The sequence below is a fragment of the Leiobunum rupestre genome, chromosome 3 (assembly GCF_980474605.1).
Source record: "Leiobunum rupestre chromosome 3, qqLeiRupe1.1.hap1, whole genome shotgun sequence".
NCBI lineage: Eukaryota > Metazoa > Arthropoda > Arachnida > Opiliones > Sclerosomatidae > Leiobunum > Leiobunum rupestre.
This window is the reverse complement of record NC_143386.1, coordinates 48974354-49225563: the sequence shown is the minus strand read 5'-3', so window position 1 is coordinate 49225563 and position 251210 is coordinate 48974354. Positions and strand designations below refer to the sequence as shown.

Genomic DNA, 251210 nt, shown 5'->3' with positions numbered 1-251210 from the left:
ACCGCGTTTCAACTACTCCTTAGATCCCTTTACGTGGCGGATGGGTTATATCTTATTTCGACAGATGTGCCATTTCACTTTCGCTATTATCAATGGCTTTTGCCCTAGGCACTAACAAGGAGAGTACCCGAGGTGTGTATCGCCGATTTTGTTCAAAGTCGGACGTAAGGTAAACCTATATGAGATATGAAATTTCCCAAAAGGAGACGTTGCACTAGCCATTCGATTGGCCATTTAGTGTAGTGTTCGTACGGGGACCCCGACCCCGAAAGTCGGGGATCCCCGACTTTTGTCCCCGACCCCGACCCCGACCCCGACTGTCGCAAATCAAGTCGGGGTTTTCCATTTTTCGGGGTTATGTTTTCGTAGTGTAATTTTAAATTTTCGCGCCGACGCACCCCGCTAAATCCTAAAAATATAAAATAGATAGGTTCCTTCTCTCCCCTTTTTTCGTGGGCGACAATAGAATGATCCGAATGACCTTCGGCTGATGCCGCTGACGTGGTTCTCGCTTGACGCTGGATTATAAGTTTTAGTTTCATAATTGCCGTTGTTCGAACTCTCAGTCTCAGCTAAGGAGTGTGGAGTTACAACGTTTGGAAATAACTTGTGTATTTATAAAACCACTTATTTAAACAATTACAATGCCTAAGCTATAGACCTCTATTTTAAAATCTACCTATCTTATCTATTTTTACTATAGTCCTAGTCGATAATTCAAAATAACGGTAAAAAATGCCGCCGATCAGTTTTGTAAAATATTTTCGGCGGCGTAATCGTCGGCCATTTTCGGTAAGAAGATACAGGCCGGAAGGCAGGCAAGGCTGCCAGATTTCGATAGATCGAAAAAGGCCAACTCTCTCCAATCTTTTCGTTTTCAAAACGAAAATTTTGCGGCGTAGCTATCGACTAAGACTATTACTAATAGTCCCTAGGCTCAGAGGCTGGCTTACACAAGATACACTATCTAATTTTAACCAGTAAAATTGGGGTATTTTGATCATTTTTCTATTCTTAATAAATACAAAGAATTTTCCATCCCCGACCCCGACCCCGACTTGTTTTTCGCGGGGTTAGACCCACCCCGACCCCGACCCCGACCCCGACTTGTTTTTCGCGGGGTTAGACCCACCCCGACCCCGACCCCGACCCCGACTTTATTTTGACCCCGTACGAACACTAATTTAGTGATATTTCATCAAGTTTAGGTAAATTGGAAATTCTTGGGGTAAAATTGTAATAATTTTGGGGTAAAATAAGGAAAATATATCATTTTGGTTTTAAGTGGTCAAAAACATTTTCGTTTGCCATGGCAAATCGAATGGGTAGTGCAACGTCTCCTTTTGAGAAATTTCTTATCTCATATAGGTCTACATTACGCCCGACTTTGAACAAAATCGGTAATAAACACCTCGGGTACTCTCCTTGTAAGTTGGTGGGGGGCCTATGTAAGGAAAGCCTAAAAAGGCAAAACTCGCGTGTCCCGAAGCTGTGGTTATGCCACGAGAAAAATGATTTTTCAAATAATAAAGCAACAAGCCTGATATGTTATTCTCTTAAACCGAATTAGTGAATAATCCATTGATTTCATCAGTGAGTGGAATTTTCACTGCAAAACCAGTGAAAGTCCAGGCCCGGGCAGGCTCCTTTGGGGGCCCTCGGCTAGAGACTGAAGAGGGGCCCCCTTACCCGGCGGTGGTGGAGTATGAAATAAAAATAAAAATGGTTATCTATAGGAAAACAAATAACGATTAAAGTGTGCTAGATTCTACGTGCACATAAGTTAGAAACGTCAAACGCGTCTAAAGGACTTTTAGGATAAAATTATAAACAGTAAAAGTCCAATAATTTTTCCATAGGCCTAGTCCTTAATTCGGCACTGTTACTAGGCTTAGGACCAGTGTTGCCAACCGTACTATAATCTTGGATTAATAATATAAGCTTATATTCTTAATCCAAGCTATAATTATAGTACAATTCGATAATATTACCTTTCGATTTTCTCCATACTATAATTTCAATCGCGTACTATATAGTACGTTTTTTGCGATAATTTTACTATATTTCTGATATTTGTGCGATAATTAAATAAATTTTAGAAAGTTCCTTTCGGTTAACTTAAGAACGCCGTTTCCAGTCTGTTATATTACTCCTAGTAAGCTCAGAATATAAATATTATACTCCTTGGAGTGTTTGGTTTCTACCGTCTTAGGCTCGCAAATAGACCTTGGAACTTGGAAATGGGTGACTAATACATTACCCACTTACAAGTTCCACGGCTAAGTATGATCAAGTGCTACAACGCTATAGCGAGTAGTCAAAGTTGGCCGTACTTGTGTACTATAAATTTCTAGAAAATTTTATAATTTTTGAGCTTCGATACTATAATTACAGTTTTGAAACTGGCAGAAGTCTGAGCTCAAGTGTCGGCTCAGTTCGTTATTTGGATTTTTACTATTTGGGCAGGGATTTTATTTTGAAGATTTGGTCGAGTTTGCAATTTAAATTCTTGTAAATTTTTCTATTTCAAAATATATCAGTTTACCAGGATATATCACCTATTTAAAATTAGGCTCAATTTTCGTTAACTGTAGATTTTCCTCTTAAAACAACATTCTAATTTTTATGGTATCTTTAAATTGATATTATTTCTCAATTATGGATTAAAAAATATACAATTTCTTTACCACAGTTAATAATTTAGAACCAAATTATTTTGAATCAGTTCTGAAATCTATAAAGTAATTTATATTACTGTATTCCTCGTTTTTCTGTTGTTAAGTTTTAAAATTTCTAGTGTTGTTAATTTTCCGGAAAAATAAAATGCGGAAAAATTTTCGGGAAAATATTCCGAACTGCCGAAAATTTTCTGCAGATCTGAAAAATAAAAAATTGAAACATAAATTACTTTTAAGGGTTTTTAATGTGTTTAACTTTTTATCGATATAAAATGTCTAATAACAATAAACATACTACAAAACATTAATAGTGTTACATTATTAATCAGTTTAAACTAGTCTAGAGGTTTAGTTTTACTTTTAGATTCGAAAAATGAGGCGAAAATGCCGCTTTATTTCGGAAAAATACGGAAAAGTTTCCGGAAAAAGTCCTCGGTCATTTTCCGACTTACAACACTAAAAATTTCTATAACGTTATCAAACCCAACACGGATCGAAAAATAGTGGTTGGAACGGGTTGAATTTTAGTAGCGTACCGCCGGGACGTGATACTTCCCCTCAAGACCCGTTCAGCGGCTCTTATAGTCCGCCCTCTAGTGTTGAAAAGCGGAACAATATTCAAAGAGTCTCTATCCGCGCCTTCTTCAGCCGCGCTGCAGCGTAATCAGAGGGAAAGATAGATTTAATCGCGTGGGGCATTTCCTGCAAAACGCCGTTGCTGACCATTATACAATATCTTCGTCCGGCCCTACTTCCACCCCGTTAGCCACCTCGCACCCTAGTTAAATTGAAAGATATATTAAACCCCATCGACCGTACCCTTCCTGTTAGTTTCCCGCGCGTTACCAGGTTCAAGGCGTGTTCCTCCAACTTCTCCTCATGCACGGAACCTATACGCAAAGGATAGCTGGTGGGAAAAAAACCTTTAAATCTTCTGGGATACTCGAGTCTGTTTGCCGATATATACATATCGTAAAAGCCCCTTTTTTTAATCAGTCTATATTATCAGAAGTATATTATATCTTACTAGATCTAGTTGCAAGCAAGCAGATTCTAATGGGTGAATTTCCCATCAAAGTGCTAAGGGATACACTGAATAATTGCTCAAATCTTAACATACGTATTACCATAAGTGTATAATATTTTTACATAAGTGTGACACTTCCAATTCTTCACACGCAAAGGTTTTACTGAGAGCTATTCGCAAGACAGACTGCATTACGGGCTTCGTCGCCATTTTGCGGCCGCTTACTAACGCGTCACACGTAGCTTTTGACAGAGCCTCGCTAGGGGGAGATTTTCTTCTTGTGATGACGTCACTCCGTTACTAGCTTTCGGTAAAATATTCCCCAAAGTTACAAAACTTATGAAATAATAATGTAAACTTATGGTATTACTCCACCTGAAAATGTAAAATGTAAAATGTACATTAAGGATATAGTTACAAGTCCACTAAATGGCGGAAGGATACACTGATATATGTCCCAAATTTTATCATACGTATAACTCCGCCTGAAAATTTAAAATGTCAAAATTACACTAAGGATATATCCACCAAACCGCGGAAGGATACACTGAATCACGGCCCAAATCTTAACCACGGCCAACTTTGATTTCTCGCGCATCTCTCGCGCTACAGCGGCCATCTCATTCGTTGACGTTTCTGTGTTAACCTATGAGCAAAAGATGTGTATGACGTCAGCGCCCCTAGCGGATTATTATTTTTAGTATAGTTTTTACATTGAAGACAATATAACCACCGAGCGTGGCGCTGAACTCCTACACATTATAGTACAGTTTATAGGGGGAAAATCCTTGCTCGCGGAATTTCGACGAATGTGTTGGCCGTAGTAGCGCGAACAGCGCGTGAACAAAGTTGGCCGTGTCTTAACATACGTATTACTCCACCTGAAAATGTAAAATGTAAAAATTACCTGCCTAAGAATATATAGTTATAAACCATATTTTATCCTTAGTACTAGTTTTAGAAAGTCACTAAAATATAGAAGTTTAGGAATAAGTTAACTAGGTAGTACTGTTAAGCCCACCTGAAATTTCAGTTGAAAATTGTACGGGTCTTTGTTTCACTTCTTTAAAAAGGTATTTTTGCTTTCAAAATGTATTTTGTAAAAGCATTTGGAACCTGCAAAGATACACGTTTCTACCGAATTACATTAGCAATACAGGGTGGAAGCCTCAGCCGTGGTCCAGCCTCGGTACTTCTCCTAGTACACCAGAGTGCTGCGGGTGGAACACTTCTACAGGCGCTGGTAGGCCAAAAATAGACCAATGGGAGAATTGGATGCCTCAGTCGTGGTCCAGCCTCGGTACTTCTCCTAGTACACCAGAGTGCTGCGGATGGAACACTTCTACAGGCGTTGGTAGGCCAAAAATAGACCAATGGGAGAATTGGATGCCTCAGTCGTGGTCCAGCCTCGGTACTTTTCCTAGTCTAAAAATAGACTAATGGGAGAATTAGAAACGCAACCTCCAAATGATTTTTCGGGCGATTGGATAAAGATGCGCTTCTAATTATGCCATTGGTCTATTTGTGGAATACCAGCGCCTGTAGAAGTGTTCGACCCGCAGCACTCTGGTGTACTAGGAGAAGTACCGAGGCTGGACCACGGCTGAAGCTTCCACCCAGTACAAAAAATGGAAACTTCTGCAAAAGTAATATATTATACGCTTCTGACATGACGTATTCGGGAAAATATGGATCGGGCAAAAAAAGTCCTATTTATTAATTCATGTATCTTAATGGTATCCCTCTTTTGCTTTTCCCCGGTTCACTTTGTGCAATATCAATGCGATTGTAATTGCCAGAAGATAACATTTTATGGATAGCAAAGCTTGGCCGGGAAGTCACTCTCCGACTCTCTTGTTTATATCCGTTCGTTTCCCTTTACTCTATTTGATAGACTGAGTCTGCTCGAAACGGTTTCTTATGGATCGTTTAAGGGCGGTTTTATGGGTTTGTTACGCGTAACACTCGCTGGAAATCCGCGCTGATCGTTGGATTGCGGGTTTTTATATTATAGATCTTGTGCCGATTATGCGTTATTTCACTCGTTTGCTTGGTTATGGGTTGTTGAGTTTATAGGCCTAATGGCAAATAACAACCTGAATGGCAAGAACTGACAAGGAGACATCCCGAAGTGTAACCCCCCGATTTTGTTCAAACTCGGGGGATTGGTAGACGTTCATGTATGATGAAAAATCCTAAAGGGAATTTATTCAATGGGCAACCGTTTTGCCATGGCAACCTAAAATGTTTTTGACAATACAAAATATAAAATTTTCCCATTGAAAATAACATGGGATTTTGACCTCAAATTGATCAAAAGTTGATCAATTTTGATGTTTTTATTGTCATTGAGTTAATTTGTCAATTTATATTTATTATTTCTTTTTTTTTGCATTTTCGAAATTTTTAAATTTGTTAAAATTTTTCACAGGGGGCTCCAAGGAATCGGTCAGAAGATCTATTTGGTCCGAGTTTCGCGTCTTTTTGTTCGCTCGAAGACCTATCGGTACGAGCTATTAGTAAGTTTTTAAATTTCTTCAAATTTGTTTATAGGGTTTAGCTTTATTATCCCTTTTCATAATGGACTAATCTACGTATTCGCTAATTATAAATCCTTTACAATACAGTCCATAGGTGGTTCCTTTTAACATAAAATATGCAGAACTCGATGGGCTCACTAACGCTTTCGTTGTCAGTCCGACTTTAACGACCGAGGCTTAGGTACGATTATTTTCAAATATAATTTTCATTCTTTCGATTGTTCACAGGGACGTAGGAACCGGGAGGGGCAGGGGGGGCAATGCCCCTCCCTAGAATTATGTTGGGAGGGGCAACTAATGTTATTGCACCCTCCAACATTTGTTCAGTTGAAATTTTCAAAAGGCTCAAATTATCATTTTAAAAGCATATACAGTTTATAGAACCTCAACTGTGTTTAAATTTCAGTCTTTTCCCGCCAATTTACATAGTAGTAAACAGTACACATGCATTCGGAGAAGCTACACCCCATTAAAAATTCAAAACCATTCTCCAGACCACTTTTCGTTTCTCTTTGCCCCCTCCAACTTCTAGAACGTTCCTACGCCCCTGATTGTTCAAAATTAAATTTAAATATTAATATTACCACACATTTATCAATATGTACTCTTTTGTAGTAAGAGTAGATTAGATATTTTTGTAAGCATTACAAGTAAGTTTTCGTGAATAACAATTATCTTTAGCTGTGTTTAGTTGTTGTTGTGAATACTACTTTAGACGTTGTTAAAGTTTGGTCGTATTAGGGTTGGTTCCGATTATGGATTATGTAAAGGAGGAAAATTCGTCTGCAGTGATTTTCCACGTCTAGGGCAATAATTTAGACCTCGAAAATTCACGAAATCTCGGGAAATTCGAGATTATGATGATTTTGAAGCGAAGCTATTAAGAATTCATAAGATCTGAGCAAAATACAGTAAAATTAGTAAGGTTTTGGCCGAATGTGATTGAGTAATCTGGCTTTGGTATTTTATTTAGGCTTTCGGACCGGTAAAGAACTTAACTGAAAAATCAAACAATATTCGAGATAAATTATGGGTTTATAATTCAAATTTGTGAACGTAGATGACGCTTTATTTTATATACTAGGGCCTAGGGATTACTTATATAATTATTTTAAGTAAATACGAATGTTTCTCGGGTTTTGTAAAACTAGTTAATAGCGTAGTATGCTTATTAATCATTAAGTTGGGAATATTAATCTAGAGATCCAATAAAATCTGCTCCCCGCGAAACAAGTTTTTGAAAAATACGAATGTGCTGTCTGCTCTAAAATGACGAGCAAACGTTATCATATGACCCGTGGCGCCATCCATTATTTTGAAGAAAAAAATCTTTTTGCTTGAAAACGCGTCTTATTTGAACGAATCATTGAGAGATAGACGGCGCCACGGATAGAATGATAACGTTTTCTCGTCATTTGGCACGCTGATGGGAGCAGACGACAGTATTCTTATTTTTAAAAACTTGTTTCGCGAAATACTGAAATCCGACGTTTCGATTGGACCTCTAGATTAATATTCCCAACTCAATGTTATTAATGAGTTCTTGTAATATTAGCTCACCGCCGACCAATCATGACTGTTAAAGGCGACTTCATAATGAGCAGACCGTAATGTACAGTTTTAATAATAAAAGTAAAAATAGGGGGCGGGGTCGTCGTCATTAATGAAACGTTCTTGACTGAAAATTACAAAAGAAAAGTAAAAAGGCTAAAAACATTAAAACCTCTCGTAATTGAAGCCACGATCTATCATTTCCCGCCTTTTTTTTGAAGCGCGGGAAAATTAACCCTTTGCCGTAATTTCCATTTCTTTCAAAACCTTCAGTTAAGCCTAATTATAGTGTTTGTTCCGCCATTGACGATTTATAGACCTGAAAATGAAATTAAAAATGTTTTAAATACTAGTCTTCTTAGTCCAATTTTCTACGAGTAAATATAGAGTCGGCAACGTACCCAAGCCCCACCAGAGGGGGTTAAGCCGGTACAAATCAGTGATGCCAGTTCGCGAAAATGGAATTTCCATTCTCGACTTTTGAAATTTTCCTTTTTGGACTAAAATTCCCCAAGTTTTCCAAAACACTAAAAATAATGATATTTGCGTAAAACAATTACAGGGGACGTTGTAAAACAATTTAACTAACAAATATCTCGCAATGGATAAAAATGAGGAACAATTTTATCAGTATACAGTTTGTGATAGGGATAGAGCGGGAAAAAGTCGTTCGGACTTGTTCCTGTGAGCCAGTTATTAAGCAGACGACTTTACTAATTCCCAAAAAAAAAATTGCGAATCCAACAAAATACTTATGATTGTATTTTTTGACTCTATAATAATAAATCAATTTAATGAAGTTGTGCCATTTTTTATGTTAGCTTTGAATAAAATAATTACCCTAGATTTAGCTAATTTTTGGTCGGATTTCCCTTTTCCCTTTATACAGTTTTTAGGGGTAAAAGTTTCCCTAGATGTGGGAAATTTCCCTCAATCTGGCATCACTGGTACAAATTACCGGAGCCGCGCAGCCTAGAGTCCCCGTAAGGCTTAAAAATATAGTTTCTATACTATTCCAAATTTTCCAATCCGTAAACCTTATTTTTTCTCCGATATAACCGAGGCTTAGCTTAGGACGAAAAGTAAATGATTCTATGGCGTCTGAATTGAGGTCAAGAAATAGATATTAGCCTCTCTACCCCTTTACGGTTCACTTTTTCACGTCTATATTTCTTTTAAAACTTGGATGACCCGCTAAAAAATTGTGTTTAAGTTCGTCAGCCTTCTTGTAAACATGTTAGGAAAAAGGGGCCTTTTTGTCGAAGCTTTTCTTCACTGACTCGCAGCTTCTAGGCTTTTCTAGATGCTCCTAAGCCTTACGTGTTACTCGAGCAGTAAGGGAGCTTTGGAGCGCTCTGTGCTCGACTCCAAGTCGCGCGAAGATAACGCTTTTACAGGGGCAGCCAACCATTCGCCTGCTTGTAGACTTTAGACTCTTTTTCTCCACGCATAGACGCCCCGAATCTTACTTTGTTTTTTATACTGTAGCCGATATCTAATTAAAAAAATACTCTCCAGGATAAATTTGGTTTTAAGATGAGTTTTTGTAATAGTTTTTAGATTAATTTTGGGGGCGAAAAAAATTGGTATCTAGTAGAATCGACTGGTAGCTCGCTTCACTCTGAGCACCGGTGTGCACCGTGCCGAACACTTTGTACTTGTGCAGCATGGACATTTTGAGGACAAATTCACTCTAGATAGTAAGATATCTTATGCTATTAAATTCGGTTAACCTTGAACCATGTTTTCAAGGTTATTCAAAATGTATCCCAAAAACCTTTAGGTTTGAAAGGTCGATTCTAATTCGAAAAGTGCGCGCCATACTTTTTCGATCCAAATTGATTTAAACTGACCGAATCTTAGCGTAATTGAAATACATTTTTATATTGATAGTTAGTCTTTCGACATTTTTATTTATGACCTTCTTGTTTTTGGTGTTTATTTTCTGAGCTTCCTATTGGCCAATTTACATCAGTTCAGAGCCACTTGGACATAAAATGTGATTTAACACATCTTTCTAATTGAAACCGAGCCTCTAAGTACAATGGTTTTTGAGTTAGACTTTGAATGACCTTCAAGACATGGTTTAATCAAGGTCATTGAGGTGTATATGATTATATCATCTAATTACCCCTTCTTTGCGTGTGCTATACGATCTGAAATTATAAAATTCGTAGGAAAAATAGATTTTCAACTATTAGCTCTGGATCTTTTTTTAGTGAAAATCCTGTATAAAAACAATTGTAAAATTGCCATTTATCATGTGTTAAAACCAATTGTAAAAATGGCATTTATCATGTGTTAAAACCAATTGTAAAAATGGCATTTATCATGTTTTAAAAACAATTATAAAATTGGCATTTATCATGTGTTAAAACAATTCTAAAATTGACATTTATCATGCGTTAAAAACAATTGTAAAATTGGCATTTATCATGCGTTAAAAACATTTGTAAAATTGCCATTTATCATGTGTTAAAACCAATTGTAAAAATGGCATTTATCATGTGTTAAAACCAATTGTAAAAATGGCATTTATCATGCGTTAAAAACAATTGTAAAATTGGCATTTATCATGTGTTAAAACCAATTGTAAAAATGGCATTTATCATGTGTTAAAACCAATTGTAAAAATGGCATTTATCATGCGTTAAAAACAATTGTAAAATTGGCATTTATCATGTGTTAAAACCAATTGTAAAAATGGCATTTATCATGTTTTAAAAACAATTGTAAAATTGGCATTTATCATGCGTTAAAAACATTTGTAAAATTGGCATTTATCATGTGTTAAAACCAATTGTAAAAATGGCATTTATCATGTTTTAAAAACAATTGTAAAATTGGCATTTATCATGCGTTAAAACCAATTGTAAAAATGGCATTTATCATGTTTTAAAAACAATTGTAAAATTGGCATTTATCATGCGTTAAAAACATTTGTAAAATTGGCATTTATCATGCGTTAAAAACATTTGTAAAATTGGCATTTATCATGCGTTAAAAACAATTGTAAAATTGGCATTTATCATGTGTTAAAAACAATTGTAAAATTGGCATTTATCATGTGTTAAAAACAATGATAAAGTTGGCGTTTATCATGTGTTAAAAACAATTGTAAAATTGGCATTTATCATGTGTTAAAAACAATTCTAAAATTGGCATTTATCATGTGTTAAAAACAGTAATTTGTTTTCCTTAATACTCTATTTCCGTTACGATACAATTGGGAGTCGTTACAAGACTTGGTAATGTCCGAAAATAGACTAAGATATTTAAATGTGGAGGGAGCCCTGGATGAGACGCGAGTTTAATGGCTTAGTCACCGTTGATCCCATAAAACTGGGGTTATAAAAAAGAGAGGGGAAAGAGTATTATAACTCCTCCCCCTTTTCAATGAACTAACGCCGTCTGGTAGTGTAGATTCAAACTACCCCCCTTTTAGATTTCCCCCTTAATAATTGCGCCGCCGTGCAAAATATACAGCCCTTTATAGAAATAGGCCTACGCTATCTCTAACAGTACGGTTGAAGAATTTTTGAGGGAATTAGAACTAGCAGACGACGTTTCAGACGCTCAATCCGCCCAACTCCCCTATATTACGTGTAAAGGTTAAAATGTTTCCTATTTGTGTCGCCCTAGTACACTTTAGTTGGCGAGTTGAAAAAAGGGGGGAAGTGTAACTAAGCCTCGGCTGTATCAGAATATTAAACGTAAAATTGGTAGGGGGGTTAAATACATTCCCTTGGGATTTTTTTCCACCGATTTTGCGAAAAAGGCGAGTGGCGTTCACTATTATATAACTATTTCTCCCCTGCTCTCTCTCTCTCTCTTACTGGCTTCGAACTACTTTCCACGCTCGACTAGTTACTGTAGTTCAACCAAGGCTTAACAGGGAGATAATGCGTCCCGGGCTATATGAGTATTTGGAAGGGAGTGAAACAACTATGGATTTTTAGTATGTGTTATAAGAGGGGGAGGGCTTGCCCTTAGCGCCTCTGTCGCGCGCCTAGAGTCACTTGCATCGGCGAAAATTACTCCGTATAATAAATTTTAATTCACGGAGGACGTGAACGCGTTATTTTATGAGAGCGAGATCCTCCGCGTATAATCGTGACTTTTACGACGGGAATTTCGCGGCCGAATTCGAAGCGGCTTTTAGCGGAACTCCGACGTCCTTGTCAACCCATTTGGACAGATTATTGTGATTGGGGCTAAAGGGATTGGATGGCCGCTGATAAGCCGTCGTTACTCCTAACTAAATGTACTTACAAATGAACGCGCGATTGTTTGTACCATTAAGATTTCTCTCTAAGAACAGAATTCGCCAGTTTCGATAATGTAAAGATATTTTCAACTACCACAAGTACAGCCAACTTTAATAGTTTTGACACGCGCTTTTTTTATATCGCAATTGGCCAAAATGGTACTTTTGTCCGAGACTAATTTTCAGAACGCGTTGCCTTATTTACTGCTAAATTTTATAAATCGATAGATGGCGGTAATGTTATTGAAACTGGCAAATTGTTGAAAAAATTGGAATGATCGTTATTCCTATTTCTCTCTAGCGGCGGTTTTCGGAAGCTTTCGTGTGGAACATGGGGAAGCAGACGCTATTTTCACAGGGTTACCAAGAATTTTTTCGTTCTAAATTATATATTTAACATCAAAAATGTGTGGCAACCCGGTTAATAATTCGCTGGAAAACAGGGTTGCCATGCATTTTTTCTTTCTAAATTTATTTTTTTACTTCAAAAAAAGTGTAGCCAGGGTTCGTACACGACCTGGAAAACCTGGGAAAGTCAGGGAATTTGAAAATGTTTCCAAAAGGTCTGAGAAAAGTCAAGGAATTTGAAAGTGATTTCAAAAGGTCCGGGAAAAGTCAGGGAATTTGAAAATGGTCCAAAAAAGTAAGGGAATTTTAAAATTAAACTAAAAAATCAAGCAAATACATTTTTGAAAGATGTATTGAAAATACATAATAAATATTATTAAAGATTTTACCTCTAAAAATTCATTTATTCTACAGAAATGGTCAGGGAAAACCTGGAAATGTCAGGGATTTTAATTCCGGAAATTATTAACGAATCCTGATGGCAACCCTGTTAATAAGTCGCTGGAAAACAGTGTTGCCATACATTTTCGAAGCGAAATAAATAATTTAGAACGAAAAATGAATGGTAACCCTGTTTAAATAGCGTCTGCTTCGCCATGTTCCACACGCAAGCTTCCGAAAACCGCCGCTTGAGGGAAATAGGAATAACGCTGCTTAACGCCCATTTGTAAATTTGTATGACGCGAAAAAAGCTATGATTCCACAACTCTATCGCGACCTTGAACGTTGCTTTTCACTAGGGCAAAATTAACGACGGCTGGCGTAGTACTGAAAACATTGCATTAGGTTCAAGCACAGGTTTATAATAAACTTTATAATATAATATCAGAAGTAAATGAACCGACGTTATTGAAATAGCGCTCGGAATCGGAGGGCGTTTTCCTTATGAAAATGATGATAAAATCGAGTCAAATAAAAGCTAATTTCCATCCCCGTCGTTTGACATGATAAATTGCACTTGGGAATTGTTGATATAGCTATTTCTATGTAAAAAACATGGGTTTTTTTTCGGCCTATGAGCGCGCAAAATTTCAAATTCGAGGTCAAAATGTAACTTCACAAGGAAAACGCCTCCAACATGAGGAGTATAGCAGTCTGATAACTGCGGTTCATTTACTTCTGATAATATCCAACTCCACCAAAGTGTATTTTGTTATGACAATGACTTAAGTATTATACGGGCCTAATATACCTTTATTCTAGTATCTTTAGTATTAAATAACTTAAGGATAATAAAATTAAGCTATTTGAATTATTTATAACTCAAACGCTTAGAAATAGAAAAATACACATTTATTAAACAAGGCACTATTTTTTCACTATTTTTCGGTCTGTTCGAAACACAGCCCGTCCACAGGAGGTTACTAAGAAAACGTACTGTAGTGAAATACTTAAACATTTCTGTTTTTTGTGATAATGAAAAACCTCCTTCCACAATAACAAACATTAATAATAATAAATATAAAAATCCAGCTGAAGAAACTCTTACGCTATAAACAAATTAATTTAAATTATGTAAATTTATATAAGTAGTCTTAAAATTATGCCTCAGCTCGAAATGTCTATAACTAATAAAATAAATTGGTCTTTACCATGCGAGTTTCTGCAGTTTGATTTTACCATGGTAATTAATAAGATTGATATTTATTAGTACCATAAGTTTAGAATAATGTAACATAAGTGTGACATTTCCAATTCTTCACATGCAAATGTTTTACTGAGAGCTAGCTATTCACGAGATAGACTGCATTATGGTTTTCGTCGCCGTTTTGCGTCCGCCTGCTAACGCGTCACTCATTTACTAGCTCTCAGTAAAATATTATCCCAAGTAACAAAATTATGGAACAATATTATAGACTTATGTTAATACTAATTATAAATAATTATGTGAACCACGTTCAAGGAACTCATATAGTATAAATTAATGTTGTAAGTCGGAAAACTTTCCGGAAAATGACCATGGCCTTTTTTCAGAAAAGTTTCCTTATTTTTCCGAAAAAAATAAAATAAGTTTTAATTCCATGATTAGTCGAATATTGTTTGCAAATTTAAATAAAGCGGCATTTTCGCCCCATTTTTTCGAATCTGAAAGTAAAACTAAACCTCTAGACTAGCTTTAAACTGATTAACAATGTAACACTATTAATGTTTTGTAGTATGTTTACTGATATTAGACATTTTATATCGATACAAAGTTAAAAACATTAAAAACCCTTTAAAAATAATTTATGTTTCAATTTTTTTATTTTTCCGATTTGCGGAAAATTTTCTGGAAATTTTTCCGCATTTTATTTTTCCGGAAAATTAACAATCCTAGAATAAATATTTCTCGTTGTCTAACACTAATCAAAACCCAATTAAGGGTTTTTTTTAAAGTAATACCATTTAAAAAATAAAATGCTCGTAAATTCAGTGGGTTAAAATTAATCGAATAAATGTAAGAACTGAACCGCAAATGTTATTTTACCCCAAAATCGTTTTCTTTGTGTGTTAGGTCAATGGCTGGTCCTAACGGGTAATGCGTCCGCTGTAGAAATTAGATTTAATTTTTGGGGCCCCCAAATCCCCGACGAGCTCTCGCGCCGACCGTCTTTTTCGAATCTGGCGAAAATCCCCGAAGAGCCTTAAACAACTTTGCAGCCCTTTTGGAGACCCCCCCCCCCCGCACACGCGTAAAGGTCACCGGGACTGTTCTGTCGGGAGACCTTTAAGGATAAAGTAGACCAAAAACACGTATTTCCGCTCCTGCAGTCTCGCGTATAGTAGAGAACATGAAGACAAATCAGTATTTTTATTCTTGCTGTTCGCTCTCTTCGCCGCCGCGTCTGCCAGTTTCCAGGGAGCCTCTAAAACCCGAAAACAAGTTGGGGTGATACATAATATTATGTATATCCTCCACGTAGTTTCCATTTGAATCGCGAGTCACTGGCTTGGCTGGTTTAAAATCCTAAAGGGAAATGTCTCCATAGGCAATCGTTTCGCCATGACAAACACGAATGTTTTTTGACAACACAAAATGGAAATTTTTCCATTGAATATAACATGGAATTTCCATTGAATATAACATGGAATTTGACCAATTTTAAAAATTATTTTTTTATTTATAGTTTCTAATTTTAGCATAATCAAAAATTTTAATTTCATCAGATTCCCATGTTATTTTCAATAGGCCAATTTCCATTTTGTGTTGTCCAAAACATTTTTGGTAGCCATGGCAAAACGGTTGCCTATGAAGACATTTCCCTTTTATTTAGGATTTTATAAGAAACATGAAGGTCTAACAAACCCCCGAGTTTCAACAAAACCGGTGTGTTATATCATCGTCAAATTTGTCGATGGTTATACCTCGGGTCGTTTCCTTGTTTATATCATGGTTTAAGTCAAGTTTTTTTTCATAATTTGTATTTTTAATTAACTAAAAATTGTTCCAAAATATTTGTACATTATCTGACCACATTTCCTATATTTTCAATACCTTCCTATAAATTCCTTAGGTTTTCTCATGTAGTATAACCCGAAAACATTCCGTCGTCGTGTAGCCTTCTTCATCATATATTTCACTTTATTTTAGCTACTGTTTTTCGATAATAATCCTTATTTTTGCTTGTGGTTTTTCCTATATTTTCCTTTAATTCGCTTGAAAATTTTCCAGACGTTTTCTTGCTCACCCTGCATTTATACCAAATCAAAAATGAAACGAAAACTAAAATTTTGGTCTGGTCACGTGAGACTTTTAATAATACTCATATAAGTTTTAGTCGATTGGCACAATTAAACAAAAGCGAAAAATAGATTAAAAGTAAAATAAAGCAGTGTTTAAAAAAACCTGATTTAAACCAAAAACATCTGGTTAAAAAAAATAAAAATTCCAAATCTGGCGAGCTACGATGCTATCGGATTTTCCAATACGGAGAATCGAACCAGGATAATAGTAAGTCTCAAAGATACTCTACATGGTAAGAAATAACTAATGAGATATCAAAAGGTTTTAGAGCAACCGCGTTCGAGATAACAACAACAGCTGTTTCTCCGTGCCTTCTTCCTAAAATGGCTTTTACATAATTATTGTAATAATGATTTTAGAAGTTAATCGATTTTAAGCTTATCTTTAACAGACTTCAATTTCTACTCAAGGAAATGTCAATTAAGTACACGGCCCATTCCATTTAAATATCGTAATGCATTGTTAAGATGACACTAATTGACATTATAGCAACAATTATTTATATTTCTTATTTAAAAATTGATGCACTATATTCCGATGAAGGAAATTCCTAACACGATAATTGTGCGGAATGGCTACTAACATCGAATTTTAAAATCAACTTGCAGGTGATATTGGTAAATTTTAAAATATAACCAATAAGTGGTTTATTTATCCTTTATTTATTTCACACTGAAACCTCACTGGCACTGAAAAGACTAAGACACCGCAACGTTCCCACCGAAAGTGCTGGCTCCAAAAAGACTTAGACACCACAAAGTCCCCACCGAAAGTGCTGGCTCCAAAAAGACTTAGACACCGCAACGTCCCCGCCGAAAGCGCTGACACCGAAAAGACTTAGACACCACAACGTCCCCACTGAAAGTGCTGGCTCCAAAAAGACTTAGACACCGCAAAGTCCCCACCGAAAGTGCTGGCTCCAAAAAGACTTAGACACCGCAACGTCCCCGCCGAAAGCGCTGACACCGAAACGACTTAGACACCACAACGTCCCCACCGAAAGTGCTGGCTCCAAAAAGACTTAGACACCGCAACGTCCCCGCCGAAAGCGCTGACACCGAAACGACTTAGACACCACAACGTCCCCACCGAAAGTGCTGGCTCCAAAAAGACTTAGACACCGCAACGTCCCCACCGAAAGCGCTGACACTGAAAAGACTTAGACACCACAACGTCCCCACTGAAAGTGCTGGCTCCAAAAAGACTTAGACACCGCAATGTCCCCGCCGAAAGCGCTGACACCGAAACGACTTAGACACCACAACGTCCCCACCGAAAGTGCTGGCTCCAAAAAGACTTAGACACCGCAACGTCCCCGCCGAAAGCGCTGACACCGAAAAGACTTAGACACCACAACGTCCATACTGAAAGTGCTGGCTCCAAAAAGACTTAGACACCGCAACGTGCCCGCCGAAAGCGCTGACACCGAAAAGACTTAGACACCACAACGTCCCCACTGAAAGTGCTGGCTCCAAAAAGACTTAGACACCGCAACGTCCCCGCCGAAAGCGCTGACACCGAAAAGACTTAGACACCGCAACGTCCCCACTGAAAGTGCTGGCTCCAAAAAGACTTAGACACCGCAACGTCCCCGCCGAAAGCGCTGACACCGAAACGACTTAGACACCACAACGTCCTCACCGAAAGTGCTGGCTCCAAAAAGACTTAGACACCGCAAAGTCCCCACCGAAAGTGCTGGCTCCAAAAAGACTTAGACACCGCAACGTCCCCGCCGAAAGCGCTGACACCAAAAAGACTTAGACACCACAACGTCCCCACTGAAAGTGCTGGCTCCAAAAAGACTTAGACACCGCAACGTCCCCGCCGAAAGCGCTGACACCGAAAAGACTTAGACACCGCAACGTCCCCGCCGAAAGCGCTGACACCGAAAAGACTTAGACACCGCAACGTCCCCACCGAAAGCGCTGACACCGAAACGACTTAGACACCGCAACGTCCCCACTCCAAAAAGACTTTTGGGTTGGCACCGAAAATGCTTTTTTTTTGCCCCTCCCTATAATTTTGCTGGGAGGGGAAACTAATGTTATTGCCCCCTCCAACCTTTTGGTCAGTTGAAATCTTCAAAAGGCTCAAATTCTCATTTTAAAAGCATATAAAGATTAAGAACCTCAACTGTGTTTACATTTCAGTCTTTTCCCGCCAATTTACATAGTAGTAAACAGTACACATGCATTCGGAGAAGCAACACTTCATTAAAAATTAAAAACCATTCTCCAGACCCCTTTTCGTTTCTCTTTGCCCCCTCCATCTTCTAGAACGTTCCCACGCCCCTGGAAACCCTAACGTCCCCACCGAAAGCGCTGGCACCAAAACGTTTCTATCTCCGTATAAAACCGTTTGAGCGTCACCACCAACGGCGACAACAAAAACTGGCACACAACTTCATAAGCTCGATAGAATTTAACGAAATTTGGGGGGTGTCGGCCAAACGAAAATAAGAAAACGCTCGCCTGAGAGTGAGAGAAAGAGGTGAGCTTGGAGAGAAGATACCTCTCTCTCTGTCTTCTCCTGGCTGCGGATAAGAAGAGAGGTGTTTTCGTAGAGAGACGCGGGGCCAGCCCTCTTTCTCGGACCCTTTCTAGGGCCGCTGATGATGACGAATGTCCCGGGGACCCGTCGGAGACGTCAACCCACCCCACCGGGCCCGGGGGGCGGACAAATCGGACTTCTCTCCCTCCCCCCTCATCCTCGCGCCGAGGCAGAAATATTTTTAGTTTTATCCACTCTTTTGGCGCTATGTCAGCTCGCGGCGTTCGTTTGTTTTTACCTACAGCTCTTCTCTCTCATTCACTTTGAGAAATAGAAAGGTGTATTAGTTTGCATTAGGCTTGTAACACCGAGCAGATATCTATGTTCTCGCTATTCCTTCTTTGACGCCGCTAGTCGGATATATTGCCAAGTTGCTTTTACGCGCGCGTACGTACCTCAACTTACTAGATCAAGATATTTTTCTTAAAAATGGTAACGTTACAACCTAATGCTACTACCAATACTTTACGACCATAAACTTCACTACCGTAACGTTACAACCTTATGCTTCTACCAATACTTTACGGCCCTAAACTTAACTATCGTAACGTTACTACCTAATGCTACTACCAATACTTTATGACCCTCAACTTAACTACCGTAACGTTACTACCTAATGCTACTACCAATACTTTACGACCCTAAACTTCACTACCGTAACGTTACTACCTAATGCTTCTACCAATACTTTACGACCCTAAACTTCACTACCGTAACGTTACTACCTAATGCTACTACCAATACTTTACGACCCTAAACTTCACTACCGTAACGTTACTACCTAATGCTACTACCAATACTTTACGACCCTAAACTTCACTACCGTAACGTTACTACCTAATGCTTCTACCAATACTTTACGACCCTAAACTTCACTACCGTAACGTTACTACCTAATGCTACTACCAATACTTTACGACCCTAAACTTCACTACCGTAACGTTACTACCTAATGCTACTACCAATACTTTACGACCCTAAACTTCACTACCGTAACGTTACTACCTAATGCTTCTACCAATACTTTACGACCCTAAACTTCACTACCGTAACGTTACTACCTAATGCTACTACCAATACTTTACGACCCTAAACTTCACTACCGTAACGTTACTACCTAATGCTTCTACAAATACTTTACGACCCTAAACTTCACTACCGTAACGTTACTACCTAATGCTACTACCAATACTTTACGACCCTAAACTTCACTACCGTAACGTTACTACCTAATGCTACTACCAATACTTTACGACCCTAAACTTCACTACCGTAACGTTACTACCTAATGCTTCTACCAATACTTTACGACCCTAAACTTCACTACCGTAACGTTACTACCTAATGCTACTACCAATACTTTACGACCCTAAACTTCACTACCGTAACGTTACTACCTAATGCTACTACCAATACTTTACGACCCTAAACTTCACTACCGTAACGTTACTACCTAATGCTACTACCAATACTTTACGACCCTAAACCTAACTACCGTAACGTTACTACCTAATGCTACTACCAATACTTTACGACCCTAAACCTAACTACCGTAACGTTACTACCTAATGCTACTACCAATATTTTACGACCCTAAACTTCACTACCGTAACGTTACTACCTAATGCTACTACCAATACTTTACGGTTCCAACTTCGCTACCGTATCGTAACAACCTCAACGTTACTACCGCCACTTAACCACGTCATGTGACCACTAAAACATGACCCCAGATTTACAGCTGCAACGTTTATACCCCCAACTTTATTACTTTTTCAGTAAGGTGAAACCACTTCGATGGCAATAGTCAACGCCTATAAAATAATATGATATTTAGCTTTCGCTAATGGCTCTTGAAAACCGAATCGACCCTACTTTGTTCCGTTAACTACAATTCCACAGAAACTGAACTTTTTTTGATATTTCAATTCCCTTCTCAAAACCTGGACTTAGGCCTAAAGTTAATTTGATCCTTTTGCTCTGGATAGATTATATACAATCATAATTTAATAACGTAATATTGCTCTTATTCACCATTTTAAGAATACCTTTTTTGAAAAAAAATAAAACTAGATTTGTCCATTTTAGAAATTAAAATCAGAAAGCAATATACTTTCGTTTTCTATCGAACGCGGTTATTCCCGAGGACAAACTTATAATTCAACAACATATTATACCAATATATTATATCAAGAATACATTATCATAACAGAGAATGGGTAGCGGCCAGTATAGCCGCTGTTTGCGTGACTCCCGCGATCGAACCGAAGTGTCTTCCCCCTTTACCGGGACAATGGGAGGAAAGATTACACTACGGAAGGTGTAGGGGCGTGGTTTATCTTCCAGGAATCACGGAGCGAACAGGGTATTGCTGCACGTTATCCCGAATACATTTTTACGGGAGTATACAATGTAATAGAACGGCTATGGAAGATATCTATTGACAAAGTTTACTAGAGCCAAATTTCCTAGTTTGTTGAAAAGGGAATTGGTCAAAAAATTTAATATGTTATACGCGCCAAATACACACTATATCAAATATATATATATATTTCTATATATATAGAAGCATCATGGCCTTACATACACACAAAAATATTTCTTCGAAAATAAGCAATTTTTGAGCGTGGGAGGCCGAAATGTATATTTATGGGGCAACAGTTAAAGGCCTTAGAATCGGCGCGTACTTCGCAATCATAAAATATGAAATTTGAGGAATATTTTTGTTTCGCCCCTCCCGCCACCAGGGTTCGCGTCTATCGCGGCCAACCTCAGCCGCGTATTGAATTTTGTATGTCTCTCCGAATTGGATAAATTGGGGGTTCCCTTTGATATATTTGCACCCTCTGGGTTTCCCTTTTTTAGCCGATAGTTACGTTCTTCGCCAAAGGTTACATTTTCAAGGCTTAGTAGCACGGACGAAAGCGGGGACTAGGGTACAGTCTGCGCCCTACCTAGCGTCTGACTGAAATCTGGAGGTAACCTTCGATTGGAACGTATTGCTCACGCTGCGGAGAATTCGGACAATAGCCGCGTTTCGTATCGGCCTTAGTTACGCTTACGGTCGCTAGATGGAGGTAAGAAATAGACTGCCATATAAAAAAGAAATAATCTTTTGATTTGTTGCTTTTCGATTGAAAGGAACCCGCACTTTCATATTTTCTTTTTGCGGATTTTTTATTTTTCCCCAAAAGCATCGTTACCCCTTTTTCTCTAAGGTTTAAATTCACTATTGTTTTCCTCAGCCTGACAATTTATAACCTAATAGCGTTTATTTTTATTACGTATTTTTTTGGTATTAAGGTAGATTTAATTTATTTCTTCAAATAGTAGCTCGAAAGTTTTACTATAAATCAGAACTTTGAAAAATTATATAAATCAGAACTTTGAAAAAGTTTATAAATCAGAACTTTATATAAAATTTTTAAAAAGGTTTTTTTGTAGTTTCGTATAAATATAAATTTCATCAACATTGAAAAATTATTGTTTATTTTTAATTCAAACAGGGACCGGCAAAACTTTGATGTTTACACTTTCGCGAAAGTCGCCATAATGTCTTCGCGATATTTGGGGGGGAAGTTAATGCGTTCTTCAAAGCCCCCCGGGGGGTTATTGTACACTCCGTTCACCGACAGAGGAAGCCACCGTACAGCCTTCAGAAGCTCTCTCCCTTTTTGAGTAAACAAATTATAAAGGTAGGCCATATACTAGCCACGTCGTATGTATCAACATTTACAACTCTCTACGAGTCGCCCGGGTCATAAAACTTATTTTATTCCAGCGTATCTCCATAGTGGTGATCTGGGCTTAGCTGGCGGTTCTGGAGAAGAGGGAGAGAGGGTAAAGTCACTAGCCTCTTTCGGTTAAGTCCTTGGTTATGGAACCGGCCTAAAACGTAGACCTTACAACACCAAATCTCTATATATTCGCGAATCCCCCAATGCTTTTTCATCAAACACGACTACTGGCTGGTTGGTTACCTATCTTCCGAGCTTCTCGCTGCATCTATATAGAAAGTTATTTATATCAATTGTTAGCCACCATACGTCGCGCTCTTGGCGTCCGAGACTGACTCTTACTTTCAGCCCCTTTTAGCGGGCTTCCCCACCCATTACCGAGTATCACGGAGTCCCCCGCATCATCACTTCTCTGCCGAGCTTCTATTCCCGAGATCACTTTCGTCGGACCGTGAATCCGTAGACTTTACCCCGTTTCTTACTATTCATTAAACTGCCGGGTGACTTCTTAGACATGAACGTACGTTTTTATATCGAATCTAGTATATGCTTCGGGCGAAACATGACGCTTTTTATCTCGACTTGAGGGTGGCTGAGGGAGCGCCGTGTTCCCCCCTGGCGGTGGGTTACGGAGTGAAATTCTCCCCCGCACTGGGGGAATTCATTTCCGGTTTATTTTGCCCCAGTGGTCGTTTTTGTTAGCTTGCAAGACTTTGCCATTGGAATAGCGCTGTGTACTTGATGGCTAACCTCGGGCTTTCGATGTATTAGCTGCGAATTTAATATAATTTCTAAAATGGCGGTAAACTAGCATAAGATGACTAGGTTTCTGGTGGACGGCTTCTCCCTAAACACCCAAGTACTGCGTGTGGAACACTTCTACAGGCGCTATGGGGAAAAGCGCGTAGAAAATACCCCTGGAAGGCGACTGATCTTGGGCGTACCTATTTTATTGAAAAGCTATTATTATTATTTATATTTATCTATAATTATATAACTTACATTTTTTCAGATATTATGGTTTATTATTTATAATAATAATATAATTGAAATTTTTCCCTACATTACGTTCAAATCATTTTAATCCCAGAACTATCACTTCCTCCAAAATTTAAAAGAAGAAGTTATTTTGGACCAATGTGGATTTAATAAATATCCAATCATTCAATTAGAATATTTTAATTTTAATAGGCTCAATTTTTCGCTGCGGAGGGAACACTTCTACAGGCGCTGGTATTCCAAAAATAGACCAATTGCATAATTAGAAGCGCATCTTTATCCAATCACCCGAAAAAGCATTTGGAAGATGCGTTTCTAATTCTCTCATTAGTCTATTTTTAGACTAGGAAAAGTACGGAGGCTGGACCACGGCTGAGGCATCCAATTCTCCCATTGGTCTATTTTTGGCCTACCAGCGCCTGTAGAAGTGTTCCATCCGCAGCACTCTGGTGTACTAGGAGAAGTACCGAGACTGGACCACGGCTGAGGCATCCAATTTTCCCATTGGTCTATTTTTGGCCCACCAGCGCCTGTAGAAGTGTTCCACCCGCAGCACTCTGGTGTACTAGGAGAAGTACCGAGACTGGACCACGGCTGAGGCATCCAATTCTCCCATTGGTCTATTTTTGGTCTACCAGCGCCTGTAGAAGTGTTCCATCCGCAGCACTCTGGTGTACTAGGAGAAGTACCGAGACTGGACCACGGCTGAGGCTTCCACCCTGTATAGATAATATTACACTTGATTTCAATATCATTTTCAAATCTGTCATATATTTTTGTGATATATTGACAAAAATTTTTATAAAAACCAAAAATTACATATTCTATATACCCAATAACGATAAATCAAATTATACCGATTTTTTCTTCCACACAATGTGACTCAATAAATTTCAACCCAAAAAATGGCTAAAATATTCCAATTCAATTTTGTCGAATCGGAAAAGGTGCGCGTTCTCCCTAGACACCCCCTAAAAAAACTAAATTCCGGAAGTAAGGGTCTGGTATCAGTCCCCCACTCGCGAGATCCCTTAGCTCCCTGATCAACCTCTCTCCCATTCTGTGGCGCGCGCTTTCCAACTCCGCCAATCACAGTCTGCTGATTTCCCGCCAGATAATGCAAAGCCGCCAGTCGGGGAGGGGGCGACAACCGCGGGAAAAATTCCCGCCAAACCGCGAACTTCCGGTCTGTCTTATCTCCGACTTCCGGCGGTGGGCTGACGTCACCCTTTATTGGATTGTAATTATAGATACAAGCGGGGAGGCCCGCTGGATACCGCGATGCCTGGCGGATACTTTACGAATAATAATAACGCTAAGCCTCGTACGCGTGAGTTTTATTATAGTACGGGTGTAAATTAAACGATTGTACAGTCATAAGCCAGGTAGGAGTAAAGTTAACGTTGTAATTAGGAGGTAATTCCTACTCAACGTTTCAAAGTTGTAGCGTATTTTAAATCTCAATGAGATTAGATGGACTGACAGATATTTGGAGAATTTTTGGATTAATGGTTCCTCGTCAAGAGAAGTGTCTCTAATTTTATCGTCATGTTAGGGTTAGCTTTTGTTTCGTCCCAAAGTATTCGGTGAGCGGCCTTTCATTTCGCTGCCAACTACTAATGGTCTTTTATTGTTCTGGCTATCGTGATTTACGGGGCGCTTGTCATTGGACGCCGAATCTTTCGTTATAATATTTATAATTGATCGCGGGAAATACATTGTTCTCGGTGTCTGCCGTGGGAAGATGAAATTATCTGCTGAGAAAAATTCCCACCTATTGTTTTATTAATTCAAAATTTTAGAAATTAACGAGTTATTTCCGTCAGTTTACGATCACAAAAAAAAACAGTAAAGTGACTGAATTCTGGGTTAGTTTCTATTGTTTTATTTTTTGAAATTAGGCTTCGGTAAATGGCTTTATATCGGTAATTGTGCTAACTGCTCCGATTCAAAGATTTCGGAATTTTTACCACCAAATTAACCTTAAGTATTTTATTCAATACTACGTACAGGTAGAACGCCGTTTGCTAGGGCTGTGCAACATCATCGAGTACTCGGTCTTTTTTGAGGTCGAGTACTCGAACTCGACATTGAATAAGTAATTGGAGAATACTCGTCGATTACCGAGTACCAAAAAATTGAATATTCGGGTACCCGATTACTCGAATAAGCTGCTCTCTAAACTCTTCGAGTATTTATTTTTTCAATCCTCGTTGCTTCAAAGTCAAAGAGGGGTTTTACAACTTTTTGGGAGGCAATAAACGGTACCTACAAATTTGTGGAAACTGTGATTCATCTAAATAAAAGGAATATTTCTTAGCAATGAAAATTACTTTATACTCCTTTTAACTTTAATTTCCTAATTATTTGAATTAAAACCAGCTCCTAATCAAGTACTCGATAACCCGACGCGTTAAAAATATTACACTTAAGTTTTTTAAGAGAAAGTTTCCCCTTAATCAAGTACTCGATTACTCGACTCGACTTCAATATTACTCGACTTGATCAATATTACTCGACTCGAACACTCGATGAAAAAAATGTTGATACTCTAAAACCACTAATCGCACAGCCCTACGCTAAATTAAACTTGTTCTGATGGAGAAAATTACTTAACACCGTCAACTATTCCTCCTGAAAAGAAAGTCTAAAGAGACTAAAATAAAGTCTTCTTACTCTACTATGAAATCCCAAAACCATCGAAGAGAATCCACCTACTATTAGCCTCAGATACCACTGTTCTTTTCCGCGATTGTCTGCGTGAGTGTCTCCAAAAATCAAAAGCAGACGAACTTTCGCGACAATCTACTAAAGGGTGGAGCGATTCTAATATACTTACGTACCCATTTAATTACTATTAATAATTAAATAATAATAATAATTTAATTAAAATAATAAAAATACAACGTTGAATTTGAATATATTAAATTTTATTTTATATAAAAGTGAATCGAAATATGACCTAGTTTAAGGATTAAATAAAAATTTATACATTCAAATTTAAAGAATAAAAATTTTATTATTTTAATATTAACAGCCTAAATATAATTTACGAATAACTTTATTTAAGATTTAATTTTCTTGGAAATTCTACTATTTGGTTGAGCAAATGTACATGTAATTCACTTTTATCAATTTAAGTCTCGAAAAACAGAAAAGCGAAATTTTTGTAAGATCGATTGGGAAGGTTTTAATTTCGGCAAATGGACTAAAATAATATTTTCCACGGTCGCTCTTATTTTCCTGACTTTATATCGAAAATACTTCTCTTTAAAATAATAATAATAGTAATACGAAATGGAAAATTGAAATTGGGAAATGTTTTAAAGTCGACTGAGCTTCGCTTAGCTAGTCATTTCTTTCGATTTGATATTTCCAGATAGCTTCCTAACACGAAGGAATAACATTGCCATATTTAAGCTAAGGGGGGTGTTTCCCCATCGAACCCCGCCCCCGTTTTGCTCTTCGCCCCCGGGGGGTTCAATAATAGCTCTTCCCAATCATGGCTGCGAAGAAAGAAGTTGGTTTTGGGGGATAAAGTGGGTCGTCCATTATAGGGCTTTCGCTTTCAGAATATCTCCCTTCTAAGCCTCGGTTTTGGTCGCGTACTCAATCTTTGGTTTTTAATTGCTGCGTTTAACAAAATTTTATGAACCCGGAGCTAATAGCTGTTTTTAAAAACGCATTTCTCCGAGATCTGTCTCCGTTTTCGCGAAGGATTCAACGATGATACATCGCTTTCGCTTAAAGCCTATTGTTTATATAATGATTTTCTAACTTTCGAGTTTTTATTTTCAACTAATTGTTAGTGAGTCGTATAACGCGTTTTCTGTTTTATTTTGACAGAAAAGTTACTGTCATTTAAAAAAAAAAATTATTTTAAAGTGAACAAAAAATCTTGTGTTATCATATCAGTTAAAGTTTCTGGTGGTGTATCGCGTGTCTAACGCGTATACAGGCGTTATGTTGGAATTCTTTAGAGTACTATTAATTACGTAGCTTTGACAGGGTTGCCACCAAATTTTCAGATTCAAATTCCCTTACTTTTTAAGGCCAAAGTCTTTATGTTATATTTTACTTTTATCAGAAGTTAATAAATTTAAATGGACTTATATTTCGGTAAAAAGGCTATTGCAATGTCGAAAAAAATAGCCAAACTTTTAAGGAAATAAATGATAATCATAGAATTTGTCAATAGATCTAAAGTAAAGTTACCTTCAAAAAGTGTCAAGAGAAAATTGAATTCCCTGACTTTTCCCTGAATTTTTACAAATTCTTAAAATTCCCTGACTTTTTAGGCTCATTTATAAATTACCTGACTTTTCCCTGATTTCCCTGACGTGTGGTAACCCGGTTTGATTATGGCCATCATTTTGTGGGGTTTTTTTTTTCTCTAAGGGAGATGAGTGACGTCGTGTCACGTGAGACTGCGATTACTCAATAGATCCTAGTAGGTTAATAACCACACCGCCATCTATGGGGTTTAAAAATGACTATTTCATAATAATTCAAGGTGAGGTAAGCTACGGTATGCGAATAAGTGAATTATTAGACGAGGCCTATAAAACCCGGTTTAGACTCCGGTTTAGTTAACTATCTATACTGAAATATATATGAACCAGTGGCGTAGACCGGGTGGGGGGCACACGTCTCCCCCGAAACGAATGGTCATAAGTATAAATCTTTTTATTTTTTAAATTATTTTTCAATGGTGTGCCCTACCCCCCGAAACAAAATCCCGTCTACGCCACTGATATCACTTACCTTAAGCCTTGGTTTACTAAACCCGGTTTATGTTGATCTTGTTTGAAAATAGCATTAGGTGAAAACCGTATGAACGTAGAAAACAGTTTGAATACTACAGGATCGTCTGCTAACAAGAGCTTCAACTTTTATTTAACGTAACTAGCGCCAATTATCCCTTGCTTCTGTTAAACTTGGCGGCAGAAACGCGAAATTCATTGATCCACCATAAAAACTGAAGTTAATACTACCTTTGAAATAGTAGTTAATAAAGTCGATAGATGGCGGTATGGTTATTGAAAGTCCCTTATTTCCAAGAGTATATATAATTTGCATTTACCGCAAACTCCGGATTAAAAAATACCGGGTTTTACAGTAACTTTTAACACTACCTTTATCACTAACTTTTAACACTACCTTTATCACTAACTTTTAACACTACCTTTATCACTAACTTTTAACACTAACTTTTAACACTAACTTTTAACACAAACCTTTATCACTAACTTTTAACACTAACTTTTAACACAAACCTTTATCACTAACTTTTATCACTAACTTTTAACACTAACTTTTAACAGTAACCTTTAACACTAACTTTTAACACTAACTTTTATCACTAACTTTTATCACTAACTTTTATCACTAACTTTTAACACTAACTTTTAACACTAACTTTTAACACTAACTTTTAACAGTAACCTTTAACACTAACTTTTAACACTAACTTTTATCACTAACTTTTATCACTAACTTTTATCACTAACTTTTAACACTAACTTTTAACACTAACTTTTAACACTAACTTTTATCACTAACTTTTAACACTAACTATCCAAAAAATGGAGTACAATATTTTTGGAGAGCACGTTTTATGTCAAAGCTCGAGAGATTTGTCGACATATTTTTTGTAGTTTCGGGGCTCCACCCCCTTAAATGGGGGGCCTTGCCATCCCCGGGGGTACTTTTAAAAGTTGACGGGCGCGTGACGTCAGGGTGTGGCAAGCTCCCTGAGGTACCGCCAATTTCCTTTCAAGTACTCCTTTTCTTAAGACGCGCTCTAACCTCGTACGCGCCTAGCGTTTTTATTTCTCGCCTTAACCGCTAGGTGGTGCGTTTTATCGGCCCTTGCCGATCGCTTGAGTAACCTTTAGGCCCATTAAAATCTCATTGGGTAAGCCTAAAATATTTAGTCACCGATTAAGTTTAATTACTTTGGTCGCCGCTGAGGTCTTAATGGCGCTTTTTCCAAGACGATTTTTCCAAGTAAAGCGTATTCAGGGTTAAATGCTACTATTTTACATGGATTTTCAATCTATATTTATACGTCATTTGTCATTTTTAACAGGACCCTGAGTAAAGTCGTTACGGGTACTTTGACCTTCTGAAAAACGGGTTTCATATATCACTTGTTATTTAACTTTTTTACCCCTAAAGAAATATTTTCAACGTGGATCAAACTTTTATATCATTGGGAAGTTTAGTTTGGGTAGTAAATTAGATATAAGGCAGCCTCCACTCGTCATTCCAATGAGGGGTTGCTCTATTATGCTGTATCTAATTAACTAATGAATAATATACTAAGAATTCATGTACTAAATAATAAATTTCAAGTAGGTAGAACCATTATACCGGGTGTTTCAAAAGGTTGTGCACAAATTTAAAGGAGTTGTAGCCTAGGGAGTGAGTTGAGCTGTATGCCTTTTTTTTCATTTTCCTACGATTGGTGAAAAGAGCGCCAGAGAGCTTCAAAGTGTGGCCTAATAGCCCCTGGAAGTAGGCTGCAACCAGCACAAAACCAAGCAGCAGGGAAATGCTAACATTAAGGTTTGGGTTCGTGTGATAGGTCAAAAAGGACTTTGTATACAAATCGAGGTAACCAGCGTAAAAAAAAGTAAACCTAAACAGTATTTAAAGTTGTTGCAGCTCTCTGGCGCTCTTTTAACTCATCGTAGGAAAATGGGGGGAAAACAGGCATACTTCTGAACTCCCCCCCTACAACTCCTTCAAATATTTGCATAATATTTTGAAACACCCTATATAGCATTAGGTCCATCTGGTAACGATTCAATATACTTTCAACAAAAGCCACTACGATTTGCAAACGAGTAAAATCATCATTATGTTGCCTCTATATGCAGTTCAAAATAATCCTCTTTTCAATAATTCATGACTGACGACCACACACAAAATAAAATTAACTTTCAAAGATATCCGATTTAGATATTCATGAAATATTTGTTTAGCCAATTTTGATATATCGTATCCCACCCTTTATATACAAATCACTTTAATAAAAAAAATATATTCTATACTATGTTAATAGAAATTTTGCATCATCAAATTATCGAGATTGTATTTTCTTGATTAATACAAGGTCCGATGTTTATTCTCATAAATATTAATAAAATTACAACAACGTGGCTTCATAGCGAACAAATTATTATTTTGTTTATTCCAACCAAATATTTCAGCGTATTTTGTTTAAAATAAATCAGTTGTCGTAAATATAAAAATATTTAACTTTAAAATATAACAACCAGGAGGCGGTTCTAGCCCGCGAGAAAGCAAACACGAAATTATTGCAAATAGAAAAAACCCAAATAAATTATATAAATTGATCAATACGTTAAAGAAGTTACATAAAAATCATAAATTGTACTATAAATAGGCAGTGAATGAAATTTCATTAACTTTACACAAAAATTGCGCCCTAGTAAGAGCATTCAAAGATAGTTTATTAAATTATCCTTAAACTACCACAGAATGGGACGCGAAACAATAAAAATGTCCGTAATTCTTTATTTCTTAAAGAGACATCGACATGTTTTTTTTTAATACAATTTTTAAATCTAAGTCTCAGTAAGAATAAACGCTAGTCCCCAATGGAAAACTTTATGTCGCTTTTTGGGGAAGTGCATACGGCGAATAGCGACAGAAAAAGTATTTTAACGCCATCTATCCATATAAAAAAAGAAGGAAAAAAATTTGTTCCGGAGTTTTCCATGTCCCTTCACTTTCATTGTAGACCAAGTTTTTTCTATGGCCTGGTCTCATTGGTGGGCGCCACTGTGTCGGACGAAAAGAGGGGGGGGCGTGCAGGGAGAAGAAAAAACATGGCGCCCGCGCTTATATTTCATAGGATGCTCTTTTACTTATTTCTCTTACACTCGGTTTCGTCGTCTGCAGTTTTTTAGCGAGAAAATATGCTCTTACAACGTCTCTCAGATGCGCCACCGTGATAGATATCTCTTAAATATTTCTCCCTTTCTGCAATAATAAACGGGAATCTAACTCTTTTTTTTCTAGCTTTGTAGTTCAATGGAATAGCGTTGATGTGATTTGTCTCCGCCTGTTTTATAGATTGGCGAAAAATGGGCTACGGAATGTTAACAAGAAACGTTTCTTATCTATAGTAAATGTCTATTTCAACACTCGTAATAGACCGATGAGAATCTTGAGTAAATAATATATTAGACCAAAATGTGTTTATTTATAGTGTCGAGACGTTTTTTAGACATAAGTCATTTTCTTTAAACAATTTTTTTAGATTGAAGAATACCCTGATTTCGGGGTGTTGGTCCATTTGATCGAAAAATATGTGATCGACAGTCGATCATTATACGTTGCAATTGATCGAAATTCCATTTGATCGAATCCCATTTGTCATTTGTTTCATAAGATCGAACCTTCAAATGATCGAATACTATTTGATCGAATTCAAAAGTATTTATAGTACCAGTTGGTTTGTTTTTATTTTACCGAATGTCAATATGAAGTGCAGAAGGAATAATGATGGAATAATTGATTGCTTTAACTGTATTAAGCCACAAAGATGAAGAGATTTTTACTTTATACACTATATGATGGAATTTTTTATGACATCGACGATAACGGCCCGTTGTTTTTGATATATATAAATAGGGTCAGGTTAGGTTAGGTTGATGTACGCGCGCCGTAGGCGCGTATGCACCGTTGCCTTTTCGATTTACTCCCAAAAACTAGTAGTTTTACCCTACAGTAGCTTTCGATCAAATTTCGTTCGATCAAATGCCATTCGATCAAATACAATTCGATCAAATGGAAATTCGATCAAATGGGACCCGTTCGATCATTTGGGAATAGACTCAAACCGATTTCGGTGTTGAACGTTGCCCACATAATAATATTAATAAAATAATAATAATCGACTAGGCCCAAGTCATCTAGCGACTTTTAATACCTTTAAACAGGTGGAAATCAGTTCTCCCTTAAAATTTTAGCTTCACTGCACGAGTTATCTAACCAGGGCTGTGCGATTAGTGGTTTTAGACGATCGAGTCGGTTATCGATAGTAAAATTATTTTACATCGAGTATTCGAGTCGAGTAATATTGAAGTCGAGTCGAGTAATCGAGTACTTGATTAAAGGGGAAACTTTATCTTAATCGAGTCGAGTAACTAAAAAAACTTAAGAGTAATATTTTTACCGCGTTGGGTTATCGAGTACTTGATTAGGAGCTGGTTTTAATTCAAATAATTAGGAAATTAAATTTAAAACGAGTATAAAGTAATTTTCATTACTAAGAAATATTCATTTTATTTAGATGAACCACAATTTCCACAACTTTGTAGGTACCGTTTATTGCCCCCCAAAAAGTTGTAAAACCCCTCTTTGACTTTGAAGCAACGAGGATTGAAAAAATAAATACTCGAAGAGTTTAGAGAGCAGCTTATTCGAGTAATCGGGTACCCTAATATTCAATTTTTTGGTACTCGGTAATCGACGAGTATTCTCCAATTACTTATTCGATGTCGAGTTCGAGTACTCGACCTCAAAAAAGACCGAGTACTCGATGATGTTCGAGTACTCGCACAGCCCTATATCTAACCCTTTTGTTATTTTAATGCAATCAAAGCTAATTTTAGTAAAAACCTTTAACATCGCCTATTTAATATAAAAAAATTATTTACAAACTGTTTATTTTAATTATTTCTAAATAGTAAATTTTTTCAGGTAGTGGCCATCTGGAAATCTTCTTGTTAACTACTTCGAAATAATTCTTACAAATCTAGAAAGACAATTCGTTTGAATTTCCTGTCTCGCGAGACTCTTTATCACCTTGACACCAATATTTCTTTTCATAAAGTAACGTGGTCTTCTTGTTTTAATATCACAATTTATTACTTTGACAAGTCTACGAGCGCGCGCTACAGTCGCCAGAGGAATATAGCTTTTTCTAGCGCTCGTGCAAATCGCTCGTGCGAAGAATATACTAATAAAGCTTAGTATTGTGACGTAAGAGCAACATTTTAACAAGCTGGGCAAGACCACTTTTTATTTTATAAAATCAACTATTGGCCAAGGTGATACTTTAGCGCGAGACTAATTTTAAGAACGCCCTACCTTATTCAGTGCAAATTTTTTTAAACCGATAGATGGCGGTAATGTTATTGAAACTGGCTAATTAAATCTATAATAAAGAAAGTCGAATTACTTTAACGATTTAGCGCTAAAAATTAATCAAGTCATTACATTATTTCATCACCCTTATTTATTTATTTTATAAAATCAACTATTTTATTCCAGATTTTTGAAAAAACTCTCTTTCAAATATAAGTAAATTTCCCCTAGCTGAATAATAAAAGCTTAGAACGAATTTTAAAAATTATTCACTTCGTTATTGGATTTTATAATATTTCTGCCGTTAAAGATATTTTGTCATAATTTGATTTAAGGCGATAATAAGATTCCACGCGAAAGAGAGAAGAGGATACTGCGATTGGAGGCTGGCAGGAAAATGTGAATACGTTGCCCGTCTAATCTTCATTATCCGATGGTCTCTCTTTCGTAGCTGCTGGCTGCGTCCGCGTGACATGAATCAATGAGGAAAGATTTTCCTCCTGCAAAAGAAAGCGTGATCCATGCAGATCACCCTCTGGCACGCTATGACTTCCCTAAACCGCCTACTAAACGGTACCAGCCTTCAACGTCTCTTGTACATCCAGCCCTCTCGCCGTTTAGAAGGTGGTGTTTAAGGTCGCCGACAGACAATAGACGCGTTAAGCCCTAGCTAAAGAAACGGAGCGGGAACGTCATGCCAGGTCGCGCAAATGGAATTTCCCTTTCCGACCCTTGAGATTTACCTTTTTTGTCTAAAATTCCCCTAGTTTTCCAAAACAATAAAAAATTCCCTATTTTTCCAAAACACCAAAAATTTCCCTATTTTTCCAAAACACCAAAAATTTCCATAGTTTTCCTAAACACTAAATATTTCCCTAGTTTTCCAAAACAATAAAAAATTCCCTATTTTTCCAAAACACCAAAAATTTCCATAGTTTTCCTAAACACTAAATATTTCCCTAGTTTTCCAAAACAGTAAAAAATTCCCTAGTTTTTCAAAACATTAAAAACTTCCCTAGTTTTTCAAAACACTAAAAACTTCCATAGTTTTCCAAAACACTAAAAAATTCCATAGTTTTCCTAAACACTAAATATTTCCCTAGTTTTCCAAAACAGTAAAAAATTCCCTAGTTTTCCAAAACATTAAAAACTTCCCTAGTTTTTCAAAACACTAAAAACTTCCATAGTTTTCCAAAACACTAAAAAATTCCATAGTTTTCCAAAACACTAAAAAATTTCCAAAGTTTTCCAAAACACTAAAAACTTCCCTGGTTATCCTAAACACTAAACATTTCCCTAGCTTTTCAACACCATAAAACTTCCCTAGTTTTACACAACACTGAAAACTTCCCTAGCTTTTCAACACACTAAAAACTTCCCTAGCTTTCCAAAACACTAAAAAATTCCCTAGTTCTACACAACACTGAAAACTTCCCTAGCTTTTCAACACACTAAAAACTTCCCTAGTTTTCCAACACACTAAAATCGATGATATTTGCGTAAAACAATGACTTTGGACGTTGCCACCTAAAGCGAATCCGACAAAATACTTATTATGGAAGAATCAATTAATATAATCATAAGTCAATTTAATGAAGGTGTGCCATTTCATATTTTAGCTTGGAATAAAACAACTTTCCCCCTCGAATTTCCCTTTATACCGTTTTTAGGGGCTAAAATTTCCCTAGACGTGGGAAATTAACCATAATCAGGCATCACTGAGTTCAAGCTCTCGTCAAACTCGTAATACTGATGATAAAAGTCATAACAGCTCTGGAAATAAGCCAGAGCAAAAGTGTCATAAATGTGGAAACCCTTGTTATTTCCCCACACTGGCGTCACTGGTAGGGTTAAAGGCATGCGCGCAAAAAATCTACATGCAGATGTTCCCGTTCAGCGTTTCTTAACCCGGGCTTAACTCCGCTAGAGTTAACTATTGACGACAGTTTCCTCGCAGTCACAAACTATTTAGTCAAACCATGGATTGTAAATTATAGATCGGTAAAAAGCCTGGTTTTTAGCCCCCGTAAACCCATCACACTAAGGGAGTCGTCCAAGGTTATTTGTAAAAAAATTTAAAAAAAATCAAGTATCGCTAAGATTGGTCGATGCTGTTCGAAAAAAGATAAACACGAAGTACATTTTTACGTTTTTATAGAAATTACGTAACAATATCAACCGCATTAGATTGCCATTTTGAACTTTTAATATCACGTGGTACCATAGAGGGTAGAAGGGGAGGAGTAGAAGGCTCTCCCGAAGAGTTATCGCTTTAACATTTTCCCCGGAACTTCCGGAATATGCCCGCGGCTTTTTTCCTTATAGAATAGACCAATAGTAGGAACCCGAATGTTAAGGGGACAAAATTTCGAGTCGGAATCCGAGAATTCAAAAAATGCCTTGCTAAAGGTATAAGCTTCTACTCCTCCCCTTCTACCCTCTATGGTGGTACAAACGGCCTTGCAAAGACTCCCTCGGAGTCCCTCGAGCTGATTGATACGCGGGGAGAAATAAAATGCACCGTGGAAGGGTATCGAAAACTGGTTCTCTTAATTTACTGTCCATGGCCAAACCGATTTTCATACCTTTTTCTAGTTTCTTAAACAACAAACATCAAAAATTCGTTTCCCAGAAATGATTTTACCACCTCTTCTTGAACTTTGGTAATTTAGGCTTATTTTTACGTAAATTTAATAACACAAGCTGAAAAACACTGCTTTTAAAAAATTTATTGCGCGATAAGATGCGAAATAAAAACTGAGAATTAAATTAAATGAACGCAACTGGTAATATGTAAAGTGGACTGAAGTCTATTACGGGGAGGACATCAAGGACACGAACTCCGCGTAGTTGATTTGACCATCACCATCCGTGTCCGCTTCCTTGATCATCTCTTCGACTTCGACGTCGGTAACACGTTCCCCCAAACTAGTCATGACCTGACGTAACTCGTCGACGCTGATCAGTCCATTTCCATCTTTGTCGATGACCCGGAAGGCCGCCATAGCTTCCTCCTCGACGTCACTTTCCTTGGCCCTCAACGACATCATGGTCAGGAACTCCGCGAAGTCAACGGTGCCGTCGCCGTCAGCGTCCAAATTGTCCACCATGTCCCCGACCTCCGTCTCAGTAGGGTTCTTGCCGAAGCACTTCATGACAATCCCGATTTCTTTGGTAGTGATCCGTCCGTCACCATCCTTGTCAAACAGATCAAAAGCTTCTTTGTACAGGGAAATCTGTTCATCGGTCAATTGGTCAGCCATGGTGATTAGAAATCGAATGGATTGGCAAGACTCGATTTTACACGGTCAAACGTTGTTACGATACTGAACACACTACTATTGACGTCTCCTTTATTTATACGCAAAATGTGCTTAAAATTGTTTACATATTTTAGGACTAAATATTTTTTACAATAAATCTTTAAAGGCAATTTGTTTCTTTTGTTGTTATTAGGCTTAACTAAAAAATAAAACTAATACTGAGGTTTTAGAAGGGACAATGAAATTTAATTAGCATTTTTTATGCTTGCTGTTCTATTATATAATTTAGCCTAATAGTGAACGCCACTGGGTGATTATCTTTAAGTGTGGCTTAGCAATAACTATTTTATTTTGTCGAACCAGAAGCAATAGGTTGAATCTGCCGTGTCTGATCCCGGAAGTGGAGAAACTCTGAGTCACGGATCTAATTTGGGACCAACTGTTCTGTGCAGTGGCGTAGCTAGGGGGGCAGTGGGGCGGCCCGCACCAGGTGCCACCTGTTTTGGAGGTGAAACCTGACCGTGAAAATAATAAAAACTTGCATAAACTAGAGAAATTCGAAAAAACTTTTTTACACGTTTTGACTAGTAAGTAGCACACCATGATATCCGCATCTATTGCCACCCATGCTATCTACGCCACTGGTTCTGTAGTTAAAGAAAAGTGAACGTTTTATTTCGATCAAGCGCCAAACCACGGCAAATTTTGGTTTGTTTCGGACAAACTTGGTGTCGCTGCGTTCGATCTCTGATCACCACGCTTTGCTTGAACGTAATAAGCCTTTCTATAAAGTCATTACGCTTGCCGAACTTGTTTTAATATATCGCTTTCGTCACGAGATACTTAGGAGTTCAGTTCAGTTTGGAAGGTGAGATCTTTATGAATAGAGCGACTCGTCGAATTTTAATTCATGTCTTGTTCAACTTGTTAAAATGTTCCATGCGCTCTTTAATATTTTACGGTAAAAGGCTCGCGCATTTTTTTTTATTTCAGAGAGCACACGCGAAAATATATACAAGACGCGCGTGGAGCTTTTTAACAAGTTGAACAAGACATAAATAGAGTTTATGCTAGCGTCTATTGTCTATTATAGTGACGCGCCCGATACATCTAAACAAGAAGGCCAATGTTACTATTTTTAAGCGCTTCTTGGAAACCGTGTCCAAAACCAGTGGCGTAGATGATGGTCCGCAGGGCCCGCGGGGCGGGGGGGGGGGCCCTCGAGCTTCAGTGGGGGCCTCGAGCTTCGGGGAGGGGCCCCGCTAACCATAAAAAAATTAAAAAGGGGGGCCTCATAGAGATTTTTGCGGGGGGCCTCTGAGTTCTCAGCTACGCCACTGTCCAAAACCCCAAAAAACAGAGAGTATCCTTAGGTTCTTGGTCCATGGAGAAATTGATATTGAATTGACGTTTTCACGAGAACAGTCGACATCTATGAGTGGGTTCTTCAAATTTCATTTGTATGTATTTATTGATCCAACGTCACCCCAGGAATCAATATTCGAACAGCCTCTCAGCGCTCCTACATTTATTGCAATTTTACATTTTACCAAATCACTTAGAAAATTTTAAAAATATATTTCAAAATGTCAAATAATCGTGTATTTAATCGTCTCGAAAATCGGAAAATTGATTACATTTGTATAACTTGCAGTTGCCCACGCAGTTCAAAAGATGAAATTGAAATGTTTTGAGGGAGCTGTAACCAATTTAATTATTTTCAAGTAATGGTGTGGTTTCATCAAAGGTCAAATTCCTGAAACAATTTTTACAGGTTATTGCTTCAAGAACATTTTTTTATATTTATTTGTGAAATTTTAGAAAAGGTAAATAATAATTCCAATAAAATCGAACAATGATATATATAAATATAATTGATCTTTTCTTCCATGATAGATATAAATATATAATTGATCTTTTATTCCGCGATAGATATAAATATATAATTGATCTTTTATTCCATGATAGATATAAATATATAATTGATATTTTATTCCATGATAGATATAAATATATAATTGATCTTTTATTCCATGATAGATATAAATATATAATTGATATTTTATTCCATGATAGATATAAATATATAATTGATCTTTTATTCCATGATAGATATAAATATAATTGATATTTTATTCATGATAGATATAATATAATTGATCTTTTATTCCATGATAGATATAAATATAATTGATCTTTTCTTTCATGATAGATATAAATATAATTGATATTTTCTTCCATGATAGATATAAATATATAATTTATCTTTTATTCCATGATAGATATAAATATGTAATTGATCTTTTATTCCATGATAGATATCAATATATAATTGATATTTTATTCCATGATAGATATAAATATATAATTGATCTTTTATTCCATGATAGATATAAATATATAATTGATCTTTTATTGAATGATAGATATAAATATAATTGATATTTTATTCATGATAGATATAATATAATTGATCTTTTATTCAATGATAGATATAAATATAATTGATATTTTCTTTCATGATAGATATAAATATAATTGATCTTTTCTTCCATGATAGATATAAATATAATTGATCTTTTATTCCATGATAGATATAAATATAATTGATCTTTTAATCCATGATAGATATAAATATAATTGATCTTTTATTACATGATAGATATACATACAATTAATGTTTTATTCCATGATAGATATACATTTTATTGAGCTTTTATTCCATGATATATATAAATTGTATTGATCTTTTATTCCATAATAGATATAATTTTTATGATCTTTAATTCCATGATAGATATAAATTTTATTAATCTTTAATTCCATGATAGATATAAATTTTAGTTATCTTTAATTCCATGATAGATATAAATTTTAGTAATCTTTAATTCCATGATAGATATAAATTTAATTGATCTTTTATTACATTATAGATGTAAACTAAATGGATATATACGGGTGTGCAAAATATTTCGTGAAAAAATAAATAATTCAATCGAATACCAAATCGAATAATCGATACGTCAAATCGAATACAGTTTAAAAAGGTCGCAAATTTTCGTTGGTATTTTCAAATAGTTTGGTCAAATAATTGGGATTGTTTAATTTCGGACCATTTAACCAGACAGGTCCGGTGGTTCCCTGTCATGTAATGACCAGGAGTGCCGTGGTGTGGCGCTGTAAACGCTGTTTTACTTTTTGCATATCTCAGTGAGTCAATGTGAAGTCTATTATTTTAGATGGAATTCCAAGAAAATCAATTCAAACCAAAACCAAACTCTTCTTAAAGCTGAAAGAAAGGTTTATGCCAGGTGATAGTGACAACTGACATAAGTGTAGTTTATCGAACATCTCGATTATTTTCTGATATTATTAAATATTATATTAAAACACTAGTGATCGTAACGTTCATTAAACTCATAATTATCTTAATCAAAAATTTATTTTCAGAGATTACTATAATAATAATTTAATTTTAATTTAAAATGAGTAAAATCATTATAATTAGCTAGTATAGTTAGAGGTCGGGGATGGTCAACTTTTATTCAATAGATAAAGCTCTCAAAATTATTTGTAAAACGTTTTGATCAAGTAATTTATATTTCTGTATTATACGATTAATTTTTTGATAAATTTGTAAAATAAATCGGAAAAACGTTTTTTTCGATAAAAAGCTCAAATTTTACAAATAATACATGTTTGTTAATCATTTTCCGAAATACATGTATGAACCGGTAAATTTCTTTGTTTACATATTTTTCCCGAAAAAAATCAATTTAAACATGGATAATGATTAACTGTCCCCGACCTCTAACAAAAGTATAGTGTGTTTATTTTTAAAATTTTCTTTCGGTTCCAAAAATTACTTCATATTTGAATTAGTATTTGGTATTTGATAAGTTTACTAGCTCGTATTTCACTCCTAAAACTATTCGACTACATTATTTGTCGTTTTAAATATTAGATTTAGCTATTTGAAAAAATATTCGATATTCGAAATTATTTTAATTCTGATCTTTTTTAATTAATCTAGATATAAATTGATACGATACTCGAATAGAATTTACCGCTTTAATTAGACCTAATTATTTATTTCCGCGATGTAAGTGTTATAAAATTAAGTTAATTGAAGAAAAAAATCAAAGAGTCATTTCAGTAGACACATTTTTTTTATAAATACACATAATTATCAGTTACACAGGTTTTTGCAAAATGTTTAGTTTTTAATTACCGCGTATTTAATCTACTAGACTAGCCGCTTTATAGAGAGTTCAGATCTATATATAATAAATATATATATCTTCCAAAACATTCAATAATCAAAGCATGTGAATTCTGAGAAAAACCTTATTTGTATTACGTTAAACTTAATTTTCTTTCTTTTTTTAAATGAAAAGCTGCCTAAAAAGGACTTTTTGTTCGCTTTTTTTAAACACGGGTTAACCAAAATAATGGCTTTCTATAACTTCTTTGCTAATGTCAATTCCGCAATTGACAAACGCGCGAAAAGAAGCCACAAACAAGTCAATTCCACAGACCAGCGATTTTTTCTTCTTTGGTAATTTGAGAACCAGCCGAGAAAATGTTTATTTTTCAACACTTTTTTCCAACATTTAATTTAGTTCGTAGTCTTTGTAATATATAAATAAATAATGCTTATGCTAGATGACGATAACAAACGTATCAGATCACAGCCGATTAAGAAATCAATATTGTTCCTTTTTTCGTTGTCGGAGGTCGCTACAGTAGCGCTATCCCGATCGATATGACGAATGCTGACAGAAGTACGAAAGAGGGTTGCCTAGCAACGGCATCGTTTATCCCGTTTTTAGTTTTCACTGCGAAAAGTTAGAAACGTTGTTTTATTAAAACGATTAATGGATTACTGTTTAGGCCTAAAAATACTTCAATAAAAATAACAAATATAGGTGGCGTGTTATAAGTACATCTCATTTAAAATCGATAGTAGCGTGACCACATAATATTTTGAAATCCTTTAAAGGAATTATAGAAAATTTATCAGGAAGAAAATTGGGGGGGGGGGGGGGGAATAGGATAAAATTAACTACACAATAAGCGAACACGGTTGTCAAAATAGTTTAAAGGGTATATAACAATCACAATTAATTTGATAATCGATAGAAATAGTCTAAAACGTCTCCGTGAACAGTTCGGGAGGTATGCATCTTTAAGAACTAGGACGTTTTAAAGACTTCTACTTAAGGGTAAAATATCAACTATTTTAATTTCTTCAGACGTTGTAGTTAAAATATAGAATATTATACGAAATTTAATGCAATTATAGGAGGAAAGAAAGAATATTAAGTTATAGGAAAAAATAGGAAATATAGGAACTGTGCGATAGTCAAAACGTCTATTATGAAATTAATATTAAAATTGAAGCGTTGCTTTTTCACCGATTGCTTGTTGCGCCAGGAAAACATGATAAATATCTTACGAGGGAAACGTGCATCTCTTTATCAAGTTATTACCTTGAATCTTGAAACATGCAGGCCTACCTACGCAGGATAACAAAGTTATTTCAAGATACGTTTCGGAAGAAAAATTGGGCGGGGGAAAGTATGCCTGGTTTCCCCCCATTTTCCTACGATGAGTGAAAAGAGCGCCAGAGAGCTTCAAAGTGTGGCCTACTAGCCCCTGGAAGTAGGCTGCAACAAGCGCCAAACCAAGCAGCAGGGAAACGCGAACATTAAGGTTTGGGTTCGTGTGATGGTAATAAAGGAGTTTGTAAACAAATCGAGGTAACCAGCGTAAAAAAGAAAACTTAAACAGTATTTAAAGTCCCTGCTGCTTGGTTATGCGCTTGTTGCAGCCTACTTCCAAGGGCTAGTAGGCCACACTTTGAAGCTCTCTGGCGCTCTTTCAAATCATCGTAGGAAAATGGGGGAAAATACAGGCATACTTCTCAACTCACCCCATACAACTACTTCAAATTTTTGCATAACATTTTGAAACACCCTGTATTATATAGTTATTTTCTAAATTGTAGTAGAGGAAAAATATGATTTATAACTATGGAAATACGCAGTGTTATTTTTACATTATTTATCGTTAGGCCCTGTTTCCACTGGCTCGCGAAGGTATGCTTCTTTCGTAAGAGATATTTCCAAACATACTAGCGGTTGAAAGTATCGTAATTACCTTCCATGCCAGGAGCAGTCTCACTTAGTTGAAGTTGCGTGTGCAATGGGGCGCTTCCTTCAACTACAGCCTCGTTACTTAAGTGCACCACTTTGAAAGTGGTCGCCACGCACATGATTCGCACCTCGTGGTTCTTAAAGTGATGAGGTAACAGGCGAAAATTGAGGCCGACTGTGGTGTCCGACGAAGTGCCGTTGTCCATCGCGTCATCTTCGCTTCGATATTCGACTATCTGAGACTCATTGGCCTGGTTCGAATGGTATTTGAAAGAATTAACTCTAATTTTGATATTTGGTTTAACCTCGTCCATTAATATCGAGCCAACTTACAGGGCTTCCATTGAGCAACCACTTTAGTTTAGTTGGCGTGGTGTTAGTCGAAGTGCAGTTCAGAGTAACTTGGTCTCCGGTATTGTACTGACGGACATCTCCGCTTATGATTGGCGGCGTTTGACCAGGGGCTGATTCCGACACTATTACGGGTACCATGGAACATTTACAATAAGTTCAAGTCAAAGGACTTCAGGGACCTTACTCTGATAGGACGCCGCCCATTGACTAGTGTCTGGAATGATGAGTTCGCGGCTACAAGAAGAGTCCAACTGCTCCAGGGTGGCCAAACAGGTCACGGTAACCACTCCTCGTGGAAAGTGATTGGGCTGTAGCATTTTGATCAAGGTGACATCAGACGTGGTCAGGACACCGTTCGGTCCGACTTTGTCCGTCCTGTGACGTTGGTAGGCTAATGGAACCTGAGAGACAGGGGGGGTTTAAGTATTTTGGTTGACGACTTGATCACCCAATTCCTCACTTTCTTCCCGTTCAGTAGCCACTCGAGTTTGGCTTTAGGTTTAGAGGGTTTTGTGGAACAAGTTAGGTTCAGGTAGTCGCCGACGTCATATTGTCCTTCCAAGCCAGTTATTTGGGGACCTCCATCGGGTAAATCTGCCGGAAAATTAATAATTTCGTAAATATTTCAAAGTATGACTTTGCCATGTCATAAATAATTCTTAAAATTGTCAGCAGGGGGCTAAAAGCGCGATAAAATCGTTATCGGAGAAAACTTCCCCCAAACTTTAAAAAGTAATCGTTTTATAGAAAAGGCACTAAAACTCGTCGGTTTAAATCCCTCCACTTTCCTTCAGTTTTTTGGCGTTCGTAGAACGAAAGTTAAACGCGAGGGGAAATCTTTCCGTGCCTTTTTCCTCTTTATCTTCAATCAAGGCCTATTCAAATCCACTCTATCCGTTTGGCCGCATTTGCATCACTAGCTTTCTCTGGCTCTAAATGCGTTTCACGTACACGCCATTTCGGGGTTCTTTTTTATACGGTTTCCCGTTTTTTCCCTTTGCAGAATTGCCGTCGTTAATGGAATAAAAGTCTTGCCGAACTGTCTGCAGGGGACGATAGAGAGAGAGAGAGGAAACGTTACATTGATGGAATATTGCCAAAATCTTTTCTAACGCTGGCCTCAGTTATGGGACTTAATACGGGGGAAATCCTAGAAATGACTACTACGTTCGTATACGAAGCCAGTTATAGCTCAGTCATTTGAAGCCTTTGTTTATGCACTTACGATAGACGTGCAAGTCCTTTTCGGCCGTAATTGTCTGAAAAGAAGGCGATTCCGCCGAGATTTCGCATCGGTAACTGCCTTCCGTTGTGAAATCCGTTTTGCGTAACACGACGTGACTTCCGTTCGACTGTTCCAGCTGAGAAGAAAATAATAACATTAACGTTAAGTAACGCCGCCAACCAGCCCGCGTCTGTGGGTCAAGCTATTACTTTTCGCTACTGGAAAAAGTAAAAAAGTAAAACTTGTTTCAATAGGTCAGGGTCTAGGTGACGCGCCCGGAGCACGTTATTTTATTACTTTAACCAACTCGCCGTTATTTTAACCTGATAACGCACTCGTAGCCTTTGATGGGGTATAGCCTACTTCGTTAGTTTTATCCACCGACGATGGTCAGTTGGAATTACTTAGGGTGTGGTTGGGGATTTCAAATTTATCCGGGCAAAATATCACGGCTTAAAATTGGTCGTAAATTGAGCGCCAAATTACAGGGCAAACCTAAATAAACGTTTCAGTTTGAGGATTTAAATACTGTGATTTTATTCGCCAGCTAATATCGCGTACGCGTGGGAATCTAGCGTTTAAAAAAATAGCAATTTTATGGTATTTAAAATTACAGCTTAATAAATTATGAACTTACGTCGATGTGAACTCCAGGTAGGTCGTAGGTCTGTCCAGGTGTCGTGTCGCTGGGTAAGTACCTGTAGAACTCCACCCTGTTCTTGTACCATTTGACCGAGTAGAGGGTGTCCTTACCAAGGTCGTATTGGCAACTCAAAGTGACATTGGTCCCGTTCGACACGATCCCCGGGACGTCCAGGCGAACCAGTTTCAAGGCCACCAGACCTGCACACCGAATTAAGGAAAAATATTAATTAATTTGGGATCCATTATGGTTTAATTTTTACGAGGGGTAAGACACTCTGCGAACTCGGTGTACACTGCCGTACCTTTGACAGTACTAAATGGAACTCGCCAACTCTTGAAAATATGTACCTTTAACAGTGCTAAATGCACGAACTCGGGTGTACAGATTATCTGATAGTAGAGGTCGGGGACGGTTAATCATTAGCCATGTTTAAATTGATTTTTTCGGGGGGAAAATGTAAACAAAGAAATTTACCGGTTAATATTTCGGAAAATGATTAAAAAACATGTATTATTCGTTAAATTTGAGCTTTTTATCGAAAAAAACGTCTTTTTTCCGATTAATTTTACAAATTTATCAAAAAATTAATCGGATAATACAGCAACAGAGAGTGTAAAGATTATGAGAGGCGTCTCTTCCTATTCCCGTAACGTTAAAATTTCGTACAAGATTTTGAGAGCGCGCGCCCATAGGAGAGGTTACGATACTATCCGACACACGATGTCGCTACTGGAATTTTTTTTAATTTTGTAAACATCCGGAAAGTATTTTTCATCAGTCATGACTGTTAAACATAGTTGAATTATGCTAATTTTAATTAAAAATTAATAAAATTCAATTCCATGAAAAATAAAGAAACGTAAGTACAAGAAAGCGGACTATTTATAATATTTTGATACTAAAAGAATTAATTTGTTTGATTAACCAAGGAAATTCATTGGAAATTTTATGAAATGGCCGAGGCTTAACGAGAACAGAGTGGTATAAATTAAAATAATACGAGGAAACATTGAAGTTGGTAAAATGAGATTAATGTTGTATTTTTAACAGTTTCCTATCTATCTTTTCTGGGTTTTCATGTATTCATGGTTGATATCTTGCTTTTTAAGGGAACTATGTATGCAGAATTCTATGAAAAAAGATATCATGTTTTGGTATGCAGTTGCACATGGAGAATCTTCATTAGCTTTAAAATATTTCTTGTCAATTCTTTGAATGATGAATCTCTCCAAACGTCCTTTAATATTTGTCATGTGCGATAAAAGCTTAAAACTGGTGTCAAATACTTCATTTGTCTCCATTACAAATTTGAAGAAACTATCAGTTGGTACGATGAGGCTGCCGAAAGAAGAATTCTTTGCTGTTTTGAAAGCTTTAAAGTAAAAGAGCAGATTTGTTGGGTCAACAATTGGATTGTCTTTTTTGAGTTGACTTATGCAAGAAGAGCATTGAAGGTTTGAGTAGCAGCGGTGAATTAGATATCCTGAAATGTAACTAAGAACATTTTGTTTTAGCACGTTTGGACTTTCAATAGAATTACAAAATTCTAAGTCTTCATCGGAACATTGCCCCTGGCTTTGCGAGACTACAAGATTTTCAAAATTGGAGAAATCTTCATCCGGTTCTGGAGCTGCAGTTTTAAAAGTGTCAATGTTTAAAATCATCAATGCAATTAGAATCCGGTGGTTTCAAGAGATTATTCACAGATGTAGCCCGGTATGCAGCTCGAAATTGTTGTGGATTCGGATGATCACGGTTGCCTCCTTTCTGTCTTATAGATCCAAGAAAATTATCTACAAAAGCTTGGCTAATCCTGTCCGTTAATAAAAACTTAAAACCAAAATTATCCTTTAGATCTTCCCAGAGGAGTAGCAAGGCTTGAATTGAAATTACCATTTTCTGAAATTTCCAATGGTGTAGAGTCTTTAAAACTGAAAATTGTTGGCACAGCGGATGGTGTGAGCCTATTTTTAGTTCTAATATTCATGGAACTGGCATCAATGAAATGATTCGCGCAAATTCTATGGTTAACGTGTAAATATTCCGTAGTTTTATTTGTAAGCCCATCATTATTTACATTTTTCAGCCACAAAATAGAACTAAAATTTATATTAAGTTAATATGCCAATAAGCCTATCTAATGAAAATGCGAATTTACCAGTCTTTTTCCTTTGGAAACTTAAAAAAATATAAACAAGGATTTCTTGTTTTCGATATTTTACAATTTAAAACGGAACAATATACCCCAGACATACTAAATTATTTAAAAACCTTGTAAAACTAGCATTAAAAATCTGGAAAGTTTTTGCGTCTCTTTTAAACCTAACATCGAAACGCACGCGCTGTGAGAACGGCGCCACTGGTGGCGCCATCGCTCTTACGGTAGTAGTGGACATTATTGGGAAAAAAAAAGTTAGTACGCTTTTTTGAAAGAGAGACGCCTCTCATAATCTTTACACTCTCTGACAGCAATATGAATTACTTGATCAAAACATTTTATGAATAATTTTGAGAGCTTTATCTATTGAATAAAAGTTAACGATCCCCGATCTCTATCTGAGACTGTCTTACCCCTCGATTTTGTAAAACTTTAAATACTTTTATCACGAACCTTTAACTAAAAGAATAACTGAAATAAATCCAAGGCTTAATCGGTGCGTGAATGAAGCTAACATGGCCGTTTGTGGATCAATCTTGGTTTATTTGATAACGGTCTTTGCATCTCGGACGAGACATTAGGCTGACTTGGAATTAAGCATCCTTCCGCGAATAGCGTTCATCAACACCTGAAAAATTCAATTTCAACAGAAATATTTGATTAGTACAATACATGAAGGGCTTGCCACCACCCTCCTATGCATTGTAACCCGGCCACCTGGATTAATGGCTTTAAAAGTCGCTTGATGACTAGGCCTAAGGTGCTGCCTTGGGTATTAGCCTAGCTGATTAATATTAACTACCAGTCTAACATCTTTCAAAATATTTGTCTTATCAACCGCTATTACATGTAGTTGGCGACTATCAAGAAAGTATTGGATCGAAGGCTATTGGAAAAATATAAAGTTCCAAATCAGCTCTTAATAATCTTTAATTGTTATCCAATAACGCTTGTCAATATCACTTAAGTCTCTTTAAAATTTCAGATACACATCCTCATTTTCGCGTATTCCTTTTGGTAATAGTGGTTGAAGAACAGACGAACATCGGCGACCTATCGCGTGAATGACGTCACGCCTAATAACTACGAAGATTTGAAGCATTGGTCAACCGGCTGTCACACACGCTCAGCCCCGAACTCCCCAGCCTACGTAATAACGCGTCCCAATTCCAAAGCGAGCTGACATTGCGTTCGAAGCGATTGACCCATTTCTAAACTCTCTCTTTCGCTGACAAGTGAAACGGGTTATACTCGAGTCTAATTCGTCGCGTAGAAATCGGGTAATAATTTGTAACATTCATCTCGTCCATTTCATTAATGACAACCACGTGACCAGGGTTCGGCGCGTATTAATCACCTTGTCGCCCAACGCTGGCGACGCTAATTGAACGGCCACGAATGGCGTCAAGACAACCTGGTGACGCCGACGTTAGACGAGAGCCATTCCCGGATTCAATTTCCATTGAGGCTACTTAATATGTCGCGGGTTGAGTCGAACGCGTTATCGGACTGACTCCTAAATGATCCTCTGGTCGACTTTGACGCCGTGGTACCGAGTGAGAGGAGTCACCCCCGAACGCGCCAAGGGATTATATAGGAACCCCACGCCAACCCCTCCCAAAAAAAATTGTCCCCATACTATTTCTTTTTGTCAATTTAGCGCCCTAGCTGCACGCTAAGCGGGCCTGGCCCGTAAAGGCCCTTACTTGTTGGTTGTCATATTGCCACTCCGGCTTCGTCTTGATTGGTGGAACCGACTCACGAAAGGTCACGTGACTAGATTCATTTCTTACAATAATAGCGTAGAAGAAATCCCCTCTTGTCAAATGTCGCTGGTCTTTTTGCGTCGTGTCTGTATTGCAACCTCGCGCCCGGGTTCGCGTGACTACATTGTGATTTCACGAGCCCACATCCGACCGAGCGGATTGTGTTTTACACGAAGCTTTATGGATTTAGACGCGTTAATTTTGGGCTCTCCGCTAAATAGCGTATTACTTGGGGTTTGAACTACGTTAAGAAGTTGATTAGCGTCAAGACTCCTTCACGTGGACTCCATAATTACTTAATGGCCAAGAGTTTCGTACTTACATACAGGACGACTTAACTTGGTCGACCAGCGCGGCTCTCCACCAAAACTATATTACAAATTTTCTGGGCATGATAAAAATTAAAAGTGAAATTTAGTTTCACAAATTTTGAGAAAAATTAGAGGTCGGGGACGGTTAATCATTAGCCATGTTTAAATTGATTTTTTCGGGGGAAAAATATAAACAAAGAAATTTACCGGTTAATATTTCGGAAAATGATTAAAAAACATGTATTATTCGTTAAATTTGAGCTTTTTATCGAAAAAAAACGTCTTTTTTCCGATTAATTTTACAAATTTATCAAAAAATTAATCGGATAATACAGCAATATGAATTACTTGATCAAAACATTTTCCGAATAATTTTCAGAGCTTTATCTATTGAATAAAAGTTAACCATCCCCGATCTCTAAGAAAAATATATTAAAAAACCTAATAGTTAACAGGAAAGTGTCAAAGTATAATCGGTACCTTTGTTACATTGAAAAAGAACCATTTTCATTTAAATATTCAAAATTTCAATAAGAAATAACCGGAATCGCGTATTAAACGGAAGAAATTGAGGAAATTTTCCACGAAACGATCAAATTTCTCCGATTTTCGATTAAGCTCTACATAAATTATTCATTTACACTTCTCATACTCATTATACCAAAGAATATTTTTCCCGCAGATAAGCGAGTTACGAAAAACCAATTTCAGGTACTTCTTTGTGGTATAAGACAAAAGGAAGAAATCAATATGTTTGACGTCCCCCCGCGCGTTATCGTAAATTATTACACGCCCCCCTCTGACCTATCAGCTCGATCTACTTTCCCTTCCAGGGACAGGGAAAAAAAAGAGGGTAAAAAATAATCGTGTCCAGAATAGAAAAGCTACCTCCGGTTTTGGCCTATCGACTTTGCGGAGGGCTTTGCAGGCTGACGTTTCAATCCACTGGCTAAGACAGACTGCCAGCCGTTTATAGTCTGTGTCGAACCTGGTACTACCATAGAGTGCCATTAAGTAAATTACTTCCCTGGCAACTTGCTAAGGTCTTCTTCCTGCCGGCGAGGCGTGGTCTATCGAAGACGCCCTTTCCTTCGTTAAAAAATGTTCCTAAGCCCCCAGAACCCCCACTTCCTCCTTCGCTCTCCCTCGCTGGGAGTTACTTTCCCAGACTTTATCAGCCTACTTTAATAGTTTCTTAAAAATGAAGAGAGCTCTTCCAACGAAATCTACGAATTAACAGTATTTTTTAAAGAAATTTTACTAATATTTTAGGTGTTAAAATAGGGATTTAGAGTCGCAAACAATGGGTCTATTGCAAAGTTTGACTTAATAGACCTTTCTATAAATGCCTATAGCTAAACAGGTCAAACACTTGCACAAAGACAACATAGCGCTACTTCAGTAGGACTTGCAAACTTATTTATTATTTCGTTCTAAACATTCTGCTTATGCTCATTCCTATTTGATTGGTTTAAAGTCGAGTTCCAAAATATAGCTAAGGTAGCTCACGTTAAGATAGTGTATAGTAAGTCTTTAACTGAACTATTTACAAAATTCATGATATATAGTTAATTAACTATGGATAAATTTTACGGCCATCTTTTGTTTCAAGCTTGAACTGGTTCTTTACCAACGTCTTTTCGTTTGTCACGAATTTTTAAAGGGGACCCAACATGCCGACTGTGTGGCGCGAAATCTGAAGATCTACAACATGTGCTGTACGAGTGCGCGGAGTTATCTGAAGTTATCCTTGTTTTACGCAAATAAATGAAACGAAGCAAATTTTACTCCTATGGACGAAATTAAAGCAACGGATCCCTTAGCTTTGATGTAGATCTTTCGTTATAAAATCTAAATCATATTTTTGAATGCTTATTGTAAATTATATTTACACATTTTGTGAATTGTGCTCGCGAATCAATTATGGTTCCTCCCTGTTGTAAAAAGGATTTTAGGGCGAATAAATATTATTATTATAATTATTATAATGGTTTGTATAAAATTATAACCGTAGGAATTTTATCAAAAATCCACTATATATCCCGACAACTAGGTTGGCTAGTTTGCCAGATAATCCTTTTTTAGCTGCCCTGGTTCATGAAAAATTGGGCCAAAATTTATGCCTCGCTATACACAAAAGTAAATAACCACATAAGTAGTATTTTATAGAATGGTCTATTATTGTTGTTAAAAGATATGATCCAAATACAGACTTTGTATGATCCGCCATTGACATAGGTGGTAAATTTGGGATATTATTCCCATGTTCCTACAATCATCCTTCAGATGTCTGCTAGATTGGTGTATCCCTTATGATTATGGACAGATTATAGGGCTGTGCGAGTAAATAATAAATAAATAATCAGCTAGGCTAATACCCAAGGCACCACCTTAGGCCTAAGTCATCAAGCGACTTTTGAAGTCATTAATTCAGGTGGCCGGGCTACAATGCGTAGGAGGGGGTGGTAAGCCCTGCATGCCACGCGAGCCAACAGCTCCCTACACTAACTATTACCGTTAACCTCAAGAAGTTTTTATGGAAGGGGAAACCGAAGAGCTCGGGGAAAAACCCCTTAAACCAGCGGGGAAAGAACTTGCAAACTCAACGCGGAAGGAATGGTTCCGAGTAGTGGTTTTAGGCAATCGAGTCGGGTATCGAGTACGAAATTTTTTTCATCGAGTATTCGAGTCGAGTAATATTGAAGTCGAGTCGAGTAATCGAGTACTTTATTAAAGGGAAATTTTCTCTTATTCGAGTCAAGTTATTCAGAAAAAAGTTGGTGTCATATTTTTAACGAGTCGGTTAACGAGTATACTTGATAAGGAGCTGGTTTTATTCGAGTAATTGGAAAATTAAATTTAAAATGAGTATAAACTAACTTTCAATGCTTAAAATATTCCTTTAATTTAAATGAACCAGTTTCCACTTCATTTGTAACATTATAGTGACTAGTGGGATATAAAAGACTAGTACACTAGCCTACTAGCCTAATTATAGTAATTAATAGTAAAATAACAATACAATTTACATGTTTTTAAATTATTAATAAACACCGTCTGTCCGTATATTGGTTAGGAAGTTAGGACACCTGAGTTCTAACGCCAGCCGACATCCGAACTCGTGAAGAGACATCAAAGTGACCCTCCAAACCAAAACTTAATAATATTGCTTGGAGAAAAACCGCGCAGGCGCACTACGTATTAAAAACCGTGCTCCATCCCCAAGGTAACAAGGTTATTCAAAGCATTTGTTGTTTGTCCGACTTGTAGGTACCGTTTATTATTTCCACCCCGAACGTAGAGCAGCTTATTCGAGTAATCGGGTACAAGACTATGCATTTTTAAGGTACTCGATAATCGACGAGTATTTTCCAATACTTATTCGCGGTCGAGTTCGAGTAATCGACCTAAAAATTAATCGATGATGTTCGAGTACTCGCACAGCCCTTCCAGATTATAAATATAATAATAATAATAATAATAATCAGCTAGGCCAATACCCAAGGTACTATACTGTCTTAGGCCCACGTCATCGAGCGACTTTTAAAGCCATTAATTCAGATGGCAGGGTTATATCGCAAAGGAGGGTGGTTGCAAACCTTTCATGGCACGCGAGCCAACAGCTCCCTACACTGACCTCAACAAAATTTTACGAGTTCGAGACTATTAATATATAGTTTAATGTTTTAAAACCAACAAGGAAATAACGGCATGGCAATGTTGATTTAATTTTATATTTATAATATTCCTATGTTTTGGAAAAAAAATACTCGCGTAGGTTACCTTCAATTTATAACAAAATCGACCTTCTATTGGCAATTTAGAAGAAAGCAAAACAAGGGGTACTTTTCTGCTTGTATCTAGATGTGAATAAAATATGCCATGGTTTATACAAAATGTCTATGCCCATATTTTGGCGATAAAAAAAACCAAAGTCTATAATGGTAAATTGTTTTCTGACCATATAGCCAAAACTACAGGGTGTAGTTTTAGGAGTTTTAGGGGGCGAGTTGAGAAGTATGCCTGCAGTAGAAAGGTGTATGAACACGTAAACGAAAGGTATTTCAACACGTGACCAAAACGTCGTCATGGTGTACACGTGGGTACCACTATGCCTAATCTCGTATTAAACACGTGTTTTTGCTACCTGGGTAACCCCTTTCAAACGAGTTAAATTGAAACCATTGATATTTTGTCTATGTTTTTTAATTCTTTTTTCGTCTATATTAATTTTATGGTCTTTCGTAAGTGACCTACTCTAGTTGTCTAGCGCGATTAAATTTCGATAAATGTCACTAAAAAATTTCGTGTCTTCGTGTTTAAAGCGCTTTTTTGGCGTATAAATATAGTCGAAATCTGTTGAAGGTTTACTCATTATCGTACAAACGTTCGACTGTATTAAGTCTTTGACCGTTTCGCGTTATAACATTTTGAGTACATTAGGCGTATAATTAAAGGATACGTCGATAGTAGATTACTCAGTATTGTAACAACGTTTGACTGTGGGAAATTAGTCTCTCCAATCCATTTGTGTTCAATTTCTAATCATCATGGCCGACCAGTTCACCGAGGAACAGATTTCGCTGTACAAAGAAGCCTTTGCCCTGTTCGACAAGGATGGTGACGGACGGATCACCACCAAAGAAATCGGGACCGTCATGAGATGCTTGGGCCAGAACCCCACCGAGACCGAGGTCGGGGACATGGTGTCCAATTTGGACGCTGATGGCGACGGCACCATCGACTTCGCCGAGTTCCTGACCATGATGTCGCGGCAGGCGAAAGAGAGTGACGTCGAGGAGGAAGTGTTGGCGGCCTTCCGGGTCTTTGACAAAGATGGAAACGGAGTGATCAGCGTGGACGAGTTACGTCACGTCATGACCACCTTAGGGGAACGTCTCACCGACGACGAAGTTGAAGAGATGGTCAAGGAAGCGGACGTGAATGGTGATGGTGTAATTAATTACGCGGAATTCGTTTCCCTTTTGGCCTCCAAGTAATCTATGGGAATTGGGTTTCCTACTAACTTTAAGTTAGTTAGATTACGTTAATTTAATTCGTTTTAAATGTAACTTTTATTTGTAATTCATATCGTAACATTATTAATACGTTGTTTTAATTTATGTGGTGGAAATATTTTTGCAATAAATTTTTAAAAAACACTTTTTTACATTCTCTAGTTAAGTTTACACTTAATAATAACCCTAAAACACTTAAGAATAAGTTTCTTGTCAAAGCGTTTGCAATACTCATGGTTGAAGTAAATTAATAATAACCTAAACTAACATCATAAACTATGATCATAAACCTGAATTAATGGCTTTAAAAGTCGCTTGATGACTTAAGTCTGTAAGGTGGTGCCTTGGGTATTAGCCTAGCTGATTATTATTTTCATAATCATCAACTTGATTTTCAGAGTTATCGCGTGATCATTGTCTAGGTCACAGCAGCCTAGTGTCTAAAATATGCCCAATCCGAAATACTATACATCCAAGGAAGATAATACGCTACTCAGTTCGGTTACAAATTCAAGATGTCAGTGTCGAAGAAAAAGGTTCTGTTATAAAATTAGGAAGTGTCATACGGTTATGAGATAATGTTACTTATGACACTGAAAAAGCAGGCCCATTGTGCTAGGAAAGGCTAAGCCCTAGGACACCACGCTCCTGAAGTATTCAATACAGACCCGGCCCTATACTTTTATTATTAGCCCAGAGGCGCTTGAAAACTAGTGACGGCCCTGTGAACAAGATATTTTATAGTCAGGCTGATGTCCTTTTGACTGATATGTAGTGGAAATAAAGCAGCGTTGCAGGGTTGTGGCCACAGCAAACAAGCATCCCTACAATAAACACGAACCCACATTTTTCCTCAACCTTCTTGCACTGTTTAAAGGCATTAAAAGCCGCGCTCGATGACTTGGGCCTACATGTATAAGGTGGTGCCTTGGGTATTAGCCTAGCTGATTATTATTACAATCCACGTCTAGTTGTTGAATTCGCGTCTTAACCAACGAAGGGAATTACTTACTATAAATATTTATCCATTTTTACCGGGTGTTTCAAAAGGTGATGCAAAAATTTGAAGGGGTTGTAGGGGTTGAGTTGAGAAGTATGCCTGTTTTCCCCCCATTATCCTACGATGAGTTAAAAGAGCGCCAGAGAGCTTCAAAGTGTGGCCTGCTAGCCCCTAGATGTAGGCTGCAAGAAACGCAATACGTTGAATTGGGAATAGGAATTTCGGGAATGGTAGTTAATGGATTTTTTATCTGATCGCAATACGTTGAATTGGGAAAAGAAACAAGATTTTCGGGAATGGATGGGGATGAGAAAATTTATGTGAAATAGTGCGAATAATTAAATTAAAATCAAACATTTAAACGCAAATGGAATAAGAATGCATATTGTTTCAACGGGAATTATGGGCAATGGTAACGCGTTTTCTTCAGGTGCATTTCTCTACTACCACCACATACTCGACGAGTAATCATACAGCAGGCCTGACTAGCAACTCCCTACAAAGTATAAGATTATTATACCGCGAATGACAGCTCTTAGCAAGAACAAATTAAGCTAAACCGAGAACTTTAGTCTACGTACATTTCTATCGACAGCCGGAAGGGAACGAGCGGCTACAAAAAATACCATTATTCAAAGGAGAACTGTCACCACCCTAAAATTGGATAAAACCATTTTAATGGATAGAGGACGTCCGAAAATGGTAATACAAAAAATTTCATGTTAATATGGCCAGTATTTGATTTTTTATAAGCAACCAAATTTCGTGTTTTATCCCCCCCGCCTCGAGAATCTCAGAACCGCTGCGGCTCGGTCGAACCTACCTGCCGCGCCATCTCGTGAACGAAATATTTTTTCCCCGGTTTTATCGTTTTTCGGTCGGAACTGTCGTCGGCTACGACATTCTCCTTGGCTTTTTAACCTAGTTATATTGGTAGATTGTAGTTAATCGTGTTTTTAATACGCCTTACACGCCACCCTTTCTCAAATTTTTGCCGCTTCATTCTTTTGGCGCTGCACGTAGGTTCAACCGCGATTTCTGAAATTTTTGAAGCCGTTTGATGTAGGTTGCGGAAAAAGTAGCGTAACTTTTTAAATACTTTTCCAATAACTATAAAATTTCAGGGACATAATTATTAATATATTTTCTATCTTTCTATACAAAAACCTAGTAAATTTTGGTTTTGGTGACAGTTCTCCTTTAAGCTCGAGGATTGGAAAACCAAACATAATATATGTATTAATAACATAAAGCTATTAATTAAACTAAGCTTTTGTGTACTTACTTTAAAATAAATACTGCAATTATTAAGTTAAACCATGAAAAATAGTTTTACAGCTATTTTATTCGTTTGCTTTTTGATTGGGACGAGAAAAAAGAATTTGCATTCAATAAATCTGAAATGGTTACCAATTGAAAATTCACAAAACCAAACTTTCTCCAACATTTTTTCACATTAAAAGTAATTGTTTTTAAGTTTATTGTCCCAATTATTTCGATTTATAAATTATAAAAAATTTAATAGTTTTTGAAGTCCCATAAAAAATTAAGTTTATGAGTGATTAAAATTTTTACATTAATACAAAATTACTTAACTAATCTTCGTTAAATATCAACATGAGCCCACATCCATGTAGAGATATTTTCAACCCTTTTCAATCACCGGTTTACTTTTATATAAACTAACCCCTTTCAAACGATTTAAATTGAAACTATTGATATTTTGCCTACGTTTTTTATTTTTTTGCGTCTACATTAATATTAATTTTGTGCTCTTTCGGAAGTGACCTATTCTAGTTGTCTAGCGCGATTAAATTTCGATAAATGTAACTAAAACAATTCGTGTCTTCGTGTTTAAAGCACTTTTTTGGCGTATAAATATAGTAGAAATCTGTTGAAGGTTTACTCATTATCGTACAAACGTTCGACTGTATTAAGTCTTTGACCGTTTCGCGTTATAACATTTTGAGTACATTAGGCGTATAATTAAAGGATACGTCGATAGTAGATTACTCAGTATTGTAACAACGTTTGACTGTGTGAAATCTAGTCTCTCCAATCCATTTGTGTTCAATTTCTAATCATCATGGCCGACCAGTTCACCGAGGAACAGATTTCGCTGTACAAAGAAGCCTTTGCCCTGTTCGACAAGGACGGTGACGGACGGATCACCACCAAAGAAATCGGGACCGTCATGAGATGCTTGGGCAAGAACCCCACCGAGACCGAGGTCGGGGACATGGTGTCCAATTTGGACGCTGATGGCGACGGCACCATCGACTTCGCCGAGTTCCTGACCATGATGTCGCGGCAGGCGAAAGAGAGTGACGTCGAGGAGGAAGTGTTGGCGGCCTTCCGGGTCTTTGACAAAGATGGAAACGGAGTGATCAGCGTGGATGAGTTACGCCACGTCATGACCACCTTAGGGGAACGTCTCACCGACGACGAAGTTGAAGAGATGGTCAAGGAAGCGGACGTGAATGGTGATGGTGTAATTAATTACGCGGAATTCGTTTCCTGTTTGGCCTCCAAGTGATCTATGGGTATTGAGTTTCCTACTAACTTTAAATTAGTTGAGTTGCGTTAATTTAATTTAATTAAATGTTATTTTTATTCGTATCGTAACGTTATTAATACGTTTTTTAATTTATCTGGTGGAAATATTTTTGCAATAAATTTTTAAAAAACACATTTTTACATTATCTAGTTAAGTTTACATTTAATAATAACCCTAAAACACTTAAGAATAAGTTTCTTGTCAAAGCGTTTGCAATACTACAATTAAATTAATAATAACCTAAACTAACATCATAAACTATGATCATAAACCTGAATTAATGGCTTTAAAAGTCGCTTGATGACTTAGCTAAGCTAATACCCAAGGCACCACCTGATTATTATTACAATCCACGTCTAGTTGTTGATTTCGCGTCTTAACCAACGAAGGGAATAAACCTGTTTAAATATTTCTCCATTTATACAGGATGTTTCAAAAAGTTATTCAAAAACTTTAAGGATTTGTAGGGGGTGAGTTGAGAAGTATGCCTGTTTTCCCCCATTTTCCTACGATGAGTTAAAAGAGCGCCAGAGAGCTTCAAAGTGTGGACTGCTAGCCCCTAGATGTAGGCTGCAAGAAACGCAATACGTTGAATTGGGAATAGGAATTTCGGGAATGGTAGTTAATGGATTTTTTATCTGATCGCAATACGTTGAATTGGGAAAAGAAACAAGATTTTCGGGAATGGATGGGGATGAGAAAATTTATGTGAAATAGAGTGCGAATAATTAAAATCAAACATTTAAACGCAAATGGAATGGGAATGCATATTGTTTCAACGGGAATTATGGGCAATGGTAACGCGTTTTCTTCACGTGCATTTCTCTACTACCACCACATACTCGACGAGTAATCATACAGCAGGCCTGGCTAGCAACTCCCTACAAAGTATGAGATTATTATACCGTGAATGACAGCTCTTAGGAAGAACAAATTAAGCTTCAGCGAGAACTTCAGTCTACGTACATTTCAATCAACAGCCGGAAGGGAACGAGCGGCTACAAAAAATACCATTATTCAAAGGAGAACTGTCACCACCCTAAAATTGGTTAAAGCCATTTAAATGGATAGAGGACGTCCGAAAATGGTTATACAAAAAATTTCATGTTAATATGGCCAGTATTTGATTTATTATAAGCAACCAAATTTCGTGTGTTATCCACCCCGACTCGAGAATCTCAGAACCGCTTGGTCGAACCTACCTGCAGCCCCATCTCGTGAACGAAATATTTTTTCCCCGGTTTTATCGTTTTTCGGTCGGAACTGTCGTCTGCTACGACATTCTCCTTTACAGGCCGCCCTTTCTAAATGTTTTGCCGCTTCATTCATTTGGCGCTGCACGTAGGTTCAACCGCGATTTCTGAAATTTTTGAAGCCGTTTGATGTAGGTTGCGGAAAAAGTAGCGTAACTTTTTAAATACTTTTCCAATAACTATAAAATTTCAGGGACATAATTATTAATATATTTTCTATCTTTCTATACAAAAACCTAGTAAATTTTGGTTTTGGTGACAGTTCTCCTTTACGCTCGAGGATTGGAAAACCAAACATGATCTATATATATATATATATATATATATATAATAATAACATCAAGTTATTAATGAAACTAAGCTTCTGTGTACTTTAAAATAAATACTGCATTTATTAAGTTAAACCATGAAAAATAGTTTTACTGCTTTTTCATTCATTAGCTTTTTATTGGGACGAGAAAAAAGAATTTGCATTCAATAAATCTAAAGTGGGTTCCAATTGGCAATTAATAAAACCAAACTCACCCCAACATTGTTTAACATTAAAAGTAATTATTATTAAGTTTATTGTCCCAATTATTTCGTTTTATAAAATTATAAAAATTTAATTGTTTTTGAAGTCCCATAAAAAATTAAGTTTATACATTAATACAAAATTACTTAAATTTACTAATCTTCGTTAAATATCAGCATGAGCCCACACCACCTGTTAGCTTTTATATAAACTAACCCCTTCCAAACGAGTTAAATTTAAACCATTGATATTTTGTCTACGTTTTTTACCTCTCCGAGGGGACTTTGTACCCTAGGAGGGGTTATACAACCACCGTGTCTGTCTGTCTGTCAGGCCTGCGAACGCGTTCGCATTTTCGGGGCAAAGGGTACCCAGTTTCTTAGAATCAGGGAAAAGGTTTTTCCAAAAGCACCCTCTTTTTGTCATTGGGTGTAGTATAATTATTTAATCGGCCGGGATTCGAACCCGAGCCCTCTTGCACGACAGGTGAGCGTTCTACCGCAGAACCACGGATACAGTTACGCTTCACTGAAAATTAAAAACTCTTCCGAGGAGAGGTATATTTTGGCTTGCCAACTTGTTATTTTTTTTTCGTCTACATTGATATTAATTTTATGGTCTTTCGGAATTGACCTATTCTAGTTGTCTAGCGCGATTAAATTTCGATAAATGTCACTAAAATATTTCGCGTCTTCATGTTTAAAGCACTTTTTTTGGCGTATAAATATAGTAGAAATCTCATTATCGTACAAACGTTCGACTGTATTAAGTCTCTGTCCGTTTCGCGTTATAACAATTATAAGTACATTAGGCGTATAATTTAAGGAGACGTCGATAGTAGGTTACTCAGTATTGTAACAACGTTTGACTGTGTGAAATCTAGTCTCTCCAATCCATTTGTGTTCAATTTCTAATCATCATGGCCGACCAGTTCACCGAGGAACAGATTTCGCTGTACAAAGAAGCCTTTGCCCTGTTCGACAAGGACGGTGACGGACGGATCACCACCAAAGAAATCGCGACCGTCATGAGATGCTTGGGCAAGAACCCCACCGAGACCGAGGTCGGGGACATGGTGTCCAATTTGGACGCTGATGGCGACGGCACCATCGACTTCGCCGAGTTCCTGACCATGATGTCGCGGCAGGCGAAAGAGAGTGACGTCGAGGAGGAAGTGTTGGCGGCCTTCCGGGTCTTTAACAAAGATGGAAACGGAGTGATCAGCGTGGACGAGTTACGTCACGTCATGACCACCTTAGGGGAACGTCTCACCGACGACGAAGTTGAAGAGATGGTCAAGGAAGCGGACGTGAATGGTGATGGTGTAATTAATTACGCGGAATTCGTTTCCTGTTTGGCCTCCAAGTGATCTATGGGAATTGGATTTCCTACTAACTTTAAATTAGTTGAGTTGCGTTAATTTAATTTGTTTAAATATTATTTTTATTCGTATCGTAACGTTATTAATACGTTGTTTTAATTTATGTGGTGGAAATATTTTTGCAATAAATTTTTTAAAAGCACTTTTTTACTTTATCTATTAAGTTTACACAAATAATAACCCTAAAACACTAAGAGTGTTTATTGTCAAAGCGTTTGCAATTCTTATGGTTGAAGTACATTAATAACCTAAACTAACGTAATAAACTATGATCATAAACCTGAATTAATGGCTTTAAAAGTGGCTTGATGACTTAGGTCTATAAGGTGGTGCCTTGGGTATTAGCCTAGCTGATTATTATTATTACATTATCATCGAATTGATTTTCAGAAATATCGCGTGATCATTGACTAGTTAACAGTGACCTAGTGCAAGTCAAATATGCCCGACCCGAAATACTGTATACCAAGGACGATAATAAGCTACTCAGTTCGTTTACGACCCCCAATGGTACAGCAAACAAGCATCCCAACAATAAACGCTATACTTTCTTGCACCTGTTTAAAAGCATTAAAAGCCAAGCAGCAGGGACTTTAAATACTGTTTAAGTTTACTGTTTTACGCTGGTTACCTCGATTGGTTTACAAAGTCCTTTTTTACCTATCACACGAACCCGAACCTTAATGTTCGCGTTTCCCTGCTGCTTGGTTTGGCGCTTGTTGCAGCCTACTACCCGGGGCTAGTAGGCCACACTTTGAAGCTCTCTGGCGCTCTTTTCACTTATCGTAGGGAAACAGACAACTTCTCAACTCACCCCCAACAACTCCTTAAAATTTTTGCATAACCTTTTGAATAAGAGCAACATTTAGTTTTGCGTAATTAAAAGTATGTTAACCTAAAATATTTAAAATATTTTAAGCTAAGCCTCGGTCAGAAAAATTGACCATTCTTCAAAACTTCGCCAACAAAAGTGCTTGTGTGGCTAACACGTTGTGTAAATATTTTCTCCGTGCACGCCAACTAATGTTGCAATAATGTTGGCTGGTGTGAACTTAACTATTACGGGTAAGCGGAAGTTAATGAACTTCCGAGGTGAGTTCATTCAATGACGAAATTATCCGCCATATTATATTTAGTAACCTTTTTCAACTCTTGGTCAACTACGTTTTTATTTGAACCGTCTGTTCGGTTGCCTAACCATCTCCCCTTATCGTAGGCAAATAACCATTAGTTTATACTTTACTTTTTATAAAAATGGGTGCAAATATTCAAGCGTCATTTGAATATGCTAATTTGATAATGGAATTACCGCGAATCTAACCCTACTATTTTGCATCAGATTAGCGGATTAATTTCGTTCATGGACTTTTTATGCAAATTAAATCCTGGCGTTTGGCCGTGACAAAACAAAGTTTTCCAACCGGAACGTAATGTCCGAAAAGAGAAAAGATTGGGACGACAGGAAGCCCTAACTATAACCAGTGCTCTGGGATTTGCTGATAAAAAAAACCACACTATAATGGGCAATTTCATTGAGTGTTTTTGACTTTCTTAAGGATATTTCGGGATTTTTCGATTTGGTAGCACTGCTTGTACGTTTTTCGTGTAGTTTTCTAAGCTTTATAACGCGCAGAGTTTCCAATTTCAAGCTACGTCTACCATGTCGATAAAATGGTAGTTGTAAACTCTACGCTCGAAATCACTGTTAGCCGCGAGCACTACACAAGGCGGGAATTTTTAGACCATCACAAGATAAAGTGATAGTTGTTAAGTAATATCATACGTAACATAATCACTCATAAGTATGCCACAAAATTATTTTCTTTCACTGAAACCTTGTTCACGGGATATGACGGAAATTACGTCACTTCCAATTGCGTGACGAAAAACGCGTCATCAGTTTTACTGATGGGAAACGAAAGTTAGTGACTTCTTCGCGCGTTTCAGGAGCTTATCTCGTACGTCGCCATCACGACATTTCGTTTCCATGGTAACCTTTTCAATAGCACTAGCATTATAAGACTTTTCCATTTTTGGGTTCACTTGTTGTATGTTACGTGTGAAACAAGGTCACATTGAAATTATTTCTATACAAATGTTATACGGAGGCATACTTATGATAAATTATGTTACTTTTGGTAATATTGAATTAGAGATAGCTTAAATACATTGTCTGACGCAAAAATGGATTACAATTTTTAAAGGGACTGTAAAATTAAGATTTTAACAAAATATTTCGGAAATTAAAATCAAACGTAGTTATCTGATTCATCATAACATCCACTTCTAACAGTTAAAAATAATCTGGCAACCGTGTTTTTAAAAGAATATGTTTAGCAAAGACTAACGAGTGGACCGAAAACTTTTGATTGTTCTACGTAAATTAACACGTATATTTGTTTGAGAGCTTGAGTGCAAAGTCCTTAAGTTTGCTGTTCGTAATTTCTGCGTGTGTGCTCTTATTTTGAATTAAATAGTTGCACTTAAACAGCTCCACCTACTGTTCAGTTAATGAAGTTTTACAACTACTTTAGAACTCCCAGGTAACTTTAATTTGAAGCAGTGCCCAGGGGTAAACTGCTTCAGTTGCATTAAGACAACGCCTACAGCCTACAATCCAACACCAGCAAAGCCTGGTAGGAAAAATTAATATACTAAAATGTCTTTAATAATATCCAAAAAGGAATGCATCGTAAAATAAAAATGTCTACGCTGAATCAGCAGCCCATTCGCGCACCGTCTGGTTCTAAGTACTTCATTTACACGCGCCGAAGTGAAATAGGGGTTTGTGGCAGCTTCGTAGATAGCTTCATAACCCGACCTTGTCCCCAAGGACAGTGGCGAGCGGACTAGTAGGCTATCTCGACAGTTCTCCCTCCTCCCCGGGTCTCGGACACTTGAACTGCAAAATCCAGCAAGTCGATATCAGACACAGTGGCTAGACTTTCCGTCTCCGTTTTTGCTGGCGATAGCGGACATTAAAAAATATAAATAAAATCCCTTTGTATACGAGCAAAAAGTTATTGGCAACTTTTATACCCTTCATGACCCAGTAGCGAGACCGTTCTTATTTATCATCCGAATTGTCGTTGACGGCCGAACCGTTTTATTCACGTTTGAAATGAATCTTGTCTGACCCAGTTTGTTGGGTGATTGACTTTTCCATGGGACCACTGAATCGTATAGTACCGTACTCGCGTATGGCCTTTGACGCGACTGTTAGTAAAGGCGCTTTTACTGCCCTGCGTGTTCGCTCGTAAGTCGTTAACCCTTTTACGTTTATTCGCGGCCTTTGCTATAAATCTATTTTCTCTCCGCACCCACCTCTACTTTGTTGTTCGCTCTTTGTACTAAAACCGTAAATAATTCACGCGCCGTCATATATTTAGATTAGCGTACCTTTGGGGTTTGTTTAAATATTAGGCTTAGCGTTTAGTTTGACTGACGTTTTAATTATTTTTGAGGCCGAGATACGTCCAGTTCCGCTATTTGTGGATTTCCTCCGGGTTGGGTAACCCACTTTCCTTTGCCGTATTTGGGTGTGGTTTAAGCGCCGTTCATTGTGACGTAAATGAAGTTAGAATTGAGAATCTCCGCCCCTTTCGCGTGGTTGATTATAACGGTCGTTTCGATTCTAGTTACAAATTCGATTTTGGCTTTCCTCTTGGGAGTTTTTTAAAACGCGAACTGAAAGGTTTGAAACAATTTCTCAGGGGAATCAATTATTTGTTCGTTTGCTTTATAATTGGTTTTGGGTGAAGTTTATAAAAGTTAAGAGACCTCATTCGCTATATCGGTTTTTAAATGTTAAATGGTATCAGAAGTATATCATATATTTCTTACTAAAGAAGTATCCATCTCCTTATACTGCTAATGATACTCACTGGAAATTTAGCTAATTTTACTGCTAATGCTACTCCCTGGAAACGTAGCTAATTTTACTGCTAATGTTATTCACTGGAAACGTAGCTAATGTTACTGCTAAATGCTAATATTACTCACTGGAAACGTAGCTAATGTTACTGCTAAATGCTAATATTATTAAATGGAAACGTAGCTAATGTTACTGCTAAATGCTAATATTACTCACTGGAAACGTAGCTAATGTTACTGCTAAATGCTAATATTACTCACTGGAAACGTAGCTAATGTTACTGCTAAATGCTAATATTACTCACTGGAAACGTAGCTAATGTTACTGCTAAATGCTAATATTATTCACTGGAAACGTAGCTAATGTTACTGCTAATGTTAATCATTGGAAACGAAGCTAATGTTACTGCTAATATTACTCACTGAAAACGTAGCCAATGTTACTCACCGGAAACGTTGCTAATGTTACTGGTAATGTTACTCATTGGAATCTTAGCTAATGTTACTGCTAATATTACTCACGGGAAACGTAGCTAAAGTTACTCACTGGAAACGTAGCTTATGTTACTGATAATGTCACTCACTGGAAACGCAGCTAATTTTACTGCTAATGTTACTCACTGGAAACGTAGCTAATTTTACTGCTAATGTTATTCAATCTAAACGTGTAGGCCTTATTTTATAAAATACGTTTGTCAAGTATAAATTCGGTATACCTAAAAATATGGGCGTATATCATTAGTCTCTGATCCCAACCTCACGTAAATCGTATAGTGTAAGTTCGTCTACTTTTTATTCACGAAAATTAAACGTAGATGACGATCATCGGTGTGAAAGACTGTCACGAAAAATCGAAAGAAGACAAAGTAGGCGAAGTTGGAGTACCTAAAATTTATTCTTGATAATATAGTAAGTTTAAAACTATAGCGAAGTCGTACTCCAAGTATATTTTAAGCCGTTTACTGAAACTTTTACAAGATAATGTAGCCTCACAGTTTCAAGAACTATAAAAAAATTACCTTAAATACCCGTATTGAGGAAATGCTGATAACGGACGACTAGAAAACTTTAAAAATGTTAAGGTCACTTTATAATAAAGGCAGAACTGTGAGAAGTATATTTAAAAAGCAAACTAAACACAACAACGAAACGATAAGATGGAACCGTACAGTAAAAAATCTCGACCAAAATAAAATTTTCGTTTTTCTAGTTGTAATTTAATTTTAACAATAAAAATATTCTAGATAAAAAATAAATTTAAACGGAAGATAGGAGAAAAAAAAATAAACTTTGACCTACAGACCTAGTATTAAATTGATTAGAAATGTTTACAAAATTACGTATAATTTAAAAAGATTTTAAACGTTGTGTTAACGACATTACAACTATTAACATAAGTAAAATAATAACAATAAGTATGTCAATTAGCAAAAAGTATCACGGAACTGATTTTCCGAGCTATTGCGCAATCAAGGTTTAGTTCTCAGCACAGAGCCTCCTAGTGTTTAAATATGCCCAAGGCGAAATATATTTCTACCAAGAACGATACTTATGCTATTAAATTTAAAGACAAATTCTAATATCATAAAATCTTCGGTTTGTTTTTCACCATGACAAAAGTAAATATTAATATTCTGAACCTAATTGTTTTAGAAAACTTGAGTTTAACATAAATACAATATTTTCCAAAATGATACTACATATTTCGGTCTGGAGAGCTTATTTACTTTCATCACTTAAAAATGTTACCTGCGAATAAAATACCGTAATTTATTGTAACATTGTTTGAAGTATTTTCTAATGTATGTTTGATTGATTTTGTCAATGTATAAGATACTTTGTCTTATCTTACCGACAATAGATATAAATATAGAGTATATTATTATTTAGTTCAGCGGGTTTTTTTGCTATGAAACCCTAAATTATCCACCTAATTCTGACGGAACCCCAACTCATTCTTTTTACTTATCTTAAAAGACTTATCTTGACACAAACAAAAATGGCCGCGCTGCAAATTTTCGGAACCCTTGTGACACCTTTGGGAACCCCAGGGTTCCACGGAATACCTTTTAGGAACAGCTGATTTAGTTCATCTGCTGTGAATATTTTACGCCTATTTTTCTTAGAAATTTCAGTGGTTTTGATTTTGGTCTGCAGTTTTGGCCAGATTCGTTTATTTTTTAATATTGATTAAATAAGTAATTAATTAATACTGATATTTCTCAAAACCGATGAGGTTTACCCCATAAATAGACCGACATTTGCACCGATTAGCACCAAAATCTAACATCGTTTCAAAGTATTTACACAAATTTTACGCCAGTTGACGTGTGATGCAGATCTACCAAATATATTTTTTTTTAAGATTCTTAAACCTCTAACAGAAGTAAATGAACCGAAGTTATCAGACTGCTATACTCCCCATGTTGAAGGCGTTTTCCTTATGAAGTTACATTTTGACCTCGAATTTGAAATTTTTTTCGCGCTCCTCGGCCGAAAATAAAACGTTTTTGTTTTTATGAAACCATTTTTTATACAAAGAAATAGCTATACCCACAATTCCCAAGTGCAATTTATCGCGTCAAAAGACGGGAATGGAAATTAGCTTTTATTTGACTCGATTTTCTCATCACTTTCATAAGGAAAACGACCTCCGATTCTGAGCGCTATTTCGATAACTTCATTTACTTCTGCCTCTAAGTACTCGAAACGTGATTTTTCTAGATGCGTGGTTTTAAATCTCAGTTTACGTAGTGGTACGCTCACAACCAAAATTAATTTTAAAAATTATAAATATGATGGCAGCCTTTTACAATTCCCCTCTTAAATACAAAATAGACATTTGCGGTAACCCTATCGATTTCACTTTAAAACCGCATCAACCTTTATTAATTTCCTGACACGGGAGCTTCAACATACATCCGATCCCCACTTAAGGAACCAGCCTTTCCAGAACGATATGCAAATAGATTAAAAATATTTCCTTCAGGTACTTTATCAAGTACTTTATTCCTGCAGGAAACTCTAGCCTGGTCTATCCTTTTTCGAGAAAAAAAACTCGAAATTTATCGCTAGGATAGGGTAGGTAGGGTAGGCAGGTTAGCCTCGTATCTCTCCCCAATCCCCTACCCTTCGAGAGTGTTAATTCCTGAGGGAAGATTATCCCCGAAAACGTAACACGGCCAACCTCATCACGGTTAATCGTTTCTTAAGTAAATACCGGAATCCGAAATCAATAGGTGTAGTCGACGCCGCCTCTACGTCGCACCCCGAAACCATTTCTCATCGTTATTTGTCGGCCAAGACCGACTGACTACGAGAGGCCCCGGGGCCGTTCGGATACATCATTTTTAGAGCTTTCGCGCCCTCGTCTCGCCAGCACACTCCTCACAATAGAAATCGGGGAGATTCGAAGCTGACACGGCAAAATAATGGCTAGGCAAATAATTGTTCCCCTATATTTTTCCGCCTTCTTTACGGGGAAAGAGGCTTAGTTTGCCGGCGATTGGAGGCGATTTTTAGACCTAAGCTCGCTCCATTTTCCGGCTGACATGATAGGAGGAATGACCTTAACGGGGACGACGCGCTGTTGGCAGTCGGCTGACGCGAAGAAGATCTAGCGTACAATGTCACACTCAGGCGCCAATTGGCTTAGACCGGCGATCCGAGTTTACTCGACATTTATCGCCGAATTACTCGGGCTCCATCCCGCGTTCGTCTTCGATACCGGGTTACCCGTCGACGACCGCGTTGGAAAATGATGGGGGTTGCTATGGAGACGGGACAGACTGTGGCTCCGCGTGCGATGGACCATTCTGACGGAGCGAGCCCCCCATGTTACACTTGTTGGAGTCGCTAAGCCTATTTTTCATGTCGTCGTGTAGGATGTTCTTGGTACGGGCGAGGAATCCCCCATGTTTTTTAATGGATTTCGCGTCTTTTTTGGAAATGTCTGGGGAGAACAGACGGATTCCGCGCAACCCCCTCATCATCCTGTTACATTTCGACGCCTTTTTTGAGGATTGTACGTCTTTTTTTAGATGAGGGGGTTTTGAAATTTTGATCTCCAGACGCGTGATAAAGGTGGGAACACGTCAAACCTATGTTTGGTTACGCGATGTAGTTTTTGGGGGGAAATTCCTCGAATAAAAGTAGGCCTATTATGCTTGAATAAATACATACTGACTATGCAGATTTCCTCTCGCGGTAAAAAAAAAGTGAAAAGTTCGCAGAAAGAAATATAAAAAAACGTAATTTTGGAACGTCTCACTATGGGTAGTAGACCAAATATTTCAAGGAGTGATTTCAGACTTGGAAATAGCGGGAGTCATGGGGCCAATGGCGCTTAAAACAAAATCAGGGGACCCTTAAAATAAATCATTCGAAAGGGGTTGCGGGCCACCGGGGCCCCCAAAATTTTATACAACAAATTTCCGGAAAATATTTTTTTACATCGTCTCCCAATTTTTAAAATATTTCCCCCATTTCAACCCCCCCCTAAGCCAGTGGCCCTCAATAAAAATAGACTTAAGGGGGGGGGGCGTATATCGTAGGGCCCCCCGTTAAAAATATCACTATTTCCAAGTCTGAGTGATTTGTAAACGACAGTCGAAAACCTAACAAATCTATTGGTTTGTAAACAGGCAAACCTAAAAATGCGATTTGGTGCAAAATTGCACCGGGTGTTTCAAGTTAAGGCCTTTTCACACGAGCCAACTTTTTGATCCAACTAGATGAGTCAACTTGAGTTGAGTCAACTAGTTGGTTCGTGTGAATAAAAGTTCGATGAGTTGATCCACCAAAAAAGTAAGCGAGAAAAAAATGGATCACTGATCCATTTTTGCTGACTCAGCATTTTGATTTGAAAAGTTGGCTCGTGTGAAAAAGTCTTAAGTTTATTAACTTTGAAAACCGAACTTATAGTTAATTTTAGAGCTCCGACTAATAGCGTTTTCCATTTGATTGCTCGAGATTCGCTCCGAATCTGTCTCTGACGTCATAGATCTCGCTCCAATAGACTAGAGTAAAACCGAACCGCAAATGGAACATGCAACTAACGTATTCCCACGCTTTGTTGTTTTTCGTCTGCTAGTAATTTGAATTTTCGCGTCTTGGTCTGCCATTTTGCCAACAAAACTAAAAGGAACACGCAAAAATTTGCTCCGATCTAGATCTCGATATGTTGATCTGTCCAAATCGGCAGATCGGATTTGGGCGATCTCAGAGCACCCGAGAGCGGGAAATGGAACACGCGAAACTTGATCGGAGCAGATCCGAGCACGCAAATGGAACATAAAATGTTGATCAGATCGATCTAGAGCGCTTGAGAGCAGTCAAATGGAACATAAAATGTTGATCAGATCGATCTAGAGCGCTCTAGAGCAGTCAAATGGAACATAAAATGTTGATCAGTCTAGATCAGATCGATCTAGAGCGCTCGAGAGCAGTCAAATGGAACATAAAATGTTGATCAGATCGATCTAGAGCAGTCAAATGGAACATAAAATGTTGATCAGATCGATCTAGAGCGCTCGAGAGCAGTCAAATGGAAAACGCTATTAGAGATACGTGTAGTGCTTTCAGGTTATTCAAACTGCAATTCACAGATGCCTGCATGATATTAATATATAATATAATCAGCAATCCGATTTCAAATTTTATCTGATCTGAGCTGGATCTGCTATAACTTCATCTCAACAGATTCATTTGGACGAACAGTTCTCTGATTTAGACGATTAGTGTAAATATATAATCTGATAAAAATTAAATGAAAATACAAATAAAAATTTTAAATTAATCGTTGGATATGTAAAATCGATTACTGTGACGCATTTGAAATCTGCTCACATTTTAAGTTAATAAAAACCACCTATGGACTATAGGCTTCGTCGGTTTCAAACGAAAATGACCCACAGCGCCTCTCGTGGCGAGCTCGCGCGTAACTTGGTTAAAAGTTTTCCCCCGCCCCATTTAAATTAATGCGAGGGGCAGGTCACTTCCTTGATTAACGACGCACCTCTCAAAAGATTAAATCCGATTTATAAACCATCAGTTCTTTTATCCGATTTAATCGTGATTTTTTGATTAAATTCAATTTAATCACGATTATGTTGATTAAATCACGATTAATCATGATTAGAATGCTTAAATCTGATTAAAATGGTTAAATCCTTATTAGTATGATAAAATCGCGATTAGAAATTAGAACGATAATCAAACACAATAGACGAGTAAATAAAACCGCTTTCCATTTGAAATATTTTTAACGAACTTCCGAGGGAATTGTGGGTAGGAAAGGAGAACCTGATTGGCTATTACGGGAGTCTACTTGTACACTTTTACAAAATGTTCCGGCGAAGTGGCGGTTCAGTGTTCCACATCTTAAACTAATTTATTTCAATATTGAGTGTTAATGATTAAAACCGTTTCGAAAAAAGAAAAACGTAGTTTCTGGAGATGAACTTAACAACTAAAAAAACATGGTATGATAATATTAAAATCTAAATTTAAAAATATTTTTCGGACAAGGCTTAATGCATCTTTCAATGTAGGTTTGCTTTGAAAGTGATTTGAAATGAAGATTTCAGTTTACCAAAAGGAAAGCTTTTACAACCTTTAAGGCAACAACTGGGAACTACCCTGGAAACTCATTTAACAAAGCTAATTTAAACTAATAATAATAGTAAAACGATAAGAGATCTTTTATGTATATCGTAATCAAAAAATGACAACATAAGCAGCCGACGTTCATAGACCAATGAAAATAGGTTTATAGTTGTAAGAATCAGCCGTAAGATGCCGCTACCATCACAAATATTACGTGACTAGGCTGGATAACCCCCATTTTCTTCCCTGTTTCAAAATACCTTCCCCGTGAAAATTAATGAAAAACTGGCAAACAATTTCTTTACTCGTCTATTGCGATAGAACCATCAATATTAATAATTAATATTAAATTATCGTACTTTAGTTTTGATTTTAATTATAAAATCTCGATTCAACCGATTATATTGATTAAATCGTGATTAAAATGATAAAATTTAATTTAAATGATTAAATCTGATTAAAATGATTAAATCCTGATTAAAAAGATTAGATCATGATTAAATCTCGTTTAAGTCATGATTAGATTGATTAAATCGTGATTAGATTTTCTAATCTTGATTAAGTGACCTGCCCCTCGAATTAATGTAAAGTTGGCGATAATTAAACGTTAATTAACCTACCAAATGATATAAGAAATATTCCACTGACAATTGTTCCCGTTTATATGAACTTAAATGTAATATAAAATCGTCTTGAAAAATCGTTTATCGCTTTATAACATTCAAAATTAATATTTTTAACGCGTCATGTAGACAATCGAACAGCTGCTCGTCTAGGTAAAGTTTGCGTTGTCAACCCGCGTATTAGAAAGCAAAATGAGATTTTAGAAAGTAGGTTGTAATTCGGAACGATATTAATACTTTTCGCGAATTTTGTCATCAGTGAATTATGAATATAACTTGAAATAAGTTTCAAGGTTTATTTTAAAGCTAGTTTCATAAATTGTCATCCATTGCTTCGTTCACAATGTATCTTTAAAGTAGACGAAAATTTTAAGGCGATGAATCTTGCCCAGTCTTAAGCCTCGGTTTAATCTACCGCGTATTTTGAAATGCAAAAACCCGAGTACTATCTTTAAATGATGGCGAACGCTAATTGTAATACAAAACAAATAACGAAACACGTGGGTTTTTTGGCGTTAAATGGACTTAGAACCTATTTTAGACAATGTTCGTATAGAAAAGGTCAAGCTGTTTTGGTAGGCAATCGTATATTTAACGTTAGGGAAACAGTTAACGAAGACAGCTCAGTAGTTCAAGGGCAATGCACACGAGAGACGTCGGTGACTAAAAGAAGTCTACGATATAACAATTAATGTAAGTAATTTAATTTTAATTGTCATATAATTACTATAAAATATTACTCTACGTTGTACCAGATAGAAGTATCTAGGCATACGCGTGAACTTTGAGCCCGCCTATTTCGAAAATAAAACGATAAATATATCATATCGCGCGTGCTAATATAATTCTACTTTCTACCAAAACTAAGTCTTGTGACGTACGAGCAACATGTTATACATCTACTTTTAACAAGTTGGATAAGCGTAAAAAATGTATAGAAAGAATTATTGTAGTTTATTCTTAACCAAGTTACGCGCGAGCTCGCCTCTAGAGGCGCTGCGCGTTAATCGCTCGTACTCTATAGTCCATAGGTGGTTTTTATTTACAAAATCCAAAATTGTTTCTTTTCGTCAATGAGACAGAAACGAACGCCAATTACTTTTTAATCAATGTATGATATGTGCCCAAGTCCGAGTTTCTTAAAGATATGAGTCCATTCAACAAATTAGGTTTAGCCTGTAAAAGTTAATAATAATAATCAGCTAGGCTAATACCCTAGGCACCACCTTAGGCCTAATAAGTCATCGATCGAGTTTTAAAGCCATAAATACAGGTAGCCGGGTTACAATGCGTAGGAGGGTGTTGGCAAGCCCTGCGTGCCACGCGAGCCCACAACTTCCTACACTAACTAATAATGTCTGCTATTTCGATAAGCAAACGACGGGTCAAAGGTCTTAAAGTTCAAGCGTCAGTGACGTAAAGGACTAGCTTAATTTCATTTCACCGAAAACGGTCATATACCCGAATAAAGTTAAGCGTTAGACTCCCAAAAAGTTAAGTTGCAATTTTTCTTCCCAAAAATTAAAGGGGTTTCCCCCAAAGTTCTTCGGTTACCCATTTAAATAAAAATTTCTTGAGGTTAACGGTCAGTGGCGTAGCCAAAAATTCGTCAAGGTTTGGAGTTGAAGTATGTGAATGTTAAGAGGGGGGGTCTAGAAGGGGTTGGAAATTGAGTACAGTAAAAGGTAGGCCCAAGGAGGGGGGGGCAGGACCCGGAAACCCCCCTTGTCTACGACACTGTTGTTTGTTTAAGGAGTTGTTGGCTTTCGTGGCATGAAGGGCTTGCCACCACCCTCGTACGCAGTAAAACCCGGCCACCTGAATTTATGGCATTAAAAGTAGCTCGATGATTTGGTCCTAGGGTCGTGCCTTCGATATTAGCCTAGCTGATTATTATTACTTAATTCGCTGTAAATTAGTTGAACTAATTGGTCTTTAAAAGAAGTATAGTTTAAACGGGGTAGGTACATTTGTTCGAATTTCAATCGTCCGAACGGTGGAACAAATGTTCGAATTTCATTCGTCCGAACCGCCGAAATAACAAATGTTTCAATTGTTCGAATTGGACAACTTGTTTGTTTCATTCGTCCGAATCGGTAGCATTACTTGTCCGAATTCTGTCACTAAATTAGTATTTCTTATTGCTGTTTTTTTATTATGTCTTATCATTTTATCCTATTATGTCCATTTTTCCTTTGGCCGATATTGTAAGTGGGAATTGCCTTGAATGTTGTGGGTATTTTAGGTTAGGTTAGGTTAGGCTCACTATTTTCTTATATTAACAATATTAAAAAAACAACCAATTCCTAATGTTCGAAAAAATGGACAAACGATTATTCGAACAAATGAAATTCGCCAGTAAAGTTAACATAAATTGAACGACTAAATCACCAACTAAAGTTGTGATAAATTTTTCGGACAAATGAAATACGTTTTCGGACATACGATCCTGTTTTCCGGCATTCGGACAAATTATCATTCGGACATTTGTACCACCGTTCGGACGAACGAAATTCGAACAAATGTACCCAAATCGTTTAAGGGGTAAGACTATAGTAAAAATCTCTTTTTCGGTCAAGCTGAACGTTGAAGTTTTAACAGTTACACAATCGAATTATATTTTTATTAATAGGCTAAACCTTCCTCTAGTGCTTAAAATAATTTTGATAATTATAATATTAATAGTTAACGAGATATAAGGCTATAACTAAAGGGTAGTTTGGGCGCTTGTCCAACTTTTTTAGCTCCGGGGGTCCGAATTAAAACGTAATAATTAAATTACATTGAAATTGTCAAAATTATTTTAAGCACTATACAAGAGGCTGTTCTACACATAAATATTAATTTTATAAGTTAAAACCCAAAAATAAAACAGTTCAGCTTGAAATAGCGCGAAACTAGACAATGGCCACTGTAGTCTTCCCCCTCAAAAATAATGAACTGTCTTCCAAAATGTACAAACTTCGCAAAATTAAACTCAAATTCACTTTAAATACACTTTAAAATCGTTTAAACTGTTTTTTATAAGGATCTAATTTCGTGACCATGATATAAAAATACACCGCATTGTACGCAGCCTGTATAAATGTAATTATTAGGCGGTGCTTGATCGGATACGGGCAATTCAATAGAGATTTTAATTAAAATCCGGTGTCCATGGGCGTCGTTCGATTTATGGGTGGCTCGTGGCGCATTGGGGCTTGGTGTGGGGGCGCTCCGTACGTAATCGCGACGGCACCGACTTCCTGAGAGTTCCCGTTCCATTAACGACACGTGACCCCTGGAAATAATTCGTCAGATGATAAGTTTACTTTATGGCCCTATAAGAGGATCGACCCCAACCTCTCTCTAGCCCACCCTATAACTTGTCTTCAATTTTAGATGATGACGGGGGGCTCTGTGAAAGTAAATAGGATCAGCAGGTGTTTTCCTCGTTTTTTCATATCCCAAAGAATTGATTTTTCAGCCCGTTCCGTTTTTCACATAGAACTTAAATCTAGAGAGGCTTGCACTGGCACAGATAATATTTCGCAGTTTTTGCGATCCATACTGTTAATATAAAAATTTTTAAAGTAGGAAAAAATTCAAAATTACGTGTATTTTTTGGAATTGGGTACCTTTTTTGCGTGGTATGAAAGGCTTGCCACCACCAACCTATCGCATTGTAACCCGGCCACCTGTTTAAAGGCATTATAAGTCGCTAGATGACTTGGGTGGTGCCTTGGGTATTAGCCTACCTGATTATTATTATAATAATTATTACCTTAGAAAGATTAAAATTCAAGTACAATTTGGGCAACGGTAACAATTAAGGCAGGCCCGATAGCACTTTTAGCCTATCATTACTAATGTCGAATACACAAAATAATTATAATCAAATACCGAGTAGTTTTCGAACCAAGTACCGAATAGTTAGGACCAATGCAAATATTACCTTATTGAATATTCGTCGAAAAATATGCCGAATATTCGTCGAATATAGGCCCAAATATTAGTCGAATAATATGCCGAATATTCGTCGAAAAATAGGTCTGAATATTCGTCGAATAATATGCCGAATATTCGACGAATATAGTCCGAAATATTGGTCGAATAACAGGTCTAATAGTCAAAATATTTTAAATTTTAATATCTAAATAATAGAACTGAATTATTTAATGACGTCATGGGTGATCTATGACGTAAATAGAAAACTAAAACTATCTATACACACAAAAAGTATCTGCTGAGAGACAACTGACCAATGAAGAAATAAGTCTTTGATTTTCATTTAAAAAATTGAAACTATTTAACCATTTTATCACAAAAATATACTAGTAACTAACCATGTTAACAATAACAAAAGTTTAGACTAGAATGACTTGGTATAGGAATTTATCCTATAGCTAAATCTAGCAATTTAACTGACAATTGTGAGTGGCTGGATTTGAAATTGGCAAAATATCAAAATTATAGGATTTTATAGGACTTTTGAGGGATTTTGCTAAAAATATAAGATGTTATAGGACATTTTTGAAAATATAGGATTTTATAGGAATTATAGGACCTCTGGGGGCCCTGACGTAAGGTTGAAAATTGTGCAATTTTGAATTAAGGGTTTTACTAAAACTAATATGAGGAAATAAATTTTATAATTTCTCTAAAATTGGAACCCAAAACATCGAGATAAAAGTTTTTAGATCCTTATTTTTATATTTCCCGTAATAATGTCGTGTTTTTTTTTAACCATAACGTTTACTTTAATAATACGTATCGTGCGAGACAAATTTGGTGATTAATTTGACAGTGATGTCCTGAATGAAAAATTGACATATCGTTCAATCATTGCGTAACTTTATATCATCCACGTCGGAGCAGCGGGCTCGATATTTGCGTCTCCAAAACGCACACGCCCAAGTATAAAGCGTCCCGTACGAGGGCCCAATCAATACCTCTTCGACCCCTTCCCTTACCCCCCCTTCCCGTTTTTATTGTCCCAGATGACAATATTAATATTAAAGGCGCATTATCATGACATGTTCCACCTTAACCCCAGTTATATAAAGAGGATAAATTATCGTATGTTAATTAAATTAAAATTCACCGAGAGAAAGTGGGAGGGGGTAGAGAAAGTGTATATTTCCCCTCTTAAGCCTTGGCTCGTAAATATGACAGCTCGGCTAAAGGGCGTGGATGATGCTGGCTTTAATTATTATTCTTGGGTGTTCCCGGAACGCTGGAAGAGTTTGGGTTTCTCAAAAATGCGGCGCTACCGGAGTAACCAATTTGATATTTCTCTGGAAGGAAGGGAACCAGTGTTGCCGCGTACGGTAAGAATGTGATATCAACGCTGTTAAAGGCACTGTAATGACGTCACGAGAAATCGACCCTATACCTTTAAAGAATGCGCCCCGAAATGACTGATTTTAACTCCGAATTCTAGCCATTCTTCTACTGTCGCCGGCTTGTCTCGAAGGGCGCTGTTGACGTTAAGTCAAGACGGGGAGAGCTGCCTAAAATTAATGGCTAAGCAACCGCGGCTCCACTTACCATCCTAGCGGAGGAAAGACGCGAACAACAACAGATAGTAGTTTCCCCTCTTCCCTGGAAAAGTGAGGGCTACTTTCAGGGTAAGGAATTGAGGCTACCGTATCGATAAACGCCCTTTGAATGCGAAGAAGACGCGACGTTTTGACAATTACCAAATTTATCTGGAGCATTTATCGACACATCTAAGTCGCTTTTAGAGATTGCCTATTTTGATTGAGGGCGAAAATGTTCGCAAATTACGGATCCGTAAGTCCGGCGAAATTTGGCCATAAACTCGAGTTTGATTAAAGGCCCTCATCAGCTTTCGGAAATGGAGGTTTTGGGCAAATTATGATACTTTACATAACACATACAATTTGGGCGTATTTGCATCTCCTGGCTTTAAGTTACGCGAGCACCGAGCATAATTCAACTTGGTGGTGTGAGCCTTTGAGATATGTTTAGGTTACTTTTTTTCATTAAAACCACCTTTGGGTGTTGCAGTGATCTTTATTAATTGATTTAATTAGGATTAAATAATTTAATAATACACTTACGATACAATCATTTTTAAATCACTATTTATCAATTTCAATCACGTTTTAACTATTTCAATCACGATTTTTACATTTTCAATCACGTTTTAACCATTTCAATCACGATTTAACCATTTCAATCACGGATTTAACCATTTCAATCACGGGTTTAACCATTTCAATCACGGGTTTAACCATTTCAATCACGGGTTTAACCATTTCAATCACGGGTTTAACCATTACAATCACGAGTTTAACCATTACAATCACGATTTAACTATTTCAATCACGATTTAACCATTTCAATCACGGGTTTAACCATTTCAATCACGGGTTTAACCATTTCAATCACGGGTTTAACCATTACAATCACGATTTAACTATTTCAATCACGATTTAACCATTTCAATCACGGGTTTAACTTTTCAACCATGATTTAACCATTTCAATGACGGTTTAGGAGTAAATGAAGTTTTACTAACAATACAATCATTTTTAAATCATAATTTAACTATTTCACAAACCATTCAATCACGGTTTATGAATTTCAATAAGTAATTAACAATTTCATTCGCTTTCAATCATTTCAACTTAAAACGGTTTTAAAATTCACAATTTATTTATTTATTTATTTAAATTTTAAAACCGTTTTAAGTCTCTTTTAATTTAGATTTTTCACAATGTGCTTCTCCTCACTTCTATACAATTTAATCAATTTAAACGTAGTTAAATCCGTTTAAATATTTTTTATATTTTAGGGGTGAATGTTCAAATAATCCTGATAGTATGTATATTCGCCCATTAATTCTGCTCCCCCCATAAGATCACTATATAAAATAAACCATTATTTCTTAGCAAAATATTTCGTCTTCTGAAAATCTCATTACGTCCCTTCTTCCTTTATAAAATTGCGCCTAAGTTTCCTTTGACGAGAAAGCTAAATTTCCAATTGACCTTTTCGCGAAGACAAGCAACCGAGTCTCCGATATTATTCGTTAGGCCGCATCGGTTGGGGGGGAGGGGGCTTATAAGAAAGTGGCTTTCCCTGGGTACTCGGAAGTCATGCACGGAAGCATCCATCGCCCCTCTAAGGACAGGCACCGCGGCTATAAATTGGCCCATGATGAGACCTCGTAAATCTTTTCCCTCAGTACTGCCCCCGAGAGATCAACCTAATACCAACCTTCCCTCGATCGCATTCTTACAAAAAAGCCTGGCCGAATTAAGAAGTTGCAATATCCACTGGCTAATTTATATACCTTCGTTTTGTTGCCAATGCTTTTCGAGGTACTTGCATCGAAGCCTCTTTTTTTGTGGATCGTCGCATTTTGGCCCCCCTCTTATTCTTTCTTTCGGAATCGAATCTTAAGGTGAATAATCTAGTTAAGAAAGCCCCCGAAGTAATTAAGACCAACCATCCAAGTATAAAGTAAAAGAGAAAAAATGATGCTGCTTAATTCTCTTTTCATTATTAATTCCTTAATTGATTAATTTTTAACGCTAAAGAAACGTTTCTTTTTTATCCTTGTCATGGTCTCTCTCTCTCTCTTAGAGCACGAAATTGTCAATTAGTTCCGCTGATGGTGCTGCCTACGTTATAATTTATTCTTTAATGGAAGTTTTTCCAAAGTTTTTGACCTCTTAGAATAATTTAAGAGGGAAAATAAGTATAGTGTTTGTTTTTAATTATTTCTAATGGACCGTGATCCGTGGTACCAGAATAATAATGTAGATGAATTAATGTTTAAAGGTTTAATGGCTTTTGTTGAAAGGGTAAACTCAATCTTATCATCCTTTAAAACGAATAAGTTATAAACTTATAAATGACCAACTAATCAAAGTTAAAAACGATTCGCTTACACAGAAAAACACATTTAGAGCGAAGCCATTAGAGGTTTAATTTTAAAGCTATTATAAATTCAAGATGGCGCCAGTTTAAACCTTTTGTCGAGAAATCGGATAATTTATTATAAAAAAAATACTTCAAACATTCTTTTAAGTTACATCGTATGTGAAAACTAAAATGTGTTTTTTATACTTACAAAGAGACATCCCAAGGTGTTTCTCCCTGATTTTTTTCAAATCGGGGGTTAAGTAGACCTTCATGTACCTTGAAAGCTCCCAAAGTTTATTGATTTTACCCATTGTTATCGATTTTACAAAATTTTGTAAATTTTACCCAATTGTGTTAATAAAATTTTATTTTTTTGAAAATTGCAAAGCCGTATGTACCCTTACAATTCATGGTTTTATCATGCTTTTTACGAAGAGAAAGTTTAAACTTGAGTTGTGAAAAACATTTTTGGTTGCCATGGCAAAACGAATGGTCATTGAAACTTTTTCCTTTAGGAGCTTTCAAGGTGCATGAAGGTCTACTTAACCCCCGAGTTTGATACAAATCGGGGAGAAACACCTCGGGATGTCTCCTTGTTAGTGATAATGACTGTGGGCCCTGTGGGGACGATTTTTAGCGTTTCTACCAATCCCCTTAATGCCCGAAGAGTAAGTTATTGGTTCCCTAAATTATAGAGAAAAAAACGTTACCATTCCCAACCATTCCCGTTGATGAAATTTCCATTCCCATAATATTTCCGTTAAAATATTTGTCTTCCATCCATTACCGATTTACCGGTTAGGGGCTTCAAAATTCAATCCATTCCCATTCCATTTCCAACAAAATTTTCTCACTCTCCTTTATTACCCATATCATACCAAAAATTTCCCAAATTTTCCATTTCCGTGAAAATAATTTAGAACATTATTTTAAGGTAAAATAAAAACATATAGAGATTTGTCGGGCCGACTATTTTCGAACCGACCCTTAAATTTAAAAAAATATTAACCCATCTCGACTTAAATATAATAACTGCTCGAGGGTAGTCACTTTAGTAATCAGGTGTACCAATCGTAGGTAATCACGGGAAATCGTTTAAGAAAATCAGTCGAAATCACAAAATGTTTTTCGAAAATCACTAATCAGGTACACAAAGATTTTACGAGTGACTACCCCCTCGCTAATACCAAAGAGACAAAAGCCTTAAGCTCTGGATTTACCAATTCTTCAATCTTTGGAGATATCATCCAATTCGTCCTGATTATTATCGATACTTTCAATAATATTTTCAATCACAATTAAAAAGGTTTCCAAAATGCCGAGGTTTAAAACGCGAAGATTCGCAAACTGCCAAATCGAAGCCAGAACAGAATGACGTGGAACACCGAAAGTAAAACTAAATGTATCAAAGCGTGAGTCACGAACACAGACGAGGAGTCAGACGTCCTTGAATGAATAATTGTATATCGGTCAAAGGTTACGGGGGGAAAAACAAAAAGCACTTAAGAACGAAAAACCACGACTGTAAAATTATATATACCTTTCCAAATAAATGACTAGCCCACTGAGACTCGTCTATAGTTTTAAATTCATATTACCATATTGATTTTTGAGAAAACATTAAACGTTCAACAATTAATGTAATGTTAATTACGTTTTATAAAATATTGAAACCAACCCTTATTTGAGAAAAAGCTACCGCAATCGTCAGTGGCCGATTAACTACGACATGGGCCCCTAGCAGGGTTCGCATAAAATTTCCGGAATTAAATTCCCTGACATTTCCAGGTTTTCCCTGACCAAATTGCCAAATTTTCCCAGACCATTTTTGTAAAATAAATGAATGGTTTGAGGTAAAAATCTTGAGAAATATTTTCTTTCAAAACTTTATTTCCCTTACTTTAGGTAAGCATTTTCGAATTCCCTGACTTTCTGGAATCATTTTCAAATTCCCTGACTTTTCCCTGACCTTTTAGAAAAATTACAGGGGTGCCAGCTATGTGGTAAATTTTCCTCAATCTGGCATCTATGAGTTCAAGTTCTCGTCAAACTCGTAATACTGATAATAAGAGTCATAACAGCTCCGGAAATAAGCCAAAGCAAAAATGTCAAAAATGTGGAAAACCGTGGCATGAAATTGAAACATGTCCTGCTAGAATTTATGTAACGTGTCACTATTGTAAATGCAAAGGACACTATTCTTTAAGAAAAAGAAAACAGTGTCCAGTACACGAAGTTACTGAAGATGTTGATGATGCTTTCATGGGTGAACTTAATGATACGAATGACGATTCGAATGCATACCTGGATGAAGTTACAGATGTAAATCGATGTAAGATATGGCTGGTAGATATTAAAGTTAATGGAACTGAAATAACGTTCAAAATTCATACGAGAGCTGAGGTAACAGTGATTCCGGAATCTATATATAAAAACCACCTTGGGAAATATCCATACCATAAACCAAATAAGCCCATCTAAGACTCAACTTCAATGCCTCGGAATGCCTGATGCTGAATTAACATTTAATGGTAATGTTGTGCACGTTTGAGTTTGACAGCTAGTGACAATTTGAAAACTATGAAGAAACTATTCGCTATTGCAAGACGTTCACAAGTAGACCCGCAGAATGAATTTTCGAAGGGTTAGGAAATGTTCAAGATCATACCAGATTCCCTTGATGAATAAATTGAAAGACGAACTCGAAAGAATGGTTCAACAAGGCGTACCTGTAAACACGACTGCCGACTGGTGTTCTCCGATGAAAATCGTAAAAAAATCAAGTGGATCCCTGATTATTTGTGTTGATTTTACAGAATTGAACAAATACATTAGACGAGAACGATATCAATTGCCTTCAGTTGATCATACATTGGGACGTTTGGCAGGAACCAAAGTATTTTCTAAATTAGACTGCAAATGAGGGTACTGGCAAGTTCCCAGAGTCAAGTCAGCAAGGTTTTCATGGAACAAGCCATACCGGCTATCAGGCCCGTCTTGAGATCTTTTGGGGCCATGGGCTAAATTATTTCTTAAGACCTTTGCTATCCCCAACGGTCAGGTTTTGTAAGTCCGTTATCTAAATTCAACTACTTAATAATAAAACCAAAACTTTTAATTTCAAAAGTATAACATAGGCTTACTGAAAATAAGATTTTTACTGACAGTGACTTGCTGTTAGGTTTTAGAAATTGCTGGTACCATATGATACGCTATGTGACAATGAGTAAAATTATTTTGGACGTAACTAAAAGATATATAATATTAAATTAGCATAAATAATATTTAACTAACTAAACCCTAATCCCTAGAGTAGAGGTTGTATGGCTGGCCTTTCCTGGGCCCAAAACTGACTGGGGGCCCTGGGCTGTAGCCCATTTAGCCCATGCCTTAAGACGGCCCTGCCGGCTATAACCACCTGGCTAAAACCAGTTATAGCCACTTGAAAAAATAATTTATTTTGACTTTTTTTAAAATTGAAATTTTTTGCAATATTTTAGTAAAATAATAGCTTTTATTTAGTTTAGCTTTTGTTTCATATTTAAACAAATTGGGATGAGTTAAAATTCTCGTCTAATTGAGGGGGACAGGGGTAGGTTTAAAGTTTAAAAGTTCGCTGCTTCGCTTTGGTGACGCGGTCGGATCGTCATAAACAAAAACTAGGGGGAAATCAAAATAATGAAATTATTTAATATAGCTATTTTGCTTACTTTGTTTAGTTTCTAATTTACAAAAATAACAGCGGGCAATTTCCTACTTAGAAAGTAAGTGACACAAGTTAAGCCGGGTTTTCATGGACGCTTGTAGCTTAAAAAAGAAAAGAATGAGATTTTTCCATTTTGTGGGAAGCGTATACTTTATTTTATATTTCGCGCTCAAGCTGCAAGGAAAGCGCTTCGCGTTTTCACGATGCAAGATATTTCTAGCGTGCCGTTTGAGCTGGCGGCTGCCGCGTTAAATAAATATGGCGGCTCCGAATCGCGGACGTCTTTTGATTAAGAAAAAAATGTTATTACTTAAACTTTTAGTAATTATTAAGGCCAAAAACAATAAAAGGTGTAAAACAAAACGATGGTAGGTGCACCCTATTTACATAATTTTGCTCAACTCTATAAATGCAACATTCACTGCATCTCTGTCTCGGTGTTCTTTTAATTTTCGGTTCCAAATTATTGGGTTATCCTTTACATGGCTTATAAAATTGTTCTTCACTTCTATTTCCCTTTGTTGTTTTCTCTTCTTTTTCTATTTATTTTTGTTGCTTTTTGGTTAATTTGGTTGTGGTTGAACTCATTGTTATTTGTTTCGAACAGCGTACAATAGTGTGATAAGCCTCGGTACCAACACTAGCACATACTACATACCCATTGGCTGGCTGAAGTCACATGGACCGACGTCACGCGCGAAATTTTCGCTTGGGCGTAAAAATATCTAGTTGGTTTTGATCGGCGCTAGAAGCGTGTTCCAATCTATTTTCACACGCGCACGTTCCAAGTGCAAAACACAAGCGTTCTTGAAAACAGAAGCGATTGCAGCGTGAGCGCGAACTTTAAACTATTTCTTGCTCAAGCCAAACTTTTTCAAGCTAAAAGCGTCCATGAAAACCCGGCTTAAAAGAGGCTGTTTATATTTTAGCCGGCTTTAACCGAAAAAAAACCGGCTATAACCAATTAAAACCACTGGTCTGGATTTTTTTCTAAAAACTCCTGGTCTTTTTAAATTTAAAACATTTTAAATAGAAAAATAAAAGATTTTTCATTATCTATTTTTTTTTGGAAACATATTGGTTTAAGGGCAGATTTGTTTTTTGCACCGGGGCCCTAGACCCTTTAGCTACGCCACTGTTCATAACACCATTTGGGCGATTTCAATTTTATCGACTACTTTTAGGAATATGTTCAGCTTCAGAACATTTTCAACGTCGAATTAGTTCGTATATCGACAATATTCCGAACACTGTGGGTCCGCAAGATGATTTTCGTATTTGGGGCTCAGATATATAAGAACATGACCTAATCTTGAGAAAAGTTCTTAAGCGTTTGGAAGAAATAGGAGTCGTGCTTAAGGGTGCCAAATACAAATTTGGGGTTCAGGATGTTAAATTTCTGGGCCATATTATAAATACTGAAGGTATACGACCTGATAATGACAAGGTCGAAGTGATAGAAAAGATGTCGTCACCAATGATTTCTCGGGATGACAAACTATCTATGCATGTTTGTAGCCAATATGTCATAGACAATGCAACCTCTCTACAGTTTGCTGAGCTCTAAAACAGTTGGATGTGGGAGGTGTAATATCCTCTATAAACTCCCTATGTTAAATATTAAAAATTTGAAAATGGAGCGTATCGCGCGCGGAAATAAAAAGAAACACGGTCTTGTAAGAACACGTGATTTGAAAATGTAAAACAAAAAGGCAGTTGGGAATAAAATATTAAACCAAAAGGATTATTCAAATTTAGCTCTTAAAAATAATATTAAGCCTAATATACAAAATTCGAAAGGAGGCACCTCAGAAAACAGAATTTGAGAGTGTGAAACACATTTTAAACAGCAAACCAGTTTGGGCAATATTCGATGCCAATAAACCGGCCATCGTATCCAGCGATTCGTCAGCTTATGGAATTGGAAGTGTATTACTACAAATGGAAAAAGATGGTACTAAACGAGTAATGCAACCCTTATCTGACGCGCAAATAGAGAAGGAAGCTTTAGTGATTGATGCCTGGTCATGCGAACCATTGAAACGCTACTCCAATCAAAACAATTGGACGATTTTTCTCCAAGACTCCAACTTTAAGAATTAGATTAACAACTATACGATAACGTACATTCCTGGAAAGTCATTGGTAGCCGCCGACAAACTTTCGAGAGCACCATTGCAAGAAATAGGTGACTTTGAGTTAGAAGATTAATTAGCTGCTTACGTTCAGCACATCACTTCTACACTACCAGCAACCGACGGCAAATTAGCTGGAATTTGGGAAAGCCAATCAAAAGATTCTGAATGCCAAACTATCAAGATTTATGCTGAATAACTTTGGCCTAGAAAGAACGAAGTCAAGCCAATTTGTTTGATATATTACCCTTATCGCGACAGCATAACTGTGCAAAATGGTCTGATAATGACGGGATGCAGAATTCTTATACCGAAAGCCACGCGATCTAGTATGCTAAATAAAGTCCACGAAGGTCAGTTAGGTATCAAGAAATGCAGACTTCGAGTTCGCCGAAGTATATGGTGGCCAGGACGCCAGGCAGTGGCGTAGCCAGAAATTTGTCAAGGGGGGGGTCGAAGTATGTGAATGTTAAGAGGGGGGTCGAAGAGGGGGTGGAAATTTAGTACAGTCAAAGGTAGACCTAAGGGGGGTTTGGTCAATGAAACCCCCCTTTGTCTACGCCACTGACGCCAGGTGTATCTCGTGACATAGAAGACCAAGTTAAAAGTGCACAAAATGTATTAAGGAATCAAAGAATAAAAATGAACCACTGATAACATCTTCTCTACCGGACAGAGCTTGGCAAACAGTAACTCTTGATCTATTTTATTTCAATTCAAAGTGGTATTTATTAATAACCGATTATTACTTCCGATTTCTTTTTAAATAGCGGAGTTGAAGGATCAACCTGCCCAGACAATAATTCAAATAACAAAAAATGTATTCGCGAGGTACGACACTCCTGAAATTGTACAAAGTGACAATGAACCGCAATTTAACCCAACTAAAACTACAACTTTCATCGACTTTGCTAAGGATAATGGATTTAAACCTCGAGTGCTTATTTTGCCCAAGTGATTCACTCCTGGGCCCCCAAAGTAATGGTTTTGTCGAAGCAGCTGTGAAGGTGCACTGGTAAAGCTTTGCTTGAAGAAATCAGAAGATACACCTTTGCGGTATAGTTTTTCTCCAGCTGAACTATTAATGAATAGACAGTTACGTACAACAATACCGACTGCGCCCAGTCAATTGGAGCCCAGAATTCCAACCAAGAGCGACGTACAAAAAGCCAAAGCAGTTCAAAAAGCTTCACAAAAGATACATTATGACACAAGATATGGTGTCAAGGAACTTAAAGAACTGAAAGAGGGAGATAAAGTTTGTATAATTGACATTCGCGCAGAAGGTCATATTAGGTGGTTTTTTTTTCGCTTGTCCGGGGAGAAAAAGTGTAAACTTTTTACCCTAAGACGTTTTATTCGCCTGTTCTCGGGGTAAAATTTACCCTGTCTCGAATTTTGTTCGCTTGTTCCAGAGCTCTAAGGTTACACTTTTTACTCCTCCTCGAAAGGAGGGTAAATCTAGCTTTGTCATCTGCAAGCTTTTTATAAATAACCTTTAACCTGTAACTACTCCCTTCTTACTCCAACTCGTTTTTTTCGTCAAGACAGAATTGCAGTAAAATGACGTCATATGGCTACACTTTTTAACCTGCTCAAAAACCCAGAACAGGCGAAAAAAAAACCACCTATTGTACAGAAAACGTTCGAACCACGTTCCTATATAGTTCCAACTCAGACCGGAAGATTTAGACGAAATAGGTTTCATTTGATTCCTATCCCCAATACCTCGAACAAGCAAGAACGAGAACAAGTTCCTGAGAAAATACCTAATCGTTTGAATAATGCAATGTTAACTCCTAGTTCACTACAAACCGACCTCACATCACATTCCAGCGGTCAACGTTCGACGACTCGAACCAGCAGCTTCAGGTTCGCCTACCGGACGGAATGGTGGTAGAAACCCAACACCAAAACGAGACATTTAACACGAACCGGAAGACACGTGAAACCTCCAAGTGAACTAGATCTTTAGATGCTAGATAAATAATACAATGTATCTTCAAGAAAGGGAAGATGTCATATTAAGTTAATTCATATGTTTCTAATCATGTAACTTAATAGTAAAATAATAGTTGTGTATAGACAAGTACCAAATACGATCTATAGATGTCGCTATTATATTATAACAACAACTATTAATCAGCTTGGCTAATACCGAAGGCACCACCTTAGGCCTATTCTCGCGGTCATCACTTTAAAAAGATACTTGTTCCTCAATAATGTTTTGGTTTTGCGCTTGTTGCAGCCTACTTGCAGGGGCTAGTAGGCCACACTTTAAGCTCTCTGACGCTCTTTTCACTCATCGTAGGAAAATAGGAGAAAAAACAGGCATACTTCTCAACTCACCCCTACAACTCTTTAAAATTTTTGCATAACGTTTTGAAACACCCTGCGCGCAGGTATACTTAGAAATTCAACCGTAAATAGGCCAAATTCAAAACTCCCAACTCCGTTTTCCCGAAATTCGTGCTAGTATCTTTCCTCCAAATGCACTAGATATTTGGCCTTTCTTAGCCCGCAACTGAGTATATAATTCGTGCTAGTATCTTTCCTCCAAATGCACTAGATATTTTGCCTTTCTTAACCCGCAACTGAGTATATAATTCGTGCTAGTATCTTTCCTCCAAATGCACTAGATATTTTGCCTTTCTTAACCCGCAACTGAGTATATAATGTAACATATGTTAATAACAATTTATGAACTGCTTTATTTCTCACTGTAATTGAAAATCAGTAAAAAAATATAACATTAGTTCATTTCCCATTTCGTTTTTAAGTAAGAAAGTGACATTACGTTGAATAGAGCTCGGAATTGAGTAACTTTTAAAACTGGAACACGGCTACTAATGTCGATCTCTCTCTGTAAAGTACCTCTTAAAAATAAATAGAAAAATAATCCGGGGTTCGTTTGAGTTGATTTATGTTGGTCTTTTTTAGGGTCACGAGTACCCTTTGAACTGGGCGGCTTACTGGAGTTTATACTGTTATACATTAAATAAAGTTTAAATGGGGCTGTTTCAGGAAAATGCTTCTCGTGTTTAATGCGGATATTTCTACGCTCCATTTCCGGCCGCTGTAAGTTATTTGGACTAGCGCTATCGTCTCGTGTATAGCAGTGTTATCAAAAAAAAAAAAACCCGCCCGTGACAACGCCCCCTGGAGACCAAATAGGAAAAACGTGTCAACGAATTTTTTTTCTTATCCAAATAAATTTTAAACGGCCGAATAAATCTTTGAACGTTTCCGCGCGTTGACTTTGAAGGTATTATGGTTCTATAGCCGTTATAATACTCACCAGAGAGTTAAGGATTTGAATAATTTAGTACTTAGACCTCTTATTTACATACACTATAGCCCATTAGTATATAGTATTGAATATTTCATTAAATAGTTGTTTACTATTATATCATGTTGTACGTACTGAAATGCTCTGGGATAAAATTACGTCTAAAATTGCACGTTATATCAGAAGTATATAATGCACAAGGAAACATCCCGAGGTGTTTCTCCCCGATTTGTATCAAACTCGGGGGTTAAGTAGACCTTCATGTACCTTGAAAGCTCCCAAGGGAAACGTTTCAATGGTCCATTCGTTTTGCCATGGCAACCAAAAATGTTTTTCACAACTATTATTTACACTTTCTCTACATAAAAGAGAATGGGAAAATCACGGTTTGCCATTTTAAAAAAATTAAAAAATTAAACTTTTGGCAAAACAATTGTGTAACATCGATAAAATGGGGTAAAATCGATAAAATTAGGTTTACTATCGGCGTGAACCAGTAATTTGACAGGAAATTTAATTACTTCCCTTCGAGCTTGCAAAGGTAACTGTTTCAAATAGGGGCCTACTTCTCTCGTAAGAGGTATATAATACACTTCTGGTAATATAAATATTATTGTCATGTTTCACACGTACGAATTGTAACAAGATACGAGTAATGGAGTAAATGTATTATGTAAATTAAGCTTGTTTTGTTTAGTTTCTACCATAATGAACATTTTGCTGATTCTATCCCGAACCAAATACTCAAGCCTGTATTTCAATCGCAGCTCTAACAGACCGTAAATCCGGAAGTTCATAATATATTTTATTCTTGATAAGTCTTTTTTAGCCATAAAGGTGAAAATAAAATATTCCCGTATGTGATTAACATTAAACGAATTCCAGAAGTATTTAAGATCTATTTGATAATACCAGAAGTAAATGAACCGAAGTTATCAGACTGCGATACTCCCCACGCATGTTGGAGTCGTTTTCCTTATGAAGTTACATTTTGACCTCGAATTTGAAATTCTGCGCGCTGCTAGGCCGAAATAAAAACGTTTTTGTTTTTATGAAACCATTTTTTATGCACAGAAATCGCTTTACCAAGACGAGGTTGGAAATTAGCTTTTATTGGACTCGAGTTTCTCATCATTTTCATCAGGAAAACGCCATCCGATTCTGAGCGCTATTTCAAAAACTCCGGTTAATTTACTTCTGATAATGCCAAATAACCAATTATTGTTCTTAAATTAGTTTTGAGTAAAATCTGATATATTTTATCAAGTAGAAAGAAATAACTGTGTAAAAATTGAACAATGTAACTTACAAGTTTAGTTTTGCCTTATTTATTTTTACCGCGGTGGAGTACACGTTTTATAAAATCAAAACCGGCGAACAAAATAATTAGTAATTCTTAAAAGAAATCCCTCTACTGCTACTAAATTTAAATGTATAATAATTAAGACATTTCGTAATAATATTATTTATTACTTTCGTATAATCAAAAGGATGTGTAGTTTTGTGTACGAATATCATTAAATTTAAATACTAAATCAACACGGTCGTTCTTCAAAAGCTTTTGTGGGGCCAAACTTTGTGAAAATAATTTTTTCATTCTCTGAGCAACTCGACTGGCAATCTCACTCGCAATTCTTGTTAACAAACAACGTTACGCAAAAATGTTGACTCGTGTGAATAAACTTTAAGGCTAAGTCAACAACCTTACTAATTATCCTAAACTCAACCCGATTTTATTCTGGGAATGGCTGATGAAACGCACTCTAATTTCCCAAAGTCAATTCCGGAACGGAGTTTTTTTACCGTGCCATCTTTACTTTCCAGAAACAGAAATAACAAAGCCGGCTTCATAACCTCGTCACAAATATTTATCAATGCAAATAACGATATATGCATTACGGTATTTATTAGCAAACTTCAAAAGTTTCTTAGCAAAGTTAAAATTTAACCATATAAAAGTCTGCATTAGTAAATACGCTCGATACGCTTCCATATCAGAATAATCCGTTTCAGCGTCAATGCGCGTGTAAGGCAGTGTCTCCCCTCGCGACGTCTCGTTTCAACCCCAGTAGCCGTCTTGGTGGCTTTAATTAACAGCGCAAAACGTGAAGCTTCTAATTGGAAACTGAGCCTGCACTATCATGTCCCATTCCTCGTTTAAAAAAATAATTCCACCCTACCTCATTAGACGAAACATATCATCTCATCTGACACTCGTTCTTGGTCCCCAATACGGACTTTATCGTACTTACGAGTTAGTAAGTCTACTATCACCTAAGATCCATCTCGAAACACCCAAACGTATTACGCGCGCCAAGTCCTAGAGACATTTTCAATTTTGCAAAACTTCTCGTCTGGTCTATCTCGGCGTGTCCTATAACAGACGTTGCTAGTAGCTTAGGACGTGGTTGGGGCCGTCCCTAGTTCAAACAATGGACCTGGATGAGTCGTTGAGTCCTCCGTCGGCCCCCGGGGGGCTATTTGAGTTAAGCCAGCACGCGGGGGGGGGGGCAGCCCCTCTCTCTCTGTTGACACGAAGTGTAAATCTATTTCGGGATTATCGTCGTCTGTCGTTGGCTCGTCAACCGGTCCAGCCTGTCAGCCGAGCAGCGCGTACCTTCCTCTGGACCCTCGCCTTACCGTCTTTTAAAATCCACGGACGTCGTAAGTGATAGCGAGGGCTTTTAGACACTCTCCGTTTGCCAGTGAGTTCTTCCCGCTCTATTTATTATCGCGTTTAACTCCTATTTTAAGAGAGACAAACATTTGTTCGGATTTGATAAGTTGATGTTGTTAGATTCGGGAGCCTTGATACTGATATACCAGCGAGTGTTCCCGTAAATGTTTATAGGACTTCAACGCGATACTAAGAGGATTAAAATAGGAAATTCAATTATGGAATTTTAATGTCGCAAACCAAAGTTGTAGAAACAGGCATTACCTGTAAATGGCAGTTCGCTAATCCAGCTATTAACGAATTCGAGCCTCGGGGAATTTCCCGTCTCGGTACTTATTAATTTAAAAGCTGATGGAGTTGTATATTTGGTTCCTTTCGAGTATCAAACTAATAATTTAGGTAACGCATTTTCCATTTTACCCCCTTAATTTGATCCACGAAGGGTAACGTATCTAAATTGGAACGAATAACAATATTAATTTTTGTCCCGGAAAATAGAATTAACTGGCTCGAATATAAGTTAAAAAAAAATCTTAGCAAATAAAGGAAACGCAATTTTGATCGAAATCCTTTGCAATTTCCGCTATTCAACCAAAGGCTTCGAGTTGATAAAAAATCAACTCGAACCTTACTCTATCCTCGAGAGCTATAGCATCGGCAAATCAATTTTGAAATTCGCGAAAAATCTTCGCATACAGCGGATAAGATTGAGGAAAAAGTTCGTGGGGTGTCCGAATCAATATTTGATCACGTTATTGTATTCCTAAACTTTTTACGAGAGCCCATTCCGTTCTGTCCTGGGAATTTGCGGGGTCGATTCGCGTTTTAAGCACTCATAAAGAAAATGTAGACGAAAACAATGATAGCGCCGTACCGAAAAGACCAATTCCATTACTAAGGTCGGACATGATCGTTATCTACCGGCGTTATACGCCATTCCGACCAGACAGACTTTACCGGTTACTTATCTATACCCGTATTGTCAGTTAAGTTGATTTGACAGATTGGGGACTCGGTATAGACGTACTTAAGCGCGCACCGTGTTTATGTATCGCTTGTCGCGCTATCCACGCTGCCCTCTGGGTTTGATAATTCGAGCCTGGTTGGCTTTATCGCGTCATGTTTTCTCGTCAGCGCGTTTGTGAGCCGTGTACAATTGATCGAAATATCAATAGGATACGCGTTTCTACTATATTTCGAAAGGAAGGAGAGAATGGTTGTTTTGATGACCACTACGCTAGGATAAATGGCTCGTTTACTGGTCTCTAGGGTCACTCTCGTGGCGGGGTGACCTTTACGTGGTCCTTGGATAAAACTCAGACAGAGTTATTAGCTCCAATGCTGTCCTCCTTTTGGGCCACAATCCCCTTTGTAGGTTGTGGTCTACCGTCTAGACTCTAGAGAGATACTAACCGTTATAAACGCGCAATTCCCAACTTGGCGTACTCACCACGAACTACCTCGAAGGTGCTGCGCTGAAGCTTACCAAATTTTGAATATTTGTTAACGTAAAATTTCACGAATTTGTTCAAAACTTTCTTACAGTTTTTCAATCATCTTACAATTATTCAAACATCTTACAATTATTCAAACATCCTACAAATTTTCAAACATCTTACAATTTTTCACTTACAATTATTCAAACATCTTACAATTATTCAAACATCCTACAATTATTCAAACATCCTACAATTATTCAAATATCTTACAGTTTTTAAGCATCTTACAATTATTCAAACATCCTACAATTATTCAACCATCTTACAATTATTCAAACATCTTACCATTTTTCAAACATCTTACCATTTTTCAAACATCTTACAGTTTTTAAGCATCTTACAATTATTCAAACATCCTACAATTTTTCAAACACCTTACAAATTTTCAAACATCTTACAATTTTTCACTTACAATTATTCAAACATCCTACAATTATTCAAACATCCTACATTTATTCAAACATCCTACAATTATTCAAACATCTTACAATTATTCAAACATCTTACCATTTTTCAAACATCTTACCATTTTTCAAACATCTTACAGTTTTTAAGCATCTTACAATTATTCAAACATCCTACAATTATTCAACCATCTTACAATTATTCAAACATCTTAAAATTATTCAAACATCTTAAAATTATTCAAACATCTTAAAATTATTCAAACATCTTAAAATTATTCAAACATCCTACAATTATTCAAACATCCTACAATTATTCAACCATCTTACAATTATTAAAACATCTTAAAATTATTCAAACATCCTACAATTATTCAAACATCTTACAATTTTTCAAACAACTTACAATTATCCAAACACCTTACAATTTTCCAAACAACTTACAAGTTTTCAAACATCTTACAATTTTTCAAACATATCCTTTACACTTACAAACGCGGACACGAAAAGCTTTCTGAACCATTCGCTAATCCTCGATTTAACCCCCAAAACGCGAGTACAACCTTACGAACTAATATCGAAAGCAAGCCCGGTTTTAATATCGTGTTATTGTAGAAATTCCCTCGTAGTTTTTTCGTTCCAAAAAGAAATCCCTTTTCTTCGAGCGAGAGATGCCGTACAAGTCGAAAGCGGAGATTTAAGGAATCCTTTCCACTGCATTAATGACGAAGCCTTTTTTGCGGGATTTTTTTAGACCCTGCAGAGAGAAAATCAATATTAAGACGATGGTCCGTCGTCCCCAACGGACCGTGTGAACGGCCGGCTCAATCCTACAGAGATGTTTTAGCTCTTTCCAACATATCTCGCTGTACGGTCGAAAGCGCTTGATATTAGTAAAGGAAGATATGAAGAAAGTTCTGGTATGTGATATATCTCTGGCACTCGAGAATTCCCCGCGGATATTCTTTTTCAGTCCTTTGGCGTTGCTGGAGCTGGTCCCTGACCATCGGGACCACCTGTCTCCGCATTTACTCTGGTACACACAAAGCGATGTCTTCCTCTCTATATCGGCCACAAAGCGGTTTTCTCTGTCGTTCGCTGCATCTCATATATTGGCTTTTTTATCTTGATTGTTCTTTCTTCTATGAAATTGACGCGCGTTTGTTTTGCGTATGGAAGGTTTCTTGTTCCTTGTTACGAATAATTACTTACGGTAAATCGGGTCGGTTTTTCAACGAAATGCAATTTTGTTGGAGAAAATTTACGGGTTATGGTAGACTCGATATTACCTTCCATAAAAAACCGTACTAAAACAAGGACGTTATGAACCGTCACGTCTATTAACTTTCTTAATGTTTCATAGCCTAGTGAACTTGGCAGTGATATCAAAGCACCCTGAAGTTTCCTTTAAAACATCTACATGGCTCTATTTCACGTATCAATGTTGCTTTAAAATATTGGTTTACAATGGCTATTATGGAATAAACCAAAAGTATGTTAGTATTTTCCGGAAAATGACCGAGGCCTTTTTTTCCAGAAAATTTTCCGTATTTTTCCGAAAAAAATAAAAAAAGTTTTCATTGCATGAGTAGTCTAATATTGTTTGCAAATTTAAATAAAGCGGCATTTTCGCCTCATTTTTTCGAATCTAAAAGCCAAAATATACCTCTAGACTAGCTTTAAACGGATTAACAATGTAACACTATTAATGTTTTGTAGTATGTTTAGTTTGTTTACTGATATTAGGCATTTTATATCGATAAACAGGAATTTATGTTTACATTTTTTATTTTTCCGATTTGCGGAAAAATTTGTGGAAAATTTTCCGCAGTCCGGAAACTTATTTGGAAATTTTTCCGCATTTTATTTTACCGTAAAATTAACAACTCAAGTATATAATATGGTTCTAAATGAGAGAAATATCCTACTTCCAACACTGCTTATGTTATTGGCTTGGCCACCTTTTTAAGGCATTATTAGTCGCAAGATGACTGGGGTCTAAGGTGGTGCCTTGGGTATTACCCTAGCTGGTTAAATTATAATTTTACCTTCGTATGCTACTATTGATTTACCAAATAATGTTTCAAAAGAGAAAATAATGAATTATGAAATGCATAATACAGTGATTGTCTTTTACATAATATTTTCAATCGTGATTCAATGTATACTACCACAGTTTCATTGAAATTCTCGCATATTGAAAACTGTTCGAGCCTAATTAGACGGATACTTCTGAAAAGGTATAAAATTCCATAATGGGGGAAAAAACCGCTAAAACCTAAACAAATTTAAATAAATTACAAAAACTTTATGTGGTTCTTATTAACTAAACCGGGAATCCATACCTCTACTTGGAATGCTTATCCTGCCGTCTAGGAGCAACAAACACAACACCCCACACAAGGAGAACGCAACCCGTCAAAAGTCGTGGATTTTCTTGTGTACGTTTTTCATTGGCTAGACGCTTTAGCGCCAGCTGCCGTCGGAAGGGGAAAATACAGAAATTGTCTTCCCCCCCGACCGTAAAACGTTCAGCGTAAAGGCTCGTGACGCTCGTCCAATGAAATTCGTACACAACCCTTCGTTAGCGTGTTTAAAGGCTAGCTGCGTCCTCCTTGTGTTTGTTGCTCCTAGCTGCCGTATAGCGTATGGTAAGATCACTCCAGTGGCGTATCTACCGGGGGGGGGCGAGGGGGGCAATAGCCCCGGGCGCACATTTTCATGGGGGCGCGTTTTTGGCCATTTTTAATGGTAGGTCGCAGATTATCATTATACTTATATTCCTTGTATTACAGAAAAATATGGTTTAAGATTATTTTCCATATTCAATTAAATTAAGTAATATCTGTATAATATCGAGATTTCTATTTGAATGACTTCCATGTATACTCATGTCTAACCATAACAGAAGTTTATTTTGTCCCACTGTATCTCGATATGATGATTTATATTAGATAAAACTGCTAAAGCAGGGTACATGACGAATTAACGATTCTAAATCTGGTAGGTAAATTAGCATTTTGTTTTGTTTCCAGTCTGTGCCGTATAACTTCTTTAGCCTCTGCTAGGCTACTACTAGGCAAATTCATTTCCCTCAATCTCATACCACCGTTGAAGATTAATTAAATTGCGTTTACTGTAAATCATTAAGTAACATTCGGAACAAAGCGTAACCTTTTCATCGTATACAGCAGCGGTTCTTGAGTCTTTATTTTAGATGAATTTAATTCCTTGTGGGAGGGGGCGCAAATTCGATGTTCCGCCCCGGGTGACCATAAGTCTGGATACGCCACTGGATCACTCTGATGGCTTTGGCCCGGCCTACGAGAGAAAATATCCCCTCTGCGCGCGCTCCCCTCTCACGTTGTTGTTGGTTAAGTAATAATAATAATAATAATAATCAGGTAGGCTAATACCCAAGGCACCACCTTAGGCCCAAGTCATCTAGCGACTTTTCATGCCTGAAACAGGTGGCCGGCTTACAATGCGTAGGAGGGTGGTGGCAAGCCCTACACGCCACGCGAGCCAACAGCTCCCTACACTAACTATTACCGTTAACCTCTACAAGTTAACATAGTGACGTCAAAAAAACCGTCAGCCTCATCGAGACGAAAATCTGCCGCGATAAGAATTCCAAGTAGATGTATGGATTTCTGACTAAACAGATAGATAGTCAAAAGATTTATTATAAACTTTTGATAAAAATCTAAGATGCGAGTACTTCTTTATGAAAGAATTTATGGATTTTTATTACCTCTCCGAGGGGACTTTGTACCCTAGGAGGGGTTATACAACCACCGTGTCTGTCTGTCTGTCTGTGGGTGGGTGGGTCTGTCTGTCAGGCCTGCGAACGCGTTCGCATTTTCGGGGCAAAGGGTAATCACTGCGTACCCAGTTTCTTAGAATCAGGGAAAAGGTTTTTCCAAAAGCGCCCTCTTTTTGTCATTGGGTGTAGTATAATTTTTTAATCGGCCGGGATTCGAACCCGAGCCCTCTTGCACGACAGGTGAGCATTCTACTGCAGAACCACGGATACGGTTACGCTTGACTGAAAATTAAAAACTCTTCCGAGGAGAGGTATATTTTGGCTTGCCAACTTATTATTCATACATCCGTCGAAAAATAAAATAAAATGCGAACAAAAGCCCTTTATTCCCAAGCATGCTTTACACCAGATGAAATGAATGAGAATGCATTAAAAGAGACTTATTTGTTTAGCTGAACACTTGTACTTAAATTCGATCGATATTCAATGCCTCAGTGGGAGAAAAAGATCGTCATCTTGTCAGATAAAATAGATTTTCGTAAAAGCCATTACTGATTTGAGCAGAATTCTTCCGCGGATAGATTGAAGCAGCTGCGACTGGAAAACATTTCTCTCAAAAAAAACAAATCTGTTGGAAATGATTTGACCGTTGACCCCCACCTATAACCCTTCTTTTCGTTCTGTTTCTACAAATCATGTATTGTATATTATCTCTCACAAAAAACTATCGAAAAACAAACTCTAATAAACGAACTTTAATCGTAGAGTATTCCGTTTTAGGTTTTATATCAACTGGAATGGCTTCGTTTATAGCAATTTCTGTTTTTGACAGTTCACCCAAAAAAAGGTCTTTGTCATTGTGTGTTTTTGAAGGAGCAAAATGACACTTGAAATATTTTTTTCGTTGGATTTATTGCGTTAGTTGTGAAAACAGCTGTCTGTTACGGATTTAGCGGCGCGACTTAGAAGGTATATTGTTATAAATGAAATTATTCGATTACTATCGTACTTTCCAACAATAGAACGGTATAAGTTCTATTGGGTATTAGTAGTGTTGTTAATTTTCCGGATAAATAAAATGCGGAAAAATAAAAAATTGAAACATAAATAACTTTTTAAGGGTTTTTAATGTGTTTAACTTTTTATCGATGTAAAATGTCTAATAACAGTAAACATACTACAAAACATTAATAGCATTACTTTGTTAATCAGTTTAAACTAGTCTAGAGATTTAGTTTTACTTTCAGATTCGAAAAATTAGGTGAAAATGCCGCTTTTAAATTTGCAAACAATATATTAGACTAATCATGGAATAAAAACTTTTTTTTATTTTTTTCGGAAAATTTTCCGGCTTACAACACTAGGTATTAGCCTAGGTGATTATTATAGCCAATAGTGGAATTAGGACATATGATTGAACCGGATTAAGGTGGTTTTTATAAGTGTTCCTACGCGTCTTACCTTAATAAAATAAATAAATATTTTAAATAATAATAAGTAATTTTTATCTACTATTAAAATCTACCTGAGAAAACTCCATTTCGCGAGTCCAGGTCATTTGTGGTTGTGTGAAGATTTGTTTGACAAAATACCAAAACAAGAAATTTTTGCGTTTCATTACAGACATTTTTTTAATTATCTTAAGATAACACTAATACTATCTAGGCGTATTAGTTTATAGTAAATCATTTTAAAAACCGGGGTTTGTAACTATTACTGTATAAATTCTTGGGTTGAAATAAACCAAAATCGGCATAGTTTATGATTTATGAACACCACCATTTACCAGAAAAGCATGATAATATCCTTACGCTATCCGTACTACCATAAGTTTATAATACTATTACATAAGTGTGACACTTCCTATTCTTCATATGTAAAAGTTTTACCGAGAGCTATTCACAAGACAGATTGCATAACGGGCTTCGTCGCCATTTTGCGGCCGCTTACTAACGCGTCACACGTAGCTTTTGACAGAGCCTCGCTAGGGGGAGATTTTCTTCTTGTGATGACGTCACTCCATTATTAGCTCTCAGTAAAATATTCCCCAAAATGACAAACTTATGGTGCTACAAATATACTTTTCTAAAGTTTAACTGTCAGTTTTACCCTAGGAGCAACAAACACACCACCCCACACAAGGAGAACGCAACCCGACAAAACTCGTGGATTTTCTTGCGTACGTTTTTCATTGGCTAGACGCTTTAGCACCTGCTGCCGTCGGAAGGGGAAAATTCGGAAATTGTCTTCCCCCCCCGCCCGTAAAACGTTCATCGTAAAGGCTCGTGACGCTCGTCCAATGAAATTGGTACACAACCCTTCGTTGGCGTGTTTAAAGGCTAGCTGCGTTCTCCTTGTGTTTGTTGCTCCTAGGTTTTACCAAAAACGGGCTAAGACTATTATTTTCATAATTCCACGTACATTTTACTGTATATAACAGCGTTGTCTCCTTGTTGAGTATATAAATTTACATTTAAAGTTGATTAACAAGAAATCAACTTACCAATTTCAATAATGTAAAGGTATTTTCCAATACCATATGTATTCTTGTTTAAATGTTGCTCTTACGTCACAGTCATTTACTTTATTTACAAGTCTACGAGCGCGCGCTACAGTCGCGAGGAGAATCGCTTTTTCTAGCGCGCGTGCAAATCGCTCGTGCAAAGAATATACTAATAAAGTTGCGTCTTGTGACGTAAGAGCAGCATTTTAACAAGTTGGACAAGACCACTTTTTTCTTTTTAATAAAATTAACTATTATTATTATTATTATTTCTTTATTTGTCCAAAAAATAAATTTACATTACTTTTTTTAGCTTAAACCTCAGTGGGTTTTTTAACGGACAAAATTCCCCTAGCTAAACAGTGCTTGTGTTTAGGGGGGGATTTTACATAAATAATTATTTAACATTTTTAATACGCTTATTTATTATATTGACCAAGATAATACTTTAGCGCGAGACTAATTTTAAGAACGCCCTACCTTACTCAGTTCTCAATATTTGAAACCGATAGGTGGCGGTAGTTTTATTGAAACTGGCTAATTAAACTCTTAATACAGAAAGTCGAATTACTTTAATGAATTAGCGCTAAAAATTAATCAAATCACCCTTATTTAGAAGATAACACCCTCTTAAGTTATAAATAACACTCAAAAACCGGAGCCAATGACAATTTGTCACTACAGGATATATCCGGTTCATTAACTCTCAGGAGGAAAAAATCTGATTATCATCCAGCATATCACGCTCTTCAATTAATCACTAAACGCGTTAAGGGGTTGAGCACAATGCGTTTTAATCACGGATGATGAAGCCTGTCCCCCAACCCTAGCAACCCTAGCAACCCTGCCATCCGAACAGTCACTCTGGCGCAGTCGTAGACCAGTAACCAGTTCTGCCTAAGACGGGGACGCAGCCAGAAAGAGGGTATTTCAATGGAAAAGAATAATAATTTTGGCCCACGCTAAATTAGCCCCCGATTGTAGGCATCCTCAGGCTGCCGGTGCCCCGTCCTACTCGCTGAAGCAATCAAATTATACCATTGTCTCTTTCGGTTCCCCTCCTGGTACGGCGTGACGCGATCCCCCGCGCCTGCTTCTTGCCAGCGATGCGAGGGTGCGCGACGGGAAAGCACCCCGCCGCGGGAAAGGGAAACTTTTGAAACGCGCAAAAACACAAAGAACGGCAAATTTTTGGTAAAAGAGTTTGGCTGCTATAAATGATCAATCTATCGCGAGCAGTGGATAAAAATTAAGCTCTCTCTCTCTCTCTCTCTCTATCTATATCTCTCTCTTTGGCATCCTTTTGGCAATCTGTCTACCCATAGACCCTCCTATTTTAGCTAAATTGGGGGATATTTTGCGGAGTAGATGGAATCGTGATCCTTACTCGATACTACTATCAAGAGCGCGTGATAGGGTAAAAGCTATCTACTTAGAGTTGGGGTGGTAGTGACGTATCGCGTCAAAATACATCTCCCTTTTTTGCGGGGGTTTGTCGAGGGGATCAATGGATGGGGCATAGCTTGAATGGGGTGACTCATATTTTCCCCGAGACGTGTATAAGTATCGAAGGATATCGAAAAGTAGAGAGGGCACGCTGGACATTAGTGGAACTCTATATTTCCATAATATAGTTTTAATATCGAATATTAGATTAGGTTTCGTGAAAATTTCTTTCCCCGGGGAGTGTTACCCGCGGATCGTAGTAATACGATTTTCATTCGCGCCAGCTTTACGGATACAGTTCTTTGCAAAATATTTCACAGATATTTTTCAGTGGCTTATATTTTATCGCGTAATAATTGAACTAACGTACGTGTTTTTCTTAATTAAATTTACCATAAGTGTATAAATATAATTGTTTATATCTGCTACAGCAAAAATTGTTTTTTTTCATGCACCTAATCAAGGTGCAAAATATACAGCAAACTATATGCGACGTCAAAATTAAGTGATTAATAAACTGTATTTTCCTGATTTAGTAACTCAGTATATGACTATATCCATAAGTAACTTAACATAAATAAGTATGTCAATTAGCAAAAAGTATCACCGAGCTATTGCGCAAACAAGGTTTAGTTCTAGTGTCTAAATATTAACAAGGTAAAATATACTACTACCAAGAACGATAACACACTACTTAGTTTGATTGGTAGTCCAAATCGGAGCTGGCAAAAAGAGATTCGGTCTAGAAATTAGCATTAAAACAATGAGAAGTGTCATACTTATTTGCATTATGTTACTTATGCTATATCCCAGCAATATGTTTCAAACTGCTGAGACAATTTACGTAACAAAACTGCTGCTTTTACGTGAATTGTTATTTTATGGTGGATTTACATACGCGTACGTTTATTTAAAATATGAAAAACGCGAATTAATTTAAAAGCTCCGACGCAGTTACGAAAATATTTTGACAACTAAATTTTTAGGTAATCCCAAACGTCCATTCAACACCGAAATCGCGAGAAATGGCAATTTGCCTGATAGAGACTCCTTATATAGCTATACCAAATTGCTTTTATATCCGCGAATACATTAAGGTATACCCGTCGAGGGTGGAAGATTGGGCCAATTTCGACCAGTCACGCGATATCGTCCACGAGCACAGAGACCCACCAATAAAAAAAAAACATAAATTTACCTTTTAATAAAGTCATCAAGAGCGTTCATGGAAAATGACACAATTTCGTTTGAAACCATTAATCCAAATTTATTTTCGTTGACCAAAAATATCTTTCGGTTTACTTTGGTTCGCGTTTGAAAAGCGAATGCCTCCGAGCATCAACGTACGGATGCGAGACAACACCCCTCCACAATAAAACTAACCTTGGCCCTACGGAATTAGCATCCCTAGATTATAACGTCACCTAGTGGTTAATAATAAGCTTCGGAGAGGGTTAAGTCGACTATTAGCCAGAAGTGTGTAGCGATTTCACTCGACCAGAGGAAGACGCGTATAGCGTTCAATTATTAGCAACGCTGAGCTGTCTAGTTAGAGATGAGTTTTTGCAGCGTTAGAGGCCTCCAATTGCGTCCAATTTAGAGTAATCATTGTTGACTTCTTTGTACAACGCGAGTAACGCTCTAACTTTTGTATGTCCTTGTTTGGCCCGCGATCCGCAACGACGTCGAAGTTCTAGTGATTTTTAACTGTACTTCTTTTGGATTTACTAAATTAATTTATGTTTTTTTTCTTTCTGAGTAACAGTTCAGAAGGAAGTTTTAATCGAAATTGATTTGATTATGTGGGTCGCTTGCAAAAAGAGTTTAGTGACTTTAGTTTGGTTGGGATCTCTATAAAAAGCTTCTTCTAAGCCTAATTAAGGAAACTACCCTTAAAACTTAAATTTGCATTATTCAATTCGTAGTTGCATACGCGAACAAAACAACGTATAAAAAATATATTTCGAAATTTAAAAATAAATGGTTACTAAATTGATAGGACTTACTTTCGACGAGCGTACATAGTGGTAATACGTTATGACGGTTAAATAAAGTCCCACCCGAGGGGTCGGACATTTACCAAAATCCCGTACACTTTGTCTAAAATCGCATTGAAATCCGAAAATCACTTCAAAAACTAATGATAAAATCACCAAAATCTCTACGAAATCCCGAAATCCCGTACAAAATAATGGCAAGTGTCCGACCCCTCGGTCCCACCACGTTTAAATTGAACAACGAAACTTACAAGTTAAAAATGAATGGACTCACCATGCTATATAAATGTATGTCAAGGGATTTTAAGCCGGTTCGCCCTTTCGATGATGTCAGTCGAGACGTAATGCACCGACGTAATACTGTGAAGTTGAAGATGCAAGGGGTAATACCCAGCGCTGAGTCGTGTGAGGGAAACGCCTTGCGGGGAAGCCGAACCACGCGGCCGCGTTCTCTCTTCTCAACTTAGAGACTACAAAAGTAAAGTTCCGATTTTGTTTCCAAATGCGTAGCCGCGGAAAACTTGCCAAGAGGGGCAGGAAGTAGCGACGATCAATGAAACTGTATCGAGCGCCATGTCCACGTATAGCGGCGTTCTGCCGAACTAAACGATACGGAGAAGTGAGTTTTTACCTGTTGCCTCTCTTTTAAGACCCTTGACCTTCTGGGGTCGAGAACGAAGTAAAAACAGAATGCCAATCACGCGTGGTTGTGGAATAATAATTTTTATTTCGAAGAAAATTGCATTAACGATTAGGAATTAGCTTGTGTGAGTTAGTTTCAACCTAGGAGCAACAAACACAGCACTGCCCACACAAGGAGAGCGCAAGCGGCAAACCGTCGTGCATTTTCTAGTGTACAGTTTTCATTGGTTAGACGCTTTAGCACCTGCTGCCGTCGGAAGGGGAAAATTCGGAAATTATCTTCCCCCTTTCCGTAAAACGTTCAGCGCAAAGGTTCGTCAAATGAAATTTGTACACAACACTGCGTTACCGTGTTTAAAGTCTAACTGCGTTCTCCTTGTGTTTGTTTCTCCTAGGTGCCACAACGTGTTTTCCTCTAATGGAAGTGTACAGGACTAGCAAACGGATGAGGGATTCGTGTCATTCGTCGCCATCAGTGGCTGCCAAAATAGGGCCTCAAAAGCCCTTGGCGCCATCTCTATGTGGAGGAGACTACTATATTCTTATGTTGCCATAGTTAACTCCGCCGCATAGTGATGTCGCCAAGGGCATTTGTACCCCTATTTAGGAGCTGCGCTTTAGCTGACAGACAGCCACTAATGAAACCGAACTTTTCACCCATTCGCTAATCTGGTACGCTTTATTTCTCCAAGATTGCTAATTGCTTAACGCTAAAGGGCTTCATCAGCGTTTTAATTTCAATCGATTTTACCAATCCGCTTCGAGGCTATTGACGTAGTGATAGATAGATAATTACGCTCTATTCGTGTCTTTACCATACGACGTAGAAAATTGCTGAAATTTTATTGCGACATTTTGACGCCAATGGCAAAATATTCAGTTTTCGTTTCGTCCATCACAGGTCACCCCATTTTATTAACAAAGCTTTAACCAAAATTGAGCTAAATGAAAAATTCAATTTTATGAAAAGCTTTCTACGAAATGAGATACGATTACCAATTATCGCGGGGAGAGAGAGAGAGAGAGAGACAAATGCTGGTTTCGTTGTTTAATTTAGCGGGAATGAGAGGAGCACCGAGACCGTTTCTCGTACGAGTATGAATAGATAGCAACGACCGTTTCGCTTCTCCAATGAGTATAGAAAGTAAAGAGCAATGGTTTCGTTATTTAATTGATCATGAAAATAGAGGAGCACCAATTTATTTTCTCCAGTGAGTATGGAAAGAATGGAACGTTGCACGTTGGTTACTTTTTTCCAATGAGTATGAGGAAAGGGAGTTCAAGTTTCGTTGCTCCAATGAGTATGAGAAAAGGGAGTTCCAGTTGCATTGCTCCAATGAGTATGAGAAAAGGGAGCCCCAGTTACTTTTATCCAATGAGTATGAGGAAAGAGAATTCCAGTTTCATTGCTCCAATGAGTATGAGAAAAGGGAGCCCCAGTTTCGTTGCTCCAATGAGTATGAGAAAAGGGAGTTCCAGTTTCATTGCTCCAATGAGTATGAGAAAAGGGAGCCCCAGTTTCGTTGCTCCAATGAGTATGAGAAAAGGGAGCTCCAGTTACTTTTATCCAATGAGTATGAGGAAAGAGAGTTCCAGTTTCGTTGCTCCAATGAGTATGATAAAAGGGAGTTCCAGTTTCATTGCTCCAATGAGTATGAGAAAAGGGAGCCCCAGTTTCGTTGCTCCAATGAGTATGAGAAAAGGGAGCTCCAGTTACTTTTATCCAATGAGTATGAGGAAAGAGAGTTCCAGTTTCGTTGCTCCAATGAGTATGAGAAAAGGCGGCTCCAGTTTCATTGCTCCAATGAGTATGAGAAAAGGGAGCTCCAGTTTCGTTGCTCCAATGAGTATGAGAAAAGGGAGCTCCAGTTACTTTTATCCAATGAGTATGAGGAAAGAGAGTTCCAGTTTCGTTGCTCCAATGAGTATGATAAAAGGCAGCTCCAGTTTCATTGCTCCAATGAGTATGAGAAAAGGGAGCTCCAGTTTCGTTGCTCCAATGAGTATGAGAAAATTGAGCTCCAGTTACTTTTATCCAATGAGTATGAGGAAAGAGAGTTCCAGTTTCGTTGCTCCAATGAGTATGAGAAAAGGCGGCTCCAGTTTCATTGCTCCAATGAGTATGAGAAAATTGAGCTCCAGTTTCGTTGCTCCAATGAGTATGAGAAAAGGGAGCTCCAGTTACTTTTATCCAATGAGTATGAGGAAAGAGAGTTCCAGTTTCGTTGCTCCAATGAGTATGATAAAAGGGAGTTCCAGTTTCATTGCTCCAATGAGTATGAGAAAAGGGAGCCCCAGTTTCGTTGCTCCAATGAGTATGAGAAAAGGCGGCTCCAGTTTCATTGCTCCAATGAGTATGAGAAAAGGCGGCTCCAGTTTCATTGCTCCAATGAGTATGAGAAAAGGCGGCTCCAGTTTCATTGCTCCAATGAGTATGAGAAAAGGGAGCTCCAGTTTCGTTGCTCCAATGAGTATGAGAAAAGGGAGCTCCAGTTACTTTTATCCAATGAGTATGAGGAAAGAGAGTTCCAGTTTCGTTGCTCCAATGAGTATGATAAAAGGGAGTTCCAGTTTCATTGCTCCAATGAGTATGAGAAAAGGGAGCCCCAGTTTCGTTGCTCCAATGAGTATGAGAAAAGGCGGCTCCAGTTTCATTGCTCCAATGAGTATGAGACAATGGAGCTCCAGTTTCGTTGCTCCAATGAGTATGAGAAAAGGGAGCCCCAGTTTCGTTGCTCCAATGGGTATGATAAAAGGGAGCCCCAGTTTCGTTGCTCCAATGAGTATGAGAAAAGGGAGCCCCAGTTTCGTTGCTCCAATGAGTATGAGAAAAGGGAGCTCCAGCTTCGTTGCTCCAATGAGTATGAGAAAAGGGAGCTCCAGTTTCGTTGCTCCAATGAGTATGAGAAAAGGGAGCTCCAGTTTCGTTGCTCCAATGAGTATGAGAAAAGGGAGCCCCAGTTTCGTTGCTCCAATGAGTATGAGAAAAGGGAGTTCCAGTTTCATTGCTCCAATGAGTATGAGAAAAGGGAGCCCCAGTTTCGTTGCTCCAATGAGTATGAGAAAAGGCGGCTCCAGTTTCATTGCTCCAATGAGTATGAGAAAAGGGAGCTCCAGTTTCGTTGCTCCAATGAGTATGAGAAAAGGGGGCTCCAGTTTCATTGCTCCAATGAATATGATAAAAAGGTGCTCCGGTTTCGTTGCTTAATTGGCATGAAAATAGTTAGTGTAGGGAGCTGTTTCTCGCGTTGTTTGCAGGGCTTGCCACCACCCTCCTAAGCATTGATAATCCAGTAACTTTAGGAAAATAATCGACTCTACTTCGGAAAAAATGCCCCCGGGCTGAATTTTTGCGTACACCTTTATTTAGTGTCTATAAACGTTGTGTCAAAAGTCCCCATCATTGGATTGGGGTGAGTGGAACTTTTTTTGGCGGGAAAATGCCCGGCAAAAATGGTTTTTAACCAATATCTTCGTTATTATTACGTTTACAGCTATACTGTCAATTACAAAATTTAATGCTGAGCACGTTTTTGACAAGAATGGTCATATTTGAATTTAGCGTCTGAGCAGTCGTTTCTGCGCAATCGCAGTGCCAATGTTTTTAGTACGGCTTCCATGTTTTTTTTGTAGAAAATATGCCATACCTAAAAATTTCACAATCGAAAGAGATTATGGTCTTATAGAACCTCCGCAAAGTCCTAAAGTCTGCAGTGCCAACTTTCACCACCATCTTGGAAAATGGCCGCTTTTTTATATTAGCTTATAATTCATATCTATTTATTTGTGTTTTATATACTTTTAATTTATGTATTTATTAATATGGTAAAAATAAACCTATGCATTAAAATATAGAAAGATTAAAAAAAAACAAACCCTCTTGAATAGTAAAATTTAAAAATGTTTTATTAAAAGACACGACTAGTTTCACTGCCATTCGGTCGCATCATTAGGTGCGATGTGCATCTGATGATAAAAAAGTTAGATACCCCCAATGATGGGGACTTTTGACACAACGTTTATAGACACTAAATAAAGGTGTATGCAAAAATTCAGCCCGGGGGCATTTTTTCCGAAGTGAAATCCTAAAGTAACTGGACTGTGAAGAAAGGAGCTCCGGTTTCGTTGTTCCAATGAGTATAAGAAAAAGGAGCTCCGGTTTCGTTTCTGCAATGAGTATGGGAAGAAAGGAGCACCGATTTCGTTTATCCAATCAGTATGGGAAGAAAGGAGCACCGATTTCGTTTATCCAATCAGTATGGGAAGAAAGGAGCACCAGTTTCGTTTATCCAATCAGAATGGGTAGAAAGGAGCACCGATTTCGTTTATCCAATCAGTATGGGAAGAAAGGAGCACCGATTTCGTTTATCCAATCAGAATGGGAAGAAAGGAGCACCGATTTCGTTTATCCAATCAGTATGGGAAGAAAGGAGCACCGATTTCGTTTATCCAATCAGTATGGGAAGAAAGGAGCACCGATTTCGTTTATCCAATCAGTATGGGAAGAAAGGAGCACCGATTTCGTTTATCCAATCAGTATGGGAAGAAAGGAGCACTGGTTTCGTTTCTCCAATCAGTATGGGAAGAAAGGAGCACCGATTTCGTTTATCCAATCAGTATGGGAAGAAATGAGCACCGGTTTCGTTTGGAATTTATTAAATCGAAAATTGATGGATTTTATGGAAAAATTAAGTTTTAAGGATGAGGTAATAGGGGCGGAAATAAAGGACCCAGATTCGGCAACTGCGGGAAATGTTATAAAACCACGTATGCCTAAAATTGCGTTTCTCATTTGAAAATTGCTCTCGCTCTAAGGGAACGATGGCAAGGTGCACGCCATAGAACAGCTAGCTGAAAAGTAACACGCGAAAATCTTAACTTCGAGCAGACAGAACAATTAGGGACATGCCAAAAAATTGCTCAAAGAGCTGCGCTAGAGAGCAGTAAATGTAAAAAGCTAATGTGAGAGATGATCTGAGCACATTAAATGGAACATGGAACGTAATAGTATAGATTTTAATCTAGGGTGTTTTTAAATTTATAATATTTATCTTTATTGGAAAATAGTAAGGGTAGGGAGCTGCATAGAAATAGAAATGAGACTAGAACCATTGCGCTTTGAGCCAATCCCAAGGGAAACGGGCAAGCTAGAAGGCTGCCATTAGAGTGGAATATGGCTACCCGCGCCATCTGACAAGCGAATTAAACATTGTCGCCATGGTTACGGAGGAAATTTTGAAGCCGGTTAGCCACTGCGCATCACGTTGTGCGCAGTGACGGTACTTTTGTGTTTGCGTTTTTTGCGTCTACAAACATAACCTCGGATAATTAAAAATGGTAAAAAATTTATTTTTTTTGCTTCGTAATAACCAATTTCGGAAATAAAATGCTCATTTCATAAGTATGTAATATTATAAGAATTATTTTTCAAGAGACAAAAACCTGGGAATGAAAGGGCAAGCAATTATATATAAGTTTTCTAAGCCTATTTTATTTCAAGGTCAGTAAATTTAAAACGTTTATAAAACTGTAATTTGCGGTAATGTAGATTCTTGTGAACGTAATGAATTTCATAGTTGTTTAAATTACTTCTATATTGTCGTTGAAATTATAAATCTGTCTTTTTTACAGCTCAACAATGTCGAAAACCGATCGAAAAACACAAACAAACCAGACGACGTTGCATAAGACGTTATGCCACGTGATCATATTTAGTTTAAATTATTTTTATTAGATGGTGCGAATATGTGCAATTCCACTCTAATGGCGGCCATCTAGCTGGTACATTTCCCCCCAATCCGATAGTGGTTCTAGTATCATTTCTATTTCTATTGGGAGCTGTTGGCTCGTGTGGTACCACCCTCCTACGAAATTTAACATGGCTACTAGAATTAAAGCCATTAAATGTCTTTAGATGACTTAGGCCTAAAGGTGTGCCCTGGGTATTCACGACCGAAAAATATCGCTACGCCCCCTTAGGTTCACCATAGAGTGTTGTCGTCTGAAACCCTGCGACGTCACCATTGTAATTTGCCTATTGATAAAAAACGGTAACTGTCATGGCGGCAGTACCCCCGCCAGCAGTAGGCACAAGTAGGCACGTGCCTATGTTGAAAAATTTTTGGCCTATTTAAGGGGCCTCTAAAAGTTTAAAAAAATACCCACTTTGTCCTCCAAATGTGACCGAAAATGATTTTCAATTTTTTTTAAATTGGTCATCTAGCCCTCTAAAAAAGTAATCCCATTCAATTTCAATTTCCAATAGTCCTAAATGGCCCTTACAAAATGTTATCTTTTGAACCACCTATACTCGAAATCAATATTACCTGAGTACACTACCAAAGGCAAGTTTAGTGAGAAAAATTATTGTTCAAGAGGTCAATGAATCCGGTGGATACCACTCTGTAAAAGCTGACGAAACTCGGCACAATGCGGGAGTAGATCAGTTAAGTTTTGTATTCGATATACTCAAGCAGAAATAGGTGTCGTAGAACGATTTCTATGGTTCACAGAATCACAGATTTACACAAGTTTGATTCTGAGAGTATCAGCTTGGCAGTTATAAATATTTTGAAAGAGGGTGGTTTCAAACTGGAGAATTGTGTTGCACAGACTTATGATGGGGCTAGTGCAATGAGTGGACACGTAAAGGGAGTGAGGGTGAAAGTAGAAGAAGCAGTAGGTGCCCATTGTCCGTACGTTCATTGCTACGCCCACCGCTTAAATTTAGTTTTGGTTGACTGTTGCTCCAAAATATCGACAATTAGGGAATTACTTGGTTTGGTTCAAGCCATTTACAACTTTCAAAGCAATTCGGTCATTAGAAGTGAATATTTTGAAAACTCCCAAATAGATCTAGGCTACGATATACTTAAAATGCCACACAGCTGCGACACTCGTTGGTGGAGCAAAAAAAAAGGGATTCACTATTTTAGAAATAGACTCGATTCCGTCATTTTACCTTTAGAGAATGTGATTGAAAACGGAAAACCCGACGAGGCTGCCGAGTGTCATGGGTATATATCCCAATTAGAAAACTTAAAATTAGTCATTGCATTAGACGAAGTATTAGGTGTAACAAATTCCCTGTCGAAATATTTACAAAGTTACATAGTTATTTTTACGGAAGCCGTTGCCATTTGCTAAGCTTAACTGTCAAGACCTTAGAAGAGTGTAGAAACTCTGAACGCTTTGATTCTATTTGGGAAGAAGCTACTAAATTCCCGGAATAGTCTTTATTTGCAGTACCTGACCGTAACAGCGAACCATAAATTTATCCCTAACAGGAGATTAAAACATATTGAGGTAACAAGTACAACGGCGACCAGGGAAACTGAAGCAAAAACCCTGATAGACCAGATGAGGTCCACCTATTTCGAATTAATAGACAAATTTATTTCTGTAATGAAAATACGATTATTAGCTAACTCTGGTCTATATAAAGGTATCATGGCGTGTGACCCTAACTCTGAGAACTTACTAAACGAAATCGATATGATAACAAATTGTAACACATACGATAGGTTTCATTCCGACCTTTATTCCTTAAAAAGTCAAATTAAATTAGCGAGAAATCTTATTATCTCCAAAAAAATTTACAGCGTAAGCGACTGCTTCCACTATTTAATGCCCATGGAAGATGGCTTCCCTGACCTTGTTGAGTACTACAAGGCTGTTTCATGCATTCCTGTGGCAAACACTATCTCAGAAAGAAGTTTTAGTTCCCTGAAAAGAATAGAAGCACGTCTACGAACAACTATGGGATAATTTAGACTTTCAAATCTGGCTACGTCGTTCATTAATCGGGATTTGTCGAATTGTTTAAAAGAAAACCCTAATTTAGTGATTGACGAATTTGGTAAGAAGAGTTTGCGACACTTTTTAAGTTTATATATAATAATGAACTTATAATTTGTTAAGTTGAGTTTAATTAAAATAAGTAGGGGAAGAGAAAGTTAAGAGTCAATTAGTTGTCTAGGGGATGAATTTGAAAAAAAAATTTCTTTAAAATAGGACATTTCTAAATTAAAATATATAGATGGGGGGCCTCTAAATCAGACCGGGCCTGTGTATTATAAATTCCTGGTGGGGTACTGCATGGCGGCCACTATTAACACTACAGCTGTGACGTTACAAAGTTTCAAAATCGTATCAGACGACAAAATACCAAGATGTCTTTGATAGTTGAGTAAATACCATTTCACGTAATAAAGTAAAACGGTCGACGGAGTTCTAGCTGACTCCTGTTTCAAACGCGATGGGAGCCTTACCAACTGCATCGAGATAGGCTACGTTTTTGGTGGCCAGGCGGTGATATTTCGGAAGTTGTAGAAGAAAAATTAACCCATTAATAGTATCCCCGCTTTGCTACTGCTTTAATGGCGGCCACTATTAACACTACAGCTGTGACGTTACAAAGTTTTAAAATCGTATCAGACGACAACACTCTAAGCAAACGCTATTATTTTTCCTCGTCGTCATTCGTTTAAGCCTTTCTATAAAGTCATTAAGTCATTACGCTTGCCGAACTTGTTTTAATGTATCGCTTTCGTCACGACAAACGTAGGAGTTCAGTTCAGTTTTGAAGGTTAGATCTTTATAAAAAGGGCGACTTGTCGATTTTTAATTGGTTATCATAGTGAAACGTCACTTCTACGTCAGGAGTGACGCGCCCGATACATCTAAACAAGAAGGCCAATGTTACTGTATAGACAGGCCTCATCGTTTGCTTATATTTTGATAAATGTTTTTAAGTAAAAACGTTCTTATAACTTTTTAATTTACCTGTAGCAGGCGCTACAACATAGGCGCAACCTCGTAGAAGCTAGCGCCCTTTACGCCACCTAGACTCGTTTCGGCGTGATTTTACGAATAGAAAAGTATTGAGAGTGGCGGCACAAAAAGGGGCCTCAATAGGGTGGTAAAACGGCAAAAGCTCTAGCTTCACAACTGACCAATCGGAATTGATGTTTAGCTTGTTTTAAATTTTGAATACCATAGTCTGTCCCTTTCTCCAACAAACTGGGGTGATGACTCTTAAAATATGTACACTATGGAAAGTAGAGAAGGTTCCAGCTATGTCAAGAACCGATTTGATTGCAGAATGCCGTTGGAAAGACTACTATCGGTGCATGGAATCTTTATGATGGCAAGCGCTGCAATAAAATGTGACATGGCATTGTCGAGTTTTGTTGAGTGGGAAGCTAAGAGTAAGCTGAGGTTGACGTTTCTGGGCGAGGATAAGTTGGCAAAAAGCAGTGGGTTAATATACCAAGTAGGTAAAAAGGCTTGAGTACTTGGCTGCACGACATTTAGGTCACACCAGGTGTTGAAAACCTACAAAAGTAGACCACTCATGAAATGGCCATAAAATACCAAGAAAGATGTCTTTGATAGTTGAGTAAATACCATTTCACGTAATAAAGTAAAACGGTCGACGGAGTTCTAGCTGACTCCTGTTTCAAACGCGATGGGAGCCTTACTAACTGCATCGAGATAGGCTACGTTTTTGGTGGCCAGGCGGTGATATTTCGGAAGTTGTAGAAGAAAAATTAACCCATTAATAGTATCCCCGCTTTGCTACTGCTTTAATTTCTCATATCTACTAGAACCAATTTGGTGAATCTAAAACCCCGTACCTCATTATTAAGAAATTATACTTTGATCAATTGGATAAATGAAAACGTTTAATTATAGTTAAATTCGAGAGCCGCAGGCCCGCAGCCTGCCATCTGCCGATTTTAAAATATTATTTTCTGTGGGAAAACAAAAGTATTTTTTTTAAATGATTGAAACGTATAAAAAGAATGGTTTTACTTTTCATTTCCTTGAAAATGTCGATTAATTCTCAATATTTTTCATAATGAAATCAAAACCAACATATCTCAGTAGGATTCCATGCAGACTTGGGAATAGTGGGAGTCCTGGGGCCAATGGATCTTAAAAAAAAATCAGGGGGCCCTTAAAGAAATCATTCGAAAGGGGGTTGCGGACCACCGGGGCCCCCAAATTTAATAAAAATATCTATAAAAACATTTCCAGAAATTTTTTTAAGCCTTCTCAGAAACGCTGTTTGCCTACCGTAGTCAAGAGCGAAATCTAGCGTTAAAGTTAACGTTTTAAAGTCAATAAATGTTTGCTTAAGTAACGTAACCAATTTAAATTATCGTATTTCCCCGCAGGGCCCCCGTTAAAAATATCACTATTTCCAAGTCTGATTCCATGTTAAACAATAATATTTTATGATTTTTAGGCCTTATGTAAAGAAAAAATTATTTTCTTAAAAATATTTTAAAATCTATGTCACACTTCTGAAAGTTCCGAATCCCAGTTAATTTCAATCTTGGATTCCAATAAAGGTAAAGGTGCGGTATTTGAAGTAGTAGTTCAAAATATTTCTAGCGAAAATTATGAAAATTCCCAAAATCCTTAATTTTCGAAAAATCCCTCAATTTTCCCTTTTTCCCTCTCTTCCAAAATAAAATCCCTATTAGGTCGGAAAATCCGCAAAAAGGGATAAAATCCCTCAAACTGGAAGCACTGGCTATGGGCGAGAGAACGGGAGAGGAATCAGAGTGTACTCAGTGGTGTTTAAGGCTCTTGGCCAACACCATTAAAACTCGGAAAAAAAATCTAAACCGCGCAAAATGATGATTAATTCAGGGACGATTGATTTTTAAACTTCTAGAGTTATATAATCATTCAAAATAATTCGCAAAATTAATTCAAGTACTTATAATTTAAAATCAAATAAATTTTAAATATTCGTTATTTGTGGCATTCCGCGTATTTACCATAAGAAATTGACAATGGATTGAATGGAATAGATAAGTTTTGTCCTAGGCTTAATTTATCCTGCCAATTTGACAGTTAAAGAGTTATTTTCAAATGGCAAATGACATTACCGTGTACCACCATGTCAATGAACTAATGAACTTATTTGAGATAAAGGATAAACCGGTTAATACGGGATTAACAGCAAACGCATTAACTGAACATCTCCTTAAGAATCGTACCCCAAATGTTAGTGTGCCAGTTCAAGGTCTAGCTTGTGCCAAGTCGCTTTCTGAAACAGTATTGAATCCTGATATAGTAATGAAGAAGTATGAAGCTCTACATATGAGAAATCGACGAGAATTGGATCCCGCAGTCAGTCTTTTATCACAGATTGTCTCATCAACAGCTGACAAAAAGAGTGGAAATGTCAAACATCTATTAAAGCGCAATGCTGAACATAGAGCCAAAATTGGTGGTTCATCAACCCAAACTTTTCATTCACATTCTTCTGCTCGAGAAAAATATGATGGATTAGATGGAGATAAAGATCAAAGCTTACAAGAGATGGGCTCAATTGGCCTTCTAAATCTTCAAATGAAAGAATTAGAAAGAGGTCTTAGTTGGGATTTTAATGTAATCCAAGGAAGAGAAGTTGGTTGCTTAGGTGAGCTACCATTACATGTTCAAGAGTTTCACTTAATAGAAGATCTCCTCTTTTGCTTGGGAGGTATTAATGGAGATTACATATTCATGTTACCTCTGGAAGAAGGTTCTCTTAAGCGTGAAATATACGTGGATGAAACTTGTCATTCATCTTATCAGGTTTTAATCAAAAGAATGCTTCCCATCTGCCAGTACTTCTCTACCATTGTCAGATTTATTGAAGAAAGAATTTTATTTCACCATGGGTTAGTCAATCATGCATTGGCTGCTGCAATGCGTCACTTGCTGAAGGATTTCTACATTTTGATTGCTCAGCTGGAGCACCAGTTCACTACATCTGGTCTGACCCTACAGAAAGTGTGGTTTTATTTGCAACCAACAGAGAAGAATATGTGCTCTTTGTCTTACGTATGTGAAAATATCAATCAAGGCCAATGCCACGGAGGAGTGGTTCTAAGTGTCTTGCATAGAATCTTAACTTGCCAGACTGGTGATGCCAAAATGCAAGATGTTTTGATTTACCTTCTTCAAGCCGCTAGTATTCCTTACTTTGAGATATTGGAGAAATGGATTTACAAAGGAATAATAACCGATCCTTACAAGGAGTTTTTTGTTGTTGATAACCACACTGATAAACAGAAAGATTGCACATTCAACAGTGATGAGTATTGGGAGAAGAAATATACCATTTGCAGAGATCAGATACCACTTTTTCTTGAGAAAGTCTGGGACAGAATTCTTCGAACCGGAAAATACCTAAATGTAATTCAGCAGTGTGGATACGATATTAAGTTTCCTGATACTGAAAGAATGATCTACAATGTAGAACAGCACCAATACATTGAACAGACGGAGAAAGCTTACAACTATGCTAGTAAGATGCTGCTGAAAATGCTAATGGATGATTGCGATTTGATGGGCCGTTTGAGATCTATAAAGCATTATTTCCTGATGGATCAAGGTGATTTTGTTGTTCAGTTTATGGACATGGCTGAAGAAGAACTTTGCAAAGACATAAATGTTCTCATACCAACCCGATTGGAATTTTTGTTAGAGCTGGCTTTAAGGACCAGCGCAGTTAACTCTGACAAATATAAGGATGACCTTGGAATAGTCATTCAAGATTACGATTTGGTCACTCACATGTTCAAAATTCACCATGTTGGAGATACCAAAGTGGCTGAAGAATTTGAGAGTTCTGATGGACAAGAATTCTGCATTACAGGCGTGGAAGCTTTTTCATTCCAGTACAATGTAAAGTGGCCTCTGTCATTGGTCATCAATCAGCATTCAAAGACGTGCTATCAGATGCTTTTTCGTTTGCTATTTTACTGTAAATACGTTGAAAGACTACTGGGTAATGTTTGGTCCATGAATAAAGTGGCAAAGTCTTACTCCCTGGATGCTTCGAGAGGCTACGCTTCTGCTTTTGCTTTGAGACAAAGAATGCTCAGCTTCATACAAGCCATTGAATACTACATGAACTTTGAAGTTATAGAACCACATTGGCACAAGTTATTAAGCAAGATGCAAGATGTATCAAATGTTGATGATGTCATTCTCTTTCACAATAGTTTCCTGGATAGTTGCATGAAGGATTGCATGCTCATGATTCCTGCTCTGTTGAAAACCTTGGTGAAATTGCTGAAGCTCTGCATTTCCTTCTCTACTTTCATGAAAACCACGCACAAAGACGCAGTCGAGGCTGAGCTGACTTTGATCGGTGTCCAGAATCCCCCTGGAAACGCAACAATGGAAGAAACCCTAACTCCATCATCAGCTCAGTTTCAATATGAATCCGCAATGAATATGCCACTATCATTCAAGAGCAAAATCTCAAATTTTCATACCGAATTTAACAACTCCCTCTCCGAATTACTTCAATTAATTACCAGCCATGATAAACTTAATTACGGAGATAAATTGGTGAATATGTGGTATCGCCTTGATTTCAACGGGTTTTATATCAATGAACTTCAACTTAAAACTTAAACAATTTATTTTCTTGTAATTTGTTGTTTAATGTGTATAGATTTAGAGAGAAATGTTATTTGAGCTTCCATTTATATGTAGTATTTAATAAACATTTATTGATGACACTTAAAGACTAAGAATTCTTTTCTCACCCATTGTTTAAAAAATGTGGCCACTTAACAACTTCCTCGATGAATTCTTATAAAAATGGGAATACAAAATTTTGTGTTTATTCAAAAGCGGGACCAAGTATAAAAGATAACTCCATAACTTAATCAATTTTTATATTTGTCTTTTATCATGCAGATTTCAAGAATTTTTGAGCTGAATGTAAATTGTTTCACGGGGAAATAAACCCAGTTCTTTTAAGGTACTTTCTGGTGAAGATGAGTTTAGCTGCCTTCTTGGAAATGTAGTTACGAGTTCATAATCAGATTCGGGGAAACCTTGACACGCTACGTAGACTAATAACGCTTTCAGTTGTGAGGAACATGAGAATGAAACTTGTTTCTTGTTTCCTTCTGGAAACCTGAGCAATAACTCTGACTTTTGATCTGCAATGGTCAAAATTTTCTTATTAGTCAAACAGAACTAATCATGATAATTTCCCCAAAAATAATATAGACAGGGTTGCCACCAAATTTTGAGATTCAAATTCCCTTACTATTTTAAGAGATTTTCCCTGACTTTTTTATATTTTATGTTTATTAGAAGTTAATAAATTTAAATGGACTTGTTTTTCAATAAAAAGGATATTGCCATGTTGAAAAAATGAGTAAAATTTTCAATTTCCCATAGATCTAGAATAAAATTACCTTCAAAAAGTGTCAAAAGAAAATTAAATTCCCTGACCTTTCCCTGAAATTTTTTAAATTCTTAAAATTCCCTAACCTTTCAGGCTCATTTTTAAATTCCCTGACATTTCCCTGATGTGTGGCAACCCTGATAAACCTCATACTCTAGATTCGAAAACCGACTTTCAGAATTCAGTTACGTAATGAAGCGTTACTTCCGGTACGAGACGTCCAAAAAATTGAGGTTCATCCGTGGCTGTAAGGTGCTATCTATAGTTGGTTACCATGCTAACTACGGAACTAATTTATTTTGGAGTTCCAACGAGACGTGGGTAAACACTGTTGACTATGCATAAGTTGCAATTTTGAATTTAGGGTACCAGATCCATATTATCTTTCATTTCACTTACCATCTTCAGACCCTAAATACACTTTCCATTCCTCATCTTCGGATAATACTTCATTATTTTCACACGCGTTAACTTTATCATTTTCAATACAGTTGGGCTTTACGATTACGGGTAGAGATGATGACGATGATGTGGGTGTACAAGAATCTATGTCATTATTATTGTTGAAAATGTTATTAATACACGAATTTTCAGTTTGATGGTTCGTGGCAGTAGTAGGTTTGGATGATATATCACCATTCTTTAGTTTATCTACAAAACTGTACGAGGGAGTTTTAGAAGTGTCACTTTCAGGCTCGGAATCAAAGGTTTCTAAATCTATGGAACTGGCAGTATCTTCTGACGAACAGCTGTCTTCATTTTGATTTGATTTAGGCCATTCCAGATCTTCTATTGAAGCTAGAAGGGCAGCTTTTAATTGTTCCTCTTCGCTAATATCAATTATACTTTCCTGGAATTGGAGCCATAGTTTAGACACATTTTTCTTTGAAAAAAAAACCCCAGTCTTACCACTTTAACTTTTTTGGCAGTGTTCGACTTAGGAGAACCATCCGGAGATGGGTGATCGGATAAAAAATCTAGAACAGCTTCGCAAAAAGCTACCGCATCATTTCCATTCCAAACAAACATTTTCTCTCCAGTTCGCGGATCTAATATACCCACATAGGGAAATTCTGCCACTTTATAAAATTGATTAAATCTCATTCCTTCGGCACTGTCATGATATACCTGTTTCAAAAATAAAGGAAAAGATTAGATATAGCTTCTATAAAATTGATATTTGATACAAAATTTTACCTGCCAGAATACAAAATGCTCTTTAACTAAAGATTTGACTGAAGGATTGCTCCATACATCCCTGTTCAATATTTGGCAAGCGAACTCTTGACCATTTTGTATGTTGACCATTAACCAACAATTTGTTGTTTGACCAACATCTCTTGCCTATGTTACAATTATCGTTATAAAAATTTAAGAATAGTATAAATTTAACTTTAATTGGTATTATTACTGATTCGAAGGTTCCCCTATGAATAAGATCAAGTGGAGGTCTGAATAAATCTTCAAGAGTTTTTCTTTTGCGTATAGCATCCGCAGATAAATTCCCTAATTCTTGTTCTTGCCACCCTACAATTTCACATTTTATAATTTACTCTGCGAATCTATATGCATCTCAAACAGCGTCTGTAAACTAACTTGTTTCTGCCTGAAAATCTCTGAATCCGTCAAAAACACTTGAGGATGGGCGTTTCCTTCCCCGGAAACCAAAACTATAACCTTCTTCAACCAGAACACCCTGAGTTGGTGGTATAGGAGCTCTCACATTATCTCTGTTCAAAATAAAGTTTTTTTACAACTGAAGTGGGTTTAATTATAACTTTCTTGATAAACACAAAGTAATTTACGCAAGAGGTTATAATAAATCAAAGTAACTCTAATTCCATAAATTTTAACATAACATACACATTATCTGAGGTTGCGGCTGCCTCTGGGCCAGCTGCTGGAGGTATTAAGTCCGAGTCAACGTGCATATTAACAGCCATTTCCAAGTTTCCTTCACATAGCGTTAACATCTGTTGGGCAGTTGTTTCATCAGCACCTAGTTTAAATTTCATTATTTCTAATTAACAATTTATTTTATTTCTAGTTTCTCTGTATAAAATCTATAATGTCTGTTTTATGTATGCAAACTATGCATTGGAAAGTATGCAAGGCTTAGTTGTGTTTTACGATTCAAAATCTCGAACATGTAACATTAACACTACAGTTATTGCATTCATCAGTTTGATATAGATTTATTACCAGTAACAGAGCAAAACTGTTCTATTAAAGCTGGATTTATCGTCTTCGATTTTGGTTTAGACTTGGAAGATGAAGGCCCCTTGTTTTCTCTAGAGCTTGACGCCATTTTGTGCAACTCACTACCCGAGAGCAAAAGTTACGTAAGATGAAAAATTCGTAGATATTCCCGAAACTCAGTGGCGGCGCCAGGACTTTTTGGCAACGGTAAGCAAAGTATGAAGGACCGCTTAAAATGATTTAGGGACCCATTTAATTTTCTCCGTAATTAATTTCTGAACAAATTAAAGGAACTTAAAAATAATCCCCAAACATTTTCACTAATTTTCCTTTTCTGTGCTCCTTTCGAAGTATTTGGGGATCAATTTAAAATTTTGAGTCTGGCCTACACTTTCCAGTGAAACTCAATACAGTCATTAGGATAGGCAACATGAAAATTATACAAATTGGTAGCAGATTTTAATTTCCGCCACTCCGGCTTTTATGCGTATTCCTTTCCTTATTCATGAAGGTCGAAGAAACCCTACATGCCTGGATATTTTTTTTTTATTCAAGGAAGAAAGGGCTGATTGAGTCTGACCGCGATCCCGGCGAAACACCATCTGATTAATCAGGGCGAGATATGTGTAACGGCCACGCCAACGGGGAGATACGTGTGGACAGGGGTGGGGACACCCGTGGCGGAAGTATTCCGACCACCCGTTGGGGAATTGGTCCTCACACGACCATCCACAAACTCTGCCTCCCGGACGCCTGGGATTACAGGAGTGAGCCACTACTCCCGGCTCATGCCTGGATATTCTTCATCCACGACCGAGATACGTAGTTCTGCTTTCAAAAAGCTAATTTAAAAAACCATGGAAACGCGTCTCGAAAGATTGACCTGAGAAATTTAAGAAAATCGTTCCAACATGTGCTGCCCTCTTTTGCAATTTGGTAGAGTCGTTTGACAAGTAGGCTTAAAGAAAAAGTAAACAGTGTCATGTGCACAAATAATTTATTCACTAAAACTTGAGTCTTTAATTCTTCAAACGGATATTATTGGTATTAAGTAAAAATTATTTAATCGAATATATCAATAAACTTTATCATATGTTTTTATAATTCTTTAAAAAGATATTATTGGATTTAAGTATAATTGCAAATTCTTCACTACACAAAAAATTGCATTCAATTTGTCGCTCGTCACTTAGTTCAAAGTCATCCAAGCTTTGGCCACATCCAGCTTTGACTTTAACATCTGTATTTTTTAACCCCGGGTGAACCATCAGCTCACATATGGGAATTTGACCATTGCGAGTGATGTTGAAAACATTAGAAAGAGTATTATTTACAATATCAGATGTCATATTGTTTCCCATACAAAACATTCCCACAAACAAATTGGGATGTTTTAAATCACTGAAAACTTTTTCTTTCGCAATTTTACATTGCATATTAACTAACTCGTAAAATGACATACTGGAAAGAGTGTTTTTGAAGCCAATTGGCCAATTTTCAAGTGGTAATCTGGTATAGTGAATATTTTCCTTCATCATCACCTGAGCAAACGTATCTCTTACATAAGGGAACACGTGAATATGATTATGACCATCAACATGACTAGGATTGCAGTTAAACAAAGCTCTAAAGGCTTTGATTTGCGCTTCAAGTTCCAAAGCTACGTGTTCTTGGTTTATCTTGCCATCAAATAACAACTGATGAATACCAAATTTCCCAAAAAAAAAACCAGAATCATTAACTAAACTGGGAATAATGTCTTTATTTGTTATGGGTGTACCCTCCGTAATGTTAAAATGTAAACCAATGGAGACAGACGAAAATTCTTTCAGTAGGGATACCTGTGACAAACACAAACCATTTACTAAAACTGAAGTAGACGTTACACTACCTCTTCTAATACACTTAATGATACCCATATTCCTTGGGACACTATATCCAAAGTCATCCGCGTTTACAATCAAATATTTATCCATAACAAGCTTGCTAAATAATTTATTACGCCTTTGGAAGAGATACTTTTAAATCTTCGTCGGTTTCAACGCCGATTTCTTCTAACAAAACTTTCTTGGGTTTTGGGTAGCCCTCCAAAATCGCATCCAGTATATCAGTAGCCATACGTTTCCTTTTGCGCCATTCTTTCACGAAAATCTCATTATTTTTTAAAATCGCGTCTTTTTCTTTCGGATTTATAGCGTTTTTGTTCTTGGTTAGCGATTCCAGGCGAATTGTATATTCTCCATTTTCTTTACTTAGTTGCGCAATTTTGTTTTTTACCTCTGGAGTTGTCAAACTTCCGGTTAACTGGCTCACTTGTCCTTCGTGTGTCTTTAGCGTCTGCTCCAGTTCTTTCAAATGCTCGTCCAAATTTACGAATTCTGAGTCCATCTTTTGCAATTCCACATCCGAAACGTCTGGCAGAGACTTTTGGTCGTAAAAGTATATCTTTTGCTTTCCGTAAGTTTTCTCTACGATCTTTTTCTCCTGTGCAAGTTGTTCCAAAGCGCGCGTAACAGCTGTTTTGCCGATCTCCTTGTGGAGATTATTAAATATATCTATAGCACTGTACGGTCTGTTTTGTTTACGTAAATAGTCGAAGCAGGAATCCATAGCACCGGCTTCTTTATTCTTACTCATTTTAAACGCGAAAATTAAAACTATTTGGCTCGAGAAATATAGTGGATGATCCTTCGCCTAAAGTTTGCCGCCAAAATGTTTAGAAATAGCAGTCACGTATTTCCGCTTTTAGTTCGAAGCGCCACTACGGACTAAAACCGAGGTAATTTTATTAATATTTGAACTCTTTTTGTTTTTAGAATTACAATTAAATTCGTTTAAATTTAAGATATTTAACATATATTTTATTATTTTAAAGCTCTTTTATATATTTTTTAAATGAATCTGTAGTTAAAAAATGTTTGACGTGTAAAAATATTATCTGCCGCTTGCGGCTACGGGAATCTCCGTGACCGAAAAAGCTTGCGCGTCCGTCCTCTCCGCCTCTCTCAGGTAAAAAATCTACCGGTGGCAGGTGTCAAACATGGCCGGCTCTTCGTCCGGGTCAAGTTAATTACGCGTCGAATTTCCGCGATCTTTCTGGGATTAATGGTGATTTTTTAAACTATTTGTGCTCAACTATGCTTGTTAATGTGAGTTCATTGGTAAAAAGTGTTTTTGTTTCGTTCGCGACTTATGGAATATCGATAACAAAGACTCGCAAAATAGGACACGAATTTCGAGCATCATCCTTTTCGTAGGCCTAAAAGGTAGCTATGAACTTTCAGATTCTTTTCCATTACAATTTTAGGCCTTGGTCCAATTATTAGATAACTACTTAGATAATGGGTGTAAGTTGTTTTTTTTCGTTTATACTTTCTTTCAACAACCATAGTTTTGTTGTTATTTTTAAAATCGTCCAGTGTTTCTTATTAAAATTACGAACGTTATTTTGTCAGTGTTTTTGGCGTAGAAAATTTGGAGGGACGATAATATTATAAATTCCTTTGTAACTAATTAGGTCGTAAATGTAATGAGTCAGGTACTCTGATAAATCGCGCAAGGTAAGATAGCAATTAAGCTCCAAAATAAAATCGACGACATGTACTTGACGTCAGTCTGTTTCACGGAAATTTCGATGAAATTACATCTACACATAACCCCGTATTCCTTTAATTTATGTACATGGGTAGTTAATCAGGGGTTCAATTTGACCTTGAGCTTTAAGTTCTGGAATAAGACGGGACCATTGCCCGTGCCAGACAGAGTACATTTCGTTTTGGGGTGTGTAGGTAAACGCGAAAATAAGTAAACCACCTCTTCAATTTGTTCAAAGTAGTGCAACAAAATTCGTGGGTTATTGAATGGTTATGCCTACATTATCGCGTGGGACCCCAACGGGTTTCGTAAGAAAGCATTTGATATGTAGAGCGTTTTTGAAGTTTAAAAAGCGTTGTATACTTCAAAATTCTACGTAGGTTTGAAATGCGTTTTTATCCTTTAACCAGTTTAGGGTTAAAAATTTAATAAACTAATAACAAAGTTCACTTTCTATAAGACGCAAATAATTTCCTTAAATACCAAACCCACTAAAAGTAGACGTAATTTTGTTGGCACGTATTCATGAATTAAGGCAGAAACTTTCGCCGAATACATCATCATATCTTAACATTTCCAGGAATATAGGATCAGGAATGTTTGCGTAAGCGGATAGAATAGGCAAGTTTCACCTTGGTTTTTATCTTGAAAGAAAATGTGAAACTGTTAATACAATAATAATTTTTTAAAAAAACTCTAAATTTCGTCACATTTATATATTATTATGATTATGATGGCGACCACGGCTCAAATTGGTGCTTATAAAGTTGACTCGTATGGCCACAGTGACGTCACTTTTTTTTGAAACTTCATTTGTTCGGCTCTAAACATTTATCATATTTAAAAAGTGGTGTTTTTTTGCAGATTTATTATGCTAAACAAGCTAAAGTGTCTTGTCTTTACTCTACTGGTCATGTGTATCGGGTTTAATTATTAACGGATATTCAACGCAAAGGCCCAGGAAGTTAAAAAAATTCCGGAGTCGTTATAAAACTTATATTTCCTTTCTAATAGAGTGATACTTTCGATCCTGGGACATTTGAACAAATTTAAACCTTTTACGAAAGTTATTTTTATCGCTCAAATATTTAGAAAATAAAACATCGATTAAAAAAATCCGGAAAAGTAGATTTTTTTTTATTTTTATTTTAAATTTAAAGCGAAGAGAAAACCTTTTTTTAGCCCTAATCTTTTGAAATGAGATTTTTCTCTCTCCGAAATTTCTTGGTTTCGCTCGAGTGATTCTTATAAAATATATATATTTTTAGCCACGCTAAAAGACTCGTATACGTATCGAGCAAGAAATAAGCTGTTTATCTTGATTTATTCCAACCATAATATATATATTTTAACCGGTAATCTAGCCGAAGAAATTCAGGAACTCGAAGATGACCATCGCGGAAAGAAAAAAATAATAAAGACTGTTAGTTTTTGTTTTGGATAATTTATGGTTTTCTGATCGTCGCGTAAAATCACGTTTGTAATTTTAATTTGCCGCTATTGATTTCAGTTTCGAAATACATTTATGTTTTTACTTCCAAAAGATCAGAAATTGATTTGCTTCATCACGTATTAAATTACAATATTTATTCCTAAGATGGCAAATAGCTCGAAAAATTTACAATAATGAATATTCTAAAACTAAAATCGCGGTATTTAGGTAAAATATGCCAAGATTTAAATGCGAAGCCTAACATTTCCGATATTAATATTGTCTGTACATAAATGTAAAGTTGGTTTCCCGTTTTTTTTGTTTTTTTTTTGCTATTTTCGCCAATATTTCTATAACCTTAAATCACAGGGTGGCCACACTTCCTATATTTTATAATTTTTCCTATATATCGAATCCTATGATTTGACAATTTTACTATATTTCCTATTTTTCGTACTTTGCGCTTTGATTTCCATATAATAGAAAGCGCTCAAACAGCTACAAAAACACTATAATATCATAGGCTTATACGGCTAGCAGGTGGTTTTAAAATGAAAGTTTAATATTACTTTAAACATTGATCTAGTCACAAAGTCTGTGATGTTTCATATTAAATGTAATATTTCTATTCAACCAAAGTTCCTTTAAAAGCGTTTGTTTTATCTTTATTAAAATTATTCGTGCAATTTCCGATTAATTCGACTGAACGTTCCTATCATTTCCGATTAATTCGACTGAACGTTCCTGTAATTTCCGATTAATTCGACTGAACGTTCCTATAATTTCCGATTAATTCGACTGAACGTTCCCATAATTTCCGATTAATTCGACTGAACTTGACTATAATTTCCGATTAATTCGACTGAACTTGACTATAATTTCCGATTAATTCGACTGAACTTGACTATAATTTCCGATTAATTCGACTGAACTTGACTATAATTTCCGATTAATTCGACTGAACGTTCCTATAATTTCCGATTAATTCGACTGAACGTTCCTATAATTTCGTTGGGTATTAGCCTAACTGATTATTCTTCTTAAAAAAAACCGTTCCTTTAATTTCCGATTAATTCACCTGAACGTTCCTAAAATTTCCTATATTTACATAAAAATTACTCCATTAATTTCCTATAAATTGGCTAAATGTTTTCTATTGTTCCTACTAAATTGGGGAGTTTCCTGTGGTCATCCTGAAATCATTTTATTTTGCTCAGAAAATGTTGATTTAAATTAAGTGCTTATTAAGGCATGGTTTTCATAGCTAAAAAAATGGAAAATTCTAATATTAGACAAGTTAAGCTATCCCTTGAAAACGTGAACGGGGAAACGTGTAGACGCAGCTTTATTTTGTACAAACTGCACTCCTACAAGTTCCATCTCTACACGTTTTCAAGATATAATTTAAATTGGCGAGTGTTGTACCCCTCGCACTAATTTGATCATTTACAGTATAAATGTAAAATGAAATGAATAGAAAATTATTAAACGGTAGCTCTGTATTTTCATGATACCCACTAACAAACCAATACAGTAGTTGTATACCCGTGTACGATAACTGCCATACATATAGTTTTGGCTTGCCCCATTTTCATTCAGATTTGGTCAGGTATAATTAATACTTGAGCATCCCCAAACCGACCGACGGTCGGTCGGTCACCGACCAAAAAAATCAATTCGATTGCTCAACTACGAATAGATATTTATAAATATAAATATAATTAATATATAATATTTATATATTAATCACAAAGGAAAGCTACATCACAATTTAATTTCAGTAAATATTTAAAACGTTTTTACTATAGTTTTGAAAAACTTTGTTTTCGCGCGTTTCACTGCACCGAAAGTTCAAATATTTCAATTGAAAAAGTACCGAACTAGCCAATCAAAAGTGTTTTGACAGAATGATATAACATTGCCTTGGTATTTTTGGGCTACAACGGGATACACGAAATAGAGAAAAGTTATTGGACGATACTAGTATTGCAAGTTTTAAAGAAAAGTTTCCATATTTTTCCGAAAATAATAAAAAAAAGTTTTTAATTCCATGATTAGTCTAATATTGTTTGCAAATTTAAATAAAGTGGCATTTTTGCCCCAATTTGTCGAATCTAAAAGTAAAACTTACCCTCTAAACTAGTTTAAAGTTTAAACTGATTAACAATGTAACACTATTAATGTTTTGTAGTATATTAACTGTTATTAGACGTTTTATATCAATAAAATCATTAAAAACCCTTAAAAAGTAATTTGTTTAATTTTTTTATTTTTCCGCATTTCGGAAAATATCAACACTAGACGATGCAATGGTAAATCGTTCAAAGGACTGCAGTTCATGCTTACTATTTCATCGACGTTGTATCCTACTATATCAAAGAAAACTATTAGCTAATCGTCTTAAAGATTAGTTGTTTTAAATTCAATGAAAAAAAAAGACGTACAATTCAAATATCGTAGTATTGTTTCCCGAGTTAGACTCTTTTCTTTTAAAATTCTTATCGCGTGATTAAATTTCCGGTAAGCCTTGTCGATGGGCGACCCCAAAATGTGTGAACAATGTGTAGCATTCTTTCGATCCTGACTTTGATATCTTCGAAGAAGCCGGTATGTCGTCCCTCCCGCCATATCATTATCGATGTCAAATATTTTTCTCGGAGCAGGAAGAAGATATTACTACGAAAAATACATACAGAAGTGGATTCAATCTTAGCGTAGTAATAACGAAAAAACTAGTCAAACTCGTACTACGGCCAGAAGAATTCCAAGTATACTCTCCAGTACATTTATAAACACAGGGTCTTCCCTCTCATACAGAATAATATTCTTTTGTTTTGTTTTTTTTTCCTTTATGGTCTAATAAATAGCTTTTTTTTAATGAAATTTAGGTCATGTGGCACTCTGGTTTCTTTTATTGTCTATTTATATAATCGCCTTCCGTAAGCGGGGGCGGTTTTATCAATTAAAAATCTCGCCGTTAATTTTTGAAAGTGATTAATTAAGCGTACCTCCGTTTTAAAAGCGTACCTAGCACCGTTCTAACGCCTCCCTAATTTTAATTACACTTTCGGGTTTTAAAATCGTTGACAGGACGCCCACATCGACCCATTGACCCGGCGTTTTGGCTACGATTATACCTGATATTCTAACCGGATTGCCAAGGTACCTGGAAAAGTCAGGAAATTTGAATATGTGTATAAAAATCCGGGAAAAGTCTGGGAATTTTAAAAATTAACCTAAAAATCAGGAAAATGTCAGGGAATTTAATTTCGGTTGCAAATAGGAAACTTTTACTACCAAACTATAGGTTAAAAATTACAAAATCTTGGTACAAAATAAGTCAGGGAAAATCTCCAGAGATGGTCACGGAAAACCTGGAAAAGTCAGGGAATTTGAATACGGGTATAAAAATGAGGGAAAAGTCGGGGAATTTAAAAAATTGGTCTAAAAAATCAGGGAAATGTTAGGGAATTTAATTTCGGTTGCAAATAGGAAACGTTTACTAAAATATAAGTTAAAAATTACAAATTTGTGGCACAAAATAAGTAAGGGAAAATCTGTAAAAGTCAGGGAATTTGAATATGGGTATAAAAATGAGGGAAAAGTCAGGGAAATTTAAAAATTTGCCTAAAAACCAGGGAAATGTCAGTTAATTTTAAAAAATTGCTTAAAAACCAGGGAAATGTCAGGGAATTTTTAAAATTTGCCTAAAAACCAGGGAAATGTCAGGGAATTTTAAAATTTTGCCTAAAAACCAGGGAAATGTCAGGGAATTTTAAAGAATTTGCCTAAAAATCAGGAAAATGTCTGGGAAATTAATTTCTGTTGCCAATAGGAAACTTTTACTTAAATATAGGTTAAAAATTACAAAATCTTGCCACAAAATAAGTCTGGAAAAGTCGGGGAATTTTATTGTGAAAAAATGTGACAACCTTGTATAATGAAAGGTCTGGGGTTTGGTATAGTTTGATCTAAATATAGTGGCGTTTTGTACGAAGGCTTATCGCTTTCGCCATTTAGCATTTTAGCTACGTATCAATTCGGTTGCGTATTCCTTATCGGGTGTGTGTTTATGATATAACGCTCTTTATCCGAAGGCTTTCCTTTATTTAAGAAACCGGTCATCTGTTAGTTACGAGCAAGTACCGTGATATTTAACTCGTTGGCTTAAACAGTTGTTTATACGGACGCGAAAGTTGTAACTTTGAATACCGTGAAATAGTGGATTTTTCGCATATTTTTTCCTGTAACTGTGACTACCTTGGCCCCCTTTGGCTACGAACTGTTCTGCATTCAAATAGCCTTGATTTTTGAATAAAGTGCGCAAATAACGCGTGTTTCGGCAAATGTAGGACGTTAAATTGACCATTTCAATTTATTACCACTTACCTTTGTTTACGTTATTGGTTTCTAGTGACGTAAACGGGTGTAAAGTTCCATATCCAGATCACCTCGTATTTCCGCCACACGTCATTGAATTTCTAAATGGGCCTAAAAAGTCAGGGCCGGAATTTTAAGGATTTTGTAAAACGTCAGGGAATTTTAAGAACTTGTAAAACGTCAGGGAATTTTAAGAACTTGTAAAACGTCAGGGAATTTTAAGAACTTGTAAAACGTCAGGGAATTTTAGATTTTTTAAACGTCAGGGAATTTTAAGAACTTGTAAAACGTCAGGGAATTTTAAGAATTTGTGAAACGTCAGGGAATTTTAAGAACTTGTAAAACGTCAGGGAATTTTAAGAACTTGTAAAACGTCAGGGAATTTTAAGAATTTGTAAAACGTCAGGGAATTTTAAGAACTTGTAAAACGTCAGGGAATTTTAAGAACTTGTAAAACGTCAGGGAATTTTAAGAACTTGTAAAACGTCAGGGAATTTTAAGAATTTGTGAAACGTCAGGGAATTTTAAGAATTTGTGAAACGTCAGGGAATTTTAAGAATTTGTGAAACGTCAGGGAATTTTAAGGATTTTGTAAAATGTCAGGGAATTTTAAGAACTTGTAAAACGTCAGGGAATTTTAAGAATTTGTATAACGTCAGGGAATTTTAAGAACTTGTATAACGTCAGGGAATTTTAAGAACTTGTATAACGTCAGGGAATTTTAAGAACTTGTATAACGTCAGGGAATTTTAAGAATTTGTGAAACGTCAGGGAATTTTAAGAATTTGTGAAACGTCAGGGAATTTTAAGAACTTGTAAAACGTCAGGGAATTTTAAGAACTTGTAAAACGTCAGGGAATTTTAAGAACTTGTAAAACGTCAGGGAATTTTAAGAACTTGTAAAACGTCAGGGAATTTTAAGAACTTGTAAAACGTCAGGGAATTTTGAGGATTTTGTAAAACGTCAGGGAATTTTAAGAATTTGTAAAACGTCAGGGAATTTTAAGAATTTGTAAAACGTCAGGGAATTTTAAGAACTTGTAAAACGTCAGGGAATTTTAAGAACTTGTAAAACGTCAGGGAATTTTAAGAACTTGTAAAACGTCAGGGAATTTTAAGAACTTGTAAAACGTCAGGGAATTTTAAGAATTTGTAAAACGTCAGGGAATTTTAAGGATTTTGTAAAACGTCAGGGAATTTTAAGAACTTGTAAAACGTCAGGGAATTTTAAGAATTTGTGAAACGTCTGGGAATTTTAAGGATTTTGTAAAACGTTAGGGAATTTTAAGAACTTGTAAAACGTCAGGGAATTAAGGATTTTGTAAAATGTCAGGGAATTGTAAGAACTTGTAAAACGTCAGGGAATTTTAAGAATTTGTATAACGTCAGGGAATTTTAAGAACTTGTATAACGTCAGGGAATTTTAAGAACTTGTATAACGTCAGGGAATTTTAAGAATTTGTGAAACGTCAGGGAATTTTAAGAATTTGTGAAACGTCAGGGAATTTTAAGAATTTGTGAAACGTCAGGGAATTTTAAGAATTTGTGAAACGTCAGGGAATTTTAAGAACTTGTAAAACGTCAGGGAATTTTAAGAACTTGTAAAACGTCAGGGAATTTTAAGAATTTGTGAAACGTCAGGGAATTTTAAGAATTTGTAATTGTAAAACGTCAGGGAATTTTAAGAACTTGTAAAACGTCAGGGAATTTTAAGAACTTGTAAAACGTCAGGGAATTTTAAGAACTTGTAAAACGTCAGGGAATTTTAAGAACTTGTAAAACGTCAGGGAATTTTAAGAACTTGTAAAACGTCAGGGAATTTTAAGAACTTGTAAAACGTCAGGGAATTTTAAGGATTTTGTAAACCGTCAGGGAATTTTAAGAATTTGTGAAACGTCAGGGAATTTTAAGAATTTGTAAAACGTCAGGGAATTTTAAGAATTTGTAAAACGTCAGGGAATTTTAAGAACTTGTAAAACGTCAGGGAATTTTAAGAATTTGTAAAACGTCAGGGAATTTTAAGAACTTGTAAAACGTCAGGGAATTTTAAGAACTTGTAAAACGTCAGGGAATTTTAAGAATTTGTAAAACGTCAGGGAATTTTAAGGATTTTGTAAAACGTCAGGGAATTTTAAGAACTTGTAAAACGTCAGGGAATTTTAAGAATTTGTGAAACGTCTGGGAATTTTAAGGATTTTGTAAAACGTTAGGGAATTTTAAGAACTTGTAAAACGTCAGGGAATTAAGGATTTTGTAAAATGTCAGGGAATTTTAAGAACTTGTAAAACGTCAGGGAATTTTAAGAATTTGTAAAACGTCAGGGAATTTTAAGAACTTGTATAACGTCAGGGAATTTTAATAACTTGTATAACGTCAGGGAATTTTAAGAACTTGTATAACGTCAGGGAATTTTAAGAATTTGTGAAACGTCAGGGAATTTTAAGAATTTGTGAAACGTCAGGGAATTTTAAGAATTTGTGAAACGTCAGGGAATTTTAAGAATTTGTGAAACGTCAGGGAATTTTAAGAACTTGTAAAACGTCAGGGAATTTTAAGAACTTGTAAAACGTCAGGGAATTTTAAGAACTTGTAAAACGTCAGGGAATTTTAAGAACTTGTAAAACGTCAGGGAATTTTAAGAATTTGTGAAACATCAGGGAATTTTAAGAATTTGTGAAACGTCATTGAATTTTAAGAATTTGTGAAACGTCAGGGAATTTTAAGAATTTGTAAAACGTCAGGGAATTTTAAGAACTTGTAAAACGTCAGGGAATTTTAAGAACTTGTAAAACGTCAGGGAATTTTAAGAACTTGTAAAACGTCAGGGAATTTTAAGAATTTGTGAAACATCAGGGAATTTTAAGAATTTGTGAAACGTCAGGGAATTTTAAGAATTTGTGAAACGTCAGGGAATTTTAAGAATTTGTGAAACGTCAGGGAATTTTAAGGATTTTGTAAAATGTCAGGGAATTTTAAGAACTTGTAAAACGTCAGGGAATTTTAAGAATTTGTATAACGTCAGGGAATTTTAAGAACTTGTATAACGTCAGGGAATTTTAAGAACTTGTATAACGTCAGGGAATTTTAAGAACTTGTATAACGTCAGGGAATTTTAAGAATTTGTGAAACGTCAGGGAATTTTAAGAATTTGTGAAACGTCAGGGAATTTTAAGAATTTGTGAAACGTCAGGGAATTTTAAGAATTTGTGAAACGTCAGGGAATTTTAAGAACTTGTAAAACGTCAGGGAATTTTAAGAACTTGTAAAACGTCAGGGAATTTTAAGAATTTGTGAAACATCAGGGAATTTTAAGAATTTGTGAAACGTCAGGGAATTTTAAGAATTTGTGAAACGTCAGGGAATTTTAAGAATTTGTGAAACGTCAGGGAATTTTAAGAACTTGTAAAACGTCAGGGAATTTTAAGAATTTGTAATTGTAAAACGTCAGGGAATTTTAAGAACTTGTAAAACGTCAGGGAATTTTAAGAACTTGTAAAACGTCAGGGAATTTTAAGAACTTGTAAAACGTCAGGGAATTTTAAGGATTTTGTAAAACGTCAGGGAATTTTAAGAATTTGTGAAACGTCAGGGAATTTTAAGAATTTGTGAAACGTCAGGGAATTTTAAGAATTTGTGAAACGTCAGGGAATTTTAAGAACTTGTAAAACGTCAGGGAATTTTAAGGATTTTGTAAAACATCAGGGAATTTTAAGAATTTGTGAATCGTCTGGGAATTTTAAGAACTTGTAAAACGTCAGGGAATTTTAAGAATTTGTGAAACGTCAGGGAATTTTAAGAACTTGTAAAACGTCAGGGAATTTTAAGAACTTGTAAAACGTCAGGGAATTTTAAGAATTTGTGAAACATCAGGGAATTTTAAGAATTTGTGAAACGTCAGGGAATTTTAAGAATTTGTGAAACGTCAGGGAATTTTAAGAATTGGTGAAACGTCAGGGAATTTTAAGAACTTGTAAAACGTCAGGGAATTTTAAGAATTTGTAATTGTAAAACGTCAGGGAATTTTAAGAACTTGTAAAACGTCAGGGAATTTTAAGAACTTGTAAAACGTCAGGGAATTTTAAGAACTTGTAAAACGTCAGGGAATTTTAAGGATTTTGTAAAATGTCAGGGAATTTTAAGAACTTGTAAAACGTCAGGGAATTTTAAGAATTTGTATAACGTCAGGGAATTTTAAGAACTTGTAAAACGTCAGGGAATTTTAAGAACTTGTAAAACGTCAGGGAATTTTAAGAACTTGTAAAACGTCAGGGAATTTTAAGGATTTTGTAAAATGTCAGGGAATTTTAAGAACTTGTAAAACGTCAGGGAATTTTAAGAATTTGTATAACGTCAGGGAATTTTAAGAACTTGTATAACGTCAGGGAATTTTAAGAACTTGTATAACGTCAGGGAATTTTAAGAACTTGTATAACGTCAGGGAATTTTAAGAATTTGTGAAACGTCAGGGAATTTTAAGAATTTGTGAAACGTCAGGGAATTTTAAGAATTTGTGAAACGTCAGGGAATTTTAAGAATTTGTGAAACGTCAGGGAATTTTAAGAACTTGTAAAACGTCAGGGAATTTTAAGAACTTGTAAAACGTCAGGGAATTTTAAGAACTTGTAAAACGTCAGGGAATTTTAAGAACTTGTAAAACGTCAGGGAATTTTAAGAATTTGTGAAACATCAGGGAATTTTAAGAATTTGTGAAACGTCAGGGAATTTTAAGAATTTGTGAAACGTCAGGGAATTTTAAGAATTTGTGAAACGTCAGGGAATTTTAAGAATTTGTGAAACGTCAGGGAATTTTAAGAATTTGTAATTGTAAAACGTCAGGGAATTTTAAGAACTTGTAAAACGTCAGGGAATTTTAAGAACTTGTAAAACGTCAGGGAATTTTAAGAACTTGTAAAACGTCAGGGAATTTTAAGGATTTTGTAAAACGTCAGGGAATTTTAAGAATTTGTGAAACGTCAGGGAATTTTAAGAATTTGTGAAACGTCAGGGAATTTTAAGAACTTGTAAAACGTCAGGGAATTTTAAGGATTTTGTAAAACGTCAGGGAATTTTAAGAATTTGTGAAACGTCAGGGAATTTTAAGAATTTGTGAATCGTCTGGGAATTTTAAGAACTTGTAAAACGTCAGGGAATTTTAAGAATTTGTGAAACGTGAGGGAATTTTAAGAATTTGTGAAACGTCTGGGAATTTTAAGAACTTGTAAAACGTCTGGGAATTTTAAGGATTTTGTAAAACGTTAGGGAATTTTAAGAACTTTTAAAACGTCAGGGAAAGGTCAGGGAATTTTAAGAATTTGTAAAACGTCAGGGAAAGGTCAGGGAATTTTAAGAATGGGCCTAAAACGTCAGGAAAGGTCAGGGAATTTTAAGAATTTGTAAAATTTCAGGGAAAGGTCCGGGAATTTTAAGAATGGGCCTAAAACGTCAGGAAAGGTCAGGGAATTTTAAGAATTTGTAAAATTTCAGGGAAAGGTCCGGGAATTTTAAGAATGGGCCTAAAACGTCAGGAAAGGTCAGGGAATTTTAAGAATTTGTAAAATTTCAGGGAAAGGTCAGGGAATTTTAAGAATTTGTGAAAAGTCAGGGAATTCAATTTTCTCTTAACACTTTTTGAAGGTAATTTTTCTCTAGATCTATGACAAATTCTATGATTATCATTTATTTCCTTATTTTTTCAACATTGCAATAACCTTTTTACTGAAATATTTAAATCCGTTTAAATTGATTAACTTCTGGTAAAAGCTTTGGCCTTAAAAAGTCAGAGAAAGTCTCTTAAAATGGTCAGTGGATTCGAATCTCAAAATTTGGTGGCAACCCTGTCAGGGTTGGCAAAAAATCGGATTTTTTCGGAAAAAATCAAAAAATCCGATTTATACGATAATTATCGGATTTTTTGATAATTATCCGATTATTTGATAATTATCGGATTATTTGGATAAATATCGGATTTTTTTGATAATTATGAATATTTGGAATTTAAGTTGTAAAATTTAACGATGATTCCGATGAATTAACAACATTGCCTTTTCAAGTTTCAAAAAAATTTCAAATTTTAAAGTTTAAAATTTGATAAAATTCATTTTGGATAGTTGTAAACATTACATAAATGCGAGCATAAATGTCATAAATACTTAATACTGCAGGATATTGCTTTCAAAATTATTAAATTTAACTTTAAAAACTGTTTTCATATATTTTAATTTAATTCGATAATTATCATGATTTTTTCATCGGATAAATATCGATAATTATCGTGATAATTATCATTGATAATTATCCATCGATAATTATCGACCAACCCTGAACCCTGTCCAGCTTAAACAGATCTTAGGGTTACTGGCGCTAGTTACGTTAAATCAAAGATAATCGTACCCTAAAACTTGTCGAGGTTAACTTTAATAGTGAGTGTGGCTTGAAGGGCTTTAAAAGTCGCTTGATAACTTAGGCCTAAGGTGGTGCCAAGGGTATTAAGCCTAGCTGATTATATATTATCAAGAATGTATTGAAGTTACTAAGAATATTGAACTACAGGATTCTGATTCCCATCCTTGCAGCCTTTGTAGCTTAAATTCGTCTGCTTTCCCATCAGTGTTCCCGGGTGGTAAATACCACCTGACATTTATTGTGGCAAATAGTGGCAAAAAGTGACATGGCAAATAATGATTTTTAGTGACAAATTGACATATAGTGGCAAATATTAGAAAAAGTAAAAATACTAATAAATGTTTCGTATGAAATACCATAAAAGCATTTTTAGGCTATTTTTGTAATTATCCTACGCGGGGTTGTCAAGAATTGGGCTATTTTTTATATTTATTTTATTTTATTCATTGCTAAAAGTTATAGTAAATTAAGTGTTCTAAGAGTACAATATTTTTTCCCCATTTGTCACTATATGCCATTATTTGTCAAATTTGCCATTATTTGTCACTATTTACCAGTGACATGGCCTATTTTCGAAAAAAGTGACATTTTAGGAACACTGTTTCCCATTCAAGTTTGCTATATGGTATGACTTTGAATGCCCCTTAAATGCAGACGAACTTTCTCCACAAAAGCTGTGAGGAACTGAGGATGGTACCAGGGGTTAATGCTATGCCGAAATATTCTTAGTAACTTCAATACATTCTTGATATTATATATAACGTAGCGTTTCCCGACTTCCGGCACGTGAACTCCGACAAATCGGCCTCCATCGGTCGCTGCCATAGTCCTATCACGGCCAACTTTGATGACACGCTGTTTATCAAAAGTTGGCCATGGTTTTATCTAATAATAATAATCAGCTAGGCTAATACCTAATACCTTAGGCCTAAGTCATCAAGTGACTTTTAAAGCCATTAATTCAGGTGGCCGGTAACTATGGAGCTAATTGATTTATTAATTAATTCGAGGTTTATAATTATATTTGGTTAAATATACGTTGTAACCAGGGTTTGAAAAAACACGGTACCCAAAAAACCGTGTTCTTTATTTTATTTTTAATTTGTTTTTCGCTTTTGTTTAACGGTACATACATATTATCAATCAAATAAAAATTAATATGAGTAATACACAAATATGCCTAGAATCAAAGGAAAATATAGGAAAAACCACCAGCAAGAATAAGGATTACAGTAGATAAAATAAAGTGAAATATTGTACATGAGGAAACCTAAGGAATTTATAGGAAGGTATTGAAAATATAGGAAATATGATCAACTTGTAAATATTTTAGAAATGTAATCATTTCGGTATCAAAAGGTAATAAGCTAAATTATAAGAAAAGGTACAAAAAATTTGGAATAATTTTTATAATATATATTTTTAAATCACTTGGGGGGGGGGGGTTACAAGTGGTTTGCACTTTCACCTCGATTCAGGGAATTTGAAAATGTTTCCAAAAGGGCAGGGAATTTAAAAATGTTTCCAAAAGGGCAGGGAATTTAAAAATGTTTCCAAAAGGGCAGGGAATTTGAAAATGTTTCCAAAAGGTCAGGGAATTTGAAAATGATTCCAAAAGGTCAGGGAAAAATCAGGGAATTTGAAAATTAATCCATAAGGTCAGGGAATTTGAAATTGGTCCCAAGAAGTAAGGAAATTTTAAAATAATCCCAAAAAAACAGGCAAATAAATTTTCGAAAGATGTATTAAAAATGCATAATAAATATTTTTCAAGATAATACCCCAAACCATTCCTTTATTCTACAAAAATGGTCAGGGAAAACCTGGAAATGTCAGGCATTTTAATACCGGAAATTTTGTACGAACCTTGTAGCAAACAAAATACATATTTAAATGTAAGTAGATGCAACCACGATCACCCTGTACGCGTGTATACTCGTCTCTAAGGCTTAATCTCGTCGAAATCGCTTCCTCGTCTCATTGTTTTCTAATTGACAAGTTTAGACTCCGCCCGCGGAGTCGTCAGCCCACTTGAAAACTCGTTATTTCCTCCGAAAGGAGTAAAACCTATTTTAAGAGTTGCAGTTAAAATTACGGATTACCGCTTGGTCGCGGGCGGGAGAGGGGTAAAGTCTGTTCCGTCTTCGCCACCCCTTTTAGAAACTGGCAATTTTCCGGCCACGAATTTGCGCTTAGCACCAGGGTCATTGTTGTGTTTAAAATTATGATTATATTTCGGACGGCGTGTTATTTGCCACTCGAGAAATTTAATTTGACCCGCGGAAAAACGTTATTATCCTTTCTGCTTTTTGAGACAATGTATGTAGATTATATTTTTGGCAGGCCTTGATTTTATTATCCAAGCGATATTAAATGGACCACCCCTTATTACATCTTATTTAATCTTCACTGATATAATAAAAAATGTGTTAGATGTATATAACATATTTGTAAAGATAAGATTAGACTTTTAATAGAATGAATGGAACGGGATAATGTTCGAACTGGTTGGATTTGCGCTCCAGGTACATTTCAATGCATTAACAGGTAGATTGATTATAATTTAGTAAGTAAGATCAGAAGTAAATGAACCGAAGTTATCGAAATAGCGCTCAGAATCAGAGGGCGTTTTCCTTATGAAAATGATGAGAAAATCGAGTCAAATAAAAGTTAATTACCATCCCCGTATTTTGACGCGAAAAATTGCACTTCGAAATTGTGGGTATAGCTATTTCTATGTATAAAAAAAATGGTTTCGTAAAAACAAAAACAAAAATCGGCCTAGGAGCGAGCAAAAATTGAAATTCGAGGTCAAAAACTGCGGCTCATTTACTTTTGGTAAGATTAAATAAAAATTTGTTAGAATTATAAATCTGAATGTTTTTGAGTCGAAAGCCTATACAAATGAAATTCAGAGATTTTGTCTTAAGCCTTTGGTCTACACTCTAGTGTTTAGCCCACTAATGTACAATTGTTTGGGATTTTAAATTTTGACCCCCCCCCCCCCCCCGTAGTATAAACGTATCTACCAGGGGTTGCCACACGCCAGGGAAATCAGGGAAAAGTCGGGGAACTTAAAAATTGGTAAAAATTCAGGGAAAAGTCAGGGAATTCAATTTTACCTTGGCACTTTTTTAATGTAATTTAACTCTAGATCTATGACAAACTCCTCGATTATCATTTATTTCCTTGAATGTTTGGCTAATTTTTTCAACATTGCAATCACCTTTTTACTGAAATATAAGTTCATCTAAATTTATTAACTTCTGATAAAAATAAAATATAAAAGAAAAATTTTGGCCTTATTAAGTCAGGGAAAATCTCTTAAAATGGTCAGGGAATTTGATTTTGAAAATTTTGTGGCAACCCTGTCTACGCTACTGTTAAGAAATGGTTCACGAACACTGCACTGAGGTCCAGGGTACAAATTAACAATTTCTGTGTGATATCATTGAAATTTAAAGTAGTTTTGGTAATTCTAATTAATATTAATTAGTATATCTTTGAAAAAAAGGTCAATTTATGTCTACACTAAAAAATATAAAATAATTATCGTCAATAATTCAGTACTTTTAATACATATTCTTTTATTTTTTCTCTCCAGATTCTGAAGACTGTCTAAATCCTTTCCAAAACCATGGTGATCGTTACGAGGGTAAGCTACATTCTTCTAAAAAAAATATCCCAATAAAATCCCCCCGTTAACGCAGACCACCATCTTATTGCTTAGTAATATTAATAACCGACGAGTAGATTTAATAGGCTTCGACCTTGCCAGCTATTTTACAAACCGCGTGGAAATCTGAAACTAGTTTTTCAAAAAACATTTTTCCTTCGAATTTTTCCTTCAGGTCTTATAATGGCCATCGGGGATAAAAAAAATGAAACCATTTATTTTTTCGGGGCTTACGTAGAGCGCGCCCCACGTGGACAAAGCCCTATTACGTATTGAAAACAAGTCGAGAAATTTTAAATCTGGCTTTAAATGTGATGGAGCGCTAACGTTTACCCCGCGATCTATCGAAGTTTTTATTATTTAGATATTAAAAAAAACAGTTCTATTTCTTTTTGTAACGTTGTTTGTTTGACGAATTGGGCAGTAGTATTAACGCTCTGTCTTGAGGTCGTTAGCCTCGTATGTAATTGTGTAGCCGGTTGAACTTGACACTGGTGATTGAAAGAAAAATTCCTTCCCCCCCCCCCCCCCATTCTCGTTCCGCCTGTAGTATCCGAAATATTATCCAGTTGTCGACAGGGGGGGCCAATACATGGAAGGGGATGACAGTTTGAAACGCGTGCCACGAATCTAATTATTGTTTCGGCGAATTCGTATCCGCCACTATTTCAAGTGGTTTGACCATGGACGGTTTATAAACCGTCCATGGTTTGACCCATAATTCCCAACCGCGCTTATTTCAATAATTATCCCTGTTTTAAATTATTTAATAGTGTATTTACGTTCTAGATTTAATCTTTAATTTTAATTTTTAATTGTACCGTGCTATAATTTACTCTAATTTTTTTGGTAATAATTTCCCTGAATTTCGTAAATCATCTGATCGCGGTTAACCTAGTACCAGGATTTTATTAAAAATATATACGCTTTTTAGTTATTTAAATTGTGTTGTGAATTCTAATAAGTAATTTAATAATTAATTTTCAATTTTAAAGGAATATTTAAAAAAAATTTAAAGCTTGGCTAGTAATCGACAAGGCAAACAGGGATAATTTTAAATAGGTCTAAAAATCTGGGGAATTAAATGTTATTGGCCTATTTTTAAAATTATCACTTTATACTGAAATATAGATATAATATAGGGTTAGTTGATTTAAATGAAAATTTATTAATTTAGGAAATATATACATTTTATAAAGAACGTAATGTATTTCAATGGAGGCATAAACAATTACTATAAATACGTTCTAAAACAATTCCAATATGAATCAAATCTGAGCAAACTAAAATATTAAATATTAATTAATTTTAATTTACATAACCGATAGAAACAAAGAACCCATCAATTAGATTTGAAAAAGAGTAATTAATTGTTTAAAAATCAATAAATAAAATGATTTAATTTTATTAAAAACTTCTAAAGTTATATAAAGTATAAAATTACGCTATCAATCAATCGCATTATCCCTAAGCGGCAGGCACAAATTCTAAAGAGTAACTTTACCGTTAGTAGAGTCGCACTTGCTTAATTATGTAACGTAAAAAAAAACGTAGAAAAATATTTTCAGAAAAACAGTTAAAATAAGAAAATTATTGATTAACTAACTTATAATAATATTTTATTTGATTGGCCGCGCCACGTACGCCAGACTTCAGAAGGTATATCATTCCTTTTTTAGACAGGTGGTTACGAGTGTAAACAAATAAACAACGATATTAAATTTGTGATAGAAAATATGTATCACGTAAAATGAAAAGGAAAATATTCGAATATGCTTTTGCAAACTTATTTTCATTAAAAATTAGAATAAAATGGTATAACAGTGTACTGAACCGTCGTTTACAATGATTTTATTATATACACTATTGTTGTGATAGATAATTTTGTTAATATCGTCCGATATATAATAATCAGCTATGCTAAAATACCCAAGGCACCACCTTAGGCCTAAGTCATCAAGCAACTTTTAAAGCCATTAATTCAGGTGGCCGGATTACAATACGTAAGAAGGGTGGTGACAATCATATCGGTGCATCCCTAAAAAAACCTCTATTTAATATTGTTTAATCCTCAGATCTATTTAGATATGTATATTTATAAACCCTTATTTATTAAAAATAATTCTTAACCTCCTTTTTGAAAAAGAATTTATTTTTGTGCTTAAGACGATCAGAAGCGAACAATTAAATTCAATACAACGTAAAACCTATATCGGTACACAGGTACAATTTGATTTCCTTTTTCGTGGCTTATTTGTATTTGTACAAAATGAAGCAAACTAAGTGCCAGCCCATTTTCGCCCCCACTCAAACGAATAAAATTAGCCGCTTCAGCGCAACTGAACAAATACGAATTTGCCAATACTCTCGCTCTGCATTTTGTTCCATCGGGGCTTTTTTTAACTTTCCTTTGTTGTGCGTCGACTGGGAGATGACGCTTACCGGATCAGCGTGCCTTATGCCAAATTGAGCCTGTTTTTCTTATAGTTGACTTGTGTGTTACAATTTTTGACTTATAAGTCATGCGTATTTCTCAGGGTGATTACATCTGGATCGAGCCGCAGGCCAAGAGGGAATTTGACGTGGCCATCGGCGCCAGAGTCATTTCGGCTGAAGGCAGGAGAATTCAAGTCATTGACGACGACGGACGGGTAATTATCTTTTCCGACTATTCTTCCGCGCGATGTCCCCACTTATTTTCCGGAGGCTAACCGTCCTAAACTCGTACCTTACTGATTTATCGCGGGATTTTTAACTTTTGTGGTTTGGCGCCCATTGTTGAACCCTTTTTTTATCGGTACCGCAATTTATACCAAATGTAGGTTATAAAATTGACTAATTCGTAGTTTAAAAGAAGTATATAGAACTAGAGTTGTTAATTTTCCGGAAAAATATCCGGAAAATTCTCCGCAAATCGGAAAAATAAAAAATTGAAACATAAATTACTTTTTAAGGGTTTTTATTTTTTTAACTTTTTATCCAAATAAAATGTCTAATATAAGTAAACGTACTACAAAACATTAATAGTGTTACATTGTTAAACAGTTTAAACTAGTCTAGAGGTCTAGTTTTACTTTTAGATTCGAAAAAATGAGGTGAAAATGGCACTTTATTTAAATTTGCAAACAATATTAGACTAATTACGGAATGAAAACTTTTTTATTTTTTACGGAAAATTTTCCGGAAAAAAGGCCTCGGTCATTTTCCGGAAAATTTTCCGACTTACAACACTACCTTTTGTGGGTTTGCACCTATTGAGGAACACTTGTTTTATCGGTACCGCAAATTATACCAATGTAGGTTATAAAATTTACTAATTCGTAGTTTAAAGAACCGTATTTATTGGGGATCAGATAATTTCACATTTTTTGCCACCAGGTAAGGTAACGGTGCTAGTTACAGGGTTGCCACGGTACCAGGAAAACCTGGAATTTCTAGAAAAGTCAGGGAATTTGAATATGGGTATAAAAATCAGGGAATTTTAGAAATTTGCCTAAAAATCAGGGAAATGTCAGGGAATCTAATTTCGGTTGCAAATATGAAACATTTACAAAAATATAGGTTTAATAAGTACAAAATCTTGGCACAAAATAAGTCAGGGAAAATCTCCGGAGATAGTCAGGGAAAACCTGGAAAAGTCTGGGAATTTGATTGAAAAAAAACTGTGGCAACCCTGTAGACAGTAAGATGATTTTTCCATTTAGGTGGAATGATATATTGTATAAAAGTACTATATTTTGTCAAACGTCTTTTATTTAACATTTACGCCCAAGAAAAAAATTTCAGTGTAAATATCATTCATCTAATAAATTGGATGATATAATTTTAAAATAAATATCAAAGGAACTGCTATTTCATTAAAGAGAATATAACCTCAGGTATTTGGTGTGGAACACCAACGTTTGCAGCTCTAGCCGCTCTGGCCTTGGCTTTAGAAATGTTTGGCGCCACTGTACAGGGTAATTTAAAAAATTGAAGGGGTCTTCCATAAAGATTGCTTTGCAGGTTATATTCCCTTTAATTTAAAAACATGTATGTACAATTGGGAGTAGCAGTTCGTTTCAGCGTTGGACATAAAAATATTTTGTTAGTAGTAGTGAACCTCCTATCTTAAATTATTTTAGTAGTCACTGACTAGTGGGGGTAAAAATGGGGGTATAAAAACCAGAAGGACAGCCAATATTTGGCTTAACCGACAGAATTAAAAGAGGAGTTTATTATCACTTGGGTTGCATGATGGGATTTTTTTCTAATAAATGGGATTGATGAATTTATGATATGCCATATTCTCCAAATTGACTAGTGAGCCCCAGATTTCGATTAATTCTAGTAGTCAGAGCCTTTATTTTATTTGTCAAATGGCGTGACTAGTGCCTTATGTCCAACCCTAGTTCCTTTGATATTTATTTTAAAATTAGAAAATTTACCATGGATCGAAATTTTTACATTTATAATTGTATGAGTTTAGTGTTTATCGTTCAATGCTAGTTTTGTACAAATCTAGTTAAATTTTTCAACTAATTAACTACTGATCTGTGGAATTAATTTGATATTAAAGTAATCAAAATTATCAAAACTATTTGAAGCCATAGAAGATAATGTACTCTGTACGTCAAAATTATTGTACAAGTGTAAGTACAAATATGACGATCAATTCATTCTGCTGGATGTAGAAGCAATAACGCAATCTGTCAAAGGCCATTGTACCTTTCGCCTTGACAATTGCGAGTAACGTCGGGCGTCTGTTCACCCAATGAAACCTTACCTTCGGAATTGTGTAGAAGTTTGATAAACAACGAATACTCCTTTTCAGGCTGAATTTTTGTTACTCACTTTTTTTCTTCTCTTATTAGCCACTAAGCAGTGTATCACTGGGCTGCTTGTAGTAAAGAAGTAGGGGCCGTGACTCGAGACTTATTAAATTGCCTGATTTCGCATTTTTGGGAGGTTAATGCAAGCGTCGGAAATTGCATATTTATTTTAGGTGTGATTTCTGAGTACACTTACGATTCTGAAACTACTACGTTTCTTGAGAATGTACTAGTTTTAAACTAAATCCTAGGGAATGTACTAGTTTTAAACTAAATCTTAGGTAATATACTAGTTTTAAACTAAATTTTAGGGAATGTACTATGCTTAAACTAAATCTTGGTGAATGTACTAGTTTTAAACTAAATCTTGGGGAATGTACTAATTTTAAACTAAATCCTAGGGAAATGTACTAGTCTTAAACTAAATCCTAGGGAAATGTACTAGTCTTAAACTAAATCCTAGGTAATGTACTAGTTTTAAACTAAATCTTAGGTAATATACTAGTTTTAAACTAAATTTTAGGGAATGTACTAGTCTTAAACTAAATCCTAGGGAATGTACTAGTTTTAAACTAAATCCTAGGGAATGTACTAGTTTTAAACTAAATTTTAGGGAATGTACTAGTCTTAAACTAAATCCTAGGGAATGTACTAGTCTTAAACTAAATCCTAGGGAAAATAATAATAATAATAGTAATAATAATAATAATAATCAGCTAGGCTAATACCCAAGTCACCACCTTAGGCCTAAGTCATCAAGCGACTTTTAAAGCCATTAATTCAGGTGGAATGTACTAGTCTTACGCTAAATCTTAGGGAATGTACTAGTTTTTAACTAATTCTTAGGGAATGTACTAGTTTTTAACTAATTCTTAGGGAATGTACTAGTTTTTAACTAATTCTTAGGGAATGTACTAGTTTTTAACTAATTCTTAGGAAGGTAGTAGTGTAAAACTAATTCTTAGTGAATGTAGTAGTGTAAAACTAAATCTTAGAGAATGTAGTAGTGTAAAACTAAATCTTAAGAATGTAGTAGTGTAAATCTAAATCTTAGGAATGTAGTAGTGTAAAACTAAATTTTAGGGAACGTAATCGTTCATAACTCATTCCCTAATATTTAATTTAAAACTACGTTCCCTAACAGAAAGAATAGAAACTTTAGGGATTGCTAAACACTAAATTGAAAAAAGGTTTTTGCCCATCGACGACTCGCTTGTTCACATTAATGCTAATGATATAGATGATATCCTGCTGCGGGGATACCAAAAAATCCGAGTAACGCAATTTTTCCGGTCCTTTTCGTTATTATTCCCAAAAGAGGAAACCGCTCCTTGCTTGCATTTATTAGAATGTTTCATTGTCCATCAGTTGCCATAATAATGTACGTTGGTGCCGTAGAGCACGCTTGACTGCGGGCCGGGTTACCACCCCTTCTCCTTGCATACAGCGACTCTCGTAAGCACTTTTGGTAACGAACACTTTTTAAAAATAGCCTTTGTTACCGCCGTAACTTGACGTAATCCACAATGGCTGGGCTCACTTTCATTATAGAACGTTCTAATTGTATAGAAAAACAATGGGTTTGGGAGCCATATTACGCGGGTTAAGTTGAAAGTGCGTGTCGGAATATAGTATTTGGATTTTGGAAGATATATCAAAAGTACCGATGCCGGAGATGGTACCGACTCACGTCCTTTATGTCATTGCTGTCTCTATATTTTGAATTGTGTCTTCAGAGTGTCGAACCATTTCGCGTAGTTGACAGCGTTTTATTTTGGATCTGGAATGTAGTAGTTATAAGTTATTATTTCAATGTAATAATATGAACGTTTTTGCCACTGCTGGGTTGTTTAAAGGGGTACTGTATTTTTCTTGTAACGCGCGGTGTAGTTTCTGTAATATTAATGCGTTCTTAACTTTCAAAGGAACAATGGCTGACTCCGGAACGTCGAATCAAGGCGATGCACCCCACCTCGGTGCAAGGGGTCGAGGATATGATCTCCTTAGGAGATTTACACGAGGCTGGCATACTCAGGAATCTTCACATTCGATACAACGAAAACCTTATTTATGTAAGCATCTGTCTCTCTTTTCTTAATTTATCGAGCACAGGGGCTCGTTACTTTATCGAGCGCAGGGGCTCGTTACTTTATCGAGCGCAATGGCTCGTTACTTTATCGAGCGCAGGGGTTCGTTACTTTATCGAGCGCAGGGGCTCGTTACTTTATCGAGCCCAGGGGCTCGTTACTTTATCGAGCCCAGGGGCTCGTTACTTTATCGAGCCCAGGGGCTCGTTACTTTATCGAGCCCAGGGGCTCGTTACTTTATCGAGCCCAGGGGCTCGTTACTTTATCGAGCCCAGGGGCTCGTTACTTTATCGAGCCCAGGGGCTCGTTACTTTATCGAGCCCAGGGGCTCGTTACTTTATCGAGCCCAGGGGCTCGTTACTTTATCGAGCCCAGGGGCTCGTTACTTCTGTCCCCGCTTTTTAACGTGTCCGTCTTATTTCTTTGTAGACATACACCGGCTCTATATTGGTAGCTGTAAACCCTTACCAAATCCTGCCCATCTACACGGCGGAACAAATCAACTTGTACAAAGACAGAAAAATAGGAGAATTGACGCCGCACATATTCGCCATCGGCGACAACAGCTATAATAATATGAAACGATATCAACAGGATCAGTGTATCATTATCAGGTATTTCACTGGAATTTTGTTCAATTTAATCGAGCGGTCTTCTCGTCTATTATTAACAACATTCTTCTTTTTAATCATTTTAATTTGGGAAAAAAGGATCTACTATAGTAAGGGTTTAATTGTTTCTGATATAAGCACTTGAATGAACTTGCTTAAATTTTCTGTGTTTTGCGTTTGTAGTAAGGAAAAATCGTTGTTGCTGTGCACGTTACTCTATTGTTTTCCAATTTTAATTTCGATTATGAATGTAATTTCAGTGGAGAAAGTGGAGCTGGTAAGACCGAAAGCACAAAACTGATACTGCAGTACTTGGCAGCCATAAGCGGACAACATTCCTGGATAGAACAACAAATTTTAGAAGCTAATCCAATTTTAGAAGGTTATTAGAAAGTCATTACAGTTTTTAATTAATCCATTTTGAACTCTTTTAATTAATCCATATTGGACTCTTTTAATTAATCCATATTGGACTCTTTTAATTAATCCATATTGGACTCTTTTAATTAATCCATATTGGACTCTTTTAATTAATCCATTTTGAACTCTTTTAATTAATCCATATTGGACTCTTTTAATTAATCCATATTGGACTCTTTTAATTAATCCATATTGGACTCTTTTAATTAATCCATATTGGACTCTTTTAATTAATCCATTTTGAACTCTTTTAATTAATCCATATTGGACTCTTTTAATTAATCCATATTGGACTCTTTTAATTAATCCATATTGGACTCTTTTAATTAATCCATATTGGACTCTTTTAATTAATCCATATTGGACTCTTTTAATTAATCCATATTGGACTCTTTTAATTAATCCATATTGGACTCTTTTAATTAATCCATTTTGAACTCTTTTAATTAATCCATATTGGACTCTTTTAATTAATCCATATTGGACTCTTTTAATTAATCCATATTGGACTCTTTTAATTAATCCATATTGGACTCTTTTAATTAATCCATATTGGACTCTTTTAATTAATCCATATTGGACTCTTTTAATTAATCCATTTTGAACTCTTTTAATTAATCCATATTGGACTCTTTTAATTAATCCATATTGGACTCCTTAATTAATCTATATTGGACTCTTTTAATTAATCCATATTGGACTCCTTAATTAATCTATATTGGACTCTTTTAATTAATCCATATTGGACTCTTTTAATTAATCCATATTGGACTCTTTTAATTAATCCATTTTGGACTCTTTTAATTAATCCATATTGGACTCCTTAATTAATCTATATTGGACTCTTTTAATTAATCCATATTGGACTCCTTAATTAATCTATATTGGACTCTTTTAATTAATCCATATTGGACTCTTTTAATTAATCCATATTGGACTCTTTTAATTAATCCATTTTGAACTCTTTTAATTAATCCATTTTGAACTCTTTTAATTAATCCATATTGGACTCTTTTAATTAATCCATTTTGGACTCTTTTAATTAATCCATATTGGACTCTTTTAATTAATCCATATTGGACTCTTTTAATTAATCCATTTTGAACTCTTTTAATTAATCCATATTGGACTCTTTTAATTAATCCATATTGGACTCTTTTAATTAATCCATATTGGACTCTTTTAATTAATCCATATTGGACTCTTTTAATTAATCCATATTGGACTCTTTTAATTAATCCATATTGGACTCTTTTAATTAATCCATATTGGACTCCTTAATTAATCTATATTGGACTCTTTTAATTAATCCATATTGGACTCTTTTAATTAATCCATATTGGACTCTTTTAATTAATCCATTTTGAACTCTTTTAATTAATCCATTTTGAACTCTTTTAATTAATCCATATTGGACTCTTTTAATTAATCCATTTTGGACTCTTTTAATTAATCCATATTGGACTCCTTAATTAATCTATATTGGACTCTTTTAATTAATCCATATTGGACTCCTTAATTAATCTATATTGGACTCTTTTAATTAATCCATATTGGACTCTTTTAATTAATCCATATTGGACTCTTTTAATTAATCCATTTTGAACTCTTTTAATTAATCCATTTTGAACTCTTTTAATTAATCCATTTTGAACTCTTTTAATTAATCCATATTGGACTCTTTTAATTAATCCATATTGGACTCTTTTAATTAATCCATATTGGACTCTTTTAATTAATCCATATTGGACTCTTTTAATTAATCCATTTTGAACTCTTTTAATTAATCCATATTGGACTCTTTTAATTAATCCATATTGGACTCTTTTAATTAATCCATATTGGACTCTTTTAATTAATCCATATTGGACTCTTTTAATTAATCCATTTTGAACTCTTTTAATTAATCCATATTGGACTCTTTTAATTAATCCATATTGGACTCTTTTAATTAATCCATATTGGACTCTTTTAATTAATCCATATTGGACTCTTTTAATTAATCCATATTGGACTCTTTTAATTAATCCATATTGGACTCTTTTAATTAATCCATTTTGAACTCTTTTAATTAATCCATATTGGACTCTTTTAATTAATCCATATTGGACTCTTTTAATTAATCCATATTGGACTCTTTTAATTAATCCATATTGGACTCTTTTAATTAATCCATATTGGACTCTTTTAATTAATCCATATTGGACTCTTTTAATTAATCCATTTTGAACTCTTTTAATTAATCCATATTGGACTCTTTTAATTAATCCATATTGGACTCCTTAATTAATCTATATTGGACTCTTTTAATTAATCCATATTGGACTCCTTAATTAATCTATATTGGACTCTTTTAATTAATCCATATTGGACTCTTTTAATTAATCCATATTGGACTCCTTAATTAATCTATATTGGACTCTTTTAATTAATCCATATTGGACTCTTTTAATTAATCCATATTGGACTCTTTTAATTAATCCATATTGGACTCTTTTAATTAATCCATATTGGACTCTTTTAATTAATCCATATTGGACTCTTTTAATTAATCCATATTGGACTCTTTTAATTAATCCATTTTGAACTCTTTTAATTAATCCATATTGGACTCCTTAATTAATCTATATTGGACTCTTTTAATTAATCCATATTGGACTCCTTAATTAATCTATATTGGACTCTTTTAATTAATCCATATTGGACTCCTTAATTAATCCATATTGGACTCTTTAATCAATCAATTTTGAACTCTTTTAATTAATCCATATTGGACTCTTTTAATTAATCCATATTGGACTCTTTTAATTAATCCATATTGGACTCTTTTAATTAATCCATATTGGACTCCTTAATTAATCTATATTGGACTCTTTTAATTAATCCATATTGGACTCTTTTAATTAATCCATATTGGACTCTTTTAATTAATCCATATTGGACTCTTTTAATTAATCCATATTGGACTCTTTTAATTAATCCATATTGGACTCTTTTAATTAATCCATATTGGACTCTTTTAATTAATCCATATTGGACTCTTTTAATTAATCCATATTGGACTCTTTTAATTAATCCATTTTGAACTCTTTTAATTAATCCATATTGGACTCTTTTAATTAATCCATATTGAACTCCTTAATTAATCTATATTGGACTCTTTTAATTAATCCATATTGGACTCCTTAATTAATCTATATTGGACTCTTTTAATTAATCCATATTGGACTCCTTAATTAATCCATATTGGACTCTTTAATCAATCAATTTTGAACTCTTTTAATTAATCCATATTGGACTCTTTTAATTAATCCATATTGGACTCTTTTAATTAATCCATATTGGACTCTTTTAATTAATCCATATTGGACTCTTTTAATTAATCCATTTGACACTCTTTAATTAATCTATTTTATTTTATTATAAAGCTTTTGGAAACGCTAAAACAATCCGAAATGATAACTCTAGTCGCTTTGGTAAATACATCGACATTCATTTCAACAAACAAGGAGTCATTGAAGGCGCTAGAATAGAACAATACTTGCTGGAGAAATCCAGAATCGTTGGACAGGTATGTTTATTTATTTCTTTAAATTATGGTTTAGAAAAATAATTAATATCCATTTTCAATTTGATAATTAGGCGGCGGATGAAAGGAACTACCATATTTTTTATTGTATGCTAAATGGAATGGCAAAGGAAGATAAACAAAAGTTGGAACTCTCAGACGCGTCCAAGTACCATTACTTAACTCAGGTATTTATTGGGGGTATATTTAATTCGTGAATTGACCTTTAAATTGACCTTTAAATTGACTTTTCCGTCGTTCCGCAGGGAGGGTGCATCACTTGCGACGGCAGGGACGACGTTGCGGAATTCGCGGACATCCGCTCGGCCATGAAAGTCTTAATGTTTACCGACCCCGAAATCTGGGAAATCCATAAAGTATTGGCAGCGTTACTACACTTGGGAAACATCAAATACAGGGCGACCATCATTGATAACCTAGACGCCACTGAGATCACCAATTCCACCAGCGTCTCTAGTGCGGCGAGGTTGCTAGAAGTAAGCTCATATTTTGATGGTTTTTGACCCTTCGAAAGATAGTACTAATTTAACATTTTCGCCGTTATTCAGGTAAATCAACAACACTTGATAGACGCCTTGACCACCAGAACCATATTCGCCCACGGGGACGCCGTGGTGTCCACCATGAGCTCTTACCAGTCATTGGATGTTCGAGACGCCTTCGTGAAGGGCATTTACGGCAGGATGTTTATATGGATAACGAATAAAATCAATTCGGCTATCTACAAACCCAAACCCAACCAGGTTTACCACCGTACTTGTATCGGCGTTCTCGATATTTTTGGTTTTGAGAACTTCACGGTCAATAGGTATTTGTCAAATTGCTCGACATTCGTAGGGCCTATGAATAGTTACGATGAATATTTTCCATTTTCAGCTTCGAACAGTTCTGCATTAACTACGCCAACGAGAACCTGCAACAGTTCTTTGTGCGACATATATTTAAGCTGGAACAAGAGGAGTACAATTTGGAGGGCATTAGTTGGCAACATATAGAGTTCGTCGACAACCAAGAAGCCCTGGACTTAATCGCGGTCCGTCCTTTGAACATTATGGCCCTTATCGACGAAGAGAGTAAATTCCCGAAAGGAACCGACCAAACCCTGCTCAATAAACTGCACAAAACCCATGGAACCAACCAGAATTATCTCAAACCCAAATCAGACATTAACACATCCTTCGGACTGAACCATTTCGCGGGAGTCGTTTTCTACGATACTAGAGGATTTCTGGAGAAGAACAGGGACACTTTCAGCGCCGACTTAATTCAATTGGTTCAAGTTAGCAGTAATAAATTCCTGCAGAATCTATTTATGCAAGAAATTGGAATGGTACGTTGTAATATGATTTCTAATCCAGTGACCACTCTTCCTAAATTTTCATTGTTTTGGGGCACTTTATTTCAAGCAAAATTCCTTTGCTGTCACTCAGATTCAATTAAATAACAGTCTGAAATTGGGACACTAGCTTCACTCTCACAGTCAATTATCAAGCTCAACTCTTTTAAAAGCGCGTGCTTTAAATTCAGAAATATTTGAAACCTTTAATTTTCTATTATTTCTGCCAAATTCTCTATTTTTTCAAGACCTCTTAGATAGGGTGACCACACTTCCTATATTTCAATTGTCTTCCTATAACTTCGAAATATTTTGACTCTTTTCCTATTTTTCGATATATTTTTCTTACTTCATGAGGTTTTCATATTAAGTGTAATATTTATTTTTAACCAAAGTTCCTTAAAAATCGTTGGATTTATCTTTATTAAAATTATTCTTATAATTTCCTGAACGTTCCTATAATTTCCTATAGTTACATATAAATTACTCTTATATTTTCCTATAAAATGACTAAAGAATTGCTATTTTTCCTATCAAAATTGGAGGGTTTCGTGTGGTCACCCTTCTTAGAAAATCCTAAAAATCAAGTGCCCATTTCCTATTGTAAGGGCTCTCATGTGGTCACCCTGCTAAACTCAGCATGATATCAATCTTAATTATTTCCGTAATTTCCTGAACAGGGCACTGATACAAGAAAGAAAGCTCCAACATTAAGCGCCCAGTTTAAGAGGTCTCTCGATTCTCTCATGAGGACTCTGAGCCAGTGTCATCCGTTCTTTATTAGGTGTATCAAACCAAACGACCAAAAGAAACCAATGGTATATGCTTTTAATTGCAATTCGCTACCTAATTAAACCAAAAGTATAAATCACTCGCAAGAGAAGTTTTCTAGTGAAAGTGAAACATGTACCTTAGCAGGCTTCAATTGCAAATCACGGTGATACCATACACCGAATCAAAATTTACGCCGTGTATTACCCCTCCTAACGATGTAAAATGTACAAAATAAACTGCATGGAAGGTTTATAAACTATATTTGCAATGATATGAAAGCCTTAGAAATTCTCTATATATGACATATTTCGACTTGCAAAGGTACATCTTTCAATTGAAGGAATACAATAACTTCTCTCTTAAGTGGTTTATACGCTTCTGATGGAACTTGGAAGCTAAAAACAATTACTAACGCAACTAAATTGTAGATGTTTGATCGAGAATTGTGCTGTAAGCAATTGAGGTACTCGGGAATGATGGAAACCATTCGTATCCGTCGTGCTGGCTACCCCATCAGACACACTTTCAGAGAATTCGTGGAGAGATACCGTTTCCTGATCCCTGGTGTCCCTCCCGCCCACAAAGTCGATTGTCGCGCCGCCACAACCAAGATATGCGCCGCTGTGTTGGGAAAAGCCGACTACCAACTCGGACGTTCCAAAGTGTTCCTCAAGGTACCCGTCGTCAACGCACGCTTTGACTTTTTGTTATAATGTTTACAAATAATTAAACGTTGTTGAATCCACTTTTAGGACGCTCATGATTTGTTTTTGGAACAAGAGCGGGACCGAGTCCTGACTCGCAAAATCCTGATCCTTCAAAAAGCAATTCGTGGTTGGTATCACAGAAGGCGGTTTTTAAAGATGAGACAAAGCGCGATCATCGTGCAGAGATTCTGGAGAGGATATTTGCAAAGGAAGCGCTTCCTGGCTGTACGTATATTTGTATATTTTTAAAATTAGAGTTCGGAAATATTGGTTCCATTTTGGGTCTTCCTGTATCTTTTGGGAATAAATAGATCAGCAATTAAAGTTGATCTCTTCCTTGGTATAGTATTAACAAGGATATAACTTTTTTAACAAAAAATAGCCGATTTGGCATAACTAGGTGCTAATTGATTCTGTCTACTTAACTGGAAGTGAGGGATTTAATCTCCCATAAGACCACAAAATAAGAGTAGAGTGGGTGCCATTTTTGGGGTTGAAGGTCAAAGCTTAAAAGAAAGCAGATTCCCCTGGTGACTGAGATAGTTGGTAAAATGTGTGGCTTCTTTAGGGGGATACAATCTCATATATATGTCAGCGCTATTTCCACTTGCAAATAGACTGTTAGAAAGTACATTCAACATTCATTAGTTGAATGTACTTTCTAACGTCTTATTTGCAAGTGGAAATTAGTATATAGTTAAAAGGTTCTAACCATCTTTTCCACAGATGCGAACTGGCTATCAACGTTTGCAAGGACTCATTCGTTCTCGCATCCTGTCTCATCGATTCAAGCATTTGCGTGGACACATCGTGACGTTGCAGGCTCGTTGTCGGGGTTTCCTGAGCCGGCGCGAGTACCGAATCCGAATGAGGGCCGTCTACACCATACAAGCGTTCGTCCGACGCGTCATCGCCCAAAGACGCTACAAGAAGTTGAAAGTTGAGCAAAGACATCGTCTAGATGCCATGCGTCTCAGGGAACAGGAGGAAGTCATGTTCCGGAAACAAATGAATCCCAAGAAAGCCAAAGAAATTGCCGAACAGAAATACAGAGTAAGATTTTGCCTTATTTTGTTGAGGTTAATGGTAATAGTGAGTGTAGGGAGCTGTTGGTTCAAGGGGCACCACCACTTGTCACCACCCTCCAACGCAAATTAACCCGGCCATCAGGAATAATTACATTAAATGTCCCTGGATGACTTGGGCCTAAGATTAGCCTAGCTGACTATTATTATTAAGTTAAGCATTTTCGGTGTGATTTTAAATCCAATTATATCCACCAGGAACGTTTGCAAGAGTTCGAATACCGAATGAAGGAGGAAGAGGTCGAAAATCGTCTTAAAATCGAACAGAAGAAAGCCGCCATCATCGACGCCGCTCATCGCCAAGAAGAGCAGTTGGACGACTCGAAACTGTTGGATGAAATATTCGGCTTTTTGCCGAAATCGGACACGACAAGCGAACAAATACGTACCACGACCATCTTCAAGGACTTGGATCAGTCGCCGAACTTTCGACCAGAAATTAGTGACAAAGAAGGCACTCTTCCCCCGGCGCCACCCAAAGACGAGGAGGAATTGACCGAATACAAATTCCAGAAGTTCGCGGCCACTTATTTCCAAGGGAACGTCAACCATCAGTACCATCGCCGGCCCTTGAAGCAGCCCTTGTTGCCCTTACCCACGCAGGGCGATTGCATGGCCGCCTTGGCTCTTTGGATTACCATTTTGCGGTTCATGGGAGATATACCAGAACCCAAGTTTCATACTATGGATAGGGTAAGTTTTACGTCTTTTTTGTTTCTTGTTTAGCCAAGAGTACTATATGACAAATTAATATCGATACCAACTTGAACGATAACGATAACCAGTTTTTACTATGGGACAAATGAATATCGATACCAATTTTATCGATGACGGTAACGATTTTTTACCGATATGCCAAATGAATATCGATACCAATCTAATCGATGATGACGGTAACGATTTTTTACCGATATGCCAAATGAATATCAATACCAATTTAATCGAGGACGGTAACGATTTTTTACCGATATGATAAATGAATATCGATACCAATTTAATCGATGACGGTAACGATTTTTTACCGATATGATAAATGAATATCGATACCAATCTAATCGATGATGACGGTAACGATTTTTTTACCGATATGATAAATGAATATCGATACCAATTTAATCGATGACGGTAACAATTTTTTACCGATATGATAAATGAATATCGATACCAATCTAATCGATGATGACGGTAACGATTTTTTACCGATATGCCAAATGAATATCAATACCAATTTAATCGATGACGGTAACGAGTTTTTACCGATATGACAAATTAATATCGATACCAATTTAATCGATGATGACGGTAACTTTTTTTCCGTTAAGACAAATTAATACCGATACCAGTTTAATTGCTAACGATACCAATTTTTTCATTATGTCAAATTGATATCGATTTATACGAAAGCGATTTATACCGAGATCGGTTTAAAAAAAACCTAATAAAAATGGCCGATGATCGTGAGTTTTTTTTTCGAAATAATCATTAAGACGCAAATTGACTAATCGTTATATCGCGTTATCGGTAACCGATCTTAGTAAAAAGATTTAAATTATGATTGTTGAAAATATAATTAAGTCCTGGGGCTCTTGACGTTATCTGGGAATATCTGTATGTGTAAAGGTATTTTATCTGAAATTATTAAGTTAGTCGGACATCATAAGCCGATCACTCAGTAGATGGCATTAGTCGTCTTCCGTTGTTTAAAGGCAAGTGGCGGCTCTATCATTATTATGAAAAGGCCTCTGTTATTAGAGATGTCCTCATATCTATCCGATTCTTCGAAAAACACGACTTTAGTGGCGAGCTTGGGGCCATCTATTTATGGCAAAGCAAGCTAAAATTTAAAATAGCGAAACAATAACGTCGTCAGAGAGCCATTGTAGAATATTATAATTGGACAGCTTATACTCTTATTTAGTGGACTTTAACCTAAATTGTATATCCCGGGTAAAAATATGGTTTATTATACGCTGTAATTTATGTTATTGACCAATTTACAAACGATCCAATCATCGCGAGGGGTACCTATAAGTACCGCCTTTTTTATTTCGACTCTAGCGACATCTATTGAAAAAGAGCTCCTTCACGTCGAGCTGCCACTTGCTTTAACATCTCTATTTTAAAACTTCGTACTCACAACTTACGGGGACTTTGAACTTAAGCTCACAAAGAAAAATTAAAGTTATAATTTACGTTTTCTGCTCCACATTAACTAAACTATTTCTACGTTATAAAACTATTACTACAGAACGGTGCTCTAATGATAACGATTTGTAAATAACAATGCCTTTTTTAAACCCAAAATGATTAACTAGAAATGGTTTCCATTTAAGCGTACAATGGTTTTTTTCACACCTGAAAATTTAATAATAACAGTTGTTGTTTCGATTTTATTAGGCCAAATTCAATTGTTATCCTCGGAGAATTATGGTTATTATACTTTTTCGAGATATGTCTATAACGATTTACAAATGGTGAGAAACAAGTTTGAAAATATATTAGGAAAATTATCCATTACTGGAACCATTATACTCTCCATAACAGCGCTTTTTAGGTTACCTCCACAAAGGCGTTTTGGAATCACAGGTTGAATTTGTCTATTTTTTAAGTTTAAGAATTCAATGTTACGTGAATATTTTTCACCTAAAATTTATGGAAAGTAGAGATCAATATTCTTAACTACGACTGATCGAAATTTAGACCAAAATTAAAAAAATATTTATAAATTTTTTTTAATATATATCCCACGAGTCTCGAGATGTTTAGGCTATTAACATGGAACATGCAACTTCCCAGGCTCAACGCGAATTTCAATGAGCACAAATTTACCGCACGCACGTGTAAAATGTAAAAATTACACTCCACAGGGTTGCCATGGTATCTGGAAATGTCAGGGAATTTAAAGGACTATTGGGAAACTTCATGGAAATTAGTTTTGAATTTACTAAAATATAAGTTAAAATTGACCAATTTTAGCTTCAAAATTCAGGGAAAATCTCTGGAAATGGTCTGGGAGAACCTTGCAAAGTCAGGGTATTTTAATCTGAAAAAACTGACAACCCTGCTCTATTAAAGATTCATAAACCATATTTTTCCGATACAATCACCAAAATGAGTTTCCCCTATCAATTTTTCTTTCCAAAATATTTTTTGAAAAATCTACGGAAATCTGCGAACTTGTGCGAAGGTACATCTTCAGGGTTGCCACACGTCAGAGAAATCATAGAAAAGTCAGGAAATTTAAAAATGGGCTTAAAATGTCAGGAAAATTTAAGAATGTACTTAAAAAGTCAGGAAATTTTAAGTCTTCTGCTATTTCTTCACACATTTAGTTGACAGCTATTAAAGTAGATGGCGCTATCTTTTCTTACCTTGAAGCCTATTTAATTCCTTGAAAGTTTTGCTAATAATATTAACCATTTAACGTTTGTACGGAAATATAAGTTGATTTAAATCTGATAAATATAAAAATTATCTTAAAATGTCCAGGGAATTTGAAACTCAAAATATGGTGGTATGTATTTATTTATACTCAGGGAGAATGAATATGTCGAGACTATCGACGGACACGTTGAGACCCTAACCCCGTCACGCTAAGGGGGGGGGGAGGAAAAAAGGAGGCGGTCTTATTTTTTGCGTCCTCGCAGCAGCGTTAATCGCGTCGAAAAACGTAATTTTTAAGAGCCAATGAGATTGCAGTATAGTTTGATTTTATTAAAGCGGAGGAGCATACCGGGGGCCCCAACGGGCGGAATTGGAGAAAAACGAAAAATAATCTCGACATATTCATTCGCCCTGAGTATAAATAAATACATTCTTGATATTATATACTCCTGGTAATAGTTAAAGATGACTAAAATTCCGTACTGTGGTTTACTGTTTTCATTATATGTTACCGAATTCCGGTTAATCCCTTTTAAATAAATAGACTTTGTTTCGCTCGAATATCTCTCATTTACAAAGGATATAGACAAGTTTTAGACTAAACGCACCATCGAAGGACTGTTAGTTGTTATTTAGCCAGTATTTCATGACCTGATTTCGAGGTTTCTTTACTAGAAGACTGTAATTTCATTCACGTAGCTGGTTTCTAAATAGTTTTATTTTTTTTTCACTAATAATTTGAAGGATAAGTGAGAACGCGGCAAGCCTCTCTTCCAGATATCTTGTTAAACCGGAAAATCTTTAATCTAACATGTAGAAAATCAAGCGCTCGCTATATTTTTCCCGTTGCGGAGAATCTCAGAGATAACTTTACAGCTTTTTATCAGTCAAAATCAAAAGAACTTTCATATATCCTGGTCCATCTTCAAATCGGGTTTTTTCACTTTATAGAAAGCATCACATAAAAAAGATACATTTTTTTTCTACTATTTTTAAATTTATTGGTTTAAAAATATGGGTTTTTAGTAAATTAATTCGACAATGTTTGTTTCAGTGCTGCCACTTTTTATTTTTAATAAAAATGAAATCAATCAATTTTTATTCAAATCGAATTTTTTGGATTTTATTGATTTTTATACAATAATTATAATTAACGGATATTTTACTTTTATCAGTCAGCTAAACCTTGAATTAAATCAAAGCTTAATTGAATTTAATTACTATTTAATATTTTAGTTTGCTCGGACTATTTTTTTAAGAAACTATTTTGGTCATTTTTTATTCTTACATTAAAAATCATGATTTAAATCAATGATTCTTTAAAAATAAATCAGTTGCAGGGCCCCCAGAGGTCCTATAATTCCTATAAAATCCTATATTTTTTAAAATGTCCTATAACATCCTATTTTATTAGCAAAATAACCTAAAAGTCCTATAAAATCCTATAATTTTGATATTTTGCCCAATTCAAATCCAACCACGCAGTGAAATTGTTAGATTTAGCTATAGGATAAATTCATATACCAAGTCATTCTATTCTATACTTTTGTTATTGTTAACATGGTTAGTTACTAGTATATTTTTGTGATAAAATGGTTAAATAGTTTCTATTATTAAGTGAAAATCAAAATATATAGATTTTGTTTTTAAATTCATAAAGTCAGCAAATTAAATAGCATGTATAGTCCTATACATATAAAATCCTATAATTTTGAAAATAAATCCTATAAAGTCCTATATTTTGATAAATATAATCCAATTTTTCCTATAAAAAATTTAAGATTCGAGTGGGGGCCCTGCAGTTGATTTAAATCTAAATAGATTTTAATCATGATTTAAATCAATTAGATTTTAATCATGATTTAAATCAATTAGATTTTAATCATGATTTAAATCAATTAGATTTTAATCATGATTTAAATCAAATAGATTTTAATCATGATTTAAATCAATTAGATTTAAATCAGCTAACTCCGGTTTGTTTATATTTTGCCTTACTGTTGCGTTGAAAATCGTCCCATTCCTACGAGAGAAAAAAAACCGAAAACTCGTATTTTTATTTGGTCTAGTTATAAGCGTCAAAATATCCATTTGACATTTCTAATGTCAATTTATTACAAGTCTATTTGACAGTTCTTAATCATTGCATTGTAGGGACTAACACCTATTTACGTCAGCTTCTAGTTCAAGTACATTAAATTCGAAGTGAACGCGTAGAAAGTGCATCATTCTTAGCTAAGGCTCCAGTTTGATACGGTTAAAAATTTAGTTTCATTATATAATCACCACAAATGGCGTTTCGACTCAGACTAAGACTCGATTTCAATAATAATGAAGTATATAAACAAAAAAATAAACGTGATATATGGCACACCCTTCCTGGGGAATGGGCTAAAAAATCTCCCAAAAAAATGTTCCTCAACCCCTTTGGAAATATATTCACTTTTATTAAAATACCGGTTTTTTGGTCCTTTTTTTCTGTAACAGGACAATACGTCTGTGATGACAAAGGTGTCCGCGACATTAGGACGAAATTTCGTAAAAAGCAAAGAATTCCAAGAAGCTCAGCTTATGGGACTGGATATTGTGAGTATTATCCTTTGGTTTTCTTTTATAGTGTTTTGGCGTTACTTTTAAGGTGGAAAACTTGTACGATGGTTTTTGCTGTTAGTTTTGACGGTTTATTCCGACTAGAACTGGAAATATAATGTATTTGGGAGTGTATCTGAAATTATCATTTCGAACTAGTTTGGACTACGGACAAAAATTGTCATTTGCATTTATAATATTCGAAATATTATACCGGTAGTGCGTAGAAATGGCGTGTCACCCGACGATATTGTTAAAGGCAGGATGTAGATTTCGTCACTACGAACCGCGATGTCCGATTACTATCGTTAACTCTAAAAATCAAGTTAGACTAGCTTAACCCCTTTTAAAATATTTTAAAATTTTGCCCTAACGCTAGTCGTAGTTGCGTGAAGCTACTTCAATTGGTATTGTTTGCGACTCTAACCCCGTTAGTTTGTTCAAGAACGTATTCATTAAGACTTAGAGAAAATGAGATTATGGTCCTTGTTTCCCCTGTCACGAGAAGAAAATACGTCAACCGCGTCGATAGACGTTAGTTTTAGGGAACGAATGAGATACCGTTCTGATTTGATTGTAATTTAAAGGGAGGAGCATACTGACCGACCATGAACTGGGAGCCATTCCCTCTAAGCAGTTATAATCAATATGATTAAATACCTTCTAGGCTCGTAATAGTTATAATCAATATGATTAAATTCATTCTAGGCTCTTAATAGTTATAATCAATATTATTAAATTTGTTCTAGGCTCGTTATAGTTATAATCAATAATGTTAAATACGTACTAGGCTCATTATAGTTACAATCAATATGATTAAATACCTTCTAGGCTCGTTATAGTTACAATCAATATTATTAAATACCTTCTAGGCTCGTTATAGTTAAAATCAATATGATTAAATACCTTCTAGGCTCGTTATAGTTAAAATCAATATGATTAAATACGTACTAGGCTTGTTATGGTTATAATTAATATTACACGTACACTATAGAATTTTAATTTTCCACCGCGATTTTGGCGTTATCTCGAATTGTCAAAAGGCAGACAATTTTTTTGTTTTTTTTTTAAACTAAAACAACTTAACAACTAAGCTCTCATGTTAAAATCTATCCGCATCTCCGACGAACTTGTCGCGAAAATCTGAAATATTTCTCCATACACGTACCCTAATAATTTTAATTTCTTAATCGGAAACCAGTTTAATTATTATCTAGTCCACATTTTTTTAGACCTTTAAACTGTTTAATTAGGCCTAAAACAGACTGGGTTGGCATTCAGAAACACCAGCGATTAAGCCCGAACCAGTTTGAGTGAAATGCTATTTCTCACTTTTCCGAAGGTCTAAATCATGAAATTTGGGGGGGCGTTTCGCTTTTTTCGCAGGATTCCATGTACCCAAAGGCTGCCACCAAATCTCGCAGTATCCGCAACAAGTTGGTCTCGCTGACGCTCAAGAAGAAGAACAAGATCACGGAGGATGTTCGTCGGCAATTGCAAGAGGAGGAGCTAGCCGCCGACAGCTACAGCAGCTGGTTGGAGAGCCGACCCACTTCCAATCTGGAGAAACTTCACTTCATCATCGGACATGGCATTCTACGGGACGAACTCAGGTAAATCTCTCTCGAGAGAAATTCCTCTTCTGCTAGCTTTTGCCGCTTTTTATTAATTTGTTTTTAATATTTTTGACCTTAATTTTAATTTAATTACGTGGTTTCTTGGGGACTTCTGTTGTCAAAGATATATTAAATTATTTATCTCCGCCACCCGTTATTATTTTACTATGTTTGTTATCCCGGTGATTTTCCGTTAGCTTAATTGCGACAATTTCTAGCTTTTCCGAATGTTTAAAATAACACGTTTCATTCGAGGTCAAATTGTTCAAAATATGTTATTTTTTCCAAATTGCGATTCATTTAACTGCATCCTTAATTTATAAATTTCCCCTGAAATATTTTCTCGTGCATGGTAAGGTAGAATTCCTTAGTCGTTCATAATCGAAATAATTGTTTAGTCTCAATATCTTTGATTTGGGGTAGAGACTTTTCCACATTTAAAATTCCTTATTCGCTTAGTTCAATATCTTTGGATCGGCAATGATTTAATGTACGGACTTTTCCAAATTTAAAATTCCTTATTCGTTTAGTTCAATATCTTTGGATCGGCAATGATTTAATGTACGGACTTTTCCAAATTTAAAATTCCTTATTCGTTTAGTTCAATATCTTTGGATCGGCAATGATTTAATGTACGGACTTTTCCAAATTTAAAATTCCTTATTCGTTTAGTTCAATATCTTTGGATCGGCAATGATTTAATGTACGGACTTTTCCAAATTTTAAATTCCTTATTCGTTTAGTTCAATATCTTTGGATCGGCAATGATTTAATGTACGGACTTTTCCACATGTAAAATTCCTTATTCGCTTAGTTCAATATATTTTGGATCGGCAATTATTTTAGGTTCAGACATTTCCACATGTAAAATTCCTTATTCATTTAGTTCAATAACTTTGGATCGGCAATGATTTGGGGTTCAGACATTTCCCGAGGGGTCGGACATTTACCAAAATCCCGTACTTTTAACTCTCTCTATGGTAAATTAACATTGAAATCCCAAAATCACTTAAAAATGTAATGATAAAATCGCCAAAATCTCTACGAAATCCCGTACAAAATAAAGTTAAGTGTCCGACCCCTCGACATTTCCACGTGTAAAATTCCTTATTCGTTTAGTTCAATATATTTTGGATCGGCAATGATTTAATGTACGGACTTTTCCAAATTTAAAATTCCTTATTCGTTTAGTTCAATATCTTTGGATCGGCAATGATTTAATGTACGGACTTTTCCAAATTTAAAATTCCTTATTCGTTTAGTTCAATATCTTTGGATCGGCAATGATTTAATTTACGGACTTTTCCACATGTAAAATTCCTTATTCGCTTAGTTCAATATATTTTGGATCGGCAATTATTTTAGGTTCAGACATTTCCACATGTAAAATTCCTTATTCATTTAGTTCAATAACTTTGGATCGGCAATGATTTGGGGTTCAGACATTTCCCTCGACATTTCCACGTGTAAAATTCCTTATTCGTTTAGTTCAATATCTTTGGATCGGAATGATTTAGTGTTCAGAAATTTCCACATGTAAAATTCCTTATTCGTTTAGTTCATTATCTTTAAATCGGCAATGATTTAATGTACGGACTTTTCCACATGCCATCGTAATAATAAATAACAACATAGTTTCGTTGTGAAAAATGTTAAAGGGCATTCCCCTTATTGAAATTTTTAAAAATGGCTTATTCCATAAACTTTCTTGTACTTGGTTTTTTCTTCTAACCGGGAACATCGCTTAAGAAACTTAAAACTTGAGGGTGTATTAAACAAAAAACGCCCAAAGAACAATTTTTAACTATAAAGGAAAACCACTTTAACATGATATAAACGCAAACTCCATTCCTACCTCTCTCGAACCCATCATAATGTCATTTATAGCTCCCCCAAAACTGACGTCAAAAAAGAGGATTAATTTTAGGGTGTATTTCTTATGGAAGAGTTCTGCTTCTTTTTTAAAGCCTGGGTGTTTTTTTCGTAACGATATAGCGTATTTTGAATAAGTATAATTCGTATAAGGCATCGCTATTTTGTGGTCAGGAATAACCTAAGTTGTTGCGATGAAAATTTCATAATTTCTTTACGTGGTCGCTCAGTTTTTAGATATTTATATTTGAATCTTAATACATTTTCTGGCGAGGTTTGTAAAACCCGTAAGAGTAAACCAAAATTACCTTTTTTAAACTTATATATGAATGAGAAAATGAACTTTGGTTTACTAAATTCTAATTTTAATATCTTTTTTTCCGACGAGGCTTATAAAAGCTAGTTTAGTAAATCACAATTTCCATTTTACACCGAAATGTAAATATAAAAATAAACTTTTTGATTTACTAAAACCGCTTTTATGAGCCTCATCAGAAAAGGGTATTAATTTTTATCGCATTTTCTTTACGTGGTCGCTCTGTTTTTAACCATTTATATTTGAATCTTAATACTTTTTTCCCGACGGTGCTTATAAAAGCTAGTTTAGTAAATTACAATTTTCTTTACTGAAAAATAAACTTTTTGGTTTACTAAACCCTCTTTTATAAGCCTAATCTGAATGTATAAAATTCTCTGGCGTTTAAATTAATTTTGTAGTTTTGCTGGTTTAAAACGAGTAATTTTCTTTTTTTAGAGATGAAATTTATTGCCAAATATGTAAACAACTAAGTAACAACCCTAGTAAAAGTTCCCACGCCAGGGGTTGGATTTTGCTTTCACTTTGCGTCGGTTGCTTCGCTCCGTCCGAGAAAGTAAGTATATAGATGTATTTTTAATTGTTCCCATTTTCATTGTTGGTATTTGTACGTCAAGCTATTTATAACCAAAACTCGTAGTGGAATATAGTTTCTGGTCTCAGCATTGTTTAGCTCTTTAATATGGGTTCGGCTTAATTAACGCGACACCCTTAAGCTGGCTTAATTATCCCACAACCTCATACACTCTATTCAATCCCTGACCTTTATCGGAACAATATAATAAATTCCCCCGCCCTTACCGAATAAATATAATACTTTAGCCTTGGACTTTATAACAGTAGGGGTTTAAAAATTAAACGAACAATATGAATGAAATAATTTCTGAAACCTAATAATGTGAAATGCCTGGTACGGCGAAAGTTCATTGCTATTTGACTCTCGAAAGTCGCCCTGTCGTGTTAGGCCTATCTCGCCGCTTATCACGGTTGTAGTCAGGGCGGGAAAAGGTTACTCCAAAACTGGCTTTGAACCCTTATCTATTAAATTCTTTCGTTTAATTTCGGCGGATATTAAAATTGCGCAAAATTTCATTTGGCGACGAAAGAGAGAGAGATCTAGAAACATTTAAAACAATGCGGAGTTAATAAAAACGTTTAATAGAAAGTGATGGCCTACTTTTAGTCAGATTTCGATAGACGCGTTTTTATTTAAATAATAATGTATGGCCGTTTTTTTATTATTATCAAATAAGCGGGTTTGTTGTAACGTATATTTCTTTTTCTCTATCTTTAAGTTGGTTCAAAACGTGTTTTACGGTTGTATTATCAATGGCCCAGGGGTATATTTATCTCTTCACCTATTTGCAAAGATTGAAACTCAAGGGGGAACCCACCGCGGGCTAACTTCTTAGAAGAATGTTATGTTGATTTCCTGGTTCAATTTTTATCATATTTTTCTTTTCTTAATTATACGCGAAAATCTTTAATTAAAGAGTCATAATATGGGCCATAAGAACTCCGCAACGATGAGTGCTTTATTGTTGTAGAAAACCTTTTACCGTTGTTTCGCTCTATATTTGTTTAGTCGAGTTTACGATAAAAATCGGAAATGGGTTGATAGGCGAATGATTAGAATGAGTAAATTGTAATTGTTGAGGTAACATTGAAAATGCGCGGTACCTTAACACGTTACGCGTCAAATGCTTTTAATAATAAACCATCTCGGTTTTTTTATTCGTATTCAAAGTTTAGATGACTGCGAACATCTAAAAGCCCTTTTTAGTACTGTTAGGTTACGTTCTAAGCTGAGTGATTCGTAACTTACTGACCGAACCGTTCTTTTTAGTTCGTAAAGTACTTGTTGAACTTCATTCGGGACGGACCTCCCGGATACGCTCCTTATTGCGAAGACCGCCTGAGACGCACCTTCATGAATGGGACACGGGGGCAACCGCCCTCCTGGCTGGAGCTACAAGCCACCAAGTACAAGAAGCCCCTGATGTTGCCTATCATGTTTATGGATGGGAATACCAAGACACTGTTGGCAGATTCGGCCACCACGGCTCACGAACTATGCGCCCAGTTGGCCGACAAAATCGGACTTAAGGATCGCTTCGGCTTCTCCCTGTACATCGCGCTCTTTGATAAAGTAAGCTTTGATTTCCTTGTCTAGTGTTTAGGACTCGGATCTTTATGGGTTTCTTGATTTCGTTTCCTTATGTACCCTATATTTTGGTTTATTTAAACGAATAGGCGCTTAAATAAAACATCTTCCCAGAAATTGCCAAGAGGTAATATTTCCGACAGCCAGGACTCATAAGTTATTATTTATACAGGGTGTCTCAATTTGCTCGATCAGGCCATTTTTCTCAAAATATATTTATGCTAGGGTTCTGAAATTTTCAGGGTTTATTTGTTAGGTATGGAAGGCTTTGGTTACTAAATTTCAGAAAAATCGAACGATTTTGTGCCGTTTTGGAAAATTTATTTTTTCACCGGTAGGTGTCACGCAAAATGTTTCAATAGAAAAGTTGTAGGGCATAGTCGAAAGTGTAAAAATAATTTTGGTTCGGTTGAAAAAGACCTATTTTTCACTGAGTTTGGAGGTCGGGGGAAAAAACAAGTTGTACTAGCAGGCAATAGCCTTTAACGAATTGTAGGTAACATGCATTTCAGTTATAAGATTTCGAAAAATAAACAAATAATAATTAGCCCAAGTGACAAATGTTTTTTAATGACTTCTACAAAATGTTTTCAAAAATGCCACCTTCTGATGCAATGCACAAATATGCACGATGTTGCATATTGCGAAATGCTCCCCGAACCATTTCTGGAGTCACCCGGCGACATGCTTCGATGATTCTTTGTCGTAAATCTTCAACGCTCGTCACAGGTGTTTGGTATACGTAGTCCTTTACGAATCCCCAAAGAAAAAAGTCGAGTGGTGTTAGATCAGGGGATCTTACAGGCCAACGAACAGGACCAGTTCTTCCGATCCATCTTCCAGGAAACTCGTCGTTTAGATATGCAACCACGTCACGATATTGATGAGGTGGCGCCCCATCTTGCTGGAACCAGATGCGTCTGTACTCGGCCAGAGGAATGTCGTCCAACACGTTGGATATTTCATTTTGAAGGAACTCCAAGTAGTTTTGACCGTTCAGACGATTTGGCAGGAAGAACGGGCCAATAATTCTGTCACCTAACAGACCAGCCCACACATTTAAGCGAAACTGCACTTGGTGGCGGTGAGGAAATCCCCAGTGTGGATTCTCGTAGTCCCACATATGTTGGTTTTGACGGTTGAAAGGCCCATCTCTTCCGAATGAACATTCGTCGGACATCAGTAGTTGATCGTGAAAATCCGGGTGTGCGTCAGCCATGAGGCAAAACCAATTGCAGAAGTCGAGTCGGCGCTGTCTATCACCGTCATGCAGTCCTTGGTGAAGTGTCGCTCGATAAGGATGAAAATGGTGTCTTTTGAGTGTTCTCCAAACGTAGTTTCGATCCAACCCTAAGTCAAAGCTGGCAGTCCTGACGCTCGCTCGAGGATAGGCGACGAAGTAGGCAAGTATGGTGTTTTCCATGTCGATGTCCTGGAGACCACGACCACGAAACCTCGTATTGTCATTACCCCAGTTGTCGAAGTCGCGGACCACTCTAAGAACCGTCGTATGACTTGGTCTGCAATTGGGAAATCTTCGTCTAAATAACTGACTTACTAGAGTAGCATTACGACGACCTTCTCCGTAAAATAATTCTAGCATATGAGCGCGCTGATCTCGAGTGTAAAGAGGCATACTGGACAACAATCGGCCAAGCTGAGATAATGTTTTAACTTTGAAATGTAAACGCTTTAAATACTACTCGGACAATTGATATTTCACGTTAAAAAACAACAAAAGAAAAATAAGCGTAATTTTTGGTCTACAAATCTTTGTTTGATGATCTTACTCGTAACCACGTCGAAATGGAAGACGCGGTCTTTGTCTACTTTGTCTAATTAGGTGTTGAACGTAATAATTTTCTTTAACAATAACTTTTTGCAGATCTGATTATTAACTACATAGCTGAAAGCATAAGTTCCCTAAAAAAAGATATCGCATCAAGTGTACCTGGATAACATCTTTTGGAAACTGATTTCACAGCAAGTGTATCTGGACATCTTTCGGAAAAAGATATCACAGCAAGTGTACCTGGACGTCTTTTGGAAAAAGATATCGCATCAAGTGCACCTGGACAACATCTTTAGCAAAACGATATCACCTCAAGTGTACCTGGACAACATCTTTAGCAAAACGATATCACCTCAATTAGTGTACCTGGACAACATCTTTTGGAAAAAGATATCGCATCAAGTGTACCTGGACAACATATTTAGCAAAACGATATCACCTCAAATGTACCTAGACATCTTTAGCAAAATATATATAGCCTCAAGTGTACCTGGACAACATCTTTAGCAAATGATATATAGCCTCAAGTGTACCTGGACAACATCTTTAGCAAAAAGATGTCCAGGTACACTAATTGAGGTGATATCGTTTTGCTAAAGATGTTGTCCAGGTACACTTGAGGTGATATCGTTTTGCTAAAGATGTTGTCCAGGTGCACTTGATGCGATATCTTTTTCCAAAAGACGTTGTCCAGGTACACTTGCTGTGATATCTTTTTCTGAAAGATGTCCAGATACACTTGCTGTGAAATCAGTTTCCAAAAGATGTCATCCAGGTACACTTGATGCGATATCTTTTTGCTAAAGATGTTGTCCAGGTGCACTTGATGCTATATCTTTTTCCAAAAGATGTTGTCTAGGTATACTTGAGGCGATATCTTTTTCCAAAAGATGTTGTCTAGGTATACTTGAGGCGATATCTTTTTGCTAAAGATGTTGTACAGGTATTACTTGATGCGATATCTTTTTCCAAAAGATGTTATCCAGGTACACTTGATGCGATATCTTTCTGCTAAAGATGTTGTCCAGGTATTACTTGATGCGATATCTTTTTCCAAAAGATGTTGTCCAGGTGCACTTGATGCGATATCTTTTTCCAAAAGATGTTGTCCAGGTGCACTTGATGCGATATCTTTTTCCAAAAGATGTTGTCCAGGTACACTTGATGCGATATCTTTTTCCAAATGATGTTGTCTAGGTATACTTGATGCGATATCTTTTTCCAAAAGATGTTGTCCAGGTACACTTCAGATATTATCCATTGCAAAAGATATTGTTCTGGTACACCCTAGGTAATATCCTTTGCCATAAGAAGTGGACCAGGTACCATTTAGGTGATATAAATTGCCATTACACGTTGACCTGGAGCACTTTAGGTTTAGGTGATATGCTTTGTCAAAACAAGTTGTCCAGGTACACTTGAGAAAATATTCTAGAAAATATTTAATTGTAATTGTTATCCCTTGCAGAGACTTCCTTATGCCTTAGCGATAAAAACATGCTTATAATACACCCCCTTAATGTTGTTCATTACAGATTCTGTTAAAACTATTGATGAATAGTTTTCTTGCACTTTATCAATAAGTTGTAAGCACGTTTATAATCTTTGTAGGTGTCATCATTGGGTAGTGGTGGGGAACATGTGATGGATGCAATATCACAATGTGAACAATATGCCAAAGAGCAAGGAGCCCAAGAAAGAAATGCACCATGGAGATTGTTCTTCAGAAAAGAAATTTTTGCACCTTGGCACGATCCAACTGAAGACCCTGTGGCAACTAACTTGATATTTCAACAAGTGGTTAGAGGAGTCAAATTTGGAGAGTACCGTTGTGATAAAGAGGAAGATTTAGCTATGATTGCGGCGCAGCAGTATTACATTGAACATGGAATAGAACTTAATCCTGAGCATCTGCTTTCCCTACTTCCAAACTACATTCCAGACACCTGCCTTCAAACCAGCGAAAAGAGTATCGATCGGTGGTTAAATTTGGTCATAAACGCCTACAAGAAGGTAACGTATTCTGAAATGTCTGCCCTACAAAAAGAACAAGTTAATTTTAATTGTATACTCGCTTTTATATTTTTAGAGCTACTATTACCGAGATAGGGTTAACCCCCTTCGAGTCAAGGAAGATATTGTGGAATATGCCAAATTCAAATGGCCTCTACTGTTTTCCAGGTTTTACGAGGCTCTTAGATCATCAGGACCTCACCTACCCAAGAATGATGTTATTATTGCCATTAACTGGACTGGCATTTATGTTGTGGATGACCAAGAACAAGTCCTTTTAGAATTATCATTTCCCGAGGTTACGTCTATCTCTAGTCAAAAGTAATTATTAAACTCAAGCGTGCTTCAAATTTTGATGAATTTTCTTGAAATTCTAACCCAAACGTTTTTTCAGGAGCAACCGACCATTCCTTCAAAGCTTTTCCATTGGAATGGTACGAGGGGATGAATTTACCTTCCAGTCTCCAAACTCGGAGGACATTCGGGAAATAGTTCAATTCTTTTTAGATGGACTGAAGAAGAGGTCCAAGTTTGTCATTGGCCTACAGGTATTATCAGTGTTGATGTGGTAGAACATTTATAGAGTTAATCCATACTCAATGTGTAATTTTTGTAGGATTATAAGGGTGACAGTCCGTCATTCCTTACCTTCAATCAAGGTGATATAGTTATCCTCGAAGATGGTCATTCGGGTGAATCGGTGGCGGATAATAGTTGGAGTAGGGGTCGTTGTGAAAGAACCAATGAAAAAGGAGATTTCCCTTCGGAATGCGTTTATGTTTTGCCATCAACCACACGTCCACCGGACAGTGTTTTGCTGTTATTTACTCAAGAAGGGGCCGAACAAGGAAGAGCGTTACTGCCATATGGAACTACAAATGGGGTTGAACCAGTGGATAAACCCCATACTTTGGAAGAGTATGCTATGGATCACTTTAGACCCCCACCCAAAAGAACAATACAAAGGACTTTAACCTTATCATCTGCGAGACGAAGGGATGGAGATCAGCTGTGGAGACATGGAAGAGAACCAATTAAACAACCATTACTCAAGAAACTTCTTAACAAAGAAGAGCTCAGTCAAGAAGGATGCGCAGCCTTCCATGATATCCTTTTTATTTACTTCAGTTTATTTTCAGCTTCCTACCTATAATTGTTTATCCTTGACAATTCTATACCTATCTTAAAGTATATGGGTGATTTACCATCTCGAAGAACGCGAACTGGAAATGAATTGACTGATCAAATATTTGAGGGGCCATTGAAACATGTAAGACTATATGAAGTTTATTTTTTTTATACTTACGGGTATCTCACAACAATATGGTTACCTTAGGAAATACTTCGGGATGAAATATACTGTCAGGTTATGAAACAGTTGACTGACAACAAAAATAGATTGAGTGAAGAGAGAGGTTGGGAGTTGATGTGGCTGGCCACTGGGCTGTTTGTACCAAGTCAAATGTTGCTCAAGGAGTTGACCATGTTCTTAAGAACTCGAAGGCATCCCATTGCACTTGATAGCCTTCAAAGGCTCCAGAAAACACTGAGAACTGGACAGAGAAAATATCCTCCGCATTTGGTTGAAGTGGAGGCTATCCAGCATAAAACTACTCAAATATTCCATAAAGTTTACTTTCCTGATGATACGGATGAAGCTTTTGAGGTGGATTCCAGCACTAGAGCCAAAGATTTCTGCCTCAACATTGCGCAAAGACTAAATTTAAGATCGGCGGAAGGCTTCAGCTTGTTTGTTAAAATTGCTGACAAAGTTATAAGCGTGCCAGAAGGAGATTTCTTCTTTGACTTTGTTCGCCATTTGACTGACTGGATCAGGAAAGCAAGACCTACGAGAGATGGTGATTTTCTTAATCTTTTCTAGATCATTTAGTAGCGATACATAATTTAAATATGTATTAAAAATTTACAGGCTCAATCCCCCAATTTACTTATCAAGTTTTCTTCATGAAAAAATTATGGACCAATACTGTACCTGGAAAAGATAGATACGCTGATGTGATCTTCCATTATCATCAGGTACAAAAATGAATTTGAATTTAGAGTCAGTTTTTATAGTAAATTATTATAATAATCTATTCATTAAGGAACTACCGAAATATTTACGAGGGTACCACAAATGTACCAAAGAAGAAGGTGCCAGGCTAGCGGCATTAATTTATAGAGTCAGATTTGGAGAAAGTAAAGTTGAACTTCAAAGCATTCCGTAAGTTGAACTAGCATTTCTAATATAATATTGCTAGTGATTAATTTTTTTTTCTTGTAGAAACATGTTAAGAGAACTAGTACCGGGTGACCAAATCAAAACACAAAGCACGAATGATTGGAAAAGGGCAATCGTAGCCGCCTATAACCAAGATGCAGGCATGATTCAAGAGGATGCCAAAATTAACTTTCTTAAAATTATTTATAAATGGCCCACGTTTGGATCAGCTTTCTTTGAAGTTAAAGTATGTTTTAAAATTGCTTTTTTGGTTTTAAATTTAGAAATCGAGTAAATAATGTAATTTATCCCTTAGCAAACCTCCGATCCAAATTTCCCCGAGCAAGTTTTGATTGCCATCAATAAACACGGTGTTAGTCTTATAAATCCGGTGAATAAAGTAAGTAGTTTTTATGTTAATTTCTTAATACTAATACTAATGGCTAATTTCAAGTGAATGATTTCTATTTACTCAAATTGAGATAATTACCTTTTCGATAGGATTTACTAGTGACCCATCCATTCACGCGTATTTCAAATTGGAGCAGCGGTAGCACATACTTCCACATGACTATCGGAAATTTGGTTAGAGGAAGCAAACTTTTATGTGAAACACCATTGGTAAGAGTCAAATCTCTAAAGGTGGATACTTTTCACTTGTTCTGGGATGTCAGGGTAGGGTAAGAAGAGTTACCCTATGATGTAATTTTACTCCGATTCTGAGTTTTAAGTCGGGGTAGTGTTCGAAATGACTTATTCGTGAATCAGAATATGTTTCAAAGCTTCCGGTTATTCTGAAAAAATGGGAACTGTGAATTAAAAAATAATCTTTACAAACCAGAACGATATGAGGAAAAACTTTTACAAAACGGCGTTCTGGTCCATTTTGAGCACTGACAAAGGAGACTACCCAAGGTGGTTATCACCAATTTTGTTGAAACTCGAGGGTTAGGTAGACCTTATGATAGTATGAAAATTGCCAAAGGGAAAAGTTGTAATGGGCTTTAGTTTTCCCATGGCAACCGAAAATGTTTTTGATCTCCCAAAACAAAAAAATCTCCATTTAAAAACGCATTGATTAAATTTTCAAAACAAACCCAAAAAGATGAATTTGACCTATTTTGGGTAAAATTGATTAAGGATATTGGGTAAAATTAATCAATTTTAGTTAAATTTTAACAAAATTTGGGTAATCCAGAAAATCCCATGCTTTTTTAAATGGAGAAGTCAAAAACATTTTCAGTTGTCATGGGAAAACTAAAGCCTATTGCAACTTTTCCCTTTGGGAATTTTCATACTACCATAAGGTCTACCTAACCCCTGAGTTTCAACAAAATCAGTGAAAACCACCTCGGGTAGTCTCCTTGTGAGTCAGGGTAAAAAATAAAAATGTGTTCCCAAAATGGCTGTCTATTGCCAGATAAATTCTAAATAAGCAGACCATTTTTCAGTTTTCTCTATTTACTTGCTTTTGAAGAGTAAAAAGTGTAGCCCCAATACTTTGACCTTGACAAAAAGGTCTTTGTGTAAAGTAATTAAACGTAAAAGGTGTTAACCTTTTGTTCTAGAACAAGCTAAAAGTATCTTATAATGTATTTCAAGGTCTTTGAATATTACTAATTACAATGATTTTTGCAGGGCTACAAAATGGATGATTTATTAACATCATACATCAGTTTGATGCTTAGTAATATGAACAAGCAGCGAACACTGCGTGTGAAATCTTAAAAAAATTTGTTTCGTAATGGAACTTTCTTAATTATAATTTATAATAATTCCCCACCCAGTTATCGGTTCCACCGAGTAAAAAATTAATGGTTAAATTTTTGCCAAGAAATTTGGCGTTTTAATCAAATTAAAACGCTAGAGTGTAGAAAGGTAGAAAATGTGGAAATCTTTAACCTCAACGATTAACATTTTCAAACATTTATTGCTACTTTTAAATTTTTCACGAGAAATTGGTGCTGGTTGTTAAATTTATCCTTTTCTCTTAACGAATGAAAATGTTTGAAAATTGTTTCTCAATTTTTTTTATCTAAATCAAGGGATTCTAATGTATAAATATACTCTTATATAAAAATCAACGGAAATTGGCCTTATTTTTTAGAAGAAATTTATAAATTTTTTAAACTGCTCATGAAGTGTACTGAGAATTTTATTAATGTGTTTATAAACTGAAAGCTTCAGGGAGCTATAAAAAGTTATTCTTTTACGAAAATGTTAAAGTTGAAATTTATCTAGGACCTCTGTTTTTGGAGGTGATAGGATGGTTGTCTATTTTAGGACTTTTTTTTATGTAAAAATACACAAATTTTTGGATGTTTACATTCCAATGGGGTTCGTGATCTATTAAAAAAATGTTTTTGTCTTATTAATAAAAATTCTATGTTTAGGAATCACAATTTTTATTCTTTTAAATACTAATTTATAATAATATCATAACCTTTGAAAGACTAGCAAGTGATTTTAAACACATCAGACGGTGATACATTGCAAAAATTATTTGCTAGTCCATTTTAATACAAACACCAGTGTTTAAAGGCCATTTAAGGTTTTTCTTCAAACAAATCCACCAATGAACCCCCTTTTGTGATCTTCACGCTTATATAAATTTAATTGCAAAAGAATTGGGGGGGAGGGGAAGGACATTTTTATTTTGGAGTTGGCTCACTAAAAGCCATTTGATTAGGCTATTATTTTAATAACTCTATTAAAGCGTGATCTTTAGTAAGATCTATTGGCCTCCTATTCCGTTTGTCCAGTTTATTTTTTAGATTCGGACAACTTTGAACTAAAACCCTGATCACTTCTTTACGTTTACTTTCAACAGCCTGTAATTAAGGAACACATTTTAATAAAATGATCTTCTTGTTCAAGTAACAAATATTACTTTATGAAGAGCGTTTTTCCCATCACTATCGCATAACTCTGGATCTCCCGAATTCTCGAGTAGTAGTTCCACAATTTTATTATGACCCTGGTGAGATGCCCTATGCAGACAAGTACTTCCACCAGGCGTTGGGTTGTTAACATTAGCACCATGTGCAATTAGTAATTCGCAGCATTTTAGGTGCCCATTCCTAGATGCATAATGCTGAGAAACAATTAGTAGTGGGTCATATCGTAGCAGAATGAGTAAAATTATGCTTTTATTAGTTTCTCACCAATGCAGTATATCCTGAGAAGTCTTTTACTTCAGGATTGATACCCTTGGAAAGAAAGTTTTCTACTCTCTGAGTTTCACCATTTAAAGCTGTAAATAATGAAGTTAAATGTATTTATACATAATAGTATCAGTTTAATAAGAGTTATTTTCAGTTCTCATTACCAGCAGACCAAATGCCTCTTTCAAAATCTAATTCCTCTAAAGTTTGATGTACGGATATATTTGATGGTTTATTATGACAATCATGATCTATACAATTACCTTCGTGACTCATTTTTGTACATTTATATAAATACACATTTAACAATAAAGTCCTTGTCCTCAAATAATAAAAATCTAAGTTCAAACAAGGCTTACCAAATGTCAAACAATTTTATTTTAATTGTAAATTGGAAATACTCGTTAGATGGTGCTTAAGTAAGGTTTTTTAGAGGATTTTTGTGGAATCTGTGTACGTTCAGTTTTCTACATCGTTTAAATATAAAATTGGATTTTATTTGTAGGAAATAGTAAGTATTTAAAAACATCCATTATATAGATATATGAAATAAATTTTAAAGAAATGATATTTAAAATAATTCCTACTTTTAGAGTACCGAGCCTTAATTCCTTTTCCTCATTGGGCCTTGGTCTACATAATCAAGGGAAGGAATCAAGGAAGGTCTGGAAGGATGGACCCTGAAAGTGATGAGGAAATGGGAAGTCAAAAGGTACCAATGGATTTACAATTACATTACGATTATTTTTTACACACTTGATACATTTAGGATGATACCGGAAGCCCTGGTCGTCCAGATTCGCGTTCTTCAAGCGTAGCCAATGAAAATGATCACCAATCTGATGATGAAAACGCACCCTACTCACCTGATGATAATGGCCCAATTAGTCCAGAACAAGAACCACAATCGCCAGAGAATGAACCGGCTTCATCCCCAAATCATTCTGGGTAAATGTGTATAAGCTCCGGAATAGTCAAAGTTCTATTGAACCTAATTTTTATCGTTCAAGGTCTGAAGAGGATCCTGATAGTCCAGAAGCTCCTCCTCATTCACCAATTGGTAGTGCGGGTGATTTAGAAAGCAATAAAGATGCAGATGAAAACGCTGAGGAAGTATCTCATGAGCAAGGCCAAAATGATAACTCTGAAGATGAAGAAGTCGTACGTGAAGATGCATTCAGCGAAGATGAAGGGCGTGGTAATGACTAAACCTTGTAATTTTTATCTATTAATTTATAATTGAATGCATAAATTTCAAGAGAGTGAAAGAGAAGAAGACAATCAATCTGCCAACGGTGATCAAGAAGTAGCTGAAGGTGATGAAAATGCAGACAAGTCATCAGTCATTAGTAATGATGGGGAGGCTAATAACCAGGAGTAATTCGTTTGGATTTTTAGTTCAATTGATCATCATAAAATCTTTCTAATGACACTCATCCCATAGCCAAATGGAAGATGATGATGACAATGCATCTGTTGAAGAAAGGGCATCTATTCATAGTGATGACGAGGTTGAAGAACCATCAAATGAGCAGGAAACCGCAAATGATGATGAAGCTAAGGAGGAATCTGGGGAAGGAACATCTGGTTTAGAAGATGCAACTCAGAAAATCTCAAACAGTGAAGAAGATAATGAAGACAATGATCAAAAGTATCTATTACAGATAAGCCTTTGTAGTAAAAACATTACTTAATCTGTTTATTTACATTTTAGGACCAAAAAAGACGATGACAGTGATGCAAAGTATAAAAATTAGTTTTGTCATATCATCCTAGTTGGTATCAAGATTGTTGATAACTCTTAATGTTCTTTTTACAGCTCCGAAGTAGAAGAACTTATAGCGGATATTTTTGGTGAGAGTGACGAAGAGGAAGAATTTGAAGGCTTTGGGGAAGAAGATGTTGAAAAGGCAAAACAGAAAAGTGAACAGAAGAAGAAAACGAGAGCTCTCTCTGATAGTGAAGAAGAGGAAACTGGAGAAGAAACAAAGAATGATGACAGAGCTGATGGGGATGGTGAGGAAAGAATGGATGAAGAAAATGTGGAAAAGGAAGGAGGCGATGAGAAGAATGATTCATCTGATGATGACGATGACATTAAAAACCAGAATAATATTCAAATCTACGATTTTGATATTATGTTACAAAAGAAGAGGGAGGAAGCATCGACGCGTAGACGAAAGAGAGGAGATGATTATATCGTAAATGATTCTGATGATTTAATCGCCAATATTATAGAGCAAATGAGCCAAGCAGCTGAGGTAATTTCTGACATTTATGTAATCACTTGATGAGGACTAATTAATATTGTTTTCTCTACTATAGGAGGATAAAAATCTGAATAAAAGCCGCCTGGCAGCTACTAAGAAACTAAAATTACTTCCCGTTGTTAATTCTCAACTTAAAAAGGCTGATTTGAAAATAGCATTCCTAGAAAATGGCGTTTTAAACGCTATGACAGAATGGTTAACTCCATTGCCCGATAAAAGTTTGCCTCATTTGCAAATTAGAGAATCATTAATTAAATTATTAGGAGAGGTAAGTTTTCATTTGTTAGTAAAGCGTTTAGCTCTGTATTTAATAAAACCTAGGAGTAACAAACACAGCACCCCACGCGATGAGAACGCAACCTGTCAATAGTCGCTCATTTTATAGTGTACAGTTTTCATTGGTTAGACGAATTATCACCTGCTGCCGTTGGAAGGGGAAAATTTTGAAATTGTCTTCCCCCTTTCCGTAAAGCGTTCGGCAAAAAGGCTCATCCAATGATATTTGTACACAACACTGCGTTAAAGGCTAGCTGCGTTCTCCTTGTGTTTTTTGCTCCTAGATAAAACTAACTCAACACTCCTACGTGCTTTCTAGCTTTGGCTTAATCTAGCTGTTATGGTTACTAACAGTTAGTTTTACCAAATTTTACAGTTTCCACCAATTGATCAAAGTTCGCTTAAAAGTAGCGGAATTGGACGTGCCATTATGTATTTGTATAAACACCCTAAGGAAACTAAAGATAACAGAGTTAAAGCTGGACGATTAATTAGTGAATGGTCAAGGCCTATTTTTAACTTAAAAACTGATTTCCAATCAATTAGTAAAGAGGAACGCGAAAAACGTGATTTTGATCATATGCCTAAAAAATTGAAACTGAGACTGGAAGGTGGTGTAGAAAATAGCCAAGATATTGACACTGCCCTAACTGGCGAAGATAAGTAAGAATTAACTCTGTTTGAAATTATATTATCAATCATTATAATTTTTGTTGTGATTATAGAGCTTTGAGACCAGGTGAGAAAGGCTGGATTGGTAGGGCCAGAGTTCCTATGCCTTCGACTAAAGATTATGTAGTTAGACCCAAATGGAATGTTGAAGCCGAATTTAGTAGGGTAAGACTATTTTTCATGTATTTTTTTGCCTTTTTATCCGGGCTGTGGGAGTATTTGAAAATCACGGGTACTTGGACTTGAGACTCTAAAATCGTTCTTCTTGGACTCGATCGGGTACACGGGTACTTTGCCAAAGCTTAAAAATTACTTCAAGTGCACGTTTATAAATAAAATTAAAAATACTGGGCAAGTCAATTATTTCCTGACAGGTTCATTATTTCCCGGTAAGTCCATTAATTTCCGGCGAGTATATTATTTTCCGGCAATTCTTTTTTTTCTTTGCTTCCAAATGTTCCATAAATAATTTTTATTTTCAAGTCAATATTTATCACAAAAGTGATAAATCCCTGATAAAAGTGATAATACATTTTTTTCGTCAATTTTTGTAATATTTTAATACGAATAGGAAATTTCAAATTAGTTATATAAATTTAATAATTAGTTAAGTACATAATTAGTAATTAGTTAAAATATTTTTTCTGATTTCTAACGGCTAGGATAAAATTTAGGGCTCGCATAGAAAATTAGGACTCAAATTCAACTCTAAAGAGTTAAAAACTTTAAATCCATTTCTTGAAGACTCGCAAGTCCAATTTTCCAAGACTAGGGACGAAACCTAAAAAACAGGACTCGCACACCACTAATTTTTATATATCTTTATATTTAGGCATCTAAAAAGCAAGTTACGAGACTAGATAAACATATGCGAAATTTAAAAGAAAAGAAAAAACAAAGCAAAATTCAAAGGGCTGTGACAATTTCTATCGAAGGAAGAAAAATGGCTTTGTGAAAATGTCTTTCTAAGTTTCTACATTTTAAAATGTTCCTTTGAATAGCTTAAAAAGATGTCTGGAAAATGTTTTTATAGGATTATGTAAATATATTTCCAATTATTTTAAATTTTCATAAAGGGAATTTTCAACCCCCAAAAGACACTGAAAATTTTATTTTAATTATAAAGTATTTCTTTTAGTTTAATAGTCGTAGTTGATAATTCAAAATTACATTTAACCGAGTTAACGTTTTAATTAGCCTTTTCAGTTTATGTAAAGCCATGTAGCAGCCAATGCAATAAGTTCACAAATTGCTGGATTTCCATCTGCTAAAACAATTTGCTATTATAAACAGGGTTGGTACTTTTTTGATCAAATCAATTGATTTTTTTAATTGGATTTTTGTTAATTTAATGATTTTTATATAATTAATGGCTCTTTTCCTGTATAATTAATGGATATTTTACTTTCATCAGTTAGCTAATCTTGAACTAAATAAAATCCTAATTAAATTTAATTACTATGTAATATTTTAGTTTGCTCAGATATGTATTTTAATATTTTAAGAACCTATTTTTTTGCCATTTTTTATTCCTCCATTGAAATACATTGTGTGATTCAAATCATGGACTCTATTATCCGTGTTCATAGCAATGATTTATTAAAAAAAATCCCTTGATTGAAATCAGCCAACCCTGATTATAAAACATAAAGCTACACTTTGAAATAGCATGGCCAACTTTGATCTCGCGCTACAGCGACCAACACATTCGTCGAATTTCCGCGAGCAAGGATTTTCCCCTTAAAAACTGTACTATAACGTGTTCAGCGCCACGCTCGGTTGTTATATTGACTTCAATGTAAAAACTATTCTAAAAATAATAATCCGCTAGGGGCGCTCACGTCATACACATCTTTTGCTAATAGGTTAACGCAGAAACGTCAACGAATGAGATAGCCGCTGTAGCGCGAGAGATCAAAGTTGGCCGTGGAAATAGTGAAGGGATCCTTCCCATAGAAAAGTGAAATGGGGGATGGAAATTATATGAAGAACATAATATAAAAATTAGATGTTATGTTAAAAATTATTTTGAAATTTTGCATAAATGTTTATCAATTAGATTTAAAGGTTTATCATTTAGATTTAAATGTTTACCATTTAGATTTAAATGTTTATCATTTAGATTTAAATGTTTATCATTTAGATTTAAAGGTTTATCATTTAGATTTAAATGTTTACCATTTAGATTTAAATGTTTCTCATTTTGATTTAAATGTTTCTCATTTAGATTTAAATGTTTATCATTTAGATTTAAATGTTTCTCATTAGATTTAAATGTTTATCATTTAGATTTAAATGTTTATCATTTAGATTTAAATGTTTATCATTTAGATTTAAATGTTTATCATTTAGATTTAAATGTTTATAATTTAGATTTAAATGTTTATCATTTAGATTTAAATGTTTATCATTTAGATTTAAATGTTTATCATTTAGATTTAAATGTTTAGCCAAGAAATATAGACTTCGTACCTAAGAATTGAAATCACCCAATTCCTAACGGAACTCTGAACAATTTACCTTCATAGTAACCATAGTATCCAATAGGTGCTTAAATCAAACAAAATCAAAATAATCCTCCCAGGAAATCGCCAAACAGTAATATATCCGAGAGCTAGGACCTGCAAGTTACTGCTTGTTTGAATAATGGAACCTTTTCACCGGTAAACGGAACATCGTGTTTTCATGAAAAAGTGTTTGCAAGAGCATATTGTTTACGCTCGTAACCCCCTGACAAAAAAAGGTATGATCTAGCTTCTGAAGTCTAGCGTAAGTGGCGCGGCCAATCGAATAAAATATTATCATTAGTTAGTTATTCGATAATTTTCTTATTTTTAAATGGTTTTCTGAAAATAGTTTTCTAACAGAGAGCTTTCAGTATGACGGTTTGTAACAAACTATTACTAGGGATGTACCGATATATCGGCCTATTTATCTAATACCGATATTAAATAAATAGACCGATATATCGTTGCATCCCTAGTAATAGTTTGTTTCAAACCGTCAATCCGAAAGCTCTCTGTTTTCGATTCTAGAGTACGAGGTCTATATTATCTTGGCTTTCACTAAATACGCGCTTTAGATATTTGAAGAATGTATAAGTGATAGGCGTGATTTTCGCATTGATTTGGTCATAGCCAATAGTGCGTTTTAACGCACTCTGCTTCTACCAACCTTGGATTATAGCTAGAGCAGTACGTACGGCTTTGGAAGTCGTTCTGAACATAATGTAGGTATGCATATTTGTAGGCGGTGGCGCCATCTAAAACGAATCGTATATGTTTTATTTATTCCCGCAATGTGGAAACAATGTTACACTAAAAATAATTTAACTAATTTACTAAATTAAAAAATGGCAAAAAAATTTAAAATGTGGAACCTTCTCTGCAGAATTTGAATTTAGCAGTAGCACGAAGGTTGCACCAGAGATCCTGGCAGTTATAGAGATGCGAAACTCCGCCGAAAACCTGACAAAAAAATGCAAGCATCAGCGCCGCCCTTCGGCCGGAAGGAAGCGCCCGTTTCAAGCTGAGAGACGCAAAAATTGTAAACAACGGCAACAATCCTAGGATCTCTGCGATTACTCCCCACGTACAGGCGTCGCTGCGATCGGCAAAAATTTGAAAAAAACTGGTTTGCTTAGGGTATAGGGAGTTTCGCATCTCTATAACTGCCAGGATCTCTGGTTGCACTGTCAACAGTCACCGAATGTTTTTTCATTACGCCTGTGAAACTTCTTCGGCAAGACGAAAAATTAACCTTTGGATGCGTTTTGAATAAGCTTTAGTGGAAGCTTATGCTGAATTCCATTAACGGCAGATCGACTTCCCAAAGTAGAAATCTGCACTAGAAGCGCTCTGAGTGCGTAATATAAATTGTTCAACTGTTTGTTCGTGGATTTTCACCGTTAGAGGTATAATAGGCGCTTAAATAAAACATCTTCAAGGAAATTGCCAAGAAGTATTATATCCGAGAGTCAGGACATGCAAGTTACTGTATATATAGTGCTAATGGAAATAATGGAGACTTTTCACCTGTAAACAGAACGTTGTGTTTTTTGCTAAGCCTTAACTAGGAGGATTCAAGTGTACCTGGAGAAGAATTCGGGGGGCCACGGGAGAGGCTGCTCAAAGCCTCAAACCCTTGGACATAAAACTACAACGGAGTCATCTAGTGAACTGTCACTGTCTAGCTTACGAATGTTTTGGTAACTCCTAGGTTACTCTGAAGCTTGCTAGGTGGCGCTAAAAACGTTATGTCCAAGTGTTTGACTCCCCCAGCGACAGCCGTAGACGAACCGCGAGGTATTGGTTGGGGCATATGTAACATAATTACTCATAAGTATGCCTCTGTATAATATTTCCATTGAAAAAAATTCAATGAGACCTTGTTTCACGCGGAACATACATTGAGCGGACCCAAAAATGCAAAAATGCTTATAACCCTTGCGCTATAGAAAAGGTTACCATGGAAATGAAATCATGTGATCGCGAGGCACGAGCTAAACTTGACATGGGCAAAGCCAGAAACGCGCGAGAAATTATCACTAACTTCCGTTTCCCATCATTAAAGTTGATGACGCGTATTTCGTCACGGAGTTGTAAGTGACGTAATTTACGTCATATCCCGTGAACAAGGTTTCATTAACGAAAATGCTTTTATGGCATACTTATGAGTGATTATGTTACATATGGTTGGGGGAATACAAATTTCTTCTCCACGTACACTTGAATCCTCCTAGGCCTTAATATGTCAAAAAAAGCTACCTGGTTAAATTAAACACTTGTTGCATACGGTACAGGTGAAATGTCACCATAATATAAACAGTAACTGGCTTTCGGAAATATTACATTTTGGCGATTTCCTTGAAGAGGTTTTATTGAATAATAATAATAATAATCGTCATCTCGGCTAATACCCAAGGTACCACCTTAGGCCTAAGTCATCAAGAGACTTTTAAAGCCATTAATTCAGGTGGCCGGGTTACAAATTCGTAGGAGGATGCACGGTGGCCAGCCCTTCTTGCCTCGCGAGCCAACAGCTCCCTACACTAACTATTACTGTAGCGTCTATAGAGTGTTGTCGTCTGAAACCCTGCGACGTCACCATTGTAATTTGCCTCTTGATAAAAAACGGTAACTGTCATGGCGGCCACTATTAACACTACAGCTGTGACATTACAAATTTTCAAAATCTTATCAGACGACAACACTCTATAGCAATCGTTCCTACTTAATTAATCAAAGAGCGAGTGATCTCCGAGGTCGGTATATCGAAAGAGAGAAGACAGTAATTTAAACGGTTAAAATTTAATTCAACGCGTATTGTTTCCGCGTGTTTTTGTTTCACCGAAACCGGTTTAATATTTTGACACGTTGCTGAAGGGATGAAAAAATAACGGATCAGTGACCTAAAAAATTTCCATCCCCACCCTAGCCCAATTTCCCTGGCGGTTATTTATTACCTGACTTTGAGCAACGCCCGAGGACTCAATATTTATCCTAAAAATGCGCGAGTATATTAGGTTTTTAGTAGCGTCTCAGGTTTTCACGTCAACCTTGAAATTTGAAAAAGAGTATCATAAATTTTACTGTTTTCGAAAGTGGATTACGTAGATAATATTTAGGACCAATGGCTCGGCACACGCGACGTAACGAAACTTTCCGGCCAATCGAAAGTTAGTTTACTGGCAGATTTTAAGAGACGCGTTTGGGTCCGATTTTAAAGCGAGTTTTTGAGCTTGCCGTCTTAAAGTGACTGGTTGGCAAGACCGTCAGGTCCTGATCCGGTGTTCAAATTTTGGTTTTTAATTATTTTACCAGATTTCTATATTTCAAAAGTTTAAAAATGACCGAAGAATTTTATAATTACACTGACACGTTTGACTTTAATAATTCAACGATGTTTAACGCGTCCGACGTGATAGCCGGCACTAAGGGATATGACAGCGATTCGCCTCTGAAGAAAGCCCACGATATTTTGGCCGTTTTGATATTACTCTTAATCATGTTGGCTATGGGATGTCATATTACATGGAAAGAGGTAAGAAATATGAATGGACATTCGACCTTACGACAATCCTTCAAAACTTTGCCTGGCTTAAGGTATATTATTATTAGTAGGTCAAACTCTTGTCGTTATTTAAAATAATTCTCGCTGAAAGGTAAATTGTTTGGATAGCATTACATCAATTGAAATTATGGGGTCACAAACCTAGTTTCTAAATCGTTTGTGAATCTTTAAGAAATATTCATATTCTGCTAGCGACACCAATTTCGCAAAGAGTGCATTATTTTATGACCATTTTCCTAAAGATTTTTAACTATATTTTAACTATTTACGAGTTTATCTATTTTGAATTAAAAAAAAATAACTATATTTTAACTATTTTGAATTAAAAAATTTTAACTATATTTTAACTATTTTGAATTAAAAATTTTTAACTTTATTTTAACTATTTTGTATTCAAGATTTTTAACTATATTTTAACTATTTACGTGTTTATCTATTTTTAATTAAAAAAATTTAACTATATTTTAACTATTTACGAGTTTATCTATTTTGAATTAAAAAATTTTAACTATATTTTAACTATTTTGAATTCAAGATTTTTAACTATATTTTAACTATTTACGTGTTTATCTATTTTGAATTAAAAAAATTTTAACTATATTTTAACTATTTACGAGTTTATCTATTTGGAATTAAAAAAAATTAGCTATATTTTAACTATTTTGAATTCAAGATTTTTAACTATATTTTAACTATTTACGAGTTTATCTATTTTGAATTCAAGATTTTGATCTATATTTTAACTATTTTGAATTCAAGATTTTGATCTATATTTTAACTATTTTGAATTCAAGATTTTGATCTATATTTTAACTATTTTGAATTCAAGATTTTGATCTATATTTTAACTATTTTGAATTAAAAATTTTAACTATATTTTAAATATTTTGAATTCAAGATTTTTAACTATATTTTAACTATTTTGAATTAAAAATTTTTAACTATTTTTAATTAAATATTTTTCAATATTTGGCACCATAAGAGTGACAATTTCGCGTTAGTTTTTAATTATTGGAAATTAATATATGCTTACGAACGACCTATTCGAACCTGTTTTTTCCCCGTGATAAGTCACATGCTTTGAACAATAATTTTTCCATTCCAGAAATTTGGTAATCACTTGGTAGTGAAGTGAAAGGCAGGGATAAGGGGTAAAATCTTCTTTCACGTTCGAACTCAATTTTCAATTTGAAATCACGAGACTTAAATGGTGTAACACCATTAAAACTACAGAAAACCTTGTTATTTTAAATTTTGCTGTTTTTGATTGCAATCAATTTTTTGGGATTTTTTTAATTTATACTTTTCTTTGATAGTGCTTAGCAATTGACCATGACAGGCTAATTTTGACTTCAGAGTATGCATGTCAAATGATTATGTTTTCAAAATATTTCTATATAATTAAACATATTTTTCGGTTGAGCGGCGTCTAAAAAGTCTATGGCTATTTTGTATTCAATCGAAACTAGTTTAAACGTTGGCAAACAAAAATAACCTATATTTATTCAATACAACCATTTTTTTGTAAGGAAAAAATATAAAATGTTTCTTTAAAAAAAGCGTGATTTATTAGAGGGAGGCCGTACAAAGTCGTGTCTCGTACTAACGCGACTACTTGTTTCATGGACCGCCTAAATTAAACTTACTGTAAAATAAATACATTTTACTATAATATATTTCTTGAACTATAATAAAATTTAACAAAATATTAAAGAAAGGAAATCGCCTGACAAATAAAATAAATAATTTGGTTGTATTTAGTCATATTTTAAAATATTTCCATAGCAACAAAACGTTTGTAATATAAATATTTTATAACTTATCATTTGAATTTAACAGTTAAGTGACCATTGAGAAGGAAATGAATACCAGAAGTTTATAAGAGTAGTATCAAGCTTCGTTAATTACTATTTTTCAAAATACGTTTCAGAAAATAATGATTTACTAAAACTATTACGTCAATAAAATTAATTTATATTCCTACGTAGTATTAATTTCTACATTAGAATTTATGTTATAAATATATTAAATAAGTTGTTATTTAAAACTATTATTAGTTTTAGTATAATGAATTAACTTTAAAAATTTAGTAATGGGATGGTATTTTATTTTTGCATTTTCCGAAGTCAATTTAACCCTAATAAATTGGACAATATGTTATTTAAAAAAACATTTTCGTATTTTTCAAAACGAAGATGCCATGATACCGGTTTCTAAATTATAATCGCCAATAAAAAACCTCCCAAACAGTGATTCGGCAGATTTGTTCGTATCCATTATTCTTGTAAACAATCCTTTCGCGAAAGTGGTATTGTCTTTTTAAAAATTTCTATAATACAATAATCGTGATGTGGAAAAAATAAAAGTTACTTTTAGCATAATCGCGTCAAGTTTTATGGAACCAGGAACAACTCGTAGTGTTTTTCTCGTTATGAGAGACAAGCCCATGAATATTAGATCACGCTTTAACAGTGACGGAATTGTTCGAGTTTAAATGGGGGGAATTTTTCATCGAGAAAATCTTCTCGAACACGCATTAGGCCGATGGGTAAATCACTGATTTCTCAAAAGGTTGTTAAAAATTAAATCTGATTTAATCATGAATAAATCGTGATTAAATGATTTATTAGTCACTCATGTGATTAAATCGTGACTTAAATTATTCAAATTATTAAATAATTATTAAAATTATTCAAATTATTAAATCGTGACTTAAATTATTCAAATTATTAAATAATTATTAAAATTATTCAAATTATTAAATAATTATTAAAATTATTCAAATTATTAAATAATTATTAAAATTATTCAAATTATTAAATAATTATTAAAATTATTCAAATTATTAAATAATTATTAAAATTATTCAAATTATTAAATAATTATTAAAATTATTCAAATTATTAAATAATTATTAAAATTATTCAAATTATTAAATAATTATTAAAATTATTCAAATTATTAAATAATTATTAAAATTATTAAAATTATTAAATAATTATTAAAATTATTAAAATTATTAAATAATTATTAAAATTATTCAAATTATTAAATAATTATTCAAATTATTAAATAATTATTAAAATTATTCAAATTATTAAATAATTATTCAAATTATTAAATAATTATTCAAATTATTAAATAATTATTCAAATTATTCAAATTATTAAATAATTATTAAAATTATTCAAATTATTAAAATTATTCAAATTATTAAAATTATTCAAATAATTAAATAATTATTAAAATTATTAAATAATTATTAAAATTATTAAATAATTATTAAAATTATTAAATAATTATTAAAATTATTAAATAATTATTAAAATTATTAAATAATTATTAAAATTATTAAATAATTATTAAAATTATTAAATAATTATTAAAATTATTAAATAATTATTAAAATTATTAAATAATTATTAAAATTATTAAATAATTATTAAAATTATTAAATAATTATTAAAATTATTAAATAATTATTAAAATTATTAAATAATTATTAAAATTATTAAATAATTATTAAAATTATTAAATAATTATTAAAATTATTAAATAATTATTAAAATTATTAAATAATTATTAAAATTATTAAATAATTATTAAAATTATTAAATAATTATTAAAATTATTAAATAATTATTAAAATTATTCAAATTATTAAAATTATTTAAATTATTAAATCTTTATTAAAATTATTCAAAGTATTAAATCTTTATTAAAATTACTCAAATTATTAAATCTTTATTAAAATTATTAAATCTTTATTAAAATTACTCAAATTATTAAATCTTTATTAAAATTATTAAATCGTGACTTAAATTATTAAAATTATTAAATCTTCATTAAAATTATTCAAATTATTAAATCGTCACTTAAATTAATCAAATTGTTAAATCTTTATTAAAATTATTAAAATTATTAAATATTTTTTCAAATTATTCAAATTATTAAATCTTTATTCAAATTATTCAAATTATTAAATCTTTATTCAAATTATTCAAATTATTAAATCTTTATTCAAATTATTCAAATTATTAAATCTTTATTCAAATTATTAAATCTTTATTCAAATTATTCAAATTATTAAATCTTTATTCAAATTATTAAATCTTTATTCAATTTATTAAATCTTTATTCAAATTATTAAATCTTTATTCAAATTACTAAATTTTTATTAAAGTTATTAAATCGTGATTAAAGTTTTTAAATCGTGATTAAAATTTTAAATCACGGTAAAAATGATTAAATCGTGATTAAAGTTATTAAATCGTGATTAAAGTTATTAAATCGTGATTAAAGTTATTAAATCGTGATTAAAGTTATTAAATCGCGATTAAAATTATAAAATCGTTATTAAGATTATTAAATCGCGATTAAAATTATAAAATCTTTATTAAGATTATTAAATCGTTGTTAAAATTATTAAATTATGGTTATTATTAAATCGCGATTGAAATGATTAAAACAAGTTTAAATATTAATTGATCGTGATTGAAAATAATTAAAACGCGATTGAAATGATTAAAACAAGAATAAAAATTATTAAATAGCGATTAAAATTGTTAAACTTTAATAGAAATGATTTAAATTATTAAATTTTGATTAAAGTTATTAAACTTTGATTAAAATGATTAAACTTTGATTAAAATAATTAAACTTGGATTAAAATGATTAAACTTTGATTAAAATGATTAAACTTTGATTAAAATGATTAAATCGTGAATAAAATGATTAAATCGTGATTAAAATGATTAAATCGTGATTGAAATGATTAAATCGTGATTGAAATGATTAAATCGTGATTAAAATGACTAAATCCTGATTAAAATGATTAAATCGTGATTAAAATGATTGTATCTAGTTTAAAATGAGTAAATCGTCATTAAAATGATTAAATCATGATTAAAATGATTAAATCGTGATTAAAATGATTAAATCCTGATTAAAAAGATTAGATCATGATTAGAATGATTAAATCTAGTTTAAATCGTGATTAGATTTTCTAATCTTGATTAGATTTTTTAATCTTGATTACCCTGATTTAATATAATTTAGTATTATAGTTTTCAAGCTAGAAATTTAGAATACAATTTAGTATTATAGTTTTCAAGCTAGAAATTTAGAATACAATTTAGTATTATAGTTTTCAAGCTAGAAATTTAGAATACAATTTAGTATTATAGTTTTCAAGCTAGAAATTTAGAATTATAGTTTTCAAGCTAGAAATTTAGAATTAGTTTTCAAGCTAGAAATTTAGAATTAGTTTTCAAGCTAGAAATTTAGAATTATAGTTTTCAAGCTAGAAATTTAGAATTATAGTTTTCAAGCTAGAAATTTAGAATTAGTTTTCAAGCTAGAAATTTAGAATTATAGTTTTCAAGCTAGAAATTTAGAATTATAGTTTTCAAGCTAGAAATTTAGAATTATAGTTTTCAAGCTAGAAATTTAGAATTATAGTTTTCAAGCTAGAAATTTAGAATTATAGTTTTCAAGCTAGAAATTTAGAATTATAGTTTTCAAGCTAGAAATTTAAAATGTGTATAACGTTAATTTTCCGATTTCATTGTGAGTCTAGTTTAAATAAAAAACCAAGGATAGAAAACAGCGTATAGACCTTAAAAGTTTATTGTTAAGTTCAATGACGGTTTCGTAAATTTGAATATTTTTCCCACTGAAGTTAAGGATATTTGTTCTAACGGGAGGAATTAAAAAAATTTGGTATTTCCTTTTTCAAGGCTTACGAGTTTTGGTGGCAATGCATGTTCGAGTGTGTGTATATTTCTCAGAAATGCTGGTGACAATTTTAAATTTCATTCATATGTAAATAAGACCTAACTACCATTTTTTAAAAGAATTTTCGGGAAAAAACCTTTGATCGTCGTTACAATATTAATGAACATAATAGTAATCAGCTAAGCTAATACCCAAGGCACCACCTTAGGCCTAAGTCATCAAGCGACTTTTAAATCCATTATTTTTTTTAAAAACACGTGGTTGTGATTAAAACACCTACGATCAAGTAGTGCAATTTACCAACACGTTGTGTTTTTCCAAAGACAAATTAAATAATTCTGGAAATGTGAGGTCTTTGGAAAAATTGTTTAGATTTAAGGATATCTGGTCTACATATTTTAGTCGGGTTGTCTATTGTCTCGATCTCCCTTTCAGAGAAAATCGCGCGCAAACATATTAATATAATTCGGGGTGCTATTTAAAGAAACAGCTCAAGCTAAGCTGACATTTGAAAGTCGAAAAACTACTTCCCACTTTATCGTCCTGGTTGGCAGAAAGTTCATGGTCTTATATTTTAAACGATTTTCTTCAGTTAGAACCGTTCTTCAATATTATTCATGATTTCGTCAAATTTATGTTCAAGATTTCGTCAAATTAATGTTTAAGATTTCGTCAAATTTTGTTCAATATTTTAAGTCAATTTATTTTGAGATTTTACCTTATTTATTTTCAAGATTTGACCCAATTTATGTTCAAGTTTTTGTCAAATTTATGTTCAAGTTTTCGTCAAATTTATTTTCAATATTTTAGGCCAATTTATTTTAAGATTTCGTCAAATTTACGTCCAAGATTTCGTCAAATTTATGTTTAAGATTTCGTCAAATTTACGCCCAAGATTTCGTCAAATTTACGTCCAAGATTTCGTCAAATTTATGTTCAATATTTTAGGTCAATTTATTTTGAGATTTTACCTTATTTATTTTCAAGATTTGACCCAATTCACGTCCAAGATTTCGTCAAATTTATGTCCAAGATTTCATCAAATTTACGTCAAAGATTTCGTCAAATTTATGTCCCAGATTTCATCAAATTTACGTCAAAGATTTCGTCAAATTTATGTTCAATATTTTAGGTCAATTTATTTTGAGATTTTACCTTATTTATTTTAAAGATTTGACCCAATTCACGTCCAAGATTTCGTCAAATTTATGTTCAATATTTTAGGTCAATTTATTTTGAGATTGTACCTTATTTATTTTCAAGATTTGACCCAATTCACGTCCAAGATTTCGTCAAATTTATGTCCAAGATTTCATCAAATTTACGTCAAAGATTTCGTCAAATTTATGTTCAATATTTTAGGTCAATTTATTTTGAGATTGTACCTTATTTATTTTCAAGATTTGACCCAATTCACGTCCAAGATTTCGTCAAATTTATGTCCAAGATTTCATCAAATTTTGTTCAATATTTTAAGTCAATTTATTTTGAGATTTTACCTTATTTATTTTCAAGATTTGACCCAATTTATGTTCAAGTTTTTGTCAAATTTATGTTCAAGTTTTCGTCAAATTTATTTTCAATATTTTAGGCCAATTTATTTTAAGATTTCGTCAAATTTACGTCCAAGATTTCGTCAAATTTATGTTTAAGATTTCGTCAAATTTACGCCCAAGATTTCGTCAAATTTACGTCCAAGATTTCGTCAAATTTATGTTCAATATTTTAGGTCAATTTATTTTGAGATTTTACCTTATTTATTTTCAAGATTTGACCCAATTCACGTCCAAGATTTCGTCAAATTTATGTCCAAGATTTCATCAAATTTACGTCAAAGATTTCGTCAAATTTATGTCCCAGATTTCATCAAATTTACGTCAAAGATTTCGTCAAATTTATGTTCAATATTTTAGGTCAATTTATTTTGAGATTTTACCTTATTTATTTTAAAGATTTGACCCAATTCACGTCCAAGATTTCGTCAAATTTATGTTCAATATTTTAGGTCAATTTATTTTGAGATTGTACCTTATTTATTTTCAAGATTTGACCCAATTCACGTCCAAGATTTCGTCAAATTTATGTCCAAGATTTCATCAAATTTACGTCAAAGATTTCGTCAAATTTATGTTCAATATTTTAGGTCAATTTATTTTGAGATTGTACCTTATTTATTTTCAAGATTTGACCCAATTCACGTCCAAGATTTCGTCAAATTTATGTCCAAGATTTCATCAAATTTACGTCAAAGATTTCGTCAAATTTATGTCCAAGATTTCATCAAATTCACGTCAAAGATTTCGTCAAATTTACGTCCAAGATTTCGTCAAATTTACGTCCAAGATTTCGTCAAATTTATGTTTAAGATTTCGTCAAATTTATGTTCAATATTTTAGGTCAATTTAATTTGAGATTTTACCTTATTTATTTTCAAGACTTGATCCAATTCACGTCCAAGATTTCGTCAAATTTATGTCCAAGATTTCATCAAATTTACGTCAAAGATTTCGTCAAATTTATGTTCAATATTTTAGGTCAATTTATTTTGAGATTGTACCTTATTTATTTTCAAGATTTGACCCAATTCACGTCCAAGATTTCGTCAAATTTATGTTCAATATTTTAGGTCAATTTAATTTGAGATTTTACCTTATTTATTTTCAAGACTTGATCCAATTCACGTCCAAGATTTCGTCAAATTTATGTCCAAGATTTCATCAAATTTACGTCAAAGATTTCGTCAAATTTATGTCCAATATTTTAGGTCAATTTATTTTGAGATTGTACCTTATTTATTTTCAAGATTTGACCCAATTCACGTCCAAGATTTCGTCAAATTTATGTCCAAGATTTCATCAAATTTACGTCAAAGATTTCGTCAAATTTATGTTCAATATTTTAGGTCAATTTATTTTGAGATTGTACCTTATTTATTTTCAAGATTTGACCCAATTCACGTCCAAGATTTCGTCAAATTTATGTCCAAGATTTCATCAAATTTACGTCAAAGATTTCGTCAAATTTATGTCCAAGATTTCATCAAATTCACGTCAAAGATTTCGTCAAATTTACGTCCAAGATTTCGTCAAATTTACGTCCAAGATTTCGTCAAATTTATGTTTAAGATTTCGTCAAATTTATGTTCAATATTTTAGGTCAATTTAATTTGAGATTTTACCTTATTTATTTTCAAGACTTGATCCAATTCACGTCCAAGATTTCGTCAAATTTATGTCCAAGATTTCGTCAAATTTACGTCCAAGATTTCGTCAAATTTATGTTCAATATTTTAGGTCAATTTATTTTGAGATTGTACCTTATTTATTTTCAAGATTTGACCCAATTCACGTCCAAGATTTCGTCAAATTTATGTCCAAGATTTCATCAAATTCACGTCAAAGATTTCGTCAAATTTATGTCCAAGATTTCATCAAATTCACGTCAAATTTATGTTTAAGATTTCGTCAAATTTATGTTCAATATTTTAAGTCAATTTATTTTGAGATTTTACCTTATTTATTTTCAAGATTTGACCCAATTCACGTCCAAGATTTCGTCAAATTTATGTTTAAGATTTCGTCAAATTTACGTCCAAGATTTCGTCAAATTTATGTTCAATATTTTAGGTCAATTTTAGGTCAATTTATTTTGAGATATTACCTTATTTATTTTCAAGATTTGACCCAATTTTTAAGTGAAATCCCTATCACTTATTTGTTGTTACTTTTAACAGCAGCCTTTAAATAGGGAACACATTTTAATCAAATGATAATTTGTGCGTTCAAGCAGGAAAGTGTACTTTTCTTGCGTCATGGTTTGTTACCGCTGGGGAACAAATACGTTATTTAATTCTTCGAGCCTCGCCATTTGAAGCTGTAAATATTTCGTATAAATGTATTTAAATGTAATTGGTTTAGTTTCAAGAGATGAATTTTCAATACTCGTACCAGCGTACTAGATTTCGCCCGAAAATTTCGGCTAATTGCGGGTGTCATAGACCCACTTTACGTGGTTGCCTTTGCGGGGTGAGCTTTCTCAAATTAATACACTAATCATTAGTAATGTTCTTGTAGACCTTGAATGGTGCTTTATGACACAACTTATTAACAGGTTCCCTGACCACAGTGGTTTATTTAATTATTATTATTATTTAATTAAATATTCAGTTAATTGTTTTTTGATGGCACCACATAGACAAATGATCATGTTATAGACCACCATAAATTATCCGGTATACATTATTTCCTGGAAACCTGCTAAAGAAAATCTTCGAATTGTTTTTAAATAACATTCATTTAACTCTAATTTTCTGGTAATTCCATAAATTATAATTTTTTGGTAATTCCATAAATTATAATTTTTTGGTAATTCCATAAATTATAATTTTTTGGTAATTCCATAAATTATAATTTTTTGGTAATTCCATAAATTATAATTTTTTGGTAATTCCATAAATTATAATTTTCTGGTAATTCCATAAATGATAATTTTTTGGTAATTCCATAAATTATAATTTTCTGGTAATTCCATAAATGATAATTTTCTGGTAATTCCATAAATGATGATTTTCTGGTAATTCCATAAATGATGATTTTTTGGTAATTCCATAAATTATAATTTTCTGGTAATTCCATAAATTATAATTTTTTGGTAATTCCATAAATTATAATTTTTTGGTAATTCCATAAATTATAATTTTCTGGTAATTCCATAAATTATAATTTTCTGGTAATTCCATAAATTATAATTTTCTGGTAATTCCATAAATGATAATTTTCTGGTAATTTCATAAATTATAATTTTCTGGTAATTCCATAAATTATAATTTTCTGGTAATTTCATAAATTATAATTTTCTGGTAATTCCATAAAATATAATCTTCGTGTAGTTCTATAAATTCTAATGCTCGTGTAGTTCAATGAATTCAAATGCTCGTGTAGTTCCATAAATTCTAATCTTCGTGTAATTCCTTAAATTATAATCTTCATGTAATTCCATAAATTCTAAACTTCGTGTAATTCCATAAATTATAATCTTCGTGTAGTTTCTTAATTTTAAACTTCGTGTAGTTCCATAAATTCAAATGCTCGTGTAGTTCCATAAATTCTAATCTTCGTGTAATTCCTTAAATTATAATCTTCATGTAATTCCATAAATTCTAAACTTCGTGTAATTCCATAAATTATAATCTTCGTGTAGTTTCCTAAATTATAATGCTCGTGTAGTTCCATAAATTCTAATGTTCGTGTAGTTCTATAAATTCTAATGCTCGAGTAGTTGCATAAATTCAAATGCTCGTGTAATTCCATAAATTCAAATGCTCGTGTAATTCCATAAATTTTAATTTCCTTGTAGCTCGATAAATTATAATTTATGTGTAATTCGATAATTTATAACCTTCGTGTAACTCGATAATATATAATCGTGTAACTCGATAATTTGTAGACTCAAGAAAATCAAAATACCATTTACGACAGCCAAATAAAATTCCTTAAGAATAGTGGTATAATTAGTTATTCTTCGGAAATCATTTATAACCGGAAATTATTATGCCTACAATTATTTATCCCCAACTAGTTTCTCGTTACCCCATGATTCGAGTTTTAAATTAAGAATTTTTCCTTTTTAAAGTTCTAATATGTTTTAGGATCGCGTCTAAGAATTCATCTTCTTAATATCTGAACGTGATATGAATTAATGGTTTTGGAGGGACCTTTAGAACATAATTGGATCTTAATAATATGCAAATGAAAAAAAAGTATTTTGAAGAATTCATCGTTCAAATTGGCTTAAAACTAGTTTTCCCGCCACAAATATACTTAGATTAGGTAGATAAAGATTGCATCACCAAAGGTAACAATATGCTAATGTGCTGCGTTTAAAATGATACATTTTCCTGCGAACTGTACTAAGCAGAGTGCTATCATCTCCTACCCCCCCCCCCCCCCCCATAGTTACAGAAAAATATACACAGGGTTGCACAAAATTTTAAGATTCCAATTCCCTGTTTTCCCCTGACCATTTTAAGAGATTTTCCCTGACTTTTCAGGCCAAAGTTTTTATTTTATACTTTACTTTTATCCGAAGTTAATAAATTTAAATGAACTTATATTTCAGTAAAAAGATTATTGCAATGTTGTAAAAATTAGCTAAACTTTCAAGGAAATCAATGATAATCATTAAATTTGTCATAAATTTAGAGTAAAATTACCTTCAAAGAGTGTCAAGATAAAATTGAATTCCCTGACTTTTTACAAATTCTTAAAATTCCATGACTTTTTATGCCTATTTTTAAATTCCCTAATTTTTCCCTGACGTGTGGCAACCCTTATTACAATTTTAGAACTTGCTAATGATTGTAATCATGCAGTGGACGCTTTTGCGCATAGGCGGTCTCGGCAAATGCCTAGGGCCTCGCGCAAGGCCGATCAACGTGTCAAGTTGAAATTCACATTGATAGATGACTTAGTTTTCAGTATGGTTTATAAAAATTTGATCCAGATATGATCAAAATTGAATATATTAAATGGGATAAAATAAAAATTTAGTTAATTCTTGACAAACAATTGTCTTAAATCTTGCGCAAATTTTATAGGATTACCATATTTTTGATGAAAATTTTAACAAATCGCACTGGATCAGAATATTTCGATTCCAAATTTGCTAAATCTTTCTGGATTAAAACTATTTTGGATCAAAGTTCGATCCATAAATATTTGATCCTTTTCCAGATTTGATTGGATCCAATATTAATACTATGTCCAAAATTTTATTAAGTAAAGGATTATGAATATTTGATCCTTTTCCAGATTTGGTTGGATCCAATATTAATACTATGTCCAAAATTTTATTAAGTAAAGGATTATGAACTCGCGTTTTTAGAACTTAACATATTTGCCTAGGGCAACCCATAAAGCCGCTACTGAGGGTAATAAACCAGATTTTCCTCCTATTTATTGATACGAAGCCAAACGCCAATTTATTCTAAAATTGAAATACCCACAATTAAAAACTTGGCTAGTAAAGTAACTTATGCAATCCTCCAGATAATTAAATATCAGTTAATGGGTACAAGCAACAAAATTGAAAAATACACATTTTGTCTTAAAACTAATAGGCCTTTCTATAAAGAAGTAACATTGGCCTTCTGGTTTTGATGATGCTGCTGCGTCACGGGTGACGTATCGATGACGTTGTACTACGAAAAGCCCTGGACATAAGAGTAAATTCGACGAGGCAACCTGTTTTTAAGTATAAACTGAACTGAACTTCTACGTATTTCGTGACGAATGAGCTACGTCAAAACAACTTCAGCACGCGAAGCTTATTTGATAGAAAAGCCTTTTAATCAAAGCCTAAAATATAAAGTTATTGAGATTTTTTAGGATAATCGCTTAATTTCAAACGTACTATTAACAGAAGTAAATGAGCGTTGGTTTCCAGAACGTCCTTGGGATGAATTTAGTGATATTTTCTTAGAACACTAAAGTGCTATTAACAGAAGTAAATGAATGGGAGTTGTCAGGTATTTTTCTCACGTTACTGCTACTTTAATTTCCGTTTTCAAATTTGGCGCGCTACGAAACAGTGGAAGACAACGCTTTACTATCGCCATCTAGCGGTTTCTTATCCGAAAAGAAAGGAAAATATCTAGTGCATTTGGCGGAAAGATACTAGCACGAATATATGGTAAATCGTCGGCGGGAATTTCGAATTTGGCCTGTTTACGTGGTTTTTCGTTCAATATAAAACTTAAGACTTAAGTGAAATTATAATGTAAAAACTTAGATTTACCCCGATGCCAGCGCTATGGTGGCGGCTTTCGGAACCTTGTCCACTCAAACTATACTACGTGATAAATTTCAAGAGCTCAGTGCTGATCATGATCAATATATTAAATCGCAGTATGAAACTTAAATTTTTTAGTTTAAACTTAGTTAAAGTTTACTATAGTTAACGATTTAAAAAATGGAGGGAAATATTTTGCCACATTAAAAACTGCGAAGGTACTGGTTTCATTTTTATTGCTCAGGTCAGGATTTCTCAAATGGCGATTTCGACCTTGGAAATGATTATCTAGAAAATATACTGAAAGTAAAAAATCTACTATATATGTATTTCTGAATGTCGGTCTGTCTGTCTGTTTGTCGGTTGGTCTGTTTGTCTGTCTCGCTATAGGCGTCCGCACCGTTCCACCTAGCGCACCAAACTTCGCTTAATCGCGATTTAATCAAGTTAATCGCGATTTAACCAGCTTAATCGTGATTTAATCAGCTTAATCGTTATTTAATCGACTTAATCACTAACTCGATCTAATCATGATTTAATCCATTTAATAATAATCATGATTTAATTGGATTTAATCGATCAAGGGTGCAATCTATAACATAAGTTTTCCTGACTTTCTAAAGTTTATCAAAAACCTCTTTAGCCATTTTATCATCCACTAAGCTAGAAGTAACGCCTACAGCAGAAAGAGAATTGGTTGTTTCAGTCTTTTACATACCTAAATTCGATCAGCATCTCGTCTAGCGGCTAAAACGAGAAAATTACCATAGTCTACTCACTTTAGATAGCTGCTTAAATTTAATATAGTAGGATAGGAATAATTCACCTTATACTACAAAAGTTTTAAATGTATCTCACTGGTTTAACTTGTAAAACTAGAAAATAATTGTTTAGAAATTTCGCTTTACATGATCTCTTAGCTTTGCATCTAGGCATCACGGGACGAATCCAGGTAAAAAAATCCACGATAAAAAAAGTTAAAGGGGAACGGTCAAGCTTTAACCAGTTAGATAGCCCTATAGCCCATTAAAAACTAAAATTTATGGCAAAAACCGCATAAAAAAATATTGAGTGGTTAATTTTTAATAAAATAAAGAAATTTCGGGAAATCGAAAAGCGCGCGTCCGCCGCGACACCTGGTGAGAAGTCGGTGAGACAGAAAAACAACGTAAAAGCGCACGCCGCTGAAGACGCAAAAAATTTGTTTTGCACGCGCGGCGCGTTCCAGTTATAAGAGACCTAAGCCTAAATTGCGCGATTTTAAAAGTTAGGATAGTTCGCAAATCGCTCATACGGGGTTAAGGGCGCTGGCGTCAGCCCCTAAGATGGCGGCGAAAATTCAAACCCTAACACCTGGCGTTATTTTTCGTTTCAACTTTTTGGGCCAAAAGCTATTTTTTCAAGACAAAAAAAGGTACGTGTTAGTATATTGAACGTCTTGTTAATCTTTTGATAGGGAAATAAGGCCATATTTACAAAAGCTTGGCCGTTCCCTTTTAAGGTAAAAGCATGTAGGCATCACGGGACGAACCAAGGTAAAAAACCTGTATTAAAAAAAATCCAAAAAGTAGAAATAAAATTCAAAATTGTAATGGTCCTACTCTGTACGCGTGATTCTAATTTCTGAAGATTTTCGATCAGCTTCCAAATCGACGGGTCACTCTGGCCTACCAAATTTTGAAAACCATTGTTCCATCTTTCTCAAACGTTGTTTGCGCGTGACGTGTCGGTAGTTCCACTGGAAAATTTGGCTGTTTCCTACGAGCTAAAAATATTAGGCCTAACTTAGTTCGCGTATTATATCGCGCACGTGGTTAATACATCTTGGGTGGAAATCTTTCCAATATCAGACACGGTGGCGCTGTAAGCGGCGCTGCTCGGTTAGAACTAGGGATGCACTGATATATCGGCTTTTTTTTTAAATATCGGTATCGGCTTAATCGAAGCCGATATTGACCGATACCGGTATTCGAAAAATATTTGCAGGAAAAACCTTTAAAATACTCCATTAACTACCTAATGATATTATTTTATTGCCACAACCTGACATTTACCCTTAAAATGCTTGGCTTTAGTCTATTTTTTAATTTTTAAGTAACTTGCCGGTTGTATCAACACTGGATGCAGGTGCCGATAGATATGTTTCCATAAAATCCAGCTATGTTGTTTTCCCCTCCGACAAAAATTGCCCCCTCAGTCTTTGATGGGAGTTCAGTTCAGTACGTTCAAGTTCTAAAACCGTTGGCACGACTCAAATTAATGTACGTCAACAAGCTGGCAAACATGTTTCACGAAAAATCAATAAAAACCCAAGACTACCAACAGTTACATGTCCCTTCCTAGAGAATACCACCTCCTAGGCAGTTCTGAAAACACCTATACTGTTAAGAATAGATGACTTTGTTAATATCGGCCGATATTCGTGGCCGATATATCGGTCGGCCGATAAATAGGCTGTAAAACTAACCAGACTATTTAGTTTTCGGCGTTGTCATTTGGAAACGTTCGCCGTCCCTTTCATTATTTATCGTTCGGGTGAAAGTCGTAAATCACTGAAGCGAAAGCGACCTTGGTAGTAAACAGAGTTAGAAATGTGCTCTGCCGTTCCTAATAACCCTTAATTATCTATATAAGGTTACGAGGGGTAGGGGGTTACCGTGACGCTCTCCACATAAAATAGTGTATTAAATAATATTTACTAATCGGCGAATGAGGTTTCGTCACCTGTCGCGAAGGTGTAACCAGTTTTAGCCGGTTTTCGATTAAAATTTTAGTGGTTAGGCGTTTCTCGGAATGTATAACAGGCTTTTCTCGGAACGGATAGCATCGGAGGAAGCTCTTGCTGCTAGTTTGGCAACCACCCCGGGGTATCCATTAAAAAGGTTTTACATAGAAAACATTACTTATTTTTACGGTAAAAATTGTCACGCTTGGGAAGAAATCGTATATAATGGAAAGTCCTGTTAGTTTGTCGCAATTAGATCCATTGTTAAATTGATCGGTTGTTATTACAGTGTTAGGATAAACCCAGAATTTTGTGGATTTTTTTGAAAATAACACAATAAAATCCACAATTCTGGCCTTAACCCTAAAAAATCTACAAAATGGTTTTTATAGCAAAAACAAACTACAAATTTATATGAAAACCACTAACAATGTAAAACAAATCCCAGAAATGTGTTGTTAATTTAACCTAACATATATTCTTTCCTTTTTCTCACTCATATGATCTCAATGTGGTGCATTATATTCTGGATTCCCATTACTTTTGTATCTAATCCGAAGTCTGTATATAAGTCGGCAACGGCTTCACAGATGTTTACTGTTCAATAAATAAATAAATAAAGACGTAATATCGATAGTATGACAATTTTTTACGAATATGTTTTGAGAACCAGATTTTTGTAGTAGAATTTTAGTCCTTCGCCGAATTTTAGTTCAATTTACTTTCGCTCATCTAAATGTTTATAGATCTGATTATGGGATCTGATAATTAAACCTTAAGCAGTTTTCCACTCGAAATAAAGCTAGGTTTTCAAAGGCCCTTAAACCTATAGAAGCAACAAACGCAAGGGGAACGCAGCTAGACTTTAAACACGCTAACGCAGTGTTGTGTACAAATTTCATTGGACGAGCCTTTATGCAGAACATTTTACGGAAAGGGGGAAGACAATTTCCGATTTTCCCCTTCCCAAAGCCTCTAACCAATGAAAAATTTGCACAAGAAAATGCACGACTTTTGACGGGTTGCGTTCTCCTTGTGTGGGATGCTCAGTGCTGTGGTTGTATACAAAGAAAAATCTATTTTTTATCCATTTAAATAATTGTTTTTCACTAAAACAATAAGATTTATAATTTTTAGGCCTTATATAAAGAAAAACGTTTTTCTTAAAATTATTTTAAAATCTGAGACACACTGACTGAATTCTGAATCCCAGTTAATTTATTCGTGGGTTCCAATATAGGCCGATACGCGGTATTTGAAGTACTAGACCAAAATAATTCTGGTGAAATTAAGTCCTGAAAATTTCCAAAATCCGAAATTTCGAAAAATTCCTTATTTTACCCTTTTTCACTCTGTTCCAAAATGAAATCCCTTTTAGGTCGGAAAATCCCTAAAAAGGGATAAAATCTCTCAAAGTGGAAGCACTGTGTGGTTGTTGCTCCTAGCCTAAACAGTGAAAAGAAAGCTGAGCTTTTAGCGTTCTGCAAAATGAGTCTATGGGAATTTAAAAAGGCCACAGAAACGCACCGGCTGAAGCTCAGATTTGTTATGTTAACCGTCTTCGGAAACGCTGTTGATTTACTTAAACACTGAAAATGTTACAAATAGCACTAAGAAAAATCCAGAAAATGTTAGGAAGAACGCTAAGAAAAAAACTGAAATTGTTACAAAGAACACTAAGAAAAATAAAAATAAATTACGAAAAACGCTAAGAAAAAACTGAAAGTGTTACGAAGAACACTAAGAAAAATCCAAAAAAAATTACGAAAAACGCTAAGAAAAAACTGAAAGTGTTACAAAGAACACTAAGAAAAGTCCAGAAAATTTTACGAAGAACGCTAAGAAAAATACTGAAAATGTTACAAAGAATACTAAGAAAAATACAGAAAATTTAGGAAGAACGCTAAGAAAAAACTGTTAATGTTAAAAAGAACACTAAGAAAAATCCAAAAAATTACGAAAAACGCTAAGAAAAAACTGAAAGTGTTACAAAGAACACTAAGAAAAATCAAAAAAATTACGAAAAACGCTAAGAAGAAATTGAAAATGTTACAAAGAACACTAAGAAAAATACAGAAAATTTAGGAAGAACGCTAAGAAAAAACTGTTAATGTGACAAAGAATACTTTGAAAAACCTTGAAAACTTTACAAAGAACGCTAAGAAAAATCCAGAAAACGTTACGAAGAATACTAAGAAAACCTTGAAAACTTTACGAAGAACACTAAGAAAAAATCAGGATATATCTTTAAATTCTAGATTTAATAAAAAAAAAAGGAGTTAAATTGAAATCCAACGTTTTGTGGTCCCACCCAACGTATATGATTGTAGGGGGTACACGTTAGCAATATTATTACGATTAACTTCACCTGCACAGTTTCCTAGCTCGCACTAGCACCGATCTATTGAGAAGGCAGTTTCGCAAAACCAACTTTTTTGTTATCCCACCCTCCAATTTAATTTCATTTAAAATTGATCGAGCTGTCGAAATTACAGACTATAGTAATCCGTGAAACTGGTTTAAAATTACCATGTTTTCCCACTGTTAGGTAGGGCGCAATATCCTCCGAGCAGGGTCATCCAGCGGAAATTTCGTTTTCGTTGTCATTGAAAATAGTTAACACGTGAACCTAAATGTTTTGAGGGTACGCTAGCCTTGGCTTTGTCAAATTCACAAAACTATTTTCGATAGCATTTCAATTAACGTCCTTGGATTACTATCATTTATTTAGAATTTTTTTCCTTTTTCGATAAAAAATCAAGTTGACCGTTTATACATGTATAGTATTGTATATTGTTTGGTTGGTGTTATAAATTTTATCACCGTAGTGACCGTACGAGTTTCTTATACCAGGAAGTTTAGGGCTTTTAGCCTTTCACAGACAGTTAAGAACTTATGAAATATTTATGAAGATGGACGTATCCCTTTTTCATATACGGTTGAACGCGCTTTTTTACACACAATCCCTAAGCGATTTGTGTATACTAAGATAGCGTACCACGTAGCCGTGGCCGCCGCCGATGCCGCTGCCGCCGAAACTTACATAACTCTTCAACAATTAGGTCTAGAAGGGTCAATGATAAGTGAATCGACAGAAAATATCAGATCCTCAATAGCCCAATATTCATTTTTCGCTAGGGGGCCCACAAGTTGTTCTTTTGCCCATTTTAGTGATTTTGGCGATTTTAGACTTTAAATCTACATATTTTTTTAAATAAAGACCGACTTGGTTTTGTAAATTATAAAGTTAGTGCTGATCATTTTGGAATGACGTTTACGGTTTCATTGGGAAATTTTAATTTTAGCTGAGATTTCTGACCACTTCGCGGGACCCCACCACCCTCGTACGCATTATTGTCATATTTGAATTTCTTACCAATTGATACAGGCGCCATCTAACCTTATTTCCAAAACTCAAAAAATTCAGTGTGTCAAAAAATTACTATAAATTAATACGTTCGCGTTTTGCTACCTTATTCCCAAAACCAGGTAACTCGAAAAATTCGGTTTGTCCTAACATATATTTAATTTAACGTGTTAGCGTTTCGCTTCCTTATTTCCAAACTCGAAAAATTCATTTTCGATCAAATTACTCTTGGGTTTATTAAGTTAATGTACAAGATGATTGAAAATCTGTTCAAATTTAAATTTAATATTTAAAATATATTTCATAGATCGGGTGTACTTAAATGTCCGTGACATCTTGTTGGTATCTGTATTTCTAGGTTTTATTTTAGTTGGTGTAAGTTATCTGACCTGAAGCTAATGCGGAACTATTAGAGGAAGAGGTCTAGAAATCTTTGGGTGATCTGGTAATCGTAATTAAATTATTGAAAAATAATCATTATTAAAGTAATTTTTTCACGATGCAATCATTTTGGTCATGGTACAATCATTTTAATCACGATTATATCACTATAATCTCGATGCAATCATTTTAATCACCATGCAATCATTTTAATCACGATTATATCACTATAATCTCGATGCAATCATTTTAATCACCATGCAATCATTTTAATCACGATACCATCAGTTTAATCTCAATGCAATCATTTTAATCACGATGCAATCATTTTAATCACGATGCAATCATTTTAATCACGATTTTATCGTTTTAATCACGATGCAATCATTTTAATCACGATGCAATCATTTTAATCACGATTCTATCATTTTAATCACCATACAATCATTTTAATCACCATGCAATCATTTTAATCACGATACCATCAGTTTAATCTCGATACAATCATTTTAATCACGATGCAATTATTTTAATCACGATTCTATCATTTTAATCACCATGCAATCATTTTAATTTCTATGCAATCATTTTAATTTCGATGCAATCATTTTAATTTCGATGCAATCATTTTAATTTCGATGCAATCATTTTAATTTCGATGCAATCATTTTAATTTCGATGCAATCAATGTTAGGTTAGGTTAGTAATGTCCAAACCTGACATTGTTATGCAATGTTTAATTTTGGTTCAATGCATTGTGATTTTTGTAAAAATGAATATAAGATACAGAATCAGTGTAGTTGCTAATTTGTATGTGCCATAAAACGTTGAATTAAATTATTTTATTTAATTGCATATTAGATTCCTAGTAGATTTATTGTAGGATTTGGTCGAATGGGAAGACAAACTATAATAGTTTACAGCTAAGAGAGGGGCCTATGGTGACTGGTCTCAATGGAAACCGGGAGGGTGGTCTAAAATTCAAACCATTTCGCGCGTAGCTACTAAATAGGTAGCCATTTTTTTTAGTAATCTCATCGAAGCGACAAAACGTACGAAAATTAGATTTATGCTTTAAAATTTTTAAATTAATATCGTTATGGGCCCTAAAAAAACCACAGATACGATTTTAAACCCGGGTTATTTAAATCAGATAGCAAAGGACGACAGAAATATCTAAGAAAATAATTTAGCCAAGTATATAAAATTAGGCCTTTGTGGTGATCCCTTTTACAATTACCTTCGCTATCGAATAAAATGACAATTTTCGGTCACCCTTTCTAATTGAACTATACTCGAACAATTTTTAACAAGGCAGTTAACCCCTTTTAACGTGAAACTAATTTCTTAATCATTTAAAATCATTAAAATCCGCAAACAGACGATTGGAACTGTTAACCCTCGCGTTTTACTAAGAAATCTACACCAGCAAAATGGCGTTATTGTACGGTTCATTCTTGCTCAAATTACAAATATTACATATTTATTCCTGGTGCATATATCTATACTTGGAACTGCGTATTATGTTTTGGAACTCTGAAGTGTGAACACCGAACTAAATAGTTTAATTGTGTGCGAGTATTATTTTCCGACATCTTGGAAAATGGTCGGTACAAAAACCTTGTATTTTTCACAAAGTTCTTCAAAAATTGCTACGATGTGAGCTCTATTCGCAACCGAAAACTATGGGTACGCCCTCTTTTAGCGACAAGCGAAAACAGTAAGAGGTGGCGTATAAGCAGACGTTACTGACAATCAAAGTTTTAAAACCGACTAGGAAATTTATGAAAAGTTGTTATTCCCCTTTGGAGTTACTTTTTTTAGTATTAGAATACAATACAGAAAAGCATAGACTTCCAGATTTACGTATTTTCGACTCTAGCAGACGCTACACACCCAAGCAGTGGCGAGAAAACTTCAGCACCGCAGGTTCATCTAGAACCATTTCGGTCGCGAATACTAAAATATTTCAGTATCTACGGCCATTTTTGGCCGCCATATTGGGAAATGTTCGCCTTGTCATTTGTAGCTCCATCAATAATGATAATGTAAATTATATTGCATTTGAAAAACGTACTTGCTCCATCGGTTATAATTGATAACAACCTACAATCAATAGGCTCAAGTTTCTATATTGTTTCCCTAATTGACAATAGACAGTTTCACCTAGGAGCAACAAACACAGCACCCCACACAAGGAGAACGCAACCCGTCAAAAGTCGTGCATTTTCTAGAGTACAGTTTTCATTGGTTAGACGCTTTAGCGCCTGCTGCCGTCGGAAGGGGGAAATTCGGAAATTGTCTTCCCCCCGCCCGTAAAACGTTCAGCGTAAAGGCTCGTCCAAAAAAAATTAGTACACAACACTGCGTTAGCGTGTTTAGAGTCTAGCTGCGTTCTCCTTGTGTTTGTTGCTTTTAGGTTTCAGCAGCCCATAAAAATGACGAACGTCATAAATCAAATTACATTAACATTTGAAGAATACAAGGTTGTCCAAGCAATCATTTTCCAATATGGCGACCAAATAATATTCGCAGATAATGAAAGATTTCAGTTTACTTTACATGTGTTCTAATTTTCATTATATTTGAACACCATCGTTGTTCAAATATGATCAAAAGACGTTGATGGCGGCCATTTTCCAATATGGCGTCAGCCGCGACGCTCTAGAGACTAGAGTTTAGGACTTTTAATATATATTATTTTTCTGGGTTCAAGACTATCTGTGTGCCTCGCTGTGTGCCAATTTTCATCTTAATAGTAAAACGTTAGGGGTCAAATCCTAAAGATCCTGGGCGGTTTTACTTCCAGTGGTGTAGCTAGATGGGTGGCACCCGGTGCGGATATCATGGTGTGCTACTTACTAGTCAAAACGTGTAAAAATGTTTTTTCGAATTTCTCTGGTATGTGTAAGTTTTTATTTTTTTCACGGTCGGGTTTCATCCAACAAAAACGGCCCCAAACGGGTGGCACCCAGTGCGAGCCACCCCCTCCACCCCCCTAGCTGTGCCACTGTTAACTTCTGATGTAATAATGTAGACCCTAAAAGATATTTGTGGAAACTTGCTTCAGAGATGGTCAACAAACAAATTGACATAGAATTTTAAAACGCTATATTTTCAGCATATCTCACAACAAGGAATTTACATTCTGATTCTAGCTAGGTTCCTGGAAACAAGGACGTTAGCTTTGTTTTAAGCCTCGAGTCATTCCTTTTTTTTCAAATGTATCACGGAAAAGCTACCTTTCCATCCTTACGAAACTTTCTACGCATACGCAGTATTTTGCAACGTTCAATTTAGCTAAATTTTATTTTAATAAACATGTTCTTCATGTGGTACAAATAATTTCTACTTTATTAGTTGTAACCAGTGGTTACCTAACCACTAAAGTTTATTTGCGGCCAAAGGTTAAAACAGTGGACATGTTGAGAAATAGGAAGGGCTTTCTGACGTCATATGAAAGTTACAGATGGCCCATCTTCTCTGATTTATGCAACCAAGGTTAGGTTAGGTTAGGTTATGTTAGATCTAAGATGCAACAAAGCTTATGCTCTTACAGTCAATCATATAGAGTAGTAGCACTCCTTAGCTTTGGCCATTACTCTATTGGGAAATGTTCCAAGGAGAAAGTACTCCACGTCTCGTCGGTTGCGTGATTGACTTTACTGAAACCAGCTCAGCCCTTTTAACCAAATGTAAAACCTGTTGTAACGTTACGTCATCAGCGACCTCACAGAGCAACCCACCGAAGGATAAGGAACCGTGATCAGACAAGGCTCAAATATAAGTTTTTAGGGACAAGATATCCTTTCACAGGTCGAGTAACGACTAACAAGAAGTCTTACCAGACGAAGGCTTCGACTGGTAAGACTTCTTGTTAGTTGTTGAAAGGTGCATACAACAACACACAAAATAGAGTTAAAAGTTGATTTTTTTAGTAGAAATCTACTATAAATAAAATCATTTATATCTAACCGGTAAGATTTTTGTTTCACCATAAGCAATTTATGAATCCTTTATTGTATTTACCAGGTATGGATACACATTCGCCAACCAGTCGGTTTGCTGATAGGTCTCGGGTGCCAGTTCCTGCTTATGCCCCTGGCCGGATTTTGCCTGATCAAAGCGACGCAATTGGACGGGCTGCTGGCGACGGGGGTCCTGGTCACTGCGTGCAGTGCTGGCGGCGTCACCTCAAACATGTTCACCTATTTCGCCGAGGGAGACGTGTCCTTGAGGTGCGAACCGACATATTTCTTACTTTTTCCGGTCTATTTTTAAGGAGAGGCTAGCGTCAGTTTCAAACTGTGCTATTTGTGCCATCTCTATCAGGGGCGTAGGAACCGGGTGCAGGAGGGTAATACCATAAGCCTATAACCTCTAAGTTTGAAATGCGCATAGCGCCCTTTGTACCACCACTGGACGGGCGAAAAAGAAGAAATCAGGCGATAGTATCGGCACCTGGTAGAGATAAATTGAAGCTTCTTCCTTCCCCCTTTCTCTCTCTACGCACCTCTCTCTTACCAAAGCAGCTGGCATCATGCATTGCGGGACGCGTTACGTTTCTCTTTAGTAGGGTGGATTTAGCGCTGTACTTTCGCCAGTCGTTTGCTTGAACCTACACTGCCTTTCGATTCAAACTTAGGGTTGATAGGCTTATGGTAATACCCCTCCCTATAATTTTTCTGGGAGAGGTAACTCATGTTATTGCCCCCTCCAACTTGTTGGTCAGTTGAAATCTTCAAAAGGCTCCAATTCTCATTTTAAAAGCATATAAAGCCTAAAAACCTCAACTGTGTTTAAATTTCAGTCTTTTCCCGCCAATTTACATAGTAGTAAACAGTACACATGCATTTGGAGAAGCTACACACCATTAAAAATTCAAAACCATTCTGCAGACCCCTTTTCGTTTCTCTTTGCGCCCTCCAACTTCTAGAACGTTCCTACGCCCCTGATCTCTATGTATCGCGCGTAGTTTAAATTTTGGTCAAAAGAGTCGTCGCCTCGAAAGTGTGAAAGCTGCCTGCTCATTTAAAATTATCTCGATACAACAGCTGAATGTTTCAACTAGGAGCAACAAACACGTAAGGAGAACGCAGCTAGCCTTTAAACACGCTAACGCGGTGTTGTGTACGAATTTCATTGGACGAACTTTTACGCTGAACGTTTTACGGAAAGGGGGAAGACAATTTCCGAATTTTCCCCTTCCGACGGCAGCAGGTGCTAAAGCGTCTAACCAATGAAAACTGTACAAAAGAAAATGCACGACTTTTGACGGGTTGCGTTCTCCTTGTCTGGGGTGTTGTGTTTGTTGCTCCTATATGTTTCAGCCTAGAAACATTTATCCAAATGTCGTCAGCTATTAAGTCATACATTAAGATGACAGTAGGCGCTATTTTTTCAACCTATACTAATACCCCAAACTACATATAAGGAATTATATAATCAAATTATTTTACGGTAGCAATGAAATTATTTTGTTTTTTAAATATTTTTAATAATATCCTAATATTTGGTATTAAATAAATAAAAAATAATATGATAAGATTCAATTGATCGTTGTCTGCAGCTTTTATTCAGGCCATAGCCCTGTAATTAAAAGATAATTCATAGCCGATTATAGAGTTTGTGCTGCTGTGACTGGTTTGTCTATGGTTTCTCTTTATACTGCCAAAGCTGAGAATTTTCTATGCATAGATCTGGCAGCATTTTTCAACAGGGGCAAGACAGTCCGAGATAGGTTTATTTAAGCGCCTATTATAATTTTTATCGGAACGAAAATTATATTAGTTCCAAAAGCGGTCGTTAGATGGCGAGACGAGACACAGTGATGTATTCAGCTGTATGTGCTCCCTTTGTAACCCCCACAGTAGAATACACTATGCGTGGATAAATCTACGCTTGTGACGAACGGGTTGCAATTCGTTATTCGGAAAAGCTGACCTCTTCGTAAAAAAATACTGCGTCTTGTATTGATTATTTGATTATCTTACAATACATTAGGGTCGTAGCTGATTGCACCCCTACCAAAGCGAATTAAAGAGCCTATCGGTAACGTTTAGCTTAACATGATATTACCGAACGGCGTTTTCCTTACATCCTACTTCTCTCGTGTTTCACGGCTGTTGATTTTAAAGCCCCGAATATCTAATTCCAGCATTACCATGACTGTATTCTCGACCGTGGTCGCTCTGGGGATGATGCCCTTGAACTTGTGGATGTACGGTCGTAGTTTGGAAACAAAAGAAGTGATCATCCCGTACGTGAAAATCATCATTTCTTTGGTTGCCGTCACGGCACCCGTGGCCATTGGCTTGCTAATTAACTGGAAAGCCAAGAAAATTGCTCCATACATAACTAAGGTTAGACCCTAAGCCTAAATCCTAATGGTATACGTGTATACACTTGGAATCTCTAAGGCTTCATTGTCACCGCGCGAGCAATGCGCCTGAAGAAACGGACGCGTAACCAAATGACTCAGAAAATATACCTTGGTTCGCCCTCCCACTGAAGATCTTGGATAATTTTAACGTTCTTCACATTTATCGGGTTTCACTTATATTCACTTATTTAGATGGTATGTGAATAATTATTCAAGCAGTTTCGTAGCTAGGGGCAGCCCTCCCCGGATGCCACCCGTTTGGGTGTGATTTGGGGGTGACACCTGACCGTGCAAAACAAAAACTTACACAAACCTGAGACTAGTAAGTAGAACACCATGATAACCGCTCCGGGTGTCACCCATGCTAGCTACGCCACTGTATTCAAGCTAGGAGCAACATAGAACGCAGCATAGCTTTAAACACTCTAACGCAGTGCTGTGTTCAAATTTCATTGGACGAGCCTTAACGCTGAACGTTTTAAGGGGGGGGAAGACAATTTCTGAATTTTCCCCTTCCGACGGCAGCAGGCGATTAAGCGTCTAACCAATGAAAACTGTACACAAGAAAATGCACGACTTTTGACGGGTTGCGTTCTCCTTGTGTGGGGTGCTGTGTTTTTCGCTCCTAGATTCAAGACTTAATTTCTACGCATTTAGCCCAAATAAATAAATCCCTTCCTGTTTCTAACGTAGCTTGCGTCCGTTTCCATGGTAACGCATATAGGTCAGCCATGACAATAAGACGACCATGGAGGTCACGTGTTTATTACGCGGGATCGTGTGGTGTTTTGCCTCGTGATCTTTGACGTGAAATTAATGTCATGGCGGCCGATCTTCTCGTCCACCCCAGTCGTCATTAAACATTCCAAGTGTATATATGTATAATTTCCTGTTTAGGCTATAATGTTCTGAACTTTCTACTTTCAATTTCCTTTTTAGACTAATGTTCTGAACTTTCTAATGTCAATTTCCTTTTTAGACTAATGTTCTGAACTTTCTACTTTCAATTTCCTTTTTAGACTAATGTTCTGAACTTTCTACTTTCAATTTCCTGTTTAGAACAAGGTTCTGAACTTTCTACTTTCAACTTCCTGTTTAGAACAATGTTCTGAACTTCCTACTTTAAATTTCCTGTTTATACTAAGGTTCTGAACTTTCTACTTTAAATTTCCTGTGTTTACTAAAGCTCTGAGCTTGCTACTTTAAATTTCCTGTTTATACTAATAAGGTTCTGAACTTTCTACTTTAAATTTCCTGTGTTTACTAAGGCTCTGAACTTTCTACTTTCAATTTCCTTTTTGACTAATGTTCTGAACTTTCTACTTTCAATTTCCTTTTTAGACTAATGTTCTGAACTTTCTACTTTAAATTTCCTTGTTAGACTAATGTTCTGAACTTTCTACTTTCATTTTCCTTTTTAGACTAATGTTCTGAACTTTCTACTTTCAATTTCCTTTTTAGACTAATGTTCTGAAATTTCTACTTTTATCCATTTACATTCAATATTTTTTCATTCATTACAGGCTGGAAGTTGGGCTGGCGTAGCTTTTATCATTATTGTCCAGAGTATGGACATCTTCATTTTCCCAGATCTCTTCGACAACATTCCGATATCGGTATACGTAGCCAACGTCCTATTACCAGTTATAGGAGTTACGTGTGGTTACTTAATCTGTTGGTTGTTCAAAAGGCCCCCACCCGTTCGGAAAACGGTGGCTATCGAATCGGGTGTTCAAAACGTGGGCATCGCCTTAACCATTGTATCCTTGTCTTTCAAGTTTCACGTAAGTCACTATTTTGGTTTATTCATAATCATAGCGTTTGCTCAAGAATGTATTTATTTATACTCAGGGAGAATGAATATGTCGAGACTATCGACGGACACGTTGAGCCCCTAACCCCGTCACGCTAAGGGGGGGGAGGAAAAAAGGAGGCGGTCTTATTTTTTGCGTCCTCGCAGCAGCGTCGAAAAACGTAATTTTTAAGAACCAATGAGATTGCAGTATTATTTGATTTTATTAAAGCGGAGGAGCAAACGGGGGGGGGGGCAACGGGTGGAATTGGAGAAACGCTAAAAATAATCTCGACATATTCATTCTCCCTGAGTATAAATAAATACATTCTTGATTTGCTTATTGAATTTTTAATAATTGTTTTTGTATTCTAATTGTTTCAGGATCAAAAAAGAGTATTGGTGTTTCCGTGGCTGTACGCTTTTACCATGACTGGCGTTTGCGTAATCATTGCTTTGGCTTATCAAGTTTATAAGAAATATGTTGATTCCGATGATGGCGCTTCGCAACAAAGTGAATTGAAAAAACCTGCCCAAAATGGTAAACTTTCTAAACGGGGTCTTAAAGGGGCTTCAAAAGTTCGGTGGCAAAATGTGTATAAAGTCAGTAAAGTGCGAAATTTACGGTTGGCTCTGCCCGCCTCTGCCAAGGCCGAGTGAGGGGTTGGGGGGGATGAAAAGCATGCTCAATTTTCTTTTTTTTTTGCCACCGAACTTTGGAATCCCTTTAAAGGGAGTATAACCTTTTCAGGAATTTGGGGCAATACGTAATTCCCTCCCCTCATTTTTCTAACCACGTGTTATACGTAGTGTGAAATACAATGTTTTTTTAGGCATTATCCCACTAAAAGTATCTCCGCTTTGGTAGTGCTTTAATTTATCATATCTACTAGAACGCCTTTCGTGAATCTAAAACCACGTACCTCATTATTAAGAAAGTATATTTGAATAAATATCCAAACTATAATGAAAATAATTAATTTATAGCTCGGATATTGTTGTTTATATGTTAATTAAGGGTGCATTTAAAATATAAACCATAAATATGGAACAATAAAGGTTTCAAGTGAGGAAACCTCTTCAGGGCGGGCACGCTACCTCTAATAGAAGAATTGGGGGTTTCTATTATCGTTCTAGACTAGCGCCATGAGCGAGAAAAGAGAGAAGCTATGGTGCACCCTACCAAACAAGGAGGGTTATACTCCCTTTAACAAAATTGAATATATTAAATATGTATTTTTTTAATTTAGGTACATCTAAGCATAATTTGAACGGAGTTGACAATCTCGCGCTCAAAATCGAAGATCTTGAAAGAGGAAAATCAAAAAATGACCTAGCTACATCGCCGAAAATGTAGTTTCCAAAATTTTCAGCTTTTCTGAACTCTTCAGTACTCTTGGGAAAACTACCCCTCTAGTGCTGAGAAACAGTGATACGAATAAAGACTGTTTTTACCATTCCCTAGGGCAGGGGTGAACAAATGGGCGATCTTTACTAAAATGCCATTTCGACCTTCAAAATAGTGACCTTTTAAATTGGAAATCCTCCGCCCTACGGTCAATTTTTACGATATTTGTTTAAATAGACAAGTGTTTTTTGTTGTTATTGCCTTTATTTTTTTATTTTATTTAAATTTTCTTTGTTTTATATGAAAATAAATGTTGGTTTTGTAGAAAAATGTTTTAAAAGTTTTACCTTTTCAAATTGAGAGCTGTTTACGAAGAAAGAAGTTGGAAAGCTGTGGCCGTCTAACGTTGATAATAATATGCTAAAATACGCGAATAAGTAGATTAGTCCATAATGAAAAGGGATAAAAAAGAAATTTAAAAACTTACAAATAGCTCGTACCAATAGGTCTTCGAGCAAACAAAAAGACGCGAAACTCGGACCAAATAGATCTTCGAGTGAAAAACTAAATTTAATAAATTAAAATAGCCAGAAATTCCAACGGTAGACCGGTTTCGTCCTATTTGGGACTCATCAGTACCGCGCGGGAAATTAAATTTCAAATTTGTATAGGGTTTAGCATTTTTATCCCTTTTCATTATGGACTAATCTACTTATTTGCTCGAAGACCTATTGCTACGAGCTATTTGTAAGTTTTTAAATTTCTTCAAATTTGTTTAGGGTTTAGCTTTTTTATCCCTTTTCATTATCTACTTATTCGCGTATTTTATCATCCTTTGAAATGCAGTCCATAGCCGTGGTTCCTTTTAAATTAATAATATGCTAGCTGCTTAGGCCACCGACTCTGTATCGTTTTCTATTGAGTTCCTTGGACCTAGGAAGCTTGCACTCACTTGTCAGTGCGGAGCCATGGATGGTGCTGGGAACATTTTGTTCAATTGCCCATCACAGTAACGTGTTGAATACTAGGCGATTTCTAATTCTCATTTTCAGGTCACATAGAAACACGTAGCAACCAACGCTAGAAGAGCTGGATTTTCGTCTGGACTCTTTGTGACTTATCATTATCCAACGGTTTATGAACTTCTTACGTTAGCCGCAAAGCGGCTGGGCTGTAAAGTGAAAAGGCTAATTATCTCGCTAAAATAACCGCAATTCTCCAGAAAAATTGATGGGTGTCCTGAGGCCACTTTGCGAAAAGCTCTTCGGACCTGATTTTACTTCAGTGTGATTGTTTCTTACTTTGTGTAACTTTCAATATTCGCTTCCACATAAGTACATGTATGTCATATAAACATAATAATGAAACCTTGGGTACGTTCAGCAGCGCTCATCGGACTCACCGATTACTAATCGCTGACATCGGTTTCCTACTGTACGCTTTTTCTGTTTTGACGTCACGATGGTCATCGGTTACTCACCGAAGTCATCGGCTGGAAGAACCGGTTTTGCCGATGACTGACGTCATTACTGACATAAAACTACTGTACATTCAACGGCATTTTAGAAACCAAATGACAGAATAAAAGCGCGTTCAACAACTTACGACGTCAGTATGACGAAAAAGCTCATCGCTTAACGAAAAAGCTCATTGGATGATGAAAAAGCTCATCAGTTGACGAAAAAGCTCATCGGTTGATGAAAAAGCTCATCAGTTGACGAAAAAGCTCATCGGTTGACGAAAAAGCTCACCGGTTGGCGAAAAAGCTCATCGGTTGACGAAAAAGCTCACCGGTTGGCGAAAAAGCTCATCGGTTGACGAAAAAGCTCACCGGTTGGCGAAAAAGCTCACCGGTTGGCGAAAAAGCTCATCGGTAGACGAAAAAGCTCATCGGTTGACGAAAAAGCTCATCGGTTGACGAAAAAGCTCATTGGTTGACGAAAAAGCTCATTGGTTGAAAATATAAAACTATCGGGTTTTTTTTTCGTTGACTGTTCAAGGGATATGACGTAAATAACTCTGTGACGAAAAACGCGTCATCAACTTTATAGAAGGGAAACGGAAGTTAATGGAGCAGATTTGAAAACGCACAGAATTCCTCGCATGTGTCTCTCTTTGACATTTTATAGTTCAGCCCGTGCCCCGCGATCACGAGGTTTTGTTTCTATCATAAACCTTTCAATAGCACAAGGATTGTAATACATTTCCGTTTTTGGGTCCACTTAAAGGGGCTCCAAAGTTCGGTGGCAAAAAAATGAAAATTGAGCTTTTCATTCCCCCCAACCCCTCATTCGGCCTTGGCGGAGGCGAGCAGAGTCAACCGTAATTTTCGCACTTTACTGACTTTACACACATTTTGCCACCGAACTTTGGAGCCCCTTTAATTTTTGTGTGTGCCGTGTGAAACAAGGTAGACCTATCTGAGAGCGAATGTCAAGCAAGTCGAGATACGTGATTTTGGAAAGAAATTCAAAATTAGAATACTCGAGTTTTTCGACATTATTCTGCTTATTTTTAATGTTGCTTTCACTTTCATTTTAGTATATTTCAACTATTTAATTACTATTGCAATAATTATAGATATAACACTAAAAAGGTTTTTTTTATCAAAATGAGGGTTTTTGATTTTCTGGACTTTGGCTCTCAGATAGGTGATTCTGAAATATAATATTGACAAATACACGTATAATATTGACAAATACACGTATAATATTGACAAATACACGTATAATATTGACAAATACACGTATGATATTGACAAATACACGTATTATATTGACAAATACACTTATAATATTGACAAATACACGTATAATATTGACAAATACACGTATAATATTGACAAATACAAGTATAATATTGACGCGCTATGAAAATGATAAAAGAACCGCAGGCTCAAATACTTTAACCTAGGAGCAACAAACACAGCTGAGCACCCCACATAAGGACAACGCAACCCGTCAAAGGACGTGCATTTTCTTGTGTAAATTTTTCATTGGTTAGAAGCTTTAGCGCCTGCTGCCGTCGGAAGGGGAAAATTCGTAAATTGTCTTCCCCCTTTCCGTAAAACGTTCAGCGTAAAGGCTCGTCCAATGAAATTTGTACACAACACTATGGCACGCCATCCTGGTCAAAATTAAGTTGAAATATAGGGTGATGGTTTGGAAATATAGGGTGATCTTTTGGAAATATAGGGTGATCTTTTGGAAATATAGGGTGATGGTTTGGAAATATAGGGTGATGGTTTGGAAATATAGGGTGATCTTTTGGAAATATAGGGTGATGGTTTGGAAATATAAGGCGATCTTTTGGAAATATAGGGTGATCCTTTTTGAATATATAGGGTTATCTTTAGTAAATATAGGTGATATTTTGGAAAAATAGACCCTCGTCCAGGAGGGTCGCATTCCCCGATTTCATGATAAGTGAGCGGTAGCACTGCAAATAATAGTTTTAAAGCAAAAGCGAGAGATGGTGATAGCGACGCTATCGCCATCTCTCGCTTTTGCTTTAAAACATCACCCTATATTTTCAAAAGATCACCCTATATTTTCAAAAGATCACCTTATATTTTCAAAAGATCACCTTATATTTTCAAAAGATCACCTTATATTTTCAAAAGATCACCCTATATTTTCAAAAGATCATATTATATTTTCAAAAGATCACCTTATATTTCCAAAACATCACCCTATATTTCCAAACCATCACCCTATATTTCCAAAACATCACCCTATATTTCCAAACCATCACCCTATATTTCCAAACCATCACCCTATATTTTCAAAACATCACCTTATATTTACAAAACATCACCTTATATTTCCAAACCATCACCCTATATTTCCAAAACATCACCCTATATTTTCAAAACATCACCTTATATTTCCAAAACATCACCTTATATTTCCAAACCATCACCTTATATTTCCAAACCATCACCCTATATTTCCAAACCATCACAATATATTTCAACTTAATTTTGACCAGGATGGCGTGCCATAGTTTTGTCCTGGATGGCGTGCCATATAGCTGCGTTCTCCTTGTGTTTGTTGCTCCTAGCTTTAACCACGCGACAGACATTAACCAAAAGATAAGACCAACTATCTTTTTATATAGAAATGTTATGCAGAGGCATATTTATGAGTAATAATTTTACATATTGTTCCAATGTTCGGATTGTGTTAAATTTAAATTGGTGTAAAGGCTTATTTTATCTATAAATACTTATCTTTCCCTTGTTATTCTGATCGCACCTTCCAAACACGTATAAAAACGCGTAAAATATGGACTTGGGCCGCTTTTACGGGGGAAAGGAATTTGAAACAATAAAGTTGTATGGTGTGTAGTACATTTTGAATGCCGCCTGTAGAGAAAATAATGGGGATTGTGGGAGGAGAATCGTAAAAGAGTGTTTGAAAGTCACAGTGCTAAAACTCTCTAGTAACGACAGGACGTTTGGATTTTCCTAAAAAGCACAAACGCTTGGTCCCATCCATCTACCGAAACAATTAGTAATTAATTTGCGCAATTGAGTAGGTAAAGCATCGTGCAGCCTAGGAGCAACAAACACAACACCCCACACAAGGAGAACGCAACCCGTCAAAAGTCGTGGATTTTCTTGTGTACATTTTTCATTGGCTACACGCTTTAGCGCCTGCTGCCGTCGGAAGGGGAAAAAGCGGTAATTGTCTCCCCCCCCCGTCCGTAAAACGTTCAGCGTAAAGGCTCTTGACGCTCGTCCAATGAAATTCGTACACAGCCCTTCGTTAGCGTGTTTAAAGGCTAGCTGCGTTCTCCTTGTGTTTGTTGCTCCTAGGTGCAGCTAACTCGGAGAATACTTTTGGTCTGCCCCTTGAGTAGCTTCGGTAATTTGTACTTCAAATTTCGTGTAATTTTCAGTTTTTTTTGTAATGAATATTCTTTTCAATTACTGTTGTAATTTGGAATGTATTTTTGTGTAGCAGCATCTGTGTTCATTAAAACGCGCCTTGTATTAATACAAGGTCCAAGGTCGCACTGTTTGGTGGTATGTCAAAAATTGACAAATTAGTCTTTGTCGATGCATAGACAGTATATGTCCCTACTGTCTATGGTCGATGTTCCGAGCTTCCCAAACTGCCTAATGATGGGTTCCATTTAAGCTTTATTCGGAGCGCTCCCGGATCGGTTTTCATTTTCCATTTCAAATTTAGAGTACATTTCCAGAGAACGGGGCACTCTTAGTTCGGAAAAAAATAATCATGAATACACAAAACATCGAAACACTCGTAAACTTGTGCTTCTATAATTATATAGTTTGTGCATGGTGTGTCATTTTTATTTTTCTAACAGGCGTGGCAAGATATTTACTTAATTTTTCGATGTCACCGTAATCGCTAATATTTATATTCTTCTACTCTTTGGATTTAAAGAATTTTCATTAAGTATTTAACTAGAGTATTTCATTTAAGTAATATTAAACAAAAATTATGTAAAAACGTACGAGTTTTTAGGCTCTTAATTTCCTTTGTAAATGCTCCATGCTGATTCGCTGATTATCAGTAAACTTTCTTCGTCGCACGAATATTTTTCTTTTCGCGCGAACCGCCGGTAGACACCATGGCCGATGAACAGGGCCAGTTCGATGCTTTACTTTTAAATTTTCTAAATCCCGATAATGAAATTCGAACCAAATCAGAGGTAAGTAGCTTAGATATTTGCATTATATATTTTAAAAATAGACAATTTCTGTGTTGAGTGTAATACCAACTTAAAGAAAAATCACGTTATTATCTAAGACTTGGTCTCTCGCTGTATCTAAATAAAAGATAGCATGTGTTTAAAGCATGAGGCTAGAGCATGATAATGATGTAACCGCGTTTTGTTAAGCAACATATTTTTGTATAACTATTTCATAAAGAATAATTTAATATAATAAATCTATTTGCAGCAAACGTTTGATACTATACCTGTTGAAAATAGAGTAGTTTTTCTCTTAAATAGTGTATGCAATGCAGTCAATGGAGAAGAGGTATGTAATTTCATTTCTAAGATTCATTTTGTGGGGTTGTTTGCTAATGTGTATTGTAACCCAGGTCCGACAAATGGCTGCTGTGTTATTACGGCGGCTTATATCCAATGAATTTGACGAATTTTTCAAGAAACTCAGTGAGGTAGCGCAAAATCAAATGAAAACGCAGCTCCTGTTAGCCATTCAACAAGATTGTAGTGTAAATCTAAGAAAAAAAGTAGCTGAGGCTGCCGCGGAATTTGCTAAACATCAAATTGGTAGATAGACTTCGTAATTTTTTTATATTTCAACAACAATGGAATTAAAATAAAATCGTTTTCCATTTAAGATGATGAAGCGAACAACTTATGGCCAGACTTTTTAAGGTTCCTTTTTGAGTGTGCCAATTCCCAAAATATGGTTTTAAAAGAGGTGGCTCTCCATATGTTTTCATGTGTTCCTGGTATCTTTGGTAACCAACAAAGCCGGTATATGAATGTAATAGAGCAAATGCTCTTACAAAGCTTGCAAGATCCTTCCAATCCACAGGTCTGTCACCTATAGAAAACTTTTGAACAGAATTTGTGTCAAATTAACCTTAAAATGGATAGGTACAACACACGGCAGTGAAAGCTACAACATCCTTTTTGGTCACTCATGAACGGGAAAATGGAGTTCAAAAGCAGTTATCTAGCTGTTTGCCTCCAATGTTGCAAGTTTTGTCTCAAACTATCGAGGCTCAAGATGATGATACGGTATTGAAAAATATTGTAGACTTAGCTGAATCCTGCCCAAGGTTTTTAAGAAGTCATCTAGAACCTCTTCTTTTTCTTATGACCAAAGTAAAGGTTTTCATTATGAGGGCTTAGTTCTTCAAGAAGATCATTAATCTATTTTTATTTGAAAAGACTGTAGCAGATACTAATGTTCCTGACACCTGGCGTCACTTATGTTTAGAAGTAATTGTTACGATGGCAGAAACGGCTCCTGCAACTATGAGGAAATTGGGTAGCAAGCACATTGCTACTGTTATTCCTTTGATTCTGAATATGATGGTCGATTTGGAAGAGGATCCTGATTGGTCAACAGCCGATGATATCAGTGAAGACGATAATGAAAGCAACCCTGTGATTGGCGAATCATCTTTAGACAGGCTTGCCTGTGCCATTGGAGGAAAAGTAGTCTTACCGCTGGTCATCAGGTGTTTACAGGATTTATTTGCTAGTCCAAATTGGACCCATCGTCACGCTGCGTTGATGGCCGTTTCTGCTATCGGTGAAGGTTGCCACTCTCAAATGGAATCCTTATTAACTGAAATTGTCTCTGGAGTCATGCCATATCTTCAAGATGCTGTAAGATATTAAGCTTTTTTTTATGTTTAAGAATTAAATTTAAGTATAAAATTATTTTGTAGCATCCGCGAGTACGTTACGCAGCCTGTAATGCTTTAGGCCAAATGGCAACAGATTTTTCACCCATTTTTGAAAAAAAGTTCCATGACAAAGTAAATTTTGGTAATCGTACCATTTATTTTGAACAAATTTTTACAACTGAACATTTTTACAGGTTATTCCGGGATTATTAGAATTATTAGGAAACAACAAAGAACCAAGGGTTCAAGCTCATGCTGGTGCTGCGTTGGTCAATTTCTTTGAAGAATGTCCCAAACCAGTTTTAGCACCTTATTTGGACAGTATTGTAGCGCAGTTAGAAACCGTTCTAACATGTAAATTTAAAGAGGTTTGTTATATTTTACATAGTGGTAAAAAGACTATTGTCCGAACACAATTTTTTATTTACAGTTAATAGATCGAGGTACTAAACTGGTTCTAGAACAAGTTGTAGTTACGTTAGCATCTGTAGCTGACACGGCAGAAGAGAAATTTGTTCAATACTATGACAGATTTATGCCATGTTTAAAATACGTGATACAAAACGCAACGACTCCAGAATTGCGTTTATTAAGAGGAAAAACTATCGAATGTGTTAGTCTTATCGGCTTAGCCGTAGGTAGAGACAAGTTTGTGAGTGACGCCAGCGATGTGATGGAAATGTTGCTTAAAACTCAAACAGAAGTTGGTATTTTAAGCGATGATGATCCCCAGGTGATAATTTTCAAATGAATGTTCCAAATGTGTATATTAATTTTTTTCTTTCCCTTCAAAGCTGGCTTATATGATATCGGCATGGGCAAGAATATGTAAAATTTTAGGGAAACAGTTTGAACCATATCTCCCTTATGTTATGGGGCCTGTTCTAAAAGCGGCAGCGTTAAAACCGGAAATTACACTACTCGATAGTAAGCTCCAAATGGTCTATTGCCTTTAATTTGGAAAAGCTTTATTTTTGTGTATCTTTTTTAGGTGATGACATGAAAATAGTCGAAAGCGACGATGATTGGCAATTTGTCAGTTTGGGTGAACAACAGAACTTTGGAATAAAAACAGCCGGTTTGGAAGAGAAAGCGACAGCTTGCCAAATGTTGGTTTGTTACGCGAGAGAACTCAAGGAAGGCTTTGCTAGCTACGCTGAAGAAGTTGTCAAACTGATGGTTCCCATGCTCAAGTTTTATTTCCACGACAATATCCTTCCATGAAAATTATTCCCATTTTGGTATTTTTTCAAGCAATATTTTTCCTTAATTATTAATACCTGTTAGGATTGCAGCTGCAGAATGTCTTCCGTATCTTCTTGAATGCGCAAAGATTAGGGGAGAAGAGTACGTTGCAAATATGTGGAGTTATATATGTCCAGAAATACTCGGTGCTTTAGATTCGGAGCCTGAGAAAGATGTTTTATCAGAGCATTTACACGCTTTTACCCAGGCATGGACTTACTGCATTGAAAATGTGTAAAATTTGGTCATAACTAAATTTAATTTTACCCTCAGTGTGTGGAAATTTTGGGTCGAACGGCACTGAATGAACAGTCAATGGCTGAATTAATTAGGATTCTTGACAATGGTATGAAGGAATACTTTGAACGTTCTCAAGAAAGACAAGAGAAGCGTAGAGATGAAGATTACGATGATCTTGTTGAAGAAGAGCTTTTAGATGAAGTAATTTGTTAATTTTTAGTACTTTTATTCTTATTACAATCTTATTGTAAATAGGATGATGAAGATGTATATTTATTGAGTAAAACAGCCGATGTCATTCATGGGGTTTTTTCTGTCTACAAAGAAGATTTTCTACCCTGCTTTGAACCTTTATTACCACATTTTGTTAGATTATTGGTAATTAATTCTTCACCGTGTAATTGAGGGTACGTTCAACAGCGCTCAACGGACTAACCGATTGCTATTAGTAATCGCTGACATTGGTTTACTACTGTTCCCTTTTTCGCATTTCCGGTTTGATGTCACGATGGTTATTGGTTGCTCACCGAAGTCAGCTTCTATAAATTAAACGCCATTGACTGAATAAAAGTGTTCAACAAGTTACGACGTCATTATGACGAAAAAGCTCGTCGGTTGAAAATTTTAAACCATCTGGTTTTTTGCCGTTGACTGTTACTGAACGTACCCTGATTTTTTTTTTAATTGAATTATTAATTTTGATTTCTAACAGGGCCCTGATAGACCTTGGTCTGACCATCAGTGGGCGTTATGTGTATTTGATGATCTGATAGAACATGGAGGCCCAGTGCGTAAAATTTTTCAAACTTATTTTTGGAATGGTGGTATTATTTATATATTTTATTCAGGGTTGTGGAAAATACCAGGAGTATTTCTTGAGACCGTTGCGAGACGCTTTAGGAAGTAAAAGTTCAGAAGTCAGACAAGCAGCTGCTTATGGAGTTGGTGTATTAGCTCAGTTTGGAGGAGATGTATTTGCTAAAGCTTGCGCGGATTTTGTTACACCTCTAATGGAAATGATAGCGCAACCAGATTCTCGTGAACCAGAAAACCTCAATGCCACTGAGAATGCTATCTCAGCAGTTACCAAAGTTTTGGAACATAACGCTTCGCAAATCTCTGTTCCCGCTATCTTACCTCATTGGCTTAGTTGGTTGCCTGTTTGGGAAGACGAGGATGAAGCTCCTCATGTTTATGGTTTTCTATGCACATTATTAGAACAGTAAGCCTTGCAACGAGTAATAAACAATTAATGTTATGATTATTTACCTTATCCATTTTATTAAATCTTTCTCCAGGAACAATCCAATCTTATTAGGAGCTGACAACTGCAATCTTCCTCGAATTGTTATGGTTATGGCAGAATCATTTGTTAGAGAGGCAATACCCGCTGATTCTGACGTTGGTAAAAGGATGATTGTGTTATTAGCCTTGTTAAAAGTAGGTTTCAAAGTTAAAATTGATTGAAACATAGTTTATACTCATTTTTTTTTTTTAGAATAATGAATCTGTTTTCAACGCATGCTTAAATCAACTTCCAACACAGCAGCAACGAGAAGTTTTACAAAAACTTTTGTCTTAGAATCTTTCGTTCTCTATTTTATCACATTTAAAAATATAAGGAAAAAAGTTCAATTGGACATTTGGAACTATGTATAATAAATAAATCAGTAGGAAAAAGCTTTAACCCATCTAATAGAACTTTTGCGTTATTTCTTTTGTTTAATAAATATCAAAATTTACAAATTTACTTTTATACAGATAAAAAAAATAATTATTCAAATTTGTTGAAGCTAAATTTATGCATTAAATTTTTTTCTTAAATATCAGTTGTGTCCAATTGGAGATTTAAATTTCTAAAATACCTAAAACATCGATGATATCCCGTATATAAACTCTTTAAAATCATACAAATTTTGTACATGATGTTTATTCCTGTACATGTACGTGTGTTATTAGACAAAAAGTTTTTAAAGGTAAAAAAAATGTTATGAATTATGCCAGTCTGTTATGAAACTGTGGGAGAAGTAAAAAAAAAAGTTTCCAATTTGAAAATAAATACTATTTTCACACAGACCACTTCTATTGTAGATACATATTTTTTATTGATATAACTCTTCTCAAAAGGAGGAGTAACCTGTTTTGTGTCATAATGAGGCTTTAGTTGTTCATATTCCAACTAAATCTACCCTTAATTAATGCCTCTCATTCCCTACTCTGTTCTCCGAGCAGCATATCAGCATTCAGAAAAAACAATTGTTTTTTATCAATGTTTTTATGTTTATGAAAATGGTTGCCTTCGCTAATGAACCTTTTTCACCGCCAGTTAAAAGAAGTTAATATTGCCAAAAATGTATTTAAAACATGTCAGCAATAACTGATTAAATCTGTAATAAGCTAAACTTACAACAACAGCGATTTAAAAAATAAACCAAGTTTTCAATAATTTTGTGGATTTTGTTACTAAACGTAAGAGTGAACGAATTTTGAAATTATGTTTTGAGAAAAGTTACTTGATATCTTAACAAATATGCTTTTTTATAAAAAAGATAGGCGGACAATCTTATTTAACTGCTTTTTTGACCATAACATAGTAGTTTAAAAAATATTTATTATAGTGGTATTTTCACGTGCAAAATCGTGGCAAAATGAATTTTAAAAGCTGTCAAAATGTATACGATTTTTCCGCGGCAAGTTCAAATTTTAAGCCTTTGTAGTTGCAAGTTTTCTTAAGACTTTAAAGGTATTTATATATTAACAATTTCAATACTATTCACAACGAGGAATTTAATTAAAGATGGGGGAAAATAACCGAAACTAAAGAAACATGAAATTTTAATGACCTATTTTCCTTTTGGATATCCTCATTTTTTCATTCTAAATTTTACCACCAGGCTAATTAAGGCGCTGCCATCACACATTTTCCTCATCTTTTTCTTGTAAGATTTTTTTGACTGTGAACTGTGTGCAAAAATTGCTCAGCGCTGTTGGTGATTAGAAACCGAGAGCCTGAAAGGTACTAGGCCTAAGAGACAATTAAAAGTTAACATCTATGTTGTTCCGCTTTAAATATTGTAAGGGATACTCTATTAAATGTGTTAAAATTATTCACATCGTAAACGGCTTATAATTTTGATAAATAAAGCCGTCATCATGAGTTTAAAACCGGGGAAAAAAGACACTAAAATGCGAATCCGAGCATTTCCAGTGAGTTTATGATAATTCATACAATGGTTATGTTTATTTTTCGTTTTGGTTATGTATTTGCTTATCTTGCAACTATTTTATGTAATAATATTTCCAAATATTACCTAGTCCTAAATATCCAATGCATACTTATCTTATTGGTGTTTTCAAACAACTTTTATTATAATCTACAAACAATTACGCTTACAAGTTTACACTACTCATAGCACTTCCCACCTTTAAATTCAGTTTTTCCTTTTGATATATCTGTATGGTGTCTTTAGATTGGTTGTGGGGTTTTTTTTTGGAGGCTATGAGCTTTCCAACGGTCTCTTGTAACTTCATGCATATTACAATTTATCTCGCCTTTACGCAGATGTCCATGGATGAGAAGTTTGTACAGAGTATCTGGACATTGTTACGCAATGCCATCCAAGAGATACAGAAGAAGAATAACAGTGGGCTCAGTTTTGAAGAGTTGTACCGTAATGCTTATACAATGGTTTTACATAAACACGGGGAAAGGCTTTATACAGGACTCAGGGAAGTTGTGACGAATCACTTAGAAAACAAAGTAAAATTGATTTCATATTAGAGTGTTAGGACATTTTTTCAAAATTATCTTTCAATCATTAGGTTAGAATAGATGTATTAACTGCTCTTCATAATAATTTTCTTCAAACCCTAAACCAAGCCTGGAACGATCATCAAACCAGTATGGTTATGATTCGAGACATTCTTATGTATATGGTATGATTTAATCATAGAAATTTACCTGATATTTTCTTGTAATTTATTTTATTTTTCTTGCAGGATCGAGTTTATGTCCAGCAAAATAGCGTGGACAACGTTTACAACTTAGGTTTGATAATCTTTCGTGATCAAGTTGTACGTTATGGATGCATTCGTGATCATTTGAGGGATACCTTACTCGATATGGTTATGAGAGAAAGGAGAGGAGAAGTAGTTGACAAGTTGGCCATTAAAAACGCTTGTCAAATGCTAATTGTTCTCGGCATAGACTCAAGGTCCATTTATGAAGAAGATTTTGAAAGACCGTTCCTTGCTCAGTCAGCGGAATTCTATAAAGTTGGTTCTTCAATCTAATTTGAAACCAAAACGCAAATGGCACTAACTTTCTTAACTTTGTAGATGGAAAGTCAAAAGTTCCTAGCGGAGAACAGTGCCTCGGTATATATAAAGAAAGTAGAACAAAGGATTAATGAGGAGGCTGAACGAGCTAAACTATATTTAGACGAATCAACAGAGGGCTTAATAGTTAAAGTAGTTGAGGAGGAATTAATCAGTAAACACATGAAAACTATAGTGGAAGTAATGGAATACAGATTTTTCTTTAAATATTTTTGAGTGTTAATGAAAACCACGCCTTTTATAGATGGAAAACAGTGGAGTGGTGCATATGCTTAAAAACCAGAAAACGGAAGACTTGGCTTGTATGTACAAGCTTTTTAGTCGCGTACCTGATGGGCTTAAAACAATGGCAGATTGCGTCAGTGCCTATTTGAAAGAACAAGGCAAAAATTTGGTTACGGAAGAAGAAGGTGGCAAGGGTGACGCCCTGACTTTTGTTCAGGTACGAGTATAAGCTCTAAACTATTAATCTAGAAAAGGTTAAATGTTTATTTCCTCTTAAAAACAGAGTCTCCTGGACTTGAAAGACCGATTTGATCACTTTTTGGTTAACTCATTCGGTAGTGATCGATTCTTTAAGCAAATGATTGCTAGTGATTTTGAGTATTTTTTAAACTTGAACCCAAAATCTCCCGAATATTTATCACTATTTATTGACGACAAGTTAAAGAAAGGTGTTAAAGGAATGACTGAAACTGAAATTGAACAAGTTCTGGATAAGACTATGGTTTTGTTTCGATATTTACAAGAAAAAGACGTTTTTGAACGTTACTATAAGCAGCATTTGGCCAAAAGGTTGCTTCTCAATAAGAGTGTTTCTGATGATTCAGAGAAGAACATGATCTCCAAGCTGAAAGTTAGTTGGGAATGTTAAAAAACTGAAATGCAGAAGCATTTTGATTAGGCGAAACTAACGGAATATCGTTTCAGACTGAATGCGGTTGTCAGTTTACGTCAAAGCTTGAAGGAATGTTTAAGGATATGTCCGTTTCTAATACCATGATGGAAGAATTTAAATCGCACGTCCAATCTTCACAGACAAAACTATACGGAGTTGATTTGAATGTTAGAGTGTTAACTACAGGGTTTTGGCCAACCCAAGCCGCTACCCCGAAATGCACTATCCCCATGGCACCCAGTAATGCTTTTGAAGCATTCAGAAGGTTAATTGTATTAATTTTCCCAATAAACAACGCAGGTTCTAAATAAAAGTTGTTTTTGCGCTCTATAGATTTTATTTGGCCAAACATAGTGGAAGACAACTTACGCTGCAGCCTCAACTTGGCTGGGCGGATCTAAATGCGGTTTTCTACGGTCCACGCAAAGAGGAACCTTCCGAAGCTAAAGACAGTGCTCCCTCTTCTTCAACCTGTTTACCATCTCCATCTTCTTCAACCGTTGGAAATGTGGGAGTAATGGCAGCCATCGGTGGAGTAGGAAATCCGACACCAACTGGTCCTCCTAGAAAACACATTATTCAAGTACATTATCCACTTAACCTTAAAGAATTTATTAACCAGGGAGATTTGTGGTTACATTAGGTCTCAACATACCAAATGTGTATCTTAATGCTGTTTAATACCCGCGATCGCATAAGCTACGAAGAAATATCCAGTGAAACTGATATTCCGGAAAAAGACCTCATTAGGGCGTTGCAATCCTTGGCCCTCGGTAAAGCTACTCAGCGTATTCTTATTAAAACGCCAAAGAGCAAAGAAATTGGTTAGTTATTATTCCAATTATCCCTTTTGATGTACTATTTTAATTAAATTCTAAATTTGTAGAACCAAGTCACATTTTCTCAGTGAATGACTCGTTTACATCGAGACTTCATAGAGTTAAGATTCAAGCGGGTACGTTAATAAAAAATTTAGATTGTACTGAGTGTAAATTATACCTATTTATTTAACAGTTGCAGCCAAAGGTGAATCGGAACCTGAAAGAAAAGAAACTAGGAGTAAAGTAGATGAGGACAGAAAACATGAATATCCTTTTTTTATTATTTTTAGGGGTGTTTTTTGGGTTTCAAGTAAAGTCCCAAGCCCTTGAAAATTGGTCTCATTTAGTCGCAAGCCTTTGAAAGTTGGTCTTATTTGAGTCGCGGGCCCTTAAACACATTTGAGTTATCAATTCTTCAATTTATCCCTATTAGGGATTAAAGCCATTTACACATAGATTTTCTATTTTTTAACTAATTACTAAATTATAAGTTTATCAAAAATATTAAAATTACTTGAGTTAAGGGAAACTTTCATCCCTAAACTTGGTCCAGTTTGAATAATTTCTAGGCCTTTGTAAAGGACTCTGGTACTTGTTGCAGTCCTATAAATAGCAGTTTCAAGTTTGAGTCAGAGTACTCACACACCTCTAATTATTTTTAATAGCTTAAGGAAGGGTCGCTGAGGGGTTAGAGGCGCCCTGGTTCTATTCCAGCTTATGACTTTTTAGTAACTTTCGTTATAGACCTAAACCTGCACTGTGGAAATTACCTCTGGCCTTTTTCAATGCGGGTTATAAATTGGATTATTATTATTATCTGGCAAAAAAAATTCAAAGTTTTCTTAACAAATATTCACGATTGAAGCGGCAATTGTCAGGATAATGAAAGCTAGAAAGAGAATGCAGCATACTGTTCTAGTTGCTGAAGTTACGGCTCAGTTAAAATCAAGATTCATCCCCAGTCCTGTCGTTATTAAGAAGAGAATTGAAAGTTTGATAGAACGCGAGTATCTAGCCAGAACAGAAGATAGGTGAGTGTAAAATTTGCATAGTTTGTTCAAGTGCTTTAGAATAATTTTTACTACGCAATTATGCCAAATTCATTTAATTTTTTTTTTCTATTTTACAGAAAAGTATACAATTACGTAGCTTAGAAAAATATAGTTCGGTTTCTTTATTCAAAATTCTACACTGGAAAAATGTGGCGATTCGTTTTGTGGGTTAGATTTAAATAAAAAAAAAAGCTAAAATTGACTCTTAAAGAGACATCAGCTGAAATTTACTTTTGAAAAGATATTTTCTGTTAGTGTTTTTTTAACTCCACAAAATTTTTATTTTGCAACGAGAAACTCCAAAAGAATTCACGCGGACTTTTTTTCTTAACGCGAAGTTAACATGTCTTAGAGAAATAATACATGTATATGACACTCTTTAAAAAAAATTCTTTCCCTAATTATAAAACTTTTAAAATAGTATAAAAAACATTAAAATTGCCTTAAAACGTTCTTAGACATTATTATTTGTAAGTTTTTTTTCCCCTTTCTCATATTTAGTAGTTAAATTGCATTGGTGAAACTGATAAATTGCCCGTTTGATTTCCCAGAAAATATTCTTAAAAATTAGAGGTCTTAAAATTCTTTTGCCAAGGGTTTATGACAATTTGGAAGGTCCTGTTTGTCATTTTATATGGATTGTCTCAGACTGTACAAAATTGTAAAATTCTACTCTTTGGTAGGATTTTCGTATGAGTAAAAAAAAACCCAAACTGTGATTTTACATTTCTCCCTTCTACCCCTAAAACAACAGGCGTTTTTTTTAAGAAAGAATATGTTTGACGATGCGAAGTTGGAAAGAAGTTTAAACCTTTATGCACATGTCAGTTTTTAAGTTATGTAAATAAAATTCACATTGTCAATATAATATTTAGTTTTATTTCAAGCATTCTATAACGAATGAGTCTACTTTTCACAAGTTTTTTTGCATAGCTATTATATACACTCGCTTGCCAAATGGGGATAAACTATTTGATTATAGTGACTTTATCATTGAATAGTCAAGTTTTAACATTCTGGTATATAAATTTATTCAATCCACTAAAATACAAAAAAAGTCGTTAAATTAATAAAATCTTTAAATTAAATTCACACATTTGTTTCCATAGGCACCATAGGAGCGGATTTCTTGGTAATTTTTACCAATCGTCATTGTCACTGTCTCGGTTATTCAAAGATGAGAAGAGTACGTCCTTAACTTTGGGCCTGGGATCTCGTTCAATATCAGTTTTAACAGCACCGGTTTCTCCCAACATCCATTCCAACACTAACAATAAAACAAAGCGGATTAATTTTAAGCTGTTAAGTACTATGGATTTAATTTTAAGTACCATCAATTTTAAGGTTCATTCCGTTAAAACTATCAGGGCCAATGAATTGTTTCAATAATTGACTATCTTTGTAAATGAAAATTGTTGGTAAATTTTTGTCAGGATAATTTGCGATGCATGTTGTCGATATGCTTCTTAAAAACTTTGTTGCAGGAAACTTTGGAGCCAGTTGGTTTAGGAATTCATTAATAAGTGAGCATAATGGTATCCTATTTTATATTAAATGGGTTATTTCAGTCTATTTTGTAAACATTTTGAGTAAATTTACCCGGATTTATACAGGTGTAAAACCACCCAAATGCCATCCCCAGCTTTGTTTACTTGAGAAACGTAATCTTCTGCTGAAATTTCCCTCACATCGCCATATCGATTCCTTACAGCTGATGCTTTCATTTCAGCAATTCTTTTCAACCTAAAAATTATAATCTTTAGCACGTACTTTAATGTACATCCTCATTCCCTCATTACCGGTATTCTAATAAAACACGTTCATCTCCTTCATCCTCAATTTCATCTAACTCATCCAAATTCATGTCATCCATTTCTTTTAAATAAATGAAGCAAGATTACTCACACTTTAAAGTTCAGATTCTTTAAAAGAACACAGACCTTTTCCACTCTTTCCCACATGATCATTAACGGTGTTATCAACCAGCTTTATAACATCTTCCTCGGTAATTTCAGCTTCTTTCTGAGGTATAACCCCTTTTTTCCTTAAAACATCATTCCATTCTGTATCCTCATTGGAATCCTGTAAATAATAATATCACATAAGTTGTCAACTTGACATTATTTCAAAAACTAGCCAAAGCACGTGTTTTAAGCCATTTAAGCCAAGGCTTAATATTATTTTGGTATTTTTAAGTGAAAGATACCGAGTAAACCAATGAATAAAAAAGTATTCATACCTGCATTTTTTATAATAATATTTTTTGTGGTTTCCTAAACTAAATTTAAAAAGTAATTAAATCAAAATTAAAAGTCGTCGAACTCGGAATTGATGATGGGCAGATAACAATGACGTTCACGACCCGCTCAGAGCTGCCAGATATAATTTTACCTTTACTGCCCAACAGCTCTTCAAAGGAGCCCAATTTCCAGCCCAATTATAAATAGGCCATATTTTGTAAACAAGCCCAAATTCTAGCCCAATTTGGCTAGAGTTTATTTTTTTAAAGGCGCGCTTTTCAAAATATTGGTGTTTGCGTTATGTTATAGTTTTAAGTATCATGGGAAATTTTATAGAAACTCCAATTTTTATTATTCGAAATATTTTTTTAAGTACAAATTAATCGAATTTTTGAAGAAAACTGTACATATATTGAGAGTAATACATTTGTTTTTGGTTTGTTTATCTATCTTCTTATCGCTGTTTGTATATACTTTAAATTTGTTGTCTAATTCTGTATGATGCACATGGTGTGAAGGCCTCCGCTGCCATATACACCAATAAAGTCTTTCTTATTTTTGAAAAAAAAAAATGACAGTTGGTTTTCAAAAAGGCATAAGGTATTTCATTTCACCGCGCGTCGATGGCGCCAAGTAAACTGCCCATCTCATGGCTTCCTACATTGACGAAAAGGGGGTGAGCACTCGCGGTCAACTTCGCCAGATACAATAGTGCCTCTATTTCTTTTATATCTCTATGGTTGTGCCCATAGAAATAGAAATTAGACTAGAAGCACTGCCCTTTCCGCCAATCCCAAGGGAAACAGGCGAGCTAGAAGGCTGACATTAGGGTGGAATCGCGATGTACGCGCCATCTGACAAACGCATTAAACATTGTCGCCATGGCTACGACGCGAATTTCGAAAGGGAAAAAAAAGACGATCCACTGCGCATCACGTCGTGCGCAGCTGTGGTCTTTTCGCGTTTAAATTTTTGCGTCTAAAAGCTTGGAAGAGAGAAGTATTCTGGAGTGGAAAAGTCGGGCGCCACCTGCGGCTTTGTAAAATTCCCATCATGCTCTTTTTGGTCGGAAGTCATCAAGCCAGAATGATGGCAGATAAAGCTGACGTCCGACCAAAAACCGGTTTAACCGGGGTAGTCTGGGTAATTCTAACAGCAAAAGGCGCGAAAGGACGTTCTTATTACCGCTTTGGGATTTTCCACTCCAGAATACTTCCCTACTCCAAGCTAAAAGAACCCGCAAAAATGGTTAAAAACTGCGCTTTTTCACATTGGAAGCAAATGCTGTACCTAAAGTTAAGTTAATTATGGACTTATCTACTTTTTCGCGTATTTTATCATCCAATGCTGTACCTACACAAGTAAAAATTACCCTATACATTCTGAAATAAAAAACTAACTGAAATATGAATAATTTCTTTATTAAAACAAGAATTTGAAAGAGCTCACAAAAATATATATTCCAGAACAAAGCATATTTACATCTTCTAGAGTATGCCAATTTATTGATTTTAGTATTTGTTATTTAGTTTCCCTATTTATCAGAGGTTATTTCAGAAAACTTACGGAAAAAGTGAACTACCGGAAACCACTCAATTTGACTTGACTAATACTGACGATAGTTTAAAAGACACTGAAACCAAGATTTTGGAATCTCATGTAGGCCACACTGAAATAATTAAAATTTAGTTAAACTGTGATGATTTGTGGTATTTCATACTTACAATGATTGCGGAAAGTTAACGTGTAACTTTAAGGGTGACACGGTAGATTTAGTAGATTCTTGAGATTTTTATGATTTTAATAAAGCTGTTTAAATAACTTAATATAATTGTAACCGATACCTGTTTCTATTTCCAGATAAATAAAAACAAGTTTTTAATACGTTGCCTACGATCTGTTTTATGTTATTCCACGTGACCATATTTACTTATTTAGTTTAAATTGTTTCTATGAGATGGCGTGACTATCGCGACTCCACTCTGATGGCAGCCTTCTAGCTGGTACGTCCCCGCCCAATCCAATCGTGCTTCTAGTCTAATTTCTATTTCTATGCTTGTAACGACCCGAGCTTGGAAGAAACGTTTTTCTTTTCCCATTAATTTATATAATTAAAATATCATAACCTAATGTTATGACATATTTAATTTAATTTTATTTTATTTTAATTAAATATGGTTATATAAAGAATTTCATTTTTGTTGTTTCATAACATTTCGCGTTAAATTGCCGAAAATTTTAATTTCGTTTTCAATATTTCAACTTTTGGTGCAGTAAAACGCGCGAAAACCAAATTTTTCAAAACTATAGTAAAAAGGTTTTAAATATATACTGAAATGATATTGTAATGTAGCCAGGCCCGTCACCATTTAAGAATTATAAGGCGAATTGAATTTAAAGTTGTACTCGTTTTAGCACCGAAATAAGCATTGCAATTACACAGCCGTCAAAATGAAATTAGGTCGAGAAAACTATCTTTGTCGTCGTTGTACCGGTGACACAAATGTAATCGTTCGTACGAAATATTTGAACCCGGCAGTTTCATATTTCAAACTGTTTAGCGACAAGTTAGACTTTCGTTTACATAGCGGGTTTGTTGCGTTATAAACCAAGAAAGCTCTAGCTAAACGTGTAACCTCAAAATAATGTAACGGCTACTATGCCTTCCAGAAGTTTATTTCCAATATTTGTAACCAATTTGTATAACCAAAGAAAAAGCGCCAGTGACGAAACTTCAAACTCCGGTACTTCCCGGGGAAATATACCTATTTGTATAACCAAAAGTGACATAATTACCAAAAGTGTGTCAATCAGACCTATTTCTTAATGAATGTTACGAGCGAAATACAAGTTGGGAGGGGAAAAGGGAAAGTATGCCTTGGGGAGGGAAGGAAGTTAAAACCCACAAATAACGCCTCGTAGTGAGGAACGGAGGAACTAACAAGGAGACTACCCGAGGTGTTACACACCGATTTTGTTCAAACTCGGAGGATTGGTAGACCTTCATGTAACTTGAAAAATCCTAAAGGGATTTTATTCAATGGGCAACGGGTTTGCCATGGCAACGAAAAATGTTTTTGACAACATAAAATAATATGGGATTTTGACCGATTTCCCTGTGAAAAAAATTAAAAAAATTGTTCAAAATGTGACCAATTTTGATTTTTTTCATCAATTTTGTTTATAATTTTGGTATTTTAATTTTTTTTTTTCAATTTTGTAAAATGTTTCACAGGGGGGAGACCCTTGGAATCGGTCAAAATCCCATGTTATTTTCAATGGGAAAATTTCCATTTTATGTTGTCAAAAACATTTTTCGTTGCCATGGCAAAACCGTTGCCCATTGAATAAAATCCCTTTAGGATATTTCAAGTTACATGAAGGTCTACCAATAATCCGAGTTTGAACAAAATCGGTGTGTAACACCTCGGGTAGTCTCCTTGTAAGTAGCACTGGTCAAAGTTAGTGTATTTTTTGATTTTTCGTCGTTCTGTGGAGATGCTATCGCCATCTACCTACGATATAATACCATAGATTAAAAAAAGATCCAGAAAGGCGACAATAAATAGTCTTTTATGTGGTCAATCTCGAGTCGAGTATTCATTAAACCTTTAGCATACGGGGATTGCCACACTTTTGGTAATTATGTCACTTTTGATATAACCAAGGAAAAAGCGCCAGTGACGAAACTCCGAATTAAGAAACTCGGTCTTTTGGCTAAGACCAAAGTGTAGTATCTTATATATAGTTCTTATATACTCGTCGAATTTTAGTTCATGTCTTGTTCAACTTGTTAAAATAATCCACGCGCTCTTTCATATTTCAGCGTAAAAGGCTCGCGCTTTTTTTATTTCAGGGAGCACGCGCAAAATCGCTCGAGCCCATTTACGCTAAAATATCAAGACGCGCGTGGAACTTTTAAACAAGTTGAATAAGACATAAATTATGCTAGCTATAGGAGCAACAAGCACATCACCTAACAGAAGGAGAACGCAACCCGTCAAAAGTCGTGGATTTTCTCGCGTACAGTTTTCATTGGTTAGACGCTTTAGCGCCTGCTGCCGTCTGAAGAGGAAAATTAGGAAATTGTCTTCCCACTTTCCGTAAAACGTTAAGCGTAAAGGTTCGTCCATTGAAATTTGTACACAACACTGTCTTAGTGTGTTTAAGGCTAGCTGCGTTCTCCTTGTGTTTGTTGCTCCTAGATTAAATTAATTCAATTACATAAAGTTGTTTTGCCGATCGTAACCGTCGAAAACCACAGTCCGGGTACCATGAGATAGTATACCAAATGTGGTCGACCTAAGTTGAAAACTGTAGATTCCTATAGCGGAAAACAAACTCATCTGGTTCATTGCGCTGGTAATCCCTTAAAATATCTGGGTCTTTGGTAAAGACGGCGTTATGAGGTTATTCAACGGTATATATTTTAATCAAATTCAAAATTCCAGTCTATCTTTTAAACGAACAATTTAGATGAACCCCTCTTACGCGGTCGTGTACATCTCTCAATTAGCAATTCTAATTACGTCCAATAAACCAAAGCATATGCGAAATATTTTTAGTTTCCGAAGAGACGACCCAGTTACCCGGGGTGGATAACGCGTCTCATTTTCTTTCTAAGGGTAATGTTTTCATTTTTGAGCAAACTATCGCTAGTAGACAAGCGAGGGGCAGGTCACTTCCATTTTGGGTGTGTCTTAATCATAGTAAAATGATCAAATCAGGGTTATCAAGATTAAAAAATCTAATCACGATTTAAACGCGATCTAATCTTTTTAATCAGGATTTAATCATTTTAATCATTTTATTCATGATTTAATCATTTTAATCACGATTTAATCATTTTAATCACGATTTAATCATTTTAATCACGATTTAATCATTATAATCGCGATTTAATCATTTTATTCACGATTCAATCATTTTAATCACGATTTAATCATTTTAATCACGATTTAATCATTTCAATCCCAATTTAATCAATTTAATCGCGATTTAATCATTTTATTCACGATTTCATTTTAATCACGATTTAATCATTTTAATCACGATTTAATCACTTCAATCACGATTTAATCATTTTAATCACGATTTAATCATATTTAAACATTCTAATCAGATTTAAACAATCTAATTATGATTAAATCAGATTTAAACAATCTAATCATGATTAAATCAGATTTAAACAATCTAATCATGATTAAATCAGATTTAAACATTATAATCATGATTAAACGTGATTTAATCAACATAATCGTGATTAAATTGAATTTAATCAAAATAATCACGATTAAATCGGATTAAATCTTTCGAGGGGTGCGTCGTTAATCAAGGAAGTGACCTTCCCCTCGCTAGTAGACCAATTTTGATTTCTCAAAAGAAGAAAATGTCCCCCTAGCGAGGCGCTGGCAAAGGCTACGTGTGACCACGCCTTAGTAGCAAGCGGACGCAAAAAAGCGACGAAGCCCGTAATGCAGTCTGTCTTGTGAATAGCTTTCAGTAAAACTTTTGCATGTGAAGAATAGGAAGTGTCACACTTATGTTACAATATTATACACTTATTTACTTAAGTCTACGAGCGCGGGCTACAATCGCCAGAGGAATATATAATTTTGACTAGCGAGCGCACGAAAAATATACTAATAAAACTGTCTTGTGATTAAAAAAAGCAAAATTTTAACAAGCTGGGCAAGACCGCTTTTAATTTTATAAAATCGGCTATTCAATAAATTACGTTACGAAAAATGCATTATCTTTTCAAAACTTATTGTTTACTTTTGACACAACCAAGAATGTATTTATTTATACTCAGGGAGAATGAATATGTCGAGACTACGACGGACACGTTGAGGCCCTAACACCGTCACGCTAAGGGGGGGGGGGGAGGAAAAAAGGAGGCGGTCTTATTTTTTGCGTCCTCGCAGCAGCGTTAAGCACGTCAAAAACGTAATTTTTAAGAACCAATGAGATTGCAGTATTATTTGATTTTATTAAAGCGGAGGAGCTTACCGCGGTCCCCAACGGGTGGAATTGGAGAAACGCTAAAAATAATCTCGACATATTCATCCTCCCTGAGTATGAATAAATACATTCTTGACACAACTAAGCCAGAAAATGTGACAAATAAATTTATAGCAATAATTTTCTGTTATTCTTATCCCATTTTCCCCGAAGATTTTCTCACGTGTTTTAAGAAACATTATTTTCTATAGCCCCAAAAATATTTTTTTTGTTCCTTTATTACAACGTTCTTGTTTGGCGTTTTCTGTTTGTTTGGTATTTCTCATATTGACGACATTAAAGGTTTTATTTTTTGCTAACACTGGCTCTTGCGATGTATAGATCTGCCCTCATCTCGGTGAGAACTGAAATGGGTTCAATCCACGGGGGTGTCACGAAATCTGGGCTAATTCTCTTCGCTTCCCACTGTGCCGGATCAACGAGGCGGTCAGCTCACGTACTGTCACTCGGACAGGAAGAAGATAAGGTCCTAATACCGAGCCTAATACTCTCGAAGTGAGCTATCCGTGTCAATTATAAGAGCATTCGTTTCGTCAAAGTCTACTGACTCTAACCAGAGAAGTTTCATTTCTTTATCAAGCTATTGTTATCCCACGGGTCAGTGCGAAAGGATGATAATAGAACTGATAGTTCGCTGGAAGGCCAACGGATCGACGATTCGCAACGATATCTCCTTAAGGCTAGTTCCCACTTGGCGAATTTTCGAGACGAATAAAATTTTCGCGCAACGAAAAAAGACGCGTTTTTTCGGTCGCTGGAGAAGCGGTTCTCACTTTAGCGCGAAAATTTAAAAACGCTGAAAACAACTCGTGCGGGTTTTTACTAATGTTTTAGGCCTAACGTAAAACATCAGTTCAAAATGAGCCAAATTTATGTTCCTGTTGATAATTTCAATAAATAAACGATTCTATTCGTAAGATAATTACCTTTACTTCAGTATCTTGGTCAAGTTGGCTGAGCCGCTTTTCTAAAGACCTAGGCTTAATAAGTGACGGACGGGAGCGGAATAGATCGAGGGAACGCGTTTTCTGATTGGCTGAAGCTTTTTATCGCCAAGGTGTGGACGTCAAAAAATAAAACATTCGCTAGATACCGCGGAGACGCGACTTTAGCGGCGAATTTGAAAAAAATCGCGAATTTTATTCGCGAGCGTCAATTTTCAGCGCGAAAATTGGTTTTATCTCTAAGTGGGAACTAGGCTTAAGACATTTCATCCTCCCAAATTCAACCGTATCATTTTCGAACTAAATATAGATGGGGATTTTTTTAAATAAACAATAGTACAGAGCTTAGCTGCTAAAGCGTGAAGGCTTCAACAGAACGAGGGATTCTTATACTTCAAAATAGTTTGCCTACAAACGTAAAAGTAACTTAACGACTATAAATTCTATAAGTAAGACACTTCATGTTATTTTAATGGTAGTTTTTTGAACGATACTCTTTTCGACACCCACTTAAATAAAAATTGTACTTCAGATTTCTGATTGCCAAAGATTTCCGTCAATTTATAAAGATTAATTTGGATTTTCAGTTATTTTATTATTTCCACGAAAGATTTCCTGATTTTTATTCAAAGCAATATGATTTCCTGATTTTTATTCAAAGCAATATGATTTCCTGATTTTTATTCAAAGCAATAGGATTTCCTGATTTTTATTCAAAGCAATATGATTTACTGATTTTTATTCAAAGCAATATGATTTCCTGATTTTTATTCAAAGCAATATGATTTCCTGATTTTTATTCAAAGCAATATATGATTTCCTGATTTTTATTCAAAGCAATATATGATTTCCTGATTTTTATTCAAAGCAATATATGATTTCCTGATTTTTATTCAAAGCAATATGATTTCCTGATTTTTATTCAAAGCAATATGATTTCCTGATTTTTATTCAAAGCAATATGATTTCCTGATTTTTATTCAAAGCAATATGATTTCCTGATTTTTATTCAAAGCAATATGATTTCCTGATTTTTTTTGATTTCCAAAGATTTCCGTCAATTTATAAAGATCCTTACTATTCCCAGTGATTTAATTATTTCGAAAATAATCTTGGATTTTTAAGATTTCCTGATTATCAAAGATTTCCCAGATTTCTATAGATTATTTCGATTCCTATTGATTTTATATGATTTCCAAAATAATCTTTTATTTTTTAAGATTTCCATAAAGGTTTCCTATTTTTTAACTGATTACCAAAAAATTTCCTGATTTCCAAGTAGTTTTTATTTTATTAAAAATTAATCGTGATTTCCATGAAATAATTTCGTTTTTTTTGTAGAACCATAAGTAACAAAGAAATTCGTCTATGTCATACTTATGTCATTATGTTAATTATGGTAGAAGCCATTACTGTTTATCAAAGATTTCCTTAATTTTTAAAGATTTCTTTGGATCCCAATTATTTTATGATTTCTTAAATAATATGTTTAATATTTCCCAATTTTGATGGAATGTCTTTTTGTATTTTGATTTTTCTAACATTTTTTCGATTGCTTTTTAAATTTCACAGTATTCTTAAGATTTATAAATCTTTTTGATTTTTTTTTTTAAGTGTAAATGAACCGCAGCTCAAACTTGGACTCGCAACCGACATATATAGTATATTATCATCCTTGATAGTAGTTTATATTTATCCTTGGGCATATGCAGACGCCTAGTGGTAGTCTGTGCTCAACTAAACCTTGATTGCTTAATACGTTTTCCTAATTCACATATTTTATATCGTTATGTTACTAATTATGCTACAAGTGTCATGAAGAGCTTGTCACCACCCTCCTACGCCTGGGCAATAAAAGTCGCTAGATGACCTAGGGTGGTGCCTTTGGTATTAGCCTAGCTGATTATTACTGTATATTAAACAGAGTTGCCACAATATTTTCATATTTAAATTACCTGACTTTTTCCGTTTTCCTGAGATTTTCCACAAGCCAAAATTATATTAGGTAATTTCATGAATATATTCATGGTAATTTTTAACTTTAGTTATAACTTATATTTTTATAAGATGATCACTTCCAAATTGTTTTTCAATAAAATAAAATTAAATGAATTCCCAACCTATGATATATCATAGAAAATAGCAGGAATTATCATAGTAAATTCCAGGAATTATCATAGTAAATTCCAGGAATTATCATAGTCAATTCCAGGAATTATCATAGTAAATTCCATGAATTATCATAGTAAATTCCACGAATTATCATTGTAAATTCCAGGAATTATCATAGTAAATTCCACGAATTATCATAGTAAATTCCACGAATTATCATTGTAAATTCCAGGAATTATCATAGTAAATTCCACGAATTATCATAGTAAATTCCACGAATTATCATAGTAAATTCCAGGAATTATCATAGTAAATTCCAGGAATTATCACAGTAAATTCCATGAAATATCACAGTAAATTCCACGAATTATCATAGTAAATTCCAGGAATTATCTTAGTAAATTCCAGGAATTATCTTAGTAAATTCCAGGAATTATCTTAGTAAATTCCAGGAATTATCTTAGTAAATTCCAGGAATTATCTTAGTAAATTCCAGGAATTATCCTAGTAAATTCCAGGAATTATCTTAGTAAATTCCAGGAATTATCATAGTAAATTTCATGAATAGGCCGATATAAAATATTTCGCCTAAGTTGTTCTCTTTCCCTCACTACTAGAGGATTTCGGAAAGGGGGTAGGAAGGAAAAGTAAGTCTGTGACGTATGTTCAACAGCAACGCCATCTATGTACAGATATCAAAACTATAAAAAACGTTAAAAACAAATTTCGTCTGCTGCAGTATTTTTGTGGGAAACATAAGCCTTAGCAAGAATCGTGTCCTTACGCGAAGGTTTCTTATGATTAACACGTAAATTATATGTTAAAAATATAAAATGAATCGTCTAATTGGAATTGGAGGATCTGTTTGCTGTTTTATTTAAATGTTTTTTAATTTACATTTATCGAAAACATTAACAAACCTTTTCTTTGTAGAATCCATCACTTCAAACTGGCCGATTCGCGAATTGCGAATTCGTTAGACTGCAAAAAAACCGTCGAAGTTGGCCGTAAATTCCGACCAATCAGAGAAATCCTCTTTTTCGCCGGTTTACGCGGGGGAAGTACTGAGGGGAAGTCTCCTCGTAGGATAATATTTTTATCGGCCTATTATCACAGTAAATTCCATGAATTATCATAGTAAATTCCATGAATTATCATAGTAAATTCCATGAATTATCATAGTAAATTCCAGGAATTATCCTAGTAAATTCCAGAAATTATCCTAGTAAATTCCATGAATTATCATAGGAAATTAACTATGTACATGAGTTTATAATTAATTTCATATAAGTATGTCAGTTCCTTATCTTCCGAGTGTTAAAGTTTTACAGAGAGCCATTACTAAAATTAACACACATTTTTTATGGATTTCAGACAATGTCGTTAGTGGCATATTTTTCTCGATAGAGGCGCTTTTTTGATATGACCTCAAATGTACCTATGCACTCTTATTGAATTATTTCGACTATCTGACACTCTTATGAAACATAATTATAAACTCATGATATATATTACATTTTAAATCCCCTCCGAAATATAAATAAAAACGTTCATTTCTAAGATATAAAAATAAGAATTTGAATATTGCCATTAAAACCTTATAAATTGTTTAATCACATTTTCACGTATAAATTATAACGACTATTTACAACACGATAGGAGTATCCGTAATAGAAATACTTCAAAATAGGATCAACTATTTTAATACGGTAATACTGTTTTCGACACAATTCGTTAAGTCAAAAATGTTCTTTTAAATTTGCACGAACTTGAACTTTTTTTTTACTCCGAAGAACCGAGGGACCTATTGAACCATGAATAAGTCATTCTTAAAAACCCACACAAATCCTCCCCGAAAAGGTGGTATAAATGATCATTCCTCAACAATACAATGACGTACGTAACACCAAAAGTGTATTATATATATCTAACGAGAGAAGTAACCAACAAGGTTATAAACATGAAACAATTCTAGATAATTTCAAATGGAAGTTTTTTTACCTCGTGGATGTATACACCACATCATTACTTCACAATTAACGCAGGTATTACTCTGATTAACGATGTAAAACGTTGAAATTAAACTGCATATGGCTATTTATTTATTTAAAAGCCATGTTTCCCCTTGATGTAACAGTTTTTGTATGACTAACTATTTTTCTTTCATTGTTCAAACGAATCACATTTGCAGTATATATATATATATATATATATATATATCCTCCTAAATTATGTCTATTATTTACTTCTGATAACACGGAAGGTTCTAATACCCAGGTCATCAAGCGACTTTTAAAACCATTAATTCGGGTGGCCAGCCCTTCACACCACGCGAGCCAACAGCTTCATACACTAACTATTAACGTTAAAGGCCTAGGATTTCTTCTGCCAGTTTTCCTTTAAGTTTTCTTCCCGCCGCACAAATATCCTGGTGGTAGGCCAACGTGTTCTGCGGTTGTTCTACCACCAGGATATTTGCGCGGCAGGAAGAAAACTTAAAGGAAAACTGGCAGAAGAAATCCTAGGCCTTTAACCTCTACAAGTATCTGCGTAGAAACACGTTTCAAGCTAATAACTTTTGTCAAATCATAGTTGTTTAAACTAATAATATGGCGAGCAACAACATTCTAATTGGAACCAAATCCGTAAACCAGATAGTTTTTGAATGACCTTGAAGACAAGGTTCAAGATCATTCAATTTTACCCTAGTAAATATCCCCCTTAAGAATGTTCCATAGAAATCTGAAATTTTTCAAAAACAGTTTTTCAGTTATTTATAATTTTTCGTTTTTTAGTGGACACCCTGCAAATCGCTTATTTACTTTTGATAGCGCGAACGGTTCTTCGTTACATAAGCGTCTTCCTTTATCACGCACTTAGGTGTAATTTGCTAAAAGACGAAAATAAAATGGTGGGAGTTTTAAAAAGGAGAACGCGCAGGTTGAATGAAAACCCCTTCCTCCCTCCTTTTAACAATTACAAACGGAACTGAAGTATTACCGCGCTTAAAACTACTTATCCGTGACGTACGCAAACTTTACTCGTTATCTAGCTGGATTAAGCCCAGCGATCGCAACCCCCCCCCCCCCCCTGGCGCGATACAAATGTAAGTCGATGGCAAAAACCTACACCTTTTCCGAAGAGATCGGGGCCACCATGGACGGCCACCCTTCCGAATTTAGAGTTTTAAAAAACGCTTTTGGGGGTCTCCGGGTGGGGGCGATTCAATCTTATTTGCCCGACCCGAAAAACCGTTATTTTTTCGCGTCATCTTCTACTCTCTTCCCGCGTTTGTGCGCGTTGCTTTTGTGGAATCCACCCCCGATGCTCTAAATTCTAGGTCTTCAATGCCCTTGTATAAAATGACCTTAACATTGACAGAACCTACCAAACTTCGCCGGAATATCAACCGTTGAAGACATTAAAAAGAGTGTCTTCTCCCTAATCCTCGATTCCTCGTTACTTGAATCGGAATTCCATCGGGGATAACCGTTTTACAGGTAAGGAGATTTCACATTTATATGGCGCATTGAGATGAGGGAATCAGATATTACGCGACCTTCCAGGATTCGCTATCGGTGTCCACGTTAATTTATTTAATAATACATAATTTATAATACATACAAATCTTTGGTTTCGGAAAATACGAATTAGTCGTTAGATATTTTTTCCAACTTAATTTTGGAACTAAGACATTGATTTCGTACGGATATGATTGAATCCCTTCTGATTGAATTAGTTGTATTATATTAGCCGCATATTGACGGAATAATTTACTCTTAGATAGAAGTATTATTTTTCCATTACCACTAATGTTAATTACGTTATTCGCTTGAAACATGTATCTACGCCGGCTCCCGTGGATTTCTCAAAACACCTTATATTATATAGTGATTTTCCCAAAATAATTAAACCGGAACATGATTTAAAATTAGAGCTCGGTGAAACAGATAAAATTAACCGCGAAAATTTCGATTATTCATATAAATTTCGGTTAACTGTTTATTTATGGATATTATTCGCGGTTATAAAACGATTTAATATGCTTAAAATTAGTTTTTATTCGGATAATTTTCGGTTACTTATAAAAAGAAATCAAACGGATATTTCTTATAGAAACAACGAGTTCTATTTAAAATACGTTAATGTCCCTTCTGAAAGTAATTTTAACATATAACATCGTTAATCGAAGAACTAGACGTTGTAAATTATAAGGCATAATGCTGTGTATGGTTAAATTGTATGCTTCCGCGGGAAAAACGGGTCCATTGGAAACTGTATTGAGCCTACGCAGGTAGCGCCTAGCGTCGCCGATCCAACGCCGCCGTCGCCTATATTTTCTCTGGCGTGAAACCGCCGCCGCCGAGACTTTGAGATTTTCTACGTAACGGTTTTTTTTTTTTTTTCAAAACCAATTTAGAATTTTTTTTTTAAATTTTCAAAAGGGGGGAGAAACTTTTGACCCTTAAATACTTTCTTGATATAACATTTTGAAATTAACTGAAAACTAATCGTTTATTTACGTTACATTATTGGCAGTTCTCAAAATGAAGAAGCTAATACTAGTTTTCTTAACGGTCAACATCCTGTACGTCATCCACTGCGAGAAGACGGTGGTCCCGGATGAGCCCATCCTGGAGAAAACGAACACCACCATAGCGAAAGAAGAGGTGTTTCAGAACGCCACAAACTTGGCCTACGTCGTAGAACCCAAGAGCAAACAGACCCACAACAGACAAGGATCTCTGGCCTCTTTGGCCAGCTTGGGAGGTTTAGGTGCCGCTCAAGGACTCATGTCAACCGCCACGGGAGTTTTAGCCGCGGTAAGTAGCCCGAGACACCTAGGAGCCACAAACACAGCACCCCACGCAAGGAGATCGCAACCCGTCAAAAGTCGTGCACTTTGTTGCGTACATTTTTCATTGGTTAGACGCTTTAGCGCCTGCTGCCGTCGGAAGGGTAAAATTTGGAAATTGTCTTCTCCCTTTCCGTAAAACGTTCAGCGTAAAGCAGCTTTGCCAGACGTACGATAATTATCGTACACGTCGATAATTCCGAGCTCATTTTTTTGACGTACGATAATTTCAATGGCGTACTATATAGTAAGCATTTTTCGATAATTCGGCTTCCACGTACGATAATGTACTATAATTTTTAAATTGGCTGAAAAACTGATAATTTCAAACGTTAGTTTTTAATACGTCGAACTTTAAGAGTGATTAAAAAATGTATTTAACAAGTTTAACGTCAGTATTTCACATTAAATTCAAATTTACCGCTATTTCTCAGGCGTACGATAACGTATTTTTGAAATCGAATATTTTTTGACTCTCGTACGATAATTTGAGTTTCAGGTACTGGCAACACTGGCGTAAAGTCTCGTCCAATGAAATTTGTACACAACACTGCGTTAGCGTGTTTAAAGGCTAGCTGCGCTCTCCTTGTGTTTGTTACTCCTAGGTAACACTACCATCTAAATCTACGATTACTTAACTTAACATAAGCTTTATTATTAAATACAAAGGTTGGTGGTGGTTACTTAATGTACGCCTTGATGACCACCGTTTTCCAAAACGTCGTGGACCCCGCTTTCAACCGAGAATACGGACACTTATTCGCGCCATTAGAAGTTCCGCCATTGAGCGTTCAAAATGCCCAAGCCGCGGCTGGTGGCCAACCCGGAGGTCGACCAGGAGGGGCGGGAGCCCAACCGCCTTTCAGGAGGAACGGACTGTCTTTCGGACTGCCGCCGACCATCAACCGTATCCTGTCTTCACTCAGGGCCACCGACTACCCAGAGGCTACATTCAGATACTTGCAAGTGGAAAGTTTCCATTGCCGCAAAAGGGCCGTTTGCGAAATGGAACAGTTACTGAGTAAAACGGGAATGCCCAAAGTGGTTTTACAAAGTTTGAGGTAATGCGTTGTCTACGTTACGTACAATCTTATCAAAACTACGTCCAAGTACCTAAGAATATGGAAACGTACAAAGGGTCTCCATGAAAACCGGAAGGCGAGATCAAAAATTCAAACCATTTCGCGTGTAACTACTAAATAGGTAGACATTTTGTTAGGAATCTCATCGAAGCGACAAAACGTACGAAAATTATATTTATGCTTTAAATTTTTTAAATTAATATCGTTATGGGCCCTAAACAAAACCAGATGAGATTTTAAATCCGGGTTATTTAAATCAAATAGCAAATGACGACAGAAATATCGCAGAAAAAAGTTGGCAAAGTTGAACAAATTAGGCCTTTGTGGTGATCCTTTTTACAATTACCAGGGATCCTATATGTTATAAGGATAGGTAGCCCTCCGGCCAGCCCGTGTTTTCAAAACGCCGGCAGCGCCGTCGATATTAAGAGAGCCTCTAAACGTGGGACGTCTTGTTTCTTTTCCCTCAAGGACAAATTTTGGCGGTGCTTCCTCCATGTTTTGTCCTTGACGGAATCTAAAGACGGATTCTCTATCGCGCATGACCCACATACGGCGCTGCCATTTTTGTCCCTCGCCTCATATCCTTCTAACATATAGGATCCTTGCAATTACCTTCGCTATCGAATAAAATGACAATTTTCGGTCACCCTTTCTAATTGAACTATACTCGAACAATTTTTAACAAGGCAGGTAACCATTATTAACGTGAAACTAAATTCTTAATCATTTGAAAATAATTAAAATTCGCACACGATTGAAACTGTTAACCCTATATCAGCAAAATGGCGGCATTATTCGGTTCCTTCTTGCTCAAATTACATATTTATTCTTGGTGCATATATCTATACTTGGAACTGCGTCATTGATGACGAAAAAACTACGGTTGCAAACTTTCTGATTAACAGGTGGACGAACGAAGTGAGAGTGGTATAGGAATATAATGCTTTAGTTCCATATTCTTGGTACCTGAACCATTCTTAGTAGCTGAACCCATCCTTGATAATATCTTATTCGTTGTTTTTATTGTTCTACTTTGGCAGTAATAAAATACCTGGAATGGAAAAATACGAAGACGCCGTGTGGTGGGCCTTGCAGAAGAACACTTGCAAAGCCTTGCAAGCAAATTGCCCTCACAGCTTGGGACAGACTTTGTTAAAGGCTATTGGATTGAATTAACGGTCATTGTTATCGTCATTGTACATTATGTAATTTATTTAATATTGTTTATCCGTGTTTTTGTACGTTTTAATAAATAGTAAAGGTAATTTATGTACTGATGAGGTAGATCTTTTTCTAACTTTTCACAACACAAAACCGATTTATTAGTTTAGTTTCAGAAATAATTTATTAATTTATACTTAGAGTTTCTGGGCCATAAGCAAAATCTTGTCACCGGGCATTCCCCCCCAAAATATCTGTAAGGAAATCCACCATTAGAATTCGGGCATTAATCAGTAACGCTACGCCAGCGCCTCAGTGGGAGGGAGTAAAAACATTCATTTCCCAAAAATTATCACTGGTTTCGGGTTAGTTTTACTCCATTCCACTAGATGGCACCGCTTGCATATCTCTCTTAGCGTAGCCAAAGAAAGCTTTCTTTCTCCATGGCGTAGCTATATAGGATCTCTGACCCCGACGCCGCTAAATTTTGACCGACAATTACAATCCGTTAAAGCTGCAAAGACAGAAAATCTGGTAGCCTGGTTAAAAAATATTGTAAGCCGTCGGCGGCGCGCCGAGAAAACATCGGCGGCGGCGTGGCGCAAAAAAAAATGATCGGCGTCGGTGGCGCGCAGGCGCCTGCATCAAGGATTCTATATTTTTAGAAAAATGTAGAATCTTGGAGGATAAAAGTATTTATCCTCCAAGGTAGAATCCTTGCCTGCATCGGCGGCGTCGGGGTCTTATCTCTGATCCGTATTAGAGAACCAATGCGATATAGTTTGGGACTTATAGTGGGTGTGGCCTATTTTGGTTGTCAGGGTAACGAGTTTATGTTGGCCACGACATTAGACTCCATTTATGGATTATTTGCCAAACAGGATCAAGTGGTGTTTTGCCTCGTAATCTGTGACGTAAAAAAATGTCATGGTGGCTGTTTGAAGGCAGGGCTTAGCTACGACGTAGGCCCACTATGCTCTGAGCAAGAACGGCTAAACATTATATTAAATGCATTTCATAATATTTTCCCTTACTTATAGAGACTTACTAAAACCATCACCACATAAAAATATGTTTAATTTCTACATTTTATATCCCCATCCCTCTCCCGACTAACAAATGCTTAGCTCAAAAGTCAAAATTTCAGCCAGAGATTCCAACAGTAGACCGGTTTCGCCCTTTTGGGGCTCATCAGTACTGTGTAGGAACTCTGGCTATCCTCGGAAATCTGCCGATATCAGTAAAACTAATAAACAATCAGAGTGCCCTATATGTGAGCAGTCCAGTGCAATTTATAGTGAAATTCTCGCTCGGAAATTCTTCACCAATTATTGCATGGCGGTCGCTATTCAGCAGACATCTTTTACGCTCGGGCT

General features: G+C 35.5%; 13 protein-coding genes and 4 pseudogenes across 22 annotated transcripts; 10 read left to right on the top strand and 7 right to left on the bottom strand.

Annotated features, from left to right (window-relative positions):
* Positions 1 to 36356: 36356 nt before the first annotated feature.
* LOC149952497 (calmodulin-alpha pseudogene) lies at positions 36357 to 36887 on the bottom strand (annotated as a pseudogene).
* A 4183-nt stretch (positions 36888 to 41070) lies between these two features.
* LOC149952493 (synaptogenesis protein syg-2-like) lies at positions 41071 to 104004 on the bottom strand. Of its 4 annotated transcripts, none has more exons than XM_090168619.1 (9): positions 103827 to 104004; positions 47804 to 47978; positions 45184 to 45389; positions 44547 to 44682; positions 43782 to 43915; positions 43506 to 43722; positions 43301 to 43443; positions 42972 to 43218; positions 41071 to 41647 (listed from the first exon to the last, which is right to left on the bottom strand). In XM_090168619.1, exons 2-9 carry the CDS (start codon positions 47865 to 47867, stop codon positions 41550 to 41552), a joined length of 1245 nt encoding a protein of 414 aa, XP_090024745.1. In that variant the 5' UTR covers positions 47868 to 47978; positions 103827 to 104004; the 3' UTR covers positions 41071 to 41549. The 4 variants fall into 4 exon arrangements, with proteins under 4 accessions (XP_090024745.1, XP_090024748.1, XP_090024746.1 ...); XM_090168622.1 differs by lacking the exon at positions 103827 to 104004 and adding an exon at positions 102754 to 102772; XM_090168620.1 differs by lacking the exon at positions 103827 to 104004 and adding an exon at positions 49439 to 49484.
* On the top strand, positions 53967 to 54593 carry LOC149952496 (uncharacterized; annotated as a pseudogene).
* Positions 57489 to 58058, top strand: LOC149952495 (calmodulin-alpha pseudogene; annotated as a pseudogene).
* On the top strand, positions 60641 to 61295 carry LOC149952494 (calmodulin-alpha pseudogene; annotated as a pseudogene).
* A 10832-nt stretch (positions 104005 to 114836) lies between the features above and the next one.
* Positions 114837 to 117732, top strand: LOC149952492 (gamma-tubulin complex component 2-like). Its single transcript, XM_090168617.1, has one exon. It carries the CDS (start codon positions 115082 to 115084, stop codon positions 117623 to 117625), a length of 2544 nt encoding a protein of 847 aa, XP_090024743.1. The 5' UTR covers positions 114837 to 115081; the 3' UTR covers positions 117626 to 117732.
* Positions 117707 to 120789, bottom strand: LOC149952491 (UBX domain-containing protein 7). Its single transcript, XM_090168618.1, has 8 exons — positions 120615 to 120789; positions 120276 to 120411; positions 120009 to 120142; positions 119824 to 119939; positions 119610 to 119756; positions 119322 to 119540; positions 118812 to 119262; positions 117707 to 118161 (listed from the first exon to the last, which is right to left on the bottom strand). The coding sequence occupies exons 1-8, from the start codon at positions 120718 to 120720 to the stop codon at positions 117917 to 117919; spliced, it is 1554 nt and encodes a 517-aa protein (XP_090024744.1). The 5' UTR covers positions 120721 to 120789; the 3' UTR covers positions 117707 to 117916.
* Positions 120790 to 121503: 714 nt separating this feature from the next.
* On the bottom strand, positions 121504 to 122559 carry LOC149952490 (carbohydrate deacetylase-like). The gene is made up of 3 exons (XM_090169720.1): positions 122503 to 122559; positions 121754 to 122452; positions 121504 to 121569 (listed from the first exon to the last, which is right to left on the bottom strand). The coding sequence occupies exons 1-3, from the start codon at positions 122557 to 122559 to the stop codon at positions 121504 to 121506; spliced, it is 822 nt and encodes a 273-aa protein (XP_090025846.1).
* LOC149952489 (homologous-pairing protein 2 homolog) lies at positions 121657 to 123377 on the bottom strand. Its single transcript, XM_090168615.1, has one exon. It carries the CDS (start codon positions 123246 to 123248, stop codon positions 122610 to 122612), a length of 639 nt encoding a protein of 212 aa, XP_090024741.1. The 5' UTR covers positions 123249 to 123377; the 3' UTR covers positions 121657 to 122609.
* ck (unconventional myosin-VIIa ck) lies at positions 123371 to 175887 on the top strand. Of its 5 annotated transcripts, XM_090168609.1 has the most exons (33): positions 123609 to 123719; positions 123824 to 123877; positions 140024 to 140074; positions 142633 to 142746; positions 146832 to 146978; positions 147423 to 147607; positions 147865 to 147986; positions 151453 to 151595; positions 151667 to 151780; positions 151859 to 152089; positions 152162 to 152421; positions 152490 to 152943; positions 153630 to 153767; positions 154152 to 154397; positions 154476 to 154655; positions 155157 to 155483; positions 155714 to 156208; positions 161387 to 161485; positions 162875 to 163101; positions 165731 to 165848; positions 167139 to 167441; positions 170860 to 171261; positions 171338 to 171582; positions 171656 to 171809; positions 171878 to 172367; positions 172440 to 172531; positions 172598 to 173120; positions 173192 to 173298; positions 173367 to 173485; positions 173546 to 173729; positions 173799 to 173882; positions 173984 to 174103; positions 175121 to 175887. In XM_090168609.1, the coding sequence occupies exons 3-33, from the start codon at positions 140057 to 140059 to the stop codon at positions 175208 to 175210; spliced, it is 6531 nt and encodes a 2176-aa protein (XP_090024735.1). In that variant the 5' UTR covers positions 123609 to 123719; positions 123824 to 123877; positions 140024 to 140056; the 3' UTR covers positions 175211 to 175887. The 5 variants fall into 5 exon arrangements, with proteins under 5 accessions (XP_090024738.1, XP_090024735.1, XP_090024734.1 ...); XM_090168612.1 differs by lacking the exons at positions 123609 to 123719; positions 123824 to 123877 and adding an exon at positions 123371 to 123390; XM_090168608.1 differs by having other exon boundaries at positions 123622 to 123877.
* On the bottom strand, positions 175879 to 176999 carry LOC149952487 (uncharacterized). The gene is made up of 4 exons (XM_090168616.1): positions 176811 to 176999; positions 176647 to 176735; positions 176373 to 176576; positions 175879 to 176313 (listed from the first exon to the last, which is right to left on the bottom strand). The coding sequence occupies exons 1-4, from the start codon at positions 176920 to 176922 to the stop codon at positions 176176 to 176178; spliced, it is 543 nt and encodes a 180-aa protein (XP_090024742.1). The 5' UTR covers positions 176923 to 176999; the 3' UTR covers positions 175879 to 176175.
* Positions 177000 to 177078: 79 nt separating this feature from the next.
* Positions 177079 to 181229, top strand: LOC149952486 (protein IWS1 homolog A-like). Its single transcript, XM_090168614.1, has 12 exons — positions 177079 to 177157; positions 177240 to 177358; positions 177416 to 177594; positions 177657 to 177844; positions 177906 to 178023; positions 178091 to 178297; positions 178361 to 178390; positions 178466 to 178907; positions 178972 to 179184; positions 179569 to 179855; positions 179918 to 180029; positions 180697 to 181229. The coding sequence occupies exons 2-12, from the start codon at positions 177320 to 177322 to the stop codon at positions 180817 to 180819; spliced, it is 1938 nt and encodes a 645-aa protein (XP_090024740.1). The 5' UTR covers positions 177079 to 177157; positions 177240 to 177319; the 3' UTR covers positions 180820 to 181229.
* A 4413-nt stretch (positions 181230 to 185642) lies between these two features.
* On the top strand, positions 185643 to 215733 carry LOC149952485 (ileal sodium/bile acid cotransporter-like). Its single transcript, XM_090170182.1, has 6 exons — positions 185643 to 185906; positions 209966 to 210171; positions 212091 to 212295; positions 213839 to 214099; positions 214492 to 214648; positions 215358 to 215733. The coding sequence occupies exons 1-6, from the start codon at positions 185712 to 185714 to the stop codon at positions 215462 to 215464; spliced, it is 1131 nt and encodes a 376-aa protein (XP_090026308.1). The 5' UTR covers positions 185643 to 185711; the 3' UTR covers positions 215465 to 215733.
* A 5136-nt stretch (positions 215734 to 220869) lies between these two features.
* Positions 220870 to 226005, top strand: Karybeta3 (karyopherin beta 3). The gene is made up of 18 exons (XM_090168607.1): positions 220870 to 221137; positions 221388 to 221468; positions 221533 to 221725; positions 221797 to 221996; positions 222059 to 222289; positions 222356 to 222799; positions 222862 to 222951; positions 223014 to 223187; positions 223250 to 223552; positions 223614 to 223746; positions 223811 to 224029; positions 224100 to 224272; positions 224338 to 224505; positions 224560 to 224682; positions 225017 to 225091; positions 225153 to 225526; positions 225603 to 225744; positions 225803 to 226005. Exons 1-18 carry the CDS (start codon positions 221057 to 221059, stop codon positions 225884 to 225886), a joined length of 3288 nt encoding a protein of 1095 aa, XP_090024733.1. The 5' UTR covers positions 220870 to 221056; the 3' UTR covers positions 225887 to 226005.
* Positions 226006 to 226970: 965 nt separating this feature from the next.
* Positions 226971 to 232234, top strand: Cul3 (cullin 3). Of its 3 annotated transcripts, none has more exons than XM_090168604.1 (14): positions 226971 to 227047; positions 227867 to 228064; positions 228127 to 228240; positions 228304 to 228579; positions 228643 to 228822; positions 228887 to 229084; positions 229151 to 229498; positions 229573 to 229805; positions 229874 to 230123; positions 230184 to 230364; positions 230427 to 230495; positions 230555 to 230627; positions 231219 to 231392; positions 231491 to 232234. In XM_090168604.1, the coding sequence occupies exons 2-14, from the start codon at positions 227867 to 227869 to the stop codon at positions 231513 to 231515; spliced, it is 2319 nt and encodes a 772-aa protein (XP_090024730.1). In that variant the 5' UTR covers positions 226971 to 227047; the 3' UTR covers positions 231516 to 232234. The 3 variants fall into 3 exon arrangements, with proteins under 3 accessions (XP_090024730.1, XP_090024729.1, XP_090024731.1); XM_090168603.1 differs by lacking the exon at positions 226971 to 227047 and adding an exon at positions 227271 to 227511 and having other exon boundaries at positions 231491 to 232233; XM_090168605.1 differs by lacking the exon at positions 226971 to 227047 and adding an exon at positions 227302 to 227320.
* Positions 232235 to 232269: 35 nt separating this feature from the next.
* On the bottom strand, positions 232270 to 233800 carry viaf (viral IAP-associated factor). Its single transcript, XM_090168606.1, has 6 exons — positions 233653 to 233800; positions 233354 to 233495; positions 233213 to 233288; positions 233013 to 233156; positions 232745 to 232953; positions 232270 to 232680 (listed from the first exon to the last, which is right to left on the bottom strand). The coding sequence occupies exons 1-6, from the start codon at positions 233656 to 233658 to the stop codon at positions 232553 to 232555; spliced, it is 705 nt and encodes a 234-aa protein (XP_090024732.1). The 5' UTR covers positions 233659 to 233800; the 3' UTR covers positions 232270 to 232552.
* Positions 233801 to 246081: 12281 nt separating this feature from the next.
* Positions 246082 to 249920, top strand: LOC149952481 (uncharacterized). Its single transcript, XM_090170176.1, has 4 exons — positions 246082 to 246233; positions 247273 to 247556; positions 248258 to 248649; positions 249714 to 249920. Exons 2-4 carry the CDS (start codon positions 247281 to 247283, stop codon positions 249847 to 249849), a joined length of 804 nt encoding a protein of 267 aa, XP_090026302.1. The 5' UTR covers positions 246082 to 246233; positions 247273 to 247280; the 3' UTR covers positions 249850 to 249920.
* Positions 249921 to 251210: the final 1290 nt, after the last annotated feature.

Coding starts and splice junctions, on each gene's coding strand:
- LOC149952493 (XM_090168619.1), bottom strand. CDS start 47,867: ATGTTAGCTTCATTCACGCACCGATTAAGCCTTGGATTTATTTCAGTT. Junction 45,390..47,803: donor AGTTATTCTTTTAGTTAAAG/GTTCGTGATAAA, acceptor TTCGGTGTGCAG/GTCTGGTGGCCTTGAAACTG. Junction 43,723..43,781: donor GGCTACTGAACGGGAAGAAA/GTGAGGAATTGG, acceptor CCTGTCTCTCAG/GTTCCATTAGCCTACCAACG.
- LOC149952492 (XM_090168617.1), top strand. CDS start 115,082: ATGGCAAATGACATTACCGTGTACCACCATGTCAATGAACTAATGAAC.
- LOC149952491 (XM_090168618.1), bottom strand. CDS start 120,720: ATGGCGTCAAGCTCTAGAGAAAACAAGGGGCCTTCATCTTCCAAGTCT. Junction 120,412..120,614: donor ACAGTTTTGCTCTGTTACTG/GTAATAAATCTA, acceptor AATTTAAACTAG/GTGCTGATGAAACAACTGCC. Junction 118,162..118,811: donor GTATTTAGGGTCTGAAGATG/GTAAGTGAAATG, acceptor TGACCATTGCAG/ATCAAAAGTCAGAGTTATTG.
- LOC149952490 (XM_090169720.1), bottom strand. CDS start 122,559: ATGACTTTGGATATAGTGTCCCAAGGAATATGGGTATCATTAAGTGTA. Junction 122,453..122,502: donor CATTAAGTGTATTAGAAGAG/GTAGTGTAACGT, acceptor TGTTTGTCACAG/GTATCCCTACTGAAAGAATT. Junction 121,570..121,753: donor TTTTGTGTAGTGAAGAATTT/GCAATTATACTT, acceptor TTTTTCTTTAAG/CCTACTTGTCAAACGACTCT.
- LOC149952489 (XM_090168615.1), bottom strand. CDS start 123,248: ATGAGTAAGAATAAAGAAGCCGGTGCTATGGATTCCTGCTTCGACTAT.
- ck (XM_090168612.1), top strand. Junction 156,209..161,386: donor AGTTTCATACTATGGATAGG/GTAAGTTTTACG, acceptor TTTCTGTAACAG/GACAATACGTCTGTGATGAC. Junction 172,368..172,439: donor AGGATGCGCAGCCTTCCATG/ATATCCTTTTTA, acceptor ACAATTCTATAC/CTATCTTAAAGTATATGGGT.
- LOC149952487 (XM_090168616.1), bottom strand. CDS start 176,922: ATGAGTCACGAAGGTAATTGTATAGATCATGATTGTCATAATAAACCA. Junction 176,577..176,646: donor TCTCAGGATATACTGCATTG/GTGAGAAACTAA, acceptor ATTGTTTCTCAG/CATTATGCATCTAGGAATGG. Junction 176,314..176,372: donor GGAAAAACGCTCTTCATAAA/GTAATATTTGTT, acceptor CCTTAATTACAG/GCTGTTGAAAGTAAACGTAA.
- LOC149952486 (XM_090168614.1), top strand. CDS start 177,320: ATGGACCCTGAAAGTGATGAGGAAATGGGAAGTCAAAAG. Junction 177,359..177,415: donor AGGAAATGGGAAGTCAAAAG/GTACCAATGGAT, acceptor TGATACATTTAG/GATGATACCGGAAGCCCTGG. Junction 179,185..179,568: donor TAATTAAATTATTAGGAGAG/GTAAGTTTTCAT, acceptor CAAATTTTACAG/TTTCCACCAATTGATCAAAG.
- LOC149952485 (XM_090170182.1), top strand. CDS start 185,712: ATGACCGAAGAATTTTATAATTACACTGACACGTTTGACTTTAATAAT. Junction 210,172..212,090: donor GAGGGAGACGTGTCCTTGAG/GTGCGAACCGAC, acceptor ATCTAATTCCAG/CATTACCATGACTGTATTCT. Junction 214,649..215,357: donor GAAAAAACCTGCCCAAAATG/GTAAACTTTCTA, acceptor TTTTTAATTTAG/GTACATCTAAGCATAATTTG.
- Karybeta3 (XM_090168607.1), top strand. CDS start 221,057: ATGGCCGATGAACAGGGCCAGTTCGATGCTTTACTTTTAAATTTTCTA. Junction 221,997..222,058: donor AAGATCCTTCCAATCCACAG/GTCTGTCACCTA, acceptor TAAAATGGATAG/GTACAACACACGGCAGTGAA. Junction 225,092..225,152: donor TGATAGAACATGGAGGCCCA/GTGCGTAAAATT, acceptor TATTTTATTCAG/GGTTGTGGAAAATACCAGGA.
- Cul3 (XM_090168603.1), top strand. CDS start 227,458: ATGAGTTTAAAACCGGGGAAAAAAGACACTAAAATGCGAATCCGAGCA. Junction 230,365..230,426: donor GCCAAAGAGCAAAGAAATTG/GTTAGTTATTAT, acceptor CTAAATTTGTAG/AACCAAGTCACATTTTCTCA. Junction 230,496..230,554: donor TAGAGTTAAGATTCAAGCGG/GTACGTTAATAA, acceptor TTTATTTAACAG/TTGCAGCCAAAGGTGAATCG.
- viaf (XM_090168606.1), bottom strand. Junction 233,157..233,212: donor CGTGTTTTATTAGAATACCG/GTAATGAGGGAA, acceptor TATAATTTTTAG/GTTGAAAAGAATTGCTGAAA. Junction 232,681..232,744: donor AATGAACCTTAAAATTGATG/GTACTTAAAATT, acceptor TTTTATTGTTAG/TGTTGGAATGGATGTTGGGA.
- LOC149952481 (XM_090170176.1), top strand. CDS start 247,281: ATGAAGAAGCTAATACTAGTTTTCTTAACGGTCAACATCCTGTACGTC. Junction 247,557..248,257: donor CCACGGGAGTTTTAGCCGCG/GTAAGTAGCCCG, acceptor TTAAATACAAAG/GTTGGTGGTGGTTACTTAAT. Junction 248,650..249,713: donor GTGGTTTTACAAAGTTTGAG/GTAATGCGTTGT, acceptor CTACTTTGGCAG/TAATAAAATACCTGGAATGG.